Below are 288,358 nucleotides of genomic sequence, written 5' to 3'. Positions count from 1 at the left end.
AGGAAACCGATGGACACAAAGAACAATACAATTTCCTTTTGTGATGTAAAGCGATATATTCATCTTATAGATGTGACTTTCAACAGAGAAAAAAATTAGCTTAATCTGTCTGATTGACTGTTTCAAGCAAATTGCAGAATTTAGTTTAGTTCCTTTCAGAAACCTGAGTTAATTAAATAACTAAGTCTTAGTGACTCGCTTTATTGATTATTGATGTAGTTGATCTGGTTCTTCAAGTGCAGAAGATGTCTCCCTCTGTGTATGTGAGGGATCTCCTTTTATTTGATCAATAATGTTTCAATTCAAGGACGGTGGGCTCAGATATTTCAATCAATTTAGTTTCTTATTTGTTTGGGTTCTTTTCTGCTTCAATCTGTTGGATCTTAGTATTTATTAAATTCCTTTCTGCCTGTTTGCAATATTTTAACTAAATAGATTAATTAAAAAATTTACAAACCACATTAAAAGTTTGTCAATTAGAACAAAAACTTAAATCAGTAATTTAGTCATTCATTTAATCCTTTTTTTTAAAACAGAGGTAAGTATGATGGGAATGATTTTTGTTGTCTTCAAATTCACCAAATTAAAATTTTGGTGTATTCAACAGAAAGAGCCAAAGAAGCAGGAACGTTTAGAAAACATACAAGTAACAGTGTTCTGGCAGATTACCCATTGAACAGATGAACAGATGAGGGTGTCAGGATTGGATATAAAAGAAGTATCCACCAAAGATTTGGTCCCTCCAACCAAGGATGAGACTTGGCTCATCACTTTGTGCCTCAACAACCAGGGAATCATGAATCATTTGAAAAAGAAGAAAAAAACCTGAAGGAGTCTGGAGAAATCTTAGTGCCTAAAGGCCAAGGATGCATTGTTTGATGTGCATGACCTTAAAGCCCACAGGCAGCACAGCACTATAAACCATCATGCCACGTTGATCAATATAACCTCATGGGTTCGGGATTACCTTGGAAAAACATTTTCTCCCAACACATTCTGCTGTTGCATCCAGAAGGAACACAAAACTGTACTGCAGGAGGGAGGGAGCCACATGTTAACTGAATGTATCCTCCTCTGTAGGCACAAGTTACTTACAGATGGACAAGAAGACAATGGACAAGTACATGTTCAGATTAGTCCACAATTCTAGAAAAGTTGGTGTTTGGTTCTTTTACTAAATGCATTGTAAGTACCAAATTCAAGATTTGTTTATATTTTCTATATACAGTCGAGTTTGTCAGTGAAGAGATGTCTTGAAAAAACAACTTTATACTTATATCTATTAAGTTAAGAAATAATTAGAATTTTTGTTGTTTTTTATAACACTTTTCTGGAAATGATGTTTGTAGATAAATTACACCTGAATTCAGATTGTCATCATAGTTTATAAACCTGCATTAATTAGGACAATTATAAATGTATAAATGTAAAACCTATTTCCAAAAATTTGACAAATGCTAATCCAACAGCCACAAGTATTATCCCATGTTCACCAACTCTAGCTCTACCTTGTTCATAGAATAATCATTCAAGATTTACTGTACACCATCACTAGTTAAGCATTTGAGCTGTGAACAACCAACCAGTTGCCTTTCCCATGCAGGGCAAAAAAATACTGCATTTTTGTCAAATAGGCAATATCGCCACATATGACAGTAATTAACATTGGATCCTGAATTAGTAAAAAAGTCTTCAGAAGCAGATTGCACAAGCAACAGTGGAATCATTGGGGGGCTTCTGAATCAACACCCATGTAGGATCCCATTTTCTCCCTTACTAATTCTGTGTTCTTTCAGTTTGTCTATCTCATGTTGTTCAGCTAATTTTGGGCACCTAAACCATTTTAGTTTACCATACTGCTTGGTCAAGTTTAGGCACCTGAATTAGAAATAGAAGTTGAAGTGTACCTACTGAGGAACAGTTTGAACTCAAGGGGTACAGGATGTGTTGTGTTGGTTCATATGACAAGCTGTGATAATTAAAAGTGATGTTAATAAAAGCAATGAGAATGGAAAAAATAGTACAGTTGGAGGACAAAAGCTTCATGTCTATGAGCAGAGCTGCAGAATCCGTTTAGAATTTACTTTAATAAACACGTCACATTATATAGTCATTTGATGCATTGTTAATATCTAAATTGGTAAATTCAGAATGAAATAAACTAATCATTTAACCTTCATAGCAATAACAACAAATTATTCATCAAAAATTCTCCTTTTTTTTAAGCCTTTCAGCATTTGTAATTCTCACTTCATTTCTGTTTCTCCCAGTCTTTAGCATTAGGTGTTTCTCATTTGTCCTCACTCACTAATCCCTTTCTCTCATTTTTCTTTCTTACTCACCTATTCTTTCCTCTCCACCCTAATGTCAACCCTTTCCCAAACTCAAGCATGCAGAACAGAGCACGCAGGTCCTCACTAGCAGACCCGAACGCTCTGTTCTCAGAGTTCTCACCTTTCACCCGGGGTTAACGTGAGGCGGCATCACTCGGGCCCCCAAGCCCCGCGGAGACCAGAACACAACACCAACCTGATGAGCTGGGCTGCATGGAGAGTCAGCAGCATGGTGAAAGACAGAAGCTTGTAGAAAGAAACCAGGGAGAACAAACAAGTGACCGACATCATAGAAGAGACAAAGAGGTGACATGGAGACGTCAAAACCTATTTTCAGTGTAAGGTTGTCAAGCTGAGGCTGCCTGTGTCAGCATTCTTGCCTGATATACAAATGAGGAAAAGTCTTGGCACAATTTGTGAGTTTGGATGTTTTATTTAAATCAAGAAGTTATCATGAAGTAATAACAAACCTTAGATTATAGATTAAATCAAAGGTAATCTGCTTTGTCATATTGACTAATAAAGGTCACCATTGATTTAACTTGTGATGATTTTGAATTTTGAATTCAAAAGGATGCTGCAACCTGACATGATATTTTTTTCTCATTCCTGTGACTTCTGAGACTCTGACAACCAACATCAAAACCTCATACTACCTATCTTTATGCACCATTACCTCATTTCTGTAATAAGTCTGTAAAAATTTGCATTTATGTGAGCATGATTGCCTGCTGGCCTGCCCACTGGTGTGAGTGTGCAAGTGTCTGCCAGCAGCAGCGACCTTGTCCCTGCCCCCCTCCAGAAGCAGAGTGCCAGATGCTCAGTAATCTGTGTGAAAGTCGATCCACCACTTAATGGGATTGTTTCTGTTGCACCTTAACGAAGAAGCAGCCAGCAGACCAGAGCAGAGCAGTTGTCCTCCATAACTGCTGTCCTGGGACCTCAGGTGGACACAGCGGGTGAAGAGACACCACATGAGTGTAAGGGAGGAAGGAGGGAGACGGGCTTCACACCTTAGAATCATAAAATGGTACTAAGCTCCCCTCCCTGCAGCACACATTGTCTTAAAACAGATGGCTGACATATTGACAAGGAGAGGAGAGCTGATATGGTTGAAAACTGTGAAAACCCTCAAACATATGGAGGCCTGATTATCTCAGTTGACTAATATGTTTTAAGGCGATTGTCAAACAGGTGTTTTGGTGGCTCACATGAAAAAGTTTGTTCAGCTTAGATTAGCTTAAAGGAAAACGCTCCTAATAATGTAGTAGCAACATCTTGGCCTCACACTGTTCCTCGAAGCACTATCTTACCAGTTTGATCAAATGAAAAACTGTAAGGTAAGCTTTTCTATCAAAATTGAGTTCATCAGTGGGACCTGATGCATCTCAACAGTAAAGTCCAGTTTGTGATTTTTCACAAAACATCCTCAAACATACTCAAGCTTAACAGTTAAAAGCCTCCCACTTTTATTGCAAATTATTGCACCTTCTGGACTACAAAATTGTTATATGCCTGTGCACGTCCACATTTTTTATTATGTGAAGCTCTCACGCATTTCTCAGAAATAGTAAAATTACTATATTTTCAAGATTCCAGAAAAATTTCCATGCCAATGTTTTACTTTGTAAACCGTAACATGCTTAAGTTTTGCGTTGTGTGAAAAAAAAAAAGCTACAAGGAGATAGGAGAGTGTGAACAGTGGGGTTACATCATGAACTGTCAAATTTAGTCCCATCTCACCCAATACTGTGACAACATTTCACTCTTCTGCTCTGATGATGGTTGATATTGATTAGGGTTAGGGTTAAAAAAACAATTAGGTTTAAATATTAATACAAGTATGGTTAGGGTTAGAGTTTTAACTTTTGAAAAATATATTTTTCAGGTTTGCAGGTTTTTTTTACAGGTTTGCATCCTTATACAAAATAAGGAGCAATGAAAAACATTCTCATCTCACAATTTCTGGGATTTTATTATATATCTATTAAACATGTTTTTGTGAGACCATTGTAATTGTTCTGTTCAAGGATTATAAGTATATATATTTTAAGTCGAGGGGGGTAAGATGTTTATAGTTCATCAGCCATTGGTTAATTCAAGAAAGGGCTTTGAAGAGCCTAACAAACAGGTATAATTTTAATCTTAGGTTCTGTACAGCAGGTACTGACTACAGTGTCTTTTGTTGTCATTAAATCAGTGAGTAACTGACAACTACAGTAAAGTTTGTTTAGGTTTTGAGCTGGTGGGTAACAGTGCCACATTTCTGTGCTGGTCCGTACCAGCTGTCTTTGAAGAGGAGATAACAAAGATCCATATCTTTGTTATTTCTTCCCAGTCTTTGGTTCAGGCTCAGATCTCAAATCAGGCATTACCAAGCAGGTGCATTCAAGTTGGGTCTGAAATGCATGAGCAACTCCCCCCCCTCCAACTCAGAGACCTCAAAACTAAATAACAAAATCTGGGCTTTATTTGCATTATTACAGCATTAGGTACATACGACAGAGTGCAAAAGTGCAAATCCTATTTTTTTTTCCTCTGGCACCTTCAGGGAAAACATGAAAGAAGAAATCAAATCAGTGTTTGGTATTGCCACTTGATGCCTTTAAAACAGTAAAACTGTACAGTGCATTATGCAGAGTAACCGGAGGGTTGGTGCTGATTGCTCTGAGGCCATATGACATATCAGTCCAGTAAAACAATTGGAAACAAAATCTAATCATGTTACTGACAAAATATGCAATTTTAATAAAACTCAACAGATCACAATCTTTGTAGCTGTGCAGAATATATAACTTTATTAAAACATAAATTCTCATCATCATTGTAAGAAAATACATATTGTCGAGTTTTCGAAACAGAGGCAAACAGATAAGAGTCAAATGCATATGCACAGGGTGTGAAAAACAGAGATATGGAAGAGAAGATACACAGAGGTGACTTTATCTTTATCTTTCTGCGGGTAATATGAGAACAAGTTTCCTTCCTTCCACCCATGGCAGCAGTAAAACTGTCTGTGTCATAACGCCCAGTGTGTCAAAATGATATGTTTAACCATCTCCTACCTATTATTCATGACAATAGTAGCCTAGGATGGATTTCCTCCCAGTGTGAAATGACAGATTCTCCTTCTTTCTTGCCGAGTGCCCACTCGGCTCACCGCTCCTCTTCAAAAGACTGCGACTATGTGTCACCTGTGTAGAATGTAAAGAAACGTTAGATAGAGTTTCACAGCAGACCTCTATTCATGCTTATGATTGCTTTGTTTGGTGGAGAGATTTCAGTGTCCATAGGGGATGGGAAGGTGGGACCTCTGCTTTATAAATGAGCCGTTGCTTTGTCAACACAGGAGTGGGGTTATCTCAAGCAGCAGCTGAAAGATTGACGGAGTCAGATGATTATCAGTGAGACCACAGTATGCTGATTGGGCTGTAGAGATACTGTACATAAAGAGGGGGGAAAGGATGACAACAGATCAGAGGTAAGGACATTTTGATTTATATAGCACATGTTATAACATGCAACTAAAATGTTTATTACATTTAGCCAAATTATGGAAACAAAGGGAAACAAAAGAAAAAAAACAACACAAGCATGAAAAAGAAATTCAGTATAAGAACATACATACAACATAATGTTTGATTTAAATTGTCCAAAGTGGACTGATTTAATTTGCATAAGAGCAACAAAAAATTCTTAGTCCATTAACGATCTCAGGTTAATAGTCAACAGAAGTTAAATTCACGATCACACCATTTCATTTGTGATATTTTTCAATCGTTTGTTGTGCATGTGTCTTTAGGAAGCATGGAGCTCTATTGTAGACTCCTCCTGTCTTCATTTAAGAGATGATTTATCCACATTTATTTATCCTCATACGTACCATCAGATCTTTCTTCATATAATCTAAGGTTGAAAAATCTTAAATACTTAATTCGACATCTGCTTTTAACTTTTATGCCTGTTACCTGACGTATTTGTTCTCATTTAGTGGAGCTAAATGACTTTGAAACATTTACATAAAACATATCTTTTGACATTCTTTTAAACATTAAACAAGACTTTTTAAATTTCTGTTGCCACTAGGGTAGTTTTTTTTTAATCTGTTGTGTCAACATCAGCCTCCACAATCTGAAATCAGCTTTTCTTATAAAAGAGATAAAGTGCAAAACAGCTAAGAGAGCCCAATGTTGCCAGGGTAACTGTAGGATCATTGGCAGGGCTACCTATGCCTGTTAACAAACATCATATTATCAAATTACAAAACATCATCAAGGTCTGCCAAAAGCCTCTCAAGGGAAAGTTTTACCTGCTGGTCTTTTATCTTCATCTGTTTGTTGTATAAAAGCCATTAAACTGTAACTAAATAGATTACATGAACAGTGTGTGGGAATTGTTGTCATCTAGAGGCAAAGTTGAAGATTGCAACTAATTGAATACTTCTTCACCCTTTCTTTCAAAAATGTGGAAGAGACACTGCAGTCGCTGATACATTTTTACAAATGCAGTAAATGCTAAATGCCTTCTGTACAGCATTTTACCGCATTTCCATTTATTTTGACATTAATTCAAAGTGACCTTTTGTCACTTTTGTAGTAACTAGTGTAGATTGTATGAATTAGCAGTGATGTCAGTAGTTGGAACTAATAAAATAAAAACTTGTTTAATCTATAGCAAAGAAATGCAAAAAACACAAAGAAACCAGATGTATCCCATAATAACACAATATGATGTTTCTCACTTTTCTATTGGAATCCATTTATTAGTAATCCAGTTTTGTAGTTAATGTTTTCTCTACCCTTTTCTGTCTTGGCTTGTTCTGTATTGTGCTGCACTGTATTATAATATACTGACTTGTATTAACTGCATTGTTGTATGTGTAATATCTTAAGTCTTGCATAATAAAAAAAACAAAAATGAAGACCTTAATCAGGAGTAATGAATGATTGTTTTCATTCATAGCAGTTCTCTGTCTATTTACACATTATGAATAAAATACTGCAGTCCAACTCATTTAGGACACTTCAAGCTGTCTTTAGCAGCGGGTGGATGAAATAACATTTTTAAAACACACACTGGAACACTGCAGGCACTTCCGTGTAAATGAAAAATGTGAAACCTTTCCCCACTGACAAAGAGAAAGAGACACACAGTTGAATGACTGAAGATATAAAGGTCAAAAAGGAGGGTTCTGGGGCCACAGATCAGGGGTCCCTTCCTTCTCTAGCCTTTTCAATTAAGCCCCAGCACACGGGTAACAATTTATGAACATGACCTTCCAACTCTCCAGCTCCCTCTCTCAACCCCAGTATCCAACCTCTCACACTCCACAACTACATGAAACCAACACACAGTGCCCCTCTGACCCCCTGACCTGCAAAACATACCCCATCCTGACAAGAAAAACCTAATGTCATGCATTCAGAAGCATATGAGTGTTATATATGTATTCACGCAGGCACAAACGTGCACACACTTTTACAGACAAGAACAGGTCACCAGTGTTCATTTTGAAGGGTCAGTGCTTATTCTTTAGCATTGGCTCAAAGGTTAGTAATAAAAAAATCCAATACAGTAAATGCACAGGGTCACCAGCGTATCAATATATAATACAGAAAGGGGACAGATGACAACCCTTAAGTCGACAGAAAGCGATTGAATTCGCTATTTCTACCTATCTCGCTATCTTTGGATGCATCAATCTGCAGCTGTTGATAATTGAATTAAGAAAGAGACGTGATTAACAAGTTCTTCAAAAAAGCTGGAATTGCCTGCAATTCAATGCCTGGAGAGCTTGATGGGCTTCTTTGGGAGCGAAAACTATTTGTGACATCTCCACAGTTCAGCCAGCTGTCTTCATTTTAATTAAAAATCTTTCATGGGTATAAGAGTTATGGGAGGTACAGCAAGGGCTGCTGGCAGCAGCCTGAATGAAAAACCACATAACAAATTGGGCGTGCGAATAGAGTAAGCAACAGCTACATCAATCGGATGTGACAGAGGATGCGATTTTCCAAAAAGGGGGCACATCAAGGCAGCCAATGGACAGTAATGCAGGACAACTTTATTGAAACTATGAAACTTTATATGATATAATGAGACCAGCTGTCATTAACCTGAGCTCATTGCATTATACCAATAATTTTCACTGCGGAGCAGTTTGACTTTGGAAGGATAATTATAGATGTGTGTTTCATATCTTGACTTTTATTCAACCTGAAACACGAAGTCAAACATCTAAAAGACGTATCCCACCAAACAGACACTGAATTTTGTGGCTGGCGCTAAAAGACTGTGAATTTTTATGACACTATATGAAACGTGTTTCAGATGACTCAGTGTTTGCAAGAGTTTCTTTTTTCACGAACTTACATGCATTAGTTTTTAGGTATATCTATTAAGGGGCTGTTTTAGCTGGAATTTCACTATTCTTATTCACATAAATCTGCGGCGCATGTTAAAACTCAATGTTGTTGACTCGCTTATGTTTCATCTTTAAAGCTCTTTGGCTGCCTCTTTCCTGTAACTGCATGTTGACTGACCCTCATGGGGATGGATATAAATTGCTGTGCAAAAGCTTTAATGCACCTTTCATTTCTTTATAGAAAAAGTGGATATAGGTGCAGGAATTTATTGAAACGTATGCAAACAGAAATGGACACACAATAAAAAAGCCAAGCACAGATTTTGTAAAATTCCATCATACTTGAAATTCAAAATTTAGTATGCGCATCTTTATTCTTCAACACATCTTGTACCATCTTGGACAGGCTTTCTTGTAATTTCTTTAAGTAGTCTTCATGAATTGTTCTCTAGGCTTCTTGAAGGACATCCCAAAGCTTGTCTTTGGATGTCGGCTGCCTTTTGTTCCGCTCTCTGTCAAGATGATCCCACACTGCTTCATTAATGTTGAGGTCCGGGCTCTGGGGAGGATTCATCACAGCACAAGACCTGTTGTCACTGATTTTCAGTTCAGTTCTTGTGTCATTTTGCATTCCTCAGCCTTTTCTCTGTGTTTCCCTTCATTAGGAATGGCATCTTGACAGCCACCCTTCCATGATGATTCAATGAACAGCGGATGGATTAACTGGAGGGCCACATGCATTTCTCAGGTCAGACCTGTGTCAGGTCTTTGTTGGATTTTTTTCTTTTTCTAAATGACATCACTTGCAGATCTATCTGCTGTACTTAGTTTTTTAGAACCAATTTTTACTTTATCATCCCCTTGATTGCTTCCTTAATTTTTTAGGGACATACTGCACACAGTTTTCAGTTAATGCATCTTTGGGAACCACCTTGTAACATGCTCCTTTAGTCCTGTCAAACTGCACTTATCTGTCACATTTTTTGTAGATGCAACAAAAGAAAAACAAATGTGTCTTTGCAGCAAAGGCGTTTTTTCCTAGTAACAAAGTGATTAAAGACACCATATAGCATTTTTTTTTTTTTTTGGTTTGTTATGTGTAGACACAACACTGGTTCATCCCTTAAATTACATGCCTTTTTATTTTTGGATGAGTTCAGTGTCAAATAGCTCAACAAACAAACAGACAATCATTTGAATATGGTAAGGTGCAAGGACTGGAGTGAAAATTAGTCAGAGAACTAAAAGATTAGAAGAAATGGGTTGCCAAGACCTTGGTGACATCTTCATAACATTTTTTTTTAATCTTCTTTTTTAAGAAGAGTTTTTCTTTTTTTTTTTGCGTAAAAAAATTCTACTTCTTTGGACTTACATTATGTTTGAGTGCTAATGTCACCGCAATATATTTTCAAACAGGCCAGAACAAGCTCTGGGTGCAAGGGTAATTGTATGAATAAAATTAATTCCACTGGCACAGCAGACATCAGACACACAAGATTGTTCATCAGAAAATTAATTGTCAATTTAGTCCTGATCTCATTGCTTATTATGTCATGTCTGTGCGTACCACTGAATATAAAAAAGACAACATTCTTCATCTGCAAAATACGGATCATGGCAGTAATCCGAGGCACCTGTGTTTAATGACTATGTATGTGGGGGCGGCATTTGCAAATCATTTTAAATACCAATAAATGAGACATAACTGACTGACCTCACTATAAGTCTGCTAACAATTACACCCCATCTTACTTCAGACAAAATCACCTCCTTCAACAAGACAGTAATGTATGTACACAACAATTTGCCTGTTCTGCATGGGAATATAAAAGGGAAGGTCAGGTTTTTATAGTTTGCTATTTCCAGCTTTTTATTATGCAAAATAGTTTTTACTCTCCACAACTAAACTGCTGCAGTCTGTCATCTTTATTCAACTTCACTCTCCCAGGACCTCCATCAAACTCCCCACTACTCCTTAATAGACTGAGGTCCTCCCTGTGACACCATAACTTTCACACTCATCTCTACTGAGACTATTGTTCTCATTTCTTTATCACCGCAGTAAGACTTCCCACTTCCAGCTGCATGGACCGAGAACCAAACATCTGTCATGAAGGAGTTTAAGTTTTTCATCAAAGGTCTTAATTTGCATTAATGCATGGTGACTTCATTCCTCAAACACACACACACACACACTTGTGGACTGGTGCCTTCACAGAAAACTACCAGACATCAGTGGGATGCACATAAGAGCAAACACAGGCCTTGGTCATAACAGGGTCCAGGTTGGTGCATGTCATTAATGTGACCCCAGCAGGGCATTGGAAGGGGAACAAATGAATTAGAGTAGAGCTGGGAAGGCATAAGAGATTAGGTAGCAGAGAGGGCTCCACTGAGGAGCAACTGCAGGGGTCAAGGGTCAGGCATATACCAACAGTCGTCAGACAACCTCAGCACGATTACTAATAAGATCAGTTTATTCTGGAATAAAACAGCGTGAACAGACTTTGATCCAAGGAAAAGTCCAACACTCAATTATTCTCAAAGATCAAAGCAGTTTGTTTAAGGATCACAGATAAAATTTTTGATGGTGAATTTTTCATATACTGCCAATAGTAGGACCATTTCTGTGCACATTGTCTCAAGGCTTAATAAACAAAACAACATCTATCATATAAATCATACATATACTAGCTCTCAAAAAAAATGGTCAAAGTCAGCCAGTACTGAAATTAAATTTGTAAGTGACCATGCTGAGAACAATTTAATTCATTAAAGAGAGGTAGAAAACTTTCATTTGTGTCCTCTTTATGTCAGAAAGGAAATTAGAGCAGTAGGAAAAATGTAGAGAGAAAAAAAAGACATTTTATTTATGACCGAAGGTTTCACTTTGCTGTACAAATAGACTCGATAGTTTCCACTAAAATTGACCAAAAAATCTTTATGGAGGAACTTTTATTTATTCCACAGCAGTGACAGGATTTTTCCTTTGAAAGTAAATAAATGCAAGATTCATCGCCTTGTAGATCTGATCCTTCCCCTTTAGAATGTAAAGAGGCTTTCTCAAGACCCCGACATGGTATAAATTGTGCTGGGCTTCACGAAAGACCTTGCTCTCCCTCCCTGCTCGCCTGCCCTCATAGGTGCGATAAGTAAAGCGTCCTTATAAATCTAGTGGTCATCAAAGAAGTTCTGTTTCCAGACATCATAGCCGCAGACAGTGATCTGAGAGACACAGAGGTCAGTCACAGAGCCTGACTCACACAGAGGCCGTCAATAACAAACTCTCCCCAACTGTCCAGCTTCTGGCTCAGAGTTCTTCTGACACATCGAGTTGTTATTCTTACAGTTAAACATTACACACAGTACAGCTGTACTCACAATGTCGTAAATGATGACTAATCCCAGACGTGGGAATCCGAGTAACCTTCGAAGGTCAGTAGGGCTTGTTGTGATGTAATTTCCTGCCACAGTGACGATAAATAATGGCATATGTTTACTGTTAATCACTTGATAAATTCTACTCTGGCAGCCGTGTTTTGTAGGTTTTCTAAAAAGATGGTCTGGTAAAGTCACTTGCTGCATGATACACCAGATTGACCGTGAAGTGGAAACTTTTTTTTTCCTTCCACACATTACATACTTAAAAAGTAAAAACACTGGAAACATATAATTACAAAATGATTAGCATCTGATCTGATCTACAGCGTCCACAAGTTGTCAACACTGAAAATAAACTTTTTCCATTACAGAAACCTACATATCGGCATCCCCATTTTCATTGATAAGTCATTTAAAGTAGCACTGTTGTGGGATGTAACACCACCGTCACAAAGACTAATCTCCATGTGAACACTACAAATGTGCAGCCATACGTATGAAACTTTTCGTCATGTTGCAGAGGCCACAAAGACGTTGTCAAAAACACACAAAAATGTCAAACAACCAAAAAGCAAAACATTGTGAAGTGCAGCATCTCAGCCCACAGGCACTCTAAGGGCAGTTTCAGTTTCTATGCAGAACGAAAGTCAATAGGTCGAAAGTACATAGTTTTTAGGTTCACAAACTTCTCTAAAGTTGCTCCAATCAAATATTTACTATTGGCAGCACAATCACTGTGGATTTATCCTTACTACAGTCCAAATCCATAGTGCATATATACAATATGAAGCAAATATATAGATATAATAGCTTGTTGTTTTGTCTTGTTCTTTTGAATAGTGAAATCATAAATTAAAAAGAAGCTAATTCCATTTTCAAAGTTTTATGCAAGCACATATGAAAATATTTTATTCGTGTTATACATGTTTTCTCTTTGTGTGTGTGTGAGCGTGTGTTTAACTGTTCACACATCATATTTGTTAACTGTGATGTTTGGAGGTGTACTGTCAAAACAGTGGTGCATTCCCCCGCTGAAACCCATCTAAATGACTGAATGAGTAATATCTCAGAACAATAGAAAAAAAAACAACACACACACACACACCCACACACACACACACACACACATTGTACAACTATGTACAATCAAACAGGGAATAAAATAAACTGTCAAAGTCTCTGCTCCATATCAGGAAATATAATGATAAAAACACTGCAGTGCAGGATAATTTGTTCTCCTGTGTTGTGAATAATATTATACAATGACTGATGTTGGGATTGTTAATTATCTTTTGAAAATCTTTTTGAAAATACTAGTGTATATTGTGACTTGCGTTGCCACAGGAGCAGCATGAATGGCCTGAATCCTCCATAAACCCTGGCTGTGGAGTCGTGGCTAATGTCAATTAAACAGAGTGGCTTAGTGACTGTGACCTAAAGATGATCTCTGGAGTCAGCTGCTGGCCAAGGTCACGCCACAGTGTTAACAAGATTTGATCCTCAAAGGTCGCTATTGCACCTTCCTCGCTTCTTTCATTTTATCCGCTCTACTCATCCTGTGTCCTGTAACGATATTTCACTGTCAGATTTTTGTTGCTCTTAGTTTTTACTATACATCCTTTTTCCTCAGTCCTGCTTATGTCTCTCATTGTCTCGCCTCTTACTCCTCTGTCTACAGGATCATTTTAATCAGCAGGATGACGGGTGACATTCATTGTCCCAGCCATTCCATTTAGTTCCATTGCAGATAAATGTTCGACCCGTTTTGATTTGCGGCTTGCTGTCTCTCTTTTATAAGCAGAAATGTAAAAGGCCATTTATCACCCAGGGCCACTTCATGTTCAACAAATGTAGTTAAATACTCATTTAAATATGTTCTCTGCAATAACAAGAGGACAGTTGCCAACCTCCAGGTCAGTAAGTGTACTGAAACATTTTATATCCAAATACAAATATGAGAACATTCAACATACTGAACATATACTGAACATCTTATATGCTGAACACCTTCAGGTTGAACATCTTGGCATCGAAGAACCTAAAAATCACACTCTAGTGCCAGCGCTCGTTCCCTTCTTCTGGGTGACTGTGGTAAGAATATGAATGACTTGTCAATCTCAGCAGATATGTGAAACCTAAAAGGTTTATGGGTTAAATGGAAGCAGCTTTCATATCATCATTATGTTTCAGGCCCAGTTACAGCTCGGCTGTTATCTGAAGGAGGAAATATATGGAAAAAATAACAACGTTTCCAAACAATTTCTAAGGTTTCATCAGTGTAATAACAGTGTAAGGTAACTGTGTATAATGCAGGAGCTGGGACTGATGTACACACACATCCATATATATATGAAGATATATATGTGTGTGTGTGTGTAGTTTTTAATCACAAATTCTTAGATCTTAACTGCCAGTTGTCAACATTAACTGAAGGACTGTAGGAGACATCATCTGCAGTGCTTTGCATCAAAATGCATAGCACTGCATTTAGCAAGGGGGATTTGAGTGTTTCAATACACAATACCTGCAGTTACTGACTCATCATCAGAAAATCCATTTATTTTCATCAGTCTTATAAAAAGTCATATATCCATCTCTGGTAAGTGATGTTTAGATCATCACTCAGGCTCCGTAAAATGATTATACTCCTCAATAAAGATCCTTTTATCATACAAAAAAGAAAAATGCTTATCAATAAAACAGTGGCCAGACAAACAGGAAGGCTTATAATCACGTACATGAAATAATCACATATGGCATGTGTTGAACTGCAGTCTTTACCACTAAACACAGTCCAGTAAACTATTGGGAAAAATAATGGACACATACTGGATGATGTCATGTACAAGCACACGCACAAATATAAATATCAACGTTTACATCCGACATACATTGAAAAACAGCGCTCAGAAGTAGTATTATCTTTAACATCAGCCACAGCAGCAGCATTAGAGGCACTGTCAGGCAGTACAGGTCTCACTCAGCTGATGTAATTATCTGCTCCACTGGTCACTGTCTCCTGGCTGGTTGGCTGGCTGGAACACATTAGCAACTATGATGTTTCTGCCTGGCAGAGCCACCACCTTGCATGTGTGTGTGTGTCTGTCTGTCTAAAAATGGTTCGCGGGTTGGCTGGAACATATTAACAACCACAATCATACATTTCTGCCCAATAGGGCAAAAGCTCCTTATTGCTTTATTGTTGCCATGAGAATAAGGAATACACCACAAAGCAGAGAGGAGCCAGCAGTTAGAATATTTGTATGTTTATGTACAGTACATTTGTGTGTGTCTATTCTTCCACTCTTGTGTTGTGATGAGTCACGGTGCTATGAAAAGAAAGAAATATCAGTGAGCTGCGCTCATGGGTCATTAGTATAAATATAAATGTTGATGTTTTTGGATAAAGTACATATGAGAAGGCCCCCTATGGACAAAGCAGACACCAATTTCCCTCAGTCAGTGAGAATCAGTCAGATGTAAGTAGCTGAGAGCTGGCAGAGCTCCCTACTGGTCCGCTAGGGCTTTGCTCCAAGACACAGTTGTACTATATAACAGTCTTTAACACACCTGTATGCTTCACTGAAGCCACCACATGAAATATGATGAAGAGTGCATGGTTCTTACAGTCTAAAAATCTGGGCTTTTTAGGTAATTTACAGATGTTTAATTAATGAGATGAGAATTTAAAAAAAAAATCTAAATTCAAACTGGCATGAACGTACCACTGCAGTCATGTCAAAATGCAATAATTTGGGACTGTCCTAAGAAAAACTGTATTATAACTTTTTCTAGTTTTAACTTAGGGTTACATTTCAGAATAAAGACTGTATTTAATAGTACAAGTGAAAGTAGACAAAAAAAACAAAAAAAACAACTGCAAGTGAAAGAAAATGCATACAATGAATAAAAACGGCCAAATATTTCAATGAAATTTAGATTTAAAAAAAAAAACTTGCTTTTCACCACTCAATTCTGACAATTACTAGTCGGGTTGCCTTCCGGTTCAATCGGTGCACTCTGCTTCATTTAGCTAAAAAACCCTAAGACTGTATGAAAATGATGGACAGTACCACTGTGACATTAACCCATTTATTTGTGAACCAAAGCTTAGAAGTCTAGACTTCAGCATTTGCTATCTTAGTCTTTTTGGAGTCAGAGGGTGGAGCTGACGAGTGAAATTTGAAATCTGATCTCATTTATCATTATTTTCAAAATGACCACAGCACTTTGACCAGAAAGAATTATTTCAAATGATGAACCCATAATGATCCTTAAGAAAGGCCCAAGTGAAGCCAAATGTCAAATAAAAGACATCTGTGGCAAAAAATCTTATGAATCTTTCTCTATTCGTAGCCTTCTGAGTTACATTTCAATGGTAACCTTTTTTCACAGGCTAACAATAACAAAGCAAATATCTTTTTTGAGAACAGATATTCTGCTTCCCACCTGTCTAGAAAGCTCCTATTTTCCACCTGTTGTATTTCGCCATTTTTGGTAGGGGTGGCCTGGTGCGACAGGCAGCATGAGGTCACTAATGAATGCCAACAGAGGAGGGGGTGCTGCCTGTGGGTCCTGATTGATGCGCCAACGCACCAGCAGAGCATTCTGGGGTTTGTAGTATCAGCGGTGCATGCGCTGTCTACCGGCGGGCCAGCTTTCGTAGACATTTGGTATTATCTCGCAGGCCAAATATAATTACACTGCGGGCCAGATTTGGCCTGTGGGTCTGAGTTTGACATCTATGTTTTACATCAATGCTGAGGCTCAGATATTATCTTGACATACGTCCTGTCATTAGGAGCATCACTGTGTGTGCTTTGCCAAGGGGTCTTTTGACTAACTTTAGCTGTGACAAAGGATTTCTGGAAATCTCACTAATTCGTGCAAAAGAACTGGGTGAAGGGCTTCAGAAATTAAACTAGGTGTGAGGGGTCTTTTCCTCAGGGAGATGAGCAAAGTGGAAGGCATAAAAATTAAGTTGAGAAATACAGATATTGGTTGCCGTGTATCCCCAGTAGTGACCTTAGTCAACTCATTATGAATGCACTCTCTGTTAACTCCTGCAGCATATTTTACACTAGTCAACAGCTTCTGGATGGATGTTAACTAAACGCCTCTTGCTTTGGCTATTGCCTGCATGTTGCTGATGCCAATGTAGTCGTCACCCTTCTCTCTTCTGCGTTCAATCTATAGACTCCTGCACTGTTAGATTTATGGCAAAGTCTCTCTGGCCTGTGCTGCCACAGCTCAGTCAACATGTTGCCAAGAAACCTCTAGCCTACGAGGAAAAGTCGACACACTTGTCTTTTTGTCCACTGAAGTTCCTTCATGGAACTCCCTGGGCTTTAGAAAATCACCTCCAGCCTTCGGTTTGTATCAACAGCATAACCGCATGTAAGAGCATTAGGCAGCATACACAGACCAACACATAGTACACAATATAACCCTCTATTCCTGCCCTGCTCGTACCTCTCCTGCAGATCCCAAACAACCCAGTGTAACCACAGGGATTGAAGATGTGTTTGACATCAGATGGTATGAATTATTTGCTGGACTCCTATCCAAGACTATGACATCTTGTTTTTTTTTAATAATTTTTCCAAGGTGAACTGTTAATGGGGCCAGTGTTAGTCAGCGAAGATGGGCACCTCACTGTTCTGCTTTGCATTTGTGGGCAAATGAAAGGAAAACCACAAACACAAATTAGTTCTGACTGCCCTCTCATGTCTTATCAGCACTGATGTGTCGGCTATGGTTATGTTAGATGTCAGTTAGGTCGAGATGAGGCCATGACGAGAGGCCCTTCACGAACACCGATGGAAAGAGATAGGCCTTCTCAGAGTGCTGCAGTCTGCCAAGGCTCATATCATCTCTGCTCTGGATGAAACACCATATCTTCTAAAGAAAGAGGGAGGGCAGAGAAGAGGGAGGGCATTTCAACGAACAAAATTTTAATTTCAGTGATTATTTTCATTAATCTACACAATTCACATCATTTTGAGGCATGTCAAGTGTCAGTGACTCCTGGAGATTTATTTTACAGACTAATGCAAATGTTGGACTCTTCTGTGATAAAAGAATGAGGCTTGGCTTGTAGCCAAAAAATCTACAATAAATATTATTTGCATATGTGCGTAGTAACTTTATGTGACTGATTTCATCTCCTTTCACGTCAATGTCTATTTCAAAACTAAGGTTTTGTGTATGGTTTATTTTGAATGTTTTAGGCCTTATTTTGAGTCATAACCACAATGCTAATTCCTCCTCTCTCGCATGTCCGGTTACATGTGGGTAGGGAGGGGCCTGTGCATTTTCCAGTAACATCTCAGATAACAGGATGCTAATTCAACAGTTGTTAAATTGTTGTGGTACTCTGAAATACATCACTCACCTCGAACCAATGACACAGCGAAGGGCACCGAATAAAGTTGACTGGACAGACAATAGACAGACAGTCAATAAATTAGAACTTAGAAGATCAGAACTTTAATGAATGTTTAAGTGAGTCACATATAGGTTGTTGGGGAGGCTAGCTGTCTGAACCACATGTGGCTCAGTTTTGAAACACTTATCCTAATGTTGACAGATGAGAATAGTTTTTCATGACAACCCGAGACTCAGGCCACCTAACGATAGCTCCCTCAGTCTCATGCTTGCTAATGGGCTATGAAAGGACTTATCAGGGATAAGGAGGGCTGGGGCTCCTTCAGCATCTTGGTGTTGTCATTAGAGAAAACCTGCACCCAAACTGAATCTATGCATGTGAGGGGCTCACTGAAAACCAGCCAGTTACATGGTGTGTTACGTTTACTGAGTAAAAAATATAATGGCTGCAGGTTGAAAAGGGATCAGTTTGATGTCAATTAGTTTGAAGTAATGAAAAGGCGTTAGATACACATTTGAAGTTTGTGAGACTATAGAAGAAGATTAAATGAAAATTAAACAAAACTAAATGAAAACCAAATGGAGATAAAGTGTAAAAAAATATCCTGATTTTCAATAATTCATTTCAAACCATTTGTGTGAGCAAATACAGACAATATTCAAGACCCCAATACAAAGAAAAAGATGCTGTGCACCTGTTTCTGCCGACATTTGAAATACATGGAAAATTTCTGGCAATATGTGACCAATAAAATGATAAACCTCTCTTTACAATTTTAAAACAACATAAATTATCTTTACACTTGTATTGTTTGGGTGGCATTTCAGAGACCCACTGGAGAGTTAAAACACTGATGGGCTGTCTGTCCTTTCTGCCACCAAATCTGGAGTCTTATCCCACACCGAGAGAAAGAGCTAGACCAGCCTCCTTAGATTAGTATCAATCCCTGAAGGCTATTAAAAAGCCATTTGTCTCAATACAAATGGCAGGCAGTCATATGCAGCTCAAGTGTTGGTGGTTTTAACCCGTTAGAGTTTGTCTGACACAACATTAAGCATCTTTACACGACACTAGAATATGATGAACTAACCGACCAAAATGACTTTTGCAATATTTGCATATAAACAAGTTGGTCCTACTTAAGTTGTACGAAATCGAGCTGGTCAAAACATGGCAACACACCAAGCTAATACAGTCGAATCTCATATTAGCATGTATATGCTGGACTAGACTCAAATGGGGTCTATACATGTTCCAAAGTTCTTTTTGCATTCTTTCTGTTTCTTTTGTCAGACAACCAAATTGTGATTGAAAATCAGCCCATTGAGACTGTGTGTCAACTTGCGGTCATTAAAACCATTTTCACGCTGTTTCCCTGATCTGATAATATCATGATTTTATTACAGCAACCTCATCTGACAAAATCAATATGCTTACTATTCAAGTAAACATGTCTGTATAGTGAATTTGGCTACGCTTACATTTACGATCTCCTGGAGATAGTTAAAAGGTGAAATATCTGGAGCATTTTGTTACACAGTCCGCAATAGGCTGGCATCTGATATACTTAAATACATAATTTGACTCCCCTTACATGCATGTATACCTCTATAATGGCACAATAAAGCCATGTAAATGGTCTGAGTGTGGGCCTCTTAAACCAGGTTAAACAATAAAGATGAAAGTTATGTTAGTTAAATCTGTGATTTTATTCTACACAGAAAATGGAAATTAAAATGAAATACTTTTGCAATTACTCTTTCTTCTAAAAGTGATGGGCAAACTGTGTAACTCATTGTCATAAATAAGCTAAAAAATGCACCAAGCATTCTCACCACAGCTCATAAACACTTTTTTTTGTCCATTTTACCAGTTTTAGTCTTATTGTCTAAAATGAGCTGGAAAATTCTGTGGGTACCAAACATTCATGGTCACACAACAAACATGTAACAAAATGTATTCTATTGTAATCTATTGCCATGTGGTATTGGACGCCACTTTAAGTGACTTACTTTAAATGATCATTGTTAAATCATGATTGATCATAATGATGTGTCTTATATATTATCCAAGACTCTTGTCTTAAGAGGCACAGAAGTCTGCAAACAAAGCATTTATTCCATAAAACCACATCAGAAAATATGTGTCCATCTGCGCCAGCAAAATAACTTTTGGTCTGTGACTATTTCAAATCCCAGAATAAAGGTTCTTCAGACAAGATTCTGAACATTATGCTGCAGCACACACATACTTTTTTTGTAATCCTGCAAAAACAGATTGCAACAGTTGCCAACCAGGTATCCTGCTGTCAGGCAAACTGCAATGGTCATATACAATTAATACAACGTGTGAGCATTGGAGAATGGTTAAGACTTGTTGAGTGCAAGTGTGCTGGATCTAATTTACTGCAGTTTGAGAGTTTTGAATGGCAACTTTAGTCATACTGAGTAGAGTAATACTGAGTAGTCAAACTTTGCGTCTGCCCCTGAAGGCAAGAGTGATGATCAGACAGTGGAAAAAGACTGCAACCGGTTGCAGAAGAGAGCATTTAATCAGATAAATAAAACTTAATTTACTAATTCTTTCAAAGAGGCTATGTTCTAAGGCATAAGTAAACACATCCATAACTCTAACTAACTTACCCACAACCCTGATCAGAGGTTCACATCCTTGTCATGGAGCATGAATGTGTGTGTAGCACAGATGCCTTTACATCCACAAGCTCCCATTGGTATTTACTGTCCAAAGCTTGAAGCCCCAAAAGCATCCCAACACTGTAGAATGAGAAGAATTACCGGCAACACGGAATAAAATGCAAAAAGAAATTCACCATCACATTTCTCTTGGGTTACGGGGGATGATTTAGAAGGCTTGCTTTTATACGATCACATATTTTGATATTTTTTAGAAATTTTCTTATTAGTCTCCTCTTTTGACAGTAGACATTAATGCTCTGCAGTGGATGTTATATAAGCTTGCTGTGTTAAAAAAACCCACACATTTCAAAAAAGATTTGTGCAGAAAATGTATCATAGCGAGGGTGATATGTGTGCTGATAAGACAAAGTGGTAGCCAGTGGGCTTCAGGATCTTTGTTGTGACTGAGACTAGGGAGAATGGGAGACAGGAGAGAGTGGAGAGAAAGACAGATGACAACAGAGAGAGAAAAAGAAAAAGAGATGAGCACTGAGACAAAGGAGGGTGAGAGCGAGAGTTGTAGAGAGCTGGCAGGTTGGAGTGTGCTGGCCGGGCCCCAGTGGAGCCATCGATCCAGGCTGGCCTTACATCAGAGACAGGAAACCTGAGCTGCATGCTTCATCACCTTCCCTGTGGAGTCCTTCCTTACTCCTCTCTCTTCTCTGAATCTCTCCCCACAACCATCTTCTCTCCTCGGCTGCCCTGCCTTGCACAGTAGCGAGCACTTTGCTCTCCATTTTTAACTGCCTTTGCTCTCCTCCTCTGTTCTTTCCTGTGATGCAGGGCCTTTCAGCATCCACTGCAAGCTGCTGTCAATTCATCATCTATGGCTGGGGCAAGCTGCACCCAGCACTAAGTGCACATAGCCATCCATTCACAACCACTCATTCATTACCCTCCCTGTGCATGTGTGTGTGTGCACTTGTGGCTTTCAGTGTCTGAGCAGGCATGCACATCAGTGTGTAAATTATGCACAACTTGTCTTGCCTGTCTGCCTAAGCTATTGTTTTGAAATGGGAGGGGTATTATGGGGGCCAGTGCCATGCGACTTGGGGGTAACAAGGTTAGGTTATCGAATTTGTTTAGGCGTCACAGTCTCCTGTGGGAGTAAACTCAACCCCCACACAGCTTCAACCCTCATCTTTCCACCCACACAGACGAAAATATCTCAGCCGCCTTGTGCTAAGGGGTCTATTGTGTAGCAACTGTTTGCTTATATACGTTTCATGACACTGTAAGACTCCTTTTACGATACTGTTTTAGAAATTTTGTTATTTACACCCTTTAATTAGCCGCAGCAAAAAGACTAAAGCAGTGCCATTACAGAGTGTCTTGGGTTTCAATGGTTAGTCTGGTAAAAGAAAGTGTTTTAAAATGAATCATCAGTTTCAGAGAGCTTAAATTCAACCTCATCAAAACATGACATTTTGGCATTAACAATCATTCACTGAATGATGCAAGTGTAAATAAAACACTGATTTGACGAACTTTTATCTGAAAATAGTTCACAAAATGACACACATTGTGGTTAGCACTATCACCTGACAGCAAGAACGTTCCTGGTATGAATCGTGACATGTGTAGAATTAGGATGTGTGTGCTATCTTTGGGTACTCTGGCTTATTCGCACTGTGCAAAAACATGCATTAGGAATGATTGTGTGTACATGTGTGTTCTGTGTGTCATGGTATCCGTGTCATGCCTGTTTAGTTAGGATGGCATGTAGCAGCTGCATTAGAGAGAGCTCGAGACAATTTTCAAGTCCTTATCAAGTCATCTGACTGAATATCTAATTCAAAAGCAGAATAATAATAGTGGATTTCCAGAAATAATAACTTTTTTTTAAAAGGTGCATGTATTTGCCAAAATAAGTAGCAAGTGCAACTGAACTTGATCAAAAACAAAAAGTGATCGGACTGCATTTAACAACATATAATTGGAAATATGGATGAAAAACCTTCTAAACAAGCTATCTAGAAAATGTACCCCTAATCCATTAAGCTAACGTTAACTACTCACTGACTTACCGTTCTTTAAGTAGCTTCAAATGTCGAACTAAATTGGATGATGTTGCTTCCCTTTCGGAAATTTCAACCTGAACGTTTTACAGTTTGCTTTCTTGTTAACAACTTAGTAATTTAGCTAAGCCAACAAAATTACCATAGGTATCATTTTATCCAACTGGGACCCGGTAACGTCACGGTAAACCTTCATGACTTCTCTTCTGTGATTTCACGGTATGTTGTCTTGGATCTGAGGATCCTGGGTAGTTAGTGTAAACGTACTGAAAATTAATCAAAGTTAAAGTTAATTGATTAGAATTTTGAGTAAGTTGATTAGAATAAAGTATTAGAATCTTTCAAAGGAAACGACACATAAAGCTTTTTGTTTGCTGTGAAATATCAAGTATTTTCAAGTCAAGAGGCTCAATTCTAAGTGAAGTAGCAATGCACTTATGCTAAAGTTCGAGTCGAACTAAAAGTCCTTTATGTCTCTTAATGTCTATCAAGTCAAGACAAATGTCATTAAAATTATGACTTGAGTCTGACTCGAGTCTACACCTGTGTCCAGTACCTACCAAAAGTATCTATAAATCAAGTAGATCTGTGAAGGCCTCATTTTTTTTACAGAATCATGCTGTAATATGAGCAGAATGTTGTTTGGCTTTGACTTCCTTAAAAACGGAAGGCCTAAGAGGGCTTTTCCAAAACTTGCTTATATAAATATATAATTCCCGAGATAACCATATAATTTGCTCTGAGGAAGTTTTCCCATGGAAAATTAGCATATCAATACAGACCGGCCTCCCAGAATCTACTTCTCACCCCGTAGCTGTATTTATATGTCAATGATAGTACACTGTTGCTTGTTTTATTCATACCTTGCATGAAAAAAAAAACAAATAAAACAACATTCGCAACAGATGCTTCATGGGAGACAGTCTTATAAAGGATAATGTAAGACAGTGAAACAGTTGACACTCACCCAGACATGTTAGAAGCTTAGACTCAGAGGAGGTGACAATTTTTCTGACAATATTTATTGCTATATACAGCAATGTCAGTCTGCTGTTAGTCACTGCTTTGATCCAGACTGAAATTGTTAATTGTTTTTTGTAATTTATCATAAGTGGATGCACTCCTTGAGATCAGTCATGTGGTTTTCAAGTGGGCCTAAACAGAAATACCATACTACAAATGTAAAACAAACAAAAAAGAAACATGTAATGATACACAAAAAAAAAACACTAAAAAACATCAACCTGACCTAGATGAATCTATGTGTCAAATAGTAAGTGTTGAACTATAGTGCATCATTAGAAACAAAAGCATTCCCTTTTGCTGTGAACACAAACATGAGGTGATAACAAGAAGATTACGTTTAAAGGCAATTTGCCAATAAATGAAGCAGAAACAAGAAAATGATGATCGATAAATTGTGCTCTTTTAACACATACTGAGAGATTTTTAGAGAAATGTCTCAGGAAATGTTAAACAACACCCCCAAACACTTTAGTGATTCCTGAGTAGTAATAACAGAGTCGTAAATTTGTAAAATATGTATTTTCCCACACACAACACATTTAAATAGGATTGTGAATATGTGACTGGCATGAACCTTGAAATGCTATGTACAATGTTAACATGCTAATGTTAGATTATAGCTCAAAGCAGCACTGTGCCTATGTACGATAAAGTCCAAAAATGTCAGCACAGTCCATGAAAGCTCTCCAGTAGTGTAAATCCCCCAATTCTACCTTGGTTAAAAAGAAAACAAACAATAAAAAAAAAGAAATTCAAACAGGTACCAGGGTGTTCTGGAAATATCTAAAAGTTGTCTGTTTCAGGCTGGTCTTATTTGTTCTCCACATTATGGTTATTTGGCTCTTTTAGTTGGAAATCTTCCAGGTTTAAAAGGGCTAAGAAGATTAATATTGATAATAGAAAACGTAATTTTGCAAGTTTTGTAAACTGTATATAGAATTTACTGCTGTTTATTTTCCATTGATTATGGCTGGCCAATGTGCATCTGAATGTGAAGGTAGTGGCAATGTGGTCTCGTCACAACTGCGAAAACAGTAGCACAACACCTAACTTGTTCCATGGGACTTTACAGAGAACTCACAGAGGAGCAAGCACTGGTTCAGTCACTTGATCTTGTTTTAAAATAACCTGAGTACTGATATACATGTTGCCAATTAGTCTAGAATGGAGCTAAAGATACTTTACATTTAAATGTCCTGGGAAACCCCCATCCAATGTTCTCCAATACCATCCTTCAGACCACACATTCAGGATTGTGCACACTGTTTTATACTCTCAGCTTTCACAAGGAGACATGAGCCTGATGATCAACCCAAACAGGAAAAACATCCTTTTTTTTTCTTATGCTATATTGATTTTCTTCCTTTTTTTCATACAAATACGTACAATCTGATACACTGTCCCTCCTCGTACATCACCCCTGTCAGGTCAACATTTGTAAAAGTTAGAGTATTAACAAAGATTACCTTTATGTGACTAGTATATTGACACACTTACATGAAAATGTATGCAGCCTTATAGTGAAAATAAATTACTTTGTGTAGCTTGTTGGTTGAACCTGAACTTGAAAAATGACTGCAGGAAAGGAGAACAGCCATGATGCCCAACTATAGACATATGACCGCAGCTGAGAAGAGAAGCTTCATGAAACATTACCCCCCACCAAAAAAAAAAAAAACCAGAAAACAGCCAGACTATTTTAAAAAGGTATTAGTCTGTCCTTTTTACATGCATGACTTGTTGGTGCATTTGGACCCTTCAATAAATTTTTTAACAACACGGGTATGTTCAGCAGGCAAGGCAAACTGTACCAGAGGCTGAAAGCTCAAGTTTTAGTGTTTGGGTGAACAGATTTCAGAGATCTGAATAATGCAAAACCCACAGAAGAGAAAATACATAAATAGTCCACGAAGAAGAACATGTCTCCGCCTCCTGCTAATAGCATGACAAAAAATATATGCTGTCCTGTTTGACAAGCCATGGCATGAACGGTTTGAGCCAACTTTCTGTTTTCCAAGAAATCATAAACCGCGTCAAATTATTTAAAAGCAACCGGTTATTACAAAAGTTTGTTATTGTTGACAAATTATATAAGAGATATAAACACACGTTGTGTTTGTTCACCTATTGGTATGCCACAAGTGTGTCTGTGCTTGTCAACAATAAGCTCATTCATTTGTACCGAAGATTAGCATAGCATAGTGAACATGTCCAGTCATTGATTTTGTGCTCTCAAATCAAAATTAATTAAAAAGTGCATGTTAACTGAAGTACTTGGAATGAGTCATCTAGTGCAACTGCTCTTTTCACACTATCTCATCTAAGTGGGACTGCTGTGCTTACCTTGCACCTGTGTATAAACAGCAGCAGTATGAGTTCTATTGATGAGCCACAGAGAGGCAAAGAGGTGCAACACGTGTGTTCAAAGGGACAACGCTGTGGTCAATGCTTTCATTCTATAATATCGACATGCTATTAGAAAGCACAACTGACTGTGTAGAGGTGCTCACAATAAATCTATATGAATAGTATGAACAAGCTAATGAGAGCATGGGAGGCATAACAAGCACAACTTTTCTGTGGAATAATTGTGGGACTGCAGTTTGAAAAAGGCTGGAGTGGCTTAATTGACTCTATTGTGCGTTTTTAACTGTTTTATGAGAATGAAAGAGCAAACTGAAGCAGTCTTTTCATACACTTTTTTATCATTATGAAAATATTTGTCTTGGTTTTGGTCTTTTGTTTTTTTGTTGAAAATGTGAAACGTGTTGAAAGTCATGAGAGTTCCTATTAAGTGAAACACATGGTGCAGTTGTCTCCTATAAACCGTAGTGCCATCTCCACATAACTCCTTGGTAGGTCTCGCTGAGCCCACCATGCAGACACAGAGTGAGTAAATGGTCATCATGATCAATATCTATTTCCTGTGGTGTCAGGTTTCAGAATAATGTCCATATTGAACCAATGTTTCAGCAGACTCCCACCACAGTTTTTCTCTCCCAGCCATCCGTTGCTGAAGGAGAGAAAATCCCTACAAATCAGATTAAACAAATGATTTTCAGGCAAGCCATTGATCATCCATCTTGCTCGACTGGCCTAACTGGGAGATCCTAACAGTGCAGACTGGGCATCTGAGAAGGGAATGTGCCTCTAATGTGGTTTGTGATTCCTGTTTATCCTGCACAGATCAGCAGGGTTAACTTAATTGGTGGAAAGTCTTTGTCTCACTGCTACTCTGAGAAAGCCCACCCTAAAACAGAATTTATGAGATATGCTGGGATAGAGGTTTTTGATTTGAGACCTTAACTCTTTAGAAACCAGAAACTCTAACCTGTGATCTCAATAAAACCAGCTTACCTCCATGACTTCGCTGTGGGCACTAATTTTGTGAAATTTAGTGTAGGTCAGGCCACATTTTCCTGTGTCAGGGAATGCTGTAAATCAAGAGGTTCATGATCTGCCTGATTTTGGTCTACTTGTCTCCAACTGTGGGAAAGAGTTAAGTTCACAGTGACTTTCCAAGATCAAAGACACAAAAGTCATATATTTTGTCCAAGATAGATTTTCATTTCGAAGGGAAGCAAATAATAAAATGAGATCAACAGGAAGTATTGTTGCAGTTAATGACTTGTAACTGCAATAGTGAGTGGGGCTCCCCGTTACTGCCCCTACCCACTGGGAATCTTTGTAATACTGCAAACCAGCTCATGTAAAATACATTTCTACATGAGTAAACTGAGTTATTTCCCTTATGGGAAACAAAAAGGCCAGAACCCATACAAAGTACTAGTAAGGCAATCAATGTACAGTCTGTGCTAAAAGCACAAGTTGGGGGAGGAGGTGCCTACTTAAAAGCCTCCACTTTTATGCTCTAATCAATTTATGGGTGTACTGGTCATTCTGTTTAAGCCAATAAACCAGCGGATTACCTTGAAATATTGCTTCGCCAATTGACCACCTGTGTTTATGATGGAAGTTACAAAGGTCACATGTATGTGAGTGTGTCTTTTCTGTTTAGATTCAGTCTTGACATGGTGTCTGATCCAAAGACTTGAGTCTCTTGCTGTTAATATCATTAGAGATGTGATAAGTTTACTGATGAAAAGCAATAATTGTACGTTTTGCTGCTAAACAGACACAAGCTCAGGCTATGTACACATGCACATTGTTTTTTTGTGTTTTTTTTGTTTTTTTTTTTTAAACAGCCCTTTTATTCCCACACCTCTGACCCCTGATTTTCTTTCCCTCAGCAGCTCGCTACAACCCCTTAATTCTCAAAGTTTTTTCCGACAACTAGAAGTCTGATTGAGACTTGCCCAAAACAGGGGATGTTGGTGGCTGATTTGATGTTGGACTATATAGCAGCAAACTGAGTCAGATGCCTACATAGTGATATGATGGGACAGTAAGTGTGCATTTATGTGTAATCATGCATAAAGTGCTGCTTAAAAAGTTAGCACTTTCTTACCATGTCAACAAAGGGCAGTTTGGTGCATATTTTCACATAAGACAGAGAAGTAAGCCAAAAAAAGTTTTTCCAATCCACACATAAACAACACAGTCAAAGTCAGTGAAAATTTTTACCCTAAAAGTCATTTTTATAAAGTTTGGTTTTAGTGTTCAAAGGTGCATTTGCATGTGGACAATAGACGTAATCACATAAAAAAATCAGACTTTATCAATTGTTTGTGTGTACAAGGCTAAAATGCAAGATTGAATTGTTACGAAAAGCGATGGGTGAAAAGCATACTTGACAACTCTAACGGTTACTCTGTCAGCTTCACTATTAGTCAAGATTTGTAAAATCAAAATTAACTAAACTCTCATGGTTTTAAAATCAGGAGGGCTGTTTTGGAAATAAGTGAAGAAATAAATTTCCATAGAAATTTTAGTGGTATTTGTATTTGATGAAGTTTCAGGTATTACTAGTTGAATCTAATAAAAAACACACAAATACGGCCCTCATTAAAAACCAGTACAAGTGTTAAGGCTTGGATTTTCTCTGAAGAAGACATCATCAGGATGGAGGTATACATATCTCAAACTTGTATAAACTTTATATCATTGATAGTGCCTTTCCAGTTTTGCCATTTGTCAGTTCCATAGGCAATAACGCACCCCCATACCATCAGACAGGCTTTTGTCTTTAGTCCAGGAGACACTGCGTCCACGATGTCCAAGAAGAAAAATAATTTTTTATTTCATCTTTCCACAGTTTTCTATTTTGCCTCAGTCCATTTTAAATAGAGCTTTGGCTCAAAGAAGATGGCACATACAATGATTTCTGAAAGTGTTCCTGAGCCCATGCACTGATTTTCATGACAGAATCAGGCCTGTTTTTAATGCTGTGCTCTCTGAGGGCCCAAAGATCATGGACATCTATTGATCTTTTGATAATCTTATGTACTGTAGACAAATCAATATTAAAACAATTTTCTATTGAAGAACATTATTCTGAAATTGTGCTATAATTTTAGATGTAGTTTCTTGAACCTTTGCCCATCTTTATTTCTCAGAGACTCTGCCTTTAGGTGCTCTTTTTATGACTACAAATGTTACTGCTCTGTTGCCAATTAAGCTAATTAGATCTGACATTTTCCTCTGCTGTTTCTTTTTATTACCACTTTTTTTTCCAGCCCCTTTTTCTTTGTGAATAGCGGTTTAAAGGTTTAGAGGATTTGCAAATCATTACATTTTGATTTCATTTACATTTCCCACAGCATCCCAACATTTCTTTCTTAATTGCGGTTGTAACTAGGGAAGGATTTAGTTTAGAATCTAATGACAACATGAGTATTCATTGAAGAGACATACAAAGCTAACAGTTCATCAATGTTGGATTTGTCTTAAGCAAAGTCATCTCCTTTGAACTTTCAGCAGTTAACTTGTTGAGCACAATGATATTATAACACACACAAATAAACAGTTAAACATACAACAGAGCAACATACAAATGTCTTGTTATATTTTGGTGGTAAGTATTCTTTAACATCTAGCACAGAATAAAACTACTGATAGTCAAATAAAAACATGTAAATTCTACAATGTAAGAGACTGTAGATGAGTTTCTATCAGTCCCTCAATTGTTCCATTACACTGACAGGTCCAGCGCTCAGTTCCCCACCATTCAGGTTCATTTTTCATTCCTCACACTTTCCCTTTTCCTTCCTGTCCTCCCAGTTCACTTTCTTTCTCTTTCTCTCTCTCTCATCCTTAGGCAGACAGGAAGTGTCAGGGCAGGCCAGGTTATTTCAGGCCTAATTGGGAGATTGATGTTCATCCAGAAACCTGGCACCTTGACATGCCTTTCATCCTCCTGTGTGCACTTCCTCCCAAACGGCAAGAGCCAGACATGTTGACGGCTTACTGAAACACACACAACTGTCCCTTTTGAGGACTTTTCAAAACAGCATTGACACTGGAGCAAAAAACAGCATCATTGGGAGGACACCACAAGTCATCAGAAGGTCTTAAGAATGACCTCTTGTGCTAACCACTTTTATCGCCCATAATTTCATAGCACTGATCCTACCTTTTTCTGAGGCTATAGAAAAGCTAAAAGGAGAGAGAATCTTCGAATGGGCTAGAAGAATGGGGCAACAGTACCAGCTAATGGGTCTATTTGTGGGGAATGTCTGGAGGAGATCAGACATTCCCCACAAATGAGGGGGCAGTAGCTTTATCGTGTCCCCTATCACCAGGCCACGTCAGAACGGCTGTAACCCGAACCTCACATTCAGCACTTCTACAACACAGGCAACAAGAAGCTGAGGCAGACAAGAGTCACTGAAGCATGTCCTGACCAGTGCTCTCTGTTTGAATAAGAATTTACTGAAAGGGGTCTGGAATAATTTTAAAAGGTTTATGAAGTTACAAAAAAAACACTGTTCATGTCTGTCTCGTTCAACAATTGACTTGGTATTCAGAGGTTGGATAGTAAAAGATAAACTTCTCTCTCAAGCTCAGTTCTACCATACATTGCATCTATTCCATAATTCAGAATATCAACTGAATTTGTAATAACAACTTACAATCTGGGCTACACATTGGAGAGGAAGTTAACACTGTTGCCTCACAGCAAGAAGAGTCTTGATTCAAATCTCAGCTGGGTTCTTTCTGTGTGATGTTTGACATTCTCCCCTTGCATCCATGGATTCTCTGTGGGTACTCCAGCTTCCTCCTACAGTCAAAAAGATATATGTTAGGTTGACCGGTGATTCTGAATTGACCATCGGAGCGAGTGTGAGCGTGCTGGGTTGTTTGTGTCCGTCTTGGCCTTGCAATAGCCAGGAATCCTGTTCAGAGGGTACTTTGCCTGCCTCTCAACCGATGGCAGCGGAAGATTTATGGACAAATTTACAATGATTAAAAAAACTGACACATTTGCATTGCAGCTAAAGAACAGATAAGCAGTGAATTAGGAACAAGCTAATACTTAGTTTCTCAATAAGTCCCAATCCAAAATTATATAGATGATGATTATTTAATAAAAAAATCAGCTAGGAGACATTACATAAGTGAATCATTAGTCAAAGATTAATCTATACTTACACCCCTACCTTTTCATGAGTCTGATTTCCTCTGGTCAAAAGAGTGAACAACTGAAAAAAAAGTATTATTACTGATCATTCGACCATAAAATACTAAATATTTACTCAGTAGCTCATTACTTCAGAACCACATGCTTATGACCTCTCATAACTTCTATTTCTGTGTCCCCGTCATCATAGCATACTTACATCGATCAGCCATAACATAAGAGCCACCTGCCTAATATGTGTAGGTCCTCCTCATCAGGGAACACTCTAAACACTCTGCTCCCTCAGATAGTCTTTGCAACAGATCCTTTGGGCCCTGTGGGTTGTGGGGTGGGGTCTTTGTGGAGTGAGCTTACTTCCCACAGATGCCATCAAATCCCATCAGATTGGCATCTGGGGAGTTTGGAGACTGAGTGAACATCTCAAACTCTTTGTTGTGTTCTTTGAGCCTTTTTTTAAGCAGTTTTTGCAGGGTCCACTGTTGTCCTGCCAGGGTACGGAGCTACTAGCCATATGAGAAACAGGGGTTGGGACTGGTCTGCAAAAATATATGCAGTTTTTTTTTTTAGCAGAGCATTGTGATGCAACTAAATGAGAGGCACCACTCCCTTTATCTATCAGTGGGTTTCATGTTATGGGTATTTAGTGGCTAAACTGAGCAAATCATACATGGCTGGGAAATAAAGAGAAAAAGAAAAGAAAATAACAAAACAAAAGAGAAGCCATGTCCAAACAAACAATCAGCAATCCTTACATCTTTGAAAAAAAAGAAAATCACTATGATTTACATTGGTTTTCAGTGATTTTAGTGATTCTGCTACAACACAGCTCTGGATTTTGCTAACCTGAGGCTAAAAGGTCTAATTCATCTGGGCACAGCTACAGACAACAAAAGTCCGTCTGTGGGGGCTTCCACCTAAAACACCAGCACCAATGACCACAGCTAAATGCCCATCCCTGACTAGATGGGCAGCTGAAATTACCAATTAGTTTACCAATTGGCTGCAGCGGATTCGATTGGTTTGTAATTAATTCTAGTTACTGGCCCGTAGACCAGGACGGATGGCGCCATGCCTTTGTCCTACTGACACACTATCCCACAGAGCTGGGCCCTGGAGGGGGGAGACAGCGGACATCAATACAGGGCCCTGCAGCTACTGAGCTCTTCACCTCCTCCTCAACACACACACTTAGACACACAATACCTTACACGCTCACACTCTGCTACGCAAACACACACAGACGGACCCCCTTGCAGCGCTCGGCTGATTCCGGAGAAGGCGAAACCTCAACCGCCTGAGAAGGTGCTGACGACAAACAAAGACAACAGAAATCTTCTGTTTCAAGACCCTGACCCCATCTGTGTGCGTTTCTCTTTGTGTGTGTGAGTATGTGTATATATCTGTGAATGTGCATGTGAGTGTAAAATAAAAAATGACAGAGCAAAAAAGACAGCAATGCCAGAATTGCAGTGGAAGTGAAACTTTACACCTTTAGACCTCACTTGCATTATTCTATTCTAGTTTTCTGTGATGCTTTAGTGCATATTTGCATGTGCAGGCAGGTGTGTGAGTGTTAGCAAATTGTGTAGCAGTAGAGGTTACATGGCTCACTGATACCTCCCACACTGAAGGTCAAGACTTCTACACTCAGGAGCAGAGGAGGAGAGGGTGAAACAGATCGATGATCCAGATAAAAATACACTGCACCTCAGCTAGTCTGCTTTAGAGTCACACAAATTCACAAACATATTCACACACCCCCAACAAATGACTTAAATGCCACTACAAATGATCCTGGCCTCCTCTTAATGAAAGTGATATCAAAGTGAGAGTCCACAGTGACTGCTGGCTTTTAGGATAACGATACAGTAATAGAAGACCATTAAAAGATCATAACAGCTTAAATGATGAGATCTCTGTTGTTGCTCTGGCCTAAATGTCCCACAATCAAAGCACCGTTTACACTAAATATGATGGAGGACAAGGTGGGAGGTAAAGTTACTCCCTCGAATGATGCTGGATCAACATCGACTGAGCATGCTGGTCGAGAGGTCTCCTGTAGAGCTACGACGGAGTGTGGTTGGTTGGAGAGAGGGAAGGAAAATCAGACAGGACTGCAGCTCATGAAAGTCGACGATGCGTGATTTATGTGAGCTGTGAGAGGAGTGGTAATTGGGAGTAAAGCTTCACAATGCTTTTAGTTAATGACAAGTCAACAGGCGAAAGATGTCTGCCCCACCACTGGTTCCTATTATGAATGTTGGTTAACAGTGGGAGAAGGGCTGTGCTGGTGAACACTCATCAGGTAATAAATAAGGAGTGATGTGGAGAGAGAATGGGGGACCTGGCAGCCACCTAGCAGCAGGTATGATAGTATGTATATTAGCTATCCAGACAGCCTCCTTTAAAGATCTAGTGAACGAATAAGAGGAGCCTTTTTTACCTTCCACATATTTGTGTGTTTCCTGCAAATCGAAGCTAGGGAAGCCTTGCCCTGTCAAAAAAAAAGATTAGCCAAGCCTAGTCTTTTCTCACTGTAGGCTCAGTTATAATGTAAGTGAAACCATGTATATTCATCTATTTTCTATACTCGCTTAATTCAATTCGGGGTCATGGTGGGGCTGGAGCCGATTCCAGCTGTCATTGGGCAAGAGGCAGGGTACACCCTGGACAGGTTGTCAGTCAATCACAGGCCACACAGAGACAATCAAGACAAACAACCATGCACGTTCACTCCTAGGGTCAATTTAGAGATACTAATTCAGCTAACATGCAAGTCTTTGGACGGTGTCGGGATTTGAACCAGGAGCCCTCTTGCTTTGAGACAACGGTGCTAAATATCACATCCTCATGCAGCAAAATCTGTGGTGGAGAGCGCAATTTTCTTTGCAGCATCTATTGGGCAGCAGTATCAGAGCCAGTCAGTATGCTTACATGCACAATTAATTTGGGGTATGGTTATATGAGCACTCTCGCTTGATTTAGTTATGATTTTGTCAGATGATGCAGCAGTTATAAAAACAAGATTTTAGAGCAGAGACGCAGTTTGTTAAATGCTGTAAGTTACCAGCTGTTGACACATATTCTTAATGGGCTGCATTTCAGTCTGACAACTGAAAATAATAAAAAGGGGTGAATAAAGCAGCTTTATTTAATATTTGGCTGTATCAATTTATGCTTTACTGTTTTTTTCCAAAGTTATGCAAAAGGACAGAACTTTGAAACATGTGCGGAGTCCCATTTGTGTCTACTTTGGCATGTACATAAAGCAATTAATCTCCTAACCAAATTATCTGAGTCAAACTAACACTTTACATGTATTATAAAAACCAGGTGTTTGGTTAGACAAACAATATAAATATATGTATGTATTTTTTTTTTCTACATTCCGCAACAGTTTTATAATTTTTTTTTCAGTCTCCTGTAAATGTACTTAGTGACTCAAAGAAACTCAACAAACTGATCAAAAAAAGGCCTGCTATTCAGGTAAGCCACCAGGGCTCCATTGTCCAGATAGCCATTGGCAACACTGGAATGCCCAAATCATTAGCTGAATTTCCACTGACGTTTTTATTCATATTAAGAAGAATTTAATAAGAAATGGAATTTAAATATGCCTAAAAAAAGCATATACACTCGCTTGGGATGGTTTTTGCCTGTTTAGAAGAAGACTTGATGTGCATCGGGGCATGGGAAGACTCTTTAAAATTCCATGTGACCTGACAAAGATTAACCTTACATGATTCATCAGCTGCTTCCAGTCTGGGCCAGCACACAGTAAACTCACTTGACTGACCTGTGTCTTCCGAGAAATGACATATAGTGGCCCAAATTTTTCTCATGGATGAAATTAGCTCCTGACAAAAGAGCTCTCTCCATGTTCCTCTTCAGGATGTCCGCCACAGTTGAGTTTTTTTCTTTTCTTTTTTTTTCATGCTTGTTGGGACAATTATCTCTTCTGCTGAATTACATCTATGTGCAACATGCCCTACCCTCTGCTGACACTACACAGCCTGGTTATTGACTTCAAACAAGTCAATGGAAAAGTGTCTAATTTGCATTTCCTTTTTACTGCTTCTCAAAACGGCAGTAAAAAAAAAAAAAGCAGTTGCTTTGCTAATGTATGGGAATCCAGCCTATGGCTCTACAGATTGCTTCCTGAGTGATAAAGAGTTTTCAAGACAACCGAGTAAAGAAATGGCCTCTTCATCCGAGAAAATGAATGAGCAACACATCTGATCTCACCGCACCCCTCATCATCAGCCATCAGCAGCAGAGACAGATGAGTGAAATCACCACAGGAGATTTAAAATCAATATTGTTTCTATCTTTCACCATGAGACAGCTGTTGGAATGGTGCTATTTATTATTAGTATAAGTAAAAGCTCTGTTGTTTATGAGCTATCGTACCCTATCAAAACACAGGACATTCTCCCTAACTGAGAGGAAATATGGGAAGACTTTTATGATGCAGGCCCTGATGTGTTTTGCAACAAATTAAGCAAATAGCGTCCCTTGACAAGACAGCAAGAAGTGCCTCGTGTCCTTTAATGTAGCAAGTAACATAAATCAAGACAAGAGACAATTCTGATAAAAACTAATTAGGCATTCATGCTCCAGGTTAAAGGGGTTTTAGTGTTATTCAAACAAATTCATTAATCATGATGTGCATGTCAGTGGAAGATATACAGACAGAAGTAAAACTGAGCTTAATGCTGACATTTTTGCTGAGGTTGCTAAAGCACAGAGGAAGATTAACTTAAAACTAAAGGCTCATCATATGTTATGGAGTATCATGAAGGTAATAACATTAAACACAGATTGAAAATGTAAGCGTGTCAGTGAAAAAACGAATAAAACAAAGCATAATTTCACCTTCCAGTCTGATTCATTTACCGCTGTAGAATACTGGGTAATGCCTTACTGTGTTTTAGAAACCTGTAGAATATGAAATACAGTCATTTGGTGTATAGGTCATGTTTTCCCATTTAAGTGCTTGCCTGGAAATTGTTGTCTTTTATACATTTTTCTATTAATTGCCTGTTAATAGGCATGGTGAGCATTTGCAACTGTATCCTCCATTCATTTTGAGATCGCATAACAGTTGAGCTTCATGCAAAAGAAGGACTGACAAAACAGCTCCAGACTGTCATGACAAGAATTCAGAAAAATCAAGCTTAAATACGTCTTACAGAACAATTGACTTGATGTTAGATGAGATGTCCCCATTCCACCACAAGTGTATTGGAACTGCTCAAGCTTGCAAAACATACTAAGAGAGGACAGTGAAAGAGGAGGTTTAGGGTGCTCGGAGCATGCCTGTGGCAAACCTCCGTCAGATATTGTTTGTGTTTAGTGCTCGCCGCCATGCAGAATTGATGAAGCACTCTGGAATGGTGCTATCGTTGCGACTGGGAAGAATCAGGGCATGGCAAAGACCGCATCCCTGCCTATCCTGTGCAAAGCTTTGGCCACTTCTGAAAGACATCCATTAGCTCAAGCCACAGGGCCCAACTCCTGCACACATCTGTGGTGACGTACATAAGTGTGTGTGTGTTAGTGCATGAGTAGAGAGAATAAAGAGAAAATGGGCAAAATAAATATGAAATTAAGACAGACAAGCAGGAAGAGGAAGGAGGAAGAAGATAGTGAAATGCATATCTTCTTTTATCTGTGAATGTTCACTCAGCCAAGCAGTAAGGTGATTGGCTGAAACACAGGATTAACTCTCACTCAGCAGGGCCATCAGTGCTGGTGGCTTGTTTGAAGCCTTAGGCGATTTCCAAATGCTTGATAGTGAAAATGCATGTTTGTTTTAACTGGGCGTGGAAGTGGTGTGGCAAGGAAAAGAACAATAGCAGAGGAATAAAGAATAAAAAAAGGAAAAAGAAGACAATGAGTAAGAAAAATGACCTCAAAGTCAAAAATACAAAGCATGAAGACAAAAGAGAAGGAACACAGCGACAGTGGAGGACAAACACACGCACACACATACATACACGCTTACACAGCTGATCTTCTTACACAGTCTTGGCTGTCTGTAGGCTAACCACAACCCTGCTCCCTGCAGTGCTGACCGCAAAGCAGTCAACAGAGGCACACTGGGCCTTATCCTGCATGACACGCTGGTCGATAATCATGCACACCACCGCATAGCACAACACCACTGTAACTGCGATACCCCTGCCTGCCTGCCTGCCTGCCTGCCTGCCTGCCTGCCTGCCTGCCTGCCTGCCTGCCTGCCTGCCTGCCTGCCTGCCTGCCTGCCTGTCTGCCTGCCTGCCTGCCTGCTCTGCCTGCTCTGCCTGCCCTGCCTGCCCTGCCTGCCCTGCCTGCCCTAGCTTAAGACTGAGCACTTAAACTAAAAAAAAATAGGGGCAGCATGAAAACTTAGACGATCTCCCATATATTGCATTACTCATACCCTTCATCTAAATCTAAAGTTGAAGTAGCCTATATTGTACTGAACCATACAATGTAGAGAGTATTTTCATATAATTTATTAGTTTGTTTAAAATCAAGCCCCTTTTTCCTCCAGCCTGCTAATTGAAATACAAAAAAAATACTTTAATTAAATAAGATTTTTGTTGGACAACATCTTCTCCAACAGAAATGATTTTTGTAAAATTAGGCTGACCTAAATGATATACAAAACCTGAACTTTACTAGTTTCAGATATTATTTTGACCATCAAAGGCAAATTATTATATTTTCTTTTCAAATTTAATGTAAATAGGAGTTAAGTGTAAATGATTTGAAAGGCATAAAACAGTAACAGCTGTAAAAATACAGTTATTCTTCACTTGAGTGTTTCTGAGCGACCAGCCTGAACCTGCCTGATTCCATCTCTTTTAATATGCAAATATACTAGATATATCACTGTATTATGTCACACACATAACATTAATTGTCAACTGCTCTTCAGTCATATAATTTGCATCCTTAACAAACTGGATAAAATATGATAACAAGCCTGAGATTGAAGTAAAGTGCAATTGAAAAACTCTGAACCTTTGCTAATCAACAACTGCTTCCATCTCTCACTTCTGCAATACCGTAAAAAGCAACCTGTGCTGTCCTCAGTTTTACCACCGCAATAAAGTGATCACCAACAACCAACCTCGCACTGCAACACAACGTCAAAGACAAACTGTCACACAAAGACGCTGACAACGCTCTTTTAGAGGTCCCACATCTGTATGGACGTTTTGTTAAAGAACATGCAATCAGTTTTTATCAGATATAAAGAAAAAAAATATAGGCATGCAAAAAAATTGAGTGATTGATGTGAAATTGTATTCAGAGGGCTGGAGGGACACTAAAATGTCTGAAAAAGAACGTGATACCACATTTATAATTTTCTTATTATGTTTAACACAGAAAAAAAGGAGAAGAAAACTTTTTAAGAGTAAATTTAGCTCGTTGGCGCATGTGGGTTTCAGTGCCAAATAGAGGTGATAGTGAAACTGTTTTCACTTACAACATTTATTAAAGATATAAGAGCATTAATATGGGTTGTCATTCAAATGAAGGTTAGAAAGGGTGCAACAATTATAATGTAGACTGAATAATTTGAGTGTTTCTATTATGTTTTGTGTGTGTTTTCGCAGCTCTGATTGTGAGGTGTTCTCATGAGGTAATAGCGCTGCTTATACTGGGCTGTTAGTCTTTCCTGTGTGTGGTGGACGAGCAGTGCAGAAGACCTCATCATTCGCTGTGAGACTTAACAAAAAACACGAGTGGATGCACCAAACTCAATCTGTGAATCTGGAAACTCAACAGCCCCACCTGCTGTTGTAAATGTGCACTGTCCCCAGGAATACTTTCACAGGTTTGCAAATGGACAATAAAAATGATTTTAAACTAAAATGATTGGCCATATTTGCTATATATACTATAATCAAAACTGCAGTCATTTAAATGTCATAGATTAAGCATCTAACATTAGAAGTGGACAAAGTAAGTTAAAGTAATAATAAGGTATAAGGTCTGTTTTGGTCCCTCTGACTTATATCTTGTTATATATACCATTTATTGATTATTACTATACAATTTCTAGTGTATAAGCAGCATGGTACTGTTGTAGCTGCTGGATGTGAAGCTACTTTGAACTACTTCATAAGCATAAGTTGAATACACAAAGAGGCCTCCTTTTTATTCTTCTTCTTCTACTTTTTAGATGAAAATTGGGTTATTTAACATAAACATTTATTCAAATGACATAATTTGGGAATTGTAGATAGAAGTAATCACTCAGTCAGTGTACTTCTTATCAACTCATGGCAAACTCAAAAGACTGTTTCTTTATATATTGTTCAAATCTTTACCTCCAATAGAACTATAAAATAGATGCTGAATAAATATAGGGGAGAAAAATAACAATGTTTCCTGTGAAATGTAGTAGCATGAAAACAAATGTTCTAAGTCCATCTATTTAAGATATGCTCAAACCTTAGAACAAAGGTAAGAATAAATGTGAAGGTATTTATTTATTCTTTGCCACTGTCTGGCTGCTGAAAAGTTTGTGGCAGAACCTTTGACTTTAAAACAGGGGACTGATGTAAAATCTCTAGCACTGTTTAAAGGTGAGTATGGCTGTTATAGTGCCATCCATTTTTGGAAAATAGTGTGAGCAGTCCTGCCAAAACTGAGATTAGTTTACTCAAAATATCTAAAATTATCTTATGAAGCAGTTTAAATGACTAAGACAGAGGTCAACACCTTAAGGTGGAACATACACACTCAAAGCCAAAGACAAAGAAACCTGATACCTTTTATCAGTTTGTCAAATAACAGGCTGCTTTTCTCTTTATAGCCCTTTAAACCTTCCAAACACAAACAAAGGAGAGTATGGGCAGGCCGACACACACTCACACACACACACACAATCCATTATCTTCTGCTAAGCAGACGCAGTCCAACAATGCACGACCCTACACACACAGCCACATTCTAAAAAAATCCATTTGTACTCTTTGAAGTCACAGAATAGCTTCGCAAAAATGGGAGCTGGTCCAAACAGAGCAGCCATATGTGCGGGCCCCCGTCTGAGCAGCCTCTGACTCCCCTTGTGGCCCGAATCAGAGGAGTGAAGCCAAGCAGAATCTCTGTCCTATGTCGGATGGATGAAACCACTTAGCAAATTAGCAGTCCTTTCTGCCTGGCTTTACAACACACACGTGTACTCTCAGTGCAAACATATACAGTAAAAGCACACGTACAGGTATGCGCAAGCACACACTTCTGCATACAAATACAGGCAGCATGGGGTGGTAAAAGGCCAGGTCTGGAGAGACCAAGAAACATGTAGAAGCTGGAGAGAAAGATGGTGTGAGGAGCAGGGGGAGTGAGAAACAAGAGGGGAGTATGAGGGCGGTGAGAAGAGAAGGGAGGATGATGACATCGGGAGAAGAGTGGAGGTGGGAAAACTGGGGTGAGAGAAAAATGGTCAATAGGTGTAGGAAAATAGAGCATATGAAAAACATCCACTGGTCATTGGGCACAACGGGGTAATATCCACATCCAGTCTCTTGAAGGAACTATGAGTGGGAAAGAGAGAAGAAAAGGATTAACAGGGAATGGCCTGAGGGATGCACCTCTTTATAAAGGTAAGCACAACGACACATCAGTTCAAATGTATGAACACACATGCATCCGGGCACTCACACGCAGTTTTTTCTATATGCAAACATACTTTTCACCAACACAAATTAATATGTTCGACATCTTCACATAAGCAGGCATCCATGCACATTTTAAGGTCATCAAAGAAACAGAAACATGGTCATGATTGCATTATGTGACATCCATGCTAATCAAATATTTATACAAAGAAAAAAGAAATCTATACAAACATGGATACTAATCATGTGTGTGCACACATGTTCCCATGCTGCATTTATCCCAGTGTCCAGAGAAGCACATCAGGGAATAACGGACACATGAGGATCAAACTGATTAAGGCCAGAGTTCTTAGCCACAGTAGTGAGGATTAAGGCAGCTAATAAATGTTTCATTCAAAGCCAGATGTAGATCAAACGTGAGAAAGACCCCCAGCTCGCTGCTCTTAGTGTGATTGTCTTTCTTCTCCTCTTCCACAGCTTTCAGCTGTTGGACTTCAACTATATTGTGACAAGCACTACTGATTGTCTCACTAGCAACTACAGGCCCTGCCCTTGTGCCTACACATCATTAGCTCTCCATCTGTCAGCTTCCTAACAGGTTCCCACTAATGTGGCCAAGGACTCACTTGCATTCCAATCCAACTGGCATCAGAAGTCAACCAAGTACTGTGCAGTGTTTTTCACTTCAAAACCTCTCTGAATGGATTTTCAATCCTCGGTCTTTTACTTCTCTCCTCTCTTTCATCTATACCTTATCACTTTCCCTCTTACATATTCTTTGTCCAGCCTCTCCTGCTTCTCTTTCTCTCCACTTCTCATCCACTTTTAACCTTTCCACTCCACTCCTCTCACCCCCACCTCTTCATCTCCTCAGACTTGTTCCCCAAAGTATCTGGTGCGATTCAGGACTGGTGCTAGTGGTCAACAGGGGATTAGCAAGAATGGAAGAAACAAAATGTGTGAAAACCAGTAAAGTCACACACTCTGCAGGCCAGAGGTTTGCACACGCAGACAGAGAGGCACAGATATCTCACACATGTGCAAGCAACCAGCCACAAAGTCTTCCTGTCATCACATAGTCTAGGCTCGCACTACTGAGTGGAATCAAAGTCAATAAGTATTGCGTGTGCTCCAACTGAAGTAATCAGCCAACTTTCTGTAAAATAAAGCAAAATTGAATAAAATGTAAAACATAAAGTTGCCTGTATATGAATGCATGGATGGTAGGCTGTAGAAGCAAATGGAAGCAACAGTGACACTGGTCTCAGCAAATGGGCTGTGCGGGTAACTCTATCTGTGGAGGGGGAATACAGCAGTGGTTGGGTAATGGAAAGGTCATTTAGCCAATCCCCCAGGTAGGGGGGCTGGTCTGACACGGCTCGTTTGTCACAGTTCAATAACTGCCACTCCGGGGAGTGTGAGGGAGAGACAAAAAATGAGTGAGAGAAGGGTAGGAAGTGTGTGCGTGTGTGTGTGTGTGTGCTGTAACCCTGCTGTATGAGAGTGTGTTCAGCCCCTGGAAGCACAGCTGATTCCCAGGGCTTGTCCCTCCATTTGAGGCCTCAAACAGGGTCAGAGCGAAGGCCAAGCACCACGGATCCAGACATCTCGATGAGAAAACTTGTAAGCCTTGGCCTGGAAGGATTCTTTTTGCTCTAAGTGGTAGATGTTCAGTTTTCCAAGTGGGAATTGTTACTCTCTTCCTGAACCAGAATAATGGCTAGCTTTAGTCTGAGACCTTTGATCAAGTAGCAGAATGGAAATAAATTCTAGGAGAAGACTGCACATCGAACTAAAGAAAAGGCTGTATACAATAAAACTACTTTCATAAAGCATAAAGCACTACATAGCTGTATAAATGTCCATTTATTGGAAGTAGTCCCTAAAGGATAAATAAATAATTTAAAAATAAAGTTAAGATATTGTTATTCAGTCACAGAAAACATTTTGGAGATTGACTGTAATGATAAAAAGACGATAAATTGATAAAAAACATTTGTCAAGCTGCCGTAATATATGCAGAATTACAGTTTCATCATATAAAAAAAAGTACATAACCACAAAACAAATAAAAACACTTAGGCAGACCAAGTGCCATTATTCTCAGTTAGCTGTATTGATTTGTGCTGTCCCTTTAACATGTTGTTAGGTGTGTGACAGAATGATCCCGCGGCTTTGTGAGAGGGCCAAAGATTTTCACACGTCTCATTGAGCGACTGGTGAGAGACACCAGTCTGTCCTTCTCCTCACTTTGAAAATCAATAATAAGCTTCAACGTGCTCGTCCATGTGTCTCCCTGAGAGATGCCCGAGGCACAGATTTGCGTAGAGCTGAGCTGGACTGCGAGATTTGGGATATCATGTCCAACCCCCCTGAAGAGATTTAATAACTGCTGAATCTGTGCAATAGATGCGTTTGATCCCAATAATACACACCGTGATAATGCCCATGTTTTATAAGTGTTTATGTCCTCCCCTTGTGGTCATCACAGGAAACTATAAAACAACAGACAGAATCTAGGAATGTAACCATTTCCAGAAATACTGTCAAAAAGATAGATAACTCATCCTGATGATCATATATTATTCCAAATCATGTGATGCCATTTCATTTTTGTAACTCACTTGTTAAGATCCAGTTAAAATAACTAGTGAGTCTATAAAAGACAAACAACTGTAGAATAATAAAATGATAAAGTAAAATATCACTGTAATCAAATTAGAATCATGCAGTCATAATCAGTGTACAACATAGTCACTGTAAAAGCTATCAAGCAACTGCTTAGCCATCAGCCATCAATCACAGAGTTACTCGCAGCATGAACTGTATGACTGATACCTTCTTGTATCCCTCATTAAGAGTTTCTCACTCTTAATGATCAAACCAGTGCAATATTGTAAATATTGTAAATTAGACAATTGCAGACACGTGGAACCACAACGCATCCTTTAAACAACACATGCAGCCTTATCATTGAAATGATAGTGAAAGAGGACCTCTCTCTCTCTCTCTCTCTCTCTCTCTCTCTCTCTCTCTCTCTCTCTCTCTCTCTCAGATAGAAGGCTGAGCCACTGAGTTGACTGTGGTAAGTGACATCATGGGACAGAAACTCTTCCTCATTCAGAATGACTCACCAACGTTTGGCCACTTAAGGTTTTAAACTCGTTTTACTTGGCTTAGTGTCACACAGCCATCAGCTTTCCTTATTTTGTGAGTACACAGTTCTTTCTGCAGAAAGACATCTTTAAGTGAAGGCCAAAGTGAGGCAGGAACAACTGAGATGTCCCCTCTGATGTTTAAAGATGCCTTCTGGGTGAGTCTTTTTTTAAGGTCTAGTGTCATGCTGAAGTTGTTCTTGCTCAAAATTTAGAAAGTATTTGCATTTTATACCTTCTCTTAAGGTGTTTACGTTGAACTCACAAGATCAATAAACCCCAATCTGATTTAGATATATTGTGCAAGATATTTAAGAAATTAAACATAGGAGATTCAAACTGTTGTATCGTTTTCACTGCAGTATACAGTTCCTTGTATAACCATACACCATTTACAGTTCAAAGATAAGCGGTCATACTGATATCAAATCAAAAAGCATATGTAAAGACAGTTTAAAGTGGCATAATACAGTTGTTCAAGAGTCAAAATCTAAAGACAGGTTGAAGAAGTAGCGTCTTTGCTGCTTTGTAAGAATTTGCTATTTTTGCATAGCCCAATTGTTAGTTCTGCATTTTAACACCCAGTGACTCCAAGAGCAACTCAAGGACATGTAATAGTTTCTGGGCTCTTTCTGCTTTTTACTGCAGCATTTCTTTGTGGGTTCTCTATTCCTTCTTAATGCAGGGGTCAGATTTCACCTGTCATGCCGGCTATGATGCTGTGATCCAGAGGTTACGAGACGGGAGGCAGATGTGCAAAGATGTGGAGGAGCTTTTGAAGATGAGGTTGTATTTCAGTAGCAGAAACCAAAAATGGAACATTAAAACAGCCAAGTTAGTAAAATGATCAAAGCGACGTATGTCTAATTTAATTGACTGCTGTCTTGTTATCACCGTGACACAAATAAATATAATGTAACTATAAATAGTATGTCCACCCACAGAATTACTTTCTTTGCAAAAGACTGAAGCTACTTGAGCCTTTGTTTAAACAGCATCAATCAACAATTTGAGACTCAGTTCATAATATCTTCTAATCACTTTCCATGAAACTTTCATGAAACTCAGTAGGTTGACAATTTTAGGGCAGATTATCGAATCAGCCACTGATTTTGGCTGCTTAATACTGATGTTCTAGCTTGTGGAAAACAGACAGTGTTTCTTCAAAGAGCAAATCTTTTGAAGTCTCAGTGGTAACAAAGTGAAACCTGCTTTTTATGTAAGCATGCTAGATAAAGAATCGTTATGACTCATTTGTTTGGACTGTAACATGCTGCACATTACAGTTCAGTTTAATACTTTAATACAGAGAATACAAATGCTAGAATCCATAGTGATGTGTGTGCCTGTCCATGCCGTGCAGGGCCCTAGCAGAGGAGAAGTATGGAAAGGAACTGATGACTATTGCTCGGAAAGCTGGAGGAAACATGGAGATCAGGTGAAAAATATCACTTCATATTCAAAGTTTAGCAGTATGCGTTCAACTTTAGGTACTGTATAGACAGAATGTGGAGAAAGTATATATTATGAAGTACTGCCCATACCCACATAAAAAATAGTTCAATAAATAAATGGACTAATTTGTCAAAGTAGTTTGAGCTGGGTTTAGATTTTGTAGCAGTCCGCGCCTCTGACTCACATTCTTTTCAGAGTCAAAAGTCAGAGGAAACACATGTCTGTGAGGCACTGTGAGAAACTGTGTTTGTCTGTGGGGGGGTGCGTGACAAGTGTGAGGCTCTCTTATCAGCGTACAGTATCTGTTGTCTCTTTCATCCTTAAGCATAAAAGAAACTATCGGTCCAATACTAAGGGGATCCTTGGTGAAACAAGTATCTTTTTTACTGTAAAAAAGCTGGGGTGCAGTGTCAGCTTGACAGGGCATGGATCTCCTTGCTGTCTTTGAATGATCTAGTAATAAAATAAAACAGTTTGTTGTTTTTCACCCAATCAAATTACATTCAACCATGATTGTGTTTTGTTTTTCCAGCACTTTGAGAGCATCCTTCGAACAATTAAAAACCCGTAAGTCCATTTGCTCTCCAGAAAGATCTAGCCAAAGTTGTGCTTATGTGTCAAGTGGTTCATTTTGCTGTTTGGAATCTTCTGGTTGCAGAAATTGAGAACATTGGGAACTTTCACATCCAATTATCTGATATATTGAAAGAGGAGGTGAAAAAGATTGAGACTTTCAGAGAACGTCAGAAAGAGCAGAGAAAAAAGGTACTGGGTAATTTGTGTTGCTTAGCGACTGACTTGCTGCACACAAATACAGGAGCGATAGATTTTCATGCTCCAGAAAAAATAATGAGAGTTTCTTGTTATACACTTATTATTGCTGTAATTATGTGCAACTAATACAGTGAATGTCTAATGGTTATAACTGCAGTTACCAGTTTACTAGTTTAACTTCATGAGACTGATAATGTTAATTCAGATTACTTGCTTTTATCAGGTCAGAGACAAAAAACTGATCACTCTTGTGAATTCCTTCTATTCGTAGTTTGAAAGCATCATGGAGAAGGTTCAAAAGAAAAAGATGTCTTTGTTCAAGAAGACTATGGAGGTAAGACACTGGCATAGTTTCTCAATGTATGAAACCGTTAAGTCATACAAAAGTCCTTTGGCTGACTGTGATGACGTATGCATAAGGATGATGGTCATCAGCAATATGCATCAATAATAAATCTGATATAAGAATTTGATTGAAAAAAATAAGTGTTGTTTCTGTTTTTTGGAGTAACTTGTATTCCATGCTTTCTGTTTCTCTTTCTGACAGTCTAAAAAGAACTATGAGGTGAAATGCAAGGAGGCTGATGAGGCAGAGCAGGGGGCTGAGAAAACAAGCGCGTCAACCAAAAACTCTGAAAAGGTACAGTAAGTATACTATACGAGTCAGCTCTCTAAAACAGCTCACTGTTCCATCTAACATTTAGTTAGGGGTCTTCTAAAAATTCCTTTTTCAAGAGTCCAAGAGTGGCAGCAGCTCATCAGCATACACACAATAACTAAGTATTTAAATTAATTTAAAAAAAATACACCCTTTCAAGCTATGCCACAAATCTGCCACCCCACAGCTCACTTCTGTTGAAATCTAAGTTGAGAGAAAGGCGGGACTTTTCTGAAGTTGCGCAACAGTTAGCATGCGGAACAGAAGTATGTTCATGTGCTGCAATGACATCCTCTTTCATCTTCTTTAAAGCACATTTAATCTCACCATATTTTGCCAATTTACATTTCAGTCTATTCAGCTTGTGTTACATCACACTTGTATGCAACTTCCTGTAATGATATTTGTTTCACAGGTGCGTCACAAGACTAAACAATACAGACAAGCAGCCAATGAAGCGGGTATGCCTCAGAGACCCTATTTTTTATGTGCAAACCTTTATAATTTACAGTATTTTTTAACACAACTGCTGCTTATTTGTTCAAAGAAAACTTTTGTCTCTAAATTTCCCTTTTAACTGGCACTGAGAATGACACTCTATTCTCTCACAGAGATGCTGTACTTGAACAACATTGATCAACTAGAAATTGTTCGCCAAGACTGGGAAGAGACACACAAAAGCACATGCGAGGTACTGCTGACAGAAAATTGCTGTTAACATCTCTCTAACCTAAGCATAACCCAGAATGAGAGCGTCTACATCTATACCAACCTCAAACCACAACCCTTGACAATACACAAACCTTGTACTGCTGACCAGAGAGGAAGTATACTTCATGTTTCATAGCAAGAGCCAAAAATAGAAGGACTTATTCACTCCCAGGCAAAAACATATCATTACCCACAGGTTCTGTTAAATGCTTTTGCGGAAAACTCTTGTGCAATCATTGTCAGTGCTGACCATACTGTCAGTGTGTCTCTGCTGATACTGATTCACTCAAACCTCATTATTAACAAGTTTTTTTTTTCTTTGTTCTTTTCTTTTCTTTTTATTTTAGGTGTTCCAGCAACTGGAGGGAGATCGTATTGACATGCTCAGGTGTGCTCTCTGGGACCACTGCAATCATTTCTCCATCCAGTGTGTCAAAGATGATGAGGTAAGGTCTTTTTTTTTTTCTTTTAGCATCTTATAAAGATTCCTATTTAATTAGGACACAATTATGATGGTTAAAACAAAACATGTTGTGTGACTGTATATATTTAGACTGAAACAACTTTCATACATGCTCATTAACTTTGTCTTTCTTTTTTAAACTGTTTTTAAAATGAAAGACTAACCACTAAACTATTTGTACAGTTGACCTAGCTAGTTGAGCTATACAGGAAGACTCTGACTCTAATTTGCTCCTCTTTAGCTTTATGAGGAGGTGAGGAAGCTTCTGGAAAAGTGTGACATTACCACAGACAACAACTGTTTCATAGAAATGAAAATCACAAGTTCGAGGCCACCAGGTGAGTTTTCATAGAGGCTTTTTTCTTCTTAAGAATAGGATTTAGAGTGCAACTCAAATTTGACCCTTTCTCTTTCAAATGACACTAAGGCCAAAAGCAAAACTTGACTTTTCCAAATGAGCCGCTTCACTTTTCTCCTCACAGAGCCCATAGTGTTTGAAAGCTACTACCAAACTGGGATGACAAGGAGCAGCAACGGTCAAGCTAATTTTTCAAAGGAAAACAGTACAAGAAGGTGCGCCACAAGTATTATGAGGAAGAACTGAGAGGAGACAGCTTTGGGAACCCTTAAACAGCCAGTGATTAAAAGAGGACACACAGCAGGGCCAAACTGTTGCAGCAGTAACAGAGATGAGATTGTCTTTTCCTGGTTCCTGACTAATTTAATTAAATAAAGAGCTTTTTCTTTTTACCATAACAAGAAGGAATAACATTGAGCAGTTATTTAGACTAATTTGTTTTCTGAATCAGTGGAAACCATTGTGAGTATCTCTCTTTATCTAAATCACACAGGTGTTCTGACCCTCTAGTCAGAAGCTCTGTGAGCGTCAACATCGACAGTCCTAAAAGCCCACGATCAGCAATAGCATCTATTGGAGAGTGTAAGTACTAGAACTGCTCACACTGATGTTCTGATAACAATACCTTTCACAAAGATCTGCATCTGAATATATCAGACGATGGCTGATTGCACTGATATATCTTGGAAAAAGCTGGTTCTGCTTGTACCTTTTATAGAGGGTTGTGCTCCCAGTGGATCTTTGTGATACAAATGTAGATTCAGGTGTGAAATTGTGCTTGAATATAGTCTTTTTTTTTGTCGGGGGGGGTTTAGAAAATTCTGCCGGAAATTCAGCGTCTAAAAGGGAAGTATTCAAGTGGGGTTTATAAAACCACAGCGCAACTGGCAATTGTTTTCATGCAGCTGAAATAGGCTATGCAAGTCATCGACTGGAGCAAACGTTACTCGTAGTTATATGTTACAAATGAATGAGATTTGCAAGTGCTTTATACACACTGCAAACGACTTCCAAACTGTAGCCAGAATTTGTAATTTCCTGCTTTGGTTCTGTTTTCAGATGAGACGTCAGATGGTGGATATGCACCCCTACCAGGCGTTCAGCAAGAAGGATCACCGGCCACAGCTCCAGCTGATAAACTGCGCTATGTTGTGCTTTATGAATACACTGCACGGGTAAATCCACAGCTTCTGGTCCAATTTAAACATGACAAAGACAAAACCAAGTTTTGTCAAAGACAAAATTCTCACCATTTAAAAAGACGAAGCAGTTACTTTTGAAGTAATCAACATTTACCATTTTTCACATTGACTGAGCAGGAAGAGGATGAACTGTCTGTGAGCAGGGGGGACGTGGTCCGAGTGCTGCAACAAGGAGAGGATGGCTGGTGGACAGTGGAGAGGAACGAGCTCAGTGGACTGGTGCCAGGAAACTATCTGGGCAAAATTTGAACATGCATGCACAGGCACACACCATCCATACACAAGCACAGTCATGCTTGCCAGCTAGTCAGTTAGGATTAGATCATTTTTACATTAATTTCAAGAAGGCCTACAGTGATCCCAGCTACAACCCCTATTTGTCCAGCCCTAAACTTGAGCAATTACCATCGATTGTGTGGATTTATTTAACAGTGGCATACTTTTTGTACACTAAAAGGGAAGCAGGTTGGCTGTGAAAAACACATCACTTGTCTTCACAAGTCAAAAAGCACATTCACCAAACATACAAAACACACACCCCTGCCGACAGATACACAGCAACAGACACATTTGTCTCAGGCTTCGTGGATAATTGCTTTACAATTATGACAAACAACTTGAACCAAATTCAACTGTCCATCCATCAATTTTCTACACCTCTTTGAACATGTAAACTCCACACAGAAAGGTCCGAGCCGGGATTCAAACCAGGAACCTTCTTGCTGAGCGGCTAACCACCACACCACTGTGCAGACCCTACTTTTAATAGTAGTAGATGTTTTTTTTTCATTTTTAGACCTGAATTCAAACTTAGTGTTACTCTTGGGGAAGGATAGTTGAGCAACTTGGTTGTTAAATGAAAAATGATCAACCATCTTCCTGACCTCATATCTGCTCCACTGCCTATTTACACAACAGTCTTTTTCAGAGCAACTTGTGAGTTTCAGTGCGTTGTGTGATAGTCAGAAATAGATTGCTGTTTTGTCACCTCCTGTACTATATGTGTTATGCGGAAGCCTTAAGTTTTTCTCTCTATATAATACAGTACATGAAGTCTGACAGATATGAAGAAAGGTAAACTCGCATCTTACTAACAGCAGTTTGATGAATAAACAAAAAATGTTTCAGATGCTTTTAGCTATTAATAGTAATTAGTAGAAAAACTTGCATTAGACTAATGAAAAGCAGAAATGAGAGGATTTATAATAATATAATATATAATAATAATATAAAATAGAGATAATAAAGATTTACAGTTGTCAGAATTTGCCATTCTCGTTGTTTTCTTACATTCTGTTCTATTCTTAAAAACATGTGGCTAAATGCATGTCCATCCATTCATTTTCCATCCCTGCTGTATCAAATTCAGGGTTGCAGGAGGGCTGGAGTCTGCACCAGCCACCACTGGGTTTACCAACTATTGACTTTGTCTGGGTAGCATGCTGTGAGGTGGGGCAGTCAGAGGTGTGACGTTCTGCATCTCGCATGTCTGCTGGCAACAGAGTGTTTTCAATGACTCTTTGGTAGTCCATCGGTCACCATGGTTGCAGCTGATGATAAAAAAATAAATATTTAAGGCTATTTTATCAATTTTCAATGGAAGGCACAGCTATGTTTAAATGTGTAATATATAGTTTTATTTGACCAATCAAGTAGCAAACGGATGACATATTTACCCTTTTACAATGCAACAAAGATCAACTTACAATTAAAATAGTCCAGTTTAAATGTACGACTTTATTTGTCTCCTGTCTGTTCTTCATTCAAACACAGCTTTGCTTCGTATTATTCCTGCAGCACTAGCTAAACGTCTATGGGTCAATTTAGCGGTTCAAAAATATTAAAAACGGAGCACAATTTCACAAATAAGTATAAAATAATGTGTCGTAGTTCTTTGCATCAGGTTTCTAACTAACAAACTAAACCGAGGGAATTCTGAGACTCTGACAAACTGCATCTACTAGTACAAGTCTTCGGGTAACATCGAGAATAAATCTTACTAATGGCACTGGAGACTAAAAGGTTGATTCACAATTTATACTGTAGACTGGCAACGCCTCACCAGTGAAGCCTGATTCAGAGAACATCCACACCAAAATAGAAAGTACATTACTCACGACCTGAACAGTTGAATATCTACCAAAGATTGCTAAAGGAAAACAAAAGATCAGCATAAAACATATAAAACAAACAAAAAGGATGCACTTTGTTCCATGACTGTCTTTTTGTCTTTGAAGCCTATATTAAACACTGAATATACTGTTCTAACAGCTGAGATGAAAAAGCTTGGATCTGGACTATAATAAAAAGGTCTCTAATATTCACAAAGTCTGGTCAAAACAGGATTTAAGGAATAGTGTACATGTTTACATGCTGTTCAGCATAACGTATGCATCTAAACAACAATTAAGTGTCTTCAGAGCTCCGGTCATAGTGCAAACTTGCACACAGAGTAAACGCATTCTATACAACATTACCCACGTATCTTCATACAGAAGCTCCGAATTATGGTTCATCATCCTCACTGAAGATTAACACAAATTTCATGAAACCACACTTAAATGAGAAAAACATATCTGCAACAGTGATGTCAATTAGCCACATACAACTTTGGCTTTTATATGTTGATTAGTATTTGTAAGAAAAGTGAAACATTTGAAGTAACAGTAACTTAGAGAGCATGTCAATAAATAAATGGTTTTCCCCGTTGAAGCCCCTGCTTCACCCAAACCACATCATCAGTGTTCGCTACTTTATCATGAGTTGTGCGAGGTGAGCTTGAGCTTATGAAACTACAGCTGAAATCTACTGTGAACATGTCCTGTGACGCTCTTGTTGATTTTCCGGGTGCTTGTGCTGGCCGGCTGCATCCTTCATGCATAGCTGTTGGTCGTGACCAGCAGCTCGTACGCTGGATCGTGGCTCCTCCTGCACAGCACCACGCAGGCACAGAGCATGCCCAGCATCTGTAGGCAAACACACAAAGTTCATTTGTTGAGCCTCTTTTCCTCTCAGCAAACTTGGTGAGCAAACTGATCAAAAGACAACTAAACAGAACGCAAGCTGTATTTTAAAACAGTATTCAGAGCAGCAGGGACCAGAAAACATTTATTAAGGATCATTCGGTTAGTCCACAATACCATAACAAGACACAGCACTGTGTAACAAGTATTTAAATTTGTTCTATCATACAGGATGCAAGGTGTGCTCTGATCACTGGTGAAAGATTAAGTGATCCATCATGGCAAAAGAACAAGAAAATAGCTGTCTCTGTTTTATTTTCATAGACATCACTTCATCTTTATCATGCACCCAATAAACAGATCTAACTTGATTCAAACACAGTACTGAAGTTGCGTGTCTTATTTGCAATGAGGCAAGGTTGAATATAATGTAAAGATAATCTAAATAGCCCCTGAAAGAGATAACCTGCGTATCAAATTCCAAAATGACCTTTGTGCTCACTTCAAAATAACCGCTTAAACTATACGAGTAGATCTTAGGACTTTCTATTTTTCAGGCTTGTGCCACTTACCTGTATTGATGCAAAAGTTAATGCAGCCCATATGACATACATCATAATCTCCTTCAGTTTCTTCACAACAAGAGCTTCACAACCCTACAACAGAAGAGAAATGGCCACTGTATGGGTTTCATTGGTGCAAACACATTCCTAACAGTGCATGATGCATTGAAAACATGATCAGAGGCCATGGCACGGTTCAAGTCTGAGTCACTGATTCCACTACAGAAAAATACAGGCGTTACAGCTACATTTTCTGTGCGTACCTCTTGGTAGAGATCTGCTGGCCGAGTCAGAGTGCCTGTGCAGTTGCTGATGTTGGGCTGACAGCAGCTGACAGGGACACTGTTGTTCTTGGATTCTTTAAACCAGCGGGTGTTCCTCCAGTCAGAGTAGTTGTGGATACCACAGCAGTGAAGCTGGGGGCAGAGTAATCAAGAATGTTGAGAGACAATCTTCAACTTTTGGGAAACGAATATCGAATAAAACCTAAAATATATTCACAAATAACTGATGAAGTCATGAAAACAAATGGAAATGCAACTCAACTTTGGCTGACATTTTTCCTCACCTGTCTCTGCACATAATCAATAGCACGGCTGGGAGCATCAGTGTTGGGGCCGCTGTATTCGTTGTAAACCTTCTGGATGGAATGATTGACCTCATCTTCCACCTGCAAGATATAATGAGCTGCAGTTACTTCCCTGTTCCTTAACAGCTATTTTAACAAATTATCTCTACATTTCTTCAACCTACATTTCATATTTAGACAAAGACATGTCATTTTTTAAATTTTTTTTCCCCCCATTCTGCAACTGCAGGAAATGTCCTCTTTGACACACTGAAACTGACTGAAGCGCAGACAGGCCAGCGTTTACCTTAGCTCTGTATATGTAGCCGAGCACCACCACCACACACTCTGTCACAAATACCAACAGGAGAATTGCGGCAAACTGAAATGAAATGAATAACATCAGCACATTAGTCCAGTCTGAATAACACAACAACTTTATCTATTCATTTATTTCGTCGATAATTATTTATTTATCCTGTCACTTTTGTTGACGAGCTGTTCTTGAGCTGTTCAAGATCCACTCCTAATGTCCTTCTTTAACCCAAAAATCAGTGAGAGGTTTATGTGCAGCACCTTTATTACTTAAATCAGACAGATTTGTTTTTCCCACAACAACTGGAGGCAAAAGTTGTGACAATAAGACTGTAACCTCACGTCATGTCTTATAGATTTGTCTATTGAATCTGAAGCTTCATTTTAACTGTTGGAGAACTTTTAAGGGCCTGGCAGAAAAACAACAGATTATCACAACAGCATTAGCAATTTTCAGTGCAGGCTGCTGTTTTATGACAAACCTGTAAACTGTCATTCAAATTGATCAGCATTTTTTCTTTTTTTTTTTCTTTGTGAGTATGAAACAGATATATATAATCCATGTCCACTGCATTCTGTTAATTTCAAGTCAAAGTAGTCGACACTCACTGTTGCCAAACCACAGGAGCTTTCGCGTATTGTTGCGCAGCAGCCAATCAAGCCAATGATGAAAAGGAGAGTTCCTACAGCTATGATTACAATAGCTGGAACCAGAGTGTACACGTCTTCAAAGAAGTGGTCGTAGTCATCATATGTGATGAACACGTAAGCTCCAATGTAGCATAAAATCCCAGCCGCAGCCTGCAGAGACAAAGAAAGACAGAGGAGTCAGAGGCAGACAGAAACACAGTGAAAATTAAACAGTCCTGCCGATACTCTGCCTCACTTCATGTCAGAGGAGGAATTTTGCTCTGAATACAGAGACACAAGAGAACTGGAAATAAATAAATGAACAAAGAGTTTATCAAAAATATGTGTTTTTAAAAACTTCAAGAGTCAAACCTCCTGAAAAGCATTTAGAGCTCAGTTTATCACTCTCTGTGCCATTATCTGAATCCATCTCTGCTGCTCTGATAATCTAATAATGCGTTGTGACTCAGACAAAGCTGGAGGTGAAGTCAGCTGTCGCTACCTGACGACTGATGCATTACATCATCTCTCTGACCTGTGAGCAGCATCCACTCCAGGCTCGCTTCAGCTAGTTACCCAAACAACGTCGGTATTACAGTTAACGTCGATGCACTTCCCACTGAATACAAAAATCACAATATGTCCGCCGATATCCCGCCTCATGCGGCAAATCTTCTATCGCGAAACTGCAGACTGCAGCGCATCTCTGGCGCAGTCTGCTAGCTTGCTAATGCTCTCCATCCCTGGCCTCGCAGGGATGCTGCACATTGTTCAAACATCTTTCGTTTTCTTACCCAAAATATGAGATTTAGGAAAACCAAGACGGTTTTGGATGACGTGATGCCACACTGTCCCATTTTGTCGTGAGTACTCATATGAAAAACAGGTAATATCTTTAATAAAAAAAATTCGGTGCACCTGCACCTTTGCTGTTAAAATAATAAAATGGCTTCGTTCTGCCCCACTGTGCAGATTCCTCTGGGCTCGGCCAATGAAATCACCGTAAAGAACAAGATTAAGGTCACGTGGTTCTTGTGACGTCACCGGTCAAAACAAACAGTTTGAGGATTATTTGAACATTGAAGTTTGAAACAATTATAGCATTATAGGCCACATCTTTTTTGTAAAGGTTTTTAAGGTAAATTCTGGGTCCTTTTTTTTTTTTTTTTACTATTGCTGCCAAAAATCCATGGTCATGGTTTTTAATTTGCTCATTTTGAACACCCCATTAAAATTAAACGACAATGCCATACTGCGCAAATAATACAGCTCAGACAGTTGTTGAAAAGGACTGCATGGCGACAATAATGGCTGAACATATGCATATATAGGGGATTTATTTATACTCTAATTCCTGTTTTTAGTGACGAAATGAGTCTGTGTCTTCACAGCCGGAGTTCAGTGCACAACAATGAAGTGTGTGGAATCTGTCAGTGGTGCGCTTGGGCAGCCTCCAAGATTAAGCCTATTTATTTTTGCACGAAAAGTGCATGTATGTTTGACCAATTATAACTGGAATTTACTGAAAACCAAGCTGCTTCAGCTATTCTCTTACCTAATCTGACTCTTGAGATTCTACAGCTATGTCCTTTCCAGTCCATCTTTAAACCACTTCAAATATATGATATTGAATAATTATTTCACTGTGAGCGGAGTTCCCCTGTAGGTGTGTGGGTTTGTGCTGCTCAGGCAGCTGCTGAGAGTAGTTTTAAAATAAAACCATGCTAGATATTTTTGAAATTAATATATAAGTCAGACAATCTGTGGCTAAGTCATGCTACGTTTCTGATCCACTCATAGAAAAGAAGATAGTATAATGTTTGGACAGATAACATCTTATTAATCTTATTAATTTCAGCTCTTGCTTGCAGGTTGTTTAATGGTGTAAAAATTGTCACACAGTAAGTAAGAAAATGCCATGTCTATACAACATGCAGCATATTTGCAATAAACTCCAAAGCAGAGAACAATATGATTTACAAACTGTATCTGCCTGTTCATCATCCGTATCAGGTTGGCACAAAAACTAACAAGGTAACTATTGCATATCATATGATTAGTTTTAGTATTCTATAATTATTCTGCAACACCCCTGTTTTGGACCCCAGATAAAACTGGTAGGAGGCGTCTGGACCGGGATGTCGTTGTAGTGGAGGTTGTTGTGCCAGAGGGTGGCAGTGTACCATTGCTTGTTTCACACTGGTAGACAACGTGTGAGGTGGAGATTTAGGATAAGCAGTTGGTTAGAAGGCCCTACAACCATAGGATGATTCTTATTACATCTACATTAATTTTTCAGGTGTTCAGTCTGAGGCCGGAACAGATTTATAGGCAGTGCACCCACACAGTTTGTTGTTGAATATGAATGAAGGTAAGACAAGCATGTGCTCCTCTTGTGTGTTTCCTATGAGCGCAAGATGGATTACTCAATTGAAAATGAGTTGTGGTACTCAATCAGTAATGACTTGAACTGGCGCCCAAAGCTTTGGTTTTATTGAGTGAAAGCATGCCACATCTGTCTCTGTCAGCTTTTGGTGTTCTAACTTAAACAGAGTGGAACTTACAAACTCCAGAAGAAGCTCAGGCTACCGATGTAGATGTAATATACATTCTGAATTATGCATCAAGTTTACCTGTTGGCTATCATGTGAGTCATTACAAAAACAGGACAGAAAAAAAAAGAGAAGACAAGAGCATATGCAGGGAGACAAAACCAGGCTCACAGACATAAGTCTTTAACTTTGGATCTTGATGTGTTATCTTCCATTTTGAATACATCAGAAGCATAAAATTGTTTATATGTAGCTTATGAAATTTATAGATATTTGACTCACAAAACTGATGGTTATTCTAATTCATTCCTATAACTGAATACAAATCTAGTATATGCCAGCAGTATGGTCGCAATTCACTCAAAAGACAAAGATAAGAAATAATTATCAAACACCTGTGTTCACAAGTAGATCAAGTTTATCTGGCTAACAGCTGTACTGATGCATATAAGACACCATCTGTTTGTTCAAAATTAACAATAAAATGTCTTTTCACCCAATGATTAAATTGCAGACAAACAAATCTGTTTAGGATATGCTCTCATTATAACAAATGACTTACACTTACAGTTAATTAACATGTGAAAAACCTGTCACTGCAACAAGAAACAACGTGCATGCCAGTCCAATTTGAGCATGCAAATGACATTAAATTACCACCTTAAAGTTACTTAGCTTTGCGTTTGCACTGAAGGTCATTTACTCTACGAGCAAAGAATGTGTGTGGGGTCTGATCCCACCAGCATTTTAATATGTTCGGTATTTGCTGACAAGCAGTTTACAAATACTGTATTTGTAATTAGAATATGCTACTGTTTTTTTCTAATTATGGCTGTGGCTTTGAGCTCAGGGCAAATCATTACCACTTTGTCAGAAAAAAATCATATAGTTTAGATCAGACGACATTTTTATAGAAATTTTATTTAGGTGATAATCCTTCACTAAAATCCTATCAGACACTTGTGTGTGCTTGTCTGTAATATTGCTTCTGTCTGGATGACACTGCACCTGTTGATTAAGGAAATAAGATATTATCAGCTGTTATTATCAAATGTCCAATTTAATCTCCTCTAATTGAGGCTATCTGCAACAGCTGTTAATTATATGCATCTGCTATTGTTTATTCACTACAACCTTTAACAGATTCTACGATTAGAAAATGATGAAATTTAGTTTTAAATTCTAATCCCATATTCTCCAATTATTCCAATCACAACATTGCAATGAATAAGAGTCCTCTTAGAAGAAAATGCATACGTTAAACTAAACATCAAAGTAATTTGATAAAGATCATTTCCAAATGTATGTAGGCTTATCTTTGATATAAACCTCAGCACAGTCCACGCTGATACTGTCTGAAAGAACCTGATACCTATTCATTTAGAGGAAATAAGTGAATCTAAACACTATTACACTTAATCGTTAGAAGATTTAACGATTTAATTTCTGTGCATGACTGAAAATATCTTTCCTGGAATTTAAAGCGATCCTTTACTTGGCAAGCGAGAATTCTCTTTTGAGAGGCGACACTGACTTATTCATTTGTGTAGGATGACAGAAATAAGGATTACTCGATAAATCTGAGCAGGTAAAAGCATAAAGCATTTTTATCAGCAACAGGGAAAATTCAAAGTAAACAGAGGGCATAGATATGCTAAACCGAACCTTTGATTCCCACCGATGTGAGGAAGTACACACGTCATTTGTGTGGTAACAGCACCTTCCTCAGCAGTTAACAATCAGCATGTTGAGAGCTACAAATTTCAGTAACACACACAATATGTATCCAATAAATTATTGGACCAACATATAAAAACTGACTTTGCACCAGATTCGGTTTGAAAATAAACTGTGTAGGATTGAACTGTTCACAACAGTTAATACAGATAGACACAACTTGTGTTTATGTGTGTGAAGATGAACAAGGCCCCACTTCTCCCCTCTGAAAAAATAAGTTTCGATGTAAGATTCAATTCTTTCCACTGAGCTCCTGTAACTTACTGGGAAGTCTATTTTATCTAATTGCACCCAATTTTCCCTCCCATTCACCTTTTTTTTTAAACACTGTCCACCTGAGAATTCCAGAATTTCCATTTTGTTGCTTGGTAAAAAATTACTTTTGGACAAGTGCTGACCAAGACTTTGGCCTGTTTCATAAAAGCTTGGAAGAAATATATTATTTCATGTTTGTGTGCTCGAAATTCTCCCGATTTCTAACAGTTAATGTTGGCAAATTACAAAACCCCTCTCAGTGTAACACATTACAATTTAACAGCACCACAGCTACAGCCTCCAAAAATGTACAACTGAATACACTCTTCTATAAAAAGTGTTTCAGAAGAAACTCCTCAATGCTGTTGAAGAGTGCTGTTAAACTTCAATGCTTTATACTCCCAACTGAGAATGGTCTTATTGCTAATTCCCTGCATCACTTAAAGAGCTGCACATACAGGGCCACACAAAACGATTCTTAAGTCTCTAACTCTAAAAGTGTGTTTGAGTCTGAGTTCTGCAACCCTTTATCACACACCATGCACTGCTTTAGACAAGGAGCACATTTCACTTTTTAAAATGACAACAAGCAACAGACAGAGCATTGTGGGAGAGACACTGAAACAGCACACGCATTTCTAATAGAACAGATTAGCCCGAGGCAAAGAAGTTGCATGGACCATTTCATTTTTCTTCTATTGATTGAAAGCACAGTTCATACCTTCATATATAGGACACAAAAAGTAAAGAAGATATCGATTTAAAGTTGAAACACTCAGCATTCTATGAAATGGGATTTATGTAAGCTGCCTACATTTGTATTTATATAAGGGCTATTTTGAAAACTTTTACAAAGGGGGGGGGGTCTTGCTCATCATGAACAATCAAATGTTTCTTTTATGGGATCATAGATGAGAGAAGGTCATTTCATGCCTTGGTAGAGAAAAGTTAAGTTAGTGTAAAGACAAATATTGCCTGTGGGATACAATTGCATAAAGTGTCTTCTGTTTATTTCAGACCCTTGGCAACCTATGCGCTGTTGCTGTGATCCTTTGTCCCACAAGAGAAAGAAACTGATGATTTAACTTTCACTTTAGGAGCGTCCAGACATGAGCAGTTTTAGTAAAGTTTTATTCCCAGTGTCATTCAGAGATATTTAGTTACCAGAAGAACCCCAGAGCTGAAGCCACAGGGTATCCTGAGCTTCTGGTTGCAGTATGGGGTAAAGTGTCACTAAAACAACATAACTGTGAGGGCGATGACATATCACATCAGTCAACACATTGCAAATAATCATTTTTATTCAATACAAATAGCTTAACTTAAGGAACAATAACACCTTGTGCAATATATACATGAATTGGAAAAAGCAGTGGTCTATTGCAAATGGAACATTAGTTATGACAGCTGCAGTAAAATGTGATGAACAGGAATCTAGACTGTATCTGATCCATTTATTTTAACCCATGAGGCCTGGTGACCTCAAACCTGTGTCCATGCGTTTTCATCCTCCGCGTCACTTTCTGTTTTGGATGTAGTTTTCTAAAATCTTCATCAACAAGTCCGCCTCCTGAAACAGAGTGGATGAAATTGAACCAAAAATAAAGAATGACCATTTCTGAAAATGTATGTCAAATTTGGATTGCGAAAACGTGGTTTTCACCTGATTTTTCGAGCGTCTCTGTTGTGTGTCCGCCTGCGTTTGCAAGGCTACACGAAGAAACTCTTGGAAAAGCTCCCCGAGCGCCGTCTGCTCTGCGGGAAGACTGACTTCCAGTGCATCGACAGCCTGGTCTTCAGGTGAGGGCAGCAGAGGGGCATCCATCACACTCTTCTTACCCATGAAATGTCCTGCCAAACCAAAGCAAACGCTCATTAATTCTGACTTATTTCAATATGGCTGAAAATTGGATAAAAAGCTTATAAGGACATGACAATCCAAACGCGATACTGTTATAACTAACCTAACAGAACATACTGATAAAGTTTAAAAAAAACAAACAAACAAAAAAAAAAACAGTTTCTTACCTGTAGCCCAAAGATTGCCTCTTGGATTCACCTTGATTTTTGCAACTTTATTCCTGAGCTCAGTCAAGTCGAAACTAACTGAAGCGGTCAAAGACACGAAAGAAAACAAGACAAGGTATGTAAATACGCCAAAAAGGCAAATATTACTCAATGTGAGTCCTCTCATCTCTGCGCGAGGTGACGAGCTGTTCTGCAGGGCGCAAATTTCCAAGTGTCTCCTGTGAGTGTTGGACTGCTCAGACGGATCCTGCTTTTATAGGCTATCCTGACTGGGGTGGGCTCCGATTATGCAGCGTTTTTTATTCAGTCAGCCTGCTGCGTAAATTGGGATCAAATCAGCTGACTCTGGCTGCGTCTGGTTGTGCGTAATTTAAGTTCCAAACGAGAGTTCGCCACCCCCAGAAAACGTGCTTCTCAATAAGATAATTAATAGACAACTGTGTAAATTCTGGTTGCTGTTTGATGAAGTGATATTTTAGTTTCTCATCGATGACGATCAAACTGGTTTTTAAAGTTATCGGATAAGATTCTCATCTGAAGTCATTACGGAAAAACAGTTTTTATTACACCAAATGCCACGTTATTTGTAAAAACTTAATAAACAGCCAAACCTGATATAAAACCTTAAACGTCGTGCACTAATGGCGTAAATTGTAAGGTTAGACCCACAGAATGGCAGAGGGGGGAATACTCCTCTGTCGAGCACTAATTTCCAGGTCAGGTTCCTCCACCTTTCCCACCTCCTGCTTCCAGGGCCACGTTTGGTCCCTTACAACGAGCACCATGACATTTGGCCAGTTGCAGCATGCTACTGTGGTCATCAACAGTTCTCCTAGGACAGGAGAACCTGCTGATTCTCGCTGCTAATTTAGAGCTGATAAGACAGATGGCCTCTTCGTCACTTCAGGGTGCTAAAGTTGGAGGTATCGTGAAAGAGCTGCTGTTTCTGTCTTGCTCTTTTAACAACCTTTGACATTAACACACATATTGAGATTTCATACATTCTGCACAGTTGAATGTCAGTCTAATTAGAAGACAGCCTGAACATCACAGCATCACACTCCCCATGTTCATAGGTTGACTGAATGGGGCTGCACCAATTGCCCTGAAATTAGTGGATATTTGCATCCCAGGTTCAAAGCAATTGATTAATAGATCAAAGAGTAGAACTAATCATATAGGTGTACCCATGATACAATTGCTTGAGATTAATGGTGCTGCTTTGGTCTCTCAGTCCACCACAGACATACTCATTTAAAAATGTGTATTCAAATGTCCGTTAATGGGGCTGCTTTGTGTTTTGCAGTTGAATTTCCACTAAAGTTTTCTCAAATTGTGACTACTAAACATAAGTAGCTGTTAGCACATTTATGTTCTTTTGAGGACAGACTGAAAAAAAAAAACACCACCTTTCCTGCATCGTGGTCAGGATCTTTCAGGGTCGAACAAAGACTGTAACAAGCGCAATCAATCATAAAGTTCAAGCACCTGAATAGAATTTCAAATGGATCCATATTAAGATTATATGTCGATCTATACCATACTGATTACATGATGGCGATAGATGGCCGGCACCGAATTTTCCTTGATTGCACTTACACTGAAGTGTTCTCCTGTAATAATACAGAGAACAGCAACAACATTAATGCTCAAAGTAAGCCTTCACATTTGAAAAACAAAATACCTGTGCCTAACCACAGTGGAATTTCCAGGCTAATGTCCCCTCACACTATTCAATTTGCTCCAAAATGTGCAGATGGCAAATTATTTCTGGCACCGCTCACTCTAACTTGACAGCGCACGATCGTGCTGCAATACTTTGGAGAATTAAGAAAAAATAGTTAAACACGTGAATGAAATATTCATCATCTTGCTTGCTTTAATCATTCTTTTACTGTATGAAGACAGAACATGTAATAAATGGCCAAAAGCGCTTTGAAATATCATCTTAATACAAGGGTGTCCTTAGTAGCAACAAATAGAAAAACTCCTTCTCCGCGCTTAGGCTCTTAGGCTAAAAAAAGAAGAAATATTTTCGATCACTTAAACCAATAGTAAACAGAAGAAATTGTTCAGTTGAATGAGGGCCAAAATTAAATGAATCAAAAAGTTCAAATGATACATAGTGAGTGGTAACCAGATTTAATATTTAATATTCATATTCAGTTTTCATAAAATACTTCACATCTTTATCAAAGACAATGATTCAACAGGAAATTAACAAGACTTAGTTTATCTCTAAGAATGCAGTTTCACATTCTGGAGATTACAAATAAAGGTCGACTTCAAACTAAATCAAACCTAGTTCCCTCACAAAAATATTTTTAAAGCTTGGGTTTTCTCAAACATAAACACCCTATCCACATTTCTACAAAATGTCAGAAGAAATGGTACAAAAAAGCCAGTTGTGTTTGACAAAGTCTAACGTAATTCTGTTTCGAAAGGCATGACTGAGGTTTCCTGGACGCGGTTCATCCTTCTTGAGTGCCTGAGCGTGGACGCCTCACTCCCGATGGACCAGCACGAAGAGACCCAGCATGAAGAGCACGGCATACTGCAGGATGGAAGCGGGACCAAAGGGTTAGATGTGGAATTAAAACTGAACAAATCTTTTTCGTTGGGACTAATCAATGACAACCAACTTACTTTGAACTTGGGGTAGTCGTTCATGAGAATGGTGACAATTCCAATATATGGCACAAAACTGGAGAGGACAAAAATGCAAAATGGTCAGATAATCTTTTTGCTGAGGAACACAAATTGTCTACAAATCCAGTCTTTTTACTAGTGTAATACACCTTATAGGACTCAGAAATGAACGAGAGCTCAGAAACAAACGTGGGAAGGCTTATAATGTGACATTTAGGGGTATGCTATACCTACAGTGGCTTAACATAAGCAACACATCTGTATTGTAGTTCTTTAAAGATGGAACAGGGCTGCCAACAGAGAGCCTGTTTAGACCACAAGAACTTTGCTAACTTGTGTTTCCTCAAATGTTTATTCTAATATTAGTGGAGTTTGTTGAGAGTGTAAACCACATGAAGGAAAATCAGGGGGAAAAAAGCTCTAAGAAACTAATAAAACCACAGAGTTAAAAACAACTAACAAAACACATACATGGCAAATCTTCTTAATTTAAGATGTTATTCTTCTATAAACAAAGTAGAACTTTAGTTTGTTTCAGCATGATGCATTTCACTTTGATATGGTGGGGGGGTACACAGTTATTTTGCACCTCTGTTGCAGAGTTTGGGGAAAAGGGCAAATATACAAAACCTTGTTAATCGAGTCCACCTCAATTATCATTTTAGCAATTTTAACATTAGTCCAAGGAAACATGCCAGTTGACCCAAGCACTAATATATCCATTGGACAGTTATCCCCCTGAGAATTCAGCAGAGCTGCCAGAATAACGGCTTTGTGCTCTTATAGTTTTACATAGGATGTGTTAACAGATTCTAGCAATACTCCAGAAAACAAACCGTTTCAAAAGCATAATGCACAATGAAAATTTTTTTTTTTATGTAGTCTTTCTTTGGCAAATATCTAGATTTTTTTGAGTATTTTTCGAGTAGTGAGACGACAACAAGTCATCACTTAAGGATGTGCCCACCCCACGCTCAAGACAATCCAGATTACTTTCATGTGTCGTTCCACGATGGTGGAATGAGCTACCAAGCGCTGCCAGAACTGGAGCGTTCCTGTCTAATCTCAAGAAACTCTTGAAGACCCAGCTCTTCAGAGAGTATCTCCTACCCTGTACATCCCTACCCCCTCTACTGCACCAACTCCTTCTGCACTTCCCTCTATGCCTGCACTCTATTTCTACACCGTCACCCCTGACAGAGACTGACTAGTGTTTTCCTTCTATTGTTTAGCTTTGTTGTTAGCTGCATTGTTATATCCTCATTTGTAAGTCGCTTTGGATAAAAGCATCATAAACAACATAAAAATAAGGTTTTAAAATCAAACAGTCATGAAAAAAATCCCCTTTTTTTGTTTGTTTGAAAGAAGAAAAAAACATGTTGCGAGCGGAGGGTGTTTTCTTATTTAGCATGATGAAATATAAATAGCAAAAGCAATATATTTTGTGTCTACATAGAGCAGTAAACCATTAGAATGGAAACAGTTGAAATAATAGGATAATCCCACCCAATTACAAAATGACAATTCTTGACTGAACAGAATGAATTGAAACATACTTTGTTCCTTGTTCTCCCATCATTGTTAATGGAAAAGAATAAGTGGGAGTGCTGAGGTATGAACTGGCCAGCTTCTGAATGGGAGTATACGATGAAAAGTTTGATGCGGTAAAACTTAATTCTGTGTCGACTGATCAGCCACAAGATTTAAACCAGGTTGAGTGAGCGACACTGATCATCTCAATATGTAGCAATCGTCTGCTGTGAAATCGTGACTTTCACATGCTCATTACTCCGACACATTCTATCCACTTAAACACTATTAAAAGGACAAAATACAAGTTTAGCTGCCTTAGGCTCGAATGGGTTATCCAGACTGGAAAATGTATTTCAGTGAAATAGATTTTTAAGATACTGACACCATTAGCCATTTTTTAAAAACCAAAATGCTTACCCCCTTGCTCGCCCGACCACATCTTTTTTCTCCAGCCAGTGTTGGCCCTGCTTGTACAGTCCTCTGTCATCCACTGCGTTGTTGTCGCCTTTGGTCAAGAACTTAATGTCTCCATTTTCTCTGTGAACGAAACATCCGAATCAGACCACAAGGGGCTTTCTCTCAAGACAATTTTAGACGGCTTTACACAGTAATGAAGGGCTAATTCTGGTTCAATAGAAAAGAATGGAACTCGAGCAGCAGGACATCACAAACAGCTATTTTATTCAAATATGCATTCATACTTTTCGTGGATCTTGAGCACTCTGTGTACTATCGGGATCTCTCTGCCTTCTATCCTGAAGACAACAATCTCTCCGACTCTGATGGGATCCTCTACCCGGTTGGTCAGAAACAGGAGGTCTCCTCTGTGGAATGCTGGCTCCATACTTCCACTGAAATCAAGAAGATTTGAGGGAACATTTTTTTTTTAGATTGTTTAAAAAAAATTAAAAATCACATTTCACTTTGTTTTCCAAATGTTGAGTACATATCATCTTGTGCCTTGGAGACATTATCCACACATTTTGGAAGAGAAGAATATCAATTCAGGGAGGGGGGGGCAACTAAATCTTTGCAGTGTTTAAAATAGGAGGTACATCCATTAGCTTAATGTTTGTATTAACAGCTACTTATCTGGCTTATATTACAACCAAAAATACTGCATCTGGACATCCCAACCTACCAGTGACTGAACACGAGAGATCCATTGGATAAGTAATGTTCATATTAACTGATAATAAAATTGATATGCCCAAGCAAAACAAAATACCAGAAAGGAGCAAGGCACTGTTAAGTCTTTTTTTCCAAATCAATAGTTAATCTCTTATTTCTGGCTTGATTTACGCACCCTATTTCACACTGACGTCACTGGCAGGCATCATAGCCTCACTTTGTTACACAGCATGTAATATGGCTAATACGCTTCCAGCTGATCCTTCCGCATTAGGTTCTGTTTTGTATCCTGTTTAATGCTCCTGCAGTGAACAACCCCCTCTAGTTCTGTGCTGCTGTGATGTGCAATGAAAAACTTTACAGTACTAACAATGCAACATTAGCAGACATTAGCTAGTGTTGGTAACTTGACAAAGCAGCACACCAGCTCAGTTCTTCACTGGTTATCCTTACACCACACACTAATTTCTCTCTGATGACTTTTTTTCCATTATTTGTCCTTTCCTGGTCTCTTTGATGCCCTTCAGACTCTTAATAGTAAGGCTGTGGTCTGCCATATGTGTGCATGTACACTATCTATCCCGTCAGCACCGAACTCCAGTGCGGATCCCAATTTCTTAATCTTGAACTTGTCCTAGCTTGGCTGTGCTGCCTCATTGCCAAGTTTCTTGGGCTTATTTCTTTAGTTCTGTTCAGTCAAGAATTTAGCTTATTTCTCCAAAGCAGCTCTTGATGTTACTGAAGTGTATAAAGAAACATACAGGCTCTGACCACTGCTTCTTACATTTCTTACTACATGTAGTACAAATGTGACATTATATTCATTGGTCAATGACTCTGCAACTTCTGTAGAAAGTGTTGTGACACGATGTAATTTGTGGCCCGTATAACTGAACAATGAAAACTCTGTTGTCACGATGTTTTTACAGTTATCCGAAAGAATCTTAACCCCAGATACAATAACTGTATGGTTGAGAATAAACTAGGTGAGAATGCAGGGGTCCTCAGCTGAGCCCACACAAAACTGATTTTCACCAGGAGAGGCCAAAGATGCTACATTTAAAACCAAAATCCCCAAACACATGTGACAAACGTACCTGAGAACAACAACAATGGGACTTTCACTGCCAGTGACTACCATCAGTCCTTTCCAGATCATCAGCGCAGAGGAAACAATCATACCAAAATTCAGCACCTGGTAATAGAGCTGGAAACGGAAAAAAGAAAGGAAAAACACAGTTACTTTTGTACACGAGTCTTTAAGACATAAGAGACTGCATAACCAGCAGTTTCTACACTGGCATCCCACGATGGGTTTGAAAATAACATTCAAGTAGTTAATTTCCAACACCGTCTGGCATTATTTTCAGATAATCTAACGGTGCTATGACAAGAATAATGTAATAAAACGAGGGATATAGCTAGCTACACCGTAGTCTGAATTGTTCATACAAGCTTTACCAATATCCTGTATAGCAGTATAAAATAAACCATTCGAAAGACAAATGTGCATAAAAACATTTCACTTTGTAAGTCGCCAACAACTGACACACGGCTTGCAACGTTAAAAAAAGCGGTGGCGGCTAGTTGTGGTTAGCTCTAACGTACACTGCCATACAAAGAGGCAGTCGTAACCTCGAAGGAAACTAATGCTTTGATACGTACCTGCCGCTTATTCATGCGACGAACATCGTCAAGAAAGTCTAAAGATAACATTGTTGCAATTACTACAGTGTAGAAAAAACACCCAAATTACATTAACACGTTGAAAGTAACGAGCATATGGATGCACAAACGAACAGGGAAACTTGCATCCGAATCTTCCGGGTGCGCAAAACCGGAAGTCCCGCCCGCGTATGAGCGCTGTGTTGAGGTGTCAGTTCAGGATACGAGAGCTCAGAGCAGAAGGGGGTTCCAAAAAAAGCTAATACGAGAAGACCCACGCCGATAGCTTTGTTTTTAAATGTAATAATGCTAAATAAAGGTTGTGTTATTCATGACAGGAATAAAATACAGTTATTTAGAGTTTACATTGACACCTAAACAGAGATCATTTCCCCCCACAAGTGACAATGTTCTGGACATTTGCTGTGTATTCATAGAATACCTCTCGTATCTGATGTAGTGTTGACTGAGAACTGCAACAGCTGCTGCATTGCAAGGTGGAAAACATGAAGTAAAGACAAGAGCAACATTCATCAGATTGGTTTCATAAAGAACAATTAAATATGGAACTACTCTTTTTTTTATTTGATTTCAGCAATATTGAAGTTTGGATATGCTCAACCACAGTGGGCAACTTATGTAATGCACTTGGTGGAAGTATCTGCTGGCACATGGCAAAGCTAAACCAGTCTGTGACTGCATTGGCAACCAGTTCAACAACAGAAAAAAGAAAGAAAAAAGATGGGCTGAGGTGAACTGGGATTCTCTTGTGTTATCTAATTAATTGAAATGCTTCTTCTAAGCATGGACACTGAATCATCTGGGCTGCAGAGAAGGGGATCACACTGTTTTGTTTTTAGGACATAGTTTTAAAATCAGCTGATGTTTTAAGCTGTTGCCTTTGGGATGTTGCAGTTATCAATTAAATGTATCATTCACACTGAACAATATATAAAAGGTTTTGGAGCTTTTTGAGTGCTGGACTTATTGATGTGATTGTTCAGCCTCTTCTATAACAACATATGGATGAGTGAAGCTTTTATCATTCACAATTAAAACACAACAGTACTTCTTCTTTCAGCCTCTCCCTTTTATCAGAGCGACAGCAAGTCGATCTTGCATCATCGATTTGGCACATGTTTTACACCTTCCTGATGCAGCCCTCACCATTTATCCTTGGGACCAGCACTAGAAATACATTAGCTCGTGCTCCCATCCTAGTGGCTCGGTGCTCACATACACTAGGGATAATTTTGCATCACCAATTAACCTAACATGCATGTCTTTGGGGGGTGGAAGGAAGCTGGAGAGAGCCCATGCATACATGGGTAGAACATCCACACAGAAAGGCCCCAGCTGGGAACCCTCTTGCTGTGAGGCGACGGTGCAAACCACCACACCACGTGCAGCCCAAAGTCACAACAGTACTACTCTATTAAAATATAAAACAGGTGAAGTCAAGCTTATAATGAGTGATATATTGTGAGAAAGTGAACCATAAACCAAAAAACTACCAATAAAAACAAGCCCTAATCATTCATGACAAATTAATGGCTGTCTTTAAAGGGGGTAAACTTTACTCTGCAAATAAGCAGAGCGTTAAAAGGGAATGTAGGTTAGTTTACTTTCCGCTATTACCTTAATTAATGATTATCTTAACCAACACTGCAACAATTTAGCAAAAAACAATTTTGGCCATCCACTATTAACTGCTTTCCACTCTCATACACTATATGTAATTTCCTTGAGGGCGTCTGTATGACTGTGTAAACAATAACATGATTAAAGAACACACACCTGTAATCATGAGTCCATTCTAACTGTTGACTCAGTCCTGTGGAGCTGGGGAGTAACACATAAGTCACGTGTCATGTGAACATCATTAAACAGTCAGGTTTTATGTTGGCATTTCCATGACCCACCTCCTATATTGTTTATTTTCATTTCACAAGAGGGTCTTTGTCCTCATGCAGTGTGTTTCAGTAATATTTTTCAGCAGGAACACCCATTTACAAAAAATAAAATAACAGGGACTTAATGAATGCCCTGCTCTTACTGGTCATTAGTCATAACTTGTAACAATTTGAAAAATGATCTTGAAGTAATCAATGTTTTCAGTTAATCAACTCTTAATTTTTGTCATACCAATTACAAAACAATATATATAGAGAGAGACATGTGTTCTTGTCACCCAATCTTTAATTTGTATATGCATGGACATCCAAGCTTAGGAAAGCAGCTGCTGTCAGTATAACTGACATTGCAAAGTTAACATATGTGTTCATTCCTTATGGATATTTATCTCTTTATTACAAGCAATACATATGCCATATTTGATATATTATCAAGTTCCATTTGTTTAATGAAATCTATTGTTATTTTTTTGAGAAAATAAGAAATATTTAAGGTTTGGTGAATCAAATGCAGCACAAATGAATGAAAATTAAATGTTTTTGTTGCAATAATGTCGATTCACTTGAGCTGGAGAAAATGGGAAGATAAAATGGACATAATGGACAGTTTCACTAGGTGTGTCAGAAATATACTTGTTGCTTGATGCTTGTATATATATTGAAGGCCATTTGGGATCCACACTCGTGTATATGTATGTGTGTAACTGTTTCATGGTGATATCTTGAATTATTGTGTGTGATTTTCACAGAGGAGTTTTTTCTTCTTAGTTTGAAGAAAAAAAATATATTTGTTGCTTGTTTTAACCTTCAAATCCCATATTTTTATTACCCTCAGGGGCAGTTAACATGAAATTCACATATGTTATATATTTTGTTGAAGTATACACAGTGCGCACTCTTTGTAAAAGTGTGTTTTTTTTATTTTGTATTATTTCACCTGCTTGCTCTTCACAGAAATTGAGCTAAAACCTGAGTCTCAGCTGTAGTAAAATGGGTCATAATGACCTGACACAAGATTTAATATCTGTTGCAGTCAAAACAAGCAGTTTCTCTTATATTTTCACTACCTAAAGATCAACTTATAACTATTCTGTGTATCATAGTTCATGTTTCCACATCAGTATAAACAGACAAAGGAGATTGTAAGTGCGATATGCCGAATTGAGTCTCACAATTGGTTTGTGATGACTTTACATCACTTGTTCCAGCCTGAATTTGTTATTTCATCAATTTAAAAGTCCATGTATGATGATGAGGACTCCGTAGAAGCTACAAGCCCTTTAAGCTTGTTACTGCAGCACTTCCCTCTATGAGCAAAGAGCAGTGGTTGTGAAGTGACTGACTCAGTCCTGTGGAGCTGGGGAGTAACACATAAGTCACGTGTCATGTGAACATCATTAAACAGTCAGGTTTTATGTTGGCATTTCCATGACCCACCTCCTATATTGTTTATTTTCATTTCACAAGAGGGTCTTTGTCCTCATGCAGTGTGTTTCAGTAACATTTTTCAGCAGGAACACCCATTTACAAAAAATAAAATAACAGGGACTTAATGAATTCCCTGCTCTTACTGGTCATTAGTCATAACTTGTAACAATTTGAAAAATGATCTTGAAGTAATCAATGTTTTCAGTTAATCAACTCTTAAATTTTTGTCATACCAATTACAAAACAATATATATAGAGAGAGACATGTGTTCTTGTCACCCAATCTTTAATTTGTATATGCATGGACATCCAAGCTTAGGAAAGCAGCTGCTGTCAGTATAACTGACATTGCAAAGTTAACATATGTGTTCATTCCTTATGGATATTTATCTCTTTATTACAAGCAATACATATGCCATATTTGATATATTATCAAGTTCCATTTGTTTAATGAAATCTATTGTTATTTTTTTGAGAAAATAAGAAATATTTAAGGTTTGGTGAATCAAATGCAGCACAAATGAATGAAAATTAAATGTTTTTGTTGCAATAATGTCGATTCCCTTGAGCTGGAGAAAATGGGAAGATAAAATGGACATAATGGACAGTTTTGCTAGGTGTGTCAGAAATATACTTGTTGCGCTTGATGCTTGTATATATATATTGAAGGCCATTTGGGATCCACACTCGTGTATATGTATGTGTGTAACTGTTTCATGGTGATATCTTGAATTATTGTGTGTGATTTTCACAGAGGAGTTTTTTCTTCTTAGTTTGAAGAAAAAAAATATATTTGTTGCTTGTTTTAACCTTCAAATCCCATATTTTTATTACCCTCAGGGGCAGTTAACATGAAATTCACATATGTTATATATTTTGTTGAAGTATACACAGTGCACACTCTTTGTAAAAGTGTGTTTTTTTTATTTTGTAATGTTTCACCTGCTTGCTCTTCACCGAAATTGAGCTAAAACCTGAGTCTCAGCTGTAGTGTAATGGGTCATAATGACCTGACACAAGATTTAATATCTGTTGCAGTCAAAACAAGCAGTTTCTCTTATATTTCCACTACCTAAAGATCAACTTATAACTATTCTGTGTATCATAGTTCATGTTTCCACATCAGTATAAACAGACAAAGAAGATTGTAAGTGCGATATGCCGAATTGGTTTGTGATGACTTTACATCACTTGTTCTAGCCTGAATTTGTTATTTCATCAATTTAAAAGTCCATGTATGATGATGAGGACTCTGTAGAAGCTACAAGCCCTTTAAGCTTGTTACTGCAGCACTTCCCTCTATGAGCAAAGAGCAGTGGTTGTGAAGTGATACCTTGTGCTCCTCTGAATTAAAGACTCATCATACCACGGCCATTGAGTGATGGGAAAACCACTATAAGGGTCATCTATTGAAACCATTTAGAGGCTGTGCCCTTCCTCATGAATGTATTACTTCCAAATATTGAGTGATAGCCGTGGTATGTTGTTCTAAATATGACAGATAGCCAAAACCCTCAGGAGAGGGCTTTGGTAAGCTTTAGGCAAGATAGGTTGTCTTGAACAGATGTTTTCAATGCAAGCGCAAATTTTGCATAACATTGTTTATAGCTGAGAATTTATCTGGAATCATCGTCCCTTTTTTTCCTTTGCAGTATACAGTATATAGACAACAATGATTATATTCATATCTAGCCTTTACATTCCCCTGTTAGAGAAAATTATGTGAGATATGTATCAGAATGTCATATTTTCATAGTCTGCTGGGATATGGCAGAATAATATAGAACTGACGGTCAACTTAGCAATGGCACAGAGAACGGTGGCAACGCGCGACTTTTGGAGGAGTGGAGATAAAAGTTTTTCCAAATGCCAGCTTGTCTGTGGCATTTAGGAACGTGTGATCCTTTTTCATAAAATCTGCCTTATTGGTCACAACCACACCGGCCCGCTGATGGTAATTGAGGTCAGTTAGGCACAACAATGTGAGGTCAGAACCACTGCTAGCCTTGAACATTGCACATCGCCCAGCATGTGTTTCTGCTTTTCCTAATTGCTTATGTTTGATGTAATCATATCTTAATATCTTACAGATTGTGCATCTTCATACTGAATAACTTTACATCCTGATATAACTATACGCAGCTCATACATATATATAGACATATTTTTTTTGTCTCTTGCAAGTACTATTTTTGAAATCCAAATTAAATGTGTTTCGCATATTTTTAACATGCTGCCTCTTAATGAGCCAGAATGTGAGTTTGAATCCTGTAAATGTGTTTAATGTGCTAAAGATTTGCATTCTGAGTGCAAGATATTCACATTAACTCAATATTATTTCTCATTAAATGTAATAAGAATGACAAAATTTCTACTGTTGGGGACTAACAATTCTCTCATTTTTTCTCTGTCTTATCATGGGTATTAATGCTGTGTGATCTCTTTCGCATTTCATCAGAGCTACTCATGAAGAGCTGTGCCAATACATATCCTTTCCCTGTAATTTCCCCACTTCACTCATAATTCCTGTCTTTAATGTTTGACAGGAAACAGCTCAATGAAGGTATGTCTCATTTGTGGTTTGTTATTTCTCAAAAATACACTATGAAAAGGTTATGCAAAGAGAGCACTAAATTTCTTTTATTTAATTATTTGAATAATCAACTTTTTTATTTGCTATTTCAGAATAGCATTGTGATTATTCATCAGATGCCACTTTAAAACTGTTCACCCTCCAAAGTTGTGTTATACTGCATCAGCAGTATTCAGCAGACATATATGTGACAAAGACACAGAAACTATCTCAGCAATATTTACTGATAAACATTCACCTCAGTGAAAGAGTCTTGTCAAATTTTGTTTGATTTAGCTAATTAACAAGCTTTTCATTACTTTTCTTGTTTCTTTTCAATAGCAGGATGATTCAACTAACAGTAGGTGGCAGGAGTGTTATGTTTCAAGATAGGTCGAGACTTCTTCATATTTCTTGCCACACCTCAGTCACAAATCTAGAAAATAGTGGAATCATATATTAAAGTATACAGCTCATGGGACAGATATCTGTCAGTATTGTACTGTAATCTTAAGGTTTGCTCTCATTTTTGTTTCTTGTTCTAAACTGCAGATGTGTAAAAGTGTGTACTTTTTTCATTGTCTATTGTAGAGTGTCCTGTTTTTTACACAGTTCATGCTCTTTTTTTCCTTTGCTTGTATTTTAATTTATTCTAAAGCTGCCCTTACCTTGTAGCTTTCAGACCAATTGTAATGACAACTTCCTGTGTAGCTGTTTTGTCATATTGCCAACAGTTTCTATAGCGTTAAAGGTATATGGACTATGTAACAAAAGCATCAGCTTCTTCACATTAGAACATGTCATCTCTCTTCTGTTCACGGCTTTAAACCCTCTCATGCTCATGAACATCATCAGAGGTGACACTCCACGCACTTCTTTGGATAGATTTAGCTTGTTCTCACATGTGTGTGAGGCCACCACTTACATAAGCGATGACTCACTAATGACTGGGAATCACAAATAATTATCATGATGAAGTTACCCTTTTATACTATAAACACACACAGGTTGTGCATGGACGACACTTAATCCTCCAATATCTCTGAAGGAATCGGATTAGCCCCTCACAGGTAGTGTCATTAAGCATGCCAAAGCTCACTTACAGTTTTTAAACATAATTGTTTTAAACACATAAACTAACAATGTGAGGCTCATAACATTAACAAAGCCTCACATTGCTATTAAAGCATATTTCTTATATTGGTACTTTGAGATATTTCTAGTTATATTTGTTTTATGTATTATGATATCAGTTTGCACATTACCTATATTTGTCATTTCAAGATGTGCTATAGATTTACGGTTCATTCAACTGCAACAGGACAGATTGAGAATACTGCAATAAACAATAAATTGTAAGAAAAAAACTAACTAAACTACTGCTTGTCATGATGACAGATACGTGAAGAGTCCTCTCAGATAAGACGAGCCTCTGAGATGATGATATTTATGATAATGAGTGAAAACAGATGTAAAATAGACCTTTGAGTGGGATGGCTTTAATCTATCTAAAACATGCATATTTCTAATTCGAATGACGTTCAGAATTTAAAAACTATGTCACGTATTATGTGAGCGTGTGAAAACATGAAAGATGGCGTCATATCTTTTATTGTACAGCCAGTTGCATTGAAAGATGTCGTTTCTAAAAATGCAAAGTGCAAAGTAGTATAGCAGGTAAACATGTCAGGTTACATTATAAAAGCACAGCACTATGTTACACTGTACAACAGTGTCATGTCACGTTACATTTGTTTTGATACATTCCTGAACGACAAGAAAGGTTGATGACTCCCAGCCTTGATAATGTGCTGTGTGACTGAAGTCTTACTACATATCAGTATTCTTTTTTTTTCTTGAGTTGATAAGAGAAGCTTTAAAAGAATAAACTTGAAAACTGTCCATACAGCAGACAACATATTATGCCACTTTAGTCAAAAATGTCTCACATTCATGTAGTAAATATACACTGGCCTGAGATGGATCACAGTCTCTGATCCATGGTGCTTAACTGTTAGGATAAAAACCTCGAAATGACTGTATGTCTTATTAAACAACAGCTATACCCCTAAGGTTTAAACATGAATGCAGCATTCAACAGAGTTTCACAACAGCAAGTGGCATAAGGCAAGGAATGGTGACCATTTAAATTAAATAGTTAAGCCATATAATCATTTGAACTCTTTACTCTTCACGTAGGAAACCACTGAGGTTCCAGTAGGCTCATCCTGAGCTCTGTGAATATACTGATCTTCCAAGTTCTATTAAGAGATTCTATACAATTCTATTTATTTCTAACCAATGAGGGAGCATCAGTTGCTTTGTGTTGGGTGGGTGTCTTGCTGCCATTTTGCTCAGCCTTTCTAGGCAGCCTGGGACTTCCAGCTGCTTTCCTGCCACACTGAGGACTCCTGGAGCCCTTTGGCTTTGTTGGTGTCATTAACGAGTCCATGATCTTTGGAGATCTCAGACCAAGCAGGCCACAGAAGTAGTTGCAGTTGTGCTGAGAGACAAACTGCTCAAAAACTTTGGGGTTCCCTTCAACAGAAAAACCTTGATGCCTGTAGCGATACACAACAGACAGCAGAACAAAGTGTTAAAGTTGTGAGCTGTATAAATGTAAATTACCTGTAAAATGAGATATACTAACCCTGTTGATTTGACTGAAATTCCAACACTGGTGATCTTGGTGTCAACACCTGCAAAATAACACCAAGCAATCAGTTCATTTTTCTGCTGTTTGGGTAACACATAGAACAGACATGCGCAGAGAATTGTCACCATAGAAACTCTTGACATGAAAATTTGATAAAAAGTACATTTTATCAAAACACAGCGTAGTATAACATTCCATCAGTACAAGATACACATGCATGAAGGACCATCATTACTATTATTTCTCTTCAACCAGTGACATAATTGTTGGGAAGAAAGTTGTTTGTCTCATTTGTCTCTGTGTGGCCCTGTGATGGAATGGGCAAACTGTCCAGGATATACTCTGCCTCTCATCCAATGTCAGCTCACACCATCTCTCTTTGCTGGTCCCAGTTTTAGCAGCTAGCAGTTAGCGCTTGGTCCCTAGAGTCAGCTAAGTCCTGTTAACCAGTGACTAGCACCTGCTCAAATAACCAGGCCTGGAAGTCATTTGACCATGGTAAACTATTCCTTGTAACTTATGGAAGCTTCTCATTTCATTGGTTCTTATACAGTTTAGGCAAAAAAGCTGTAATGCCCAAACACGCGATTGTCAGCATCGATTCCTCCAATCTTCTACCTGGAATGTACGGGCTGCCTGACCTCACCTTTCAAAGACTATCAGTGGTGCGTTTCAGATTCACAGCAGACTGATTAAGTTCACGATACGTCAATTCATACAGTAAAACATGTAATGGACAAGTTATCAAGTTTAAGAATGGGATTTTTTTTAGTGGAGAGGAGTTTAACACAAGTTTTATAAATGAAAATGTTGTGTTTTGGAAAAAATCAGTACATAAACAGAGAAGACAACCTCTGGTAAAATGGCTGTTTCAAGACATTTCTATATTCTTAATTCAAATGATAACTTTATTTAAAGTAAACATGTAAACTAAACATTGCTCTGTTGAATTTAGGTGTCCTCTCACCTTCCAGCCGACTGAACAGCAGATTGCCATTAGTCCACTGAAAGATCCAGTGCTGCAAGGCACAGCATTTCAACTCCACCTCAGAACCAGTTGTCATGTATAATCTGCCTGTATCATCCAAGACAGTGTATTTCTTATACATTCCTGTCAGATCAGTCTCCACAGTGGCATAGGGTATGGCGTTTGCTGGCCTGTACATCAAGTAGACTGGAATCACCCTAGATAACAAAGATAAATCATAATGTAAATAGCTTAGAGATGTTTGATGGCACCTGCACTGTGGATGGTATTTTTTTCTTACCAAGAGTAAAGTGATTGTACTTACTCAAGAGAGGGTCCAAAACCTTCTATGACTCTTGCCTCAGCAGAGAAGATTTTGCAGTATTCCCGAGCCAAGTTCTGAATTCTACACTTCTGTACACAGAATATTGGAAAATAGCCAGTAAAGATCTGCTCAACCCCCTGTATCATATTTATTCCTAATCTGATTAAAGTCACAATAATCCTGTGTGGGTGGCATGACACCTGACTCACTTTAATGCTGAAAATGCTGGTATCTTGAGTTTGGTGTCTTTGAGATTTCTAATCTAAGACGGCATGTATAAATGACAAAATCCAACCTTTTTAAGTACATTACCTGCTTCATTATGTCCAGATTCCTTTCTATAAGACAGCTCTCCTCTTTGCCTCCATAAGTTATGGGACTGCGTACTTTAATGATACACGTGTTACCAGACTCAAACACAGGTTCCAGACCGTAGATGACCTTTGCTCTCCAGACTTTGTTGGAGCAGCCATTTCCAATGTGAGATTCTATCATCATTATACGTCCAAAGAATTTGTTGCCCCAGACGCCAGAATCAGCCAATCCCTTGTTGAAAATAAGGGGTGTCATTTCGATTTCCTCCCCAACTGCATAAATAAGATCATAGGAAGGGTAGTTAGAAAAGCACAGAAAAAAAGTGTCATCTAAACATGTAAACTTAAGCTTACCACCAAGGTCCTCACGCAGGGACATGCCAAGCAGGACTGTAAAACAGTGAGAGTGTGAAAATAATCATGTTGTGACCAATTACACATAGAAAATGGTTAATGTTATATTTTTTTTAATGAAAATTGTATTTAAAATAAACACCTACTTTCTGCACTGAGTAGAAAATCTGTGGAATCTGTCCCATAATCATTTGTTATAGAGCATCCATAAACACCAGAATCTTTGCTTGATGCCTGAACAATAGCAAGATTGACCTGAGTTTCCTCCCCTGCGCTGAAAGATTTATAAATGACAATTTAATTCAATTCAGTTTATTTATATAGCGCCAAATCACAACAAATGTCATCGCAATGATACAGTCCAATTCAAGCAACGCAGAACATTTAACACCTTAAAACTTGAGCTTAAAGCAACATCTAATACTAATTTTGTACATATTTAACATCTTTCCTGATGTTCAGTTTATTGTCATACTGAAGGTTTAACATATTCAATATGAGATCTTACTTTCTTTTAACGTGAGCGATCTCCTCTTCATTTTTGTACCATTTGATAGTAGAGTCACTAAGAACGTTGAAGAACTGGCACCACAGTTTCAAGTGTCCTGAGGCATCTGCAAAGGTCTCAGCCCTGATCTTACGTATAACTTGAGGAGCTGCAGAGAAAAAGACCCAAGACAGACCATAAGGTCAAGATAGACCCTTTACTATATTCAGTAATATAGTACAGTAACTTCTACATGTTAAATATAGCTGCAACTAAATGTCACCATGATTACTGTAACTCAAAGCATCCGACTAAATTTTTTACTACAAATGATTTGTAAACACATGTGCAAATGACTTTGTATACATTTACAGTTTTTTACTTTTTTTAACTAAAATTATTTAAAAAACAGAGCAGAGAAACTGCAACTTTACAACCAAACCATCTCTCACCAAAATATCTAACAGCTATGGTCCACATGGAAAACTCTTTTGATTTTACAATAAACAGTTGTGAGAAGGTTACTGTATTGTGGCAGGCTGCTGGGTAGGAATCATCTCCCTGACAAAGTCAGAGAAATGAAAAGGAGTTTTATAACATGGTTAAGGTTGTGAAAGGGTCTATTTGGGCTGAAACCGTTATATTTTCTTAAACCTGAAAAGATTACAGTGGATGAAAAAAAGTAAACAGCATCTGAAAAGTAGAGAAAGTCTAAAGATATAATCAAAATAATTCTTTGAATAATATTTTAAGAATAACAATTTAAGCACACAGTGACTAAAAGATAACTAAATCCTTCCAAACAAGATGTGAGTCTCCTGGATAAAAGTCCCATGACTCCAACCCCTGAAGGAATTTTGTAAAACACAATAGTCCGTAACTTCATGTGAACATTGGCCATTAGAAAACAAGTAGCTATGACGTATTTTGTTATAACACTGGTTTGGCTATGGTAAAGGGCAGCCATTCCTCAACCAAAATTTAAAGCAATTAAGAATTTAGGTCCTTTTTTAAAACAGTTTATTCAATTTTTTGTTTGTTTTTTACCTTTAAATGGGTTATGCTTGTCCTTCTCTGCAGGTTTCTTGTCAGTGTGCATGTCCTCAGTGAGCAGCTGGATTGGTGTTTGAGTTTCAGATGCAGTATTCTGTATGGTCAAAAGTGGAGATTGCCTTTCCACTGGAGAGGTTTGTTCTCCTGCTGGCTTCAGTAGAGGTGACCGTCGAGACAGACTTGGAGATGTAGAGACGGTCACAGAACCTGTGTGGAGCTTGCCACTTTGCATTGGTGCCTCCTTTTTCTGATTTTGGCCTTCCGTGACAGAACTGGTCTCTGCACCCTCCTCAGGTTTGGCCTTAGGTGTTAGGATTTTGCGGCGTGCCCCAGAGGCTAGCTCTTGTGGAGTAGCAGATGGAATGGGAGAAATATGATTTCTTTTCTTTAATCGTGGACTAGGCTCTGGAGTCAGATTGTTAAAGGAGTCAGATCTCAAATTTTCCCCGACTATTGAGCTCTTGTGCTGAACAAGATGAATTTGATTCTCTGGTGAGCCTGTGCTAAATTCACTTTCAGAAGGATATTTCTGTAGTTGCTGCAAGGAAACCCTGTTAGTATTGTGTTCCTCAAGTTTGTTTTGAACAGAAGGTGTTTTCATATTGATGTTGAGTTCTATTTCTGGAATGAGCTTGTGCATCAATTCCACATTGTCGCCTTGAATAGGTTTATCTTTGGTTTGTTCAAAAATTGTAGCATTCGCGTCATGAATACTGGCCTTCATATGTGTCACTGTAAGTGGAGACCCAGATTCCTGAATAACAGTTTCAGGTTGATTTGAAACTGACAGAAGTTTATTGGTAGAATCCTCATCTGAAGTCATAGGGAAAGGGCTGTGTTGAACATTTTTGCTCCCCACAACTGAGGAAGCTTTAATGGGAACCACAGCTGTTGTTTCACTTTCCTCGCTAAGGTCCATAACAACTTCATTATATTTTCTGGCACTTTCATGAAGTCCAGTTATGTCTATAGCTGTATCAGTGTCTCTGAGAGAGCTAGGTACGATCCAATGAGGTCCATGCAAATCCTGGACTGGTGTTAGAGTTGCATCTGAAGTCAGAATTTGCTCATGTTCACTTTCATTTAGTTGCTGATAAATCTCCATAAGAGTTGTCTTTATATTGATGGGAGGTATATTCACAATGTCCGTCTCAGTTTCCTTGTCAGGTTTTGACATCCTCCCTTCCACTTCACATTCTCCGTTATCATCTTTTGATTCCTGACATACTCCTCCATGTGTTATGGTAGTATCTTGTTCTAAGTTGGCATGGACTGGTATGCTCGAGACCGAGTTTGCTAGCGTGAGGTTAAGAGCCTTAATTTGAGACCTCAAAAGTTCAGCAATAGATATAACTTTTGTCACAGGTTTTGGAATTTCTTTAAAGTCTATGCTGTGGTCCAGTGAGATTGTATTTTCTGGCATCTTTGCTGGGAGTGGGACAGCAGTCTCAAATGCATCTGACTTCAGACTTAATAATTCTGTATTGGTTTTCTCCACCACTTTTGATATGGGTTCATTAATAATGGCTTCAGTGTAAGAATTTTCTATTTTACCAGAGACTTTATTTTTTGCATCTTTGGCCTTTTTTGTTTTACTTTGTTCCATCTTATGGAGATCAGCAATTTCCATCTCCATTTCAGCTGTCTTCTCATTTGGGGCCACAGTGTCAGCCTGTACTGAGAACTCACCTAGGTCATTACCCTCCACCTTCTCAACATCTTTTATTTCTGTCCCTTCAACAGTTTTTATAGCTGTATCAACTTGGCTTTGCAGGGTTGCGAGCGAAACATTACACCCTGGGGTGTTCTCACCACCACCAGGTCTTTCAAGCGATGACTTATGAAGGTTTGTAAAAGGGCTTGAACAGCTCTCATTTGATTCCCTGGAATTTTCCCATGAATCCTGTGCCATTTCGTCAGTGGCTGGTTGAAGACCTTTGCACAAAGAGGAGGTCTGGATGTCATCTGTCTTTTGTGGCATTTGAGAGCCAATCGTACACTGGTCAGGTGGTAGCTTAAGGTTGACAGGTGCACCATTCCCGTTCATCTTTGCATGGGGCTGTGTAACCTTGAGACATAATACATGCTGTAAATACTTATTCCCTTATCCCTGGCTATGCTCGACATGGATAAACACATGCAATTTTAAAAACAGCAACAGCGTAACCAGCACCACACAGAGAAAGGAATGGGAAGAAAAAAAACACATTTCGGATTGAGAGAAATAGAAGCTAGTATGTGCAGTTTACCCTGGTTAAACACATTCACTTTCTATGGACAGGATCTCTAATATGTGGTTTATTAGTATATGAATTATTGTTAACACAATAAAGTTATACATACATATGCATTTTTACATCCTGTATACTATTTCATTACAGTCAGTTCAAGTTCAAATGTAGCATAAAACTTAAACTTTGCTTAAGTACTTAATAATGCATTATGACCATGATACTAAAAACTTGCACAGCAGAGGGACATAATATAAACATAAGCTTGGTACAGTACTCAATTCCATAAAGCTGCACAATGTGAGCGTGTATATCAAGTTCATTTTAAAGTTTGGTTTTGAACTGAACCACTCAATATAATATGGACGAGATTAGCCACAATAAATTTTAAAATGCAAACTCAGAATCAACTTTAAAATAAATTGTCTTTGAAAAGTCATATCTGTGTTTCTGTTTTCCATTCCTCTGTCTGACATGGGGAGTCTTTCAAGGTTGCTATTTTACATGTAAGGGTGACCAGAAAGGAATGCAAATTATTTTAAGTAGTGCTCAAGCCATGCAGTGTTTTGTCTCAGCTCTCAGTGCCGTCAGTGCTCAACCATGCAGCTGAAGTTTGGATGACTGCATAATCAGTGAAGATAGACAGGCAATCCTAAGCACTAATTGGGTACATTGACAAGTCTCTCCATGAGAACCCTGCTCCTTTGAAAAATAAAAAAAGCTTAATTTGTCAAATTTATTCTAATAAATGACTAAGTTTAAATGTAAAATCATAATAGTTAAAGATTACTATTAGTTAAAGGGACTACACATATTTCTGTTCTGGAGGACAGATTGAAATGTTGGTTGTAAGACTGGTACAATAGTCATGAGTATCCAGTAATGCTAGCTTAAAGCCAGATAGCTAACAGGAAGTGAGGGGGAACCACTAATTACTTTTGACCAAAGATATAAAATAACATGTCTTACATCTCAATAATTTAATGGTAGATGGTAAATTAACTTTACTTGTATAGTGCTTTTCTAGTCTAGCTGACCACTCAAAGCGCTTTTAACGCTACATGCCACATTAACCCATTCACTCACACACTCATACAGCACAGGCCATACAGCACCTGCCATACAGTTACGTGCTTCCTACTACATTCACACACATCCATACCCCGATGGATGTATCTGTAGGCAACCTTTGCACTTTGCAATTTTTACAAAAATAAAGAAAACACACGAAAAAATTAAAATAGTGATATTTTGACAGACTAGAGGTTTCTACAAAGTTTCTGCTAGGCTAAACTTACTGCCATTAATACTTCCATATAAAGTGGGGTATTAATCTTCTATCAATGCCTTGGAAAAAAAACCCAAGTATATCTGCCCAAATTTTCAAACAATACCTTTGTAAAGTTATTTAATTTATGTAATGTTAAGTATAATTCAAAGCAAAGCACAAAAGCCTACTTTTAGACCAACCCCCATACATAAATGCACTGCATCCATATACCTGTAGCAACTGTCAACATGTGCGTCATTAAATGCTTGTCACCCAGCAGGGCATGCTTGTAAAAACTAAAAATAGCTCCAGGATGCTTGCGTTGCTGATGGGGCCTGTGTTGGCAGCACAAAGCACTCATGAGCTCATGCAAAACGTTCACTCACCTCACTTGGCACAGCTGGTCGAGATACAGACTCCATTTTTTGGCAGGGACTTGCTTCTTTCTCAGACAGCTGATTTCCAGCCAGTTCACATGGACGTCGAGACAAAACAATCCTACTGTCACATGGTATGTCCACTGACTCACTGAAACTGTCTGCAAAACATCCATCGGAGGTTGCTTTTGACTTCCCATTAATAGCCATGCATGTAACACTTTCTGTTGTATGAATATCCTCTTTTAATCTGCTAAGCAGTGTTGATGTGACACTTGACTGCTTTTGTGTTGAGGCAACATCAGGAATTTCGCTCTGCATTTCCAAATTTTCTTCAACAACTTTGTGATCACCTTCCTTCTCATATTTTGCTACTTTTTCTGTTTCAGTTCCTGATACAATATGACTTGGAGACAAAAGAGCAGCAGGGAACACCAAGGCAGAGAGATGTTCTATCTGTGAGGATTCAGTTACCATACATATGTTTTCATCCTTCGAAGGGCTCTCAGTAAGCACCGCTGTTACTGTTGCTGTTTTCTCACATCGTTTGTCCATGTCTCTTAAGCTTGAATCTGATAAACTGACATTGTCCTCTACTTCCATAACCTCTTCTGGGTTCCCTTTGGTCTGTAACGTCTTAGTGCAGGCAGGAGCTACAGAAGAAGGGGTCTCATCTTTTGTCCTCCTCTCAGTGGACATTGTCTCTCCCACAATATCTGATTTTCCAATGTTTGCACTGGTGGAAATTTTAATCTTCTTTTTAACAAAGGGAGACTTTGGATGCTGAGGGGTAAAAATCTTATGATCAGGGTCATATATGTATGTCCCACTCTTACACCCACTGTCGTTGTTAGTCTGTCCTTTTGTCATGGCAGGCACCGCTCCATTAGTGATTGGAGCTGGCTTTCTCTCATCTTCCTCCACAGTGACCTCCTGTAACCTGGCCTCAGCCTTGAGAGCCACAATCTGATGGTTCTCCTCACTGCCCTCATCCTCCATGGAGCTAGGAGTGCTGAGAAAGGCCTCCATTGTTGAGCGGCGTTTCCTCTGTGTGCGGTCTGGACTGATGGTTCTTAGTGGCTCCTGGTTTTCTTTACCCTCTGTTTCCCTGCGTCTGTTCTCAGCCTTCTGTTTCAGCTTGGAAAAGTAGCGCTGGTGGATTTTGAACTCGTTCATTTCACCCACCTCAAGAACCCCAGAGCAGGACACGATACCTTTATTGTTGATGGCAGAGGCCTGATATATAGCCGCATCGTCCACAGTGCATCTACAAATTGATCAAAGTCACAACAAGCAGGCAATTATCATCTAATTCAAAGGTGAACAGACAAAAACAGTTTCTGGTAAGATATTATGAAATAGCCACTTTGGGGAAAAATGTAAAGGCACCGTGTGTATGTTGGACTACTTCAACGAAGGAGAATTTGAAAAATATTATGCTCTACTTCACTGTGCTATATAGCTTTAAATTGCACTGTAAATGGAAATGTGTTTTGCACGGAAAAGATTTGCACAGTAACAAAGTTACCAAACCCCAAAGTTAACACAGAAGGATGTCCAACATGAAATACTGCTATTTAGTTGACTCAAACAAGTTTTCCCCCTTAACTTGTCTACATCATCATGAAACACATTTCCATAATGCTTGCCTAGTGAGTAGTTTAGCATGCCTCAAACAATGAATAATCTTCTGCTGAAAAACTTGTAAATGAGCATGATATTGGCATTTTGAAATAATGTGTTTGCTGTATATAGATAAACAGTTAATGTTTTTTTTTTCATATAAAGGTTAAAACAATATCAAGCTCAGTAGTTTTCCAATAAAACAAGTGCAGTCATATGCTATGTAATGTTTCTGAATATGCATACTTGTAAATGTGCAGGGAATGATTTTGTCCATTGCGGAATATTTCATATTTAGGCAAACCACAGTATCTGTCCAACTGCACATCATCCTTATACCACGTAACTTGAGGGGCAGGGTATCCTGAGACAAAGAGAAAAACAGGGCAATATTGAATATTTTCTTTGCTAATGATCATTTGCACTGTTGGCAATATTAGGCTCAATGCATGTTATTCAGTAAGTACTATGAACTTTTCTGTCTCTTAATTTCCATAAAACATCACAGTGTAAGCATCGTACTTACTTTTTGTGGGTAGTTTAGCATTTTATTGTATTGTATAATGTGTCTCAGTTTACTTATTGCAATAACATCTGAACCAAGGGCTTATGCTTCACTAAGATGTGATGTGCTTACCTGTAACCACACAGGAGAACTTTACATTGCAACTTTCTGACACAGCCTTTGACTTCAGGGTTGTCACGAAGGAAGGCTGCTTTTCCTCTGTTAAGTGTGCCATCACAGTGCAGAGAGTGCTCCTGTGCAAGCAAAAGGAGCAACTCTGTAATTATCTTTCTATATTATATTCTCAGAATAAAAAGAGTTAAACTGAAGGCTGGATTATTCAGCCAATCAACAGATGTCTAAATTCAGTGATATCATAGCAGATGGCAGTAAAATTCTAATTAAAATACAAAATGTCTATCTTCAGAACTCATCTCTAATAATTTACACTGTCTGCATCTAGGTCATGTATGAAACAATTGAAACATTAAAACATTCAACATCTATGCAACAAACTTAGACAAAAGAAGATGTCATAGTCATGATATTGCCCATAGTTAAAAAGGATGTGAACCAAGGTTTGGCTTTCAGCCGGGGGAACCTATATGTAAAATCAAAGTGTGAATAGCAGGGCTTCTTTTGAGAGGTATTATCAGTCCAAATAACATTGATTACTGGAAATAAGACTATACTGGTTTAAAGAAAGTTGAATCCGTATTTAATATACACACATACATTGCACACATCTATCCATCCATTTTCTATACCCACTCAATCCACCTACACCATAATATACATGTATGTTAGGAGTTTATTATTGCAGTGTTTGTGTGTAGGCACAACTGGAGATCTGCTTTATTGAATATCACTCATGATTAAACTAATAAAACAAGAAACAAATGGTAAAGGCGATCACGCTTCAAGGCTATAGACCATAGGAAATTAAGTAAAAATACTTAATTTATCTTCATTTAGTGCTGAAAATGTCAACATTTATATTGTTACAAAATGAAGCTTAAAGTGATAATCTGTGTTTTGCATTTTTATGAACTATTATAGATTCTGAGAGAAAAGCTTGTGAGCAGCTGTGTTGTGATGGCTACATACAACTGACTGAATAAAACATTTGTTAAAAAGACAGCAATGCATGCAACTCCATAAATAATGCTTAGATTGCCCTGTGCTGTGATGAAATCCAGCCCAGTTGCTATTATCTCTAAAGAGGCAAAGCTGAAGGACATCACTACTCATACAATCAAAAGATCTTTCCATGCAGAAACTGTTGGGTATGCTTGAAAGGGGGGCCATGGTACATAACTGAGATTCTGCTCTTAATCTGCAGCTTATTTAAACTCTGGGTGACCATGGTAACAAACAAAGAAAGACCATGTGACACACATTAATCCAGGTCAGGAAAATATTGAATTACTTATGTATTATTATAGAGCAAAAGTTGGTCAGCATGGTATGTACAGAGGGAGTTCAACAAGCCAGAGACCACTGTAAATGGGTCTGTACCTGTTTCCTGGCCTAACGTTAGAGAGGTAGCTGCAGCCACTGGACCGGCTACTCCCACTGACATCATCCCCATTGCTGGACTTTCCATTCCCAAAAGAAGAGCGTGTCGTCGTCCTCCGTGAACCCATTTCCCACCAGATGAAATGGTGTTGTAGAGGAAAAAAAGTTCTCCAGGAAAAAAGGTTTTGAAGATTTCTTTTCACTTACTTTGGATTTGTCCTGAGAGATTGATTCAAGCTAAAAGAGAACAATGAATGAAAACATTAAAACGGAAGACATGACAAAAAAAAAATCTAACAGCTCTTAATTTGAGTTTAGAATTTTAGAATTAAAAAAAATTTAGAGTTTAGAATTAAAAACAAAACTATCCATGAGATGCTCTGTGAAGTTATACTTTTCCTCATCTACATGTTTCCCAATTCATTCACTCAGTTTCCGTTGACAGTATTTAGCAGTTTGTTTCATAAAGTTTAACTCACCATTCAGAAGTTTCTTCCCCTCCTATGACAGATACCCCAAGGCACTGACTTAAGGCGCTGCAATTTCCAATCAAACATGAGCATGCGTAGGCTCTAGGACTATTTATAGTTGGCCTGCAAATAGGCACAAGAGCACATCGCACTTTCCAAAACTGGCCTTTGGTCCATTTTATAAAGCAAAGACAACGTGCAACAAAAAAAAAGAAAAGAAAAAAAAAGGAAAAGCTATGTGGCAACAACTTCTGTATTAAACCTTTAAAATCCTTTCAAAAATAAAATTTCATCACTATCATGTGTCAGATAATAGGTCACCCAGATTTGGTAGTTCCGCAAATAGGAGAGGTTTTAAAAAATCAAGTCAAACCAATCTTTTTTTTCACTGTCTGTAGTTTATTTAGAGAGGAGAGGGACCACTTACGTAGTCAGTCCCTGGCTGCTCTTTCGAGACTTTTTAAGTCTGTGCACGGAATATGGTAAACAATCACAGAAGTTTGTCAGTCGAGAGGTTGACGCCTTTACTTGCAAGCGCACTAAAATGAGCAGCATTTTCTTTAAGTTTTGTCATCATAAAGCTACTTTCCACTTGTTAAAGTTCAAGACGTCACAAACACAGCACAAAGTGACACATTTATTTCATCATCCTTAAGAACTGTCTCTCTCTACAAGGTCAAAAGAGCACATTTAATGTAAATTGTATAGTAAGATGAAGCCTACCAAGTTCCGTGGCATGCATTGTCCCGTAGCTGACAATTACATTGGGTCCCCTGAGAAAAAGCAGTAGGAATAGAACAGCCTTATATAGGCAGATGCCACTGACCAAAGAGCTATGTGCTCTTATCTTTACGCAAGCATGCAAGCTCATACAAACACACATGGTTGCTTACACACACATCATAGATCAGCAGTTTAAGTGGTTTAAGTTTAAGTTTTCGTCGATCCTATCTTATATAATGTAATAATATATTTTTGGTTAGATATGATATCCAAATATCAATAGTTTCTGGGATAACATTTTAAAGAAGATATTAAATAACAACAATGGAAACAAAAATGTTGAAATTACCTCAGTAACATGCCTCTTTTGCACTGTAAACAAAATTAAAAACACAGACCCTGGCCAACTGGCACTGGTACTAAATGAATTATTGCTTCCTGACTGAGCTCTACCTATCAAGTTCAAAGGTATCAATCTGATTATACTCATCATATTACACATGTCTATGTGCCTTCCTTTCAGCTATTTAAAAGTTTTGTTCCATCCATCCATCATGTTCTTTTGTAACTCCCTCGCAGTGGAGAAATATCCTTGTATTTTTATAAACTATGGCGATGCTAACAATCAAAACGGACAGATTGGCATAGAACAATGAATTCCATTAGTTGCAGAGCCACACATGCACTGTGATCATAGACATGCATGGACTGCGGTCATTTTCTATGATAGGGGTTTGGAACACACAGTTGGCAAAGCATGATCTGGATGGGGAGTGTGGAGAGAAATCAAAGCAAAACAGGGTGTGGAAACGCCGCAGGAGCTGGGAAACACTGCCATGTGACTGCAATTAAATGTGCTTGTTGGTAATATAATTTAATTTATTTTACATAAGAAAAAATTTTATATAAATAAATAAAATCAAACAATGAAGACATAATAAAACAACATTGGAAATGTGCAAAGAAGACTAATGTGTCTAATTCCAAGAAAAGAAAAGAATTTGATGGTTTTTGACAGGAATCCAACCAGACATTTCAATCTTCTTTATTTTTGGCATCTATGTATTATTGTTACACTCCCTCTCTGTATCAAAACACATCAGGAAGTCAGTGTTTTGACAAACACTTTCCAAGTCTGAATTCACCTAAGGTCAGTGCTGGGGCATGAACTCAGTCTTGCTCATCCGTTGCCTCATGTTTTGCTACGTCTAGCACTTCAAAAATCCTGATGAGCCTTAATCCGGAGTTACTACTGATGATGCTCTCTGAGATCAGTACCCCTGGCTCTTATTATCTCTCTTTTGCAAACATAATTATGCATCATCAGAAATAGAAGACAGGTCCGGATGCACAAATGTAAATTGTCAGCATCTGTCATTAGAACCATTGTGGTAATGGACAAGCAGGTCGACAGGCCTGTTGTTGCCCAGGTTGTGTGAAGAGGTGTGTATATGCGTGTTTGTGTGTGGCTGGCAGAGACAAGGATAGACCAAAATGTATGAGGTAGGTTGGACAACTGACAGCTCCTCAGTTTCACTTTGGCATTTATTTCACAAGTTCATGAACATAAAATAAATAGTGACCTTTTAGTCTCAACTCACAACTTCCTCTTCCATCACTGTACATCCATCTATGATGTAATTTGCACAACCTAAAGTAAACAGTGAACAACTAAGTAGTTATTTTACTCCGAAATCTGCTAAACCAAGATTCCTGTATCTTCTTAGCTTTGGATCAACATTTGAGAGCACCTGCCCTCAGCCTCCAGCAATCCATTAAGTCCTGTCCTGAATGACATTGTGTTGTTTTTTTCAGGTGCAACGAATTCATCCGAACCGTTTTTGTTATTAGGAATGCTGTGTCTAAGTTCACATCAAGTAAAGTAGTGTCTCAAAAGGCGTTTTTGCACTAACTGAAACAGTTCGCCAGGTCTTTGTTTGGAATTCTCTGAAGATGGTGATGGAAACTTGAACCGACCCAGCTGAAGCAGATGAGGCTAGATCCCACCTTCAGTGACTGTGTCCCCCATCAAGTGGTTGAGTTTACTTTTGTTAATTCGTAATGCTGGCTGATGAAAAACATTCCTAACAAATGGTGATCCATTAAAGCTTTTTATGAGTCTTTGCCTTGGTAATAAGGGAAAAGATTTGTAAAAAAAAAAAAAAAACAACTAAACACTCAATGCTTTAATAACAAGCAGCGCAGTGAGTGGGAATCAATTATTTGATGCTGGTGCTTCCAGTAAATACGCTTCTGAGATAAATCGCTACTATTAAAGCTCCATGAAACATCAGCTGCCTGAGAACATGCTGTTCTTATTCAGCTGGGATCTTTCAGTTCACGGATCCAAGATGGCTTGAGTGGTTAGGTGTCGACACAGACACTCAGGGTGAGGGGCACACCAGTGGACCAACAGGGGAGGAGGTGGTTACAGTGGGGTTTTAAAAATTAAAGAATCATTCAGAAAATTTGGCCAGCAAGATATATTCATAGGATCAGAAAACAGAGAGACATATCCAGCTATATTTTTGTCACTCATAAGTAAAAGCAAAATGAATAAATAAAAAAAGCCCAACAAAACAAATATAAATGTGCAACTGGTCTAGGTGATTGCTGTTCAACCTGCTGAGCTCAGCTGTGACAGTTGACTGGCCGAGTGGCCCGGAAACACACTCCTACTCGCACACAGAGTTGGACAGCTGATTGTTTTGATGTTTGACAGGTCTCTGTGGAAACTGAGCTCGGCTTTGTACAGCCGTCTGCCCCGTCGCTGAGACTCTGACATCATCCTCTCGATATTCACACCAGTGTCAGCTCCAAGGAAGCAGAAACAGGAGAACACTTGACCACCAAGAACAGCTGTCTGTCCCCTGCTTGCTCACCCCCACACACACAAACACACACATCTTGCCTTCATGTAGCATCGCACTGCTCAAACTGCCCTCTGCCAATCAGAAGCAGAGACAGTAAGCATGCCTAGTGTGCTGTCCTATTCTGACTTATGGACCCTAAGTAATAACGCGTAGACACAATCCAGTGGCCACTGTTTTGCATTTATGAATGAGGACGTGAAAATTTGAATCCTCAAAAACCAGATAAATAAACTTTGCAGTCAGAAGGAATGCACACCAGTGATAAGATGGAGTTCAGCCCTAATGAGATTGTGGTTAGAATTAAGAACAATAATAAACCTTTCTTTGGATGGACAAATTTGTAACTTTGTTTAGAGAGATTACAAAACTAAACAAGAATGGTAAAACAAAGGCTTTCAATCTGTTTTTGAAAGTCACTGATTCACTTGAACCGCTTATGTGAGCACCAGTGTGATAAGATGCCTCAGCAGACAGAACTGCAGTGTCCTCTACTGGCAACAGCATGAAGCAACTTTTGGCAACTATGTTCACTGACTTACTAAAAAGCTGAAGAAAAAGATTTGATCATACTTGATCTTTTAGAAGATAAATAAAAGACAATAGCATATATTTTTGTGTATTTTTTATTTGAATGGGATACAAATATCTGAGTAGGAATATAATGGATGTAACTGCAAGGTATTCATGATATCAGTTGCACTAGAAAAGCAAAGAACCACACGTTAGGAAGACAGTAGCTGCGTCCCAGATCCATGCCACTGTAATGTGAACCGTTCTTATGTGCTAATCCTGTTTTAGCAGTTAGCTCAAAATATGTGAATGCATTTGATGATTATATATTATTTTACAAAAGATTTTTTTGAACATTTCTTTCCTACTAACAACTGGGAACATGTGCTTGTCTTTTTTTGCAATGCAGAGGGGGGAAATGGTGCACAATAACAACACACACTAAATGTTCTCCAGCTTTTCATTCCTCCCTAGATACTTACATTTTCAAACTTACTTAATTAGTAATCAATGATCAATTACAGTTTCTATTTACTATGGATTTGTCATGTCACAAATGTGTGTCTTCAAACAAGTTGAGGTCAGTAACTTCTGGAAAAACTTAATCCCAAAGTAAGAAATATTTCTCTTCTACAGTAAACAATCTACAGTATTTAACCCAACCTCTTTAAACATTGAAAATCAGCAAATAAATCCCCTTCTGATAAAAAAAAAAATCAAATTTTCAGCCTTCCTAATATGTACATAAGAAGGTTTTTTTTTCCTTTTCTTTTTGTCCTAATGGGTTACAGGAACATGCCATGGGCAAAATCAGCCATCAACACCTTGGTGATGTTCGTCATAGAAGAGGCTACAAGGTGTGTTTTGCCCTTGTTGGGAAGATGGCAGCTTTTATATGCTCCGATTACATCTGTGATACCAAGAAATCATAACCTATAAATATACCAACTCTTACCCAAAGATGTTAAGCTAAGACAGAAGTGAGTTGTAAAACCTCACTAAATATACCAGAGAGGGTACAGTTCTACAGTCTTCATTTTTCAGGCAACTGCTTTGCAAATGTGACTCAAACAGCTTGATTTCGTCACGCAAGTATAAAGTCAGCCACTGGCTCTCCCAGCAGAGTGAGCTGGGAATCGAGAGCGAGATGAGAAATTTGGTGGCTAACAGCTCGCTCCAAATGTACTCAAGGAACGGTGGTTTTCTAATATCAGTAAAGGAAAGTGACAATAAATGAATACACCACAATTCTGGTACTTACACCTGCATGTGAACTTAATATGGTTTAACCTTCCCATTTTGATTATTACTCTCCGGTTAAAATTTGTATGACTGAGTTACCAGTTACACAGATGGTTGGACACAGGCCAGACAGTGTCATCTGCTGGCAGGTGGAACTTTAGTTTTCATAAATCCTCATTCATTGAATGAGGAAAATTATCTACTTCAAGCAATTTTTCATGACAAAAATCTCCCAATTTTAATGACGATGACTTTTCAGGGGATTAATAGTTGATGGAGTGGGACATTAAAAGTAGAAAAATAAAAAAATAAATCCAGAGCACAACAAATAAAATGGTAACTGCTCATATATATAACAAAAAAGAAGATATAGTAAACCTCATTGAGAGGCAAACATCCAGTAACTTGTGTTCAGTTACGCCGTTTTTGCTTTCTTCTGGAGCTTGTCAGTGACAGTTGGAGCCTTGCGCTTCAGACCTTGAAGAAGAGCAAAGACAGTCTTTTTCAAATTCTGCTAAAAGCAAGATTTACTGCAAACATGACCATCATCTGAGGAAATAAAGTACTTATAAAAGTATGTTTCTGACAATACCTGGCATTTTGGTTGGTGACTTAGAGCTGTCTGAAGATCTCTTTGCATAAGCCTGCTTCATCCTCTGAATGTTTTTCTTGCTGATCACCTCGTGCTCTACAATCGGACGCGGGTAATCTTTACCCACAATGCATCCTGCTGCTTGCTGGACACTGCGCGGAGCTTTCCAAGGCTCATAAATGTACTGAGCTGGGAACTTCTTTAGAATAGGAAGGTACTTTCTGCAATATGGTAAAAAAAAAAATTACAAATTATTTCATGAAATTCCTTTTCAGACTGTGAATTTAAAGTTGTGACCTTACTTGATGTAGTCTCCATTTTTGTCTGTTTTCTTGCCAAAGGCGATGGGAGAATAAACCCTGAAAAACTGGTGGAAGAAGGCGCTCGCTGACAGCCACTGCCAGTTTCCAGCATTTAAAGCCCAGTCGCCATCCAATAAGAGCTTCTCAAAGACCTTCAGGGGGGAGTAGTACTGAATTAATTTTTTCATTACTCTTTTAAAACAATACTGCATTCTTAGTGGCAAGTTTACATAGAAAGAAGGATTTAAATTTTTTTTTTTTTACTTGTTAAGACTACACTACCAACAATGCAATGATATCATTGCTACTGTAACTTTTGTAGGGTGATCCAAACTTTGACAATGATCACTCCCTTTGTGACTTGATTCTATAGCTGCTCAACAAATCCACATGAACCTGGGCGGGTTTTATGCTTGAACATACTAGTTAATCTACTCACGTTCTGGCCTTCCTCCCAGTTGATCCACAGGTCTCCCCTTGTGAGGAAACAAGCAACAGCGTGTCTGGCCAGATGGTGGATCCAGCCCTCTTGTCTCAGCTGAGTCATGATGGCATCAATAAAGGGGAAACCAGTCCGGCCCTTAAGACATATCAAGCACAACATGAATGATTCAAGGAAAAAAGAAACAACATTTTCCCTCGTGTGACTGCAGTGACAACACGATCCCACTTTTCAATCTCAGTACCTCTCTCCATGCATCTAGATATTCTTGGTTAGTGTCCCAGTCCACCTGAGTACACACATGGTTGCCCTCCATCTTGTTAAAATTAGGGATGCCCACACTAGCAGTGTAGAAGAATTCTCTCCAGAGCAACTGCCCATGAAGGGAAACTGGCGGATCTGAGTGCTTTTTCTGCATAATCACATAGGTCAGAGAAAGATGAGAGAACTTAGTTTAAGGAATTAGGGAGATGTGATTGTGCAGCCAGATTAGCTAGATGGCAAGACCTGCGCTGTGATGTGACACTCACCCCCTGATAGACCTCTGTGAGCCTCCACCAAAAGGTTCTTGCTGACAGGCAGCCGAAGGTGATATATGGACTGAGGACAGTAGTGCTGGGGCTCAAAGTGTTTGGGGAAGTCTGCGGCTTCTCAAACTTACACACCCAACCCTGAATCAAAGAAACAGATAAGAGACAACAATTAGATGGATAACTCGTATCATATGTTGGAAAACAACGGTTGACAAAAACTTCACAGTTTGCTAGTATCGCTTGTGATGTTCTCTGCATGAATTTATTAAATTCTGTCCAGAACAATCTTTTTCACACCCTTCAGTGTTGTAGATAAAGAGAAGTGGTGGCTATGTGGGATTCATGTACCGTTTTTTTCATGTGTTCATCTAGTCTCCTGAGAGCCTCCTGCTCTCCCCCTGGAAACAGCTCCTCTCCAGGACACGAGGTGTCCTGGCCAAGCTCCTCTAGAGTGGGAATGCTGTATGTCTTCTCATGTTTTTCTGAACAAGGCGTCTTGATATCTTTGACAAAGGAAACAGGTTTCATCAAATCACTGCTGAAATGTCATATTAGTATTTTGGACAAGTGTTTTTATATCAATGAAAATGCAATGGAAATACAGAGTGTCTCTGTTAGTGATGCACCTTTCATGTCTTCCAAGGTTGGAGCCGGAATTGGCTTCTTAGGTGGACCAAGTGCCTTAAGTATTGCTTGCAGGCGGATATAAGTAAGAGGAGGCTTCCCATTGTTTTCCTCAATTATCCTACAGGGACATGACAGGCCACAACATAAAATACAGATAATGGAGAAAAAGAGTGGATAAAAACTCTCTATACACAATTGGTATGAGTAATACCTGTCTATGTCATAAAGAGTATGTGAGATTTTGTAAACGACATCGACTCCGTGTTCTTTGGCCAACGTGGTCACTATTTTGTCGCGGCTCAGGCTGTAGGGCTCTGTGTCGTATTCATAGGTCAGCTTTGTTACTTTCCACTCGTTGAACAGTTTGGGGAAAACATCTTCTGGCTTTCCTCTGACGACAAACAGCCTGAAGGAGTCAAATAATACATTATGAGAACACGTGTTTGAACACCAGTCAAACAACCCTCAAAGGGCACTCATTCTTTAAATAGCACTGCAATAGTTTCACTTCGACTTTCAGTGTCCAAATCTTTCCTCCTCATCTGGGTTCTCCAGGTCGTCTCTACCTTCTCAGACACCTCCAAACTCAGCCACCAGAACTCCATTGCCCAAATGATATTGTTTCTCATTGGAGTCCAGTTGCCAAACGCCCTTTATGATACCTGTCTGAAAATTTGCATTCAAATCAATACTTAATTCTTCATTAAACTGAACACTTTCTAAGCTTGCTACCTAGAGTTGAGTTTCTGCAGGCTGTGGTCCAGGTCTTTGAGTGCTCCAATGAGGAACCTCCAGCGATTGATGCCCACGCTAGTGTTGTTATGGAGGTAAGGATCCAGGATGAATACAGGGTATAGCTCCTTACAGTCTCTCAGAGCAGCCATCAGTGCTGGGTTGTCATGTAACCTGAGTCCCTTGCGAAACCAGTGAATGCATGTTTGAGCCATGTCTGAGAACCTGTGAACACATATATGGCACATATGTACGGTGGCCAACACGTGCAAACGGCAAAACAAATCCAACAGTAAAACTCTGCAAGAGAAAAATGCGGCAAACTTCAAAACACATGCAACTAGGGGGTCTCGACCTGTGGGATAGGGGATGGACTATGGGAGATCGACCATAGTAATGAAGGAGAAGAAAATATTTTCTTCTAAATGTCTTTTTTAAACTCTTGGCCGTAATGACACATTTCATCAAATGAAAATATTATCATTTCACTTCACTTAACGTGAAATGCCACACAATTGATAACTGACCAGGGTGTCAGAAAGTGGATTGTCTCCAGATGGCAACCGAACATGGACCACACTGTCATCGTCACTTGAAGAATGTTCACTGTAACCTATGAAAGGCAATTATTATCTTGATTGTAATGGGTTTGAAGCCTGGCAAACTTCCGCTGTGTTTTAAGTGAACTTGCAGCGTTTCTCTCTTGCAGTCGTTTTGACGTTTGCGTCGCGTGTGCTCCTGTCGTTTTTGTGATTGCCGCATTTTTCTCTTGCAGCGTTTTACTGTTGGATTTGTTTTGCCGTTTGCACGTGTCGGTCACCGTAATAAAGAGTCCGCAAAACAACAACAAATGCAATTAAAATTTTTATCACTAACATGTAAACAACTGCCTCGCTGCAGTTACAGTACATTGCAATTAACATCTTCGAATAAATAAAAAATAACAGAAGGGCGTGCATAAGGAAATACAGACATCCACTTAAATACATTACACTGTTGCAGAAACACAACAATGAAAACAGGGACCCAAAGCTATGATCCAGCGACGTCACGGAAACGTCGCTTTGGAATGTAAAAGTAAATGTTGCTTACTGTTTCAGAGAAACTTTAACTGACCCGTGGCTTAAATCCCTTCCAGCTTCAGTACCGTAGCTACAGAAAAACTCTGTTTGGTAACACACACGTTGATCGTGTTACAAAACTGCTACGAAAGCAGCAAAACCAGCCAATCAGGTTTTTTATTTAGAAAACGGAACTCCACCCTCCAACAAGCACGTAGTCAGCGTGTCCACCAGGTGTCAACACTGTGCAGAAATAGCCAGGGGAATTCGCTATAAACGCCTTAGAAATCGACAGCACTTATCTCAGAGCTGTGTTCGTGCTCTTTGTTTTTTTTTTATTTTTTATAAAATGTAGGCCGGATCACCCGACTATTAGTGCACTCTGGCAATAGAAACACAAAACAAGAAACAAAAGACGGAAAAAAGAGAGGCGGTTTGACACTCAAGACATCGTGGATTGTACACGAGTTTTCAGCCGCCCATCGTAGCTCGCCGTGATCGTATAGTGGTTAGTACTCTGCGTTGTGGCCGCAGCAACCCCGGTTCGAATCCGGGTCACGGCATTGTGGAACAATGTCACGGCAGATGGGTTGAATTTTTTCTCCCCTCTCTAACTAAGCAGATATTTCTCTAGTACATGTGCCAATGATGATAACAACAGAAGAATACCCTTTTCTAATTAACACTGATCCACGGAACGTTTTACTTTAACTTTGTCTACCATACAACTTAGGTTTCTCAAGTCTGTGCAGCTTCTCAAAGCAACTTGGCAAATTTAAAAGATTAACATTTTAAACGATATATTTACTGCCTCGCGCCGAAATTCTTCAGTATTGGGCTCCTGCAGTACTGCGACTCAATTACTTTTTACCTCTTAACTAACGTTTGCCATCAATCACCACTTGAGGGAGACATTGCTTCAGATATTGTAAGAAACTGGTTAAATAAGTTGAATCAAACTCATCAAATGGGTCTTATCAGAGGGATAATCAGATGGATCAGGGAGGAAATGTTCGTTAACTGCAGTTTACCCTTTTTTGGTCGGATTAACCCCCCCCCCCCATTTCATCATAGACGATTGAGTTTAAGTGCTTGAAGAAAAGACCTTTATGAATAAGTCCACAATAATTTAATCATAAACATATACATTTAATTTAATCATGCTACATAACAAACGGAACTTGTGCTGACTACATGAAATAAATCAACTCGTGAAGCATAAATAAAATTAATCAATTCAAAATGGATTAGACTGAATAATTAAATAAATAAAGCAGTTGCCGCGTTCATGTTCTGTCGGATATTTTGTCACTTACAAAGTGAGCAGCTCAACAAAGTTGAAAATTCTGACATTCTCGTTGGATGATTGGGTTAGACATATAAAATGCTGACAGTGTCATCTTTTTTTGCAACAATTTTGTGGTAATGCACTTTATTTAATATAATTTTTCAGACGCCAACGAACTCCTCCAGCAGAATAAAGTCTGCTGTGAGAGAAGAGGCCCCGTTGTGTTATTATTCTCCACCATGTGGCTACCGTCACGACGTACAGCAGCCTATCGGAATTTCGCCTCCTGTCGTCAACTCTGCGAAGGCAGCATCTCAGTCACTGCTCAAATGCACCGACTGCCCATTCAACACCCATTCCAGCAGCACTGAGAGCGGCATGGGAAGGACGACGGGACAGGGGCAGAAGGTGTGGTGAGTGGTGTCAGTTTGACCAGAGGGAGCAGCACTGTTTGCAAACCTGAGTGCAGAGACGCGGAACCTCGGCCACTAAGCGCTCACACACATTGAGAAAACGATGCACCAACGCCGCCGCCGCCTCTCCACACAGTTGCACCCGCTGACCAGGTGTTGGAGCAAAGAGCAGGGACGCCGTTAACGTGACAGAAGGTGAACCTGTATCTATGTGCTGTGTGCACTTGTCTCTGGTCCCGTTCGCTGACGATCGAGAAGATGCTGAGCCGACTGATGAGCAGCAGCATCAGGAGTCTGGACAGGGAATGCAACTGCACTGTGAGACTGCTGGACGATTCGGAGTACACCTGCACGATTCAGGTCAGTGGGGAACAACATTTCCTTTTTCTAATTATCATCTTGTTGTGGAAGACCTGTTTTTGGCTCGCAACGGGGCAGTGATCAGGTAAAACGACGCTTGCCCGCTCATATCTCTCTCTGTCTCAATCAGTTGCTTACAGGATAAATACATTTTAAAGGTGGTTTCATCTAGTTTAGGTCCGATCATCTCCACGACACATCTGGGTGTGTGTTTCTGGTCAGACGCCTGTCATCATACGAGGGTGCAGATGTTGCTTTCCTCAGAAAATTACCTGTGAGGACATGCCATCATGACCGCATGTGGTGCGTGCATTGCGTGGTAAATTTCAAGGCTTATCAGACAGGACTGCATGCCAACAGAAAGAATGATATTAGAAAATACATTTGAGTATAAACTGCTTTTGCTTTTGCAGCATTATGCTTGCACTGCTTTGGCTTCAATAATCTGGATAATCTGGTCTTGAGCAATGTCAGGAGATGGTTGAGTGGGTTTTTTTTTTTGGATCCTCTGGCAACATGATAATGAAAATGATGTGTAGATTAACTGGATCTCCCAGCTAGTGTTCACAAAGCAGGTGTCACTTTGCCCTTCAAACTGAAACCGTGTTTGACTGAGGAAGGGACTCTTATCAGATAAGAAATCTCACCCTCAGTGATTTTTTTATTTATCCCATTTAATGGATGGATGTTGTCCATTGGATGATGTCATAAATACATATCCAGAGCACCTCAACAACATTTTAGTCCAGACATTCTTTGACTCTCAGCAGCAGTTCCTTTTGTTTGATTCAGCTGGTTACCAGCTGTGAAGCTGACGTTGGTGGCCTATTGGAATAGAAGCAAACACTAAGGTGATTTTGAGTACTTTAGGAGGTGCTTTGTCTGCCTGTGGCCAGATTTTTGTCAACACAACAGCATTGCAGCTTTGCAATGTACAGCCACAAAACTTTACCTTGGAATTAGTGTAGAAAATGTACATAAAAACACAATGCAGTGATTTCCAAATCTCATAAACCAAAATTTTACTCACAATAGAAGATAAAAAAAATAAAATCAAATGTTGAAAGTTTTGCTCTTTCAGGAAAAATACTAGCTTCTCACAAATTTGATGGCAGCAACATCTGAGAAATGTTGGGAGAAGGCCCTACAAAAGAGCTGGAAAAGTGGCACTTAAAAGAAACATCTGAAAAACAGTAACATGATTGGTCATGAAAAAAATAGAGAGAGAGGCAGAGTCTCTCAGAAGTACAGATGGGCGGAGGTTCAGTAATCTGAAAAAAACTGTGTCCACAAATTGCGAAAAAATGTCAGAATAATGTTCCTCAAAGTAAAACTGCAAAGACTGTGAATATTTTCATCGACTGCCGTACACGATATCATCAAATGATCCTGAGATCAGGAGATTTTGAGGAGGAAAAAACTATCATCAAAAGGATCTGGAGAAACCTCTGTGTGCAAGAGACATGGCTGAAAATGATTATTTGGATGCCAGTGAGCTTCAGGCCCCCAGGCAGCACTGCACTACAAAGAGGAATGATTTTTGTCATGGAAATCACTGCACTGGCTCACGAACACTTCCAGAAATCTTTGTCTTTGAACACAGTTCACCATATCATCCAAAAATTCAGGTTAAAGCTCTATTAGAAACCATATGTGATCGTGATCCACCACCCTCTTCTTTGGGCCAAAGCTAATTCATAATGGACAGAGGAAAGGTGGAAAACTGTCCACAGTCAGACTTCTTGTCAGCTCTCAGTTCAAAAGCCTGCATCTGTCATAGTATGTGAGTGCTTTAGTGCCTGTGACACTGGTAGCTTGCACCTCTGGAAAGACAGCTTCAAGAACAACATCCCAAGCGACTTCTTTTTCAGGGCAGGTTTGCATATTTCAGAAAAAACAGAGCTAATCCACATACTGCATCTGTTACAACAGTATGGCTTTGTAATAATAAAGTCCAGGCGCTGGACTGGCCTGCCTGCAGTCCAGAACTCTGACCAAATTAAAACATTTGAGTTATCATGAAACACAAAATACAACTAAAAATATCCAGGAGTGTTGTGCAGCTATAATCCTGTATCACACGTGAATGGGACAACATTCCTCTGCCAAAGGTCTCCTCAGTTCTTAGACATTTACGAACTGTTGTTAAAAGAGGAGGGGAAGCCACACAGTGGTAAATATGGGCCTGTCCTAACTTTTTGATATAAATAAATATAAAGAAGAGCTAATATTTCTCATGAAACAGTAAAACGTCTCACCTTCAACATTTGATATGTTTTCTTTTCTATTGTTATTGCAGAATCAACACGCACAGTATTTAATATCATGAAGACAATCTTGACATCACAAAGACATTTTTACTTTAATTAAGACGAGCCCTGGTGTATCAATAAGGGGCCCTATTCCACTTTGAGGAGGTTCTGCTTTTGTACATGTTCTACAAATAACTAGCATGCACAGGTGCAGAAGTGGAATACAGGCCACATTATACAAACCATATATTGACATTTAAAAAAAAAGATTCTTAATATTGTGCAGCCATAGTTTCTATGTTCTGTTATGAATGAAATATCGGTTCATAAGATTTGCAGTTAGGGTTCGTAGAATGTCCTGTTGTAAAGCATTTGAATGCCCTGATTTGGTGTATCTCTAGCTGATCTACAGTGTTCAAATGTTTTCTATGCTGGGTGTGGCCTGAGACCTTATTGGCAAGGTTTGGCAAGATCAACAGCAGGAAAGCCCTGATTTCAGTTTATTGTCACCTTGAGCTTCTCTTGTTGTACTGATTTTCCTGATTTTGTTCCACTGTTAAGATATTTAGTTCTCTGGTTACCTGCTGTAGATCAGACTCCTTGTTCAGTTTGATTCAGAGGCTTTTATGTGTTTTGGTAAAGGTGATGCTGCACCATTGCATTACTTATTCAACTAGCCTTTCAAACTGTCAGTATTTCCCCCAGTTATCGCCTTGCAGATTTGTTGGATGCATTTATTTTTATAACTTGTCTTTTCATTGGTGTTGTCTCAAAAAGTAATCACATAGACATGAATGAAGATGAGGCATGGCTAGAATCAGTAAACGCACTGCTTATATGTGATTAAGAGAGTAAGAGGAAGTGATCAATGTGTATAAGCTTCATAAAAACAAGTGTATTCATCTTACGTCTTACACGAAGAAGCCTGTTATGTGCACTGTCTAAACTTGTTGCTTGTTACTTGAAAGGATTCCAGTGCTGCTGAATTAGAAATGACAGCACACAAAGGCCATCAACTCATGCAGATTTCAAGGGTCTGACAGTACAGGCAAAGCAAGGCAAAGGCAAAGCCTTTCACAACGTCTGACAGGCTACAGTGGAGGTGCAGGGAGACATAAAATGGTGACATCATGCCAGTTTCAGGTCTTCTGCTTGTCCTCTTTTTGCTTGTGAAATGCATTAAGCACTGCCAACAAGTGGTGAGTAAGATTGTTTTTCTGCGAGATTTCATTCATATAATCACATTTTCTGTGTCAAAATGGTGGCAACTTTTTCCTTATCCTCAAAGCTTACTATCATTTTCATATTAAGAGCAAAAGAAGTGCTTTGCAGAAGATTGGACTTTTGGCTAGATTGACAACTTCATTTGTAGTTTTAATGGTTCTGCTTTTGTCTTTGGTCGGATCTGGGAAAAATATATAGTGTGTCTTGTGTTTTTTGATGGGTTTTGCACCCCCCCCCCATTATAATTGGACATTATAATTGCCATTGTGCAGTTTGACAACATTGAGCTCACATTGAAAGTGTGAGCGGATTCTTGCTGTCCTTTCTTGGACACCTTAGAGATGTGGCCCAGAAAAAAGGGCCCTCTTGGGGCTCAGGAGCGGTCACACTCTCCGTTTAGCTCAATTAGCCTACACTTCAAACTGCTGCTGCTACACTGAAATCACATCACTGGGGGATGATGGTACTTATAACCTTCATAAAAGGGAAACATCTCAATGTGAAGGCAGCATAGAGTGGGAAAGCATGGCATATAGGCAAAGGTGAAACACTCAGATGCTTCTTTTTTAATGGAACACGGGACCTTAGAGTATTCACATTGCCTATTCACAGACCAGGTTACAAACCTAACCAGAATATGCTCCCAAAACCCATTTCTCTCACAAAATGTGTGTGCTGGGTCCCCTTGGCCACTAATGACATGTTGCTGATTACATTGTGATGCTTGAAGCAAGGGGAGACTCATGTTCATTGATCTTTCAGGTTTTTTAAGAATGTTTTGCCCTTCAGGACATTCACATGCACTCACTTACACACTTTTGCATAAAAGACCGAACCCAGCAGTGGTGCACAGAGCTTGTTTCTGCAAGTAGGGAATTAGGCAGAGGGTTAATTGATTTGGAAGGAAACAGAAGGCCGGGACACAGCTGTGCAGCAGAGACTTGTCTTTGAGAAGAGTAGTCAAATGTGCCATAGAAGCTCCCCAGACAGCAATAGATACCATAGGGAGAAACCACAGTCGGGTTGAGACTCTGTCTGACCATGCAGTGCCAGATTTTAAACAAGGATATTGAGGATAAAAGCAACACTGCAGCGAGAATACCTTCATTCACATGGCCCATCAGTGAAGGCAGAGACTCTAAACGGAAAACAATAGCTCACTGGACGTTTGGATCCTTCAAGAGAATGTGGTTAAGATGTGATTTATTTTACTGCATACAATTCTGCTGAGCTGAGCAGAGGTCACAGCTGTCTGCAGGGACCATATATAGTTAGTAAAATGTAAGAGATGTGTACAACCTCAGAGATTTAGCTTTACTATCTAGAGTATATACACAGTTGTTTGAGATCTCTTTAACTTTGGTGGTATTTGGCCTTTGAGAGCAATAGCGTGTATCAGTCATAACGTGGCTTTTATATTTGCTTTACAGTGTTGGTCCTGGAGGCACAGTGGTGTGGTGGTTAGCACTGCCACCACTGCATGAAGCTCCAACATAGCTGCTTGGATTTTATCCAGGTACTTTTCTCCGGCATCCTGCCACAGTCCAAAAACATGGATTTGGGGTTTAATCTAACTGACACTGCCTGGATGCTGAAGTTTAATTTCCATATAAATCCCATATGAATTGTCTTGGTTAGGCATTACTTCAGTGTTCACTTTATAAAAATAAATTCAGGTGATTTAATTATTATTATATCTTACATCCTAGAGAGTCTTTGCAGTATTGCTCCAGTTTGGATGTAGGCACTGAACAGAATCATGATCTTATACTATTTCTGTAGGCTGCTTTTTTCCTTACAATCATTGTAATTCACTGAATCATTGTAATTGCAGACACATAAAAATAGGGATTATTTAGATCAATGTTTTGTTTGGCAGTTACTCGTTGGATGTGGTTCAATTATGTTGTCATGGAGAGTCATTAGACTGAAGCATTCTGGTGCCTTTAATCAGCAACATCTCAACAAATACCCGAAGAGAAGAATGAACCTGCCAATATCTCCTGTGATACTTGAGTTTTATTTCAGGAAGTTATCTTAACTAAATTCAAGTCTTGTAATTCAAAGCAATATTCATGGAGTATGTCAATCAAGCACTCAGGATTACTTTTTTTCCCCCTTGTAAAGTGCATCATAACACATCATGCAGTTCATCGAACATCAGACAGACAATATCTAGAGGTTATTATAATTGCTGTTCTGATCATGGACCAAAATAGGTATATCAGATATTGAAAATAAAATGAATGATCGAGTAGCAGTAATGCAGAGTGACATACTTTATCAATGTGAGTAAGTGGTTAAGTCACCTGGCATCAGCTCACATTCTTTATAGCTCACTAATGAAATTAGGGTCATTCTTTTGAAACCAAATGCAGAACTTGGAAGGAGCTCGTCTTGTTTGTGCTGCAAATGCATTATTGAAATAGGTTGCTCTTGTCTCCAAAGTGGTCTCTCTGCTCTCATACTGTTTTCCTCTTGGTGTGCGCCGCTAAAATTGGAAGAGATGTTGTAACATATTTTGTTTTCACACAAGCAAGGGCCTGTTTTTCTGCACATATCATCTTCACCTCAAAGCCTCTGAACCGTTTGAATTTTTTTTCAAATCAAAGTAAAGACAAAATTTGAGTCTTTATGTTCTTACTTTTGGTGTCACAAAGCATGGGACTCTTGAGAGCCCGGGGATTGCTAGTTTTGGTTATGTTGTTCATTTTTTTTTGAGCTTCATGAATAATGTATTTGTTATTACAGTTAATTTTGTCAAAGACTATTTAAACTGCCAAATACGTCTGCTCTTGTTTATAACTTGTGACCGAATGCACTCAAAATAAGTTTACGCTGTGGTAAAACTGTGAGGCTAATTAAAAAAGATTTTAAGAAATATTTTTCGAAATTACTAAGCTTATTTGGAGACTAAAACTCATGGCAGTCCATAATTAGTTTGAAAATGACACTGAAAACCGTAGATAAACTCACGGTGGGACTGTAGGAAAAATGAGTGGATCATCAAAAGTTTAATTAACTGGGAAGAAAATAAAATAAAATAAAAAAATTAATTTCTATACAAAATCTCATGGAAATCTAATAGATGCTGTAAACATTTGTGCAAGACCAAAGTGGCTGATTGGGATTGCCATCTAAAGAGCCCAGAAACTAGCATGGCAAAGAAGGTATCATATTCTTGAATACTGGATATCCTCAGGTTTGTTAAGTCTTGTTTACTCGTGCACTGCTTTCCATTAATCTGGGGACCACTGAATGCGTTGGCGTCATGTGTTAATGATCCCCTCCCCCCGGTGCTTTTTGTAACATCCCATCACTCTAACAGTTTAAGGAACCCAATTATGCATATCTCATGTGTGAAGGGGTTTATTGTTTGGTTGTTTATTGCTGTCTGAATTGGTAAAATGTTGAGCTAGTTTCACTTCGGAATGATTTAAACATTTATGGAAGAATTGTGTACAGGCTGGATAAAAACGCTCAGTACCTTACTCTGTCAATGAAAAGTCAACTGACTTGTGGTTTGGATTGTGCTTTCTGCACACACTAAACCTTGGATCAGCTGGGACATTGAATTCCTTCACTGCTGTCCAAATGTACCGCAACCTTGACTTTCAGCTCATGTGAACGTGCTCTGCAGCAGCAGATATCTGCCTCTTGCTTGGACTCTGTAGGGTAAAGGAGCTAAATGATGCTCTGCCTTTCGTTTTACAGACTTTAACAGTGAGAAAATGTTAATTGCCACACTCACATCGCAGTTCATGGTGCTACACATAGCTCCTTGAGAGGTGGTACAATAACTTCTGTAAGAAAAACCATCAGTCAGCCTTCCCGGACAAAGCTTTAATCTTCAGTATTCAACACACACTAACTGAGTTGAGTGATATAAAAAAATTCACCTGATGTACAAACAGTCATCTCACAAGCATGGCTTTCAGGCAGAGATTTAGGCCAGCCATAATCCACAGACTGGGAATGCTGGTCCTTTAAGTAGATTTATTTCTAACTGGTAAAGGCTTAATATAGAATAAAAATAGGATGTGCTTTAGACGGAGCTGTTGCTTATCTGGTACGCTACCAGCTCCAAGCCACCCTGCTGAAATCTATGCGAGACATGTCTTTTTGATGAGAAGGCACCCTACTAAATAACATGTAAATCCATTATGTGTGGGAAAAGGTGAGATAAGCCCTTCGGTGTGGTTTCAGTTTGGGACATTTAGCTGTTGACCATGACAGTGACATAGTTCACTCCATTGTAAGTCAGTCAGGGTATCTCCTCTTGTGCTAGTCAGCACAAATTTAGTCATTATAATAGTGTACAGATTATCATTTTGGGATTAACACCAGCTGATTTATGCACTTGACTTGAAAGGGTTTTTTTGCATTAAAATCCCAAATACTTGACACTCAGTATTTGGTTATACGAGTAAAACATACTATAACACATTTCACAGTAAAGAGCAATCAGTGAAAATGACTTACATGATACCAATTATTATTAATTATCAATAGATATTATAATCACTATTGGTAAATTAGTGCAGCTGATAATGATTTATGAATGAGTATATCTTGTAAAGATATGGTTTAACCATTTTAAGAGATGATACACATCGGAGATAGATGCATAGATCTTTGCAACTGACTTCTTTGATAATTTCATTCTGTGTTATTCAAGAAAATAATTTACTATGCAAAAATAACAGATCAAGGATGACTGACAAGGAAAGATAGGCACACATTTCAGATTGAAATTCTCAGTTACTTTCTGAGAGTGCCAGAAATTCTAAATTCAAGGTTGAGAATGTATCATTTTTGGGTTTCCAAATCTATGTGTGACAAGAGTAATCTTTTAAAGCTGGCTATCTGTGATGGACACTAGTCAGGAGAGGAGTTTCATTAGGTCAGAGTTCTGAATATGATTAAACGTTGGCTTTGGAGGTCTTTGAATCTGCTGTATGGCAGCATCTGAAGGGGCCTCAGTTTTCATTAGAACACATCTTATCTTCAATACTTTCACTATTTATGTCTTTTGTCTTGTTTTTCTGTCTCTCTTCTTCTGCCCCTGTTTGATTTCTCTTTCAACTTTCCTCTCCTTTTGGGTCCCAGAACTCCACAAAATACCCCCATTTGTTACTTTTTCACATTCTTTTCTCCTAATTTTCTCTCCATCTCTGTCTGTCCTCTGTAAGCCTTTAACACTGCAGCTGAGCAAATTCACAAGCTTTCCCTGAGTGAAACAGTAGATGACACAGTGAAGTTATCCAATACGTAATGCAGTGATAAGGATGCTTGAGGCATGTCAATGAAGAATAGGCATTACAGCCTTTGAATTGTATTAAAGACTTGAGTATGCAGGTGAATCAACATGTTTTAGTTATACACGATGCTCCCTGGTTTTCATATATACCAGCAGCATGGCCAGATGTAAATACCCACTTAAGCCAGAGTTGGAGGATCAGCAGCTCACTGATTGAAGAGTAAAGTCATATATTGGATTGGCAGGTCATACATTCGGATTTACCCTCCCCCCCAGGATTCCACCACCTCATCTTTCAGATGTGCACAGAAAGTCAGATAGCATTTTTTTTAAATTCTCCCTGTGTTTTTTTCTCCCAGCCTTGAGTGCTCTTTAAGACGTTGGGCCTCTGGGCTTGAAGCCCTCCCATCATTGGTAAAGGTACTCATAAAGATTCATTTAAAAGCCTGCTGACACACCAGGGTGCTCAAGTCTAAGCAAACTCACAAGAAAATGAGGATGTGATTTTAGATAAGTAGGTCAGGAGCTCAGAGTCGAGCTGAGCTTCAGCTTAATCAGGTTAATTAAAATGGTTACAATCAGCATTGAAGATTTTCTGCTCTGTCTAGTATGAACATAAGTCCCTTGTACAACCTTTTTTAATTTTGTAGCCGAAACATAATTATGTAATTTTCCTCCCGTATATGGGAAGAATGAAGAAGATTATAGTTTAATGTGGGGAACTGAGCTGCAGCCAGACTGTAACCAGCCAAACCGAATCACCCCTCTGCACATGGGAACGGTGTCAGCTTAAGGATTAAATGTTGCACCTACCATGGGACTGGGAAAGCCCAAATAGGGAAGATCTGGAAATTCACAATTCTACAACTTTGAGCTCCCCTTTTTCTGTGTCTCTGAACATATTTCACTTTGTGCAGTCCCTCACTTCTCTGTCCACCTGCAGTAAGGTGTCGGAGGAACTAAATGGGGTGTCTTCATAGGCACCAGAGAATGGATGTGTATTTGCTTCTCTGTGGTTGATCAGACAGGCAGAGAAATCCTTCTCATACCAGCGCAGGCTTTACAGCTGGGAAATCTATAAGGCTTTACAGAAATGACAGATCTATGTCTTGTTCTCAGTGGAGTCTTCTCTAGCACTCCTCTTCCTCTTCTCTCTCCTCTTTTATGTCAGACTTGAAAGGGGAGACAATGCTTGTTTGGGGTCTGCTGGTGATGACACTGGAAAGGACAAGCTGGGGCACAGCGATGATTCTGTGTAGACTGATGTCAGCCTCACTGAACTTTGAAATCACTGTTGTGATTTTTGCTAAGACACGGGTCAGATGTTTTATTCATAATGCAGTTTCTTCTGGTTGCTTTTTAATCACCATACTAATGATGTTCACTAAGGTGCTTTTAATTGTCCCTGTGTGAATTTATTCTCTTTGCCTGTTTGTCTGGTGTGTAATGGCATTTGTGTGCAGTGCTACATCAGGTTGTTATTATGTTATTAATCATAAGACAGTGCTGAACAAAGAGTCGATATGCATATCTATATTTTATCTCTGCACAATGTGAATTGCTGCATTAATGAGAAACGGGACTGTAATGTTTGTTGGTGTCACTTATTCACTGAAATCTGAGTACGGTGCTTTGAAAAGGCAAAAAGCTTTAATTACACTCAGATGCTGATGTCCTGTTGGTGCCTGCTGGCTATGCACATTACAGGCAGCACTGTCCTCTGTGAGTTTTCTGTTGTGTGTGTGTGTGTGTGCGCACGTGCAAGTGCTTCACAGTGGAGGGTTTACATTGGACAAAGGGAGGAAGGGAATAAAGGAGGAAATGGCAAATTATCACCATAAAGATGACTGTACTAACTCCAGGACTGTCACAGGGGCGTCCCACTGTGTCTACTAATTACTCTGCAGCACGAAGGCAAAATGTGGATAGATAAGAATGAACAGAGGCTTTTCAATGTGGCGAAATATAGACTTTAAACCTGATGTGAACTGTTTCTTTTTAGAAAACTATACATGTTTCCAGTCTGTGCTGCATTTTTTATTTTTTTTTTATGTGAGCAGAACCAAAAAGGAACCATGTGACTGAGCAAATGTAGTGGATAAAAGATGGATTACCGTACACTAATTAAGAGTAATTCGGCTGTCTCTGTGGTCATACTAGGCTATGTCCTGTGGTCTGTGGTGTGCATGTTTTTGTGGTAGTTGTATTATTTACCTTCCCTTGGGAATGTACGGCTGCCTGTGTCAATATTTGTGTTGAAAGTGTGCTCTTCTGAGCCTACAAAGACAGCTTAACAATTGAAGATGCGGCAGAATAAAGGCAGCTCCGACCTGATGATGCCCTGTTACTTGTTTCCTGTCATACTGAGTTGAAATGAAACAAGTGCACTTAGTGCACTCAGATGATATTTACCCACCTGGTTCAAGATGTGTTTATAGTTGGACCAATGTCAGTAGGTATTCTCTGCTGCTGAGCCAAAATAAACCGTCGGTCTCAGTGTCTCAGAGCTGCTCTGACATTGAAGTCCATCTGTGATGATATGTGAGAACAGCTCAGGTCTGTAGGCCTACTCTGTAACCCTGCATCCAATAGAAGAGATATGAATATATGCAAATTGACATGTGCTATTATTACAAACTTATCATCATATTTGCTTAATTTCTTCGTTATCATTATGTTGTAACTAATCAGTGTCAGTACAGGATACAGAGACAGATGAAGTACATAATTGCTTCAGGCTTGTCCTTATTTCTTTCTTAAGTCCTGTGTAATTTAGAATATCAAATGCAAAACTATTATCTGGCATTTAACACAGAAGGTGTGAATAAAGACTTCATTGTTAGAATATTTTCATTCAATCAAACTGCCCTGAGGGTTTTTCTGTATTTTTTTCCACTTAAAACATTTGATTGTAATAGTTTTTTCACAAACACAGAATGTTACTAATAAATGTGAACTGGAGAGACACTTTCAATGTATGTGTGTGGTTTTCAAAAACTTTTTGAAAAAGAAAGATATTAATAAGAGGTGTTATGAAATGTTCAGTTTTGTGATGTTGAGGCAGAGCTATGGGCAAAAGTCACTTGGAACATATCGGGTTAGAAGTCTGCCTTCCCAGTAAAGATCAATTAAGCACTTCCTCAGTGCTTAATAAGCATAACTTTATAATTATAAATGGTGTAATATGGACTGAAAGTATTTGCACTAATTGCAGGCACAAAACAACCTACTGAAAACTTAAGCTTCCAGTCAGTAATTATAATTACTTAAAGCAAGACCACCTATTTACTCCCCCTCACATCATCCAGACCAGTCTGGATCCCCCGCTAAATCCGTGACTGCATCTCTCTTTTTAGCTTAGCTCTTCAGTCCACAAGTCTGCTGCGGTCTATTTTTAAACTCTTGGTATAGTGGAGCAACTGTGCGTGTGTGTGGAATACTAAGCACTCCCTCTTGCTCATCCCCTCTCTAACTGTGGGTAACTATAGTCATCATCAGTTCACTCTAACACCAGTGCACGCTTCAGTCAAGTGTGAGCCAAAGAGCTCTCCCTTTCTCTTCCTGGCTCTCTTCCTCTTCCTCTTACGCTCAACAAACACAATCAGTCTGTCGTCTTTTCCTCCCTGTCGCTCACTTTCTTCATCTGCCTCTCATCAGCCCTCTAATATTCTCATTGTGTTTTTGTAGAGCATAGTTTCTTCAACATCCTCTGGAATTATATGCAGTGTTATCAGTGAGCAGAGTGGCTAACATACTGCTTTGTAATCTCATGACGTTTCGGAGAGAACTGCTTTGCTGTTCCTCAGGGTTGCCTTTTGCTTAGTGTGTATTTGCCTCCTAAAACTAAAAGAGGGAAGAGGCAGCACAGGTCTGCCTGCGCTGTGGGAGCCCTTTCTTCTTCTCTCCTTCCTTTATCATTGCTCCCAGAGAGGTGGACAGCATGAGAATGACTCACCGACTCACTGAGAGATTGATCTGCCCTACGTACAACTGCTTGCATTTGGTTTAGTACAGATATATTATTTTTGGATATATTTGGATGTTTATGGATGAGACTCCTATTCAGCCAGCTCAGTCTCACCAGAAATTGTGGAATACATACATTAGTCCTTTTCTCCAAAACATTATATGGTTGTAAATTGGGACAAAGCAATGCATCTCTGAAGCTGTAGTTTTCTATTGTGTTACGCTAACATGACGGGAATCGTGATGTGCGATTGTCAAAATATGTAAGCCATAACCATTACGATTTTTGTCTATGCATCTTGTAACATGTAGACCTATCCATGTATATTAATTCTAGCCCTAACTATGAACTGTAACACCTAATATTACTCTCTCACAGTAGCAGAATAAGGAACCATGGGTGGGAGGGAAGTACAAAAGCAATGTCTGTCATTGACTGAGGTATGTCCAGCACTCCAATGCTGTAGTTTGTGTGTGAGTAAAAGTCTCTGAAAGTAATTCAGCTGCTTCTTACTTTCTCTCTGGGAGATCATTGTTCATGTAAGTACAACTAAATTCACAGCTCAGACATTGTATTCAGTGTACTTGAATGGTGATTTTGTCAGATGACACAGCAGTTATAAAATCAGGATTTTATTAGAGCAGAGCGGCATCCTTGGAATGCTTTCAGAGAACCGTCTCAATGGGCTGATTTTCACTCAGAATTTCACATGTATTTAGCCATCTGACATTGAAAAAAATATATCAATGAGAGCAACTTTATTGGGAATTTTGCTGTCTTAATTTGTGCTTTAATGGTTTTAAAAAAGGATGCATAAAGATGGAACTTTGGAGCATGTAGGCCAAGCACCTGGGCCCATATGAGTCCAGTTGAGGTTTCACATGCAGAAGGGATTTGATCCCCAACCCTATTAGCTGGGTTTGTCAGTTCAGTTTTGAGAAGTTTGATTTTGTACATTCTCCTGCAGAATAATATGTATACGTACATTTTTAAAAATTAGCTTTAGTCAGACTAACACAAAATGTCTTTTCTGTCATGCAAATGCACTTACTGACTCTACTCCAGGTAATTAATATGTTCCAAATACTTTTCTCATCCATTACTGCAGCTCCAGTGGTCACATTAAATATGGATTCAAAAATCTAATTTGTTGGATTGGCTTTCAGACCTGATGAAATCTCTGGGATAAAGTCATTTGGATTATGCTTACATTCACTTTGGATGATCTGCAGCTTCTAAAATCAAAAAAAAAAAACGTTTTGTTTTTATTCTTATTTTTTTGAGGATTTTAAAGACTTGAAAGACCTTCTATGAGAAATGGCTTTAATTTACTTTCATTATTCCATAAACTCCCCCCAAAGTCTGGCCTGGATGATTAGAAATCGATAATTAAAACAAAATGCTCAGTCTTCAGTGTCCAGTCCAGGCAAGTAAATTTAAATCTTAAGCAGTTACCTCTACAGGTAAAATAGCACCCCACGAGCTCCTGAATCCATTTCAGAAATTCATCTTCACTCTGTGGTGTTAATTCTAAAACAGTACATACTCAGTATGCTCTACTGACACCGCATCACACAACTTCTGGATTTTGTGAAGACTCTCTTGAACACATGATAGACTTAAAGTAAAGCATGTTAGCAAACTTATGTTTTTGAAAATAAGCCTTCTGGCATAGTTTAGCATACTGTTTCCATCTAATAAGAACAGGCATCCAATTAAATTCCCGAGTTTGGTTACAGGCTTTAAACATCAAGGTAAAGGCATCAATTCATTTGCATGCTTTGAAAGAATCCCCAGGCTTTAACCAATGATAAGATGCAGACCGTGGAGCTCCTTTTTATCCGTTTTTCTTTGTTCTCCACTTCTTGTGTATTCTTACTGTCCCAGACGATTTATCAAGCCTTTATTTTTTCATTCCTCTCCAGAGCCTCAATTGAGCCCCAATCTATATCAAAAGAATGAAGAGGTTCTTTGCCTCAGTCAGGGGTGAATATTGACTCAGAGGAGCACATACTAGACAGGTTGCTGTTGAGTTCCCTCTTAAAATTTTTGACATCTTATATTAACTTCAGATGGTTAATGTAATAAAAGACAGCTGAGAGTTATTTGAAATGCAGGTTTTGTGTCTTCCAGAACACTTTCCCCTCCAAATTACAAGCAGCCATTTGACCACAGATCACTTGTCTGGCTGAGAATTTGAGTAATCCCAACACAGATGTTTTGACACCAAATCAAAATGTAACAAGGTCATTGGGGACTTAACTTGAAGGGCTAACTTTCTTGGATCAAAATCCTTCTACTTGTGCTTTTCTTGTGAGGCAATAAGTCAGAAATCTGCATTACAGATTCAAGCTTTGTGTGATACACCATGTCTGATACTAATTTTACTGGCTTGATGATATCTGAGAGAAATAATTTGGGCGTCTTTACTATTTGCTTTGTCTCGTCTCATCACAGCAGCACTGTGTCCCAGCCAGCCGGTGACTTTACACCGTCCTTGAATTTTTGGAGATGCGAGTGAACCACAGGTCTCCATAGCAACAAGATTATTACATCACTTCTCTTCAGCTGCTGTCGTCAAGCTGGTGTTTGGCCAAGCTCTGCGGCAGCCCAACAGTGACTCCACACACCCTTTACACACACTGAGCTGCGCTTGCCAAAACCCTCATTCTGAACTATTCCAACTACAGGAGGACCAGCATATGTCAGAATGGGTTTACTTTGTTCCACTGAGGATTTCTTATGAGTGTCAATGAAGTGCTGTATTTAAAAGCCATTCCTGCCAGTAGGCTTAAATTCTAGGAGTCTCAATCAAATCAGTGGTAGACATAGCTGCAGCCCTATAAAACTGAACTCTCTTTGAGGGTGTCATCCTGCGTTCAGGCCAACACCAAAGCCAGTTTGTTACTATTCTCAGACATTTACAGACAGAACTTAATTAGTTAATTCACAAAAAAGTCATCGGAGACTTATGAGATGAAAATTATTTTCCGCTTGCCACCATTCTGAGAACTAAATTGTGGTCCATAAGTATATGGACAGTAATTCACTTTTTTGTAGATTCTCCCCTGTACACAAAGCCATCAAGATGGGATTGGAATGAGACTTTGAAGTTTTGTCCAATGATTTGATCAAAAACATTGAATTTAAGGCTAAACATTTAAAAATTACAGTAAATGTTTTTTGCAGTCTCTCTATTTTCACAAGTTCAAAAGTAACTGGCTGAAAGTACTGAGAAGCCTGTTTCTTAATTATTGCATGACAGATTTAGGAGATATAGGGTTGAAGATGATTGTATGTGCTCAGAGCTGATCACAGGAATATGCTGTCCTTAAAGGTGTTAGTGCAAATGAAGAAGCCAGATTCAACATTTTTAAAAAGTCGGGATGCACTGGTGAGCTCAGCAGCACCAAAAGTCTGTCATACATGATAGAGGCAGTTTGATAGCACCAGTGGAATAGGTACACTGGTATTTATTGACGATGTGACTGCTTATTGAAGTAATCTTTCGAATACTGAAGTGTATAGACCTGTACTTTATGCTATTTTTCTTTACCGCAGGGAAAAAAGATCCCCGATTACGCAGGTAAATGTTTGATTAGATTCCTAATACACACTTAATGTATCACTAACCTTTTTTTTGCCAGATACATTACGAAAGAGGAAAAAGAAGTGCCTCAGAAATCTTTGAATCAGTGCGTTTAGTTTCACCAGCGTACACACTGTCGATCATATTAAAAGCAAGCCAAGCTTAAAACTAACACCAAAGCTGTGGCACACAGCTAGCACCACTTTTTTTCTGGTAAGGCTGTGACCAGCAGTGACACAGATGCTGCCTCTATGAGTTTGCTCTTACTTAGTTGATATGCAGCAAAACTATGATTGGCACTCACCAAGCAACAATTAAAATTAGATGCAGCGTTCCTGTTACCTGACGATGTTAGATATTGTAATTTCTCCAGAAACTGTGCCTCCTAATTGTAATGTGTGTGTGTGTGTGTGTGTGTGTGTGTAGCTTGTAGCTGGTAACTTGTTACAAACTCTACAGTGACTCTACCAGGTCTTTACTTCCATTTCTGAGACACTGAATGGTGTGAACAACATTTACATAACAGTTACTCTGGAAGTTTGATCCATCTGGACACTTAATGGCAAATTATGAGTAACTTAGTCATCTAATTCTGAACAGCTGAGTCTAACTTTGTAAAATGGTTCGCAGCCCACAAGTCCCACTTTCTTAAAGGGGAAGACAGAGATGGTAATAGTGTATTTTATTGCATATTAGCATTTAAGAGTCATTTGAATTAGTAAATACTAGAAATACATTTTAAATGAAATTGCTGGTAATTGTAATTGATTGGAAAGAGTAATTCAATTAATTCCAGTTGACAATTTATATTGCTTGATAGCCTAACTCAAAACATGCAGTGAAAGCAACTAAAGAGCTTCTTAGGTCATTGGAAGTTTCATGTTTTTTTTTGTCAGTCACATGACGTCAGCCGCAAGGAGTAGGCTTTTTACTTAATCTTATACATGCATATAATATATATATATATATATATATTTGGAAAGGAAATATTCTGAGGAAATTCTGAGCGTTTCCAACAGCAGATGACTGTAATTTGGAGATGTTATTGCTCGATGCTTCTGAGACTCTTAGTGGTCTTTACCCCAGTTTGTCTTTTGCCTTGGGGAAGGTTAGCTCTTAAAAAGCTTGGCACTATTTAAATGGGGTTAACCATCTGTGTTAGCCCAGTTTTCAGTCTGCCTGTTCCCTGTGGATGAGCGAGATAGATGGCCACATGAAAGCAAAGACACCTACAGATGGCTAAGAAGTTCATATGCAGAGGATGACATTGTGAATTATACAAAAAGATTCAACAGCATCAGGCTTGTCATTTGCTTAGCTTCAACACAGCTGGAGCTCTTCTCTTAACCCCTGTACCTTATGCTCAGTTTTTTTTTTTTTTTGTACAAGAAGCTGTAAAAATCCACTGTATCCCTCGGCTACATCATTCATCAAGTTGCCATTACTGCTGCAAAAAGGACAGCATGTCCCAGAAGAACGTGTGCTTCCTGCTTCGGTGGAGGTCAGGGTGACCTTGCTGCCTGACTGAACTCTCTTCGCTCTGACTTCTGTCCTCCGCCACTGAACATTAATGTGTGTGCAGCCTCGCTGCAGGCTCTCGAGCCTCACTTAGAGAGGGCAGTTTTGGATGGATGAGATGAGTATCAGGTGATTTGTGACAGCAACGGGAGGAGAGAAGAAAAAAACTTCAGGTGACTCACCTGTTTGTCCGTGTATTCATTGAACGCGCTATAAAGTCACTGCAATTTCACAGCATGAAAGTAAGTTCACTCACAACATAACTTTATAACCCTGTCCTCTTGCTCTTGCTGATCTCCCTCTGATGCAACTCAGGTACATCTTAGGACAAATCTAAAATAAGAATTATGATGCACACACTTCTCCTGACTGGTCAAGGGTGGAAATGAAATATGCATCACCTCATATGCTACAGAATGTGAGGTGAGGTCAATGCAGATGTGCCTTTTAGAAAAGAGGGAGAGGGACGGAAAGAGGGAAGAAACTGGAGCAACTACTAAAGAAAAACATATAATTTGTGTATAGAATTATCAGGTAAGTGTCTTTACACTAATTACCCTTTTTTTCCCTCTCAATTTTACCTTTCCCTAAAGAAGAGATCAAGCTTATTAAAGAAAAAACTCCACGTGGTCAATATTTGCCTTTGTTTACTATTGTAGAGTATTGACTGAAAACCTGTTCATGTAATGTGTACAGGAGAAGTCAAGCTGGTTCTAATCAGACTGTTTGGGTTAGTTATCTATTTATTTGTCTTGGGGTTTTTCTGAAAAAGAGCTACAAGAAGTAAAAGATAGCACAATAATTGAGAATAGCAGCAACGTGAGGACGATGAACTCACTCCACACCTGGACTAACATTTTCCTACAGCAAAAGGTGTATTAGTGTAGGATTTTCTCTGTCGTTAGTTTATTTATTTAGTCCTGTATAAAAAAATGAAAATCCGGCCCAGGTTGAAAAAGCTCTGGAGGTTCCTGTAACGACTGCATAGGTCCACAGGATCAGTCATGCTCAACTTTATTCCTTACAATATCAACAAAAAGTGTCTAAAGTTTAAGGATTACTTTTTTTTAACTCTGTTTTAATAACTGTCTCCAACACAACAATTTACTGTAGGTTTGTATGAATATGCTCCTGCCTCATGCAAAACTGCTACAACCTATATTTTTAATGTAATAATGAATTAGGATCTTTTAATATTCTGCATCTTAAAACTTTATATGATTGCTGACCTTACTCCGATCTTCTGATCTTCTATTACTAGTAAACATTCACACGTGAAAACCAGTGACCCACATATATTATTATATCATATCATTAAATAATATTTAATTCACTCTTATCAAAAGCAGTTTTGCATTAAAAAGATCAGCTAATCTGTTGTGAATTAAACTGTGGCTCGTGCACCATTACTTTGTTTATTTATTTCATGACTGTAAATAGTTGATATGATCATGTTGTTCACCAGTAACTTTAATCTTCTGTTTGTGGGCTTGGGTTAAGGAAAGGTTTGGGTTTGAGCTTCAGGCCTGATCAGTTTCTCAGCTTGTTAGTGGCCATGGTTTCACACTGAAATACTTTTTCTCACGCTTTGCTAGAGCTGCTGAGGACAGTTAAAGGCTGTGAATGCAGTGACTTTTATAAGGTTAGTGAAATGTCACCCTTTTGACATCAATTTATAGAGACATTAATCTGAAAATGAATAATTGAGCAGTGATGTTAGGATCCAGAATTATGCCAAAAGATAACAAATCCCCCCGAGTTCAGGCTGATACATTCATGTATTGTATTTTATACACGAGCTACCTATTTTAAGCAGGTCAGGGAAGGTTGAAGAATGTAGTATAGATGATGTTGAAGAAAACTATGAAACTATGAAAAAGCAACTCCTTTCAACCTGCAGTGGATGCTTTGATAAAAAAATGACACAGAGGTAAAGTTAGTTAATGAAAAACGCTTGAGGAGCTCTTTGTTCTTTGATCTGTTGTCTGCAGGTCATTTGTTTGTTGTGTGAACATTTTCACCATTTGCTTTTTACTTTTTTTCAATCCTACCTGAGTTCTGCCCTGTAGCGCAAAACATTCCTCCACTGTTGACAGTCATCAGTCAGTTCTGACTTTGCAGAGATGAATGACCACAGGTTCCCGTATATTTGGATGGACTGTTGTATTTACTTGTGAGGATAATCTGCCACAAAAGCACACAACATGAGTCACATGATGTGGAAGACTGTCAAGTTGTACACTAAATGAAATATCAGTATCCCACGGTTGTAATTACCATTGTGAATGGAGCCACAGCCATGCCCTTCTAAAAACACAGATTTTGTCCCTTCCTTTTTAAAGTTTGAGTTTCATTTCCCTCATTTAAATCTCTACAAATCCCTCCTCTGTACGACTGCTTAGTTCCCACGAAGAGTAGCTTTGAATTGTTAAAAACAAACTGAATCATTTATTACGGCTGCATCCCTTTTTTACTCTGATCTTACTGTAATAAGTAATACATGCAGCAGAGGCGTCATATTTGGTCCTGGGTTTCAAGTCTCTGGACACATAGAGGCTGCCATAAACATTTCCTATGTGGTCTTTTTGACAGAGGTACCTGCAAACGCATTTTATGGATTACAAACCACATGTTTATGCAGGAGAAGAACACAAGATTCTTAGTTTCCCAAATGTAATAAGCCAGCATCATAAAAAAAATGGTAAAAAAATCTATACCCTTGTTAGCAGATTTGTGTGTCATGGATATTCTCACAGTTTTTTCATGTCATTCTTTTTTATTACTCACACCAATGAATGTTAGAGAACCAAAGAGCATTTCAATCTGCCTGCTTATGTATCCATATCTAACTTTTAGTAAGTGCTCATAAGACACGCAGGTCTTTTTCTCCTGCATCCAGTTCATCAGATGGAGACGGTAGGTTATTGTGGATCTACTTGCTGATTTGTTACGCCCCTTTGGGATTAACCTCTGCTCAAAACAAACACTCAAGGGCACTTTTTGTTCTGAACTCTGCTAGAGTACATGAAAAAAGAATTGCATCTACCTGAATCTCCCTCTGTGTCTCGTATTATTGCAGAATTGTCTTATGAACCTGGATTAATTCCTGATATTGTATTTGAGATTACAACTTTGATCCAGTAGAGCCACTATGTTTTATTGCTACTCTTTTACTACATATTTGTCACTTTAAACTTGACACAACTCAATAAATAATATTGACAATAAAAAATTTCTAAAATATCTGCTTAGAGAGTAATTTGCTATAAATTCAAACAAATCACACCGAGGGGTTGGACTGGCGGAAAAAGGCGCAATTGGAGGTCTGGGTACAACTTAAGCACCATAAACAGTATTATAGATTTATCAATACTCACCTTTAATAAGCTGCTGATAGTTCAGAACCATGGTGTCAGATAATAGATGATCGAGTCAGGCAGAAGAATAATGAGTTAAAAAAAAAGGCCCTCTATCCACACACACTGACAGTTACAAGTGGATAGACAGAGTGAGTGAATAGCAAAAACAGGGGTCGCATTTTGTTTGTTTTGCTAAAAAAAGGGGGGTGGCATTCATCTTAAACCTTAAATCACCTTCTATGTAGCTGTAAGCTTCTGTATGTTGCATGTAGTTGCCTGTAGCTTGTATGATAGATGTCCAACGTTAAAGGTCCTTTAAAGCAACACTAGAGAAGTTTGTGAACCTTAAAAAGGACGTGCTTCTAACCCGTTTTGAAGTACACCAACTTTTATTGTGCACATTCCTGGTCTTGAAACTTCCTGGAGTTGAGTTTAGATACCTCAGTTCATAACTTTGGTTTCCAGTCGTGCACTACACCATTTTGCTTGATGGTACAATGTCACACAGCATCAAGTACATAACAACACACTTTTGTCATCATAAATCAAGTAAAAAATGTCACTATTACAAATAGAATATCATAACCAACTTATAATAGATAAAATAAAAAATAAAAAACTCAAGTCAACAAACAACAGATTGGGTTTTACTGCTGGGGAGAGGTCAGAGAATAAAACAGAATGACAAACAGGTTCTGAGTTCAAACCTGAATACCTCTCTTGTACTGTTATTTAATTTGTTTGGCACTTGTGGAAAAAAAAAAAACAGAACATGATCATTTCACCTTCTGCTCTGTGTAGGCCGTAACTCACAGGGGACTGGAGCTGTGGTTGATTCCTGTAATGAAACTAGTGAAAGATGTTATATACTCCAGACATCTACTTTAGAGCTCTCTATGATGACTAATGTGGAATACACAACATTACAGCAGGGCTGTCCATCCGTAATATACTATTTATCAGAAATTGAAACACAAGTTATATCTAAAAAAGGTTTTTTTTTTTTTGTTTGTTTGTTTGTTCGTTAGTTTTTTTCCAAAATCTTGTAGGTTTGCTACCAAAATGTTCTCTGCTATCATGCAACACATGATACTGTGATACATGCATTGGGCTTAACATTGTACATGTGTTGCACACATTCAAATCCTTCAACAAACTAAAAGCAAGCTGAACTACAGATAAACTAAAACTATTTTGCTTGAACATTTCCGTTATGTTTCTGTTGTGTTTGCACCACATTGTCACTTTACATTTTCGGTTCCCTCTGAAGGTGTCAGTGCATGTGTGTGGTAAGACAGCAGCAGTTCATCCCACATCTGTAGGTATGGCAAAGAGCCAAAAAAAAAAATCTTTTAATTCTCTAGTGATGCACATTGTTTTTTTTTGCTTTTTTAAAATCCATATAGGAAACGCAGTGCAGCTTAAACAGAAAATAGGTAATTTCAATTTAAAATGTTTTTTTCTTTTTCATTCTGTGAGTTTAATTGTTTTTATTTTTTTCATAACATCAGTAAAATTAAGTTTTATATGTGATATGTCAGTTGAATTTCTTCCTGTGTTTTAGGACAGTTTGCAAGTCAGCCATGGTGTTTCTGTCCTACATAGCCATCCATGCTAAAGTCACGTGGAATTGATCTAAAAGTCAATTGCCAAGTCAGAGGCTCTGTAATTGCTCTGTTCTTTACAGAGAGCAGAACTGAATAATTTTACCAAGGCCCCAAAATCTAATGTTTTCTCCATTAATCTTTGTCAAAAAGCCTGACTCCCAGTCCGGTGGTTTGTTCTATTCCATACACCACTTCATTTGTTCTTTTGACATTGATGAAGACTTAATAGTCCTGACTTTTACCAAGAAATGCAGTAAATAACTAAAATGATATGATATTATATAACTGATGCTAGCATTTTAAAGCATGCCTGAGCTGGGCAGCCCATTCCTGAATGTGTTTAAAGGTTCTCCTGACGAAACAGTAGTGCTCATTCATGCTGTGGACTTATATGTCATTCATCCTTCCTGATGCATGCAGAAGAATGAGACCTGCAATGTTAGAGGTTTGGCAGCATGTTTTTGTAAAGAGCTCAGCAGTCAGCTGCTATTTAACAGCTCTCGTTGTCTGCGCCACAGTTCTCAGCCAGTGATACGATTCTCTGAGGTAGTGGAAGCTTTTAAATGACATAGTTTCACTGGAAGTACATCTCCTAAATAAAGTGTTGCATCACTGGGAATTTCATAAATTATCCAGGCACTCAAAGTAAAACGCAAGAATACAAGAAGGAAATCAATTAGGATTAAAATTTTCCTTTCATAGTCATTACATTTTTTAAGTTTGTTTTTCACGTTTTACCGAAAGATCAACAGGGATGACGCCATAAAGAGGAATAGACAAAAGGATAAAAGGAGCCATTATAACACATTAAGATGCGATCACTCCAGGGAAGAAAAAGTTATCGGGCCATTGAAACACCTGCTGCATTTGATCAATGTGGAATAATGTTGAGACACTAAATAACATACGTCAGAGTGGAACAGTAATTCGATGCAACATGCTATTTTTAGCTGTCTGCTCATCATCTCAATCCAATTGAAGGTTTGGCTGCTCAGCTGTAAACACTTATTTTCACCTGATGTGTTGTCTATTAGAACAAGGAAAACAACAAGAGGACTCATTTGACAATGAGTCATGTTTCCGTCCATCATATATCTATTGTGTTATTTATTCATTTATTTATTTATGCATCTACACAAACCCCTGATGGGAATATTGAAACAAGGCTTCTTAGACACTAGATGCTCCGAGCTAAATGCTCACCAGCCAGTGACATTTGATGACAGGTATTGTACAGAAAGCGATTAAAGTTAAGCAAAGTGGTTGGCTGTGAATTCTCAAGACGGCCTGCGTTTGTGCAGCTTTATAGCTTGATGAATTGGCTTGTGATAACTTTCGCTGTGTTTGTGTGTCGCATCGAAGTTGTTAGGATCTCAAAATATTCAAGGCTTAGTCCAGCTCAGAAATTCTTGGATTTTCTTTTGACACTTACAGCATTTTCATGTTATTCAAGAGTTGAAGGAATTGAAGATGTGTTGTACAAGAAATTTTTAGGCTGTTTTTTATGGCATAAAGTCAAAATGAATAGCATTAGTACAATTTTAGCACTCAGAAGAAATTAAGGCCTTAACTTTGATAAGACTCATTGTTTGCTAACACTATCTTCATTGTTTTAAGATTGACCAACTCATGTCTCAGAGTTTCTATTCCTGAGATGAGAGTTGATTTTTTAAGGGTGACTGTGTTAATTCTGTGTTACATTCATCTGATATTACTGTCTTTCTAACCCGTCCAGCTTTTTTGGAACCCCGTTTGTCTTTTACACACTTCATCTCCTCCGCTTCATTCGAGGTTTTTATTAGTTATTAGCTGTTTATTTTTCTGTTAATCTTCTAAAACATAAACATTTCCCAGTGTAAGATAAAGTATATCTTACATAGCTATAATAATTTGTAAAGGTGTGCCTTAAAAATACAATTATATTGTTTCAAAATCATTGAGTCAGAGTAGCTGCTGCTGCACCAACAGGAAACAGCGTCTCCTCCAACTCTTCCAGCCTCGCCTGCACCTTTTATTTCTTTCTCCCTTGAGAGCCGCAGCCATAAAGAAAATATCCAGGGCTCTGTTGTACTGTCAAAATATGTTTTTAGGTTTGTTAAGGTATCGCAGAATCTATGATTACCAGAAGACTGAAGTGACAAGAAAAGCAATTCTTGTTTGCAGGAAAGCAACAAATTTTCAGACAATATGTAAAAGAGATGTTTTGATTGACTGTAGGCATCTGTTGGCCAAAATGGTTGGATAACAATACCCAAACACAAGTGTGCTGTAGCACATTAGCAAATTATATCAACATGTCTCTGTCTTTAAAATCCTTTTCAAACTGGAGGCTTTCATTCCTCTGATCTTTTATTCACATTCTCATTTTCTTCCAACCTCATTAAAGAAAAATACTGTGAGAAATGGGCTGTTTGAGTTTTACTGGACAATGGTTTGGTAGAGCTTGCCTGTGCTGTGCTGTTTGCCCAAGTCATCCCCACTTACGATTCCTGGGCTTACAAGGTGAAGTTGGCATTGGCTGTGGGGTGTAATTGAAGGGGCTGAGCTCACACTAACTCTGTGAACAGGACTCTGAAATGAGCCAGCCTGGTCCTGTGTATAGTCATATCTTTAAATGAAATATTGAGTTTGGTCTGACCTGCTGCAGTGTTCAGACTGACCTCACTATTCATGCTGCACCTTAGGCTTCAGCCAAGGAAATTTCTTTAAAACAATAGCTTAAAAGAAAAGAAGAAAAAAAAAAGCCCCATTAAGAGCTGAGCTATACATACAGGAAGGCAAGAAACACCATAAGCTGTCAAACAGGCAGAAAAGGGAATATGCTGGTGATTTGTGGGCATCCCCTCCCTGACATGTCTGTGCTGAAGGCGATTATATTGAAACCAAACTTAAATAATACCCCCACTTTTCGCCTTTTATTTTCCGACAGTCTGGTCGTGTGTGAGGACTGTGTTGTTGAGCTCCGGGCTGTGTGACAAGAATAAGAACGACTCCTTGTTGTCCTCTCCGGGGCTCAGTGAGTCTCAGCAGCCCCGTGGATAATTACCTCAGTCACTGTGAGTCTGCATTCCTAATGCAGCATTATTCCTGGTACAGGCTGCTATTTGCTTCTGGTAGTAATGGAGCAGAGACCCCTTCATATGTTAGGATTGGAGCAGAGGGTAATATAAGATTAATTACTTTGACTTGAAACATTAACTTTCTTTACAAGTCTTTTATTTTTATTTTAATGAGATGAAACAATTTTCCTCCCAATAACTTCAAGAAACAGCCTGTCAGGAGTCAGAGGGCTCGTTTTGTTATTATCATCTTACTATCTTTAATCTAAAGACTTTCTCATAAGTGTCAGTGCCTGCACATTTGCATCTGCCTTCTGTCATTAAGTGTGTGTGCGTGAGCGTGTATTATCTTCTGTTCTAGTGTCATTGATTACAGCAGTTTCATCCTTACCATCCCTCCACTCTTGTCCAGCCCCATAGTAAAGCTTGGTTACTGGAACAGAATAAAGTTTGTCCACCTAGGACATCTTCACCACAGTATTTTCTTTTTTTTTCATCTGCGGTGGCAAACTTCTACCTTATGATTAAGATTTTTTTATTTTTTTTTAAGCAAATCTCCAGTATGATGTGCAAACAGTCAACGAATTTTTGACAGGGTTGTCATGCTGTCAGCTGAAGCTATTGTATGCATATAGCTTCTTCTTTACGTATTTCAGAATAAAAGGAGTTTTGCTATAGAAATAACACCACAGTACCATTTAATCAATATCTCTCTGCTATGTTGTAGCATTTTAATTAAATATATTAAAAATATTACATGCATCTTGCATTTGCAAATACAGTTATACCGATGGTTGTGATCCCATAGGCTGGGTTTCTGTGAACAGCATTTGCATTGCCTTGAATCTGCTGAACTGTACTGGATATCACTGAAAGTGTTCATATCAGGCAGGCTCACTGTAACACACTGTAATGCAGCTGAGCTGTACTTTTGCGAGTCAGCTAAATTCATTCTCTGGCTCTCTTTGCAACCTTCTTGATAGTTGCAGGCCACTGTGGTTGTGTACACCACCAGTAAGCAGTGTATATCCTTTTGAAGCTGCTGTTCACATGGACTGAGAGTGAAGCCCAGTGTGCTGTCCAAGTCAGCGTACAGAGTGCCGCCATGACTGGGAGTTGTCAACACAGTAGTTCTGATTGAGAAGAGAGGGATGTGTCTTCCAAAGACAATAAAGATAAAGTTAGAGATTATTCTGTAAATATGAAAAGTAAAGCACCATTTACTTTCACCAGTTGGATGCTTTACGTGTCTTTGATTCTCATTGTTTTGAGGGTTTTGTCACGTTATTTTAAATGTCCTCGACCTTATAGATGGACTTCTTGTACACAAACAGTACTGGATGTTGGCAGTCATAGGATTGTAATAAACTTCTTTGAAAAACGTGCATTTTTGTTTTTTGTAAATTCTTGTGGACTTAATGATTTAATACCTCAATCTTAAATTTTATCCCAGACTTGTGGAAAATGTAAGCTGAAAATATTTCTGAACTCCTTTTTGGACAAAATCAACAGTATGGTAGGGGCACGATTTTCACTTGAAAAATAGTGTCTCTTCATATTTGATTTAGGATTACATTATTGCCACGATACAAACTGTAGTGAAATTCAATGCATTGATATAAACACTGCAGTCCAAGCATAACTCTAAATCACTGTTGGCTGACATCTATAAAAGTGCCCGTCTGAGAAATAGCATCTGTTATCAAAACTTGTGCTAATCTTCTATGTTTGGAAGGCAGATGTGGTGAGTGCTCCCTGAAAGCTCTTTCCAGCAGTCTGAATGTTCTGACATGATGCGACTAGACTTTTGTGGATGTATATGAGCTGGTTTGCAGTGGCTCTTGTCATAAGACAATTTTAATTCTAACTCTGAAGAGTTATTTTGACAGAGCCTAAAGTTGACGAGAGCAAAGAAAATAAAGAAAAGACTGTTAAACTCATGGCGCTGGTGCAAATCTGCACCTAACTTGGACACTAAATGTAAAGTGTTACTCATATCTACAGTGGCCTTTACTCAGGGTTTTATATTGTTCCTAAAGAAGATACATAAAAGAGAGAGATGATAAAAGTACATATATATATATATGTATATATATGTTTTCAAGCCAGCAGCAAAAATAGTAATACATCAGTTACAATACTGGATATTAACTTTTTACAGGAACGTTCACTCAAACGTTGTTGCAGCTGTCATTTTATAATTTCTGCTGTTTTCACGGAAATTGACAAATCCCTTGTGCCAGTTGTCATGCTGTATCTGTTATTTCAATCCCCTTTTCCTCATCTGTATCAGGCTGCTCAGTGGCACTCTATATGTACAGCACAAAAGACCAAAGCCATTATCATTATTTCAAATTATGCCTGGAACCATATCAAATTTTGTACGAGCAAACCGTCAAGTTCCACACCTCTTTTTGGATACTTCCATGTCGAGAATTAACACATTGTGTAATCATCATTTTAAAAGCATCTTCTATTCGTGGTATGACTGGATGTGTTTGTCCGGGCATCCTACCCACAGATGGGAACAAGCAGCAGTTGTGGTAACAATAGAGGAATCACTAACTGCATAGCTTTGTAGCTACGTGGTAATGAGGTTGTGATAGTGGTATCACAAACATGGTTTGTGTTGCAAAATTTATTGTGTTTATTATTGAAAACTGTGGCCTTGACAAGAATCAAACAACCAGTGGTTTATTTTAGTCATGCCTGTTTCCACTGTGCTGCCTGTGCCTTAAAATTCTGGTATAGTGGAGAAATAGAAACAAATGAGTTTGTATCTCTGTGAAAGTGATGACAGCTGTCGTTGGCAACGTTGTCCAGGATGCAGTGACGATTCTCCTAGAAATTAGTGTGGAGTGGGAACATGTTTGGATTGAATGGGTGAGCAAATATAGAAGAATATCACTGCAAATATGTTAAACACACTTTTACAGAACAAGTGTGCTTTATTGCATGATCCAAATCTTGTATGTTTGAAATTGCAATTATGATCATGTAGGTTCAACAGGGAAGCTTATCCCAGTAGCCAACATCAGGTGAGTCAGAATAAGGTGTTTCCAGCCTCCTTCAAAGATGCTAGCGGACAGTTTATTTTAGCATCTGTTCATGAACTGTTGCTCTCTGGTTTGTTCTATTTGTTCTGTTTGTTCAGGTAAGAACACAATCTTAGTTGTACTTTTATCACAGTCAGGGCCTGTACAGGTGTAATCAGATATTATCGTCATAGATCATAGGCTGTCGAGTTGAACATCAGCTGCAGTAGCAGAAAGATGTTTGGATAAATGATAAATGTACTGCATTTAAAGACTTCTCAATGGGCTTTCGCTCTGCAAGCCAAATTTGCGCATTTACTCACAGCTTCTTACAAAACTTCTTAGTCTGTACAGTGTTAGAAGCTATATGCTGCTTTTCCTCTATTGCACACACTCACATGACTATGAACACATCGGAAGCAGGTTGGGGTTCAGTTCAAGTAGTCTGGGAAGCTAGGGATCGAACCACAAATGTTCTGATTGGCCACTGGCCCTCTTTACTCCTGAGCAATCAATGATTTCATGTATATTAGTTTCCGTCTAGTCTGTGCTGCAGACCTTTTGAAAATTTACTTAAAAATAAACCTCTGTTTGGTTAAAAAAAAAAACATCTCATAACAAGCTGTTTTTCACATTGGTGTCTATACAGAGATAAAGGTCCCGTGCGGCTGGTTAATCACTGCTTATGTGCTGAAGTTATATGGATGAGATTAATGCAATATGGGTGGTTGTGTATGTATATGAAACTTAGTAGTATTAAAATAAGCATACAGCAGGGTTACAAAAGGCTTTCATGAATTTTTTTTTATGAAATTAAGCATTTTCTGTCAAAGATAGTGTTTTGGAAAGACTACCAACACTATTTAGTATTTAACAGCATTATCATTTGGCTGTTAAAACTTCAGCTCCTTAAAAAGCCATCTGTTTCTGTGATATTTCACCTAAACAGTGGTGTGCAAAAAAAGATGGTTTGTCAGCATGGCAGCTGCTTTCTCTTCAGGTAAGTGGTTGAATAGATTTTTGAGTGTGTGGGCAATTATAATGTGCAAAAAAGTATATCATTCTGCAGGCATTGCGATAATTAAAAATAAGCTTTTGGACAATGTAAGTGATATATAGAGCTCAGTTTAAATGAGTAATCTGCTACTAATTAGTACCAGAATACAGGCAATCATCAGTTAAAATGCATTTTTGGAGCGCCACATACTGGCCAAAAATTCTACAGTTCTTCACAGCAGGGTTTTTCCAAATAAAGACATTGCACAAACACAGCCCCACCTCTGATAAATAGCTGGACGAGCATGCTTGAGGCTCTGAAAGAAACAGGGGGCTGTGAGGAAGATCATGGGAGCGCCCTCAGTTGGTCTGGAAAATTTCAAAACTTTACACCAGGTCATTTCATTCAAGCTCCCACCTACATATCTGTACAAGGCAGAAGCTGTTTTAAAGCAGCTCTCAGGTTTCCATTCGGAAAGTCATTCTAGCAGCTCTCTGAGTGTTATGACAGCGCACCGGTTGTCACATTGTACCCAAAGGAAATAGCGTGGTAAGTGTGGTATTGTTGTTTTCAGTGAGTATGAGGAAAGATAATGAAAAGACTTTTGTGTGAAGGATGCACCGGTGCTTCGTTGTCAGAGGAAACGTCTCTGTAGTGCACATCATCTGCTACCTTTGATCAAAGGTAACGATAAACCATGTGCATGTTTTCTTTTGCCCGCGTGTGTGAGCGTGGTTTTAGGATGGTGGTGTGTGACACACCGAATGTCCTTCTGAATCCTTGTCTGGATGCAAGCGCAGCAGATGCTGGGCGCCTCCCTCTATCATGGGCCGTGATCACTAACACGTTTGACCTGCTGACTGCTCGGTCAGGGCAACAGTATCTGCTGTGAGCTCTTCTACAGAACAAACATGGTGTCAGAGCTCAAAGCTTTTTGTTACAGTCATACTGTCTGGCACTTTGTTAACTGAAGGCAAGGTTACTTCAGGGAGAAATATTTGTAAATTTGGACAATATGAAGCTTTGCTTTGAAGTTTTTATCAAATCTTTGTTGTTCTCTAGTTGAAAGGGATACCTTTGATTTGTAACTGAGACATTTTCCTTTGCATTTGCTTCAAATGGTGTATTGCGGGCCTGCTCCCTCACTAATTCAACCTCAGACATGTACTGTGAACCTTGCTGCCTATGTTTTTACTGTGAGGTCAGTGGTCAATCATCCAAGTAATAACATCTGTATATTAGCAGTGCTCTTTTACTCTTAAATGAGCTGCCTTTGTAGGGTTTAGGGAACTGAGTAATTGTTGGGTATAGTGACCCCCGGGCATATACTGCGGTTAGCTGAACTTCTAATTTCTGCCACTTTGCATGGCTGAATCAGCCTAAAAGCCGTCACTGCGACCGCGTATGGCTTGCTCTGCTCTTCGAGTTGAAGAGCAAGGAAAGAACTTGTGTTTACACAGAAATTTGTTCACCTACTACAGATGCGTCATACTGAATATGTTACCAGATACAATATATTCCTGCTTCTGAAATGGAGCGTTATGTTTGACATCCCCATTGCATAACAAGTGTCACAGAAGATACACACTGCTACATGCAAATCAGGTAGACATTCATATCAACAACACTGCCAGCATCTGAGAGAACACTCCTTGATGGATCTTCAGTCGTTTACAATTTGGAACTTTAGAAAAGGAAAAATAATCTGACTTGCCTTAGCAAATCATCGTTTATCAACCATGGGTGATAAATATGAGTCTTATCCATTTACCATTATGAATACGTAAATGATGTTTTACTGGATATTGTGAGCAGCACAGCCCAGTAACAGATGAGTTGCATCATAATTTGTTAGCAGCTTTGATTCTGCTTCACTTATTTCACCTTGTATTTAATTGGTGCTCTTCAGTCCAATTCCTCTTGGTTAGAGACTTCAGATAGAAGCACTTGACATTTCTCAACCTCAAAGTTGTTACACTTCAGTCTGGGTTATGATTGAGTATGGCTTAATTAGCTTAGAATTAATTTGTAAAGCATTCTTTATGTTCACGCCCAAAATTTTTTAATCCACTGTACTAAAGAGGCTATCGGGATGTACGTATTAGTTGGTCAATACCCTTCTTTAGTTTGGACTGAAATATATAATTGTCAGCATTGTTATGGCCATTTGACAAATGTGTGCAACTGAGATGATGGATGATGATGACATGATGACATGATAAACCTGTGGGCAGTTAGCTGAAAGCATTACTTGTGCTATCCAAAGAAAGGACTCTGCATTGTTTAGTCACATTTAATTGACACTAATGTGTCAACACAAACAGTTTTAACTATTCATATTGACATGTGGTCTGATGTTTGCTGACACATCGTGTTTTTTCGCTGATAAAATGCATCATTATTTTATTATTTACTGTGTTTGCTTAAATGTGTGTGAATTTACTGGCATTGATTCTGCTTGAGCTTAACTGTGAGCTCAAAACTGAAAATGCGGAGGACCTAGGATATCTATTTGCAGGAAGTCTCTTGTGATCAGGAGTAATGTTCCAGATTTTTGGCACAGTTAAATCCAATTTAGAGCACCCCTCGATTTATTTTATGAATTATGAGTTTGTAATAGGCAAGAGTCATCTCCAGTGTTTCCTGGAGCCTAAAAATGACTCGTGAATTGTAGATATGCAGTGGGCTGTGTATGAATAAAGCTAACTTCTTAAAAAATACAAGAATATAAAACAACTATTTCCTTCTTTGATGAAACAATGACCAGTTTTTTTGTTGTATCCGCCTGATCTCTGTTGGAGGGAACAGCATGAAGTACCTTGAGTTTGTGATATTAATTTATGTCATCTGTTAAAATCATACCAGTCATATTTACCAAATAACAACGAGAACGTTTTTTTCATTGGAAAACTTTCTATACAGCTGACAAGAAACAATACATGGAATCTGACCAGTAGAATACATCAAGATATATTCATATCCATCCATGATTAGAAGTGTTAAGCTCATGACCTACACTGTTTGCAGTTTATGGCCCATTCCTTGGCCCTAACCCTCCATTTTAAAGGTGATACTTTTCTTTTAGGTCCTAGTCATCTACCCTTTCAACTGGGGTATAGGAGGCCATTTAAAGAGTTACATGACCTCTATCCTTGTCTCGAAAAGAAAGGGGGGCACCTCACTTCTACAAAATGGAAAAGTAGGGCCAGTAGTAGGACCAGAAGTGGGAGGAATTGGGATTGAACTGGATTGGATTGAATTGGGATTTTAGTTAATTAAGGATATGACAACAGCTGTTTTTCAACAGAGTGATAATAAATCCATTTTCATCTCTTTCATCACACAGCAGTTTGTTTCACATTTCATTAGTGCAGACACTTGAACAGAGATGTGCAGCAGTGAATGAAACTTATTTGTATGTGTTCACTCTCGATATGTACTTGTTATAAACATTTTTTTTTATATTATGACTTCATCAAGCATTTTAAATTCAATGCAGTTTTATAATAATGTGTGTTTCAGTGTGGCACTTTGTTAGCAGGATTTAGTGTACAGTCAGCAGTATGATGGATTTGACAGTGCTTGGCTGCCCAGTACAGTATAGAATGTATCATTTTTGAATTGGAAATCCTACAAAGTACATTTTTTACACAATTTATTGCAGATACTGAAACAAAATTACCCCACTTTTAGACAGAGAGGAAAAAAAGTAAATTCTTCTTTGTTCAGTCCCTCAGGCTAAGAGGTTAAAGGAAGGATAAACCTCAGAGGTTTGGCTTCTTTTTATCCCACCAGTATCCTCTTCCTGGAGTAAAATAAAAGCAATTTTCTAAAAGAAAAACCTATGAAACTGGGGCAACAAGATGTGGTGTTGTTTTTTTTTTGGTTTTTTTTTATCTCCAACAGATGTTTCTGCTGCCTGCTCCTTCAACACCTACCTTTTCCTTTTCCTTTGCAGCCTTTGTGTTTAAGCAGTGGAGCGTCCTCATGGTGGCTCCTATAACTTCTATGGCTCTCAGAGTGACTGTGGCATCTTTGTAATGTGATTTTAAGCAAAGTGATGACATTTTGCTCATCAAAATGCACACAGCCTGTCATAGTTAATTTCTCCCTCAAAATGTTCATAGAAACAATTATTTTCAAAAATCAATATAATCAAATGCATGAGTTTTAATTTCTAATGAACCAAACCTTCAAAAATGTCCAATACAAGCTAGTTTAAATTTTTTTCTTGTCTATAAACATATATGTAAGATTGAGAAGTTTTGGGTTTATCGAAAACATCAAATCACTGCAGAAAAACGTAACCTTGTAAAAACTACAACACCTTGGTTTATGCACAGATTTAACAGTCAAAATAATTTATGCTTTCATTATCTTGTGAGCTTCTTTGGCGCTGGCATAGTTTGAGCTCTAATCATTGAAAACTTGCTTTGCTCTACAAAAATCGAACATCACCTTGAGACTACATGTATATGGATGCTACAATTACTCATAATACTATGCACATATAGTCACACCAGAAAACTGCTCACTGCCCAGGTTTCAATCGATCTGAGCCAGAACTAAACCTCATGAATGGAGGTCCCGCCCACAGCATTGATAAAGCATCTGCTGCCAACATCTCAGTGCCAGAAACCTCAGGAGTCCCTTATAAGTCCTAAAGTCATGTTCCAACATAGTAAAAGGGGACCTACCCATTTTAAGGCATAAGCTTAATTATTGTAAGAATGCATACTGGAAAAACAACACCTGAAAAATAAACACCTCTATTGTACGGTACAATTTTGGGCACTGACATTGTGGAATCCCAGGTGCATTGTATTGTTGCCATAAAGGTAAAATTTGGGAGAAAGTAATAAATCCTGTGTATATTCAAATAAGTGACAACATGGTGTGCAGGAAGAATGAATCACCAGCTTACAGCTCGATGTGAAATGATGGCTTTGCAGGTTAATAAAGACCCAGTCTAATGCAGTTTGGTGGAGTGACACAGAAAGGAAAGAGACTTATCTGCAAGCAGGGGTATGAGTCATCCCTAAAGAATTTACACTGAGGAGAATTGTGTTAAGTATCTGTGCTTTTTTCAGTCAGTGTTTGGCCAAGTAGCCTCACACTTGAGTTAAATTATACTGAACTGGTGTTGATAACTTAAAGAAAAGAAAACAAACAAACAAAAAAATCTCTTTTATGGAGCATCAAGGCTCTTCACTTTGTGTTCATAAATATTCTGAGATTAATCCTCAGTAATCCTTTTAGTTTTTGCTATTACAGAGGACTTCTTTGTAAAGAAGCTGATGTTTTGTCTCCCTTATGCACAGAGAGAATTAAATTCAACAGGTTCTTTCAGTGGTTGGTATTGAAGTTGCCTATTTCATCACCATGGTGCTTTTGCCTTACCTCATCTTAGATTTCTTTTTGTAGTAAGGCAGTTATGTCTACACTACATACCTGAATAATTAACTGCAATTAATTTGACTGCATTATTACATCCATAAGATTACCAAAGCCAACATGTCTAGTAAAACATACTGAAACAGACACTTTTATACAATCTTTCACTTCTATGTCTGCTCTCCAGAATATGGGAAGTACACATTACCATGTTATAAGATTATAGTAAGCCATTTACAGAATTTGCTACTCACAGCCTTGAGGCAACAGTTTACAGAAGGGAGGAAATCAGCATAGAAATCATGCACCGAGATATTGTATCAATGCTTTGTTGAGTTCCCAAGAAGCAAGAGATGCTAAAGACCACCATGAACCGTTCTTCAACTTATTCACCTGGTACACAGGAGCTCAGTGTAGTATGCAATTACCAGATGAAAACAGAACATCGTTGAGCACCACTGTGAGCAAGCGCTACCAGAAGCTGTAACCTTTCAGGACCATTTGCTCAGTTGTTGCAATTTCCATACTCTAGCTTAAAATGACACCATATTTTATTGATGTGGTGTTTCCCAAGCTGATATGGAACCCCTCTCAATAATTAATCCAACACAAGGCCTGGCTGGGCTGCATGCTGCTGCTGACACTCCACTAAGGACCACAGTGATCATTTGGCCCCAGTGTGGGTTATTTCCATCTCCCCATTTATCACTTTTATTATAGCTGTGATGAAACACTGCACGTGCCTCCATAAGGCACTTACAGGCCTCTGCTTGTTTAATACATTCCTCTCCTTCTGGCAGGTCTGCTCTAATCACATTTACTCATGAGTCGCTACTGCCCTCTGCATATTTACATAGAAGAACATTTGTACGGATACAAACAGTATAGTTTTGATGATTTATAAAAGATAAAAACCTGAAATTTGCCATTTGAATTAGTGTTCAGAACCTTCCCTTTGTAGTTGGGCAAGTGAGAGACTCACTGGCTTCTTATGAATAATACTTCAAGCCTTGCACACATTTTCTTTGAAAATTTCACCTATTCACCTTGGCAGAAATGTTTAAGCTCAACCAGGTTGGATGGTCATTCTAAGGTCTCCAGAGATGGTCCACTCATTTCTGGTCAAGAGAGCTTTCAGAGTTTTCTTGAGGCCACTCCTCACCACAGGTCATTCACATATGACATCAACATGTTCACAGTTGCCGTCTAATTGATAAGAAGTGCGTGTCTTAATTGGGTTAAAATGAGGACATACAGTATGATAAAATTCTCATTTTTTTACCTCAGTCTTGGACCAGTCTCAAAGTGTGAGGCGTTAGCTGGTCTGTAATGGAAAATACATTTTATAAGTGCTGCTAGAAAAAGCTCATTAAAAGGGGTTCATAATAAAAACTGACTGATGCTTGATGCTTGAAAACAGTCTGATTGGCACATTATTTGAAGGAAATAAATATATTCAGGTCTATTGAGTTTGTTTCTTTTTTTTTTATGTCTGCTTGCAACTTTATTCCAGTGCAAACTAATTCCAAATTAACCCACAGGAAAACAAGCTGACGTTTAGTTTATTAATGATTCCAATGTGGTGAGATGACGACAGGAAATATCTGAACCATGCTTTGTTTACACTGAGATGTAGTTTTGTTGATTAAAAGTCAACTCAGTAGTTATATATCAAAGCCCAATTTTCATTTACTCATTAGTCCATACAGTGTGAATAAAAAAACAGCAACTTTAAACTAATATTTTCTGCTGTCAGCGTAATGTAGAATGTAGCTCCCACTCCACAGGCTGTTTTAAAAGTTTCCATTTATCTCAATAGTAGGTTATGTTATTTTCCCATTTGGTGATGCTGTGGCAATAAAAGGGTTTTAATCCAAAAACGGCATAATTTTTTGCCCCAAAGCAATAAAACCTGAAAAAGAGAAAACAGTTAAGGAAGTAATTCATCCTGAAATCACATGACTGCAAACCACATAATATCTGCAGTTTACCAGCTCAAAACAATAAAGCAGTGCTTTAACTGGGAACATACCGTATTTCCTCCCTGTAACCACCAGTGTATTGCAACTTGGCTTGGAGTTTAAATCTCATAAGGATGTTGAAGAACACTTATCTTCAGATCAATAGTGTTTCTGCCTCAGAGACTGCCTTTGTGTCCCAGCAGTGCCTGGTCAGCTCACTGAAGCTCACTGTGATGCTTCATCCTATGGCATTTAGTCAAGACAATTTTACCTTTATGCTTCATCCTATGGCATTTAGTCAAGACACTCTATGTGCTTCAATTGTAAAGGTGCAAACTGCATCACAGTGCACACTCAGGTAAATTAGCAGGGACAATATAATGACTTACATTCATTGCAGTGCAGAGCAGAAACTCTTGATCAGAAGTTTGCTATGAAGTCTTGCCATTTAAAAGTTGTTGTAACAAACCCTCAATCCACTGTAGAAAGTGCTTATTCTGTGCTGGTGCTATAAAAAACACCTCCACTTGTTTCTGTTAAGGAGGAAGTTCTGTGCTCAGAAGTTCAATATTCTTTTTGAATGGCTTATCCAAATGTTTTTCATTCCCAGGCATTGATTTGTTAAAGTGCTTAACTGAGATCAATCACCCTGTATCATTGTCGTTGTTACAGAACTACTAGCATTAACTAAATGTCATGCCCAGGAAAACACACCATGGCTGATATCATATACTAACACACACATAAACATACATGAGAAGAAACACACATTCATCATGTGATAAATCTGGATGACTTTGCAGATGGAGGAAGTGGAAGGTGCAGTTCCTGACGATTTACAGGTGTACCACTGAAATTTGTAGCAAAGCTAAATAAATAATCAAGGCTTCTTTTGTGAGTGTGTGAGGGAGAGTGAGAGGGTGGGGGGCGCTGTATGTGCGAGTCTATTTTTGCTCCTGGACGAGTCAGCAGGCCTGTCCTGGTGAGTCAGGGTATATGTCGTGACAGTGACATACAGACACACAGACAGAGGAGATAGAGGGTCAGCCCAGTGCATCCTGGGAAAGGTCTGGTCAGTGCACAGCTTGACACAGCTGAGCATGATGAGTTTAGTCAGGGTTTTGCGTTGTGTGGGTTGAACACAACCTCAAAGGTCTCATTAACAAATGTATGAAATTAAGATTTATAAATCAGTTATTATTGAAATGTATGGATATGAAATAGTGTTTACTGCATGAACAACACTGATGCTTTTGAAGGATAGAAAATAAGTAATATTTGTACATCCTTTCATCCTTCTCCCAGAGCCTGCAGTATCCAAAATGACATGAGGCGATAGGTAAGATATGGACTGGTCATCAGGCCATCATTGGCCAAACACAGAGACACAGTTTATTGTCATCATTTAACCTAATATCTGGGAGGAAAACCTTTTCAGGCACTGGAGGAACATGTAGACTCCAGGGAAAAAGAACCCAGACAAGATTTGACTAATGGTGCTCTACCTGATCAGGCATCAGTCGATATTTGTTCAAGATAATTTGATCGGTGGTCACAAAAGAGGCCAGTCAGAAGGGCTGAAATTTTTTTTCTATTATTTTTAAATGTGGAGAGCTACAGTATCTCAAAGAAAGTCTATTAGAGGGCAATACATTTATGCATAACTGGAGTTAAGTCAAGTAACTGTTATTATTTATGAGCTGCAGCTTCAGATCCAGGTCAGATTACAGACACAGAACAACTGAAATTCACCAAAATAACTGAAATTCACCAAATTAGTTTGACAAGGTGGCATTGAGGGATGAGGGGAAACAACAACACAGACGTATGTTCCAATGAAAATGCAATTTGTGTAATTGATTTTTATTATCATTTTTATGTGCTTATGTTAAAGGTTATTTTTATATTTGTTCTTTCATTTTGTCAGACAACTAGGAGCATGATAATAATTACTTCATTGCCTGGTGGTTGGGGCCTCCTGGCCTACACGACTAAATTAAACAATATAAAATGGAAGACATGAGTAGTCCTCAGGGAAAGGATTCTTTTTATTGCCATAGTACAATTTATTATTAAATCAGCTGCTGTGACTAATCATGACATCTTCTCATCTTTTAATTCAATATCTATTGTAGAATGTTGACAAAAATAATACTTAAGTAAATAATCATACATCATAGATTGAATACCTCCAATATAACTCTTGATCAGTTGATTGGTGATTGACACCCAAAAATCCTGATCACAGTACCCTTGGATTTGACTTAAAAATCTCTTCAATCATGTCTTAAACACAGTTGCTTCAGTCCCACTGTACAGAGAACAGAATGCTCTTCAAATTTCACAGTGAAGGTGTGATTAGATATAAATTTGTCATAATTTGACAAGAAGATACACACGTTTTAACTTTAACGAAACTTTAATTAACAGGGCCCTTCACAGATTTCCTTAGTTCAAATGATGCTTCTCAGCAGGTCCTAACAAAGATTGTTGTTGTTCACAAACCAGTCCTTCAACACAGCTTTTCTCCTGTCCTCTCTTTTGCTTTGTGGCATACTGTACCAAGATACATTCATCAGTGTCTTGCATGTTTGTCCTTTCTACTTGGCTCTGCCTGTCTCTATTCTTTCCCACCTTCACATTCTCAGATAACTGCTTTTGTCTTTCTCTGACTATGCAGTTTTCTGTCACTTATGTGAACAGTGTCTCCTCCAAAGGGCATTGTGGGATATTTTATAGTGTCCATTGCAGAAACAGAAGATGTAACTCATATGTGCAGAGTCATGATCCACTGGATGTATATGCACAAAAATGCACAAGCACAAGCCCTCTTTGATGCAGCCTAGAAAAGACATATTGGAATAAGTTAAAAGAGAGGTTTAAAACTACACCTACCCTCCCCTTCCTCCTCTTATCCTGAAATATCTAGTGTCGATAGATATAGAATTTTTACACATTCAAAAAACTATCCAGCTGGAGACAGGATGTCTCCTCCTTCACTGGGAAGTCCATTTTCTATATATCAGAGGTTTCTTATTGCCATGTCAGAAATGTGGATTTTTCATAATAAAGCTGCCTTTGGTTTGCTCTTCATGTTAAAACACAGCTTTTACATACCGGAAACTCGTTTTTATGGTGGGCAGAGAGACAAAGTTCACCTGTCTGCAGTTAAAAAAAAACTTTTTCTTTCCAGCTCTTCACGTTTTTTTGTAGAGTGGAAGCCAGACATTTAGATTAAGCAACAAAAAGCAAAGTTATCATAAATTACCAGTTGTTTGTGGTACACACAAACTAAGGTTCAGCATTTTGGTAACTCTCCATATCAGCTTCCTTTATTTAAAGTGAGAAGATTGACTCTACTCCCACTCCAGTAAATGTCAGCCTGCCTCCCTTTAGCTTATCATAACACAAAGGGTGGGAGTTGGTTGAACAATTTGCCTCACTTTCAGACAAGAAATACCCCCCCACTGTACAATCAAGTCACAAGATGCAACATGATGCTGATGATTCTTACCGAAAGTTTCATTGTCAGATTAGTTCATCTCTTATGTGCTCTGCCCTCTCATAACAACCTCCCCTTTTCTATCTGAACATTATGCTTCTGAGCCTGATTAGTACAATTTAGATATCTGAGCTGTGATCTGCAGGCTGTATGTGTGTCTCTTTCTATACTAAGAGCCCGAGGGAGACGGCAGCCTCTTAAAAATATTGCAGTGTCTTGGTTCTCAATTTTGCCAGCTTTGCTGTAAAGCCTCCAATTAGTGGTTTGTGATTTGTTGTGCTTTCAGTGGCAGCTTCGGTACCTCATTGTTCCAATCTAAAGAGAGACTTCATTAAAAAATAGGCTTTGATAAGTCTTTTAGGGGCAGATGTAGGATTTTGCAAAGCCCTGCTCTCTACTAGTTTAAGTGTTAGTGCTAAGATAAAAGGTTTGTCCCTTTCCTGCTCACTCACACAACTAATCCATCTGAGTTTTTTGTCCAAGAATTATTAAAGATTTTCAATGATGCAATGCCTGAAGATGCTCAATCAAATGTAAAAAAATTTTTTTAGAGATTCTATTCACACATACGCACAAGTCATGTATCTATACTGCATTCATTGCATGGCAAGTGCTTCCTCTTCTTCTCAGCCTGCCTTTTTCATTGCCCACACCTTGTCTCACTGCTTTTTCAGGTCTTTTTCTGTAGCAGAAATTTCTTCGAGCTTTCACAGATGGCTGCAGCCTCAATATGAATATTTGATGGCCCTCATATATCTCTCTTGAGGATTGTTAAATATTAAAACACTTTCCGGTGGCCATTTTGATTTCTCAGATGCCCCCAAAAAATGGACTTCCTGATTAGACAGTAAGCAGTCACTTTGATGCAAGACCATCTGTCTGTTTTTTAGGTGTGATTTTCATCTTTTAACGCATAAAATTGTTTGCTGGCCTGGACAGAGCTCAGACTGTGGATCTAAGTGTTTACATGTACAGTGTACACCATAAATCAGCTGGGAGTTGATTTACTGCATCTGTGAATGTGCAAATTTTTAAAGAGTGGGTTATGGGGGGCTGAGCAGTCCTGTGAATGAGATTCTTTTTTTAACTTTTTCCCATAGTAGGAAGTGCATTATAAGAATTTCCTCCTCCTGCCTGTCTTTCAGCGGGATGCCAAAGGACAATACCTGTTTGACCTTATCTGCCACCATCTCAACCTGCTGGAGAAAGACTACTTTGGCATTAGATATGTTGACCCAGACAAGCAAAGAGTAAGTATTACGTTCCTGATATAAATCAAATTGAAATCAGCTGGATTTGACTGAATCCAGTGAAGTGGCTCTTCTTCATTATGAGTTTGGCCAAGGGTCTATTTCAACTCTTCCTTCTATTTGTTTCTGTCATTCTTTTACCCGAAATATCAAACTTAACCAATCACTGTTTACTCGATGAAATGTTCAGAAATCCCAAAAAAAGATATTCTTAGCCAAATTCTTATGTTATAATCCGTTAAAACTTGGATGCGTCGTTACTGCCTAATTTGTAAAAAACAAACAAAGAAGCACAACAATGGGACCACAATCCTCCTTAATCTGAATACGTCATGCTTGAAATGCACTGAAAAGGTTTTTTTGTTGCAGCTCTGTGTATATGTTTGAAGATTTTCTCTGTGAAACAAAAAAACTAGGTTATGCAGATGAGGTAATCAGTTTCTTTGAAATATCTGTATAACTTGTGGACGGAGTTTAGCTGAGCAAATCTCTTATTCTGTTTTTATGTCTCACAAAAGTAATGCAGTTTTATATTTTGCAGCTTTTCAGATGTAAATCTCAAAAGGTCAAAGGAAACAGGAAAACAGGAAAGCTCAAAATCTTTGGCCACTTTATACTGAGTTTAGTTTCCATAGAAAAAACAACCCAGTCCCACAGATATTTTCTCAAATTACTATCTAATGAGTCTGTCTTCCTCCGCATATATATTAGGGAAGGTGTGAAAATCTACAGCTTAATTATGCAAGCTGGAACAAGTGATTGATATGATATTTGTCAGAGGAGTTAATGCAGTCCTGGGTGAATTTGCAGGGCTTCAACTGATTAATTGTTAATTATGCTCTCCTGAGCTGTGACTGGGATTACAAATGCTGTGAAAGTAGAGCGATTTCACAAAAAGGAGAAAGACTAAACACAATCAGTAAAAGGCTGCAAAGGTAGCACTGCATCTTTGTGTTTTACACCTGCTCTGCCATGACTTCAGTGCTTCTATTATTGTCAGTGTCACTATCTAAGTGGCTCATTATGTTCAGCACTCTAACAAAAAGAAAGAATAAATAGCCCTTTTCTGATCATTTTCTGAACAGCTTTCTCTCCATCTTCTTCTCTTTGCATGGTGACTGTTGGGCTAAGTCTAAATAAACAGAAGGCAAGGAGATGGGAGTAATTCAACTGTGACTTCCAGCTATAGATTACAAGTTCTCATCTTTAGCTGCAGAGCAATCAGATGCTCAGACTGAAAGTTTGACAGCTTAAAAGTCTGTGTTCAGAGAGCAGGTCCTTACCTCTTCTTCCCTCGTTTGCAGCACTGGTTGGAGTTTACAAAGTCAATTGCCAAGCAAATGAAGTGTAAGTATTCAACATGTCTGATGTTTTTGTGCTGTAAAACAATCAAGTCCACACTCAATAACTATAGGGCCATGCTGAATGTAAGTTATTTTCTTGTTCTCTGTTTGCAGCCCAGCCTCCATTTACCATGTGTTTGCGTGTCAAGTTTTACCCGCCGGACCCAGCTGCTCTGAGGGAAGAAATCACCAGGTAAGATTTCAGATTGCACAGGACAGGTCAAGTCCAAAAAGAAAGATGTTCTGTGTCGAATGATCAACAATACACTTTAAAAAAAAGGTTGGTAGAAAGGAAATGAGAGATAGAAAAGTTGAATGCATTAACAGGTGACACCACTGGAAGATTTTACAATCAGCAGATTAATTGGTGACACGTGAGGGTGTCAGGATTGGGTATAAAAGGGGCAATCGCCAAAGTCATGTGTCTTTTTTACAGAGTCAGTAAGAGTTCTAGAGACGACTAACTTAGTCGGGTACGGATGACACAGAGCAAATCTAAATGGCAGATATAAAAGCAAATTAGTTTTCTGAGCAGGAAGCAACTGCTTTTTTTGAGCTATTACCAATATATGCATCTTATAGTTTTTAGTTGAAAGATGAATAACAACACTGTGGCTTAGTACAGATTCATTAGTAATCTATACATTTTATAAACAAAATTAGTTACAAAGGAAAAGTCACAGGGAAATTAAATGATTTCAGAAAGATCAAATCTTGTTAAATCTTGTGTAATTTAAAGAACAGTTTATCTTAAAGATGTGACAAATGATGCCATGTTGAGGATGTAGAAATACAATATAATTTCATAAGTGTATCAAAGCACCAACAGAGTGAGCCTGTGTGCTGTGGGGTTTTAAGAATTTCCTTTCCTCATAAGCTGTCACGGAGCTGCTCGCCACTGCTGCACTCTGTGTGGCAGCCTTGACAGCTGAACAAACTGCTGTAAGGAGTAAGCCCGAGCACTGCCAACACACAGATCCCTGTAAATCACATCCCTCATCTGGTTACCACGCAATGAAATCTCTTCTTTGCAATCTAGCTCTTCTTGATGGAGCAGAGCGCCAACAGGGGGGGGAGCTCCTCCATCCTCCATCCATCTGTTCAGGCTGGAGGCTTTCAGAGACGCAAATAGATACAGTAGCAGATAAATTCCACCAGATATTTCACAGCTGTTTGGTTTAAAAGAAATTTGACATAGAGACTTTGTCCTTTTTATATACCTTCATACATACATGATGAGTTGGCAGGACAAGGAGGGAATAAATAAAGCTCACAGAAACTTACATAAAAAAAGAACCCAGTGTTCATCTTGCTGGGAATTTACACAACAGACAGCATGTAATTCATTTCGGTGATGTCATGGTATTCTTTATTGTAAAGATGCTTAAGTTTTCATTAAGTCTGCATTCACCACAATGCTTTGTGCTGACATACTATTTATTGCTTTGGTGCTTAGAGAGAAGCAGAATCACAGGTGTATGAAATTAATCTTTTACAGGAAAAACTGTGACATGAAGAACTTCTGGATATTGTGGACAAGACATGAAGATTAAATTAGAACCACTGGACTACGGGAACTCAACTGCAGCCAAATCTTAGATCATTCTAATTCTCAAAATGAATATGCCTTAGCTTCACTTCTGCCTCCAGTTAAGCTAGGAAACTCATGTTTAATATTTAATTGCACTGAATGGACAGTCATACGATGATTTGTTTTTCTTAAATATATTTCTGAATTTATGATAAACAAGTTGTAAAAATTCCACAAACACAGCATCAAAAGTGGCCCCATAACAGATGTCTTAAAAAGCTTGTCTTTCCCAGCAAATAATTTATAATAGTAAACCTCAGGTCCTCTTAATACAATCCACCTTACAACTTCAAGGGATGCCTTATGATTAAACTACAAACATCTTTGTGTGTCCACTTTAAATCCTGCATCAATGATAACTCGTATCAACGTCTCTGCTTGTCTTTCCACAGATATCTCGTCTTCCTGCAGGTCAAGAGGGACCTCTACCACGGTCGTCTCCTGTGCAAGACATCTGACGCCGCTCTGCTGGCTGCTTACATATTACAAGGTGGGACAGTTGGAAGGTTTTGTTATCAGACAAGGATAACTTTACTTATATTTAAAATCTGACATTGTTAGAACATGAGGAATACTTTCCAGATGTTTCCCATGCCAGCATGTATGGCTCAATGTTTCATCACCATGATGTACACCATGATGTACACCATGATGAGTGAACAGTAGCAGTTTAGAAATCAAGTACTTGTACCGCACTTATGTTTGATAAAATAAATTCGTATGTCAAAGGGTTAATTTACAAGACTCTTTTTAGGGTGTTGGCTCATCAGTATGCAGAGAGTTGAACTGCATTGAGAAACAGTTGTACTGTCTGCCAAGAAGTTATCCTACTAGCATTTTATCACCCAGCCTCTCCCTGAATTAAACTGTTCTCACAGTGTCCTTTCAGTACCTACCAAAAGACAGAGAATCCATATATTGGAAGGCAATAGCTGATATTTTTGTATTCAGTTATTCACAGCTGAATATAATTTGCTGCAACACTCTGCAGTCTAAGTACACCAATTTTGCAGATAGGATAGTCTTACCAGGTAAGGGAAGGAACAAAAAGAAGTTCAGTTCAATAATTTTACCGTGAATGAGACTGAAGAAAGGGCAATAAACTCACTTGTTTAAAGACTTGAGATTAAAGCACATTAGGTCTATGAGTTATAAAGGACCAGAGGATGGTGACTGTCCCAGCCAAACCATGATTATTATTTTTTGCTGGGTAAAAAGGCTATAACTTTCTTCCTGAGTTTGGAGCTGCCTGAGCCTACACCTTTCTTTTCCCAGGTGTCTCATGCTTATAGGGGCACTCTTTGGCATCATTGTAGCAGAGCAAGTGAATCAGGAACATCTTCTGTACATTCAAAATTCCTCCACCATATGTAACTGCAAGTCAGAGAACTGCGCCACAGGCTTTATACAGCTGGTTACGTCAGTGCAGAGAATACTGGCAAGTGTTTTTAATGATATAGACACATCACCTGTATAATAAATGCATATTTACAATCCTCATCTTTATAAACTAAATCAACAAAGCTGTTGAAGACTTAAAATAAATTCCTGACTCATACAATCAATTAGTAGGCTCCAACACCTCGATACATCAACTTCTGCCTCATCCAAGATCTGTGGATCCCTGAGTCCTAAGATCTCTTTCTAATCAGCCTGAAACTACTAAGATTACAAATTAGCTACAGTTTTTCGTGTGTATTTTTGTGAACATGTGCATTAAAACCTTAACCTGCCTTCTGCCTAAGCTGAGCATTATCCCGGAACACCAGTACAATGCATTCAGAGATTAAAGTAAAATGTTTCTTTGATACAGTAACTGAAAGCAAGCATAACATTTTAGCTTCTCTGTTATAAGAAATCTGATTTTTTTTTCAAAATGACCACATATAAACCAAACAACAACCCATATACCTCATATCAGTGTCTGAAGGTAAAAAAGTGTACAGTAATATTTTATCAGTATCTTTTAGTGTAAAAATCAGACAACAAAGAAGGCCATGTATGCCTAAAATGTAGTGAATATTGCCAATACACTTAGTTTTTATATTTTTTTTGTTATGGTTTTTAATTAATTAAATTCATTATACTTGAAAATAGGTTGGTTCAAGGGCCTTAAATCATTAATAGTCATCCTCAACCTCTCATTTGTTGCCTCCTCATTTCTCTTTCACAGCCGAAATTGGTGATTATGACCCCGGAAAACACCCCGAAGGCTACAGTTCCAAGTTCCAGTTCTTCCCCAAGCACTCAGAGAAGCTGGAGCGGCGGATTGCTGATATCCACAAGACTGAACTGATGTAAGGTGACACCTGTCCAGGTCCAAGGTTTAGCAGTTCATTTGAAAGTAAAATCAGAGACGATTGTTTCCAATAAATGGGGCTGCCGTTAGGTGTGAGTAGACACACTGTATTATTTAGAAAACTGCAATCTATCAAGTCTGATCACATCTTTGAAAGGAGGATATTGAAAAAGAAATTCTAGTTGGTCATCAGGATGTAAAAACCCGCACTAAAGATTATCATTATGCTCCAGCAATGGTTGCATGAAATATCACACTAAGAGCAGTAGTCTGGGAGGTCACAAAAGAACTTTGACACAACCAAAGGCCTCTCTCATGTGGTCTAATATTAATGTTCATGAGTCCGCCATCAGGAGAACACTGAACCATAATGGTGTGCATGGCATGGCTCTGAGAAAAGAGCTACTGTTCTCTAAAAATGAAATCCTGCCCATCTGCAGTTTGACAAACATTATTTGGACGAGGCAGAAGGAAAAGCATGAGCGAGCAGATGAGACCAAAATAGATTGTTTTATTCCAAAAGAAAACTTTTGGGAAAGGACAACATTGCATTCCACTATAAGAACCGTATCTGTGGAACATGTGGACAACTTGTAACGATGAATTCGTTGTCAACCAGTGAGGTGAATGAAATGCCAGGACATCTGTCCATGAAATGTCTCAAGATAAAGTGGCTCATACCTCAACACAATAACACTCAGCACACATGTTGTTACCTTACTCCAGCACAAGTGTCATAAAAGGACCTTAAAGAACTGGTTCATGTGAATAAACCCATCATCATCTTGAGATGAAGCTCTGTATAGATAAATAGACAAGGTGACGTACAAGACCGATCAATCGTTTCTGGAAATGTTTCGAGTGCTTTCTGTGAAAACCTGGTAAAGCCGTTGGTCATATTTATGCAGAAATGTAAAATAATTCTAAAAGGTTCACAAAATTTCAAACACTGTTTGAATTCAGTTATAGCATATCCTCAACATGCCACTGTGGTGATGTGGCGTTATAACTCAAAAGTAGTGATGAGGAGAGAAATAGGTTGCAAGTTTTTTTTCCAATTCATCCACAGATAAAAAGTTTTTTTAGAAGACTTTCAAAAATAATGCCATTCAATGTTTGAACTATATAGTTTACTTTATATAGCTTTTATGGTACTTGCAGGTTTTTTGTTTTTTTTAATCATAATTAATAATTTGTTTGAATTTCTTTGTGGATTTAGTTTGTCTCAAAGTCTCCTTCTTTGTTCATGTAATGCCCGAATAACTTGGTGTGGTTAAGATGAGCAGTCTGCATCAAAACATCTGTTTCAGGACTCTCATAGATTATAGACAGTTATCTTATAGATAAATAGTTCTACTTACAATAAATGTCTATATTTTTGGGATTATTTTCATGCATCTGATCAAATTCAGATTCATCACTGGTGGTACTTTGTGATGGATAAGAATCTAAAGTGCCTAAAAATGTTGCACTGCACTGTATGTATGTGGTACACACAGTACATTCATCCCAGGCTGAACACTGACACTAGGTGTAGGTTTAATCCTACACTGCCCTCTATTGCTCATTTCCACCTTTCTCTTGAATTAAATGTATTGTGTGTCAGCAAAGGAAAAAGTCCTGTCAAAGTCATTTGATGAAAAAATAGTGACAGTATTAATTCAAAAGTATAGAATATGTGACTGAAAGTGTGACAAAAAATTGCATAAAAGTAGGTCCTACATGCATTTATTTTCTCTGTCATATTCTGCCGGGATGCCAAGGGTGTGAGTTTGGCAAAGAAATAACTAATTTATTGTCAGAGTGTAAGCAAACAGATAAAATATGCACTCCACTCAGGCCAACATACACTAGTTACAACGAGTTTGTAATAGAAAACAGTATTAAGAGCAGATTGATTTGAAATCCTTTTTTTCCTTTGGTTAATACAGCAGCTGTTACAGCATTAGTCATTCCGCTGATGTTTGGCTTGGAATGACTTCACTAAAGGTGAATGAGTCACCTTTAATTTTATTCTCCAAACATTGTGAATAGATTAGAATACATAACAGTTAGCAGCCAAAAGATGGCATGATTGAATGAGAAACTTCCAAACTTCTTTTACATTTTTATTTCTAATTCTTTTTTTTTTCAAAGTTATACCGACAGTGGCCAGTGAGTTTTAGACACTAATCCTAAAAGATAAATGATGAGTTGTGAGATAGTTAAGACAGACGCCAGCACAGGATTTATTGTTTCTGTTTGTTTTCAGAGGTCAGACTCCTGAAACTTCAGAGCTCAACTTCCTCCAGAAAGCCCAGATGCTGGAGACATATGGAGTGGACCCACATCCATGCAAAGTAGTCTTTACAGACCTAGTTTACTAAATTAGAAATCGTATTTTTAAATTTTTCTAATTAATGCATAACATTTGTAAGAAAAGAAGTTTTACTTATTCTTTTTCTAATTAGGAATAGATAAATGTGTAAATCAAACAATGATTGTGTGCCTGTCAGGATGTGTCTGGGAACCCAGCATTTCTGGCTTTCACTCCTTTTGGATTCACTGTGTTGCAAGGGAACAGAAGGGTTCATTTCCTTAAATGGTGAGTACAGATGAACAAGCTCAACATGATTATCGTATCTGAATGTTGGATGCACATTTGTAAGCAGTATGTTACGCTTTGTGTGTATAAAGAATAACAAAAGTACTTGAGCTGTTTTAATTGAGGTTTGTAGGCGTTTGTGTATGCATTTCAGTAAGACTGAGGTCTGAACTTTGACTGGACAATTGCAACACCTTGATTCTTCTCTTTTGCATCCATTTTGTTGTAGATTAGCTGCCATCCATGTGTTCATTGTCTTGTTGATCCGATTTCAGGCAAGCTTTAGCTGTTAGACAGACTCTATGTTTGACTCTGGAATTCTTTGGTTTACAGAGGAGTTTGAGCTTATTTCAATGACTGCAAGGTGTTCAGGTCCTGAAAACAAGTGCAAAACAAGTGCAAATCATCAGCCATTCACCACTGTAATTGACAGTTGGTATGCTGTGTTTGGTTTTCGCCAAATGTGGGGCTGTGCATTATGTTCAAACATCTCCACTTTGGTGTCAGCAAATGTCCAAAGAAGTTATGTGGTTTGTTCAGCTGCTTTTTATAGAGAAAAGGATTTTTTCTTTCAACCCTTCTGAACAAGTCATACATTGTACAGTCATTAACTATAATAATTAACATGCTACCTGAGGCCTGTAGAGTCTGAGATGTAGTTTGGGGTTGTTTTGCAGTTTCTCTAAGCATTACACAATCTCACCTTGGGGGTGAACTTACTGGGACACCCACTTCTGGGAGGATTATCAGATGTCTTGAATGTTTTCCAGTTTTGTATCATCTTTCTCACTCTCAATGGTGGATTCCAGATTGGTTGGAAACTGCCATATAACCCTTCAGCAACAATTGCTTCTCTAAGATCATTGCTGATGTCTTTCCTCCTCTGCATTGTGTTAACGCACACCTGGATGCTACAGATCAGCAAATTGCCAAAATTCTGCTTGTATTGAGGTGTTCACGTTTGATGATCAATTAATCAAGTGATCAACAGCAACTAACTGCTGTTAGTTGTCTTAATTCTTGTGGAGGCAGTGAAGGTGTACTTATTTTTTCACTCACTGCTTCTTCATTTTGGCTTAGATACATACTTTCTTTTACATATGACTGTATTTTGTTGGCATTTCTTATTCAACATCAGCCACAATTAATACTTTGCTGTGTTAGTCCTTTGTCCATCTCTCACTTCTTTCTGGGTTTTTCTCTAATTCTCTGCGTTCTTACTTTATTTTGCCCTTCTTCGCGTGCTCTATCCATCTATATCTCAACCTCAGGGATGAAGTAACCAAACTCAAGTTCGAAGCAAAGACATTCCACATTTATGCAAATCAGAAAGAGGTATGTACGTTCATTATTAAAGCACTCTCTCCAAGGACATGAGAAGAAGCTCAGGAAGTTAAAGAGTTCAGCTTTGTATTACCCATAAAACACTGTCACATGAAGCCATGCACTCTATTCCTAATACAGAAGTAAACTGGTATTAATTCCAGAAAAAGTTGTTCTTTAAGTTAATCATCATCAATTGCTTTTCAATCACAAAGTAGTTTATTAAAGGCAGTGTTTAAGGGATAGTTGTTGCTCTACAGGTTAAGAGGAAAATTCTTGAGTGAAAAATGTTTTCATGACTTGAAAGCAACCATAAGAAATGGTTTTGAGGATGATATTAGCCTTTGCAAATGTTATTGTCTAACAATATTACTGAAGTATTGTTCATATGGAGAAACTCTGAAATATGAGTTAATGTGCTGGATCTGTTTCAGGACAGGAAGATCATACTGACTTACTTTGCACCTACACCAGAGGCCTGTAAGCATCTGTGGAAGTGTGGAGTTGAGAACCAGGCCTTCTATAAGTGAGTAACAGGACTTACAAGAGCCAACATGATAGATGAAATTTGATTTTTTTTTTTTTATGATTGTATATATGATTTCTCCCCTTATTCACTCACAGGTTGGAGAAGTCGAGTCAAGTCCGCACTGTGTCCAGTAGTAATCTCTTCTTTAAGGGTAGCCGTTTTAGATACAGGTATGAAATGCCATGAGTATGTTTAAGGCACAATATAAATGCATCACACAAAAAAGTTTCCGACACATTTCCATGACTAGTATCTGTGTGACTGTTTGCAGAGCTCTGGCTGTGTTGATTACAGATCGGTATATCATTTTCTTTTCTGCTTTCTCAGTGGAAAGGTTGCAAAAGAAGTAATGGAACAAAGTGCCAAAATAAAGAGAGACCCCCCTGAGATTCACAGGTCACCACTCTTGAGTTATTGTGCAGTGATAAAACTACATTTCTTAGGTTTGAAGGCGTTTGTGCACATTTGTTTGAGTGTGGGTTTATGTATGTGTGTTTTTTTGTCTTTGTATGTTTGTCCCAGGGCTGGCATGGTGCCCAGTAGGAGCTGTCCATCTATCACCCATGGCCCTCGTCTGACCAGTGTGCCCAGGACCCGGCGGAGAGCTGTGCACATCTCCATAATGGAAGGTAAAAAACACTTAAACGCCCCCCTACGCACAAACACAAGAGAGAGAGATAATTGGGAGGAGGGGATAAGAAAAGTTTTCACCAAGTTAAAGGAGTGAGTCTACAGACTTTCTGACAACACTTGGATTAGATGAGGTTCACAGAACTGGACCCAGACAGGCTGCATTGTGGGGCTTCAGCCTCTGTATATGTGCTACTGTGATATAAGGGTTCCTGCTTGACAAATATTTGTGCTACATTAGTATCTTGAAGTCATGAAAGTTAAAATTGTTTCTCTATATGCTCTTGAGACAAGAGCTTAAACTGTCAAGTAACAAAGCGCAGTTAGATATTTATCCCACACACACATTCACAATGGGAGATACACAGTCCTTCTATCAGGATCTTTTTTTAGGATCTGCTATGAATAATATGTTGCTAATATGATGTATGCTTTCAAATGTTTATGTATGATTTCAAATGTTTATCTAACTAACAATATAGCTATCAAATTTATGATCGGTTGTGTCCTCAGCTAACTGCAGATAGTGTTATGAGTCAGCATCATAATGTTCCAGTTGCTATTTTTCTAATATTGCTTGACGGTGAGAATATCCATGATTATGATAATCCAATATTCCATGTGTTTTTTTTTATCTTTATATTGTTGTTTAGTCCTTATTCAAACTTATTTTTGGGATGAGTCAGTGGGGTATGTTATTGTTGTAGAAATGCAATGGCTGCAACATTTGGTGCCACTTTAGTAAAAGAGACAAGAAAATTAGATTTGGTGGAAGTGGGCTTGTCTCAAGAGGCCCCCGACACAGCAGAATGACTTGCATGTATGATAGTTATGTCTCTGTTGCAAGCTATTTTTAATCTAACTAAGCTGACTGTTCGGTGTCATTTGTTGTGCTATGGATTGCACATTCACTCTCAACCAGTTATGATACATTGAACAGATGTTCTTTTATGGACAAAGTAGACATCAGTAAGTGCCTCTCCATATCGACAGCCTCCGTTGCTAAGTGTAAATCACTCTATCAGTATTTTCATTTCCATCTTTCTGTCTCTCAAGGATTTGTTTAAATCTAAAACACACAAACACACACTAAAGAGCACCTATCAGACACTGGCCTCAGGCATTGTTTTCTCATGAGAAAGTCTTCCTGTCAGTTTATAAAGGGCACTTACTGTGCCCTCACTCCTCCAACTAGCTATTAACCTTTTGACAATACTTCCACTGAGAGTTAGTTTGCTCTCAGCTGATCAAACTAACTAACTTTTTGCTAAGTCTATTTTCAATAACAGGGAACAAGTTACTTTGTCAAACTAGGCCTCCTCTTGTCGTTAACATTGAGTACAGGCTGGGATGTTGCACGCCAGTAATACAACAGTGACAAACAATCCCCCTATGTTTTGTCCTGTTGCTCTGTCTACCCTGGTATTTGAACATGGTAATAATATCTCAGCCTGAAAATAGCTCCTGCTGTCAGGGGTCGTGAGGACCAACAGCAGGGAGGAAGTGATGTTAACTGTGGCACAAGTGGACTGCATTTCTTAGCCTTGTCTTTCACTTGCTGTCCGTTGGCCTGCCAGTCTGTTTGAGCTGTTTCTCTGAGACTGAAGTGCTGCGTAGACAGCTGGCTGCAGTCAAAAGTAAAGACAAACAACAGGAGAATAAAGAAAGAAGAGGCAATTTGAAGACAGCCAGACTTGAAGAAAGAGATTGCCACAGGCGTGTCAAGGTTAAACTGGTGTCACCTGGTGAAGCTGAATCATGGTGAAGTGTCTAATCCAAATCAAGACCAAGGTGAATGTTCACTTGCGTATGATCAACCATTGTTATCGGGATGTGAAGGTGCGAGTGCTCTCTCTGGGACCCAGGCTTCTGGGTAAAGCTCTGGGAGTCCTACCACTCTTCCCAGCCCTCCCCGGAGGATCTTCCACTTCAGGCTCTGGTCCTGGGTCGGGACAGAGCTCCAGAACCCCCTCCAGGCTAGCTGTCCCACCCTCATTCCATGGTGGCAATCAGCCACAAGCCAGCTGCTCAGGTAAAAAAAAAAAAAAAGGCACTGGTTTTGTGACATTGTGATTACTGGGAGCAAATGTATGGATTATTGTGGGAAAGATCATTATAGTGGATGCTGGATATATGAAAAGCAGCCTGGACATTTTTCAAGCATTTTCTGAGCAGTAATAAATTGTGATTGAAGAACTTTCAGAGGTGAAATATAAAAGTAGTAAGGATGAAGTGAAAGTTAAGTGAGTCCTAAGAGGATACTGTTCTTTTTAGTTTAGTCTTGTTTAGTTAAACTAAACAAGAGTCTAAACAAGAGTCTAAACTAGACAAGAGTCTAAACAGGTTAAACTAGATATAATGCTGATAAGATATGAATTTAGGCAGTGATTTCAGGTGAGGATCCAGTGCTCAAGAAGTGTTTTTTATTCTAATTGTTGTTTTACAACCTATCATTTAATTAGAAAGACTTTTGATTTGTGTATCATGGACCAACACAAAATACTCTAATTTACAAGTTAGTTTTGCTATAAACCAATTGAATAAGATCTGGTGCTGCCAGTTATTGTCATCAGTCACGTAATTAGTTCAAGAAAGTCCACCTTTTTGCAATCTAAGTATCTCTGTCTATTGTCTCAGTACATATACTGTATATATACCTGTTATACAGTATGCAACACACCTAAGCAAGCAACATAGTGAAGAAGAAAGAGCTCTACTCTGAATGTCACTCAGAGCACCTTTATTATTTTTAGCCAATAAAACACAGACCACTAGAGCTAATAGACCAGGCAATAAGGACATGAATCAGAGGCGTGATATGGAAGCTCAAGAGAACTCTGAAATCAGAGATCGGAGTGTCTGCATGTGGAACCACAAAGCTGACCTTTATTGAAGAGTAACCTGAAAGAATCTACTTGCGCACAAGTCAGACTTCAGAGTAAATTACGAGCTTAGCTTATATATCTGTCTCAGAAATATCTTAGCTACGTATAGGTTACTCTAAGTTGTGGTTTTTTTTTTATCTGTTTTTGGTCCTTTATTTTTGCTCTGTTGTGGAAAAGATAAAAGTCAAAGAGGACAAAGATGTTCTTTGTAATTAAGTGAAACAAAGTGTTAAAAGTGTCCCATTAAGTTTTTATATCATTGATTTTGATCAGTGCTTCTTTGTGCTTTCTTTTTTTTGGTGCTTCGTCCTCTTTGATGTGAATCACTTGTTGTCAGCCCTCGAATGTTGTTTGCTGTACACAGACAGAATCCATCCAGATTGCAGGAGCTGGAACAGTTCTGTCTTGAGAGCTGGACAAAAATCCCTGTGGCTGCAAGTGCCTGACTAATAGAGGTTGAGTGAAGCTGTTTTACCACAAATTATTTGCAAAACAATTTAAATCTTTTCTATTAAGTGTTTTAACAGAGAGGTTTACAGTATATGTACAAGTTTATTCAGTTTGCATCGCTGGCTAATGAACATGGTAAGAATTTTCCTCTTAAATCTCCTCTTTGATCTATTGTAACTGGCTTAGAAGCAGACCGTTATCAATCAGAAAATACTGCAGCTGTTAACAGAATTGCTGTTTATGTAAGCCTGTGCCACCTACATTTGTTGACTTATCATCACAGAAAGATATAGCCACTAATCATTGCCATAACAACAACTTTACCGAATGTCACATTTTCAAACCCAGGCAGCTCCAACTAAGTGCCAGGGTTGTGTATTTGGGGAGTTTTTGAGTTGGCAGTGACTTCATACATCTAAAGAAATGCTCTTCATCATTTGTCCCCTTGAAGGAATTCCTCTGTCTATTGAACTGGATCGTAGTTGATTGCATTAGAGAAAATTGTACTTTGATACCAAATCTATTTTGGCTTACATTAGATGATACTGTAAAAATGTTAAAAGGGTGTGTGTGTGGGGGGGGGGGGGGGTTATTGATTGGGTTCCACCGAAGTTTCCTTTTCACTGGACTCTGTATCAAGTGAGCTGCAAAATAGAAAGATGTGAAGGGATTATTTTTTTAAGCATCTCACCTTTACTTGTAGGTCCAACTTTTACATAGAACTGTGTGTTTATGTGGTATCAGAGTATATTATTGTATTATATTATGCTTCACATCACATTCTCATGAAGGATTTATTTTGATATAGCTGATTAAGAAAGTCTCTTTAAATTAGGTATAAATGGCCACTTGGACTAAAGAATCAAAGTTTACTGCAGCTTCACGAAACTATTTTTTTGGTCATGATTTAAGAATTAATGTGCTCTAATCTGTTATCAGACTGCTTTTGTTGTTAAAAATCTCTCACATGAAACCTAACAAGTTAATTGGATCCCTAAGGTACCAGTATTGTGGTAATATTGCAACTAGCTCCATGATATTGTACTATTAATGTAATATTAATAATAAATGTTGCATCTTTGTTTTCAGGTTTGGAGTCTCTTCGAGACAGTGCCCACTCCACGCCTGTGCGCTCTGTCTCCCATGGTGACTCCTTCATGCCTTCCAGGGGCCAGATGGTGGATGGCAGCGAGGCAAGTACGTCAGCAGTGATCTCTGATGAGGCCTACAGCCCCTCAGACAGCATGCTGCCTACACCTGTGGCAGAGCATGGGATGGAGATGCCTCTGGCTCGTCACCTCAATGGCGCACCATGCAGCATCGATGAGGAGAAGGAGTCAGAGGCACGAGCATTAAAGGAGGGGCAGGCAGCAGAGTTTGGACCCAGAAGGAGAGCGCTGGGTGTGGTCAGAAGCAGGCCGTCACCACCTAGTGATGTAGAGGAGCTCAACAAGTTCATCCTCAGCGTGTTGCGCCTGTTCCTGGTTACCATCGGACTGCTGTTCGCCCTTCTGCTGCTCCTCATCATGCTAACCGAGTCAGATCTGGACATTGCCTTTCTGAGAGACATCCGCAAGACGCCTGAGTTCCAGCAGTTCCACTTTGAATATTTCTGCCCTCTGCGGCGCTGGTTCGCCTGTAAGCTACGGTGGATGGGAGGTTTCCTCGTCAGCAAGTGAGGTGAAGAGAATAACCAGACTGAATGCTTCAATACGGGCCTCCACTGATGATGATGGGATATGTATAATAGACAGATTGGGAGATGGGTGGAGGAGGAAAAAGATGACAGCCTTGTTAATAATATCAGCTTGGCTTCTCCCAGAAAAGGAGTTTCTGTCACAAGTCACGGACTGCCGTGGTAATAATGTGTGACTATCACTATAAAGAAAAGAAATCACATTTTACTTTAGGAATTCAGGTCATCTCAAGGTATTTTATTTTTACATGAAGTCACAGTTACAGGGTTTAATTGAAACACTGAACCAACTCTGATATACATCATTATTCAAGCAGAGATCATAGTTGCCTTTATTTTTCTATTAATTTATATGTTGTAACATTACCGTAAGACAGAGTGACCTGAATTTAAGGTGAGTGTTGCAGGGAGAGAGTTTAAGTAAAGTTCTGAGAGAAGATAAAGAGAGGGACGACCTAGGTATAGAATCAGAGCAAACATTGGCATTTATGATGTTTAAACTTGACTATGGTCACTGTTAGGAGATGGCTACGTTGGTTGGGGTTAAAGGAAAGTGTGAGACGGACAAGTAAGCGATACATTCTGAATGCGGATGAGTCTGATCATCTTTGAAAATAGTATTGTTTTATACAGTTTTAAAGCAGGTGCAAATACACTTTATACACTTTCCTGAACTCTGCAGATGTGGTATGAAATCTGCATCTGGTATTCGAATTTCAACAACTGCTAAAAATTAGCTGCAATAGCTTTATGACACATGCGTGATGTAGGGGCTGCCCTGTAAGTGGGTTTGATGTTCATTTTTGTTGTAAGTTATCTTTGTGGTCAAACTTCTGTTAGGTATTTTCACATGACCCTGTTTGTCCAGACACTTAAGGACTAATTAAGCTGGTAAGGATTTAGTCATGTGAAAACAAAAGTACATCCTCTTATTAATCCAAAGCTTTACATATCGGGATAAAATCATAAGAAAATTAGGTAAATGCAACCTCAGATGTACAATAGTGCATGACTAAGATAAACTGTGTGAAAAACTAAATGCATACTCATTGCTTTTATAAGTACTAAGGAGCAGTTAGGTGCTGCTAATCAAATGCACTTTATATATATCTGAATATCTTGCAGGATTTTTCTTTTTGACACACTCAACCTCAGTCTTGAGACAGACGTTCAGTGTCAAGTAATAAGCACATGGATAATTAGAATATGGTTGGACAGCATTAGGAAGCTATTTCTCAACTGTATGGAGGAGTAAAAGTGCCAAAATTGAATAAATAAATACATCATAAAATAATTACTTAAGTGTGCCATTAATTCATTCAAGTACCAATTAATTTTATGTAAAAAACATATAATTATTTCACTATTCAATTAATTATTTCATGGTCCTTGTGTTGCAGTGCAGCATTAGTTTATTTTATCTGTCAAACTCGCCCATCAAGGTCACTGACAACATGATATGGTTGTAGATATGGTTCTACAAGAGAGTGTTATTCATTAGATTTACTTGGTTCATACATTTTGGTTTAGTTTTTGCTAAATAAACCATGATAATGAGTAATATGTCATGTATTGCTGTTCATCTGAGGTTGTAGCCAGTGTTAACACCTGTTAAGGACAGGATTTTTTATTTTATTTATCATGTCCTGATACAGAAAACAAACCTTAGAATGGAGAGGGGATGTACTTTTTTCACAGCTCTAAGTAAGCAATGGAGGTTATAGGTTTACTGTTTATTAAATAGCAGCCTAATAATGATAGTAACTGCAATCAATTCTCGTGTGTGAGGAGTAGTTGTCACTTTGTTGGATTTACTTTTACTGTAGTTGTAAAAGTAATGGGACAATGTGAGCTAGCGCTGTAGTAGTTGTCAAGTGTTTGGTTTGTTCTTTAACCCTCGCAGTCAGTAGAAAGGAGTCACCTTGATGTGCAATACTGTTATCATGAATATAAAAGACAAAAATAATTTCCATTATGGTAAATTTGACTTTGTTTTAACTTGTGAAATTCTAAAATTAGTGCTAATTTCCCAGGCTGTATGCTGTTGTTCAGAGTTCATTTTCAGTCCCTTTTCCAGTGATTCATTAAACTGTTTTCAGATGTCTGCATTTATCCGGAAAGGCTAACTTTTAAGTCATTTTTCCATTTTGTACAAGATTTTTAAACAAAATCTTCATTGTGACTTTAACGTGTTTGAGTCATTGTTTTTTATAGCGGCTATGTGGTTTTCGGCCCTGACTCACCTATAAGAGAGCTCAAGATAAGTTATGTTCACCTTCTGTACTGCAAAACTTCCATCACCACACCTACCAAAGAAACCTCTGTTGTCTCATACGTTAGCGTGTTTGCATCAACAGATGGAAACTGTTAGTCTGCTGTCCTTCTTCAGCCTTATTACTTGTACTTTACAAGCTAGCCTACCACGTGTCTTTGAACAACAGAAATAATTCCAAACATTTCTGTTGAGTATTTGTCTTCTCTTCAACGATGTGAACCAACGAAGTGGTTGCTCAGGATAAATGCCAGTGGTAATCAGCAGATATATACATTATATCGAAAGATTTTGGTTGCATAGGTACTTGTAGGTAGTAAGGAAGGGTACTGTATTTATATTATTCACCTTATTTTAATGATATTAAAATCTTTCCTGAAAGAAATTCTCAGCTTTAAAGTGAACACAGAAAGCATGACTTTGAGAGTCCCTGCAGTGTTAAATAAGAATCTTTAAATGCTGATTTTATTTTTGCACAGGGTAGAAAACACCACAAGTATTAATAATTCAAGTTTTACCTCCTTTAGTTCAAGGTTGTATAAGGAAGAGAAATAGTGACTAATATATTTTCATCTCATTAAAATATATATATCTATCTATATATATATAGATATATATATATATTGGCATTACTTTCCAAAAGTCACAAATTACTTATGCTTTAGTTCAGGTAATACTCTGTTGTTTTTGATCAGTGTTGGGTCATCATAAAAAAAAGTCAAGGCAGACACTTTTTATCTTGTGTTCATGTGTAATAATAATTAAAAAAAAATGTTTAAATTACAACTGCGCAATATACAGTGTACTTCAGATTATGTCATGATCAGATATTACCATGAACTGTCAACTGATGTTTGTCTCAGTCCTGAAGAAGTGCAACAGTCCTGTCACAAAAACTGCCTGTAGATGCATGTGTGAAAGGAATTGTGGCCCCTGTTCCTGAGGACATTTATCGAACCCTCGTGTGTTATTTTTTTGACTGAATTCATAAAACTGATTCGATACTAAATCTCATGTTTGTCAGCAGATTTACCACAGCACACTCAGAACTTGGCTTTGGAGCAAGTTTTATGACAATGAAAATGAAACCGATAACTTTAGCCAATCACGACATCAACAGCAGAAGTAGCATTTTTCTACAACCTGGATCTCAGTTGGTGCAATTTAGTTCTATACATGCATTTTTGTTCGTCTGTTTTATCAAACTATAAGTGATACAGGCATGACAGGTTCTCTTACAAGCAGCTCTCATTTTCATTTGACTGAGTCATGTCAACAGGAACAAGGCCTCAGACGTGTTCTCACCGTAAACTTCCTTCCTGTACCAAGGCCCTGCACATGGCAATGTCTCTGTAAGCATGTGTTCTGCTTTTATTACCTCCAGCCCAGACTGCTTATTTCCAATCACTGATTTAAGACTGGTGTAATCTATGAATAAATATTATCTATTCTTTACATTTGACTGATAGTCTGGTTTCAAAGGCACAGAGGAAGAAACAAGCAAAAGGCACAAAGTTTGAAAGACATTAAAGAGTGTGACCTACATGGCAGTTGAAAACAATAAAGCCAATGCAATTATGTCACGCTGCTGCCATCTACAGGTGACGATGATATTATCAATGAGGATGTAAACGGAACTTAAATATTTAATATAAGAAAAATATTTATTCTGTTTGTTTCAGAAGCCACAAATATATGTATATATAAAAAGAGTCTAACACAACTTTACAAAGAGGTACTTTTTGCCCTTTAACTATGAAACGTACAAACTTTACATAAAGGAACCCAAAGTTCTTCAGTTCTGCAAGTCATTTTGAGTAAAACATGTTCAAACACTTGTATATTGACCCATTACTTAAGCAGCATGTATCAAGGTTTCCTCTAAATGATTAAAAAAACTAAAGTAGACTCAACTTCAAAAGGAATGTATAAGACTGTTGCATTTAAATTTCAAAGTGGTCACCTCTGCTCGGAAATACACGTGTTTGAGATTAAACTATCTACCTTAAAACAAAAGCAAACACACCGATTTGATAAACAGCAAGTATAAAACATGAGTATTTTCTTTTTTCCCCTCTTTTAAAACACACGCTGCATTAAATCCTGAGACTTGCATGGAAAAAGAGTTGAAAGCATTCCAGCTGGACATTTGTCTAGCACACCTACTCCCTGACAGACTAAATTCAGCAATAAACGTATAGGTTTGTTGCAAATGAAACAGAAAATTCTTATACTTGACTGATACTTTGTCACCCTACAGCACATGAAAGTTTATAATTCAACCAAGTGTAACTTCTAAGAAAATAACATACTGTATGTTACTTGTTATAGTGTGACCATGCATTAAAGCCATAGAGACGCAGAGGAAGCAAACAAGAGATTATATTATCCAACAGTAAGAAATCTCTACACATTCAGGGCTGCATACCCCAAACTAAGGCCACGATATTCCCTAGCTTGTTCTAACCTGCTGAATCCAGCCAGGGATGCTGGTAAAATTCTGTGGTCTTCAGTTCAACTGGAGAAAACATGCAGGCGGCCTGATGAATTGCCGCCCAGCAGGGCATTCCTTGTGGGGTGAAAAGCAGTGACGGACAGCACTGTGCTAAGGTTCTCGTTGTCCATAAAGGAGTGCAGGGGTTGGCCGCTTTCGTGAAACACCTGCACCCTCCGAGGCCTCATCATGCTCCCCACAACAAAGCAGTCTTCCTGTTTGGGGTCCCACACTGCTGATAACTTAGACAGCCAGCGACCTGTATGCATGTCATGTCTGCAAATGCAAGTTGAAAGAGAAAAAAAAAAAGAAAGAAATCATGTTGAAACCAAGTTCAAATGACACAGTTCTCAAAAGAGAAAAGAACAAAAACAGCAAGTGATCCCAATATAAGTTAAGAGTTAAATCGCAGGACTATATTGTACCCAATGGATGTCAGCAAGGGAGATTTACTGGTCATGGCAGATGTGTCGTATATCCTGTCAAGTTCAAAGAAACAGAAATTAAGGGAGTCTTTTTCAATGATTACTGAAATGATTACACCATCTACTTAAAAGTGCAGTGCTGGCTTCACCTTATGTGGTTATCCATACTGGAGGTGAGAACCCTGTTCCCACTAGATGGGGAAAAATAAGCACTGGTTATGCTTAAAGAGTGACCATGCAGCTGAGAGACTGCTTGGCTTTTGGTCTTCTTCAGGCACCGGCTGTCATAAATACTCACTAGCCTGCAGATGAGATCAAGACATAGATTTAATAACCTCAAAAAGACAGAATCACACTTAATGGTAAATGGAAAAGGGAATAAGTCGGTATTCAGCCATACCTGCTTTCTGCCACTGCAAAGTACTGCATCTGGAGAGGATGGACGCTAACACAGCGCAAAGTCTTTGGGTCCAGTGAGTGGAGGGACTCATGCGAGTTTCTTCAGAGAAATCAAACAATGTTTTTATAAAAAAAAAAAAGAATATTAAGATACAACTGCCCAAAGCCCATTTAATACTTTATTTTTCATCAGTTCAAGACATAAGTAACACCTCACCCTGGGGTCCGCCTATCAACGATGGAAACCTCTCCATACCAGTTCCCCACCACAAGTGTTGAGCAGTCATGTGACATGAAGGCGAAAGTTTTCAGGCCATCGTCAATATCATACACCTGAAAGAATGAACAAACCTCTTCATGTGTCAATTCTGGAAGGAACAGATACATCTCGACCAAAGAAAGAGGGCATTTGGCACAATTTTAACAAGCGTTAACAAGTCAAAAGGTATTACATTATCAAAGACCGCCTTCTCGACGTCCATACAGCGCAGAGAGCCGTCATAGCTGAGGCTGAGCAGCTCCGTGGGCCGAGCCCTGGAAAACGCCATGCAGCCCACCGGACGAGTGTGAGGCTCAAAGAGCAGAACGCCGTCATGGCCCCAATCTCCACCCTGAAACAAACACGTTTAATCAGTAATATTAAATTCGTCTAAGCTGATACAAAAACATGAAACTGACACGGCGTGAAGATCTGCTGCGACGAGATTGTTTAAAGGACATTTTCTGTCCTTCAGCGGTCAAACGCCAAACTATCGCCGGGGCAAAGAAAACTCACCAAGTTCCAGAGTCCCACTTTTCCCCACTTGTCTCCTGCAGCCATCAACAAGCTGCTGCTGCAGGGGTGGAATGCTGCAGAGAAGATGCGATCCTTCACCACTTTGACCACTTTATCTTCAGTTATCCTCATGTTCTTCAGCGCGGAGCGATACCTGTGTTCCGACATCAGTGTAGATCTTAGTGAAATTAGCAACAAGCTTGTTGGTTATGCTGAAAAGAGCTGTAGCATCTTTGTGTGCTTAAAGAAAATGAAAACAAAAATCCTTACTCTTTCAAGTCAAGTTCCATCTTTCTTGCTTTTGTGTCCTGTGGAAAGAGGAAGAGGTTCATGAAAAACTCAATTTTGAACAATTACACTGAAATTTCCATCTTTGTCAACCTTTTCTAAGTAAGGCCTCTCCAAAATACCTCCAATTCCCTCCCTCTTCTTTCCTTTTCTTTTTACATTCTAAGTTTGTGGGTTGGTGCAGCAAACAGGGCAGGAAACGAAGCACGAATCAGAGATGTAACGAGTGCACACTGTGGTGAGCTGGAGAAAAGTAACTCTTACCTCAGAGCAGAGCTCAAGAAGTTGCGAGGGCAGCTTGAAACCCTCTTCCATGTTAACTGGATCCATGGGCAGAGGGCCATCGGGCTTCTTTACATGTGTATACTTGAAAATGAAATTGTGAAAAATGAGTAAGAGGGGAAACAACAGAAGCCCAGAAAAGAAAACCGAGACAGGCTAAAACAGTCAGAACTTTACCGACGTACGATTAGATCTATGAGTTGGTACCTGTTCATAGATGAGTGTCCCCTTGGGTTCCGGGGGAAGAGTCAGCGTCTCTGCCTCTTTATTTTGAAGGCGGAGGGATTTGCGAGCTGGCAGCACTTCTTTAACAGCAGCCTGCGGCCTGCAAACACAATAATAGATTGGCAAAAAGTAAACAGTTTGCCCCATTTTTTTAATTGAAACATTAATTTGTCATTGAGAAGTAAGATCCTCCTGACAAATTAAATAAAAGACTAAACTAACTGCATCTGCTTCCACCAAGTGTTACTCAGCTCCTAAATATTGATAACTGAGCTCAGGGGTGAGTATCAACAGATAAGTAGCTGACTGTACCTCAGACCCTTCTGCGACGGCTTCCGTCGAGACAGCTGCTTCACGTCTTCAGTTGCCTTTTGACGTAGAAAAACAGAATAATCGATACCCGTCCCGTCTTTTCAGTCAGCATGAGAAACAAACGATTCTGGCTGCGAGTTGGTCATACTGCATTGAGAGCACACATGCGCAATAATACCTGGAGCAAATTAATAGAAGACAGAAAAGCTTGGTTCTGTCGGATGTTCTCCAGGCGCTCCAGTTCATAGGCAGAAAGCCCTCCGGATCCATCCTGTTATGTAAAGATAACACACAGATGTGTGAGAAGGCATGTTGGTGCAGGGACACACACAGCCTCGGGCTAGTTGCAAAACAATGGAGTGATTTTGTGCTTACAGACATATGTTCCACATCACTGTTCTCAACGTCCTCCTCATCCTTTGGTCTCTTGTTCTGGCCGTCTTCTTCTATATGATCTTTAGATTTCTATTTAGAGCAATGACAATCAACCCATTAACAAACACAGCAATGAAGCACAAAGCAAAGCGACCTGCTCCCCAGTGGCATCGTTTGTATGCGTTCTTGTAAGCCTCTCCTACCCTTTTCTTCTTGGCTGTTCCGTCTGTTGGGTCTGGGGAGTACATGAGGCGTTTGGGTCCCAGAGCGCTCCGAGAGGACCGCCGGACAGTTTCCTCTTTGGGATTCTCGGGAGTCACGTCCTGCCAGGTGAGCATCGTTAATTATTAACAACTGGCCGCTCATACTTTCCCACAGAAGTCACAACACAATCTGCACTTATTACAAATCTTGTGTATAACTGTTACATCATCTTCAGGTAGCTTCCAGACTTAGCTAATGTTAATTAGATTCTGTAGCTGAGTTTTACACACACAAAAAAAGTGAGATTGAGGGAGCAAACCGTCACCGTACCTTCACAACAGCTTCTCGTTTGATTCGTCTTGTCGCCATTTCGGTAATTATCTGTACCTATTTGAGAGAAATGCGGACGATGCACGTGAACCGTACTGCTGCCAACGCTATTCCTCTAGTAATTGTAGGGGAAATATTGGCGCCACATTGAAGAAATGTTTTGTAACAAGTCCTGGCCATCTGTGTTGCGAAACACAATTCTCTTAGCTCATTGGTTGGTACCTAAACGTGATCAGAATAAAGGGGCTGTGCCCCGAAGCCAACAGCCAATGAACGCTTTCCAATTTGATGACCATCCTAACGCCAGCCTCATCCTCTGCTGGTAGAATGTCGCCACCTTATGGCAGAACTAATTATTAGCAGTTACACCGAAGTGAAAATAATTTGGCTCACAAATTAAGGGTTATTCAAGCATGATATCAGCCAACAAATACAGTTGACTGTCTCAAACACAGCTATCTTCATGCACAGTTAAAATTAGAACAACAGTCCAAAATCATAGGCAGAGTTATAGAACATATATATGTGTGTGTGTGTGTGTGTGTGTATACTCTATAGCTCTGATTATAGGGTGAAAATGTTGACAAAAATTACAATTGATTGACATTGGACGGAACACCTTAATGGGCCCTTTTTAAATGAGCATATGCAAGGTTTTTTGAATCCAAGCAGAAACACAGAAGAAGGTCGTTTAGATCTTTACATAACTTTAACAATTTTCTACACAATTGGAAATGGCACTTATAAAAACCAAGTGCATGACTCACGGCTACCAAACATTATCACACTGGTCAAGTAAGAGGCCTCCTGCAAACCTTTCACGTCACATACATCTGTGAATCTGGCCTTTTATCCGACTTTACTGTTGATACTGTAGTTTGTATTCTGTTGCCTCAGAGTCCACATTTCTTTACAGATACAATGATCAGTGAATGTATCAAAGAGCTCAAAGGCACCCATATTGTTAACAGAAGAAACAAACAAAAAGAAATCTAAGCTTTCCACAAAGTTAAACACCCACAATACATTGATGAGAAAGACAGTCATGAGTAGAGTGAGACATTAAAAGAAAACAGGCAGGGGTGGAGCAGCTTATTTAATAAACCCTGTAGGGCCATTTGAAAAACTGTTTTCTTCCTGAAATACAATGTAATTAAAATAAAAATTCATGACAAGTAATCGAGCATCTCTCTCTGAATCCCCTGTTAGAGTACAGACACAGATCTGATGTATTTTTAAGAGTGCTGTCGTAAACTACATTGCACAACACAAACTGCCTAAAGCTCCATCATAACAGCAGCCCTGTGCAGTTCACATTTTTCTTGCACATGTTTACACTCGTTTACAGGCAGTTAATTAAAACCCAAATGCAATGCATTTATGCACCTGCGCATATATTACCTAATGGAAGGTCATAGCTAAATACACAAAATTCTGCCTTGTATGTAGCTCTCTGTCGCTCTATTAATGTGAAACCTTTGCTCTTTTATATGATGTATAATTGTGTTTATGATAGTGCTTTATTTGATTACAGTTCTGGACACAAATTAATCTATTTTGTCTTTGACATAAAATGTTAATAATCAGCATCAAACGTTATGATAATAATGTGGAAAAATCAAACCTTCAAAGTCAGTATAGATCCTTTAATGAGACCTTTAATGGCTTTGAATCAAATGTTCCCACTGTGCACTCCTTGGATCAAAAAGTATCTGACATAATAAAAGCAGAAGATGTGAGTGATACTTGAAAAAGTCCTCTTATTGAAATACACACACACATACACTATATTTACCTGTCGTTTCCCCAGGCTCTTCCCCAAGAGTTCTTCCCAATCCAATACGGAGTGCCGTTTTTATCGGTGCCGTAACCCACAGCCAGAACTGCATGATTCACACTGTCTGCTGTGTTCTTACACTGGGTGCTAAACAGATAAAACTGGATCAATAGAGCACAAATCTTTTCTGGGATGAGTGGGCTGGATGCCTTTTTCTGCAAGACACTAATCTCGACTATGCAAAATGTGTTGTGTATGTTTTTGCAGATTTTTTTGTGCATTTTTATCTTATAGATCGAAACTTGCTATTACACATACGGAAGATTTTTCATTTGGACTGAAGTCTAAAAGAAGTGCTATATTTTCATGTAGGTGCAAGCAGATTTTGAAGTGGATCCAACTAAATATCTATTCACCCCATATTTCGCTGGTAGCATCACTTATTCCACAATATTCCTCCCATTACTCCCAGAAAGTCCATTACTATATTATAAACATTTCCAAAAGTTGAAAAGAAACAAAAAGCAGCCACAGTCCAACAGCTCCGACCATGTCTGACGTGCACAACAAAAGAGTCATCTCACCTGGAGTAAACGCCTTCTTTGTAGTGCTTGAAGTCGAAGGTGATGGGGTTGAGCCTGGCCACAGCATCAACCATGGCCTTTTCGTCATACTGTGAATGAACAACTTTAAGTTTAATGAGACTTTTAGTTGTTTTGGGTTATTATTATGACGAATATTCCCTTTGATCCTGTCTGTGTTTTAAGCATCTGTTATCTTGGCCAGACCTTCAGAATTCCTTGGTTCTTCTCCAGCTGGAAGTCCTATTACCATGGTCTACCAAGGTACGACACTGACCACTCACATGCACTTCACACATATCCTTTGAATGCATTTGTAGGAAAAGTGTTAATCAGATAGCATTTAAACTAATTAGTCTAAGAAAAAATAGCACCAAAGTACCTCCTAATAACGCAAGCAGCAATGACACAGTTAACTGTGGTTTCTTTTAGCCTTGTTAGCCAGCAGTAATTTGCTAAAGAAGACTAACATAACACCACATTGCAGCTACTCTTGTTGCTCTGTGTGTTTTTACTCCCACATGCTCATGCTTGTTATGTTAACAACTTCTTGGACAAAAGCAGCAGCGAGTCTCGGCTCAAAGTGGCAGGCGTCGTCTTAAAAGAAGAAAGACTAAACTTAATAATTTAAACATTGCACGTTGTGAGGCTGAGGTTAGTGGAGAAGTGTACTTTACTTGTGAAGGAGTGATTCCCAGCATTATGGAGGTCAATTATCTTCTTATTCTCAGTGAATACAGAGAGACGCTTGTAATATTCCAGGATGTCATACATTTTGTTGTGCTGCACATCAAAAACAGAAAGGAAATAGTGCTTCCAAAGTAAGAAACATTATCCAGCTATGCAAAATTACACAATTTCTAGGATAATAAAATATCAAATCTGAGTCATTTTGACACTGTAATATGCAGTTACCTGTGACATCCACTGTTTGAAATTATATTCTTCTAATGGGACACAGACCAAAGGCATTTGTAAATCAAATATTTACTGACACTGGAACCATTTATGACATAGAAAGTCAGCTCAGTACATGTACTGAACTAGATATAAATAAAAGTTTCAATTTTGGTATTTCTAGTGCCACATCTTTACAGGTCAGGTCAGGTAATTTATTTATTTATTTATTTATTTGTATGTAGCGATTGCTTCTCAGTCGTCATTTTAAAACTAGAAAGAGATCTAAAGATTAAACCATTTGTTAGGCTTGTAGAAAAAAAATTGCTGAATATCTTCATCAGTAAAATGATTTTGAGCCAACGCTTACACGAGGGCATGTTTTACTCAACATTTTCCAAATTAAATGATGGACCTGAATACTCACTACTTTTCAGGATAGAAAAATAGACTCATTAGAATTTTGGCTGCGACTTTTGTTGAGCATTTAGCATTCAAACATGAGCAAAAAACAAATGGGGAAAGAAAACACAAAAGAGAAAGCTTACCCTCCAGTGAGATTAAAGATGCTAAATGGACAAAACTTAAAGTGGCTGTAATGAGCCACCAAAGGCTAAGAGCCATACTTCCCACTGCAGACTCCAACAAGCTTTGAGGGGGTAAAATGACTCGTCTTCTTTGTGCTTAGGACCACTAACGGCCCCTTAAGACGACTCCCCCTCTGAGCCTCCACATGCAAAACTACAAGCAGTTTTTAAGGTTCAGTGCACATAGCTGAGCTCACAATGCAAAACATACACAACAGCCTGGGACACATCTCTCCCCCTGAGAAAGAATAGATTTATTAACAAGAGGTAATCAGGAAAGAATACACTTTTATACAAAACTGGAAATACTACTCAAGCTGTCGAAATAGACTGAAAGGTAATTCTCGTATCACTGGATATTGCTCACTGCAAACATTTGATGTGCCAGTTAGAGGGTAAAGAGTCATGTGCAAGGGTGGGGTATAAATACAGTACACATACCGCTCTAGATATAGATTTGATTTTTGAACACGTGAAAGTGGTACATGCCTGCCACTTAAGCTTTAGGAGTTTTTCTATACAAAGCCTGTAAAAAATACATAGAAATATTCCAAGAAGAAGCACAATAATACTACAGTATAGTTCCTGCTAACGCATTGGAATAGACGGGATACAGAATGTGTTACACTTATAAGTTGTTTTCAACATTTGTTTCAAAGTATGATACACAGAAAAGTTATTACAGAGTTGAACGATCATAAGGATAACACATTTCGAGGGATATGTTTTTTTGTTTTTTTTAATACGTTGCACATTAGGAAATGCATCAGACTGCCTGTACACAATATTGTACACAGCCAATATTTCTGCTTCATTGGCAAATCGTAGAACAAAATAGGTTACATACTTTTGTGTATATAATCCATTTCATGATTAAGGCAAAACCATAATGCACTGGCCAAAGAGGATTAACCATAAAGACTACGCTCACAATGTCTGAGAGTAGAAGCTGGGAATTTAATGTCCTGAAGTGGCTCAATATTGGTTACATCTGCTACATACATTGCCTGGTGCTTATACTGTATATACATCATGTTGCCCACCAGGGGAATGAAGTGATAATAGGCTAAATTTCTCCAAAACTGAAAACATACCATGGAAGTTTCACCACAATCTTTCTAAACCTCTTTGTCAGTCAGTGGCTACATGAAACAACAGGGCACATGATTCAACTTTAGCCGCTGCAGTGGTCCCACCTCTCCGCGTGTACTACATGAAGAGGAAAAGTTTTTTAAGGTCTAAAATTAAAAATCATCTGTATTTGGTTGCAATAGTTTTCGATATATATATCAGCATTCAGGTAATAGTGCATTTGATTTTTCTTTTCTGCAGTCTGAATCAGTCTGAATCCTGAAAGGATCAACTTTAAATGAATGATTCTGGGATATCGCATATTTGTGCTCTTTCACAAGATGAACTTGCACAAAGAGATTACGTAGAGACTTGTTTACAGATTGCTGTAGTTATAAGTATGTATTTGTTTTTTGTGTTCTCTCTTGACTTCTGACATCTAAGCAGAGAAGCCAGAGTTGATTATCATGTGTCAAAAGTGACCATCTCTCATGAATGGGTCTTTTTTCATACTGCACATTGCCATTTGGATACAGCTATAAATCAAGTCTTTAAACTCTCATATATACTTACTCTGTGGTTTAAAATAACTAAAAAAATGGCATTAGGACAATAAATAACATATAAATACCTGTAACTATAGAAAGAAAAAGTCTCTGGACTTCTACTCTCTAATAACGATTATACACAACAAGTCCATTGGGGAGCATATACTAGAAGGGCACAGCCTACTGTGTCTAATACAAATAATAATAAATGTACACTATGAAAGCTCATTTCTCTGTTTCGCCATGTGAGCAGAGCGAGACAAATCCTCTTCATGATGAAGTTTTGGGTTCGATTCTTAGAGATGCCTCGTACAGGCTCTCTTCATCCAGCACTGTACTGCTGTCCAGCAGGTACTTTGCCACCTGCGGCAACACAGAGCAGACACAAAGCAACTTGTTCACGATTTCTTTCTCTTCAGAATCAGAAGATATGTTTGCCACTCAGGTGCAAAACCAGCATTTTGTGAATTAGAGCGTGTCAAACCGGTTCACAAACTACAGCAACTACAGCAACACATAGTATGTGAATGTGTCCCAAAAAGACATATCTGTTAGTGTCATCTCTAAAAAATACCCAGGACATTTCCAATAGCTAAAATGCCTTCATATAATCTTACTTATTTCCTCTCAAATTACTGTCATCTGATAAAAGTATCATGAAGTTTTTGTTGAAATGGTTTGTGTGCTTGTTTTTTTTTTCATGTGTGATATTTGTGGATGGTAGAATTACACCTATATCTTACTAATGTATCTTATAATATATAATCTTATGTTGTGTAATGACAAATAAACTTTTTACGTAATCTGAGATACAGTACGTGTAATAGCTAGATGTCCCAGAAGTGTTTGCTGCGGTCTTGGCTTGAAGAGCAATTTCAGTGACCTTTCTCTCCATGTTAAGTAGAAACAAAAGGCGTATAATGCCGCTGAATTTGAGTTTTCACTTTCTATAGAGACATTTTGAGCAGACAATGGTTTATTTTCACCTAAACAATGCAGGCTTAAATCAGTAGACTAAATTACAGAGCAGACAGACCAGGTGTTCTGGTAATACAAGTCAAACCCAAACTTAATTTTTTTTTACAGTCACAGTTACGAACAACTTTTGCCTGAGAGAGATATAAAATTATGTTCACACAGCCCAGTCTCACAAGAAATTATGTAATAAGTATCTCTGTCCACATGTTCAAATTGTATTACTGCCACAAGTCGGGGTTGAAAATTGTAAGATGGCAACATTCGTGTAGTTTCCTGTTATGTGCAGGAGAGTGTCCAAATTTTCTTAACGTAACTACAATATGTGAGACGTGAGCACTATCCTGATCTAAATCTACTCTTGAACATCCATTGTAATCCTAACGATGTGTCTTAAACCATTAATCCAACCCATTTGCAAGGGAGATGGAAGTTGAAACATTTAAGGACCATTAAAAATATTGTGCAGAGTGGGTCTTAACTCAATGAAGTTTTGATGAGGTTCCGGTTAGGCTAACACCAACCCTCGTCACCTTCAAGACATTCGCTTTATATTCAAACAAATGTGGATTACTCTTCATGAACAGTGTGTTTCAGTTTGTTTCCACAGTTACTGCCATTGGCTAAAGGCTGCGTAATTTGTTATTTAGTCATTAATTTAGATAGTTTCCAACCTGTTTCACTGTATCAACTCAGTTGTCATTTCCAATTGCCCTTTCATGCTTAGTAGTATTAGTTGGCCCTTCTCCAGTCTTCACTCACCTGTTCTCATTCATATTCTTTAACAATACCCCCAACAATACCAGTCCACTATTCACTTTCTGATTGTTTTTTAAATTAATTTCTGGAAAGGCTGCTCAAAATGGCATTTTGTTCAATGTTGTGCTTCATTTATCTTCATCTATAATTTTACCAAGGTTGCTTACACAGAAAGTTACTCGACCTGCCATTGCTAAGGTAAAACTACTTCCCAAAATATTATTAAATCTTAAGTAATCTAAGCAAGAAAAGATCAATAAAACATACCATAGACCAATAGCTATGTTTAATTATATTTTCCAAAGCAGGGTTTTTCTGATTTTCTTTAAGTGAGATTAACTTGTAAGACTTTACAGTTTAGGCTCACAGAAATGTGTAAAATAAATACACAATAAAACTACACAAACCCAGAACAATCTCACCTTTGGCTGATAATCTATCTTGTAAGCTGTTTGCTGAAATTGCCGTATCTCTCTGATAATGTGAGATATCTGGGGAAAAAAATGTTCAGAATATCATATCAAATTTAACAGTGTAGATGTTTTGAGTGAGAAATAGCAAATATATGATTAGTAATTAGTCATTTTACTGGATTCCTTACATGCAATCCCCCACAGTGATGTATAAAGTATTTTCTATCTATTTCTATGGATAAACTAGATGATTCAAGCTAGAAGCAAGACACAGGAAAAGGTGTGAGATAATGCAAAGAATGCAAAGTTCTTTACCATTCTCATCTTGGAGAAGTTGACCAGGTTGTCCTCAGTGTAGTTGGGTGTTCCCTCCTCGATGAAGGCCAGGTCAGTCAGGTACATCCCCAGGTAGGGAACACAGGGAGGGTCGCAGCTGAGGAGCACAGGCACGTCAGTGAGAGAAAAAGATTGTACAGGTGCACACAAAGAAATAAACACAAAAAGGAATAAACTTTACTTATCCACCAGAATATCAGAAGAGGTAGTGAAAAAAACCATGAAAGCTTACTTCTTCAGAGCCTCTCTCAGGTTTTTGAATCGGCCCTCCGAAGACACCAGCTTCTGTAGCTTGTCGATCAAAGTCTTTGTCTAGAGAGATGATCAGAGCAACATTGTTACTGCTTGTACCTTGAAATGTCATTGAACTCCTGTTAAGCTGAGTACAATGTTGTTCACAATAAGCCTCTGTAGAAGTGTGTTGTCATCCATTGCCTCTCACAAAGTATCCTTGGTCATTTTTGATAAAGGTTCAAAACAAAAGTAGAGTTTGAATTGTGCTTACTTGCCAAAAGCTAAGATGAGTAAATGAGAACCAGTGGCACTCTCACATCTGTATGCTAAGCATGAGAAATATTTCCCACAAAGATCTCTAAATGTCACTAATCAGTGAGTTTTGTCTCATTTGGAGCAGGTGTAGGGGAGATGACAAATACCTGCTTAGAGATTTTGAGCCAGGTCTTCTTGAGGCGGAAGACGGAGCTGCGATTGAGAGAAGATGTAATCTCCAGCACGGCGTTGTAGTTGTGGAGGCACCGACAGATGTCAGCCACCGCCACCCATTTCTCTATCCCCGCCACCCTCATGTTGACATCATCCCACTGAAGGATCTCTGTGGCAATCCTGTTACTTATCTGACAAAAAGTAGACAAATACACGCCATTATCTATCTATCTATCTATCTATCTATCTATCTATCTATCTATCTATCTATCTATCTATCTATCTGTCTATCTGTCTATCTGTCTATTCATAATTTCCCAACAAAAACTTACATCGTTGAAATGCTTGGTTGTTTTCATTATATAAGGTGTTCTCTCGTTCTTGTCATTCTTCATCCAGCCTTGGCCAAAGAACTCCCTGTAAGAAAAAAAAACCAAAAACATTTCCAAATAATCAACAACATCACTCGTCACATCGCATATCATCATTCACTGTGTGTGTGTGCATGCATGTACACTTGTGTGCATGCACTCACCCGTATGGGATAACCTTGAAGACCAGGTGGTCCAGCATTGTAAGTTGCTCGGCAATCTCCAAAGCAGAGTGGCTCTCAAATGGTTCGGTCTTAATTTCTTCCATAGCCTGAACACAGCAACACAAGCAAAAATTATTTAAACTGAAGCACAAATAAGGACTAGAAAAAACCCCAGAAATAAGACTGTCTCGATTCTGATGAGGAGGTTTGTTATCTATCTCTCACCATCTGTGTAATCTCCTCAATGGAGGCCTGACTGTCTCCAGGATCCTCCTGAGTGAGAGTCCTGCAAACAAGACGACACAAATACTGATATTTGACAATCTTGTTGTCATGACATAATCTATGTTGCAGTCCACCATCAGTACATTGCCATTTAGAGTACTGGTATGCCTTCAGGATGAAAAGTTTTTGTCACTGCCACCGTCCGGGTACATTCCGTGAGGTTAGAATTAGACCAGTGTGTTTGGTGAAGCATTTATCTCCAGTTCCTGTTTTGTTTTTTTTCATCACTCAAATGAATCAAATCAATCATGCTGTTACAAAGATGATTCCTTAATGGAAGCCTACACACAAATGTGTCATATATGTATGCGCAATTAAGCGACAAATGGAAAGTCCAACCTGATTATGTTGGCAGCTGCCTTTCTTTCCTGTGTCAGGAGCTCTGGGTCATGCATCACCTCCTCTAGGAAGCCAATTACCCGCATCTTCAACTCTGTGTTCTGCTCAAAGTCCTGAGGATCCGAACAGGAACAATGTTATTGCAGAGGTGCTATTTGTCTCCTTCAAAGACAAAACAAGATAGATGGAAGAAGTAAAAGAAATTAAAAGGAAATATGGTGTACTGTACCTGCGAGTGTTTGGAGACCCAATGACGCAGCACATTCAGGACTCTATTCGTGGCAGCTCTTCGGATGACAAACTCTTTGTCCCCATTCCTTTGATCTGTAGGAAAACCTGCAACCAGTTTTACCACAGTTATATTCAAACTAGCTCTCATCTGTGTGGTAAAATTATTATTGAAAGGCTAGTTTCTTTACTGTTTTGAAGATTGAAGATTTTCCTTCTAAATACAGAGAACTGCCAGTCAAACATTGTGCAAGACATAAATATATATGGATTTAGTCTGATCTCTTTATAGTATCCTGATCGGATGCCTCCTCATTCCCCTTTGCTCTCCCGCTTGTTGCAGTGTTTGTGTGTAGGTGTTTCATTATAGAACTATAATTCATACAAAAAATTAAAGTAATAGTAATGTGATGTATAAAACATACATACACATTAACCTGGTATGCAGAAAATCAAACATTGTGTTGTTTTCTTGCTTAAAATATGCAAATATGTCATTTTTCAGTATAGTTTTGCAACATGCAGAAGATCAATCATCAATAAATTATGAATGAATGAAGAAAATAATAAAGTAAGCTTGTCTTTCTTAAAAAAAAAGTAAATATAAAACTCCTCAAATGTATACTTTAGAGAGGTTATAAAAATAATGGAGAGCTCAATGTGATGTGCCCCCCCGAGAGGTCATAAGCCATTAAACGGCTCAATCCACCGATTTTGTCAAAATTGAATGTGTGGTTGTGTAAGCTTACCACAGCTAAGCTTTTCTGGCCATCACTGTTTCATCAATAAGTGCATAATTTAGATAATGTCTCTGTTACCAGGTTATAGCTGATCTCTTCTAATTCTTTAGTATCAAATACAGTGGAAAATGGCAGAGCCAGAGAACTTCCATACAGTATCGCTGATGTTGACAACAGGTACCAGTCCTTAGACTAACAGACCTGTGCTGGCGAGGGACATGCGGCGGTACTTCTCCTTGGTTGGAGTGCCTTCATTGGCACCAGCCGTGGCAATGGCGAAAGCCGAGGCAGCAGATAGGGCACTGCGGTTATTATCAAGCTCCCGGCAGGATGACACCACCATGCCATTGTTGAAGGAAAACAGGGAAAACTCTTAAAAAATAAAAAAATAAATAAAAAAAAGATTAAAATCCATCATCACTGTTTTAAAAAAAAATGTAAAGGACACTTCCCTAAAATGAGAACATTTCATTAAGTCTGACACTTTCAGAGCTTCTCTCTGAGCCTCATACATGTTTAGGCTAAAAAGGATAACGCTTAAGTGTCAATGGGTGATTTTTGGTCCTCTGTGAAGTGCTGCAAAGACACTGCCGTGTACGGGTATAATCAAACTAAGTTGTTGACCACTGGAGGGCCACAGAGAGCTGAAACAGACCCAGCACAGTATGTCCTGTGGTTCGTGGCAGTGATTGTGTACACTCCACTGTGCCTGCCCCTCTGCCTCCCTCCTTTACTCCCTTCTTCCCTCCCTGCCTTCCTCCGTTCAGCCGGGGGCGGTATAGAAGAACACGCACATCGTTGCTAAGGTACAAGGTTTCCTTCCACCTACTCACACAAAGCACTGGCTTCCCTTGTATCCAGCAACGTGGGAAGAGAACACACTGGGGATGAATTGTGCTTGACTACCTACGGGGTGGATGCTCCCTCTCCATGCAGTACAGGGAGGGCCAGGATGCTGTGGGTGGTTTTTATCAAGACCTTATTTGGCTGTAGCTGTGCTTGTCGTTCTCTGAAAAAAGTTTGCACCAAGTCTGCTGTGGCTATATTTATTGACCTCTGCCAATCTGACTTTGCAGTGTTCATCTTTTTATACCTGTGGCATGACTGGATGGTAAAAAATACCCCATGTAGTCAGCAAGTTAAGACAAGATTGCATCCTAAAGTGGACATGTTTGATTACTCCAGCCATTAACTGTGCTCGTAAACATCAACCAGCAATAATTACAGCAATATTTGAATTGTGTCTCTTTCAAAGAAATAAGGTGTCTGTGCTGTAGCTACTTCTACATCTGAACAAAAGAGGTACATGTATTGCACATTTACTTCAGGAGAAATGCCCCTGCTTAGGCATGTTTGACTATCAAAAAAAATCAAGAAATATCATACTTTTAATTTCAGCTGGAGTAATACTGATGCTTAGAGCAGTTGCACTCAGTATTTGCTCTTTTTATTTCTATTTAATCCATTTATCCATTTTATAACTGCTCATTTGATAGTCAAGTTATCTGCCAGTTGGAATTATTCATTCAAGTGGTCATAAGAGGATGTGATATTATTATAGGCATGTTGGTTTTTTATAATGGGCATTTGCCAAGATACTCCTCTGGCAAGAACAGTATATCAGTAGCACTGATCACTAAGTCACAGCAATTTACCAGTTCTCACATATCTCCAAGCCAATTTGTCTTTTTTAACTGGTGGGCTGGGATTTAAAAGTAGATCATAAGACATCCAAACAAGCAGTGGACATGAAAGAGCTTAAAATTGTTCATATAAGGTCTCAGCACAAGAGTGGAAAGAGAGTGGTACTGTACCTGAGTTTTTTGATTTAACATTCTTAGGTGTTGATGGTGACTTTGGGGGAGACATTTCTGCTTCTGCATCATCACTCTGACTTGGGTCTTCATCGCATTCCTCTCTTACAGACAGATCTGGACAGAGAGAGCATTAAAAAAAAAATGGAAAAAGGTAAAGGCTTCAGTACAATTATGGGCACAGCTGTAGCATGAGAGGTCAGGAAAGTAAGTTATCAACAAAATGCAGTTTGTTGTTGAGTTTATTAATACAGTTTTCATTTTTATACTGAAACTGGTTCAGACATTTTCACATATACATCATAATCAGACTTTAAAAAGTTTAATGAACAAAAAAAACAAGATTTTGGCATTATGTAACAAAAAAAATTTGGCAAAATCACAAAAGCTCTCAGTGGCTCTGACCTTGCTTACTGAGGACAGACTCTTCAGCTTTGCCTTCGTTTTTGGGCTCTCCCTCGTCAGGGATTTTGCTGGCCATGGTGCTGGAAACATAGAGCTTGTTGATGTCAAGTGTGGTCTTGCTGAAGGGTGACATGGTGGAGTGCATGCTTGCATAGCCATTGGGAGAGCAGTTGAGTGCAGCCAGATCCAGGGCTTTGCCCCCTGTAATGATGGGGATGTTAAGCGAAAGTTTGCGACGGCGGTTCGGAGAGGACGTCTTGGTGATAGAGAGAGGAGGAGGGGAGGAGAACTTGCGGCTGGCACGTGGCGACGTGGGTGGCTCACCGTAGAGGAGTTTGTTGTTCTGGCTGCTGGCAAAGAAAAGTTCCAAAGAGCTGCAGGAAAGGGGAAAGTGAGAGAGAGGTGAAATAAACTAAACCATGAGTGGATCATCTTTCTCAACAAAAAGCAATGTTCTTCTTTTTTAATTCTGAGTTGCAAACAATGCAATCTGAATAGGACAGAGTGCAACAGGAAGAGATGGTTATAGTGGGGGTGTATGGTGCACTTGATGTCAGAGGCAGAGAGGGAACACATTAACTGCAGGGCTCCTCAGGAGCTCCTGCCTCTTTTATTTAAGCTACATTGTTTAAGACTGCATCCTCCTTGCACTGAGAGCCACCCCCTCTGAAGGCCTATAAATAGCATGTCAAGTGACAGTGTGGGAGGTACGGGTGCTGCCAACAGCAACCAGCCCAGGGGAGGCCCACAGAGACATGGGGAGAGAGACACATAGAGAAAAGGGGAGTCGAAAAGATATAGAGAGGGAAAGTGGGAGAAGGAGACAGAGGTACAATCGAAAGAAAAAAGCAGGGGCGAAACAGTGATACAGAGAGGGAGGGCATGAGAGAAGAGCAACATAGTGGATATGGATTCCACCACAGCGAAAGCTGCTGGCTGGGAGTGGGCGAATGGGAAGCCTCCAGCCCTATATGGTGTATGCTGCAGCCATGTTGTGTTTCCTTTCCAAATTCTCGAAAGAGTAATGTAAGAAGATTAATGGGGGAGAATATGGGAACAGAGGAAAGGATAGGGGGAGGCAAATAGATGAGGGAAAGCTAAACAGACAATCAAGAGAGGTCAAAGTAAAGCAAGAAAAGGGAGATAATTGAGCAGGAGACAACAGAGGAGTATGACAAAAAGGAGGAAGGAGGAGAAAAGAGCAGGGTGCAAAACACCACCATCAATATTTAATACCGTGGAGCTGCTGCAGATGATGGGGGAGAGAGGGAGGGAGAAGACAGGAGAGAGGGGGAGAGGGTGGGGTCCTGCAGCAGAGTACAGGGTTGCCATGGTGACAGTGCAGCGGAGAGAGGGATGGTCAGACTTGTGGAAAGAAAAATAAAAGTGAGAGAATGGAAAAGGGTAAGGCAAAAAATGAGAAAGAGGAGGAGGAGTTAGGGAGAGGTGGGTGGACTGAGGACCCAATTAACTGTGATGGTGAGCAGAAGATGTGCTAGTGTGACCTCTCACTGCCTTCTCTCCAGTCCCTCCTCACCTGGACAGGATTTGATGGCATGATGGGCTGCTTAGAGACAGTCCACGTGAGAACAAAGACTAATTCAGACACTGGGGAAGTCCCACCTCTTCACTGCACCATTATAGCACTGCTGCTGCATCCTCAGGAGGAAATATGTGGATATCTCAAACTTTGTTCTTGTATTAGTTATCAAAAACTGCAGGAACCAACCAAGTAGTGAGGCACTTGTCAGAGTTTAATGAAGCCAATCAATGAAGCACTGCTGCATAAAGCTGTCCTTAAATGTTAGCCAAAACATTGACACAATGCATGAAAATGATTTACTTTGGGCTAATGGTTGCAATGCAGAAAACCAAACCAAATAAAACATGCACGTTTGAAATATTGCAGTCACTCCATTTTAGCTCAAAGTATGACGTTATCAAATGACTGAGACTTACTGAACATGTCTAGTTATTGCTAAGTAGCTTTGTGGTTTCTTCAACTAAAGTTTGATTAAGTTCACCTGCCTTTGATATTCATAGAATATAAATAACTTATTTGTCAGCATGGTGTGCTTTTTTACTTTACTGTCGAGCATTATCTGAAGATTAGCACAAAAAAGAGTCCCCTGCCTTTTATTCAAGCACATGGGATTATCTTAGCTTAGCATAGCATTAGGATGAGCAAGAGGCCATTGGTATCTCTAGATGCCAATGAATATGTCAAAGCTTATTTGTTTTATCCATTTGTTTTATCCATTCCACACAAATTTCACTTGGTATGGATAAAATAGGAATTTAATAGACTTTGGTATATTTTCTAATCTTCAAACATTGCCAGGCCAGCTGACTTTACCCGTCTGTCTTTATGCTAAATTAAGCTAACTTCGAGTCACAACTTTATTTTCAATAGATATATCTATGAGAGTTTTATTTATTTTCCATTTAACTCTTGCAAGGATGTGAATACACTGATTTACTCAAATGTGTGGAACTATATTCAGGAACAGGAGAGCTTTATCATGATCCAAAGAGATAAAGAAATGTATATTATTTACTCTTTAATTTAAAAAGAAAAAAAATAAATTGGATCTTGATGCCAAACAGCACATGGCTAAAAAATTAGGTCAACACAGAAGTGTGGCCACTTCAAGCAGGTTGTGTTAATCATCACACAGTGCCATTGTTCACAGCAGAAATACATGTTTTCATTTTTGATCTCTTTAGCTAAGTATCTCATTCATGAAAACTTAAAAGGGTGTAAAGTCACCAGTCTTAACTATTTTAAGTAAATAGAGGTATTACTTCATAAGTGAGTGGATGCTTTGAGTCCAAGGTGAGTGCTGGTATCAGTGGATGGACATAATGTTCTACAGTTCTCAGTATGATCCAGTGGAATCTGACATGGAAGAATATGCATGCTCCTACTTTAACCTACAGCCAGTTTCAGGATCACAAATCAACAAGCTCACAAGACTGGTCGAGATGCAGATAACATGGAATGGCTTCCAACAGCTAAAGTGTGGTTAATATGAGCTCATACCAGGAGTCTTTTCACATCCCATTCAGATTCACCTCTCTTACCGTGCAGGTATGGCACTAATTGGCTTCTTGTAGATGGTGATGAGCTTGTCGAGCACTACATCAGCACTGGTGAAGACACGGTATGAGTGGAGAAAGGTGTTCAGGAAGTCAATGGAGAGGAAGCGCAAGTCGGTTAACCTCTCCAGCAATCGCTCCACACTGGCATAACGGATCTGTAGCACCTTGCACGAGTTCATCATCTTGCTGAAGCGAATGTCGACATCATCACAGTACAAGCTGGTATCTGACCTGTATTGGAGTTCAAGACAGTATGGGAATATTACTCATGTATTTAGATCTCAATACCAAAGCTGCCCTCCTCCAGTGAACGCACTTCATTGGTCATATGTCGGTCAGTGGTCAGGGCCTTGACATCGCTGTGCATAGCTGTTTGTTTCCCAACTGAGACGAAAGTATCATAAAACTAATTTGACAACTCACACAGTATTTTAGCAAATTATGCAGCTTCATAATAAATTTCACAGCCTATAAAATTTTACTAAAAGTTGACCAACTGCTCAGGAGTTCACCCCACCTGTCACTGTAGATATGTTTAAATCTGTTTGGTAAAGACCCACTGATGTCCTTACAAACTTCAAATGACAAAGGATTGTTTCAAGTTCAAGAGATGCTTCATTCAGTTGTCTCAAATTTTCTTGATGTGGGTATGTGTCTATTGACAGAAAATGGAGATTGGGCTTACATTAATGAAAATCTTGGCATTAGGTTTCAATTAACTTAAGGGTAAAGATTATGATACAGCATGTAATTGTGATGGTTTAGATTTCAGCCAAGGGACTATGTTTGCATGTCACTGAAGTTCCTTACAAGGATAGAAGCACAAAAGTGTGACTTTATGTACTCTATGTTCATGAATTCTTCACGCATTTGTCACATATTCATGTAATGCTAATGCCAGTCTCTGACTCTGCATGTATAATGCATGTTTACTGCTGCATAGTGCCTGACTCTTACTTAATCATCTGTGGAACGGACACTTTACTGTTTTCCTCAAATGCGTTCATCATCAAACCATTGCAGCGGATGTTGTCGATGCACTGTAAAGCAGAGAGGTAGACAGAAAAAAAGCTCTCAGTGAGCATAACTAAGCACGGCGATGACTGAATTCACAGACCTGTTGATGCTGCAGGCTTCAAAGTCCTTAACTCTAATCCAGATGTCATATTGCTTCTTTGCTCTGATTCTCTTAATAAATAAAATCTGTCCAAAAATTGATCAGATCAGATTTGATACAAGTGGAGCTATATTATTTTTGTCTTTTTGTCCATGATTGCTGTCTTGTATTTGACTCTCAGGTTTATACCATCTGACATATATGTACATAAACAGTTTTGACAATACTGATCAAATTTAGAAAAAAAAAAAAAAAACACAACATGTTCACCTTAAGTCACTGTCAGTTTTTTTTTTTTTTTATAAATGCACACTGGTGGGGACATATACCTGGCTGATATCACTTGTCCATGCTGACTTTTCCTGTCGGGATGAAGCCACAAGGATGACAGTGTAAGGCTGGCCTTCTTTGGGCTCCACCATGACTTTAAAGTCCAGATGCTCTGTATCCTGACCACTCCGCTCCCCTTTAGCTGAAAGGCACAAATTGAACAACCTTGACTTGAACAGGAATGGACAGACACCATAGAGATACATTACTTAGTGTCACTCTGGAAGTGCCAAGTTCTTTTGTTTTTATCTGCAGCCTGTTGTTGAAAGTTGAAAGATGTACAGTACTAATACATACAAGGATCCATTGTGTTTAATTTTATCAAATGATATGTAACAATCATCAGTCCACCAACAACTGAATCTTTGTTTGGTTTGCTCTTTCTTCCAATGGACACGAAGACAATGCCTCACTCATCAAAAGTAATGAAACATGATAAAATTAATATTTTCAGTGTAGTGATTTATTCTTTTTACTCCCCTGACACAATAGCTAACGTAGAAGCAAAACTGATAGGTCTACTTCATTATAAAATGCACAAAAAGTTTATTTAATTTAAAATCGCCCCACAAACACAATTTAATTTACTGAAATGAGAAACATTGATAAATCAATCAAGCAGGCAGATTTTTTCACTTCTTTCCTCTGTAAAGTGATGCTACATCATCCAGTAAAGCCTGGATTGTATAGTAACAGAACAGCTGAAATGCTTATTGATTCAATGACAACACACATCACACACTCAACTTGTTGATGTTTATGTTAACAAGCATCTGAATATAATACAGATCATTGCTTACACTCATCGTCTGTGCCCTCCGGCTCCTCCATTAGGGTGCAGTCTATGAGAGACACCACTCCATTCTGTGACAGGGTTGAGAGGTTGCAGCACATCATCAGCTAACACAAATCTTTAGATATGTTAGACCTTCCTCTAATAATGTTTGATAATATTTGAGTCATGACATTTGACAGTGTCATCACAGAGATTGAGCAACCTTAACTTAGTTATTGATGCTCTTCAAATGATGGGTAATTGACAATCATTCAGTACCATAACTGAATTACAAGTAGGCAAATGTAAGCCTACCCTACACTCATTGGAATTATAATTCAAAACTCCAGTCTCAAGTCTCTTTGAATTAAGAATAGATTTACTTACTTGGAAATTATCAGAAAGGAAAAGTTGACATACGTTTTCAGTTATTTAGCTCTGGGCCATTTTGTGTAAAAGGTCCTGCTGTACCTTAGTGATGTGAAGTTTTCCTCCAGAGCCTCGAGTACAGATGATAAGATGTTTGGAGAAGAGGAAACACTGTCTCTCGCCTTCTTTCTTCAGAGACAGAGAACCTAGTCGGCCTCTTGTGATCTTCCCTTTCTCGCTCATTGGCACCTGTATGAGAGAACCTGTGGAAAAACAATTTACTCCCATTTCAAAACTAAATCCTAAAACCTTTAAAAAATATGCAACATTAACATGTAAACATTCAAACTTTAGTTATATGCTGTAATGATTGCAGCGGTGGATGATTCTGTTCACATGCGCTATAAACACTTGCATAATTTCTGAGTTTCAGGCTTCTGAGAGGTAGCTGTTGTTTTCTATTTCATAAAGGTTATCCAGTGATCAGGGTCGGTGCTGTAATCCAACAACAAAACAAATTTCTCCTACCTTGTCTGACGAACGTCTGGCTGGTGTCAAGCAGCACTTCACAACCCTCCACAATCATGCGCTCAATGGCCAGGTTCTTCCTGATGTTCTCCGTCTCACTCACCTCATCATGCATGATTCTGAAAGGTCAACAAACACAAACAAAATCAGGTGCTTCTCAAAAAATTGGACATTCTTCTGTATCTTCTTAAGGGATTTCATCACCTGTGTTCCACTGCTCCGTCACCTAATCTGAACCGAGAAAACTGACCACAAAGTACTATAAATCTGAGATCTCTACATGGTGTACGTATTCATGCTTCAGGTAGAAAGAAAAAAAGTGTGGGCTCTTTAATGTCAGACTTGAATTAAAGCTTACAAAGCTTTGGAACCAAACAAACCAGACAAGCTAAGCAAATTGTGGATTTACATAAAAAGTACCTGGAAAGTTCCTCCAGTTTTGATTTGGCATAGTCCAAACTATTTCTCTCCACATGCTCATGGGGAGTGTGAGCCAGCAACTCATGCAAAGTCAGGATGTATCGAGGAATCTGAGAGAGACACAGAGACATGGCATAAATGAGTTTGACTTTTAATCCTTTTGTGTAAAATGTGTCTTTTGCTGTGGCACTGCTAAAGATGCACTTTAAACAGAACATTTGTTTTCAGTTTTAAATGAAAAACAGAACAGCTTCAGTGCACCTCGCCGTCGAGCTCTACAAGTCTGTTTGGAGGCATGCAACACTATCATTGGTGTTCAACTGTGCCGAAATCTGGTAACTGTGATGAAATCTGGTAACTGTGAAGGCCATAGCATATGTTTTAAACTATTTTCATGCAGATCAAAGTATTATGGTGCCCGCTGTGCCCTGTGGACTGTTGCATTGTCATGTAGGAAGAGATTGCTCTAAAACTGCAGCAATTTTAAGTATGTTGTTCATGGTGTGTACTTTACAGGTCACAATATAGTAGATGTGCAGTCTTTTACATTGTAACCCTGAAATGCTACCTGAAACATGGGGTATGTGAGGAAAGTCTCCAGCGTCCTCTCCTCACAGTCAGGCTTGGCCTCGTACTGCTTCAGCAGCTTGTCAAAGTCTCGGTTCTGTTTGCAGTGTGCCAGGATCTGCAGGCTGTATTGGTGATTCCTCACAAACTCTTGGTAGATGTTCAGCATGGGCAGTAAGATGTCAAACAAGTCAGCTGAAAAGAGAGGCAGCAACTGCAATGACTATTAACAAAATAAAATGTTAGGTAAATATAGCCAGTAAAGGCAAAAACCACCCATGAATGTGAAGTTAAGTACTCTGCATTTAAAAAAACTCTTTACAATCATCCACATTCAGAAAGTAAACATTTGTTTTCTACTGATCCAAATACAGAGTGATGTGTGTTAAATCACAAGACTTGAACAATGGAAAAATATATATATAGCAGTTTTGTATTTTCAGTGTTTACTGTGTGGATTACAGGATCTTAATATTGAGACCAAATTCCATTAGCGTGTGAAAAAAAGGCTGCACATAAAGAAATCATGAAATAAAATAAATTGAATTCCTTTTCAGTGCGTATTTTGTGTGTCTCTTACCCAGCACCAGTGTCGGCCAGCTGGCTATCCTGGCCTTCAGGCCCTGGTAGAAGATCTGGTGGAGGAACATGATGGTCTCACTGATAAAACAAATAAGCAAAATGCTGGTCATGAGCCACTGTTCTTCCTTCTCTAGCTTGTTGGCATTCACACCACAATACAACCCTTCTGACCAACAGCCACCTGTTAAGGAAGATGCTGCTGACATCATCATGGGTGATGGGTGGTTTCTTAGAGCTGGCTGCCATGCGAAGCGGCCGCAGGAAGTTGTTGACCAAGATGTGGAGTTGCTGGACATATTCGGCTTCTGCCTCCAGCATGCTAAACACCACCTGGTTCCTCTTCCTCATGCTTTCAGCATGGGGTGAACGGATGTAGTCCTGGATGATGGTTTTCCACTTCCTGCGGCAAATCCAACCTCGCAGAAAACTTTGGACCTGTCATTGAAATGTTAAGTAGATAATGGCGATTATATTATATTTTGGAGTAACCTAATTCTCCGTAATATATTAATGTCATTGTCATTGTTGACGTGTCATATTGAAAAAAAATAAGTCTAAAAGAACTCCAGAGTTTTGCAACATATTACACATGCTGATCAGCTTGTGTTTTTTTTTTTTTTTTTTACCTTAACTAGAATTGTTCTCACTGTCTGGTTTTTAGGTTTACATGCCCAGGAACACATTAATCAGCAGAGTCAAGTTAACGAGTTTGTAAACCAGCTCAGTTACATGAGAAGTAGTGAAACATATAAAACATGAAAATATATATCAAATTGTGTGGAGGTATGGAAATCATCCTTTTTATTAGTTTTCATGGCATCCAGCACAGGTTTCAAAGTAATGTTTTCAGCAGGTTGTTTCTTCCATAGCAGTACCACTTTTTTATGTTTGTTTTTTGTATTTGTTGTACAAGTAATGCCTGGTAGTCATTATGAAATTTGTATGTATATATATATGTATGTGTGTGTATGTATTCTGCTAAGTTTATCAAGCTCACATTTATTCAATGCCAAATTCATTCTCTTTGAGTTTGTTTATCACAAGCTTCTCAGAAAAATATCAGGGTCTCCGTTTCCTAAATACTTAATTCTATTCATCAGCCAGTTGGTAATGTATATCTGCCATTTACTTTTTTTTTTTTAAAACCACTGAGGAGAATGTGAAGATTGAACCAACCAGTGAAGTTTGGGTTACTAAAATGGGATAACCAAACAAATTGGCTTTGGAAAGCTTCACAGCTTTAATAGGATAAACCATCTGTTATAAAGCAGAAGAAGTTAATGGTTATAGTAAACATGGAGCTCCGTGCTGTAAATGCAAGTGTGGGATAAACTGAATGAACCAAGATTATGATTAAAACTTCAGGTTTCCAGAGACAATGTAACGCTTAATCCCTGCTGGAACAGATCTTTACCTAAACCATTGATCCTTTCACCTTCTCTTCTCCCTCTTTGCATTTAAATACTTAGACTAAAAACTGTGAACTGGGATTTCCCCTTTAAAACTGCACAGCAGCTAAAGATTGTACCTTCTTGATCTTCTTAATCTCTGTATCATCGTCACTGGGTGGCACCTCTGGATTTGACTGGATCTTCTCATTGTCCTTCAGCAGTCCAGCAATCTGAAATGCAGAACAACTTGTATAGTTGGCACTATTGTAACAAAGGGGCTCTTCGTTACCATAAAGGTGTTCAATGTACATATTTATAGCATTTTGGGCAATTCATTCAGTCACATTTGCACTTTAACTAGTATTAAACACTTTCACTCCACAGTGATCTGCACATAAGGAAACATTTACACATAGGATGCCTTGAATTGTTTATTGGAATGTTTTTTGAAAATTATGGAGTTCTGTGTGGAGATCTGTCTTTCGGGCGTCGCTAGGATGATTGAGTGGCAGCGACCTGTGAAGGAAACAGCTGTGAGTGTCAGGAAGTAGGCCATGGTTTGGTAAGCCAGAGTAAATGGGTCTGGGTAATAACTGTAGTGGTGCAAAACATGAGTAAGTTGAAATGGTCTGTTTACTCACCAGTCTCTTCTTGTGGCCGCTTCAGGGTGTTCAGGCAAATGCTTCCCCAGGGGTCTGAACACCAATTAAACATTCCAAGAGAGGCCATGAGATGAGAGTGTGTGGGGTGTGAGGGTTGGACTAGTCTGGTTTTAGGTGTTAGTCAGGTTTTATATTTATTGCACAGTTTTGTAAATAGACTTATTTTCATAATGAAAGGTGCTTTGGATGTTTCTACCTGCAGGAAAACTACAGCGAAAGCAAAATTATATTAGAAAATAGCAACGCCCCTGTCACTTGGAAGTGGTTTAGCCCGTAAGCAGCAGAGGATATAAAGAGCTGTCCGCTTGTACAGAGAGAAGAGTTTCTAGAGAGGTTGTTGCTGGTGAGGGCTGACTGTGCTGTGTGAAAAACCTGTGTTAGTTCCTGGTCTTGATGTGAACATTGGGTAAAAAAAAAAAAAAAAAACAAGAAAAAACGCTTGTACTGTACTCCACCTTGAGTGTCCTCACTGAAAGCTCAGTGGCCATCTTGTCACAGCTATATACAGCTACAGCTAAATTTCTAACAGAGTTGATACATAAGGCAAAATACAAATAAAAACAGGAGGAATTTTTGCCAATCTTTGAAACACATATTTCATAGAAAACAGATCAAAGAAAAAATTATGAAAACAGGGTAAAAACTGGGTAATTCTACATATTCTCTAATATGTATATGCTGATTTTAGTTAAGCAAGAATTTTTTTTTTTTTTCAAGAAAGTGTAGTCTGAAATAATTTGTAATGAATTAATTTCATAATGAGCTAAATGGTTCCAATGGTGACAGGTCTGTACTGCAAGGAATGCCAAGTTAGCACCAGCACTCTTGAATTATATGCAGAATGTGGTTTGGCGCCATCCGTTGCCCCAAAGCTTTTTCTCAAAAACTTGTAGACCTGTTCAGCATTAATGGTGAATTCGCACATTTGCAAGCTGCTTCTTTTATATCATCTTATTGTTTTTCTATGCGCCATAGTTTTACCTTGCATGTGTGCAGCATCGACATGTGTTCACTGGCCATGGTTTTCAATTCATACAGTAATATTCACAACAGGATAGTGATTGATTTCAATGCATGTTTTTCTGCACGATTTCTGGAGTTTCTGGAGATCTCTTGAGTGATGAACCCCTCTCTATCTTTCCTTCTGAGAGACTCAGCCTCCTTGAGATGCTCTATTCATATCCAATTATGTTATTGATCTGCTGCTATTTAATCAGTTTAAATGTGCTGTGCTGGTTCTGCCCATCGTGATTTTTTAAAATGTGTTATTGGATTCAAATTCATAATTACATTTTTTTTCTCAAAAGAACAAAATTTCTCAATTTAAGCATTTATTATGTACTATGAGATTTTCTACAAATTACAAGTCTGAAATTATTCAGAAAATAATCTTTAACTATATTTTAGATAGTGTCTCAACTTTTTGGGAAATGGAGATTGTAAAATCCCTCTTGTGATCTTGGTGATTTTATATTCTCTCTTGCCAACACTTGCTATTATAATGGTCATTGATGTTTTATTCAGTGATGTAAATTACCTTTTGATCAACTTTGTTTTGGTCCATTAGCTGGTTCAAGGGATTGATACATGCAGAAACTGAACCAGCCATAGCAAAATGTCACTTATTGTATTTAATTCAATTCTCTTAGATTCACATTTACTGTACGCGGAGTGTGAATAAAAAAAAATTCAATAAATGACTGATTTTCTTTTTTTCTTTTTTTTTTTTTAAAAAGCATTACTAGTACACACTTAGGGCTTTGAAAGGGAGAAAGCAGATCATCATTTTGCAGTGCAGACTCTAGTATCATGTACAACAAAAGCTGACTCATGCATATTGAAAACACTGAATTCAATTGAAGCATCCATTAGCACATTAAAGAGAGGTGCATTTGATCTGGTTTAGACTGAATAATGAGGATACAAAACTCTACATTGTAGTACAGAGTCTCTAGGGGGCACTGCAAGCTACAAGACTCGCTATGTACTCACAATGTTCTGGGTCGTGACCTTTGTCCTGTGACCGCTTTGTGTCTTTGTCCTCTCCTCCTCACTACATTTAGTTCTCTACCTCTCCACTGCATACCGTACAGTAACACAAAGCACACATTCACACACAGATATTACTAGCGTGAAATTACAAGGCGAGTTACCTCTGATTTTAGCCGCTCTATCTCGATTTCCCCGTCCTCTATCTGTTGTCGAAGTTGCTTGGCAACCGTTTTCTCCGTCTCCACTATTTGGAGTAGATGAAGATACTTCTGCATGAGGGTCTCATGCTCTGTGGCCAGGTTCCTGTAACTATACAGACACACACCACGCACAGGCTTTGTAAGGACTTCATTAGCACATGTTTCATGGGCTCTTCATAGATTTCTCAAAGCAGAGGCAGACCTGCGATCAGCATATGTTTGAACCACAGACCTTACGTCCACACACAGTGCAGTGCAGTTATGCAACCAATTCTTTAAATACTCATTGGCTTGGCACACCGTGAGTGAAAGCTGCTTTTGTATGAGCAAAAGTTCTGTTTTTCGTTGCCCTACAGTGCATCACAAATAACAGGTCAGCTTGTCCTTGTGCAGTAAGTGCCACTGTGGTGACTGAGAATTTATCAATTTAATCTTTACTGAATCCAATCAGCTGAAATTTTGCCAAACAAATGCACACTGTTGGTTCACAATTAGAGTTAAGGTTTTGCTTTGCTTTCACGATCCTCTTTTCTGTCCAATTCTTGGAAGTGCTATTTCTCTCATTTTCCCCTCACTCTTTTACCAAAACTATTAATAACCCCTTTTACTGAATTCATTTATATTCATTGTAGAAATTTATATTTATATAAATCTATTTTTAAAAAAGTGCCAAACTTTTCCAATCGGAAAATAATATCTCGCTCAACAATTATTGACAAAACACTGTACTTTTTTTAAAACAATATTTATAGGAAGTACACAATAATCCAGTGAAAAGTGACTATAATTTTATAACTATGTTAAATCAAACGATTTAAAAGTGAACATTTCTAATGATCATTTGAAGAAATTCATATTAGAATCAAATTTCACCAGGATCCAAGGTAAGACAAATTAAGGCTAAATGGTACAATCAAGGCTTTACTATTGTTAACCCAAGTCCTGTCCCACAGGGCTAATCGATAATTGCATCAAAACGCTTAACACTACAAGCTAATATATCTAATATCGGATGGACAGGCGATGCATTCAACCTTCACTATAATAACCCAAAAGTACAAAAGAGAACTTACATGTTAACAGTTTCTCCCATTATGACATCATGGAGACTTTTATCTGGCAGCACACAGTTTGTATATTTTTTCAGTGCTGTCCCTTCATCACAACATGTCAGTGTTGTGACAAAGGTCAGGGTTTTAAATGCATTATTGCTGATTGAAAACAGGGGGTGAAATGTGGTTTTAAACTCTCAGATCGAACATCGGCCAGCTTTCAACTAAAAATCGATGTTGAAATCCTGGTTGGTGCTCTTTGGGAAACTGACCTTGGTAGAAGATAATGGTTAAATGTCAGTGTTAATATGTCCACAGTGAACTGCTTTTGAGCTTTTAGCTCAAAGAAATGCTGGACGTAACTACAGATACTCACGGCCACTAGCTTGTCAGTTGTTTTATTGCTGAGCTATTCACCGTACTTTTCACATATCAGTCTGTAAGAAGTTCCCTGTCCTGTAATTGACCTTGTATCTTAAATTCTTGTGATGAATTTCAAGTTGAAAAAGTAAAAATGGATTTGAAAAACCGTTTTAACTCAGTTCAAATGCTCAGGCACACTCACATACACACTGGCATACGTACGTGAGAGGTCATGTGTGTGTGTTACCTGGCCTGTGTGATGGCAGCCACCCATTCATCGCAGTCCTTGACATCCTCTGTGCGCAGTTCCAAAGCCTTTTGGTTGTCATGATTAAACGTGACAGTGAAGTAATACTGCAAAACAAAAAGACAGAGAGATAGTCGAACATTTACCCCAAAAGTAGTGAGATGATCAGGATATACTAAACCATTTCAATGGGAAACATTTAAAAAAATAATCAAGATTGACTGATCATGTGTGTACACATGAGCATAGAAGACGTGTATGACTGAGTGGGAGTGAGAGATCCTGAGGGAAAAATCTTGAGATATTCATTATAAAGCCTCCGTGCATTTCTGTCTGTAACCTGGCAACTCACCTCTGAATTGGCAGAAGCCTCCAAACTGATGCTATTTTTCATTTTGTTCTGCTATGTCCTAGTGATCTGGCATCCTTCAGTGACACAAACCCCTCTAGGTCCTTGGCCATTTTTACTCTACAATTAACTGTATCCAATGACTTGCCAGTCTTAAATGTTCACTTCTGGCAATTCTGACAAACACATGTAGAATTGTCTTCAAATAGGCTGATGAAAGTCAAGTCCTCAAATCAACAAAGTGGCGGCCACGGCAATAATAGTGCAGACTGGCTATCTGTAGTTGAAACTAATCAAATTATATAACAGTGATGCACAGTAAACAGACCCCCACAAATCCAATATATTGGATTTTTTTATCCCTCTCAAATGCCAGGAGCAAATCATTTGTGAAGGGGAGTAATGTTCCATATTTCCTGATGAGCAGCAGAATAGGCTTTTGTCAATAATGTGGTCCCCATCTCGCGCATCCTGTGAGCTGGTTTGTCAAGCCTTTTAGGCAGCTAAATTTAACTCTACGTCACTACATTTCTCGGTACAGATGCACTCGCTGTTGTTAAGAGAGACAACATAGAGTGTAGGAAGTCCTTGTTTAAAATGAAAGAACAAAAATTTTATCTAACCTCAAATAGGGTAAAAAAAAAAAAAAAGATAGTCACACATTTGTGATGATACTTATAAAGGTGTATCTAATTACTAAAGACAAGAAAGACGTTATCTATTTGAGGAAGTAGTTTAATTGGCTTTTTTTGTTTATTTGTTTGTTTTTGCTACTTTTCAATTCTTACGTAAATAGCAGTGTGATTTGTGAGATCCCTTACAAGAGGGAAGATACGTTGTTGAAAACTATCAAAACAAGGCAACAATCATATGTTTTACATTAAAAAGATTGACAGTGTAAGCTCAACTTCAAAATAATAAATTCAAGCACATAGAGACTGATGGTAGACTGATGTAAATTTATCCATTAGGCCTGAATTAAACTCAAGATAACAGTAAAAAAGACTAAACAGAGTCCTCCCCACCACCAGCTCAGATGACCCACTTCCCATTTTTCACATACCCATATTTTCTGTACTTGCTAAATGGAACACAATGCCAAGGCATGTTGTTGCACATTTTGTTGGCCCCTTCAAATGCACTTTTTCAGATGCAAATAGGGGTTGCCATAGTAACTGTGGGCTTAAACGTAACTCGCCTTCTAAATGGGGAATAAGAACATTTAAAAAGTAGAACACTCCAAAGAATACAATGAGAATGGAGAGACAGACGGAGAGGGAGAGAGAGAAGGATCTTTTGCCTTTTTGAAGAGTGAGGGCTATAAAAAGAGCTGTAGCCCTGCAAGGTGGCAGTTGGCTTGGCATCTATTCGATGCATTGTCCCTCTCCCTGTCACACACAGATAAGATCCAGTATTCCCTTGGCCATTTCTTCTGCAGCTTTGACACACAGACACACACTTACTGACATGCAGAACACGGGCACACACTGCTCAACAAAAACCTGGAACCTGCTGTAATCCACACACGTAACAGGTTTACTGTCAGAAGTGTACAGTAGCATTGCCTCTGACGACCTCTGCAGCCTGCACATTAACTCATGTGTCTGTTTTTCCAGAGTGAGGAAAATTAAAGAGGTAATCTGTATGCCCTCGAAAAACATGGAGCATCGATCAGTCTGTCTGTCCTCATTTCACCTTTTCTGTGGAACCACTCTGTTTTAAAGATCGACACTGGCGTATGCAGGATGACACAGCGAGGCAAATATAGACTTCAAGGCAAACACACAAGATCAGACGAGTCGCGCAAGATGTGCAGATGTGGACTTATACAGGCAGGGTTGATTGCACTCTGCAAAAAGTGCAGTTCTCACACGCATTTTAGATTTAAGTGCACATTGAAAAGGGAAAAAAATGAGAAAAAGAAAAACTCTAAATGTATTCCTGACACATATTACACAGAGGGACACGTGCTGAACAGAGAACTGTGTTATGCTAATTGCAGGCTTTCAAATTAATTTAATTCGCTGTTGAAATAAATTTACCGGAGCAGTTGGCATGAGCAGCTGTCGTCATAGATGCCACTCAGTACATATTTCATCCATACCAACAACATACCGCTGCTTGTCCAAAAGAGAATGCTTAACAAACAACCCATGCATTTGTTTGTTTGCACATCTCTGTAACTGCAAAGGTCTCCATTGCAACAACAACAACAAAAAAAACAGTCACGGGTTGCATGTACATACAATAGCCACAACTTTCTGAATTATGCAAGCACGTTTGTGTAGTCGCACCACTGACACTGATCCTGACAGCCATGCTCGCCAAGAGCAAAGGAGAGGTGCTTGAGGAACACATGCAGGTTCAGCACCACGGACAGCAACACCAGGTAGCAACAATAACATGAAGTAGCTGTAGCTGTAGGAGGCAGTGGAGGAGTCACATGATTGATTTACTCTGTCTCCATCTTTTATCTATCCCTCTTATATGATATACAGTACAAGGCAAATGCTATAAACTATGCCTGGAATGACAGAAACTGTAAAATGAAACCAAATTTAAACATAAGGGAAGTTATAATACTGAAGTCATTTTTTCCCTTGTCATTCATCTTAAGGTGTCATTGCGTATGGTTATTGCTGTGGGCAAAAATGACCTCCTGTACAATTATGTGTTATAGAAAAGCTGAAGAACCCTCTGACTGAACACATTCAGTCACACTCAATTGTTTGCAGCGGGTGGGCAGTATCGTTTATTACGTCCATCAGTACGTACATCAACAATTTAGCTGTCTGTAAGACACAGATGATGGGCAAAAGTATATTCTAGTGCAACAGTTTAGCATCTGAATTTTACAAAGACAACCAAACTTTTCAAAGTTAGAGATAAGCAATAATATTAAACCTGCCTTACCCACCCTAACCCCACAAAAGTCTTTCTTAGTGAGTTTACAGATTACAGTTCTACATTTTTACAAATGCTACTTGTGCTCATGTGCAACCTGTTCCACTAAACTATAATCTTGAACTACAGTTATTTTGCACTACAAAGAGTGTGCAAGTTTACTAAATCAAACTATGTGGTTTTTAATTTGTTGACACAAGAGTTCATTAGAAAGTTGTGTTGTGCAAATATGAAATAGAGCAACATGTCTGCAATTTGATTTCCTCACAAGTAAAAAAAAAAAAAGACTGAACACGTAAAATAACCCAATGCTTTGAGGGCTTTATACCATCTACTGCATAGAAAGCAAAACAGACTGCAGCTGGCGGAGCAGATTTCAGAAGGTGACTGCAGTCATAGCTCACAGCAGCTTGACCACTTACTGGCATGCCACAGTAAATTTGATCCTAAGCGGCAGCCGAACGGGTTTCATTGGTTTTATCTGTGCTTCCACATCTATGAAGCTATTCCTGACTGTCTTTTACAGTAATGGTTCAACCCTCGGTCATGTTAATCCACGGCATTAAATGCCAAATGGAATTTAAAAAAACGTATTGGGGGTGCGCTAAGAGACTGTTATCCATGGCTGTCATTGACAACTCACGATAACGAGAGAGCTATCATATGAACTATCGGCTATAAACCGGGGAGATACAGGTGCGAAGGTAGGATGCTATTAATATCCAAACAAGGGAATTTAAACAATACGTCAAAAACGACACAGAAGGGGCATCTCTCCTCTGCAAGACGGCAACCTACAAAGTTCGAATGCAGTTTAAGTTCACTCTTATATGAGCCGCATTTTCTCCACGTTTGTGTCCAGAAACAGTCTTATATTAAATGTGATGTAACATGTTCGATGATGACGAGAAGATGAAGGAGGGAAATTGTTCGCAAAGTTTACCACTGGTTTGCTTGTGTCCTGCCAACTAGAAGCCACAGATGGTGTTTGTTGCTGATGCATTCAGTGGAATGCCTTTTGGGACAAGGTGTGAGGCTATTTTAAAGAAGAATCAAACAGTTAGGATGACGCCATTACGTAACCACACGTCAAGTGAACTGTAATTGCAAAAGCATCTCTGGGAAATTGCTTGCGAGACACAGTTTATGTTGGAAGGAAATAAAACACAACAAATGAGTTGAGAGAGTTGAAGACGTAAACGTCACTTTAACACGCATCCAAAGTGATACGAACAAGTTTTGAGGCATCGCAACTAACTCTTCTGTAGATGGATTACTTTGACACTGTCAGCGAGTAGGGAAACTCCCGCTCCTGAGCGATCGATATCTTACCTGCTTCTCTAAGCATTCTTTCGCTGAGAGAGACGGTTTAGGTGACGGTGCCCTGTCACAGACACATCCCTCCAACAGGTACAGTCCAGAGGGGCGTGAGCTGGAGTCGTTTTCGAAATAAAACAACATGTTTTGCAACAATGCGAACCACTTTGAATGCCATTTTGTGTTGTCTGAGCTTTTCTTGCTCAAGCAACCTCGCCTCGTCCCATCCTTCTTCGCCAAAAGAGCCAGATAGGTGATATGGCCATCATTGAGTCTCATCCCTTTCTGCATGTTGGCTGGGAATCCGAAAGGATCTGCGGGGTTGCCTGCGGATTCTTACATGTTCTTCCTCTTCTCCGCGCCTCCGAAACACAGTCACACTTGGTGGGCAGAAGCCCACTCCTGAATGCCCATCACCACTTGCCACCCTAACGTTTGCAACCGCGTTTGCCACGAAGAAGAAAATGATGCAGAGTCTCCGTCACGCACTCAACCGCACAGACCTCTCCACGCTGCAGGCATACTACAGCAACCCCGACGCCGTCCTAGAGAAGCCTTCCCAAACGCTCATGATGAGGACTGAATTTTCCGCGTGCAGAGCCTACAAAAGAGCGCGCGCGCACACACTCTCATCTCGCTCTTAGAGGGAGGAAGCGCAGACACGTGACCTGTCCCCGGAGCAGCAGATTTAAGCACCTTGGACAGAAACTCCGAGGGAAAAAACAGTGGGAGAGAGACGCAGTCCCTCCTCAGTTTACTTACTTTGATTGTGGGGTAAAAGAAAAACTATTTGTCCGTAGCTTATTGCAGTATGACTGACTAGTAACAAAATACATGAGAGAAGACAGCAGTATTATACAGCACTCTACAGCAACAACCCGCAGTGCTCAGAAGGGTGTAAGATGCCAGAATAGTGTGTCCTATGGTGCAGAAGAAGCAAGCAACAGACAGACCATTGAACAGACTTGTTACTAAGATTACCAATAAAACAAAGATTAACATGGGAGAAAAGCGAAACAAATTCTAGTCTAACCCTAACCCTAACTCTGCAGGAATATTTCACAAAAAGGGATTCATGAGTTTTACATCCTTCATATGGGCAATAACATGAGGAAACATGACACACATACATACAGATACTCTAATTGTGGCATTATTTTTTGGTTTATAGTGCTACTGTGAGGAAGCTTGGCGTCACTTTGTTAAATTCTTGCGCATATTAAGCAAGTCTTTGGAGAGGCCTTTTACATCTGTGCAATATTACCAAAATCAGAAGCAACCTGTCCCAAAGTGAAGCAGAAACACTTCTCTGTGCATGAAAGATATCTTCAGTTTCCTAGGTTCAACACTTCCCTGAAAATCTCTCAGCTGATCCAAAATGTTGAAGCCAACACTGACAGGTATCGCAAAGAGAGGCTTGCTTTTTATGACCAGATTATAAAATAACCTGTTTGTGCACAGATTTTTTGGGTTTCATTGCTGTTCATTTTTACTATTTTACTGCTATTTGCAAATTGCTTTTTGTGTTTGTTACCTTTTAAACTTTGTATTATTATTTTATATTTTTCACGTCTTGCTGCTCTGAAAAGCACTTTGGATTGCAATTATCTTTGAAATGTTAAACTGAGTTGAATTTAGAGTGGCAGGATTGTACCTAATTACATCAAACTTCTATGCAGTAGAAAGGGTTGTGTGTGGAATAAACTCAACCACTGTACTCTTACAATCATTTGGCAAATCTCTTTTCCTTTCTTGCCTATTCATAGTTGTAAGATTCCTCAAAACGCTGATTCATGATCTGTTTTTGATTCATGATTACTTTTGAAAGTCTTACCCAAAGATCCAGAAAGAGAAAGATGTTTCTTCAATTTATCAGATTTGCTCATTTAAAGAATAATTTGGCACCAAAAGAGATCATTCATTCATTGTTTCTCATCACACAAAGGGGCAAAGGATAACACACACCACCAGTTTCAGTATAAATAAATGTTGAAACAGCATATTGTCTTACAAAAATGCAAATCTTTCAACACTGCCACGCAAACCTCTCTCCTTCTCTTGGTTTCTCACCTCAAGTGAAAAGGAAGAGGATGAAAGTGTTACGAGAGCTTACTTAATTTGGATCTGCCCATCTTTATACTTCCTGTCTACTTAATAGGCAAAAAAATAATAAATAAATCCTGGCCCCAGTGGCTGGGATGCAGGTTGCCAGTGGCAGTGAGTAACCCCCCCACAACTCTATCAGATGAATCCAGATCACTGTTTTAACACTTTTACTATATCTCCTACTCTTTCTGTCTATGATCCCACAGGTGAAATTTAACTCACATTCGCTGTGAAATTGCACTGATTTGTTAGCATCGCTACCAACTCACTGCAGTGACGTAACAAGAACTTGTTTTCTCCCAATGATATATTTTGAAATATTCAATTGCCACTAAACCTTTGTCCTTGTCTCTCTCTGTCCCGTCCTGCACCTTTTATACAACACAGAGAGTTAACAAAAGCCTCTCAACGCTGTCCACTGCTGGTACATTTACATATCTAAGAGGGCCAGAGAGATACTCATCAGGGTTGGCCCATAATTAATCCTGGATTAGCATATTGGGGCGAGGACACACACAATGGTTTATTTCATCACATGGTGTTTCACAGTGGGATCACAGTGCTATGGCTGTGTGGGATCATTAAAATGATCCAGGGAGGTAACAGGGTATAATTGAGTGAGATTCGACTGCACTTGTTACAGTTCGTTTTATTGAACAGAGAAGACCCTTCACTTTTCTTGAGTATGTCATTTTTCTTTCTCCTTTTGGTACCAGGTGTAATGCAGAAAGGCAGGAAAGTGGAAAGGGTTAGAGCTGCAACATGGAATTAGCTGCAGCTTAACCCCATGCAGCCATTAAAAGACTGAGTCTGCCAGGACGCCTCAGGCTCAGCTTTGTTGCTCAGTTCCTTCCATCCATCCCATAATCAGCCCTGCAGACAAGAGTGGTAATGAGGTGGTGATTCTCCTCTATGCTTGGCGCTGATAGTAAAGATTATTTTTATGGCTTCCTTTTATAGACGGAATAGAATGGAAAGTGATGCAGATGATTGTCAAGACAGAGCAGTGATGACATTTGGGAAAGGTCACGAAGGGGATTCAAACCCATGAAACTGTGGCCAATCAGAGAGCAGCTCTTGGGGGTGGGGGAGATTTTAGACATATTGTGCAACAGGATTTTAAGGCATCCTTTCTGGGTTGCTGTGTCAAGCCAGTGTCAGTCATCAACAAAAAAAGAGATAAAAATGGGGTTAATGGAAAGGGCAGATCATAAAAGTGAATATTAAAGCTGCATGATTATGTCTTTTTAGTTACTTGGGGCAGAAAAACCAAGAAGCCCAAAGCAATTATAAAGAAAAAAATTGGCTTTCAGTTACGGTAATATCCCTGAATACCTGAACTGACAGTATGCTTTCCTCTTTAAGCTGTGTTTTGATCAAATATTGGCTATTTACCTTGAAGGTGCTGAAGTTTCTTTAGTAAACTCTTTCTTTATATTGCTTTCTGTGGACGTGTCAAAGTGTCCTTGTGCATGAAAGTGAATCCTACAAATTCCCTTCAAATATTTATTTATTTGTTCATTTGGTTATCAATTGTTTTCCTATATTGATCTATACAGTTGGTCCAGAAATGCCAGGTCAGGTTTGTCATGTAAAATGACCAATGAATACTGAAGGGGTGTCCTGACTTGCTGTCTGACAGATTGTTTAGGACATTAATACTGAATTATTGGAAAGGACTTGTTTGTCAATCACATCTATCACATGCGCATATTCAGACAAACAAAATACATAAAACAAATGAATAAGAAATAAATAAAAAAAATTAAAATCTATTAAATATCAATTAAATATGAAACCATTTGTATTCTTGTAGAGGCAAAAACTGTAGAAGCAAAAGCTGTAGAGGCCCATAACTCTTATAACAGAATAATAAATCAAACTAGAATGAACAACCAGCAATAGTCAGCAACAATCATCAAACAGAGGCAGAGACCAAGTCTCACTATTCGGCCGATTAGGGTGCAGCCTCTTTCAACCACAGGGGTTTCAAGAGTCTGGACAACCCACTGATGATAAAAATGTTCCTTTTATACAGTGTTGACCACATACACATATTTGTCCTGGCAGTTCAAATTCCATCTTAAGTAAGAGCACGTTAAGCATTATTTGCTCGAGCAGTTCATGCAGGTCTAACAGTTCAGGGAAAACAAAGTGTTACACAACACATAAAAGGAAAAACCTATTTCACACCACAATTTTATTGTTTAAACTATGACATGTTACATATCCCATGATTTGCCTGTTCCCTCTCTTCTTTTACTCCCTGTTGGAAGGTTGACCAGTGTCAGCAGCTCTGTGACTCTGGGGTTTGGCTGCAGCTCTACACACTGTGTGCCAGGTGCTGCATGCAGGGTCACCACCTGGCTGCAGCTTCCTCAGGCTGAGCAGCATCTGAACGGACAAAAAGCACGAGTTTCAGATAGGAACACCACAGCCACAGATCTCACCTTCGTGATGCATTTTCTGCCCCAACAATATGAACAAAACAGGGTGACTGAAGCAGTTAAAATGGTGGTTAAATGACGATGCAGACCTTTTGTCATACCTTATTTGTTAGACAATTTATCTATACCTTGTTCTGTTATCTAGCTGTTGATGCTTCTTGGCTGTATAGTTTGACATTTAGTAATTAGCTTTCTTGTTGTATTTGTGCTGATGGATATAAAGTTATGTACCTTTGGTGAAACCCAGCCCAACATTCAAAGTACTGCACATCAGTGGAGACTGCCTTCATCCCCAATGCCGTGTGGCGTTTGTTCACGCAAGGCAGATATGGTCTGGTCTTAGTTTGGTCCTATTGTGATGTGGTTAGATTTAAAAAAGGAAACCAGAAAAGATAGTATCCATTTTGTTAAAAAAAATCAATTTTATGATAATCTATGATCATTTTCTAACCATAACCAAGTAATATTATTGCCTAAACTCAACCAAGAAGTGGCAAAAGTGTTTTAAGAAAGTTTAGTGCTAATGATGTGATGTGTGTTAGAAGCCCACGGTTGAAAGTGCAGCACTTAGCTGCTCAATCCATCCTCCTCCTTCCTCCTTATGAGGAATCTTTGACTTATTAAACAAACAAAAAAAATTGACTCATATAAGTTATATTTACCTTCTGCAGCTTGAAGAGGTGGTACTTTAAAGTATACCGTAATCAAGGACGTTTTGATACCACAACCTAACCAAGCAGCGACTGAAAACAAAAGTAAGTTTAACATTATGTGTTTCTATATGCAATTATTCTCACGTCCACATAAAAGAATTAGAAAGAAATTTCTAAACAACTCAACCCTAAATGGCTAAACCCATGCTTTCCTTTTTTTCTTTTTGTTCCTTTGTTTACACAATAAGTCATTAATTAAGATGTTATACTGAATAACAATACTGAAGATGAGCCAAAGATATGGATCAAACCAAAGATGTGAGATGAATTTAGCTTTTCTTGAAATTATGTCAGATTCTTTTAACGTTACTTTCACAACCTGGCTGCGTTCTAATGAATATTAAACGGAATCTTAATGGATAGTTAAGAAAATGTCAGAGAAAACCGAAAAAAGTCTAAATAATGACAGTGTCGGTCTAACAGCACCTAAATCTAAAGATCTGACATAATTAAAATTTGAGTGGAACTCAAGAAACAAATAGCAGTGAATGTAATTTCTATCAAATTGTGAACTACATCGAAGTAAATAAAGTTCACTTTTTAAAGAACATCTGTTACCGCAATCGATAAAATGCAGCCCCAACTGTTATCATACACCGTGGGTACTCCCTAGCATCTGTCTCCCAACCTCAACTTCCCCCTTACATCAATCCTCCACTGTGTGACCCTGCCAGAGTGGCATCTGTGTCTCTGCCTAACAGGTGTCATTCCCACCAGCTCAGTACACTGCAGCGTCAAATGGCTGGCCCAAAGATATATGCTAATGCCATGCAAATGCCATATAGCAGATCTGAAGGTGAGGCATATTAATGACAGACGAAGCATCATAATCAGCCAGAAGAGTGCACTGTCCTTGACAGGCAGGCTGCTGTATCCTCATAAGTCAGCGGAGGTCACTTGAGACACTGCTGAGGCTTTAGGCAACTTTTTTGCTGTGACACGTGGCTCAAGGGACACATGCATTTGGGGTCGCGTGTGCTCACGAATATGCACAAATTTGTGCATTTGTACCAACAGACTCCATCCACAATCGCTCTCATACATCCACGCACACACATTTCTAGCTGTGGGATGAAGGAGGCTGACTCATGAAGGCATGTGTTCATTATTATAATATAGTCAGCGTGGAAGTGTCTGCAGATAATCAGATTTTGGATCAGATGAAATATGTGGAAGATTTTTCCAGATCATAACTGCTTTTTATGTTGTCTTGCTTGCAAGTTTCACCGGCTGACCAAAGAAAAGTAGAATTTATGCTTCTTGGCCACATGCTCAGTTTCCACAGCATGTGAAATGGAAAAGAGCACAGGGTCAGGTGTGGGGCATTGTTTCCCGCTGCAACACTGCAGCATGTGAAGAAGTAACAACATAAGGGTCTTATTCAGTTCAGCACACGTGTCTGCTTCTGGGGTCATGTGACAAAACTATTACCCTGGCACATTTGCCTAAAATATGTAACACTATTAGCAATATTTTCATAACATTAATGCATCATATAATAACTCAACCACGAAAGGCGTAGCTACAATAACAGTGATGAAATCAGTGAACTATCACCTCCCTCTGCAGCATTTCTCTTCTGTTTGACAGAGCTTTGCCGTCTTTCAGATCATTGTTTTGGTTTTCTGGAATGCAACTTTGGTTTTGTGGAATGAAGCAGCTGTTTTCAGAAAAATACAAACAAACAAAAATCTATCGTACATTCTACTGCCCAAACTGAAGCTCTCAGCTTGTTGGTGTTAATAGTGAGACATTTCGAAGCTAAAGAGCCAGACATTTCCCTCTGGAGTTGGCAGACACCAAAAGCAGAGTTGAATTTGGACTGTAATTCATAGGATGAAGATGAATAGATTTTTTAAAGGAATGACAACATTGTGGGCTGCTTGGTGTTGTGGTGGTTAGCACTGTTGCCTCACAGCAACAAAGTTCCTGGTTGTTTCTCCTTTCTGTGTCGAGTTTGCATGTTCTCTCCATATATGCATGGATTCTCTCTGGGCATTCTAGCTTCCTCGCACCACCCAAAAGCATGCATGTTAGGTTAATTGGTGACTCTAAATTGATTGTATGTGAGTGTTAATGTTCAATCAATCAATAAATCAGCATTTATTTATATAGCACCTTACAACAACCAGAGATTGACCAAAGTGCTTCACAATTCCAAGTAGATTTAAAAGTAGATTACATATAACACAAGACAACAACAAAAAGGTGAGCCACAGCTGCAGTGAAAAGCCAGTTTAAATAAATATGTTTTTAATTTGACTTTGAACTGATCAGAGGGCAGTGTATTCCAAAATTTCAGACCTGCCACTGCGAAAGATCAGTCTCCCCAATGCTTACACCTGGACCAGGGGACCTCCAGTAGATGTTGACCAGCAGAGCGGAGAGCTCTGCCAGATTGGTGAAACCTCAGGGTTTTACTTATGTAGGGAGGTGCAAGGCGATTAACTGCGTTGAAAACAAATAACAAGGTTTTAAACTGGATCCTAAATTCTACAGGTAGCCAGTGGAGGGAGTAATGTTGACTGTGTTCTGGAGTCCATCACTCAATGGCAGCCGGGATAGGCTCCTATGACCCCGAATTGGATTCTGTGAGTATAGACAATTTATGGTTGGAAGATAACATTGTTCCACAGCTGAAAAGGTTTATAATCTGTCACGATTTTCTGTTTTGTTGTTCCGTCCCTCACTGGTGTGTCATGTTTTATTCTACTCCCATTCTTTGTCTTTTTCCCACCAGCATGATTGCTTGAGTTGCATTCATTTTTATTCACTTTTGTTCCTTCGAGTTCTTTATATACGACCACTCAGATGGTTTTACATTTACGGTGGATGCACACTCAGGTGCAAAGAGGCACTGACCCTCTTTAAGTTGAACACTCAACACACTAATTCCTGCAGGAAGTGTCATCAAGCGTTCTTTCGTCTTGTTCCTTTTATAGACTCCACTATATTTTGTGGAAAGGCCCCAAATTCGATCATGTATTTTCTCTTGGCTGAATCCCTCCATATTTAGAGAGTCTATTTGTGGCATTGTCTCTCCACAGTTGCCTTTGCCATGCCCTGAGGAGAGAGTGTAAGGGAGGGGTTACTAATAAACCTCCCAGAGTATGCCTCACTTAGTTTCAAAACTGCAGCAGAACTGGCAGTCACGGCCTGCAGTGAACAACAAAGCATGAATATACTGATAAAGTGGAATGGCAACAGTATGCAGGGTTGACATAACTGGAAGAATAGATAACTTCAACTGGGCAGTTAGTTTTTTATCCCTCCTTGCCATAGCCAGGGAGCATGATTATCTAAATATGAGACTGCAGGAATTTTCTTGTAAACATATTTAAAAGTCTTCTGAAAAAAATCATTCTTCTTTTCAATCATTCATTTTTTTTGAGGAAACTGGGATCTCTTAATAATATATATTACCATCATCTTCTCTCTGATAATAAATAATGCAGTGTGCATTGGAGTAGTAGTTAACTGGTTATGTGAAATAATGCAGGAAGTAACTATTTTGGATATATCACAATAAAAGATTATCTCTGAGGGCATGCTGGAATTAATGTTTCATATCATTCTTCTCCTTCAGGCTCATTTTATTCTACAGTGAAACTCTACCTCAGATGCTATATATAGAGCACAGCTTGTTATGCATTTTGTTCAATGTTCTGAGGAGAAGCATAGTTTTCAGCATTCGCTAGAAAACAATTACCTTTCTATTTCTTTTGACAGCATGTATTGTCGGTGGTGTTCATAAAAACCACAACACCACAACAAAACAAAAGCATTTCCATTTGTTGCAGAAAAAATAGATAACTCTGACACACAGAAGATCAGCATCCAGTTGTTGAGTTCCAGAGTTGGAACATTTGAAGGAAGGAAAGGCAGTCTTAATGTAAGGAAGATGAGCTCATCAAGAAAGCTGCACTACAAATTTCTACAAATGTTGTGGCTGGAAAAAAAAAAACCTCTAAACTTTAAGCAACTTTTCCCTGTTATTACTCTGAGGTTCCTGTATAGTCTACAATAAGTAACTTCAGCCTCCTTTGTAAACCTATCAAAGTGAGGCTGTGATTTGACTTAAACTCACCTGTTGTGCTGTGAGAAGATCAGTGTGCAGCCACTAGAGGTCCCTGTTTCAGGAGATTTAAGCTACACCTCCATAACGCACACTGAAATGGTAAGGAGGTTACTGTATAAAGCCACGGGGGATTATAGACTTCAGTGATATTAAAGGAGATTAATATTGTGTGAATAAGCAACGTTACGAAGGCGCTGCTCACATTGTGTGTATGTATTTTTTTGCAAGACAGAAAGAGATATTCAACTGGCTAAAGTCACAAACCCATCAAAAGTTCAAAGCCGATAACTGCTGCCTTGTGTGTTGGGTCATATTGGGTCGGGTTGTGTGTTGCGGTCATACGAGCAACACAAAAACAAAAGTTTGCATCACTCTCATGTGATTTGGGGTTACGGGCCACACAGGGTTACACAAACCTTTGTTTTTAAAAATATTCATTACCATTGTAACAGGTTTCTTGAGAGTGATACAGTTTGTGAAAAGAGGCATATGGTAAATCACTAATTCTATGATCATGGTACAATAAACTTATGACACACTTATAGTGTGACGATATGAAATGTACATTTATAATAGTTTGTGAGTGCACACAATGTACATTATCATTTGTAAGCCAAGTCTGAGAAAGCATTGTATCCCTACAGCAGTGGCAATAGAATAGGATACATTTCAAATAATCATTGGTGGAATAATATCTTAATTCTGCTTTTACGGATTTTTTTTTTTTTTTTAAAGTCTTAAAGGGGAACTCCAGTATTTTTAAACCTAGACCTTATTTCTGGCATGGAATATGTTTATCTACTCAACGAGAACAGTTTGGCGAAAGTCGGCTATAGGAGAGCTAACGGAGGGATTTCTACACAGGCACTCTACTGGGACCACTTCATCCACACGCCCCCCTGAAGCAGTTTATTTACTCCTTGCTCTGTGACAGTCGGCTAACTTCACACGGAGTTTGCTACTGCTAGTTTTGTGCAACATGGTAGAATATTTATAAAATGTTGACAATGTGAACGACGACTTTGAGTAAGTTGGACGTTCTTACCGGAGTGAATGAGCTGTGCTGCAGCCATGCATGTCGATGAAGTCGTCCCAGTAGAGGTGTGTGTAGAATTCCCTCCGTTAGCTCTCCTATAGCTGCAAGTAGCCACATAACAGTAGCTATGTGCTAACAGAAATATAGTACGCATTCGTTCATTCATTCGTCTTAAAGTATTGGTGAAATAAAGACAAATAATGCCTTATTTAGAGGTTGCATCGCCTTTGCCCCGTTCACTCCACTATATGGATTGCGAGTTATCTAAATAGCTTCCGGAGGACGCCGACGTTCGCCAAACTGTTCTTGATGAGTAGATAAACGTATTTCATGCCAGAAATAAGGTCTGGGTTTAAAAATACCAAAGTCCCCCTTTTATTAAAGTGAAAGGGACTTAATAGATTGTATTTGTTTTAAATTTGTTTACATTTTACAATGTATAATCCTTAATGCAACTACAATGAATAAAAAAAGATACACAAATGCAAAAAAAGTCTGAGCTAATGAAAACTATTTAGTATACCTGCAGAGGTGATTTTATTGTATTCAAAGAAGTAGATGAAAGCAAGGAACATACAGTGGAAGTGAGCAGAAAAAGAAACGGTTTATGGGAGGCTGGTGCCACCTACTGGTTTTCAATCCTCCATCTCCATCATGGAAATTGGTTTTCTGACAGAAATTCAAAGTTTACCATTTTTTCACAACAATGTACTGCACAGACAGGATGTAAGACCTCAGTGAAGCTCTAAAAGACACAAGTAACCGCATGTCAAATCAAGTCAGCATTGTTTACAAAGCCACAAATCCTATGTTTTGCCATAAAGCTTTTAAAATATTATCACAGAACAGTTTTAATCCATCGGCCCGGAGGAAAAACACTGCAAAAAAAGCTGCTTAAAACCTCAGGATTCCCTCTTCCAGATGGATGACAAATAGCTATGTAGTAGATGTCATATGTAGAAAAAGGTCAGAAGTAGCAACTCTCTGTACTCTGTGATAAATATTAGTAAGAACACACTGAATGTCACAGATGGCTTAGAGTAAAGGTGCTAATCAAGACTTGGAAGGAAACAATGAAGAAGGGACTTGACTCTAGTACTGGAAAAGGTGGGGTGATTGGAATTTTGTCTGTGTTGCTGCTTTGAAAATATAAAACAGTCTTGTTAAATACGTACTGTCAAAGTTCAGTTTGAGAGGACCCAATAGGTGGAAAAAGAGGGAAATGAACTTTACTGAAAACAAGGCAGATAAAGAAACAAAGGAAGGAAACGATTAAAACAGAGTGCTGCCTACTTTTAAATCTAGAACAGATAATGGATTAGGATTACTGTGATGTTTTCCCATTTGCTGTAACATATTTTTTAGGAGATTAGATGTTGTTGCACTTCAAATATTCTGAAACTATAAACCCTTTTCTCTGTAAAGTTGTGACGTTTCCTCACGCAAAAACTGCGCAAAATCTGTCATTGTGTGACATAATCTTCCTTAAAGTTTTAAATACGGACAAACATAAACTCAGAGTGTGTTTCTGTCCCTCTGAGGTTAACTCTGTGGCATTTCTGATCACTGTTGATACATATGTTTTGTCTTTTTGTGAAACAGTGTCAGGATACATTTCTGGATGCAGCATCAGTCTGTGCTGAGTGAAAGTGGATTTCCAAAGTGCTCCAGAGCTCATGTGGCTATATTGATCACAGAGGCATGAGGGTATCTAATGCAGTACCACCGGAGAGCTCAAATGTCACAGGTATTCAACAGTGGTTTCAAACGCTGCATGGCCTTCATGCACTGTGATTTCCACAGACTTCCTGAGACTTTTCACAATATTGTACATTGTAGATGTTGAAAGAACAAAAGTTCAAACTGAATGATGACAGAGTTTGTCAAAAAGTGGGGAGTCATGACCCATCCTTGCATGTAAAGACTGATTCAGGTTTTGGCAAAGATATAAGAAGTTATCAGAGTTCTCCGAAGCAAATTATATGAACCCCAACCTCTCTTTTTCTTCTCTTCATTTAATCTTTTTTTGGATGAAATGAAAGGACAGTGATACTCTGGGCACACTCTGCCTCTTACTGTAGAGTTTATATTGCCAGAACTTAACCTACATATACATTTTATTTTGTATTGTGTTTCCACTATAATGGGCCACACAGATATAGGCTTGTATAAGAGCCATATCATCAAACTGAATGCGATGCTCGCCTTCTGGCGTTCAAACGCTTACAGTGACTGTGGAGATACGTCACATTGTAGTTCACTGGTTTTGCCATTTCAGCTGTCTGGTCCTGATGTGTGCTGGCAGCCCTACATGATCACATTTCACCCTCCAGTGAACAGTAGGGGTGAAGCCCAGCACAACAGCAGCCAAAGCTCTGAAGTCTTTGCAGCGTTGCTTATCATCTTTTCAAGGCTCAGCAAGGTTGACAAGCTCTCACTCAGTTACAGATTATTTTTCCTAGTTCACACAGTTATTGAAGAAGAAATATAGATGAACAACTGAGGGGTTTTTTTTATTTCAGGGTTGTTATCATGACATTAAGCCTCTCTTTCAGTTTAAACATTTTTGTAACAGTTTGATGATTAAATTGATCACAAACTTGTGCAGATTGTTCCTTAGATCACATATCCCACTGGTTATTTGAGTCAATACATAGAAAAAAACTGACAATACATTTTTTTAAAGAGGGGGCAAAATGATAGTTTCTTTAACAAGCAATCACTCTAATTTTCATTTTAGCTTAAATTCAGTCATAAATGATGGATTATCCTACAGTCATTGTGAGATTAAACCTTTTCATTTTTCCTATACGAGATTCAGGTTTGCTCTTTGTTATAAATGCAGCCACAGCAAAGAAAAATCTTAAATACTAATATACTCACAGTTGCTGATCTTATGGTCAGATAGTGCAGGTGTCAGCAAATCCTGCTGGCATTTATCTTCCACTATGCTTAATCACTGTTACGTATATATAAATACGTATATATATATAAACCAAAGGTTCTGAGTTCAGACTCCAGCTTGAGTTAAAGAATTGTTTGCTATGATTGCTGACATGAATATCAGTCTTGCTTAGAAATATACATAAAAACATAAACATCACCATAGTCTCTCTCCAGGAGTGGTTTCACAACAATGGTTCAAAAACTGTGAAATGACTACAGTTTAAATTTTCTGACATAGTTACTTGCCTTTATAAGCCCTAGAGTGTGTTAAGAAGTGTTGTCTACATGTAAACCTGCTGTCTTCTGCTCAGTTTGCTCAGGTGAAGCAGCTCACTCACAGACAAGAAATCTGGCGAGAGGCAGGTGATACCCTGGACAGAATAAAATGTAGCCATCTTACAATATTAGAGCATTTGTTATAATACTACTTTGTTTTTACACTGTGGACAAAAGTTACTGTAGGTTTACATTTACAAATTGCATTTCATCCCCGACATGACATTGGTTCTGAGTGAGAGGCCAGACAAAGCACAATTCAAAAACCATCATTTTGAACATATCCAGACACCCAGCCACACCTCGCCTGGTATAGGGAGGCTACAGCCTCATCCTGGAGCTGCCTGGATGAGAGTCTTGTCTGCGAGAGCCTGGTGGTCGAGCCTTGACTCATAGGGTCAGCATGAGCTGCATCGCCCACCCTCCTGTGGGACCAATAGCTCTGCAAGAGGCACTGTAAAAGTTGTTGATATGTGGACTGGGCGGTGGTCTGAGGTCGAGACCTTGATGGTCCAATCCCTGGCTACAGAAATATGGAACATCACTTGTAGGGAAGAAGCCAGGGTTTGTTTGGGAGGCTGACAGATACTGCTGGATCCAGTCGGGATGACTTTGAAACAGAAAATGAGTTCTCAAACCAGTCTCTCAGAGAGAAGAGGTGAATTAGTGGGTAGCATTGCTGGACCTATGTGCTGATAATATACTCTCAGCCTTTTTCAAAATGCTTAGTCTTCTTGGAGTTTTTGTCATTGGGTGCTGAAACTATGCCCCAGGGGGGACTCGATTGTTCTGTTGAGAGACTTCAACACTCATTTCGGCAACAGCAGCAAAAAGTTGAAGGGTTGTGAGTTGGATTAGGGAACAGGAAGGATACCAGACTGGCTCTGTGCACCCAAGCATTTACAGAGGGTGTGCATCTGGTGGGGGCCCCAGTCCAGGGGATGTCCCTTCATCAATTTGTGATGAAAACTATAAATAACCATTCTCCACGACTCAAAAATGTGAAACCTAAATAGGTCACCTTAGCTTGTAAGAAGTTTGTTGATTGCTGTATTATTTCAAATGATGATTCCAACCAATTAATAGCTCACAAACTGTAAAGACAACAGAATTAAAACATGGCATATTGCTTTTAATCATAAAAAACTGTAACTATGACACCACCTTGTGGCCATCTATAGCACCATAAATCTTATTCTCATTTTCTTGAGGCTTTTTGCTACTAACATGCTGGAAGCTTGGTTAGGTTGAGAGTCTGAAATGCAACTGTCTAATGCAACTGTAAGCAAATTGCAAAAACTTTCAGTAATCTCACTCCATTTTTCCATAAATATAGAGACTTGATAAGGTAAAGGATAATCACAGCCTTTGATGGCAAAGCAAATACCATTTGCAGCTACACCAGCATTGTTAAAATGATCATCAAAAGTTGTACAAAATCATTATCCAAGCAGTTTCAAAAAGTTTAATGATACCAAAGTGACTTATCCTTTTTTTTTTAGAAAGGATCACATAAGACATTTACAAAAGTAGTTTTAGAATAGGCCCAATGAATGGTTTTAGGCTGTATAAAGCTTATGAATGATGTAGCTAATCAGAGATCAAAATGCTGCTATGATTGTCACCTTTTCTCTCAACTCATAGGATTTTACTGTTAAATGTACCACATCTATAACATCTTAAGCCCTTTTTAGACATGAGATACATAACAACGATAGCTTCATCAATATATTAACACAACAGCATTCAGTCATTGGTCACTTTTGTGTTAATGTTTCAGACAAACATGCCTGTGAAAGCGACAAAGCAAGAATAGACAGTAAATTAAGCGAGGTATAAGATTAAATTCTTCCAGAGTTGGTCTGTTTTACACAACATAACACACTTGGCACACTATATAACCCTGCATAAATCCTTCAGAATGAAGAGATAACCATGAGAACATTTCCTAAGAGAATATATCAGTGATTTTTTTTTTCTTAAATTTCAAAAACATGCTTGATTGCTTATCTGGTGATTTGAATTCACCATAGATGCAAGTGTGTAAATATATGGTTGTTTGTTTCGCTTGTCTCTATGTTGGACATGTGATGGACTGGCAGCCTTTTAAAAGAGATCAGTGCTGAAGGATGGAACTATGGCTGTGCTCTCTACCCTTGCACTGATAGATCATAATAATGAACAAATAACTTAATGAATACAATATAAGAAATCAATGGAAAAAATACACAAATGCCCATTTAATTTCAGACCTGTGTACGACACTCTCGATCAAAATGTGTCTGTATTTTACGCCTATAGAATGTGTTTGAAAGTTGTCACAGGTGTCACATGAAGAAACAACTGAAGATATATTTGAACACTTTGGATACCCAATTTGATTCCATGTGAGCTTTTTTTTTTAAAAAACCTCTGCATGTGACTGATTTTTTTCATACTGCTGTAACATGCTGAATATTTCTGCTGTGCCTTGAAATGATGCTGGGAAGCTCTTTCAGAATATACACACTGCTGTTCATGGTAATTTATCTATAATACTTGTCTGATGATTTAAGCTGCATCAACCTTATTTTGATTATCATTGCTGTTTGTATGTTTTGTCATCACTTTAAATGCAAGTATAATATATAAGGTTGATAATATGTTGAAGGAAAGCTTCCTGTCATGTAAAATCAACAGCATAATTATCACCAATGATGTGTTTTCTGTGACAGGCTTTAGGTTTATGAATGTATGTCTTTGTATTTTTAGTTTTGTTATTATGTTTTTCACTCCAGTGCCAATGGATTGGAAAAATTACAGACCTATGAAGATGTATGAGCAGTCCTAATCCAAGTTCAGATAAATGATGTGCTGTGCTATTCTTTATACTAATATGTTTTTACACTGTGGACAAACAATGCCATTACACATTCTGTATATATAAGTATGTATGCATTTATGTATGCATCTGTGTGCCATTCTATCAATCTGTGTCTGGTGTTTGTTGGCAGGATATTAATCCCACAAACAGCTCAACTGCACCTTGTGATGACTGACAACAGAGAAACTTGGTGACAATCTGCAGTTCAGCTCATGCAACTTTTTTTTTTTTAATCATACACGTGTTTCACAGTTTTACATCAATTTTATGACCAAAGTTGATTCAGATTCAAATGCTGACCCGTACATCCATCCTGCCAGGACACCTCGTCAACCTCCATACCTGTAAAAATCCAGTGGTTGATACCTGTAAAGCAACTGCTTTACGTCTATTTCCCCTGTCTGCTTCTGCCTTATCTCCTACAATCTAACCTGACCATGAACCTCCATAACATGCATTTAGTCTGAAAAACAGACTTCACAAAAACATCACCCTCCCCTCCCCTCTTTCACAATAACTATGGAAGCATCCTGCATTGTCCACCAGAAGAATAAAAAGTCTAGCTAACCTCCAATAAAGCACTTGAAGCACTTAATCAGTGCTGCAAATTATACAAATTTAGCATCAGTTCCTAATCAGATGCTGGGTAACAACAGAAACTGGCCAGATCACATTTTGAACACCTGATAATTTGTTGTACTAAACGTCAGATCCTTTGCCAGAATAACCCTGTTTGATCCCTGATTTTATACTTAGATGAAAGTATATTCCTGTAAGTATAAGTTCTATTCCTAAAACTAGAGTTCTTCAGGAAGGGAACAGAGTTACTGTTTTGTTTAAAAATTCTGTAAGAAGATATATTATTTAAACTTCACATCCTTTGAATATGGGATTCTGCAGTTGAACTTATCTACTACTAATTATCTACAGGCAGAATATGGTGCAATCTTTTTTTAATGAATTTGCTAATCTCACCTAGATTTGGTTATCTCCAAGGGCATAGACATTTTTACGGTTGTGGTGACTGATGTAGCTCTGATTATTTCTGTATATTCTTTGAAGGTGATACCTGTGGATACATAAATGTTCACACAGATATAATTTCACAATGGCATATTGCTGAAAAGACCAGTGACTTATTCATTCATGCTTTCTCCTCTACACTTTCCCCTCAGTAGTTTCAGTTAATGAGCTTGTAGAAATTCAGTTCTAAACTAAGGTTATGAAATTCTAGCGTCCCCAAGTAAAGTGAACGTCATTTGTGGTGAAAAAAAAGAGGAAAAGATCTCCATTGTGAAATGTCCTCCTATTCTTGTCATCTCTTTTTCACAGAATTTTCACAGAACAAGCATTTCCACACTGCAGAAGTCAAATTAGATCAAGTTTAATCTCCAGTTATTTATCTTAAGACCTCCTGGATATTGTTGACACATCTCCACACAGATGTGCATAAAGAAAGTGTGAAACTGTTTTGAATCCTTCTTAAAAGACAGAGACCACTTTGTGTGTATAGGTGATCACACGTCTGAGCAGACGAAAACAGCATGTGGTATTTTCCCAGGGTTAGATTCTCGGGCCAATTTTATTCAACATTTACATGTTCCCACTGGCTCAGATTATGCAAAGCAACAAAATATGCCACAGTTATGTGAACAACACACAAATCTACATCACTATATCACCTGGGGATTATTATTCTTTGTAAACACTCCCTTAGTGCATCAAGTAAATTAACAACTGCATGATCCAGAATTTCCTTCAGTTAAACAAAGACAAAACAGAGGTTGTGATTTTAAAAACCACAAACCGTGCCATAAATATGGGTGTCATTGTGAACTAAACTTCAACTGCCCTATCAAGTCAGCTATGAAGGTAACAATCATCTGAAGAATATCTCAAGGATTAAATGACAAATGTGTGAGAGTGGTTGAGAATAGCTGGTCCATGCATTTATCTTCAGGAGACTTGAATACTGTAACACTGTCTTTATCGCTCTGCCTAAGAGATCAATGAGACAGCTGCAGGTGATCAAGAACTCCGCTGCTCGAGTTCGACCGAAGACCAGAAGAGTGAATCATATCACTCGATACCTGATGTCTCTACACTGGCTTCCGGGTCCGTGAAAAAATGTGTCTTAAAATATTTTGCTGTTGGTTTATGAAGCTGTAAATGGTTTAGGGCCAGAGTACATCTCAGATCTTCTAGTATGTTATGAACCTTCAAGACCAATCACGTCATCAAGAACAGGTTTGCTTTCTAACTCCAGAGATCGAACTAAACATGCTTCCAGTTTTTATGGACCACATATGTGGAACAATCTACCTGAGAGCTTCAGGTCTGTGTCAACTGTTGCTTCTATGAAATCCAACCTTGAAACTTTCCCATTCACAGCTGCATTTAATTAATCGATTTAAAGGACTTTAAATAATAACTTACCTCTCACTGATGTTTTTAGAATGTTTGTTTTAATGCTTTATATTCTATGTAAATCATTTAAATCATCTTGCCTTGATTACACTGAACCAGCAGGCACGATGCACAATGTAGTTGAGTCATTCTAATCAATTTACGACATTGCTGCTATGACAAGTCAAAGTGTTCTCACGAAATGAGACCTTTTCCTTCCCAAACACAAGTTGCACAATGTGCTCATTCGTGAAGCGCAGCTATTCACAACGTTTAACCCACGTGCGCTTCCTACCACCCAAACACGTAACGGCAACAATTCCACAGCAATTTAAATTTCAAGATCGTTTAACAGAAGTTGTTCTCAGCCGTGCGGCAGAAGGTGTGCAACAAGAATCTTTGCTGGTAGGAAAACCTTCTGCAGGGCCAGAGGAAGTATCTGGAGACATTCCACTGGAGTCCATCCAGGAGAGGATTCGACACTCCGGGGGGGAACTTTCCCCCTCTGTCTGCCCAAGGCCAACATAGCATGTGATGACATTTTGTGCCCTGATGTAGACAGAGCATTCAAGCTCAGGAAGATGAATTATGAGTGAATATCCATAATGTCCATGTTTTGCTTTTGGTTGTCGTATTCCTTATAATTTATTTTTGCCATCACTTTGTTCATGAGATAAAATATCAAACCAGATAATTAAGTACGGGTGTTCTGTCATGTATCTCTAATGTGTTCTGTTTGCATTTAATAGTGTTTCAAAGAGTTATTTTCTGCTCATGGAGTCTGAGAGGTTGATTCAGTTTTTATAAACTGAGAAGAAAGAATACAAAGTTTGGAGATTTAAATCAGCAGTAAACCTGCCATTGTATAATCATGAATTTTATGAACACATTCAGAACGGTGAGGCTAAACTAAAACTGAAGTCAATAGTCTTTGTCTTTGAATGCATTCTAACTGCACATATATGCACATGGAGAGGACTGGTGGGAGCCTCAGAGTAGAGGGGTCAGGAATGTGCTCACTCTAATCCCGGTTAGGGAGAGAAGATGTTTTAGTAGATCTCCTTTGGTCCACATGAGTAGTCCTGGTGTCTGATGTTCCCACAAAACCCCGGAACTGGATAAAGAGAGGCCAGTGCCTGTTTGCTTTGCACCAGACTTTCACACTGAGGAGAGGAACTCAACTAAATAATCGACAACAATGCCTGCAGATATGGCTTCAGCCTTTCCTCTGCCGATGGTATGCTAAGACATCACAAAATATCAGGAACAGAATGTCAAACCATGCGGAAATAGGGCTGCATTTTAACAAGTGGAAGAATTTTAAACTTTGAATACCTTTATGGAGCTAAGTGAGACTAAAAGATTTGAATACATCTTTAAATGAATAATACGTAACACCACAAAGAAATTTAGGTATTTACTGTTATGTCAAAACACTTTGATTTCAAATTACAGGCAGTTTGATTTAGCAATGGCTAATATTTGCCTCAATCCTTCGGGAAAAGTCCAACATTTGCTATACTTTTAAGTTAAAAAGTTAAAAACATAATTGTGTCAGCTTTAAAATGATCAAACAACAATATTAAAAGGTGCTTCTTTGAATATAGATGTGGGGGAGGACCTCTGACTTGAGGAGCTGATGGGAACCACTTGTTGAAAAGTCCAGAGCAGCGCAGCGTGTGCTAAACCAGGCAGACAGCTGATTCAGCGCCTCGTGTGTTGTCTATGTGCTCATTCAACAATATCGTTATCGCTGGTGGCAGAATACAGCCTCAGGGCCCTCGCAATCCTCTGAAAATTCTCCACCCAGCCCCAGCCCTGAAATTTTTGTAGACACCCCTGATCCTGATTCCAGTCGACTCTTTCCTTCTCTCAGTCGTCCTCAAAGTATGACTACAACTGTGAATCTCAAACTAACTATCCTACTTCAGTATAACACTAATGCACAGATGCCAAATAGGCTACAGAGGGGCTATTAAAGGTGTAGGCTTAGAACAATAATGATCCAACCTGCTCACTGTGTTTCGATTCCTTTTTAGCTCATAGCTCCACCCACACACGTCCCAGTGGCAACTTACTGCATAAAGTCAATAACACCCAAATACACTCTTGTAGTTTTGTTGACAGAGGTTTTGCTTTCTCATTTTCTGGAGTGTGTTTGTTAAAAAAAAAAAGAACAGTTTTTACCAGTTTCATTATTTTTTTTTTACAGAGGTGAAAAAAATACAGAAACCACTGTTAAACACGAATGCATTTTTCTTGAGTTATGGGTTATTCAACTGAAAGACAAAACCCATGCTCTGGGCCACTGAATTTCTTGTCCTTTTAGACTTTTTACAAACACACTTATCCATCCATTCATCCATCTATTATCTAGGAGGCTATTGCAGCTGTCATTGGGCAAGAGGCGGGGTACACCCTGGAGAGGTCACCAGTCCATCATAGGCCCACACAGAAAAACAACCACTCACCTTCACACACACTCATAGGGTTAGTTTAGAGTCACCAATTAACCTAACATGCTTGAGATGTGAGGCGACGGTGCTAACCACCTCACCACTGTGCAGCCCCCAAAAACACTTATGAGATCCAGAAGGATACATTTTATCTAATTCAGTTAATCAGTTCTCAAAGCAAAGGAAATATTCTCTTGCTCTGGAAACTTCTAGGATCCCAAAAAAAGAATAACACTTTAAAAAAAAAAGTAAAAACTTTTTCCCAATAAAAGGTGAATGATGTGCATAAGATAGAAACAAGTTGCAAATCTCCCCATATTAATTTGAAAATGATAGAAATAGAGCATATAACTTGCTGAAGCTGAAGCTGAAAGAGCTAATAAGGTAAATTATTTGCATCACTGCCTCTTTTAACAACATTCTGGGAGTTTGGGGGACCAGTTGCTATACCTTTGCAAGTGAAATGTTTTCTCATGACTAATATGAGACTGTGGTTAGACTATGTTGGTCTTAAACATAATATTTTGAGTATTATCAGGAGAATTTTCCACTTCAGCTCGGTCCTCTACACTGAGTTCCGTCCCAGAGACTTAGAGCAGGGTTTTCAGTTGTTGTTGCGGATGCAACAGCATTGAGCTGTTTTTAATGCATTGCGGATTGCATTCATTTAACATAGTTTTGTACAAAAGAGTTGTGGATGAGGACGCCAAAATAGAGGAAACACCATATGATATGTTGCACTCCAGCACAGCCACACCATGACATTAAGATACAGCCAAAAATTAGCACGTGTGACACAGTCTGAACAGAAAATATATACTTCCAGTTTTAGAAATGTGACATTGATTGCTAGTCTTTTAAATCCATACTGAATATTAAACTATTGAAGTGCATTAAGTGATACAGAGGAAATTCATAGGGACCTGGATTTCATTCTCTTGAGGGATATCTGAGTACCTATGTCATGTTTACCAGTGTTTGCAGATATTCATGACCCCTTTGTCAGTAAAGTGAACTAATACCACTGTGTGTTACATATCATCCCAGAAGCATGTCTCTGGCACTTTTGCTTACTCAATTCTACTCATAAATTCACGCCTTTGGAGAGAGACAGGAAAGTGGTCATAGATAAGGGGATTTCATTCAGTAGGTAGGGCCATCAGTCAAGTCTATTATATATATATATATAATACATATATATGTGTGTGTGTGTATATGACACCTGTTCTTGTGATATATTGTCTTATACCCTACCTTGTGCTGATTAACTTCTAGTCTGCCATATGACAACATTGCGGCATCATAATTATCATTATTATGGCTCTTTTATGAGATTTGTTCATGTATTTAAGGACTTTCTTTCATACACCTACTGTCCAGGTAATGACTTAAGCACCGATGTAATCTGTAGCTGTGCATAAGTGACTGGCTATCCAGACTACCTTCGTCACTGTGGCCGCTCTGACTCAGCTCAACACAAGCACAGACAAGTCCACAAGAAGTCAAGACATGGGCTGATCGCTCTGTTCTCTTTTAGGCCTACAAATGCAGCAAACTTGCATTCCCGCATCTGCCCGAGGCATACACTGTTCATGTCTGTACCCTGGCAAAGAGAGGGAAACTGAGAGATAGAGGGATTCAAAGGAAAAGAGCGAGAGAGAGCGAAAGACATAAAGAAAATGGCTTGAATAGAGAGGTAGAGAGAGAGACACCTGCATACCAGAGGGGCAGACAACACAAATCTCCACTTCACACACATTCTCTTTGAGGCTTTATGATCCCCACAGGGAGAAAACAGGCGCAGATGATCTGAAGTTCTTTGCTGGGGGGAAGTACATGCCACTGCCTGCACCTGTGCTAACCAACGCCACATGTCAAGGTGTATGCTGAGATTTAACTGTGGTTCCTAGAAAACCTTAAGCTGCCTTCATCCACCATCCATACTGCTTCACCAACGCAAAGAGAAACTTAGTTCTCAGTGCCTTCTATTCTTTTTTACACTCTAAACAGCTTTCTAGTCTCTCCTCCAGAGGAGCAGCATCTCTGTTTTCAGATGCATTTTGTTTCACTCACGACAATGGCACTGTTATTGAAAAGAACTCAGTGACATTAAAAGGAAGCAGCTCTTTAAGAAAGAATTGAAAAGACTAACAGTACGGCTTGCTTGTTTGTGCGAGAGGAACGGGAGTTATATCTTTCTCCCTCTGCTTGGGCCCCAGAACGAGAAAAAGAGGAGAGCAAATGGTAAACGGAGGTCTCACTTTCTCGGAGCAGTTGAATACAAGAGGAGCTGACAGGTATGTACATACTGGAATGTGCTTCTCAGCCACACCTGTGTGGAACACACCCACCAAACCTGGTCTCTCGCATCCCACAGGCGGATCTTGCTCCTGACTGACAGCTGCGAGAACTATTTGGCTCAAGTCCTCAGAAGCCAAGGGGGCAGGTATGGTGAGTTCTGAATATGAACCAATGGCAGTAGAGAAATTCCTGCTGGCCAGGCGGGGCTGCAGTGAAATAAAACTCATCAATGGGGTGTGTCTCAAGTTTGTCAGCAGTCAAACAGTGAAGGACTACTGTTGCTGGAACCCACTTTAACTGGTAAACCGAACTAGTCCTCCGCAGCGTGAGGATCTGAAGAGCTGGCTCACAGAAGGAAATGAAACAACGCAACTCATCTGCTTGGGACCGTGGGACCTCCACTTCTAGGACTTTGACTAAAGTAGAGGCAGCCCTAATACAACCTCTGGTTGGGGTTTTGACTCCACTTTCAAGCCTCTGGAGTCATTTTTGTCATGAAAACAATAGATTTTTCATTACACTATGAGTTAACAGATGGTGTTGTGATACTATGGTCGCTCACATCTCCTTATCACTTTTCCAGCCCAGCTATAGATTCTGAATCCGTTGGACGGAGAACTGATAAGGGCATGTGCATGACATTAACTGCTGATACTGAGGAGCCAACATCTGAGCCAGGGAGCTTTATGGGTAATTCAGCCATTCAGTTTATTAGTGATCATGTTTAATGTTGTCATTAGTGTCTATACTTTGCAGCTAAGTTTTCATAAGGTTAACTAGAGCAGTCTATTGCTGCTTTTTGATGCTTTAAACAATGTTAGAAAACAAGTTTTAAGTTTTGAAATGTGTTCGAAAATTAAATTAGCATTCACTCTAACACTGGTTGTATTGCGTAGTGTCTCGTAATTTGTCTCACCTTTTAGTGATGATTCGGCGCCCTTTTTGAGCCCCACTGCTGACATTCAACAAAAAGTTGAATTACAAAACTGCAGTACTAAGGCGTGGTGTTCCCTCGCATAAAGTTTAGATACCGGCCTGATACAGCATGGCAAACATCATCCATTAACTGTATACTGAGGATGGCACAACCGGTTAAGTGGAACACAAAATAGGTGAGTAAATTCAAGGTGAATATAACATATTCACACCCTCCAACTTAGCACACTTACTCTTTAATTACAGCTCAAGATGAGGCCCGTAACAAAATAGAAAAGGAAAGACGATAGAAAATACTTATACACATATATTGTTCTGCTGTGTAGCAACAAGTTGTTTTTTGTCTAGAAGGATAATGACTTGAAGCAGTAAAGTATGCAGACTTGTGGTTTGTAAAGTGAAAATCCTGACATAATTACCAAAGAAGAAAAGAAAAAAGCTCAGGCTGCCGTTTTAGAAGCTTGGGCCTATTTCACCCTTTTTAATCACGCTATTGTCTTAAAATGTGTCGTCATCCTCATACGAAAGCCTGATTAAACGTGGAAGTTTTTACTCCTATACAAATATACAGTGTCCATGTGTTTGATCCTGTTATGCAATGACTGCAAGAAGAAATGTCACCTTTCATCAGACATTTATTGCCAACATTTTTCAGTGCTGGTGGCTTCCTGTGTACGTTCTTTCACTTGTATGGTCAGTCGACAAATTCACAGACACATTTTCATCTCAAAAAACACCAGTATCAAAACATCCTCAGCATGACACAGCAAATAGCATCCATGACACACACACACACACACACAAGGGTGAAGAGTCTTCTGGGTTGACTGGGTGCATACTAACGGCTCTGAGCCCCCGAGGCATCCACTCCCTCTCTACACCTGGTGGAGGATCATCTTGCCTTTCATCTACAGCGATCCAGTCACGGCTATCAGCATGGTGGGGTCAAAGGCCACTTCCTTCATGCAACACCTTTCTACCTTTTGTCTCCGATATTTCACTACTGTCGTGAGGTTGTAACAAAAATGATGGTACAAACAAAGTTATGCTTTTACTGTATCATTTCAATTGCTAAATACCATTAATAAAAGCAGTATTTTGAAGCCGTAAAAATCTCTTTTCATTTGAAGGAAAAACTAAATGTTATCGCCCATATGCATTCAAGTGCTCCAAATAAAAGTCTGTGAAAAAGACCCCTTTGATAGCGATGAAAACAATCAGAATGCGTTAAGATAATTTAGCTTATATTACCTTATTTGGATAAACAATATAGCATAAGCAGAGATGTAGAGCAAATCATTAAATATGCAGAATATATATTATACAAAGAGTACTGCACTGCACTTACATATAACAGATTATAAAGAGCACTTATTATGAGAGCATGGTGCAAAATGTTGCATAGCGCTTGATAATTTATGCAGGTAGAAAAAATATTAATTAGTGTAAAGACCCTCAGCATATAAGACAATAACGATGAATTTGAGAGCACTGTTGATCCTCTCAAACAAGGCCATCACCAAGCAAGGCCAAGAGAAGCATGGCAGGCTGTCCTGATTAAGCCAGACCAACCATGGAGGCACTGAGGTCCCACAGCTTCTTGGCAGCAGCATCATCCAGAGCCTGTGGCGCCGGCGTTTTCGGGGCACAGTCACTTTACAGTGAAATAAATGGAAAAAAAAGGGGGGGGAGGGGGGGGGGGGGCACAAAGTCAGCAAAAGTGATGCTATGTATTGTTGATGGATCGCAAGAGGTTTGTTTTAAACAAAAAACATACTCAAATAAATCTCTTTATTTTGTACTAGAATTTGACCCTTATAATCTGTCTTTGAGAGTAATAAAGAATCTTTTTTGTTTGTTTTATATGTAATTTTTGTGTACAATAGACAACAGCATGACCATAACGACATACAAATGTTATATTAACGGCAAAATAAGAGACGGAACAGAAAGTTCAGACGTTCGCAGTCAGACTTGCCTGTAGTAGAGGCCGCTTTCATTTGCCAGTTTCTCCTCAACGGCGCAGTAGATGGTGGTTTGAGCTCCTTCCCAGGGATCTTTGACTATCCTCATAACGATGGAGGCTACAATCTTCTTCCACAGAGCTAATTTGGGGAAAAAATAGCGACCCAACTCTGTGCGGATGACCCCAGGGTGAAGGCTGTACGCGGTCACACCAGTGTCTAATGAGGGGGATCAATCAAGTCAATTGTTACTTGTAGTGTAGGGAACGCAATGCCGCTGTTAACACTTTCTGTGCTATATAGAAAGGAACGAATGTTTACAGGACAGCACCTTTCAGTCTTGCTGCCAGTTCCCTGGTAAAGAGAACATTGGCCAACTTGCTCTGACCATAGCTCACTTCAGGTTTGTAGTTTTTATCAAGGTTAATGTCATCAAAGTGTATATGACCTGCAGAAAATACAGAAGTAAATACAGTGCATGATGTTGGATAACTGAGATGGAACAGGAGACTAGAAAGCACCCTTTTGTCTTTAGAATCGTCAATATGTTCTTTTAAAAAAGGAGAAACAGAGATGGATAATGAAGCATTTTACCCCTCTGGTGTGCCAGGCTCGATACGACGACGACGCGACTTGGAGCCGACTTCTTCAGCAGGTCAAGGAGACAGTTGGTGAGGAGAAAATGCCCCAAGTGGTTGACCCCAAACTGCATTTCAAAACCATCCTCAGTCTCCCATTTAGGACACATCATAATACCTAACAAAAAAAAAAAAAAAAAAAAAAGTTGACTCCAAATTAAAGCATTCATTCTACCTTCTTAAGATTCTTTGTGGTGGTCTTGCTGAGGAGAAAACATGTCTCTTCTGCTAAATGAATCAAGAGGAAATACCGGCATTGTTGATGAGAATGTCCAAGCGCTCCTCTGTCTCCTGGACATCTTTGGCCATGTCTCTGACGGACTGCAGCGAGGCGAGGTCCAGTTTCTTTACCACCACGTTGCCATTCCCACTCTTTTGACGGATCTCATCTGCTGCAATGCGGGCTCTGTTCATGTCCCTGCAGGCAAGGATCACTCTGGCCCCTGCATAAGAGTAAGAAATATTGGTGATGTATCCTATAATAGCAAGTACACTAAAGGAAGTGCTGGCACAACACTGTCAAAGTAACAGTCATATAAAAGTGCACTGCAATTAGATTAGTTGTCATTTATCAAAATAAAATCCATTATTCGATAGGTATTGATTTATGTTTTGTTTTTTTTATATAATCACACAAGCCTACTAAGTAGTCCACTCTGCATATGGCAACTAAAACAAAAAAAGATAAAAGTGGTATGCTTTGTTGTCTTAATGTTTAATTTTCTTCGTGGTGATCTGATCCTACTTTAATGACGCTTCACATAAATATACAACAAGCAAAGCCTCCTCCTTTCCTCCAGATGAAGGTCTCACCTCTCTGGGCCATATCCAGGGCTGTCTCCTTCCCAATGCCAGTGTTGGCTCCAGTGATCAGGACGGTTTTGCCTTCCAGACTGACCTTGCTTCGACATACTCCCCCTGCCATCCATCTTCGCAAGGCTAGCAGGCCTACCCCTAACAGAGATGTTAACAAAATAATAACAGCTCAAACGGAGAATTACATTTTTCCTTTTTCTTTTATTTGTTGCGATGTTAATCATATCCTCGTTCGATTCATTGTTTACTTGTTCTTGTTGCAGTGACATGACACGATGGGAATAAATTCCTTAAAATAAGTCACTGGCAAAAGAGACTGTATCTCCTTAATGAACTCCTAAGAGTTGAGGTTAGTTTACGATGGTGAAATATCACAATTGTCAATATTTAACACGACTATTCACTTATCAGCACTGACTCTCGCATGTCTAAACACTCCCAGTTCTGAAGAGTAGCAATCACGCTGATCTTCTTTATGTAGGCACAGTTTAACTTCCTGAACTTCAGGTTTGTATAAACTTTGTATAAATATACATAGTGTAAATGTAGGATATACTGCACATTCTCACTAGCAGCTAGTTCTCTTGGTCTGTGCATTGTGGAAAGCGTAAAAACTGTACAAGACACAGTTTAAACAATGCATTGTCACGATGGAATCGATTTACCTGCTACAAGGGCAACCGTGAGACCGGTCGCATGGCTCTCTACAAAGTCCTTGATAGCATCTGCGTAGTTTTGCATAATTTAGGCCGTTCGCCAACTCAAATTAGTACAACTGAATATATTAACAAACATTAACTTTAAAAAAATCTTTATGTTCACGCAGAAACTATTCGGCGTTCTAAAAACTAATCCAGTGAAAAACAGTGCTAATTGACGTTTTTTCTTCCGTACTATGGCGCAGACGGACTGTGTTTTTCTAACTGTTTCTAAGTGTTGCCGGAAGTGAGGAGTGGATTCTAATGACGGGGGTTTTCAGAATAAGATTCAGTTTAAAAGAGTAATTTGTTGTCATAGAAACCAATTAGTGACCTGTGTTTTTTGTTTGTTTGGGGTTTTAAAAAAACATATATACATTTTGGCCTTTGGCCAAGATAAAAGTCTTATTTTGGTCTTGAGAGCTACCGAAACACTGTTTCACAAAGGTTTGACAGTGTCTTGCAAGTAAGAATTTATCCAGATTTTTTTAACCCTCAACTTTGTCCTGCTTCTACTGCTGCAGAAGACGAACACCTAGTTGGACATTTGAATTCAATACCATACAGACTTTTTTCTTTAGGTGAAACGTCCGTTTCTCGGAACAAAACGGATGCAGTATCCTACCCAAACAGATTCGAGTGCCGTGGCGTTCGTGTGTTATTAATTTATTTTGAAAGTGCCGCGTGACTGAGTCCAAATTCCTTATCAGTCGCTGTCATTTTTGCCTGTCGTAGGTTTAATAGTTTTCTCCAACATTAATGGGCTTTAGCTGAGATCTTGTTCGTCCTTTTTTATTATTATTCTTAACTGGTGTGGGGTCATTTTATGTTTTAAAAAATAAAATAAAATAAACAAACCTGTCCCGGAAGTTCTTTGTGCTCGCGCCACGTCAGAGCTACCCAAATGTTATCATCAGTATAACTGTGTGAAAGAGTGTGTGCACTCGGGGACTGTAAGTGCTTTCTTTTGGCTTTCATCATGCTCTGTCTGCTGGGCCTGGGCTGCATACTGTTGCGTGTCTGCGCGGTATTTGGGACCGAGCTGACTTTTGAACTCCCCGACAACGATAAGCAATGTTTCTACGAGGAACTAGAGAAAGACGTAAAGTTTGACATAGACTTCCAAGTGAGTTACCTTTGACGCTTCTTCGCGTCCCTGTGCATTTGAGAGATGCAGTAAAGCGTACTTTTTTTTTTTAGGCTGAAGCATTCACTCGATCGTTTTCCAACTCTTAACATAGCCTACATATTTCTGTCCAAGTTGTGCAAAATGCATCACTTTCAGTGAATGCCCATTTGTTATCTATGCTATATAATCGTATAGTGTTAATCATTGTTACATGACTGTACAGTCAGCTCAGTATTGCAGGAGATGTAAAGGCAGCATATGCTACAATGTTACAACTACCTTGTCAATGACATTTCCCATCAAACAACGCCTTTTTCTGTTTTGATTACTCCTAGGTCATTGCAGGAGGCAACTATGATGTGGACTGCTTTGTCACGGATCCCCGAAACAATGTTTTGTATAACGAGAGGAAAAAGCAGTATGACAGCTTCTCTCACACCACAGCAATGAAGGGAGTCTACCAGGTCTGTTTCAGCAATGAGTTTTCAACTTTCACGCATAAAATAGTGTACTTGGACTTCCGCCACGGAGAAGAGGAACCTATTCTGCAAACTATGACCAGAAGTACAGCACTAACTCAAGTAAGTCTGAGGAGCGATGGGCAATGTTTGTATGGAGTGGAGGCGGGCAAATGAATAAAAGAGACCAAAAAACAACAACAAAAAAAAGACAGCACTACATACAAGCAAAAACACTAAATTGGATTAAAAATGAATACATGTGATTAGATAATCGATGTTGTGTTTGATCAGTTGTTGAGTTAATGGAATAGCTCAGCACCACTGTTACAATATCATTAGAAGGGTGTCAGTGGTGAGGCAGTTTAAACAAAGTCCACTGGGTGGAGACAGAGTTTTTCTGACTCATGGCAGAAGGAGCTATCACATGAACAATGGCAAATTATTCTTTGCAAGTCTTTGCTCTCACTCAGACGTATTGATAACGTGTCGGCCCAATTCAGCTTTGCACATCGTGGATTTTTAATTGCAACTTTTATATTATGGAACTGGGCTCCAACACACATGTCTTGTGTTATGTACACCAAAATATCACTCTTAGGGGTGTCCTGGGGTGCACACGTTTACCTGGCTGCAGCTGAAGAAAGTGAGGCTTATAAAAAGCTTATAAAAAGGCTTTAATTTGCTTGGGAGCACAGAAATTGGGTTCTGGATCAAGGGGAAAAAGGTCATGCATTCTGATGGGTCCAGATTTACTGTTCCAGATTCGAATCTGAGTTTGAAAGCTGGGTCGGTGGTTTTAATGCTATCAGTTCCTATTAGATGATTTGTTGCTAATCTCAACTTCCAGTCCTAACATTTTTTTGCTTGAAAATTTCACTTGTTTTGCCTTGTTTTGATCTTTCTGCTTTCAGTTGGAGTCGTCCTGCGTCGCCATTCACGAGGTCTTGAAAGTAGTGACTGACTCGCAGACACGGTACAGGCTAAGAGAAGCATACGACCGCACAAAAGCAGAGCATCTCCTTCAGCGGGTGACCTACTGGTCCGTCGGAGAGACCGTCCTGCTGTTTTTCATCGGCATCGGTCAAGTCATGCTGCTTAAGAGCTTCTTCAGTGAGAAGAAAGGCTCTGTGGTGGCGGCTACTTAAAACTCGGGTAGACAGCTGGAAGTTTGCCAGTGTGAGTGTCCATCTGGACATAAGCACTTACTGTAGCCTTTGGCGTATAGATAGTTCAAGGGGTTGCTCTGTTACTGATTGCTCTCTGTGTCCAACAAACTTGAATGGCTTTTTCATATCTGTCATGTTTTGTTACCCAGCTGAGCTGTGAAGAACCACCTCACACTTGAGGATACTTAGCTGATATCTTTCAACATTTCACTGATTATTTATGATAATTTAATACATGTACAATATAAACCAGGTTTAGTTTGATCTACCTATTAATTGCCCAATCTGGCACACAGTAGGAGCATTGTGGGTTTTCATCTCGATGTCCAGCAGTCACACTGAAAATTGGGGCACATGGATAGTAACCGAAGACGCATTGCTTCAGAATGTTATTTTAATTTGTTTTATTAATGTTTTTCATGTTTATTTTTACAAGCTTTAAGAACTCTGCCTCTCATGGTCTTGAATGTCTTGCACAAAGTGCCTTAAAAGTGTATTTTCCCTTTGTGTATCAAGTTTACTGATTTCATTTAAACATATATATATATATGTCTGTGTGTGTATCCTGTTATTACTGTTTGATTGGATTCTCAGTTTGCATTAATTCACTTCACATTATTGGAGAATGGAAATGGACCAATCTTGATGATTATTTTTTTGCACCAAGTCATTTTTCGGACCAATCTGTTTGTAACCTGGTATACTGTCAATAAAATTAGATGAGAACTCATTGCAAGAGCTGTGTGGACTGTGTTTACTATTGAGATTGAAGTAAACAAGTTCTTTGTCATTAGTCAAAATTCTAGCTTAAAATTCATAAGCAGGATCTAAACAAATCTAACATGACAACCAGAGGCCTCCATTATAAATGCAATGAAAAAACACTTTGCGGGAATCAACTTCTGGAATACAGAGTTTTATACATTAATCTTTTGTAAATCTCTATTAAAATTCAAGTCAGAATAAGTCTTTATGAAGAAACAAAAGGACAGACGGTGTAGAGTTTTCCTTTTTTTATTGTTTTCATAAATTGAAGGTATGATAATATAATTTCCCAGATTTTTTTCTTCTTCAATGCAGCATAGGGAAAGAAGCGAAGTTGGCCAATCAGAGCAGGTGACGTGGGTGGAATTTACTACCACCTACGTCATCGTTAGTTTACCTAAGGTTGGCGCTCATTCATAAGGATAGAGAGCCCAGTTCCAGTGGCTACGTTCGTGACCATAACCAATCTCCTGTAACGATGGCGGGATACCTGAAAGCTCTGACGACCGTGTCGAGGAGCGCGGCCGCTGCGCTGGCGCAAAACCCCGCGGCGCTCTCACCTGCCACCGGCTGCGCTAACAGACTGCACCACAGGAACTGTAAGTCAGCTGTCAACTAAAACCACAGCAATATGAGTCAAAATGCACTGCTGGTTGCTTTGTCTGTGATGCTCACAAACAGGAGTGCGGTGGCATGTCTGTGAGGACCGAGTAAACGTTGTATGGAATAGTTTCACTAAACATTACATGACAGGGAAGCGGCAGAAAGTCGCAGGTTGGCGACGAGCCACTGGTGAATCACACGTAACAGCATGCTGGAAAAAAAAATGATCCAAAGCACTTTCGTTTAATCACTGAACTGCTAACACACATAGACATGAAAATTCACTCTGAATACTGCAGATAAAATGTATTTAACCTGAGTCTTTGATGTTTTATACTTAAACCTGAAGTCTGATGAGCAACTTGTACCACCCTGTCTTGGCTTTTAAGTTCACGTGTTGCCAAATGTCGAAAGGGCTCGAAGGAGTAATAAATGCTATCAAAGCAGTCATATAATCGCAAGGGCACCGAGTTTGGCAGCTGTATTCCAGTATATAAAATATTTTATCATTTTTATACATATATATATATATACAGTCGGTGGTTTTGCTGTCTCTGTGAAAGTGGTGCCAGACAGGATTCTATGAAAATGAGTGCATGAAATGTCTTATAGCAGTGGCTGTTCTAGTCAGAGGTGAAATAAAGTAAAAGGTCATTCCGCAGATATTCCAGGCTTGCTGATTAGCTTCCCTGAAGGGCCGTGGATTACAAATCTTTGGACTCTGCTGGGACAATCGTAATGTTTTCAGAAAGAGACAGTTGTAATCATGAGCATTTGAAAATGATCCTCTTGCTAATAAATCTTTTGGATATAATCTTAACAAGTGACAGCTTTGTGTTTGTGCAAACTTTGACCTGTTTTTTTTTTTTTTCCCACCTCCCACCATTTTCCCAAACCTCGTCCTTCCCCAGCTGTAATTAACCCTTAAAGTTTGTGTCACTGCATTTTCCAGATGCAACGACGCGTATCAGGGTGGACCAGCCGGTGGTGGAGATGGATGGAGATGAGATGACTCGCATCATATGGGAGTTCATCAAGGAGAAGGTAGCCTGAGTGGCTTCTCCGGCTGCAGCTGTAGTTACACTTTACCAATGAGTAAATAAATGAATGTTTGCATTCAGATAATTGTCAGAGCGCTGCGTTCGTGTGTTTTGGAGGTTGTTATGCAGGGTTGTCCTTATGCAGATAACTTCTTGCATTTGCACAGCTCATCCTGTCCAACGTGGATGTGGAGCTGAAGTATTTTGACCTGGGTCTACCCTATCGAGACCAGACGGACGACCAGGTCACCATCGACTCCGCTCTGGCAACTCAGAAATACAATGTGGCCGTCAAGTGTGCCACAATCACTCCCGACGAGGCCAGAGTTGAAGGTAAGTCGGCCTCACTCAGTGTTATCAGATGCTGACTGTGCTTATCTGTCTTTCTAACTTTGCGCCAAAGTCAGGCTGTGAAACAGACTGTTTTTAGCCTTTTTAAACGTAAGAACGCTTGGTTTGAAGGATGTTTACATCCTTAAATGGCAGAATGACGTCCTCTTTGCAGAGTTTAAACTGAAGAAGATGTGGAAGAGTCCCAATGGAACCATCAGGAACATTTTGGGCGGCACAGTTTTCCGTGAGCCCATCCTTTGTAGAAACATCCCCCGACTTGTTCCCGGTTGGACACAAGCCATCACAATTGGCAGACATGCATTTGGAGATCAGGTATTTAAGAAAAAAAATAAAATAAACATGCATTTTCTTGTCATAAATACAGTCAAACATGAAGAAAATTGACCTCACATACTAATGTTTGATCTTCCAGTACAGGGCCACAGACTTTGTCATTGACAGACCCGGCAAGTTTAAGATTGTGTTTTCCCCAGCTGATGGTGCAAAGCCACAGGAGTGGGAGGTGTACGACTTTCCCGCAGGGGGCTGTGGGATGGGAATGTACAACACTGACGAGGCAAGAATTACTTAAATAGATCCTCAAGTCTGGTGAAAGCAGATGTTTGGAGTGCGTTCTCTGATGTTTCTGCGCTGTGGTGCTTTATGGTTGAAATCTGGACTTTTCTGTGACATTTTGTCTGTGCAGTCCATCAGCGGTTTCGCTCACAGCTGCTTCCAGTATTCCATCCAGAAGAAGTGGCCTTTATACATGAGCACCAAGAACACCATCCTCAAGGCCTACGATGGCCGCTTCAAAGACATCTTTCAGGACATCTTTGAGACGTAAGTCGGATGAGAGCCGAGCACTTAAGACTTTCCAGTGTGGGCTCATCACAACTTTGGCTTGCTACAACTATGGATTGAACCCAAATGTTTGATCATTTGGTCTCCTTCAGCACGTACAAGCCTGAGTTTGACAAGCTGAAGATCTGGTACGAGCACCGGCTCATCGACGACATGGTGGCCCAGGTCCTGAAGTCCTCTGGAGGATTTGTTTGGGCCTGCAAGAATTATGACGGAGACGTGCAGTCGGACATTCTGGCTCAGGGTAGGCGCACGACAACTAAACAACGAGGATACAGCCACAAGTTGTAGTTTTCTCCCTCTAATTGTTTTTTTTTTTTTGTGCATGCGCTTCGTGTCCAGGTTTTGGCTCCCTGGGGCTCATGACATCTGTACTGGTGTGTCCTGACGGCAAGACTATCGAGGCTGAGGCTGCTCATGGCACCGTCACCAGACACTACCGCGAACACCAGAGAGTAAGGCCAATAATGTGTGCTCCTTCATTTCTACATTGGCACTAGAAATGGACTTTTTGGCTAAACAGCTTTGCAGCGCTCATTCCGGGTTTAGACCTGCGGCGCGTTGGGTTTCAGGTCAGACTCGAGTTTTAGGACACAATGTTTTTGATTGAAGCTGTGACAGTTAGAGCTTAAGGCCCGAGATCAAGTATATCAAATAGTGGATGAAGTGAAATTGTGATCAAAGAAGGTATATTCCGAAATGTTTTTCTGAAATTCTGAAGCCAAACCTTCCAAAGATATACTGTTCACTCTCATAGCTTTTTGAGTAAGTGACATCATTCTCTGCATCATTGCTCTTTAGGGCAAATCAACCAGTACCAACCCCATTGCGAGCATCTTTGCGTGGACCAGGGGCTTAGAACACAGAGGGAAACTGGATGGGAATCCTGATTTAATTAAGTAAGTTATCCCATTTCAAGCATGTAGTCCTGCCACATGTGGTTATATAATTTGACATAATTTCTGAGCAAATGTATCGCTGCTCTCCAGGTTCTCTCAGACTTTAGAAAAAGTGTGTGTGGAAACCGTGGAAAGCGGCGTGATGACCAAAGACCTTGCAGGCTGCATCCACGGCTTGGCCAAGTGAGTATGAGTTTTCACTTTCATCCTGCTGTGAGTTGGGAGATGCTTTTACATCGGAGTGGCTTTTTGCATTTCTATCCAAACTCTAACCTCTGCGTTGTGATCCCACAGCTGCAAGCTGAACGAGCATTATGTCAACACGTCAGACTTTTTGGATGCCATCAAGACCAACCTGGACAAAGCTCTGGGCAAATGAAGCGCCATCAAACTTTTCAGTCTCTTTTTACTCTTTGCCTGTATTAGCCTTTTTACCTTTGTAATGGAAACAAGTTTGCCATTTCTTGTGCCAATTTTGTACCTTACATTGTCGTGCCTGTGTACCTTTGGGCTTTTCTACTGGCATTTTTTTATATTGCACAATTGTTTGTATGATTGAGTATTCATGCTAATGTTAATTTATGGTAGCGTTTTCAAATAACTTTCAAAGAAGCTTTCACTTTAAATGAGGGGTATCCCCAGGGTACAGTATGTACAAACTATTGAGTTTACCTTGTAAACACGGAAAATAAAACAGATTTATTGCTCATTAGTTGATAGCAGTGTTTGGTAGTTTCTGGTCTGTCGTCAGAACAAATTACAGAATAGTTTGGGGTGTGGTTACATTCGCGTGTGTGGAGGGGGCTTTTATCCATTACATCACTGGAGCTTCAGCCAAATGACAAATCCAGATGTGGAACACAAGTGGCTGAAATCGCCGCACAAAAGCTGTCGTTCCATTTCATATTTTAATTTCATGCACTTGCGCACGAGAGCTGCCATCCGGCAGTGCTTGTATGCGGAGCCAAGTGCTCATTTAGGAGCCACAATATGCACCTCCAGTGCATGACAGAAAGTCTGGTTCGCACCAGCAGGGGGGGTGTATCTGATGTGAATTCTGGCAAAGCCTTTTGTGTTGTGGTGGCAACTGCAGCTTTTTACCAGCAGATGTCGACAATGTCGAGATCAATTAGTCAGATACTGTGTTGTATTTTAGTGCTCAACTCTTCGGTATACTTTGAAACTACTTTCTCGAACTATTTTATTGTGTTCCTACCTGACCTGCATCATCAGCTTATTACTGCTAGCTGTTCCAATCTGTGTGTCCAACAGAGCAACTGCGGCGGTTTTTTCAAACATCACCTACATCCAAACACCAACTTGTTCTTCTTGCTCATTCTCAACCATTTGGAACTCAAGTCTTGAGAGAAATTAACTTTGTAGCCAACCACTGATCTGAAGGAAAGGTCCGTCTCTTGCTTTTAGGCCCTTTTTCACTAAAATGTCAAAGGGGAAAATGAGCAAAGTGCCTCGCTCAAAAATGAGCAGAAATTAGCATTTAGATGACCCTCATTCCTCACTTTTTTCCATTTCCTCCATGGAAGAACGTTCCCCTGGGAATGCTAAAGAACCTCCCACCTAATATCATCTGCTGCCCTAAAAGAGCCGTTTCATTTGAAAATGATCAAGTGATCAATCTCATCCATGGAAATGAATATTTTTTTTAATGGAAGTACAGCATAATCCCCACGGAGTGCAAAGAATCCACGAGGCAGTCACTGCTAAGCAGTTGGCCATATCATGAGCTCGGGAGGACTCTCACTCGGTGTCCAATAAGCTTCCAGAGGTGGCAGGTGTGACCCAAAAGACACACGTAACAGGCAATGTGTCCCCAAAAGGTAGGACACAACCATCCTACTATGTTAAATCACAGGCTTACCAATCAGCAATGTCTATTATAACGCCTAAAGAGGCCTTTTTCATTTATTCAAATTTGTTGAAACCCATTCTAACAGTTTGAAGGTAAAATCCTGTAATAAGCCTTTAAATCCTACAAGTGTAGCCTTTTGACCTGGCACGAGATTATAACTTTTTTAGTTTTAAGTAATTACAATTCAACCTGGGGTCACATCACCATGTGGAAAAGTCAAAGACTATCCATTCGATCGCTCTAAAAGTATATTAGTTATGAATTCGTCATCATCCTGACGGAAACGCGAGCACATCAAAAATCCGCTGGCATTTATTCACCGAAACAATGATTTTCACGATTATCCATCCAATAGTTTTGACGTTTCATTATGGACTAAGACTGGCAGGCAGGCCAGCAGTGGCATTCTAAGAGCCATAACACGGGTGTAGCTGAAGGATTAATCCCTGACACACTGACAGATTAAAAGGAACACATTCATCATTTAAACTAGAGAACCTTTATTAAATAATTCATGGTCAATTTCCATGAGGTCTCAGTTTAATATTTCTCATCTCAAAAAAGAACTAGTCGACCATTCTTCAGGTTTAGTGTGCATATCAAGGCTGACCTGCATGGCAGGACAGGGGGAGCTGAATTTCTTCCCCAACGCAGAATCTGAGAAGCAGGACCAGCGTCAGCCCACTTTTAATTCAGTCATTTCAAAATCAAACTGAGCTGGACTGACAGATGATAGATTTTCATCTCCTTAGCCTAGAGATAAGTTTTTATCGTAATTTCCGATGTCTTTTTTTCTTCTTTTCACTGAATTAAAAGTGACGTGAACCCAGCCCTGGATTAAGGAGTGCTGAAACAACTAACAAAGAGAGCCTAAGCCTCTGATTCTCCAAACAAACTGCTCATTCTTCAACTCGTATATGGACAGACGACTGTGAAATATCTATATCAGGTAATCTGCAATTTACAAAAACCTAACGGGAACAGAACTCTGCTTGAGTTTAATAATATTGCCATTATGGGGCTTTAGATTCTATAATCTTGCCCCCCCCCCGCTCTTCTCCTCGAGGCAAATTAATTCCCTCCTACTGAAAACAGCCTTCATGGGAAAAAGAAAGGTTTCAATGAAAAAGTGCTTTGTATTGTTCACTCAGTAATTAAAAAAAACTAGAGCGGTGCATTCACTGCCCGGGACAGAGCACTAATGTGGAAGAAAAATGGCGGTTAACACACAGCATGGAGCGGAATCATTTGTACAGTGACAGAGCTTTAACATGCCAACAATTTCATCTTCAGGTTTGAACTGACAGCAGAGACAGCAGCTAACTTTGGTGGTGAATGCCCCGTGCAAAAAAAAAAAAGCACAAATGCATTGAAAGCTGAACCCGTTTCAACTTAAAAACGGACAGCTGGGCAGCAACGGTTCACTACAGTTACGACCTGTTGTGAGAGAGCATTCAAACCTATGAATATGTCGTGACTATGTATCCAAACTTCGATATACAGTGAGTAAATAGGTGGAAGCTTAGTTGCAAATGTCTCTAGCTGGCACTTTGAGTCAAAAATATAAGGGCATACATAGGTTGTGAATGAAAAAAAGATGGCAAACGATAAACTTCTATCATATCAAATGTAACCGATGGCTCTGCAACTTTGTCTTTTTTTTTTCTTCAAATAACTGATACATACACACAACATACAGATCTGACTGTCCATCAGTAAGAGTCTTTGAGTCTGTAAGTGAAGTAATCCTGTAAAGGAGCTCCAGACCGCGTCACCGGTTTCAGCGTCTCTGCAATAGGCAACAGAGTTGAAACGTCCCCTTTGAAGCGATCCTCCTTCCTGGCCTCCCATCATCGTCGTCAGATCCATTTGTTCTGGAAGGAGGCCAAAACTAAAAGAAAGCCACTTTCCCAGAGTCTCCCAAAGCCTCCGCAACTACTCTGTAATTTCCTTCAGGCTTCAAAAGGAAAGAAGAAAAAAAGAAAGAAAAAGAAAAAGAAAGAAGTAAACGCATCTTCTCTGGTCCACTGACACTCATGGTGTAGTGTAGCTGTTTGTATCCTTCCCAAAATTGTAATACTCCTCCATGTCGTCCATGTTTGCTGTAGTGAGTTTAGTGAGGTTTTGGGAGCCGCCATTGTCCATACTGTCTGGCGATGTAAAACTGAAGTTCTGGCCTTCATACTCCCCCTGGCTTTCCATTTCTGGAAGAACTTCTGAAAAGATCAATACATTAGGTTATAAATACCCTTCCAAAACTCGGTTGTCCTACTAGCATTTTATTCCAGTTTCAAGCTCCTGAGAAATTGTTAGTTTTGAAAATAAAATGCCCTGATATAACATCCAGAAGTAATTCAACACTAAAAACAGTCACACCGGACTTAGATTAGACTCGATGCAGCACTTGTCCAACACATGTCAAACAAATAAATGACTTCTAACATTTACAACCCCTGACCCAACAATATTAAGTAATATGAATCTCATCTGAGATGCCGCTCTGGGACAGAATGCACAGTCAAGGAACCTTTACTTAATATTCATAGAATTAAAGCGGGCGTCACCTTGTCCCTCTGGTGAGACGTCCATCCCATGCTTGACCTTCATGTGCCTGCTGAGGTTTCCCTTCAGGTTGAACTTACTGGTGCAGTAAGGACACTTAAAGGGCTTACTGCCAGCATGGAGGTGCATGTGGCCCAGCAGGTTGTACATTCTGTTGAAAGACTTGCCACATACCTGATGAAAATAAACACAAGATAACTTAAAAGGTTGACATTCATGACATGAACATTAAACATGCACCCTGCAGACTTAGCTGGCAGGTTGTAGCAAGTGAAAACAGTTCTGGGACTTTCTTTTCATTCCACTTGTGCAACAATCACTGATGTCGGAGCAGGAAGCAACTCACAGGATCATGCAGCTGTTACCTTCTCTTTACATAATCCTGGCGCACTCAACTGAAATGAGCAGAACTCTTGACACCCGCTGCTGCCACTCGGGAGCTGAAATACTCGCCTTGCATTTGAACGGCTTCACGGGCAGGTGTACGATCATGTGAGTCTTCAGGGTCTGCTTCTGGATGAAGCTCTTGAAGCAGACGTGACACTGGAAAGGTCTGACGCTGTTGTGGATGAGCATATGCCTCTTCAGGTTGGCAGACAGGGTGAACTCTCTGGAACACACTTCACACTTGTGGCCTTTCATCCCCTGCGGAGCGCGAACATGAGTTTGAAATGATTAAGAAAGGATTTCTGCAAATGTTTGCCAGGCTGCATATAGTTACAGCTAAGATAGGCTCCAGTCTGAACTGCCCGGAATGCCCCATTTTGTGGTTTAGACTTCTCTTCCGTCATTCTTTGGCATCACTATGTGACATTACAGCATTGTGCTGCTGCCTGCACCTGTGACACCAGAGAAAGCCCTCTCATTTCCTGGATACACGTCCTGTGGTTTCTGCCCCTAAAAAGCCTCTTAAGGAGACTGGCAGCAGCTCCAGACATGCATATAGAGGACTTGTGTCTTCGCTGAGCAACTCCACAGACTGAAAACAAATCTAGAATTTGGTGCAGGCAACACACACAAGCAGAAAACTGTGTTTTATTGGTTTCTATTCTATTCTATATATAGCCTTGGTGATGCGTGGTAGTTCCTGCTCTCTGAACAGGTACTGCATGAACTCTCATACCGTATAACATGCTTATGGATTTATTGAGTGTTATGTTGTGATAAACTTCACATTATAATGGTAGCACAAAGCTGTACAATTGATCTAAGAAAGTCCATGTGACAGAAGACGGTGTGGTCCCTCACTCCACCCCCTAAAACCAGCTGTTATGTACAGAGGTGTAAATACATGGTTCAGAGGGGAGGCTGCAGTACTCTAATCCTGTGGTATTTTCACTAAAGCATGTCACACATGTTTCATTAAGACCTCAGGAAATTGTGCCAACTGTGACATATTTTGTCCTTTTTGTACAACAGAGCAGAAGGTGACAAAAGGTATTAACCAGGGTGTAGACACAGACATTAAGACCCAGACATAATAAACCTATTTCTGTTGCGCATCACAGTTTAAATGTATTTAAATGCGCCGGCGCATAACAAAAAAGCCCTATTTCTCAAGAACGTGCATCTCTAAATCTTCCTGGACATCAGAATAATCCAGAGTATGCAATATTCAAATCTGAAACCATCCTCTGGTTTAATTTTCTCCCACAAAAACAGCAAGTGAGAAGCAACTTCCTGCAAAACGTTCTGACCAAAGGGCGTATTTAAAGGTTCGATCTAACAGACAGAGTTGCTGTTTTGACACGCAATGTCAGGGGTACAATTATATTCATATCCTGTCTGAGAGAGATGGTGCCCATTTGTCTAGCTTTACAAAAATCTATGGCAGCCATTTTAAGTGTGCAAAAGAGATTACTTTATTGCAGGAGAAAAGCCATCTCCATCCATCTTCATTCTACCCCTGTAACATTTCCAACCTCAAGCCACAGGAAACAAAAAGATTGAGAGGCAGACAGCTTAAGAAAAAGGCCTTTAAGGTCGTGTAAATGAATGTGCTGCTTCCTCATCCTCTCCACTCAGCGGCTCAGACAGTTGACCAAAGTCTGGGATAGACCGAGTGTATTCTGGGTCAATGAGAGGGACAAATATATACAACACTAGTTGACGAGAGAGTGTTTGTTTGAGAAAACGAATTTGGCAGACTGTCTGTCCGCCCACCGTCTCCACAACAAATGGGTTGTGTTGCTTGTGTCCACCAGGGGGAGCTGTGAGCAGACAGCAGGGATAAACACTAACCACTAAAGGGAACACTGACAGCTCGCTATGCATCGCCAACAGAATCACGACGAGCGGGCCTTCAAACTCTTTGTCACAAAGTAACATTTCTATCCATTGATGTTTTATTCCTTTATCAATCTTCATGGCTAAAACTAAAATTGCTATGTTCACAGGTTGAGAGATGAAGGGCTCTTCGTGTTTCTCTTCCTCACCTGAATATGTTCGGAACAGCTCTGGGGAACTGACCAATTACAGACATTTCACTTAGATGAGGACTGAGGAGTACAAGAAGACGCTCTGTGTTGTGAAGATTGAAATCTTTGAGGAAACTAATCACTCAACAGAAGAAAGAAAAAAAAAATCTATTCTGCTTCTTCCCGCTCTGTTCTTTTTTGACATTTCTCTACTAAAATTGCAGAGGAGGCTTTTCGAATGACGAGGTCAAAGCATTTATGCAAAGAAGCATCATTATGTGCAAAAGACAGGTAATTAGAACCTATTTTCACAGAGAATTCAGACTATTTCTAGAATCTTAAACAGCTCTGGTCTGAATTGTTAATATAGACGAACCCCTTTCAAAGCTGGGAACTCAATTTTCTTGATGATGTCCCCGGGACACACACCCTGGAGCCGGCTCTATGGAATAGTGAACAGGTGATTAACTGTGCTCGGAGTCACTGCAAGCAATTTCCTCACACGGATCTGCGAGGAGTAGACTGACAAAAACTTATTCAAAAGTTTTTTTCTTGTCCGTTGGGACTTTTTACATCTAACTTTTAGTCTCCATTAACACTTAATCTGAGTGCTGCTTGGTCTATGGAGTGCCAGGCTAAGAGTTCTTGCCGGTCTACTTCAACCAGATATCAGTGAGGAAAGGACAGACAAATACCTGAGGTAATGCCTTTGTACAACAGAGATGCGGCCTCCCTTTAGGGATCAGAAAGCTCTCCTTTTTGTGTGTATGTGTGTCTGTCTGTGTCTGAGCTCTGAGCTCCACTGTGAGTGAAAGAGTCCCTCAGTCTAATGGTGTACACAGGTAACATTCAGAGTGTGTCTGTAATTAAAGCAGTCAGGAAGTCTGAGTGGGAGCGGGAGGTTCAGGAGGGAGTACCTTATGGGTCAACGAGTGCTGACGTAAGTGGTGCAGCTGTACGAACTCCAGGCCGCACTGAGAGCAGGTGTAAGGCCTCGGGCTCTGGTGCTTCAGGAGGTGGTTCTGGAGTTGGCTACGGTAGGCGAAAGACTTGTTGCACTCGGTGCACTGGAAGGTGTGGGGGCCTTGGTGGCTGGTCTGGTGCCGTTTGAGGTGGGCATAGGTGGGGAACTCCATGCCGCACTGTGAGCAGACATGGCAGCGCCCTCGCTCGTGCTTCACCTCGTGCGCTCGCAGTTCGCTGGGGTAGGCGAAGCCGCGGCGGCAGAAGCGGCAGCTGTAGGGCTTGACGTCAGTGTGCTGCAGCATGTGGCGCTTCAGGTGGCTGGTCTGAGTGAAGCCCTTCTTGCAGACGGTGCACTTGTGGGGCCGCGTACCTTGGTGGGTGAGCAGATGGGTTTGGAGATGACTGGGCTGCTTGAAGAGCTTCCCACAATGTGGACAGGCATGTGGTTTGATGCCATTGTGGCCCAGGATGTGCGTGACCAGGTTGTACTTGGACGTGTACGATTTATCACACATGCGGCACTTCCAGCGCTTCAGACCATCTCCAACATCTACGCAGTACGATTCATCAATCTGGATGTTGATGTCCAGCCGGTCAACTCTACGACCGCCATGACGACGGGGAGGCTGGGGATGTGGAGGTTGCTGGTGCTGTGCTCCGCCACTCCCGTCTGTCCACATCATGTTTTGGCTGCCATCTTCGTACTCGGTACCCATGCCCATTTCTGTCGAATCATAGCTGCCCACTTCGCTGGTCTGGAAGTAGCTGCTGATGGCTTCCTCCTGCTGCGTGGGCTTCATCATGGTGTTCCCCTGGTGTTCTACTTCCTCTTCATCCTCTCGGCCGCCTCGACCGTGACCTCCCATGGGACGTGGGCCCTGAAGTCCTCTGTGGCCCTGCTCTGCTCCTCTGTGGACCACCTGGGGTGGAGGAGGATGGACGTGTGTGTTAGCTTGCTGCTGGTTTGTTACTTCCCGCTCACACTCTGCGCAGTTCTTGTTGGTGCCTCTGAGAGTGGCTGGATCCACCTGAACTAAACCACCTCTGGGAGCCATATTGTTCAGCATGTGGACACAGGAGGACATTCCAGAGGTCACCACTTCCCCTTTCACGTGGGACGAGGATACGTCCGCGCCCTGGAGGCCATGACGATCGGGGACAACCATCTTTGTGTCCGGGTGTTGAGGCGGCCCCTGTTGCCACCTCCTCTGACTGCAGCTGGGTTGCATCTGACCGTCTTCTCCCAAGTTGTCTCCTAGGTAATCTCCGTTGGCTCCGATAAGCTGGTCGGCGTACTCGTAGTCAACTCCGTCTACTGGGGGTGCAGGGGACTCTTTGGGTTCACCGGTGTAGAAGCCGTTGGGTGCAATGGTAGCTCCAAACACTTCATTCTGGGAGATGAGACCTAGCACGGCGGCCTGGGCCAAGGACAGCACAACTACAGGATCTGTCTGTGTGCTTATGTCCACCAGCCTGGCCATTACCTTGGGCTCACATCTACCCAGGCGCCGGCTCGCCTCCTCCTGGAACAAAAACGGGACACAAACACACAGATATCAGTCAAGTTATGAGCATCTAAAGAAAGTAAAAGCAAATAAAGTATATATCTAACTGTAAAGACATAATCATTAGCAATAACAGTTTTCTTATTAAATCAGCATTTATCGGACCATACAGCCAATCACTATTAAGGCAGAAAAGTTTAGGTTATAACTTGGCAACAGCCAGGAGAGCATCCTTCATGAAAAATGAGTCGATAAGAGAAGAAAAGCATCTGATCACTGTTTTTGTTCTCATTTTCAAGAAGAAGAAAGACAGAAATTTTGATTTTCAAGTGCCATTTATTTCATCACTGAAGAGGATGCGCAATCCAGACATTTCCTCCCCGCAGAGACGAACCTACTCCCAAATCAATCTCTCTAGTGAAAGTAGTCAGACTGAAGGAAGGTTGGCCTGAAGCAAACCCTGAGATCTGGTGACTGAAACACAGGAACTACGAAAGACAGCTTCCTAATCCACCGTGCTAACCATGTATGGCTTTGTGTGTGTTGGGAAGGAGAGATCTCCACACACACCAAAGTGCAAGAAAAGAAATCTGAGCAAGATTAAAAAAAAAAAGAAAAAAACAGAATGGGAAAGCAGGAGAGGAGACAAAAACAGAGAAAATAAAGGAGGCAAGAAGAGAGGGCTTAGAGCAGGCTGGAGACTTAGGAAGGGAAAAAGGGCAGAGGAGAGGAGGAAAGAAATAAAAGAGAAAATGAAAGGTAGAGGGAGAGAAGGAGAGATGAGAAGGAAAAAGAAAAAGGGGTGGGCAGGAGGAAGGCAGGAAGGCTGAGTGAAAAGAGTGAGAGGGTGAGTGTGAGGCGGCGGGCAAAAGAGAGCAAGTGCAAGAAAGAGAAAGAAAGATATGTAGAGACAGAGAGGAGGAGGGAAGGGAGGGAGAGGCAGTGAGTAACCTGGAGAAAGAGGGAGAAAAGAAAATGCCAAAATGAAAGCCAGACTAAATGAAAATGTGAGGTGAGACAGACAAGTGTGAAAAAGAGAGCCATTAAAGAAGAGTTCAGAACAGCTTGAACGAAGGTGATGAGGAGTTTTACGCCCGAGACTGTTCTTAATTTGGGACAAATATGAAATACACTAACAGCAACTTTACAAACAAAGAAAACCAGGAAAGAATGGAAGCATCACTGACCACAGTTCTCTACCCATCTTTCAGCCTCACTGGAATCAAACCCATGTTGCCCAACACCTCAGTAATCCACCACTCCAACATGCTACGACAACTCACCACACTCCTCCTGCTGTGGGGTTTCAGGTGCTTTAAGGATCTCATTCTTCAGCGCGAGTGTTGAGTGAGAAGAGGCTACGTCCGCCTCCTATTTATGTGTGAGCGACGAGGAGGAGGCGGGGCTAACAATATCCTCCTCCTCCTCCTTCTTCCTCCTCAGCACAGCTTCAGTAGTGACTCTGGTCACACCAGCACACACACAGCCAGAAGACGCAAACAAACAAGCAGACAACACAAAATGTTGCTCTGCCAAATGAGCATGTGGCCAGCAGGTTCAGAAACAAACACACGGCTCATCAGCTCATGCATCCCTGATGCACAAGGCTTCTTGATTGTCTGGTGATAAATGGGCGAAGTCACCTCAAAGTAGCAAAAAGGTACACGAATAACAGCAAAAACTAAATCAACATCATATCAGTCCATCAGGATCCATCAGGCTGCCACCAGCCTCACTCACTCAGCCTCCTCTCCTCCATCTCTGTCATCCTTCATCTTTATTTCTTCCTCTCCTTTTCTGTGTTTTATCTATCCATCTCTTTCCCTCTGCATCTCGTTTCCCTGTATCTGTCCCTCATTTATCAAGTGAGGCTCAGGAGTGAGAAAAAGTGTTGCAAGATTGTTTTGTGCACAGACTTGGATCCGAGTGCGTGAGACGGGGGAGAGGAGGACGAAGACCGAGATGGGAAGAGAGAGAAAGAGATGGAAGGTGACTGACAAGGAGATGAGCAAATGGAAGAGAGAGTGAGGGGAGGTGAGAGCGGATGGAAAGAATAATCGAGGAGAAGAGAGGGGAGGGGAAGGACAGAACGAGAGAAAGAGACAGAGGGGGATGGGAGCAGAATGCGGTAAAAGAAAAAGAAGAAATAGACGATGGATGAAGGGAGGAATGAGACAAAAATATTTCTCTTTCTTCCATGTTGCATCAAACACCTCTCGTCTCAATCACAGATGCACTGACAAATTGAGCTGCTGATTGCCACATTAGGAAATGTCGAGGTTGGAGTGTAAAGAACTTTAATCTCTTCTCAAACCATCTCACGACTGGTGCCCCTCCAGTGAATTAAGGATGTGTGGAGAGAAGAGATAGCTGCCGAAGTCCACAAAAGGTCAATGTATGGCCTGCCAATGACGAAACCAGGCTCACTAAATCCCAAATACTGCAATAAACAATGCACAACACCAACGAAGTACACTCACATTTACAACTGCAGTTCTAGCAGGCCTATAAATAAAGGCCTGGCATTATGTGAGAGCATCATGGATCAGGAGAAACAAAAGGGGTTCATACACCAAAGCCACGCAACACAGATGCAGAGATGGAAGCTCTCTGTCTTTCTCTGCCTTTTTACCTGAAACAATCGAAATTGTGACATGATTTTTTCCAAATTGTGCTGTATTCTTTGGAGCCTGTATTTAGCTGTAACATGTGACACCTTGCCCTAAAGTCAATGAGACAACTTGCCTCCAACGTGCATAATGTGTGCTAATAGGACTTAAAACTCAATGTCAGGCTAGTCGAGGACTGCAAATATCAATGCTTCCTCTAGTTAGTGAAGAATCTGAAGACTTTCACCAAACAAAGTTTTACATAAAATGTCAAACTCAATATTTTTACTTGGGGGAAAGAAACTCTTTTTTTTTAAAAAAGAAAACAGAAATTGTTACCAGCGCGCAGACTCATGATGTGAATTCTCCTGAAAATGACCTGCTTTTTCCATGAAGGCCAAGTCTGACATTATCTGGACTCAACAATAATTTCAACATTGTGGGGAGAAAAAAAAAAAGCTATATTTTGTAAATGAAACTAATCAAGTTTTCAACAACTTGTCTCAGCTCTTGGGCTAACATATGTGGCACTGCATGGCGTCACTGGAAGCTGCAAAACTGAAGAGTTGACGCTGGTGTACATTATGAATGAGAGGGTGAGCCAAAGTGGGGAATTTGGAAGGTTTGTTCCTTCTACAGCATACTGCACACACACACACACACACACACACACAACATTCATCTCCATAAAAGGGACAATCTTTCTTTCACATCAATGACACGTCCTCCCATGACAAAGAGCAACACTGACAGCCTGACTTCAGCCCTGTTTTAAATGCAACGACAAGGAAAATCACTGCAAGTGTTCACTATGAGCTTTCTTTCTTTCTTTCTGCATCTTCGGACCTGGTCACAGAGATGCATTTTTCCATGAAAACAAAACTAAATAGATTATTCCCCAATGCCCCCACACGGTATGCCAAGGGGTGTGACTTCTGTTTCAACCGGGGAACTTCTGCTCTCGAGTCCTGTTCACGGTCTCAACGTTTAAATTATCTCAAGTCATCTGTTCTGACTCAGGGAGCATTAAACATGAGCAAGATTTTTAGCCAAAATTAAATGACACCTAAATGAGAAGCAAAAATAATCAGAAGACGCCTTCCAAACAGATCTAGATGTGCATGCTAAAAAAACCAAAAAAACCTTGGTGAGCTGTTACAAAGACAGCAAATGATGCAAATCACACATAATCTATTTCAAAGCCCAATTCTCGCTGAATTAAACAGATATACTGAGCAGCAGTGACTGACAGCGACTCAAACGCCAAAAGACGTGAAATACATCCAGCCGGACACATTATGGATGAATCAAAAGGCTCTACTTTTTTATTTATTCATTTTATTACGCTTACATGTTACGAAGGTACCTGCTACAACTTTAGTTCCACCTCAGTCACACCACGGATGTAAGCTTCTTTGTTATTGTACAAAGAAGCTGTTATCTATGCGCACACTTTACAAATCTGCTGACACGTGTATTTGCATAATCGTCTTCGTTCACCTTTATGAAAACAGCTGGGTGAGACCAAAGCAAACGTCATTTTTTTTCACATTAGGTTCTGCCGTTTGATGGAGCTGACTAACTAACTAACTGACTGACTGACTGGTGGATTTCATGCCATATAAGTGATGTAATCTCATTGTGGCCCCGTGCCTCTGCTGCATCCTATGTTGCCAGGTGTCAGTTTAGGATTAAAGAGCCTTTTATTATTAATGTCCCTTTATTTATTTCCATCCCTTATAAGGAGTTATAATGATCAAATTATTAGTTGACTGTTGGCATAGTAAAATGGCTCTGTAGAGGTTTTCAAGTCTGACCAACTCAGATATGAAAGTAGTGCAGGTCCAGGACTTGCTAAAAAGGGATACACAGTATGCAATTCTTTTTTTTACACTTTACCGGTTTCTCCTCATCTGAATGTGTCATGTCTGAATCAGCATTCCAGTGCTTTTCCATAACAAATCAATGAGAATCCTCTGCACCGTACCTGCAGACCTACTGACGTACTGAGCATATGCAGGGCATGGAAAGTGCAAGCACTGGCACATACTTTATCTTAACTTATGGGGATCTGTATCAAGGATTAAAAAAAAATAAAAATCTTGATGTCAGATAGTTGATAGTCAGAAACAATGTGTTCTTTGAACAAGATGTGTCTTTGAAGTTGGGTGCCTCAGAGAGGCTATGCTTGAAAAATAAGAAAACTATTATGTCACCGTTCCGAGATCACGAGTTAAGTAAGTATGGGTCATTAACGGGTCATTAATGTCGTCACCTTATCTATGTTGTTACTGATTAATGCATTTTGCTAATCAGACCTAGCAAAGTTTGTTCTCCAGTGACCACAAACAGTGGGAAGAAGGGCAGCGACTGGCTGAAGTGGGTCAAACTATGACCTATACCCACAGACGTCACCGTCTATTCTCTAGAGCAGACATTTACTAAACTCAGGAGAGCAAACATGCATGTGTTGACTTACTGTGACAGATCCTCCCCAACTGTCATGACAACAACAAAAACACTGCAGACAGCGCCACGCTCAGCTTCCATAGATACACCACAATGCAGAACTATGTTGATTAACCTAACCTCTTCGCTGACTTGAAAGCATCAGATCCAGCGGCTAATACCATGGTAACCTGTTCGGGGTGCACCCCACCTCTCACCCACTGAAGGCTGGGACCCACCACCCTGAATTGGATTAAGTAGGCATAGAAATTTGATGGATGGTTTCACGCAGAGCCAATATGACAATAAGATGATCCCATCCACCCTGGGGGAGAACTATCTCCAGTGGAAAACATTGTAGAGAAAAGTACACAGTGCTAAAAATCAGTGGCCTCAAATAAAGACATACCAAGGGATAGGTGAGGTCACCTGGCCCATCAAGCTTACACTTCCCTGAGGATCATGAGTGTTATTTGTGGTTGAGTTGTAGCCCAGCAAAGTCAGCCACTTGTTGAATACATGCAAACAAAGAAACCACTCGCTTTGTGCCCGAGGGAGCAGGCGATTATCTTTAAGTTAACGTAAATGACTGCTGAAAATGGTACCATAGCTGGATGGGATAAATATATCCGTTCCACACGCTTTGTGTGGAAGATACAGCTCTTATTTTGTTTCAACCCCTGTCAGGTTTGTCTTTTTCAGATACATAAAACTGATTTTTAATAAAGTTTGTATCATAAATGTCAGGGAGAAGTGCAGTAAACAACAAGATAGAGAGAACATGGAGGAAAGAAGGAAAGAGAGGGAAATGGCAGAAGACAAAATGGGGGCGTAATAGAGGAAGCAGAGAGAGAGAGAAAGAGGGAGAGAACAAATGATTGCATGGAATGAAAAAGGGATTGAAGGGGAGGGAGGGGAGGAGATAAAGAGAGGGGGATGGGAGGGGGGAGAGTGAGCGAGCGAGTGAAATGGAGGAGAGAAAGAGAGGGAGAGAAAAATGAGAGGCAGCAGTGGGGGAGGGGAGGATGTAGAGTGAGAGCGAGACAGAAAAAAGATAGAAAAAAAGAGAGATGAGACGGGAGCGACGTGAGAGCGAGGCAGAGGGAGGGAGGGGCAGTGTGCAACGTGAGAGAGAGGAAGAGAAGAAGAGGGGAGTGGGAGGGGTGAGGCCTGATGGAAACCCAGAGCAAAAGAAAGAGAGAAAAAAAAAGACAGAAACATGGAGGGAGGGAGAATGAAAGAGAGAGAGAGAGAGAAAAGGACCAGAAAGAGGGGGTAGGGAAGAGAGCTGGAGAGAGAAAAACAGAGAGAGGCATAAAAAAGGGAGCAAGTGAGGGAGGAAGAGAGCACAAAACCATTCTCAGTCTGTTCTGTGGTTTCATAAACATGGCTGCAGCCAAAGGAGAAAGGGAAGAACGGTACCGTTGGTCTCCACAAGTCCCGTCTTTTCAAACACAATAACATCACCAGCATCAGTCATCATCACCCTTGATAATCCCTAAAACATCTTCCCAACTGCTCAGGCCTCAGATATCAGCTCATCTTCCGTTTCCACAGATCTACAACGCTGGTATGGGTTTATTCCAGGGGTTGTCAAATCAAGACGGGTTCCTCTGCGGACCACGAGTCGAGGGCTTAGCTTGAGGTTGTCCAAATCGCACTGCATTCATCAGCAGAATGATAGATAGTATAATGATAAATAGTAAATAAATAGTAATAAATAGTAAAGAGCGGGCCCATCGTGGAGATCACCATTGATGCACATCAAGCCAAATGGACTGAACATATGTTGTTTTTCCAGTTACTTGAATGGCGATTTTCTGTCAGTAGCCTTTGGAGTTATAAAATCATTTTGGACAGATTTTTGGAAAAATATGTGGATGAGAACAGCTTCATCGGGAGCTGCAATAATATACACTTACATTTGACTTTTTCCACAAAAAGGTACACGCTATCGCTTGACCTTTGCTGTTACCGACTTCTTCTTCTGTGTCCTTGAGCTCATTGGCCAGCTTGAGCCTAGCTGAGCGTATACACACAGGAGCAACTTGACTAGTGACATTTATTAACAAGAATGATTAGATTGACACAACTGATTTATTTGATAATCATTTATTTCCCATTTATGAACAACAAAATATCTGTATTGAGGTAATGAAATGACTGGACTCGAACCAGGCGGCGCCAGCTGAACCTGGGATAAGAAGCCAACCCGTCAGCATCAACACGGGACTGGTGAATGAGCTACCGGCACATACACAGTGCTACTCGTGTGGTTTGTTACCCGCACAAGGGCTGTACGCCGTATGAGAGGGAAAAAACCTCTCAGTGATCATTTTTACATGAATATACAGCCAAAAGAAACTCGCAGTTGTCTATAGCGTTGACTCAGACACAAAGCTCAGTAAGTTAGATGGCAGGTTGACAATAGAATCGATTTTCTTTATCTCAATGCTGTTATTTACAGCTTTACTTCCACCTATTTTTCTAATAAATAAAAAGCACAATGCCCTCTGAGGGCTACACACCTTTAAGAAAGAGAATGGAAGATGACATAGCAACTGGGATGACCTCCCTCCTCCCTCCTCCCTCCTCCATGTGCCACAGGCTCCAAACAGATCCTCGAGTCAAATTCTGACATGGATTCGATGACTTATGAGTGAACTCTGAGTTCAGCCCCATATTTCACAGATATCTCTCTCAGACTTTGTTATACTGGCCCCACCGGCAGAAAGCCAAATTAACTGTGAGCGGCTCCTATTTAAAATGCCACCATGGAAATACACGCAACTATAACTGGATCGCCGTGATTCTACAGAAAACTTCAATCTGATGACGCCAACGTGAGTTCTGGAGTTATGAGAAGAAAAAAAAAAAAGCATTTCCGCTGTAGTTTCTGGAGATATTCGTAGTTTTAATGTTTTTGCAATTAGCATCAAAGGCAATGAGAAGAGCATTGGACATAAAACAAGAGAAACTGTGTCTAATTTGAATAAATGAGGTTTTAGAAACAGAAACTGGACACATCACAAACTGGGATGGGGGCGTGGAGCACAACGGAGCTCAAGACATGAAGCCTGGGCAGCGGACATTTAAAACCACCACCACCACCATCATCATCATCATCATCATCATCAGCAGCAGCACTCACAGAGCCTGAAGGATACAAAAGGACCGAGACGAAAAGGAAGTTCTGTGTAGTTAACGAGCTCATCCTCTGGCTGCAGCATAAAGAGATCTTTAATTTTGTTTTGCATCCTATGTCACAAAAAAGACACCAAACGGACCCCTGAATTACAGTACATCTACCCTCTTTGTTCGCCGAAGGGCAGCAGAAAGTTCATTCTAATGTAAACCGACATGCTCAGTTGAGCGATGAATTATAAATTAAAAACTAGCATGAAAAAAAAAAGTATAGTGATACACTGATGCCGACTGCGTGAGTGTCAGATCATTTTAAGACAGATGCTGCGCCGCTCACACACATCCAATAGCCTTTCTTTCTCATTCTGCTTAAAAAACACTTTCAGTCATCCAGTCGCTGAAGGTATTCAATTCAGGTAACATAAGCCCACAGTCAGAGTTTGACTACTGGACATGTTTTGTCATTTTATCCATACACAGGACACTAAAAGTGCAAACAAACACAGAATGATCATATTTAAAATATGATATGTATAGAGAGGGTTAGGCCTTACATCATAAAGAAAATGTTCCAAGATCACCACTACGATGATGTGTCAGCCATGCTTCTGTTTCCTCCTTAAACACCAGTGAGGATATTATGGATTGAAAACTCATTGGGATGGTTTGAGTACTCATTAAGAGTAAAAATGGAGGTGGCTTTGCAAACATATGGTAAGAGTGACCATATGTTCGGAAGGTATGCTCTACGTTTTAAAGCTTCCACAGACTCTTTGTTCCCTGAACTCAACATTATTCAAAGTCAACCGTTACAGTTTATAGTTAAGTGGAATAAAGCTCGACATTTAAAAGGTTTTTTGCATATAAACCAGTTATCTTAGTCACTGCTAAGCCACTGTGTCGGTACATGCTCCATAAACTCTAAACCAGCTCGTCCAAAATGCAATTTATTAATCATATCAGATTTTGTTCCATTATAGGGACACAGTCTGAGCTCATCTTCTTGGTTCTATGTGAACAACCGCGTTCATCGGGCGCATAATTGATATAAACTGATCTCATCCCATCTGAGAACATGGCAAACAAGCTGTACTGGATGTTTCTAGAAGTCCAAAACATTAAAAAAGAAACGATATAGTACATTGCGCTGTGAACCATTGATCAAATATTTGACTCAGAATTTTCAGTTCAAACCCATAAAGAAGGACTACGCAGCAATTAGGAGTATGCAGGGAACACGGATGCAGCCGACAGCAGCAGCACTGGCACAGGTTGCCAAACTGCATCTATTTCAAAGAGCAGAATCAATGCACTGAGTGCAGGGGTTGTGCACCACTGGGAACGGGCCAAACTGAATTGACCTGTGGTTCAGCGACCCAGAAAGCTCTCCAAGTTTCTCCAAAAGGTTCCTTGGATTCAAGAAAAACACAAGAAATAAGAAAAAAAATACTCCTAGCTCTCTACGCACTGCATTGAAGCTTTGATCTGAAGCCACATTACATTGCCTTGTATGGAGATGCCATGAAAGCTCCCAGCAGGTGTCAACTGCAGCTTTAAGGTAACCTGAGCAGTACAAAAGCAGAATGTAATACATTTAAGAAGCGCAGAGCATTGGGAATGAAGTCCCAAATTCCCAAACGCATGGTGCATTCGCTGTTTCCTTGTAAACTCTCATCTTTTTCCCTGCTTAAATGTGAGTGAAAGCAGCTAGATCGCTCTGAAGATAAACACTCGCACGTTGCCCTAAAGAGGAACTCTAAAAACAGTCTTAAACTGACTCAATAAATGTCAGCTCTGCTGCTCCTTTAAATGCTGCTGTGGGCCTACCATTTTGTTCCAGCACTTCGGTGGCTGTTGCAGTTTCAAACTACATCACTCTTTCCCCACGTTTCCATGGATACCCCCTTTTTCTCTCTCTCTCCAGGCCTTTACCCACTTTTTTTTTTTTTATCCCTTCCTTCTTATCTTTTCTCCTCAAGTATTAGCCCGATCCTTCCTTGGTTGCCGTTTTCCCCCTAAGCAAACATCTCTTCCCCAGATTTCCTTTAAAGCATTCGCTGCATGGTGGTCGTGACCTTTCCGTACTCGCTCCCAGACACATAAAACGCATAAAACAGGGCAACTGAAGTAAAACAAAAATCCTTGAAGGGAAATGCTCTTCCCTTGTTCTTCACCAGGCAGAGATCTGCTACGCCACAGCGCTTCCGGGGATCAGACTGAGATCGAGTGACTCGCTCAAGGGCACTTCAGGTGAAGGTGGTACGTAGAGAAAGGAAATCTGGATGGTGCTTTTAATATAGAGAAGAAAAATAAGGAATGCTTTTTGCACCATTACATGACTTTTAATATTGGAGATTAGGGTTACTGGGACATTTGTACATCACAGCATCTATTGGTTTGAGATTTATGTGGGAATCATTTTGGTTTGCATTCAACATTAACTTTGTAAAAAGTACAAGAAAACGGAAAATACGTTATTCAAATTAAATGTTCTGCCAGGCAACCACTCCACCTGTAAAAATCAGTGCACTTCACATGCTTTTAGGAGGGATGAGAAAAGTAGCCTGGTTTGAATATCTTTAAACAGTTCTGTGGTCTCGGCTGCATCTGCTTCCTAAAGCTCTCCCAGACCAACATAATGATGTCATATGATTTTTTTTTTTTAAGGACTCCTTGGTCTTCTGATTACTGAAGAGAGATTTATACGAGGGTCCCTGTATTTCTAGGATCACTACTCACAGAACAGATTGAATCCGGGGCTGATAGAATGCCTTTCTGGTGATGGATAATTGACACAGGACACACCATTTCAGTGTGATCTTCACCATCTAAGGATGCCATTATGTCTGATGTCCGGCTCAAAAAAACCTCCATAAATCTGCCAAGACATAACGGAGGACACGTGTTCCCGAGAGTCCAAGTACCTCAGCTTTTCTTCAGCATCAAAAACATCAGAGAGAGGAGGTGTCTGCACGTAAATGAGCCCCTTTTAAACAGAAACGGCTAACAGCTAAATGTGCATACTTACGTTTGACGCAGATCATTTTTCAAAATCTAATCTGGAAAATTTTGCCTCAAATTTAAGAGACCTTTGTGACATGATAGGCAATCATACTCCTTAAAGCATTTCTATTAAATGTTTGATTCATCTGAACTGCACTGGCACCTGACTGCATAGCTGTAGAACCTGCACATCATCACTAAGACGGGTTGAGGTGGATGGTAACAGGACTCGTTACACATCTATTCCTGCCTAATAGTCTGGCACACTACACCATACATACCCCAAGTTAACATTTGCACTGATGGAACAATTCTCAAGAAAATTTGCATCAGTCTAATTTTTCTCTTTCCACAAAACAAAGGAAAGAGCAGCCCTCACATTCTCTGAAACAATGTCAAAGAAAAAATTTGCGCTTCGCTGATCTGGACCTGCAGGACAACTACCTTTCACCCAATCTTAGGCTACTTATCAGCACTAATGCCTCGGCCACAACACGGCAATCAGACCGACACTGCATAATGCCTCCACCCACCCCCCCAACCCCCTCAATTTAAGCGTGTCTCAATCATCCCACAGAAACATGGTGAATCTAAACACGCATCATGTGTAAAACTGTAAAAAAGAAGTGCAAAAACAGCACTGCATGACGTCATGATTTAACTCATATTCCTCAAAAGACACACAGAGGCAGGGACGGTGTGAAAGGACGGGGAAGCAAAGCCAGGGTGGGACTAAGAGACATAGCCACAACGCGCGCACACTAGGGCACACATGGCTAAAATTACACTGAAGAGGGCATGAAGTAGGCCACTGCTCTGCATTATGCTGGAGAGTGGTAGTTAGCTAACTGAAGAGAAGCTTGCAGGGACCTAAGTGCAAAAGGCTCCTCCTGAATATATAGTAGGTACAGACTGATGATTATGGGCCTGTTGGTGTTCAGCTAATAATCAGGCATTTTTCTACCTAAGAACTGACTCTCGGTATGTTTTTTCTTGGCATAAAATAATTGGCAATGTGTACGTTAGCCGAATAAACTGCTGGGAAATATATATGTAACACTGCTAATCTCTTTTATGAAGGTTTGGGGTAAACTGGCAGGCTGAAACAATCTGTGCTGAAACACTTAACCTCGACACAAACAATTTGTGATATTTTCCAATATTTTCCAAGTCAAAAGATAATCTTACTCCTGTCCGCTTTGTGGTAAAAGATGAGAAGAAAAACGTGTCAAGAAAGTTGCATTTTCCTGATCCTGAGAGACGCACGAGAGAAATCAGGTGAAAGCCAGCAGGACTGAAACCTCCAGAGATTGCTTAAATGTCTTTAAACCGTTCCATGGCAATCCACCCCAATAGTTGTTGAGATGTTTCAAGCTGAACCAACAGACTTAACACTGCAATCTGGTGAACCATGCCTCTGGCGTGAGGAAAAAAAAAACGTGTCCCCGGCCACGAGTCTGGGGTTAATCTAGACCGCAACTTGCCTACAGTGGGACTACAAACACGTGTCTACTCCTCGCAAGGAATGGAACCGCGTGGAAAGGTTCCTGGTGATAACAACAGTCGAGGAGGCCGTTACTGTTCGGGTTCACTATCGCCCACACGGCCGTAACAGTTAGATTAATGCAATGATCGTGTTACAAACTGCGAAAACGTTCCATCAGAAGCTCGCCAAAACTGTACCCAAACTGTTATGCAATGCAAAATAGCACATTAATTAGCACATTAAACTGTCAGCGTGCTTCAGGGACTAATTTGGTTTTATTTTTGACAAACCAACATCACAATGCCTTTTTTTTTTTCCTTCTTCCTTTAAATCCAGAATGGTCTGAGCTTTGTGCCCACACATTGCACAGCACATCCAAACTGGCAGCGCACGCTGGAGGTCGTTCAGCATGGTTGTATCCAACAGGCACCACACATTAGGCCTTTGTGCTTTGAGAAACATCAGCCTTTTTTTCTTGTTTTTTTGTTGTTTTTTTTAACCCTGCCTGCAGCACAGCCAAGCGCTGCAATGTGCTGACACCATCAGCAGCCATTCTAAAGCCTCTTCCACGGCCACATTCCCACATCCTAGTAAAGGATAGAGGGAGTAAATCAGCCGTATATCCATTTCATCTTAATTCATAGATGTGTCTAATTCTCAGTCAGGCAGGATGATTGTTTTTTTTTTTACTTATTCTAATTTAATCTAGGGAATATTGTGGATACGCTCTCTGTTTGGCCCTGATGCTGCCGATGATCCATGAACGGCTGGCTCATGATTCCCTGAGCAGCATACAGATTATGTAGTCGCAGCAGCAGTGTAATAACATGTTATTGATCCACACTTGGGTAAATTCATTTTTTCACTGTGCAGTTGAACTTGAAGACATGAATCCAACAGATAGAAAATGATCTGCAATTACTAAAAAAATTCAAACAGTGCTTCTTATTAATCTTGATTATTGTGACAATAATAGTTGTGGGATCAAAACACCATCCTGCCATGCAAAATAACACATTTGGGACTAATCCTATCGTGATAATCATTCAATGACTCGAAAAAGCAGTACGGGCCAAAAGATAAGTTTGATAAGAACATTTATATTTGCTTGAGAGCCCATCCAACAAAAATAGATGCGATAGGTGTCATGAAAAAGGTCAAGTTAAAGATCTTGTTAACTGCATTCAGGGAGGCAGAGCACTGCGAGCGATGTGGACATGACTGGTCATCCTCCACCACCGCTCCACAGTTTATCAGTACCAAAAAAACAAAGCACATAAAGAGCCAACAGAGGCAGAGAAGTCCACAGTCTGACAATATCAGGCTGACATCGCTCAAACACTCTTGAAGTCTTTGGGATTCCCTGGGAAACCACAACAGAAACACTATAAGAGGGTGCAATGCACAGCACCGGTTGACGCCCTCCGGTCCTCTGAGGACCGAAACGACCGAGTAAAAGCATCGTTTTCAGGAGACTCCTTGGTTTAGGCCGACATCAGAAATGGGTCACTTTCAAAAACACACAACAGTAAGTTCTGCAGCAGCACTTATGATCTGCAAGGCAGTGATACCTTAGTAAACACTGCTGAGTCATTTGAATATTTCCATCCAAGCAACCATCAATCAAATGACCTAAGACCACAAGGGGAGGATGTCTTTTTAATTACTGCCAGCCACTGAAGTGCATCAGAGCACATCAACGGGCCCCCGGGCTGCCAACTGGTATGCACAGTATGCAGCTGACTTACTGCATGCAGTGCACCATCCTCATTACTTGATTAGGCACTGCATGGTAGGTATCTAAGGGTCAGTAGTGTGATTACTCACTCTGCCTTTGCATTTCAGCACATAAAGCTGCACTGAGACAGTGCGGGAGCATATGCAAACCCAGTGAGCCACACAGGACCCCCTAGTTCCACCGACAAGCCAGGGTGAGGGGCACGGCCCTCATTAGTGCAATGGAGAATACCTGAATGGCCTATCAATGATCTCAGGCAGCCTTGAGAGTCAGCCAGCTGGTGGCAGGATGTCCTCCACGCAGCCTGGGCTACAGGTTATGTGCTGCAGTGCATCCTCCAGGTGCTTTGCGGTGTGAAACAAACCCCAGCTCTGCTCTGCTCTGCTCTGCTCTGCTCTGCTCGAACACCTAAATGTGGGACCAGACTGAATGCAACGTTCTCCAGAGCTGTCAGACACCAGCTTTATCTCGGTATCCACTGGGATTGTGTATGCGTTAGCTTGCTGAAAATAAACCAGCATCAACCCCTCCCACCGAAAATAGAAGAAAATAAAAACTTGTAGTGCACATTTGAAGAGATATGCGCCACAACTTAACATCACAAACTTTCTTCAAAACAGGCCTCCCCAAAGACACCTCAGCCTCTTGGTGTCTCGGCATGAGGAGGTGGAAATGTGCATCTGATGGGCTAACGTAGCCCTGGTGTCGCCCCTACCCCTTCATGCGTCTCTTTTCCCCCCCCATTCTCTCCATCCCCCTCTCGACGCCATCTGTTTGTGGCACGAGAGAATGTGGAAGTAAAAAAAAAAAAAAAAGAAGAAGAAAAGAAAAGACGACATTTTGACTGTAGTTGCTGACCTACATCGCGCGTTTGTGTTCGACGTCGAGGGAAGCGGCACCGAAGGACGGCTGTCCGGAGCGTACAATTGCTGCATAAATCGCGCATACATTTTGTATCCCGGTCAGGAGGAATTTGATAAGTTACGGTTGAAACACTCCTCCTCCGCCTCGCCGGACAAGTCAACGCTCCGGCAACCACATATGCACAAATACACCGCCCCCCGCGCACAAAAAAAAAAGAGGAGAAAGGAGGAAAAAGCACAACTTACCTGATTCCAAAATCGGTTTATGGTGGCGACGTGACTGTGGTTATTACTAAAATGGGAAAAACAGTTAACGGTGGGTCCCCGTTGTGTGTAGCAGGAAGGAGGGAAGGGAAGGGAAAAGGGGCTGACGTGAATGAATAAACAACTGAGCTCCTCCTCAACGCCACGAGTAAAGCGTAATGTGACTGACTTAAGTGGAATTAACCATAAAATGTACGTACCCTCTGCTGATAAATGCCGGTGCTTGGAAAAGCCTTGACAACGTTGAAAACGCGGCTTTTACACGACCCAAATCCCTTTACACGATTCTCATTTCTAAAATGGTCATTTTCGGATAACCCCGCGTTAGGATTGTGCCAATAATGTATTTCATGTGAAAAAAAAACTAAAAAAAACAATTTGCCTGCTTTTGTTTTTTAGGTTTTTTTTTATAATATATTTTTATTGTGAAATACAGAATGCGTTCGTCGTTAACAAATCCACCAGGTGGCGCTGTGACTCTGACAACGAGTCAGACGCTGAGTGACTCCGTCACGGCACAGTAACGGTTTCCAGTGTTTGCCAGATTTTCTTGGGTGTGTGGATTAGAGCTAGTTTAGTTTGTTGTGTGCCTTTAGTCAGCCTATATCATGTTTGTCACCGTGCACCGCAAAGCAGTGTTTGTCCAGGTTCAGCAACTGGACTTTTTTAATGAATTCTGGGGACGTCATTCACGTATTTGAGTCATGTCATCTGGCCTGGCATATTTCCACCTTCACGAGGCCGCCAAACAATGTGGTTACATGGGCAGGAGCAACAAAAAGGCAACAAATCTTTTTCCATTACTGGCAAACTGAATATGATTTAATGTCATCCATGCTTGTACCATCCATGTGCAAATGGACGAATTGTGGACAAAACCTTAATCCATACAATAGGTGGATCTGTTGGCTCTGGTATGTGCTGGTATGGTTTATGTCCTCTTTAATGGGAAGGGTCACTGCATCTCAGTGTAGTTTTTTCTTTCTTTCTGTGAGATCACCTTGATCCTATGATGAATTGGTGAAATTATGTGAGTTGACAGATTTTGACCAAACTGAACTCATATGAGAGCTTTTGGACCAACGTGTTCAATAGTACTCGCCACCATCATGGAGCTCCACACCCCAGTAGTGACAGCGCACAGTGACTCAACACCCAACACACCGAAACACTTTATCCTTGTTGTTTCTAATCGTCACTTGTCTGAATTAAACATAATGTCTCAGGGCAAGCATGAGGAATATCCTCATTATGTGAAATAATTAAGGATTTTTTATCCCTACATTGTGCATAATCTAAGAATGCAACAAGACTAACAAAAAACTGCAACAAACAATCATTTACATTTCATTTGCACATTCAGCTTTGACATAATATCTGTATGTACTACTCAGGAGATTACAGTGGAACTACAATATAATGATAATGATAATATTTCTACCATTTTTATCAGTTACTGTGTCATAGATTGGGACTGAGGGATACATCTCTTACACTAGAGGGCACAATCACGCCAGTCAACTCTTGACTGATGATAAAACATGTCTTTATGTTTCCAAGTGATTCACATCTCACATGATTCCTAAATGAAATTATCACCACTGACGTGTGAAGAGCTACATCAGTGTCTCTTTTCTAAACTGTCAGAAATGATCAAAACGGGATCGCTGACCACGCCTGCAATCAGACCATGTGACATGTTCTGTGGTTCAGATCTCATTTTAACACACACATGCAGCAAATCCATGGCTCAGTTGATCAAGTTCATTTGTCGCTGACAATCAGTGAGGTACTTAGGTTTTGTGCAGTGTTACAGATTTTTTTGCGTCGCCCTGTGAAATCAGTCCACCCAGGATACTGTGATGTCAGCCTTCCTGCTGCCCGCGATTATCCAGCAGCATTGATAGAGTTCGCTCCTTTACATAATAAGTTCTACAGTGTCCTTGAATGTTCAGCGGCCTGTCAATACGATTGTGCTGTGAATTTAAATGGCTGTGGGTCAGTGGTCTCAAAACTTTAGTTAAAACTGTGTCAGCAGAGTGAGATAAGTTTTATCGATTGTTAAGAGGGTGAGAATCTGTCACGTTCTGTGTTTTGATTATTCTTGTTTTCAGGTTCTTTGTTATGTTTTCAGGTTCTTATGTTTCTAGGTTTCTTGTCATCTGTTCCACAGCTGCACCTCATCACGAATCACTTCCCTACAGTATTTAGTTTCCAGGTTCACTCATAGTCTTTGTGAAATCCTCACTTCAGTCACGGCTTGTCAAGCAAGGTTTTGCCACTATAGTCACAGTATTGTTAATCATAGTCTTGTTTTTGCCATAGTCTTGCTTTGTTTTTTCACAGTTCTAGTATTTTTGATATCCGGCTTAGCGGCGCCTTTTGTTCTTGCCTTTTGTGCTTTTTGCGTTTGGAATAAACCTTTTGTTTTGGAAGTCTGCATCTGGGTCCTCCCTTCTCTCACACCACCAAGTCCTGACAGAATCCAGCTCACTTACGGAATAATAGGAGTGAAACAAAAAAGACTTTTTTTTTCCTTCCCACAGCTCACTCGTGTTAAACACTGACCATCTGAGGGTCTTTCACAGCCTTCACCACAACATATGGCTTTTTGTCATCTATTAGCTTATGAAGTGCTCCCCAAACCATCATCAGTACCTAAAATAACATAGCCTGCTGCAGTTCTAAGTCAACATGTTAATATTCAGCTTTGCTATTGGTTCATCATTAAAAGCTACCATGAGGATTTGTCTGCCATCTTTTTGCTTCACAGATTTCTGTGTAGTCTTTTGAAAAGGCTCTGACATGTTGTACCTGTGGGTGGTTATTTAACAGCAAGGCCCATCTCCTCCTCGCCCACTTCTTCTCTGTCCTCTCTGTCTAGACTGTGATTACCATCTGCTTCATCAGTCAGGATGGTTGACTGTTTACGGTGCACTCTGTCTCTCGCTCTCTCACACACACAAATCTAATATAGAATACAATCCATACATCCAGCGCCCAGAGTACAATCATTGGACATCTGAGGCTAATGTCCACGCTACACAATATCTCAAGATAAATGCAAGAACAGTGAGATGGGTTCAAAGTTTGTGGCTGCTTTTGTTTTTCAGGATGAAGGATGCGTTGCACAATGATTAATGGAAAACAGGCGATCTTTTAAAAGCAAAATACATCAGAGAGAATACTGGCCACTTGTTATGGCCTCAGCTGGCATACACTTGTTCTGTGATCAAGTGTAATTTTCTTCTAAATCCACACATCGAGCCAACAGTGATGTCATCAGCAAGAGTTGTGTAACTGACAGTTACTTATTGACAAGAAAAACGAAGGAAATGGAATTTCCTGTCTTTATACTGGCTTTACATCACCATGGCAACATTCTTATTGTGAACCTATTAGTATAATGATGTTAGCATTTAGCTCAAATTACCATTATGTGACGATACCTATTTCTATAAACATTTATATATGAATTAGTCTTGTAAAATGAATAATACACCGTAATGAAAGTTGGAGCTGTAAGGTTAAACTGTACCACCTTATAAACAATGCTTATCATACATGTCTAATTTCTCAATTTCCAGACATTCATGAAGATTAAAGAGCCCAGTGTGCTTAATTTGTACCACCAGTGGTACCAGTTTTTTTTTTCTTTCACACTACTTCCATGTGTTTGCTATTCACTTCAGGCAGTGTAGTATTCTGTTTTCCCATTCACATGACAGTGGATTTTTGTTAGGGTGTAACGGTATTACCTCATTCGTCCTCTGACAGCTCGCTCCAAGCCTTCAGTGCTTTCTAGAGATGTACAGGCAGGGCGTGTTGGAGCAACTGAAGTTCACATGTTCAAATTCAAACCTACTGTGATCACACAAACACGTTGCGTAAGACCCTCTTTACAAAAAAAATTGTACAGCTGTGTCAGAGCTGTGCATAGTCTAGAATTCTTAAAAAAGTATATCCACTGCTGACATTCCACTGAAATGGAGCACATGTGTGTGAACCATCGCAGTAGTGTGAGTGCCACAGCGGGGTCAGAGTGTCTTGAGAATCCCTCTAAGGTTTAATATAGCCAAGGTCCTTCTCACCCCCTGAGGAGAGAACAGTACTTAAGACAGGGGGCATCTTCCTCCTGCTTGACATCCTGCCCCCGAGCCAGGTTTTGAGAGTATTTCAAGGTACATGGCTCCGGTTAGGTTTGTTCAGGATTATAAAGTGTTACAAACATGTGAACGTGCAGACAGACTGTCCAAAAAAAAAAAAAAAAGGGGGGTGGGGGGGGGGGGGTGGGGGGATACTTGAAACACAATCAGGGAAGTTGTTTTACATCCCAACTGCTATGTAGTTAAAAAGTAGACTTGTGTAATGGCTATAACTTAATTGGAACCTTCACTTCTGAGAAATGTTCTTGTTTTGATTACTTAAGAGCGTCAAGAGCCTGATTATGATTCTGCAGCAAGCTGTACAGTGTGGTTACATTATTCACACAGACATATGATTCAGACTGTGAAATGCAGCAGCCTCTGAGTCCACAGAAAAAGGGGCCAGCTTAAAAGTTTTATGATTACTACGTTTTGTGCTTTTCAACAAGCAGTGCCGTCATTATAGAGTAGTCTCAATTCCAAGCAAGCTGTCTAACCACTACGAGTGGGGAATGCACAGAAGCAGCAGAAGGTCAGACAACACTTGTCAGACAACAGTGGGACTGATGGGTTCCCAGACAACTGGGCCTCTTATATACCACACACAGTCCAGCAAACACTGATAACAGAAATGAACAGATTTTTCAAACTTCTCTGCCGGATTACCTCTTTTTTCAGGTTATCTCATTCTACATGGACCTTGTCTAGCTTTCATTACTTCAAGATTATGTCAAATACAGAATACATTTAAAGTGATATGATAATTGACCAATGTGATCAAATGATTGGTTGATCGAGCAGCTCTTATGGTTCCTATTGCAAGTGTGGTTTAGTGCAAAGCTTGCTGAAATCCTCAGAACCTTATGTGTCCTTTTTTTCCTTCTCAACCATAACCCCTGGCCTAAAAGTTCACTGCTTACACAGACAGCATCATGAATTGATGTTCTCAGGTTAACGGAGTGCTTTATTATAGCAAGTGTCCCTTTTTTCCTTATAGTGGAAATGTTTTCATGTCTGTGGAGGATATTCTTAGTACTTGGTGCACCCAGTTTCCTTGAAAATGACTTTTTAATCAGCATGGCAGGAAGAAAAACAGATATTTCCTTTGAATAATTCTTGTTCATTTCAGACACATTAGCACACAACATTCAAAGCCATTCTATTTTATTATATATATATATATATATGCAGTTTGAAAGCATAATGATGTTTTTTAGATCAAATTAATTGTTGTATATGAACAAAACTACAATAAGTCTAAAATCCAACTTATCAATTGACTTGTTTTTGTCTCTCAAACATAGAAGAATTGAAATTTTGCCTAAACTCAAAACACATTACCATGTGCTGCTGCAACCCACTGAACAATAGGACAGTAAATTGAGCGTACTTAATCTTCTCTTTGTCACGCACACAGAATTCCAGCACAGCAGAGACTCGGCAACAAGAAAAAGTTACATCAGGAGAACTGTGACTCTTACTGAAGGATTGTCTGCATTGATTTCTATGTTGTGTCCAATAAAATGCAGTTAACCATAAGATGGGGTGTTTGCTTACCACCTACAGCAGCAGTTTCTGTTCGTTGCCATAGCAGATCTCAGAAAGTGGAGCAGGCTTTTGCCAGCTGCTCCACTGAGGAGGCAGTGTTTCCGCTTAAAACCTTTCCGTTAATGAGCTGTTCTCGATTCTGAACATCTTTATGGACTGATTGCCCATTACTGTCTTTGCATCTGTGTGTAGCGGTGTGTAGGTAGACGGATTTGCAAAGGAGAACACAAACTTGTGAATGACGTCAGTGAGATGCGTCACAGTGTCACCTGAAAGAACACGCAGTTTATAACGCTACGGTGTCTCTTTATCCAGCGCGTCTTTCTTCCTTTGCTCCTGCATTACAAACATTATAGTAGTTCATGTGTGAGAACGCTGTCCTGATTATCTGGCAGAAACGGAACAGGCTGAGATTTTTTTGTTGTTCTACAAAGCTGTGATACAAACCTTTTTTTCTGTTTCGATTTTATCACATGGGAGAATGTAAGCTGCGCACCTGTTTGGAGTTTCTCCCTCTTGCTTTGAAAAAGAGAATATTTTTGTTGCCCGGGGTGAGAGGCTAGCACAGGTGCTGCCACTGTTTGATGTAGACACTCTGACTCGGGGAAATCCACCCACCTGCATCCATCAGGGTTATTGAAAAGTTTCCCCTCTAAGAATCCACAGTGGGCTTTTTAGTTGACATAAAGGATGAGTGTTTGGCACATGACAACAGGGATGAAGTTTGAAGTTTAAAAGTGATAGGACATTAACCTGAGGGCTGGTTTACTGGCCACCACAAAGGGACAGACAGAGGTCATGCACTTTATGCTTAAATCCTTCTCATGTGCATGTATTTCATTTGCTTTGATGCACAAATACATCAATAAAATGTTCATCTGCCATTATTCTGGTGGAGAAGGCAGAAGTCTCATGTAAGACCTAAGTAATTTTAAATCTAGGGGGTAAATTGGAAAACATATTCAAACAACAAGAGACAGTTTTGTTTCCATTTCTTTGCTGTTTCACAAGTAGGTGGATCAGAAATGTTGGTGCGAGCTTGCAGGAGGTGACTGAAGTGTCACAGAGGCCAAATTTGGATGGGATGAACTGATTCCTGCTGTATTTCATACTTCAGACAACTTGCTGGCATTTCATTTTGCTGTTAATGAGAAAAAAAAGTATAATTGGGAGGCCATTTATCCTATGTTGTTTTATCTTACAAATTTCAAATTCACAACAGCCAAATTTAGAATCCCCATTTGTAAAAAAAAAAAGTAGTATTTCTGATTAAAGTATGACGGGCACCACCTAAAGTCTCAGAGGGGTGAGCTCAGACAGCCCGAATGTTTTATGAGCAAGATTGAAGGAGCTGACTACTATCTGAATGCTGCATCAGAGCAAATTCACATGTGCTGTGAGGAACTGTTGAAATGAGAAGTTAGCGCAAGCGAGGAGGATTAAACTTCTGCTTTTTCCCATAAGGAAAATACATAAAGGCACCTCATTGCATTCCATGTACTTTATTTTGCATTCTGTGAGTTTTCTTTAGCTTTTCATCAAACAAAGCTTTGATGGAGAAAACACTTAAAAGTGGACAAAGGAGGAAACACTTGAACCTCACCACTTTACATCAAAAACCCGCATCCATTTAAAGTTATTAATGTGTGATTCTGGCCACTGACTCAAAATGTCACTGCAACACATTCCTGAGCAGTAGTTTCACAGATGCTTTTATGTATCAATTAAATCCGACCTTTCAAAGGTTATTTGTTATCTATTGGATCAAAAGAGAAGGCTGGGATGATGCTTCAGCACTTCCTGTGACCACTGAGTCACTTTGACTCTCAAAGACTGATTGTATCATATCATTAAAGAGAAGCAAAAAGTCCCAGTTGCCTTGTTGGTCGCAACTCTGTGGCTTTATTATAGGCAGCGATGGGTTATTACTCTTCCCTGCTCTCAAAGGTGCATTAAACTATTTCAAGATGAGTTGTTTGCTAAGATGTGAGATGAATACTTGATGTGAGAATTTGTGAGGTCAAAGTCAAAGATTCAGTGCTTAAAACGTCAGTTTAGCTGAAGTGGATTTTAATATCGCTACAACAAAATTGCTATTTAGCTTTATTTTGGTTGTTTTTTGTGTGGAACGGTGACTGTTTTAGATATTTTCCAGCAGATTTGTGATGCACCAGGTAAGCCTTAGTGATTAATTCTCGTAACAATGTACATTCTGACATAAGTACCTCTTTTTATTCTAAGTTAAAAAAAACTATATGCTTTTATTCTTTTTTGAACTATGAATGGTTATACAACAAAGTCCTTTTAAGGTTTCACTGGAAGCTTTGCCATCTAGTCCTATGTATGTAACACTAAACATAAACATGATGAAATCTCAACGTTTCATTCGTCAGTAATGTTCAAATGTGTGTGATATCAAAAATAAATTGTGATTGGACATTCACACTGTCAATACCACATCGCAAAGTTAGATCAATCTATTGTTTCTCAGCTCTGCGGATTATTATACCCTCTTTTAGCTCCTATATTGCTTTATGAGCTTTGGAGATCATTGCATTCTGCTATTTACATTTTACACAGTGTCCCAACTTTTTTGGAATAGGTACATTTAACACTTTTTTTTGCATTATTTGTTGGGAAATATATGTGCTCCAACCTTTTCCATGCTGCAGCATAATGTAAGATCTCAAGCTAGGCCGAAGACATAAAAACATTTTTCCTGGATAAACCAGAAGTGACCAAATCATGCACAAAGTATTGGCAGTAAGAAGAGACTGATTAATGGATTGACGCTGAAGTACAGGATATGACGAGCATCTCAAGACAATTAATGTGTGTGTACTCTCCAAGTCTGTCACGTAGTGCATCATATCCTTCTTTTCCCCTCCTGACTGATTCGGTTCATATGTGTTGGGATGGGCCTGGCTGAGCTGTAGACCGATGACTTTTTTACTTCTCAACAAGGTCAGGAGTTAACAATGTGAGGGTGTGTTTTTTGTCTGCTCTCCTTCTGCCTCTCTGTGGCTTTCTTCTCAGATGTGTCGGTCCATCAGTGATTGATCTCTGCCCCTGTAGGACTTGACTCATCTTTCACCTGCAGCCTGCTTCACAGCTGTTCACTGAGCTCAGGCCCACATGCATGACCACACAGCTCTGCACCACAAAATTTGATCTTCTCAAGAGCTATGTGGTTTTTGGAAAGTCCAAAGGCTGATACATCACACGCCTTTTTCTACATGATTCATCTTGCTTCCAGTATTTCTCTCCCTTCAGAGTTTCTTCCACTGCACATTTGTTTACTTTTTACAACAGAGATTCGGAGTTGACAGATCAGTCCACATATTAGCTCTGCCTCCTTTTAAGCCATTTTGTATAAAAAATCAGTGCTTTCATTCAATATGTGTCCCACCCTTTATTGCCATTCCCAGGAGCTCAGAAATAAAAAGCCACTTTTCAGCTGCACAGGCTGTAATTCCATGTTGTCAGGGCCCATTGTATTGCAGAAGCTGCATCTGTTCTTGCCTTGTATTGTCTATTGACGATGTGGGAGCAGCCTCAGAGGGCACAATTATGCAGCTTCACAAACCAGCAAAACACCCTTTCCCTACACATGGATGAGCATTTTCTTGAAGCCAAAGGTGAGGGAAGACTGCATAAATATGTTTATCCTCCTTGGCAACAGACCTCCAAGCTTTATGCTAACACTCCACTCCCTAGCGCCTACAGTCCCATGTTAATGTAAATGAGCAGGTCATATACCCTCAGCACTGACTTAGCCACATTATCTCTGTGTTTGTTTGACCTTGGCTTTTGGTTTAGAGCAGACATTATACTTGCAGAGAGTTTTAAACCAAAATCCTTGCTTTAAACAGAAAGACTTTTGTGAGTTTGGAAAGCTGTCAACACAGCTTTTGAATGTGTAACTGTGATTAACAGAAGATTTCTTGTATCTAGACAATACAATGCACCAAGATCAGTGCCTTTTTTACAAAGCAGTGGACTTTAGTCATTAAAAAAAAATCTAAGAATTTAAATAAATTGTGGTGACTGACAAAGCTGTTGACATTTCTTCATATTGTACTCTCATCATGATGTGACATGCTTTGGCTGAGGTGGAGTAGCAGAATAATACAGCATACACTGTCAAACTGTTAAAAAGAAGCTTTAGCTCAGAAAAGTACAACATGACAGTATTTTGCATCAACTCCAACTTATGAAACCACTTTGCCAAACGTAGTGATTTATCCTCTCACTGTAACTAAACACTAGTGTTCCAAAACACATAAAGCACATGCCTGGCTATTACACAACTGATATGAACAGTGATTTATGTCTCCACAACAGCTGATATGAAACAGAACACCAATAATCGGGTTGTTTATTTCACCTTCTTCAGCACAGCCTTCCAGTTATATTAGAAAAATTAAAAAAAACAGCATCAAAGACTAAAAAGTGAAGACCACTAAGAAAGAGTCAAGTTTCTACAATGTGAAACCAGGAATCGGATCAGAATTCCTTTTCTGGAACAAGACAAACAAACATCAACAATGTGCGCCAGTTTTAATACTATTGGTCATGAATAAATCGCTTCTTAGAAAAATGACGCAATCCCTTTGGTCCAGCTGGGAGGAAATGTGCTCTGACGGCTGTGCTGGGTTCTCTGAGCCAAATAAAATAAACAAATAAATAATTACAGCATTGCTTCACACTCCTACACCGCAAGTCGTCTTAAATCACTGTCCAAATTCATGTTCAACCTTTAACCTCAGAGTGAAGGTTTTCACAGAAAGGAACAGAAAGCTGGCTGCTCCCAACCCTCTTGTTAGGCAGCTTGAACCTTTAAACTCAGGAGGGTGCTTCAGAGCGTATGGATGATAAAAGCGTAAGTTGATGGTGAAATTGAAATTCAGTGCACCTCATAAAATAACATAAACGTAGTTAATCAATGACTTGCACTCTTATTCATCGTAACTCAAAACAAGAAGCAATAGTTTGCATGTTTGCACCCTAACCCATTCAGAGTCTGTATATTACAAAAGTAGTTCAAGACAACATTTAAAATGTTGGAGCTGAGACATTCTATTATTTTTATTTCATATATTTGTACATTTATTTCAATATGATGCCAGCAAGACAAAAAAAACAAAGAAAAAGAAAACGGGGCGTCATTCCTATGGAGGAGTCAGATTAATGAAGTCCTAAACAAGTAAGGTTTATGAAAAAAAGAGGTCAACCACAGGTTATCTGCCTGAGAGACAAACTCACAGGCAGCAAGCAGACAAAACATAGGTATCCAAAAAGCAAATAGAGTTCCAAAAACATTCAGGAGCGAAATATATACAGGCAGAGCAAAGGCAAGGATACCACAAGCAGGCTGGGGTCGTGCATTCACTGGGTAGACAGGGAAAAGCAACTGAAAAACAAGTCAGAGAGAGACTGGGCAAACCTGCAGAAAAACAACAGAAACAGGAGAGTATATATACAGAGAGAGTAGTGTCTGATTACTGTATATCATTCTGACTCTGCAGATGATCAAGGCTACCATGCCTTACCGTGCCCACACACCATCTCTGATGACTTTTTGGCCGTGTACTCATCACAAGCTAGAGATCATGCCCTCTCTGTGCTGGCTTTTAGCCTCGTCCCGTATGTACAAAGATTCAGAGAATCTTTTAATGATACGTATTGTTGATGATGCGATCCCAAAGATTTTCAATCTTGTTTCATTATTACAACTGACATCAAACATTGAATTGTTAACCCATTTTCCTCTGTGTGGTTGAACTGCTCCCCATCTTAAAAATTTAAAAAATAAATAAATCAGCCTCTTTGGAAAGCCTCTTCTTTCTTCATACCCAGTCCTCTTAAAGCTTAAATGATCCTCAAATTCTGCTTTTGTTTATTTATATGTTTTATTGAAAATAGAGTTGAACGCTCTTAGGAAAGCATCCACCTCTTGCCAAATATCTCTTTAATTACATTCTTTCCCTTTGCACACATTTGTTCTCTGGAAACAGAGAGAGAGGGGGGATGGGTCCCAACTAGTGTGCCCTGACAGATCAAATCAAACCGCAGTTCTGTTTGTTGGTCAAATAGCACAAAGCAAGTATATGACACTACTGTGTCAGAATGAAAATTATGCAGTGAGCCCAAGCTACCAACCAAGTCACTTGGTTTATTGGCAGCATTTAAAAGCAGAATGAAGAAAGTCATGCTGCCAGCATCAGCTGGCTGACAAATATGTTTTCAGCCTCAAATAGTCCTTTGAAGAGGAAAAACATCCTAATTTGTAATTAACATTTTATCAGGTTAGTTGGAAATTGTCGATGCTGTTATGTTGTTAAAACTGGACCATAAACGCCCTCTATTCATTGTATGAAATATAAAATGTTTTAACACAACAGTCAGTGTGACCAAAATCTGTCCCCATTTAGTCAGTAGGAAGTTGACCTCATCAAGAAGAAAATGGTCAGATGTCTGACATCATGGGGGTCCTATCCACTGCAATAATAATCCCCCTACCACATCTCAAAGAGCTTCCTCTCCCCCTTATTAGTATTATGTGTGTATGTGTGTGTGTGTGTGTGTGTGTGTGTGTCTCCTGTCCGGAGACACACGAAGAATATGTGTGTATTCATTCCTGGACTGGCCCACGCACAAAACACTATTGAAAAGCATCACGGACATCCGCCTCAAGCTCCACTTGATGTCACATTACTTACAATAAGGCAATAATTACGGGGCCTTCCCCTACAGTGCTGTGAATGGACGTCTGCCACTTTTTGACAGGTCTTATTGCTTCTTGGGAGTTTAATGCCCTTAACATTTAACTAGGTCCAAAGCAACTGGCCTGACATTTGCACATGACCCTGACAGATCATATACAGCCAATCAAAGAGGGGGAACAATGAGGATTTCATGGTGCATTTCCAGTTGAGTTAGAGATATACAGAGTGTGATTTTTCTTGTTAACGGTAACAAGAGTGGAAGAATGGAGAAGGAAGTACACCGATGGGGAATCACGTCAGGTTTTTCAGCTTATTAAAAAAAAAAGGAACTAATCAACGCTTTGATTAATTAGTTTATTGAGTCACTCCTTCACTTACAACCACTCAGTTTCTCCCTTTTTGCAGCTCTGTTAAACTGTGTTGAAGTGCTTCAACTCTATGGCAATATTAGCCGTCAATGAACGAAATGCTTTCGTCAGCTTTTTCCCATTTGCCTTATGTTCCCACTATGCCATCAGTCTTTAGGATGGCTGGCTGCCAAGCTGATTAATTGGCTGGCTTCCTGGCTGGCTGCTGTGCAATCTGACGGTGATTGTATGACTGACTTACTGTCATTTTTAAAGAATGAACGTCTAACTCTCTTGCTGACCTTTTATCAATAAGGGGACCAACTAGCTGGTGATAGGACATTAACCTGAGGGCTGGTTTACTGGCCACCACAAAGGGACAGACAGAGGTCAGGCACTTTATGCTTAAATCCTTCTCATGTGCATGTATTTAATTTGCTTTGATGCACAAATACATCAATAAAATGTTCATCTGCCATTATTCTGGTGGAGAAGGCAGAAGTCTCATGTAAGACCTAAGTAATCTTAAATCTAAGGGGGTAAATTGGAAAACATATTCAAACAACAAGTGACAGTTTTGTTTCCATTTCTTTGCTGTTTCACAGGTAGGTGGATCAGAAATGTTGGTGCGAGCTTGCAGGGGGTGACTGAAGTGTCACAGAGGCCAAATTTGGATGGGACGAACTGATTCCTGCTGTATTTCATACTTCAGACAACTTGCTGGCATTTAATTTTGCTGTTAATGAGAAGAAAAAAGTATAATTGGGAGGCTATTTATCCTATGTTGTTTTATCTTACCCAATGACTGCTGGGATAGGCTCCAGCCCACCCGCTACCCGACCGACGGATTGACGGTATAGAAAATGGATGGATGGATGGATGTTTTATCTTACACATTTCAAATTCACAACAGCCGAATTTAGAATCCATTGTTAACATGTTTTTCATGTGTGTTGTATCAAGAATGGAATCAACCATTAACTCTGAGGCTGAGAATTTCTGATTAAAGTATGACGGGCACCACCTAAAGTCTCAGAGGGGTGAGCTCAGACAGCCTGAATGTTTTATGTGCAAGATTGAAGGAGCTGACTACTATCTGAATGCTGCATCAGAGCAAATTCACATGTGCTGTGAGGAACTGTTGAAATGAGAAGCTAGCGTAAGCTAGGAGGAGTAAACTTCTGCTTTTTCCCATAAGGAAAATACAAAAAGGCACCTCAATGCATTCCATGTACTTTATTTTGCATTCTGTGAGTTTTCTTTAGCTTTTCCTGGTTTGCTGGCTGATTCCTCTCAGTGCCAACTGAGTACAAGAAAAAGGCTATATGAAACAACAGTGTAAGCACAGTGACTACACGCAATGACTTCCCCAAAGCCCTCAGCCTCAGTAAGACTTTTACACGGCAACAGTAAAAACTAATTACTGTATTCAAGTCAAGCTGTAACTGCAGATCTACTCATCTGTGCGTGTAGCCCTGCTGAATCTAATTGGCATCTTACTGATGTTAACATGATGTTAAAGTGAACATTTGAAAAAACAGTCGATGATGAAAAATGCTAAATAAGTTCACTAAACAGCAGATCAAATCCTGCTCAAATTGGTGGAAGCGTAATTTTTGTTTCTTTGCTGAGCAAATAAGGGAAGATGAACAGGAAGAGGAAGTGATAGGCCATCCAATCACTGCACTTGACTCTAATGCAGTGATTGGCTGACCTTGCAACATGCCTGTGACTGACCCACAAGACTTTTTTATTATTATTTAATGATAGCTTTTGGGATGTTGAGAGGATGTCAACACATCAGACAAAAAGTGTAGTTAGAGAGGGTCGGATACTGTGCCTTTGATTAAAAAGTTAGGGTTATGCTGTCACAGTCAAAGAGATAATGCTATGCAAGGTTATGATGTAGATGTTTCCATATTAGCTATTGGGATGACTTTTGCAGCAGTCGTTCAGCAAAGCTTGGGAGTTCTCATTGTTTAAAAGCCCCATCGAGCTGATGGAAGTGGATGAAAGAAGTCAGAAAGGGGCGGATAATCTTGTTCCTCATAAAGCTTCTACTTCAGTCACTGTTTGCATTGATGACTGAATAATAATCTTATTTGGTTACCGTACTTGGATGATTTGTGTCTTCATTGCCAGTGTCAACAAAACAAGCTGTTCCTGCAGATCTGACCTTGTGTCATCTTGTGGGGTCACAGTGAGAGATCCCTCTCAAAAAAAGTCCATATTTGTCGCTTTTTTCCACAGTTGCCCTGTCAAACATGGTTAAGTGGTGATTTAAAGCAGAGACATCCTGTGTTTCCCTTCTCTTATATCTCTTTTACTCTCTTGCTCGCTCTTAGTCACTGAAACATGTGCTGGTTTTGAAAACCAATACATGACAACTTAGAAGTATTTGACCTCTTCAGTTCAGAACATTTTTAAATCTACCACAAACATGATATGATACGAAAATATGATAAACCCTCCTGTGTTTGAATTTGTTTCCTGAAAAGGTTTTGTGTAGAAAAAAAGGTAAGGCAGCACCTGCTTCTCTAATTCTTTATTCCATAAGCTCTTAGAGACCCTTGATCAGAGAGTCTTTGAGTTTGGAAGATCTTGTTAAGAACAGAACAACTTGTTCTGCCAAAGGGAGGCCAGACAAATACACACCAAGTAAAGGCTCCTTCAAGACAAAAACAGGCAATTAAAGTAGATGAGCCAAAGCTGAGGAGACAAAGTGATAACCATTGTCTTGACACGTTGTTAAATTCCTGGTAACAGAACATGAGAAAAGGCCCATTGGTCTGTTCACATTGTATGGTGTTGATGTTGGGGTGGAATTGGACATGAGGCTGAAACTGACAGCAGCTGCCCTGCAGTCATCAACCTCACATCTCCTTTGTCTGCGTTAATCTGGCCGTGGTGACAATAATGATCATGTTTATGTACTTCACTGCTACACAGACCTGTGCTGTTTCAACAAGCACGGTGTCAGACGAAGCAATCTGTGCTGGTATTTTGTTCTCTCACTGCTATTGGAGAAAACAGATATGCCACATGGACTGTCATTGGTATTTTCCAGAATCCTATGAAATGATAATCTGTTTTATTGACTGCGTCTGAATGACGTCTGATGATTGAATGTAATTTTGACTAAAAAAAATGAATGTTTTAAGAATCCTTTCGAAGCAGCCTTTGATTGAGCGTTATTATGGCACAACTACCTGCAGCACCAACTTCAAGAGCAAAACTCAAGATTTAGCTTGAATTCACCAAATGAGCATCTTCATCTAAAACCTCCTACGCACCATCCTGCACCCGAGGAAACTCTGCTTCAGAAGACTGAGAGCCTATTTCAGAAGATTAGATAAGCCCAGTCTCCCCAACCAAAACGCACATTTTTCTCCTGTCCGGTTTTGGCACATCTGCCAAAACCTCTTGTAAATGGTCCAAAAATCTGGATCATCCTTAAAATGTGGCTGTGGAAAAAAACACAAAAAAACAGATTTAGATCAAACTGAGCTATAGTGTGTAGTATACAGTATATAGTGTATAGTATACAGTACTATATTTCAGTACTATATTTAAGACACCAACAGACTGAGAGCCTATTTCAGAAGTTTAGATAAGCCCAGTCTCCCCAACCAAAACGCACATTTTTCTCCTGTCCGGTTTTGGCACATCTGCCAAAACTTCTTGTAAATGGTCCAAAAATCTGGATCATCCTTAAAATGTTGCTGTGGAAAAAAAGACAAAAAAACAGATTTAGATCAAACTGAGCTATAGTGTGTAGTATACAGTATATAGTGTATAGTATACAGTACTATATTTCAGACACCAACAAGAAACTCAGCAGTCTCAGTAAATGTAGTAGTAAATAACTGACAAAGTTCTTCAAATGCACATAACATTTTTTAAAAATGTATATGTGTGTGTATACTGCAGATGCTGACGCATGTATCAAAAAGTTTTGGATTAGCCTGAACTGCTTTCAGCTCCTGCAGAGAGGTGAATTTGGATGAGGACACAGAATGAATGCTAAGGTAAGTATGAATATGATTTGAGATTAATGACAGATGTCGTATGTTCCAGTCTGGGTCAGATTGTCTTATAGTACAGGGTCATCAGATGATTTTATTTAAATCTTTGCAAATAAGTTGTTTTGTGGTTTTAAATATGTTTGATGGCATTGGAAGTATCTCAGCAGCAGCCATGATAAAAGCTGTTTGGATTCTCTGAATACCTATATGCATATGCAAACATATACATATATATATATATATATATATGTATGTTTGTCTTATACTATCTTGCGCAAATAACAAATAATGTAGTGTATTGTGGTTTTCTCTGTCTCTGCTGAAGGTATGTCTAAATGAGACTGTGGTCTACATCAAGCAGTGAGAAGCATTGACATAAATGGGATCTATGTTATAAATGTCTCACTTTAACACAATGATGAAGCACTTAATGACATTTACTGTATCTTACGTCTGAAAAAAGCTCTGTTGATGTTGTTAGACATCGCTTCTTTGACGCACAGGCTCAAGCCTAAAGACAGATGACACAAAAGACCCTGAAGAATGGATGAAAAAATTGGGCTAAAATCATTTTGCGATGAAAGAAAAGAAAACATGGCTGACATTGTGGAGGGTTGGCAACAGTGAAGCTTTCATGTGAAAACAAAACGGATTAAAAACAGTTTCTTTCAACAGAGTACAAACTGTGTGGATCAGGCTTTTCCCACATCTCAGCACTGACGCTGGTCCATAAATAAGCACAAAAGAGACAGTTCCAATGGCTTTAGGCATATACCCACAAATGTTTCCAAAATCTCACTTGTTATGTCGTGCCTCACCAAATTTGCTCATAAATCTAAAATCCGTTGAAAACTGAAACGTCAGTTAAACTACGTGACTTCAATGAAGATTAAATCAACCAGGCTCACCATTAAAGAAGAGTATTAGTATGCATCCACGTTAACAGACAAGGTTGCCTCTGTTTGTTTGAAGGAGTCTTCTATGTGGGTTTAAAACGTTCTTGCAGCGCTAACTAGCAACAGGATTCATTGGAGTGTCAAAGCCCGAGAATTACACTTAGAACACTTAACAACAGCAGAAACTGAATAGGTTATGCTCAACTAACAATTACTATTACATTTCAAATCATTTCAAACTGGACTATTTGCTGGAGTGAGGTTCAGCTAAACGCATACAGCAGACAATGGAAGCATCAAAGACATACTGTTTCTTTGTCTAACCTTCCCTCGCAGTTGGGAGTAATTGCATTTTTTTTTTAACCCAAATTCGAAGTTAGGTCTTGGCAGAATCTGACACACATTCCTATATACTTTCAGGGTTTTCAGATGTAAGCAGGGCAGGTGTCAACACCAAATGAATATCAAAAGGCTTCCTCTTGGATTGACTGAAGTCATTTCCTTTTTGGGGCTCATGTGAGTGAATCACTGGGGAGAGAAGAAAAGGACAAGCATGTACCTTTTTCTCTGCACCACCTAAGTGAATCCTCCTTCAGCTGCTTAGGGGCAAGAACAGAAGTCGCTGTGTATCTAGAGTGAGAAAGAGAGAGATAGAGGCCTGACTGGCCATAAGGTTGCCAAGGCAACAGGGAGCATTGCAGGCATGGAGGTGAAAGAAGAGGGGGTCTTGGCTTGATAGGGATGACTGAGACGCCAGGGGACACCTTTGTGCATTAAGATACTCCACACTTCCATCTGACGGGGAAAAATAGAGCATTTTTTCTTAAACTAAACTAAATTAAACCATAAATAGTGCTGTTCACACAGTCTCTGAAGCTGAGGAGGCCAAATCAGGGAATATACCTCATGCATAGATGAAGAGTATTTTACGACAACCAAACAATGGTGAATGGGTGCTTTGATCTACTTCTCACGTCAGTGCCACAGATATAGGGTTTGCATTTAACTGAGAATAAACAGACTTCAAAATATGCGCTTTTTTATGACTTGAATGCAAAATACAGCATGTCCTGGAGGCAGTTGTATCTTTGTACCAATAAGGACGAAACTGCAAAGTTGTTAAGTGCTTCTGAGCGTATGTCGCTCAACATTTTCCAGGATATCGTTAGAAACGTTTTAAAAAGATGTGAAAACAAAGAAAGTCATGGGAGTTCTCATCTCTGAGGTCGCAAGTCATTGGAAAGAACTCCATCCATCGTCTGAAAAAAAAGAGAACCTGTTGATCTTTCTTCTTTCTTTGTATAGAACATGTGTGTTAAGACGTCAGAAACATCTGCTCCCCATGTACACTGTTTATGGTAAACAGTATATTCTAATAAAGCTGTTTTCATTAACCTGCCTGCATTGCATAGACCTTTTCAGGTTAGAACCATAAATGCTTACATTTCGAGAGGGGACGATGGTTTGTTTTTTTTCTAAAGAGACATATCAAATCGTTTGCTGTGAAGAGAACCTCCGGATGCAACAAGTATTTGCTCATACTGTGGTTTCATAACTGAGGAACAAATTCTTGACACTATTTTGGAAACACAGAGAATATTTTCTATATTCACAAACTCAATCAGGAACTAAGCAACAAGGCCGCAAACATATGTGCAATATTTAATAATGCTAGTGGGATTTTTTGTAATGAACACATACCATACTGCCATATTGATAGTCCATCCACTGCGGCTCGGCCTGCCATTCTCATGTGAGTCAGTCTTAATTACTGCTAAGTTTCCCGAGCCTGGGAACCCTGCCATCATGTTGACTTTAGATGTGGCCCCTTCCCCTCAAGAGCATGGTTTTGTTTTTGTAAGACTTGGAAGATGCAGCTCTGAGGGAACGTACTTGGTCAGATTAAGGCAAGTAAAACAGTGTCAACAGCTTCAGGATATTGTTTTATTTTAAGTTAAAAGTGCTTCTTAACTTTTTAAAACTGAGACTCCCTTGTGAGGATGAAAGGAGTACAGATGGTTCAGTTCCTCAAAAACTGGAACTGAACCTGGTCAGTGTTAATTTTCAGATGATAGTAAAGTTTTCTTTAAGGTAGGCCTACACCAATATGCAAAACCAGCATCACAGAGACCAGTCTGCAAATAAAAGAGGCAATTTTTAAAAACATCACACTCAATGCAACTCTCTGATTTCCAAACTCCAGTTGCTTATCTGCAAATACCTGCGTAATATTCATTATTTTTACCACATCAGCCTTCAGCTCATTCATATCTATGAACTTCATCACTGCTAAAGCATTTTCAACCATATATTTTGAACCACATATTGTATGATTTCACACAAGATCTGCTTCCTCGACATAACTAAAGTGGTTATTGATACCTTATTGTTCTTGATCTGATAATCTAAAAGCATCAAAGTTTTCTCAACAAGTGAATCCCAACTGGAGGATTCTGATGCATGCTTTAAACTGTTTTAATTGTGATTCCTACTTTGCGAAATAGCCAGTGAACAACTGTGAACTACTGTGTTTGACTCTGCACCATTTTCCAAGAGAGATGAATATGGATGTGGATACACAGAAAGAATGCCAAGGTAAATATGAATATGATTTGGGTATAATGATTGATGTCATGTGTTCCAGTCTGGGTCAGATTATCCCGCAATATATTCTGTCTGTGCCAGTCATCTAATTTTTCAACATGTTTGAAATGGAATTATTCTGCCTCTGAAGAACTGAGGGTCTGATCAAATAGTCTTTTTTTTTGCTTTGGAAGGTTCCTAGCTGAGTGAAATGACCTGCAAGTATCACAGCAGTGGCCATGCTGATAATGTTTGAATTCTCGAAATAGAAAAAGATGTTTCAGTACTTCTTTTATTATTTCTTTAAGCATAGAACACAATGCAACATTCTTTATGTAAGAAAGGAAACAGTTTAGTCCCACAATTCCTTGCATCTTCAAAAATCTATCTGAACATATTAACTGATTTATGTGAATAGATATGTGGACAAAAGGGTGAGTGTCAGCAGGATGTGGCAACAATATATTTCACCTTGGTGTCTTTTTTGCTCAGTTCTTCAATACAAATCTTGATTTTAATATTTTATCATTTGACACACCAATGTAACATGTGATAAGATTACATTAGGTAAAGCAACTAAAGCGTTTTTTGGAAAACCTACAACACAGCTAAAGTCCTTGAAAATTACTCCTACCATCATGACCTATTCCAAGTATGCCAAGAAAAATGGCTCAGGAAAAGATAATAGGAGGTCTTTTTGACCATTCCACAGTACTCTGGGTCTTTTACTGGCAGAATGTCTGATTAGTACTGATCAGTCAGTTGGTGTGATTTCCTCTACTCAGCTGAAAAGTAAAACCTTCCTCTTTATAAGATGATGAAAAAAATGTTAATATGAGCCTGGTCCAGGCATAGCTGTCATCTAGTCTTATGTTTTACAGAACTCCTGCTGATGTAACTTGGTCATCGGGAGAGAATATGTTTCATTTTAGCTGTAAGTATTGCCATTATCCAGGTTGCCCATATGTTCATAGACTACAACACTGAGGTCCTGAATACTAATTATGGGACTGATAAAGAAGCTTCTTTTGGAAATATTGCCAATTGAATACGCCTTAATCCTGCATGTCTGATCACGTATTTTGATATCCTAATCCTCACACTTGGATGGCATCATTTCATTCCAAGATTCTTCTCAATTGTATGGCTGCTTTGATCAGAAAAAATCAGCACAATTACCAGCATTATTTTGATGCAACCACTGCTGCAGCAGTCCTGTCACACCACGTAACAAATACTCTAATAGGCTATGGGGTATTTATATAAAACAAGATACAGCTCTCTGAGTGCCCACTTCACAAATGAGGGATGGTGAATGTCCTGTCAGCACTTCCTCCAGGAAGTGACAGATGAGAGGACAAAAAAATAAAATCAGGCTTTTTTTGTCTTCAGCCTGCCACTAATCATAGCCTGTGTGTGTGTGTATGTGTGTGTGTGTGCGTGTGTCTGCGTGTGTTTGTGTGCATGTGCAAAGAATATGAAATGTCTCATAAAATTGGCAGGGGAAGCTCAGGGCAGCACTTCAGAAAGCCAGTACTGTTGTAAAGAACAATCATCAATCATTCCAACTAAAAGGAATCTTTTCTCTTTGTTTTCCCACTGAGATTTACACCAGCTCTTTAAGGTACAATGGCTGCATTAGTTAACCCTCGTGTCTGTTGAATTATTGCCCTTGTTATCTTTCAAATAAAGCCCCTGAGTCTTTAGCCTATCATGCATTTGATGATCTGTCTGTGGTAAGCAGTCTCAAAATGGCTTGGACACTGAAGATCTGCTAATGCTCTACTCAGAGTTCCACTTTGGTGAATGTTGACTGACAAATTCAAACTACAGACTAACAGCAAACCGCCTTAGTAGCTTCTGACTCAGATCCATGTTGCTGATGGCGATTAAGCCATGTTGCTTAAAGGTTTTATAGTCATATTGCACCACTCTTTATTCAATCCCCACTGTTACGACAAAATGTGTTTGACTCCAGAGAGCAATTTGCAAAGTTGTGCAACAGAATTTGCTGTTCAAAAAGTGTTAGCACAAGCTAACAAATGTTTCAAGCTAACTTCAGTGTGTTAGCTCATATATGTGCCCCAAATACTGTTTCATTGAATAAAATGGAAAGCGCCAGATGAAAATTACAGTCGAGAATAAACTGTTGGCAACGAGCACAAGCCTGTCTGGTGATGTTACACAGCCCAGTTGCTATGAAGGACATCATTATCATTTTATGTTTCAAGAAACCCAACAAGGGATAACCCAAAAGCTATCCCAAAAAATAGAGATCTCAAATTTTCACAACAAGAGTCCCATCTACTTTGTCACTGTGGCGCATTTACGAGGAATTTTAAGAGTTTTCACTTAGACACTGTGGCCCAAGAGGATCCATCTCCAGCCTGCAAGACTTCAAAGTATGCCCACTCAAAATATGCCTCAAATGAAAATCAGTCCTTGGACCTTCCAATTTTAAATTGCAGCTTGCTGTATCATACTGTTCTTTGGCAATCACTTCATTTTAGAGAACCTCACAAATTTGTACCGAGATCCATTGAAGATCAGAGGGCTCAGTCATTATCTAGTACTGTCAAGCACTTGAATCAATGCAAAAGCGTTTTTGATTTTACATAAATGTTTACAGCTGCTCCCATTACGATGTCCTAGAATCCTCTTGTTGACAGCAGTCATCTTTTAGTGGTTTATATTTATGACATCTTAAATCAAACACCAAATGCGCTGAAGATGCATCTTTGAGTAAACCTTATTTTTGCCAAATGGTGGCAAAGGTAAATTGACGCCTATTAAGAAATCAACAGTGATTTCTCTAACTTCCTACAATGAAATACATTATCTAAATCCTTCAACTTTCTTTTTGTTTTGTAGCCCATTGGTTTCATAAATGTGTGTTGGCTGGTGGAAAAGATCTTTAAATCCTAGTTGATGCTCACCATCTGACATCTACATTTCATTTGGTGTCAAGTCTTCTGTGTATTCAAGACAGCTTCACGTTCTCATTACATCCAAGTTATACTCCTCTTCTGGTTGGATTATCCAGTAATCAGAGGGTTGGTGGTTTAATCCCTAGCTCCTTCACTATACATGTCAAAGTGTCTTTGACCCCCAATGTGGCATCACTGAGTAAATGTGTATGTGATATAAAAAGGACTCAATAGCCACTGTATGAATGAGTATGTGTCTGGTTGAATGTGCTTCATAATGTAAAGTGCTAAGGGAAGTCAATAAGACTAGAAAAGCACTGTATGAATTCAGTTTATTTGCCAGAGGCTTTTCCTAACCTCTCATATGTTACGGGGGACTGGAGTGGAACGGTGGGGTTAAAGTAAAAAACTTCAATTTCGACTGCTTTAGAGCAGAGACATGAGACAGATATAACTGCATAAGACAAAGCCTGCAGAGCTAAACACTGACGTTACTTATGAAAATTAATGAAGGGAGCAGGGAGAAGAGACTTCGTTATCTTTGTGTTCCTGCCACCAGCATCCCTCTTATCTCATATTCTGCCTGTCTTGTGCCAGATTGGTACAGACAGAGCAGAGGTGTGAGGATGACCCTGAGTTGTCATTGTTTTCCTACAACGCCCTTCCTTCTCTCTCTCTCTCTCTCTCTCTCTCGCTCTCTCTCTCTTTCACATCATTGATGGGAGGCTGCATGAAGACAGGCGATTGTATATGTCTATGCATGTGTAGGTGGGAGGGATGGGGGGTCTTCAATTTTTCTCAAAGCCAGCAGAATGTGTTTGCAATCATTCACCTGAAATGTCAGTGACTTCCTAACAGGTTGTCCATCTGTGCTTTTTCAAACTGACACAGGAGCCATTAACAAGCTCTGAGTGTGTGTGTTCTTGGGTTAAAATGGGTGGAATTGTGATGTTTAGTGTGTGTGCTAGAAAAGAATTGCAAAGAAAAATCAGCATGTGCAATGCATCTGCACTTGAAAACTGTGTGAGTATTTCTTAATAGTTATGAGGCGATTTGGGTACATGATTCACAAAATGTGACTGACACAGTTGTGACTATAACACTCCTCTGATATAAACGTAGTTCACAATCTCTTATGTATGCAACCACGTACCCACACACACACATACACACAGGTGCAGGCATCATGACGACACAGCACTGAATGCAGTATGGACACAACCCTAAATCATCCGGTGGTCTGCTGCAGAGGGAGAATATACAGTGTTGCAGACACAAACACAAACACACACACACCTTCCCCCACCCGCAGCCCACCCCCTGCAAACCTACCATCCCTTAGTCTATGATGTAATGCTATCAGACCCCTCCTCTGCTGCCTCTCCCTCCCTCCGTCTCTCACACACTCCTCTCTTTCCTTCTTCTCATTCTATTGGTGGCTCCCGACTGCATCTGCTGGATCAGCTCTGACTCCCTACACACATGCACACACATGCACACACATGCACACACGCACACTCCCATGCTTCTTCTCACACACACTCTTACACATACACTACCAGGGGGATTCCTCCGCCACTGCAGCCTCAGCTCGTTCCACCTGGCTCCTGTCTTCCGCCGTAGGGGGGAGAGCACGGTGAGTCCCTCCTTTCTCTCATGACAGCAGGCAGTTTTGACTAAGAGTAAGACAAAAGGATGGAAGGACATTGTTTTATTCTGCAGAGAGGGTCGGACAAATGCCGGCAGGCAACGCTGCCACTGCAGCCTGGGAGGAGAGGCTTGCAGCTGAGTTTGTGCTTGGAGTAATGAAGTGGTGTGAGGGAGGTTGCTCAGTTACAACAGATACCGGTCATCTAGTCGCTGGGTGCCATGGCAATAGATTGCTCCCTGTCAGGATGCAGGCTCACAGTGTGTCTGTGTCCTGGTAAGATGCTGAAAGCCATGTTGTGGTGCACATGTATGTGAGCTCTCAGTGAGGTGAGAAATGGGTTTGTATGCATATGTGTGCACGTGTAGCTTGAATTAGGAATCCTTAATATATACTCTACGTTGTTGTGTGTTGAGCGATTTCCTGTTTGAAAAATGTCAGTCACCTTGCTTTGAGATAACAAGGGATGAAAAAAAGAGGTTGGGAGCTGAGTGACCTGAATGTGAAACCAAAGCTGCTACTGCATTAAGTTCCTGTGATGGTGTTTTTTGGCTGTATAGTAGGCGGTTTTTGACTACTGGCTACAATAAAGGCCTTCCTGTCTTATTATGAACATATAGTTCTTCTTGTGTCACTGACAAAAAAGGGTGTGTACATGGGGTGTGAACTTGTGCGTCAGTGACATTTGGACAATCGCAGCACCCTGGCTGTCTCTTCCTTTCCCATTATGTGCACTGGGCTCTTTCACTGTGAGGCGCAGTGACACTGAGTATAATAGAAAAAGTAATTCTATTATTGCCTCAGCTTTTGACTGCTAAATGACACATTAATGATAATGGAACTGAGTGAAATGAAATCACTGGTGCATTTTTCTTCCTCAGCCAAGGCTGACCAATTTGCAGGGGTTTTGTAGCATTGTACTACAACTTTACCTTTTAAATTCAGTGTGCTGAAATGTTAATATTTTATACGGCAGCTCTATGGTACTTCACATGTGGACACGCTCATAACTAATTCATCCAGATTTATAGTGGACTGAACAGACAAAAAAAAAAAGCCCAATTAAACTGTACGGGTGAAAAAAAAGACATGAGCTCAGGGAGCAATCTTTACCTGTTATATGGTTTATTTACAATGAATTCAGTGTTTTGGGCAAAACTAAGCTGTTCTAACTTATTTTAGGAGTGCAGAAAAATGCAGATAGATTCAAAAGAACACAACGAAACTTAATTACCAACAGAAAAAAAACAAGCTAAGCCCATGCAAACAGGAAGTGCAACTTCATCCATGAAGTACAACTCTGAACTCCCCTGGGCTACTTTTTTAGACCTTACATACCACAAGCCTCACAAGAACAAACCTAGACATTAATCGTTAATAATAATAATTAATAAACAACTCAACAAATACCAGTTTTTATTTCACTTGCTCTAACACCAGCAATGACTTTTGTCCACCTTGGTGGTTACAAGGAGTGGAGCACAGTCGATCATATAGATCAAATTTAAACAAAAATGTATTTAAATCAATACATTTATTTGAATATGTATGTACAGTGTGTTGTTTCTTCTTAAGAATGTAACTGATGAGAGCATGCGTCATAAAGTCAATATGATTAAAGTAAATAATAAATGAAAGTAAATAAAAACATTATGCTCTTTAAGTTAGCTTACAAATCTGAAGCTCACCCAATTAGTCCTCAAGGTTAGTGTACAACGTAGCCTACCTACACAACAGAACAACCACTACACATAGCCAGCTTGATTGAAGCAAATAATATATTATGAGGTGCTCTGGTATTGTATCTGATGTGCAGCCTTCTCTCTCGACAGCATGAGGTTGCCAGCATGACATCAGCACATTGAAGGATAAACTATGGTTCATTGTAAAGTATTTTTATCCTGTTTAGCTGAGAAGTAAATCGGGATGGGATCACGATGGGATGCGTGATTCAAACAAATATCTGCGGTTTAATCCATCAAATGTCACCAGCTCATGAGCTACAAACCAAACAAACATTCCAGGCTTGATAATCTGCATGCCACTCTCTACAAACCAACAAAAAAATTAGCTTTGATATGCCTGTCAGCAATCTAATTATTTAGTAGAATAGCAGCTACAACCACACAGAAAAGAAGAAAGCCGGCCAAGATGTTTTGAGAATCAGCTGGCCGGATTCAAATTCAAACCATCATGGAACAGTGTGTGCAAATATGCTAGTGGATTTTTTTTTTTAATCAATGATTAGCACATGAAAAGACTGTTCCTCAAGGCTATTTTACTCTGACATAGTCTCTGTGGGCATAAATGGAAAGTAATTAGGATTGCAGTTCAACAAAAACTAATAAACCAACAGGCAATGAGGAAATGCAGAATATACGCGGTTACTATTGGCTGTTGGAGCATTATTTTTTTGCTTAATAGGTTAGTGTGTATTCACTCTGAGATAGTTTATTGATTTCTTACTGTTTGAATCCCATTAAAGACTCCGTGTCTCCCCACTGCCCCAAAGACCTTTAGAAATAAGTCCAACACTGAGTCTAAATACAAGTTTTCTCCCTGAAGCAGCTCCTTAGTTATTAGATATTTTGCTTGGTTTGGTTATTTTCACACAAATTCTGAATTTGGAGCTTTATCTGAAAGAGTAGCTGATGTTGCAGATCTATGTCAGTACGATTTTCATGCTAACTGAACTGGGTAATTCTGCCCTTGCTGGCTTCAGTGACGTTAAACCAACTGGCTGCAGTAAAAACTAATGAGAAAAAAAACAACAACTAAAGGTATGAGCAAATTAAAAAGATAAATTAATTCTTCTGCCAAAAGGATTTCTTGCTTCAGGTCTGGCACTGCTTCAATCACGCAGGGTTTTTCCTTTTGAGCTGTAGTTTCTCTCCTTCTGTGACCTAAACACAGACACCACAGTTTTTCCAAGAATAAACCAAGCAGTGATGTGGGGCCTACTTATGGAAAATACTACCCCATGACAGCTGCTCTGGTACTTCCATCCCCAAATCAAAACACTTGTGTCCTCAACACAAAAGCACTCTTTCACTTAGACTTTCACAAAGGACTGCCAAGGAAAAAAAACCTCCAACATCTAAATGTCCTTAGTTCAACCTGTATGCATCTCATTGCACTGATATACAGGAAATGTGGATCTATGTTTCTACTACATCCCATTATTTTAAGTCCAGGAATGGAGAGCGCAGAGCCTAAACACTGAACAGAAGGTTGAGAGAGCAATAAAATATTGTTGCAGCTCAGTCATGTTAGCTAAATCTTCTAAATATTCGAGAGGACAGCTTATGTCTTTTCTATCCAAGCAGCTGTTTGAGACCTTTGTTTTCTGTCTGGCTGTCTCTCTTAATATTCCACACACCTTCACCAAGCACACAGCAGGCTCCAACTTTTGATTTTCAGGCCTTTCATTTCAGAGAGTGATCACAAAAATCTTAAGGGACTAAACCTGCTATTCAACTTCAGAAATACGGAGGCAATCTCATCATTTCTTACAGTATTCCTCTCTAATGATGTACCATTTCAATGACATGATTGAGAGACTTATTTACTCTGAGAAATTCATTTGAAAAAGCCAAAAAACTCATTAATTCTCTCTTGATGCCTGGAGGCTTTCCTCCACAGTCCAACCCTTTCCCGCTGTGCAGCTGTGCAGGACCTTCACCTATGCCCTCCTAGTGAAGCACCCACTGCCTCCCAGCTTCAAAACCATGAAGAAAGAGCCAGACAAAGACAATCCATGCACTGAGCAAACACACACACACAATGGTGTCTTCATTTAAACTGCATTGACCGTAACTGACATCACTTCCCTCAAGCTCTCAGGGGAAAAAACCAAACCACATTTAGGTGCATTAATCTCATAACATCCTATAGAATTCATATTATCGCCACATGTCAGCCCTTCCCCCAGAAACTGCCGGAAAGCTGATATTGACTCTTATTCATTAAGGGATACGTAGAGTCTTTAAAACAGTTCAGCTGGCTCCAGTATGCTCTATTTTGCCACAAATCAGATTCTTTTCTCTTTATTTTTCTTTTTGAACATGATTTTTCAATTGCTTTACTTTCCACTGACATTTGTAGTGAAAATGCCCTAAGGCTAACCCACTAGCTACTCATATTTTTTGGATCCTTTTCTCCCCACAATAATTCACATTCATTCAAGTATGTCTTTTTTGTTGGTTTTTTTGTGAAACTTATCAGACATCCTGCAGAAAACTAAAAAAAAATTTGAATTTGCTTGCGACATCAAATCTAACCCACTGAACAGCTTTGAACGTTAATCATCCAGTCATCAGCTTGGACCGTTACTGTGTGAAGCTGTGTGAAAAATTTGATTAGCTAAAGGTGTTAGGAACCAAAAACCTTTAGGATCTCACTCTGAGAAGACTGAACATGTGTGAAAGAAGAAGCCAGTTAAAACTGACAGTATGATTTGCATCTTGCGTTTAATTATCTCCCCTCTCACCATAAACACAGGCCTTTTTCTGGAGTGTGTGTGCATGGGGGGACAGAGAGATGGTTGTGAGGCAGCATGAAATATATTAAAAAACACCTTTCTTTGAATGATATCAAAGAACATGAGCTGCCATCTGTAGCAAATGTTATTTTCACTCTTTCTCTGCAATGCTATTTTGTCAAATTATTTGCTTTGCAATTGGCCATTTCACCAAAATTGATTGAAACATTTTTTTCTAAAACTGTACTATACCCCCTCATTTTCCTCAATTGGCCAAGTACACATGGCTTGATAGAAGTGTACTTGAAGGCTAGCTGTTCAAACAACAGCGATTGTTTCTGTTGCACAGTGTTATCATTCAGACAGACTCTGGTGCAGACTAAAACACCTCTGCTAAAATCATATGAATAGGAATGAAATTTAGAAACACGGTCCCTTCAGGCAGTATGGCAACCAACTGAATATTTTTTGATTGAGAAGACGTCTAAAAGACATCTAAATCCTCAACGATACCCATGCTAAAACTGAATTAGATTTGGTTCAAAAGGAAGTGTTTAGTACATGTATAAGCCTTTTTGAAGATAACAAAATGTTCGCATTTAGCCCAGAATTTACCAGGATATCACCATATTAACTAATATCATCTCTCTTTGAAGTCTACAACAGAACAAAGTAGCTGTGTATTTATGACACAGGAGGAAAACTCAACATTGAAATCCCTGTTGGTGTTTGCTTGGATTTCAGCATGATTTAAAGATTTCACAAATGCATCTTGACATCTTTATAGCTGTTTGTGTGATATATGAATTAGGTAGT

The 288,358-nt window shown here is 39.4% G+C and overlaps 13 protein-coding genes and 1 non-coding gene across 17 annotated transcripts; 5 read left to right on the top strand and 9 right to left on the bottom strand.

The window, feature by feature from the left end:
* The first annotated feature begins 44,484 nt into the window (after positions 1–44,484).
* LOC140301698 (proline-serine-threonine phosphatase-interacting protein 1-like) lies at positions 44,485–51,341 on the top strand. Its single transcript, XM_072380285.1, has 15 exons — positions 44,485–44,682; positions 45,210–45,310; positions 45,888–45,962; positions 46,512–46,546; positions 46,638–46,744; positions 47,025–47,087; positions 47,301–47,393; positions 47,827–47,872; positions 48,023–48,102; positions 48,470–48,568; positions 48,827–48,923; positions 49,068–49,158; positions 49,437–49,525; positions 50,003–50,118; positions 50,263–51,341. Exons 1-15 carry the CDS (start codon positions 44,650–44,652, stop codon positions 50,392–50,394), a joined length of 1,257 nt encoding a protein of 418 aa, XP_072236386.1. The 5' UTR covers positions 44,485–44,649; the 3' UTR covers positions 50,395–51,341.
* A 521-nt stretch (positions 51,342–51,862) lies between these two features.
* tspan3b (tetraspanin 3b) lies at positions 51,863–56,151 on the bottom strand. The gene is made up of 7 exons (XM_072380284.1): positions 55,979–56,151; positions 55,164–55,355; positions 54,547–54,621; positions 54,240–54,341; positions 53,935–54,087; positions 53,681–53,764; positions 51,863–53,111 (listed from the first exon to the last, which is right to left on the bottom strand). Exons 1-7 carry the CDS (start codon positions 56,057–56,059, stop codon positions 53,019–53,021), a joined length of 780 nt encoding a protein of 259 aa, XP_072236385.1. The 5' UTR covers positions 56,060–56,151; the 3' UTR covers positions 51,863–53,018.
* Positions 56,152–61,049: 4,898 nt separating this feature from the next.
* nmbb (neuromedin Bb) lies at positions 61,050–61,962 on the bottom strand. The gene is made up of 3 exons (XM_072381217.1): positions 61,757–61,962; positions 61,392–61,579; positions 61,050–61,298 (listed from the first exon to the last, which is right to left on the bottom strand). The coding sequence occupies exons 1-3, from the start codon at positions 61,920–61,922 to the stop codon at positions 61,245–61,247; spliced, it is 408 nt and encodes a 135-aa protein (XP_072237318.1). The 5' UTR covers positions 61,923–61,962; the 3' UTR covers positions 61,050–61,244.
* A 1,648-nt stretch (positions 61,963–63,610) lies between these two features.
* On the bottom strand, positions 63,611–68,914 carry sec11a (SEC11 homolog A, signal peptidase complex subunit). The gene is made up of 6 exons (XM_072380283.1): positions 68,735–68,914; positions 68,167–68,276; positions 66,640–66,789; positions 66,356–66,475; positions 64,403–64,460; positions 63,611–64,310 (listed from the first exon to the last, which is right to left on the bottom strand). Exons 1-6 carry the CDS (start codon positions 68,783–68,785, stop codon positions 64,260–64,262), a joined length of 540 nt encoding a protein of 179 aa, XP_072236384.1. The 5' UTR covers positions 68,786–68,914; the 3' UTR covers positions 63,611–64,259.
* A 7,323-nt stretch (positions 68,915–76,237) lies between these two features.
* Positions 76,238–88,901, bottom strand: alpk3b (alpha-kinase 3b). Its single transcript, XM_072380282.1, has 14 exons — positions 88,807–88,901; positions 88,328–88,564; positions 86,942–87,063; positions 86,551–86,668; positions 84,691–85,948; positions 80,798–82,871; positions 79,772–79,919; positions 79,410–79,537; positions 79,264–79,299; positions 78,908–79,182; positions 78,596–78,684; positions 78,271–78,488; positions 77,298–77,346; positions 76,238–77,208 (listed from the first exon to the last, which is right to left on the bottom strand). Exons 2-14 carry the CDS (start codon positions 88,453–88,455, stop codon positions 76,932–76,934), a joined length of 4,920 nt encoding a protein of 1,639 aa, XP_072236383.1. The 5' UTR covers positions 88,456–88,564; positions 88,807–88,901; the 3' UTR covers positions 76,238–76,931.
* A 4,182-nt stretch (positions 88,902–93,083) lies between these two features.
* cry5 (cryptochrome circadian regulator 5) lies at positions 93,084–98,525 on the bottom strand. 2 transcript variants are annotated; one of them, XM_072380280.1, is made up of 11 exons: positions 98,466–98,525; positions 97,374–97,598; positions 96,853–97,047; positions 96,641–96,759; positions 96,363–96,517; positions 96,012–96,152; positions 95,726–95,893; positions 95,479–95,619; positions 95,040–95,191; positions 94,738–94,958; positions 93,084–94,622 (listed from the first exon to the last, which is right to left on the bottom strand). In XM_072380280.1, exons 2-11 carry the CDS (start codon positions 97,586–97,588, stop codon positions 94,561–94,563), a joined length of 1,569 nt encoding a protein of 522 aa, XP_072236381.1. In that variant the 5' UTR covers positions 97,589–97,598; positions 98,466–98,525; the 3' UTR covers positions 93,084–94,560. The 2 variants fall into 2 exon arrangements, with proteins under 2 accessions (XP_072236381.1, XP_072236382.1); XM_072380281.1 differs by having other exon boundaries at positions 98,490–98,520.
* A 400-nt stretch (positions 98,526–98,925) lies between these two features.
* trnah-gug (transfer RNA histidin (anticodon GUG)) lies at positions 98,926–98,997 on the top strand. Its single transcript has one exon. It is a non-coding gene; the product is annotated as a tRNA-His (tRNA).
* A 1,021-nt stretch (positions 98,998–100,018) lies between these two features.
* On the top strand, positions 100,019–161,526 carry LOC140301691 (FERM domain-containing protein 5-like). The gene is made up of 14 exons (XM_072380278.1): positions 100,019–100,495; positions 142,365–142,469; positions 143,774–143,816; positions 143,927–144,005; positions 145,796–145,893; positions 147,577–147,700; positions 149,954–150,041; positions 150,198–150,286; positions 151,558–151,621; positions 152,044–152,135; positions 152,234–152,308; positions 152,466–152,534; positions 152,661–152,767; positions 157,193–161,526. The coding sequence occupies exons 1-14, from the start codon at positions 100,394–100,396 to the stop codon at positions 157,780–157,782; spliced, it is 1,725 nt and encodes a 574-aa protein (XP_072236379.1). The 5' UTR covers positions 100,019–100,393; the 3' UTR covers positions 157,783–161,526.
* A 214-nt stretch (positions 161,527–161,740) lies between these two features.
* Positions 161,741–166,384, bottom strand: wdr76 (WD repeat domain 76). Its single transcript, XM_072380279.1, has 15 exons — positions 166,181–166,384; positions 165,850–165,969; positions 165,647–165,736; positions 165,450–165,542; positions 165,272–165,327; positions 164,942–165,059; positions 164,717–164,818; positions 164,435–164,472; positions 164,165–164,318; positions 163,842–164,000; positions 163,607–163,722; positions 163,391–163,489; positions 163,140–163,292; positions 162,991–163,044; positions 161,741–162,841 (listed from the first exon to the last, which is right to left on the bottom strand). The coding sequence occupies exons 1-15, from the start codon at positions 166,217–166,219 to the stop codon at positions 162,586–162,588; spliced, it is 1,647 nt and encodes a 548-aa protein (XP_072236380.1). The 5' UTR covers positions 166,220–166,384; the 3' UTR covers positions 161,741–162,585.
* A 3,871-nt stretch (positions 166,385–170,255) lies between these two features.
* On the bottom strand, positions 170,256–198,019 carry LOC140301690 (ras-specific guanine nucleotide-releasing factor 1-like). Of its 2 annotated transcripts, XM_072380277.1 has the most exons (28): positions 197,416–198,019; positions 192,831–192,937; positions 191,130–191,277; positions 188,452–188,544; positions 187,105–187,358; positions 186,922–187,001; positions 186,343–186,536; positions 185,775–185,884; positions 185,355–185,473; positions 184,929–185,089; positions 184,483–184,546; positions 183,682–183,824; positions 183,193–183,275; positions 182,218–182,466; positions 179,458–179,507; positions 179,134–179,334; positions 178,729–178,845; positions 177,116–177,286; positions 176,176–176,282; positions 175,947–176,059; positions 175,548–175,608; positions 175,323–175,429; positions 175,120–175,204; positions 174,781–174,978; positions 174,357–174,436; positions 174,104–174,221; positions 173,798–173,866; positions 170,256–172,004 (listed from the first exon to the last, which is right to left on the bottom strand). In XM_072380277.1, exons 1-28 carry the CDS (start codon positions 197,689–197,691, stop codon positions 171,912–171,914), a joined length of 3,651 nt encoding a protein of 1,216 aa, XP_072236378.1. In that variant the 5' UTR covers positions 197,692–198,019; the 3' UTR covers positions 170,256–171,911. The 2 variants fall into 2 exon arrangements, with proteins under 2 accessions (XP_072236378.1, XP_072236377.1); XM_072380276.1 differs by having other exon boundaries at positions 179,134–179,507.
* Positions 198,020–222,641: 24,622 nt separating this feature from the next.
* On the bottom strand, positions 222,642–226,305 carry LOC140301688 (retinol dehydrogenase 13). Its single transcript, XM_072380274.1, has 7 exons — positions 226,048–226,305; positions 225,380–225,520; positions 224,818–225,009; positions 224,523–224,684; positions 224,260–224,376; positions 223,943–224,147; positions 222,642–223,618 (listed from the first exon to the last, which is right to left on the bottom strand). Exons 1-7 carry the CDS (start codon positions 226,121–226,123, stop codon positions 223,522–223,524), a joined length of 990 nt encoding a protein of 329 aa, XP_072236375.1. The 5' UTR covers positions 226,124–226,305; the 3' UTR covers positions 222,642–223,521.
* Positions 226,306–226,966: 661 nt separating this feature from the next.
* On the top strand, positions 226,967–229,565 carry tmed3 (transmembrane p24 trafficking protein 3). The gene is made up of 3 exons (XM_072380275.1): positions 226,967–227,206; positions 227,545–227,790; positions 228,582–229,565. Exons 1-3 carry the CDS (start codon positions 227,060–227,062, stop codon positions 228,813–228,815), a joined length of 627 nt encoding a protein of 208 aa, XP_072236376.1. The 5' UTR covers positions 226,967–227,059; the 3' UTR covers positions 228,816–229,565.
* Positions 229,566–229,949: 384 nt separating this feature from the next.
* LOC140301687 (isocitrate dehydrogenase [NADP], mitochondrial) lies at positions 229,950–234,042 on the top strand. Its single transcript, XM_072380273.1, has 11 exons — positions 229,950–230,200; positions 231,157–231,248; positions 231,412–231,577; positions 231,750–231,910; positions 232,011–232,154; positions 232,284–232,420; positions 232,534–232,685; positions 232,784–232,896; positions 233,243–233,340; positions 233,431–233,523; positions 233,635–234,042. The coding sequence occupies exons 1-11, from the start codon at positions 230,080–230,082 to the stop codon at positions 233,717–233,719; spliced, it is 1,362 nt and encodes a 453-aa protein (XP_072236374.1). The 5' UTR covers positions 229,950–230,079; the 3' UTR covers positions 233,720–234,042.
* Positions 234,043–235,504: 1,462 nt separating this feature from the next.
* On the bottom strand, positions 235,505–258,350 carry znf710b (zinc finger protein 710b). Of its 2 annotated transcripts, none has more exons than XM_072380272.1 (5): positions 258,198–258,350; positions 241,107–242,678; positions 238,226–238,417; positions 237,775–237,946; positions 235,505–237,426 (listed from the first exon to the last, which is right to left on the bottom strand). In XM_072380272.1, the coding sequence occupies exons 2-5, from the start codon at positions 242,634–242,636 to the stop codon at positions 237,245–237,247; spliced, it is 2,076 nt and encodes a 691-aa protein (XP_072236373.1). In that variant the 5' UTR covers positions 242,637–242,678; positions 258,198–258,350; the 3' UTR covers positions 235,505–237,244. The 2 variants fall into 2 exon arrangements, with proteins under 2 accessions (XP_072236373.1, XP_072236372.1); XM_072380271.1 differs by lacking the exon at positions 258,198–258,350 and adding an exon at positions 243,944–244,324.
* Between the last annotated feature and the right edge of the window lie 30,008 nt (positions 258,351–288,358).

Source organism: Leuresthes tenuis, unplaced genomic scaffold, assembly GCF_036924035.1.
Source record: "Leuresthes tenuis unplaced genomic scaffold, fLeuTen1.0.hap1 SCAF_2, whole genome shotgun sequence".
NCBI classification, from domain to species: domain Eukaryota; kingdom Metazoa; phylum Chordata; class Actinopteri; order Atheriniformes; family Atherinopsidae; genus Leuresthes; species Leuresthes tenuis.
The sequence above is the reverse complement of the archived record's forward strand: the minus strand, read 5'-3'. Positions and strand labels throughout refer to the sequence as shown.

Coding starts and splice junctions, on each gene's coding strand:
- LOC140301698 (XM_072380285.1), top strand. CDS start 44,650: ATGTCCCCTCTGATGTTTAAAGATGCCTTCTGG. Junction 47,394..47,826: donor CAACCAAAAACTCTGAAAAG/GTACAGTAAGTA, acceptor TTTGTTTCACAG/GTGCGTCACAAGACTAAACA. Junction 48,924..49,067: donor CACAAGTTCGAGGCCACCAG/GTGAGTTTTCAT, acceptor TTCTCCTCACAG/AGCCCATAGTGTTTGAAAGC.
- tspan3b (XM_072380284.1), bottom strand. CDS start 56,059: ATGAGTACTCACGACAAAATGGGACAGTGTGGCATCACGTCATCCAAA. Junction 54,342..54,546: donor GCTACATATACAGAGCTAAG/GTAAACGCTGGC, acceptor TATATCTTGCAG/GTGGAAGATGAGGTCAATCA. Junction 53,765..53,934: donor CAGCAGATCTCTACCAAGAG/GTACGCACAGAA, acceptor CTTCTGTTGTAG/GGTTGTGAAGCTCTTGTTGT.
- nmbb (XM_072381217.1), bottom strand. CDS start 61,922: ATGAGAGGACTCACATTGAGTAATATTTGCCTTTTTGGCGTATTTACA. Junction 61,580..61,756: donor AGGCAATCTTTGGGCTACAG/GTAAGAAACTGT, acceptor TTGGTTTGGCAG/GACATTTCATGGGTAAGAAG. Junction 61,299..61,391: donor AGAGACGCTCGAAAAATCAG/GTGAAAACCACG, acceptor ACTCTGTTTCAG/GAGGCGGACTTGTTGATGAA.
- sec11a (XM_072380283.1), bottom strand. CDS start 68,785: ATGTTATCTTTAGACTTTCTTGACGATGTTCGTCGCATGAATAAGCGG. Junction 66,476..66,639: donor GTGCTCAAGATCCACGAAAA/GTATGAATGCAT, acceptor TTTCGTTCACAG/AGAAAATGGAGACATTAAGT. Junction 64,311..64,402: donor ACGACTACCCCAAGTTCAAA/GTAAGTTGGTTG, acceptor TCCATCCTGCAG/TATGCCGTGCTCTTCATGCT.
- alpk3b (XM_072380282.1), bottom strand. CDS start 88,455: ATGGGTTCACGGAGGACGACGACACGCTCTTCTTTTGGGAATGGAAAG. Junction 85,949..86,550: donor CATTCCCTGCACATTTACAA/GTATGCATATTC, acceptor ATCAATTTGTAG/ATGCACTGTGGACGATGCGG. Junction 79,300..79,409: donor TTTTCTACTCAGTGCAGAAA/GTAGGTGTTTAT, acceptor ACTGTTTTACAG/TCCTGCTTGGCATGTCCCTG.
- cry5 (XM_072380280.1), bottom strand. CDS start 97,588: ATGGCTCAAACATGCATTCACTGGTTTCGCAAGGGACTCAGGTTACAT. Junction 96,760..96,852: donor ACTCTTTATGACATAGACAG/GTATTACTCATA, acceptor ATGTCCCTGTAG/GATAATTGAGGAAAACAATG. Junction 96,153..96,362: donor ATGAACACATGAAAAAAACG/GTACATGAATCC, acceptor TCTTTGATTCAG/GGTTGGGTGTGTAAGTTTGA.
- LOC140301691 (XM_072380278.1), top strand. CDS start 100,394: ATGCTGAGCCGACTGATGAGCAGCAGCATCAGGAGTCTGGACAGGGAA. Junction 150,042..150,197: donor TGGACCCACATCCATGCAAA/GTAGTCTTTACA, acceptor TGTGCCTGTCAG/GATGTGTCTGGGAACCCAGC. Junction 152,535..152,660: donor GACCCCCCTGAGATTCACAG/GTCACCACTCTT, acceptor TGTTTGTCCCAG/GGCTGGCATGGTGCCCAGTA.
- wdr76 (XM_072380279.1), bottom strand. CDS start 166,219: ATGGCGACAAGACGAATCAAACGAGAAGCTGTTGTGAAG. Junction 164,319..164,434: donor ATGGAACTTGACTTGAAAGA/GTAAGGATTTTT, acceptor GTCGGAACACAG/GTATCGCTCCGCGCTGAAGA. Junction 163,293..163,390: donor TTTGCAGTGGCAGAAAGCAG/GTATGGCTGAAT, acceptor TCTCATCTGCAG/GCTAGTGAGTATTTATGACA.
- LOC140301690 (XM_072380276.1), bottom strand. CDS start 197,691: ATGCAGAAAGGGATGAGACTCAATGATGGCCATATCACCTATCTGGCT. Junction 176,060..176,175: donor GGGTCTCCAAACACTCGCAG/GTACAGTACACC, acceptor TCGGATCCTCAG/GACTTTGAGCAGAACACAGA. Junction 172,005..173,797: donor AGATAGATTATCAGCCAAAG/GTGAGATTGTTC, acceptor GTGTTGCCGCAG/GTGGCAAAGTACCTGCTGGA.
- LOC140301688 (XM_072380274.1), bottom strand. CDS start 226,123: ATGCAAAACTACGCAGATGCTATCAAGGACTTTGTAGAGAGCCATGCG. Junction 224,377..224,522: donor GAGCCTGGCACACCAGAGGG/GTAAAATGCTTC, acceptor TATTTTCTGCAG/GTCATATACACTTTGATGAC. Junction 224,148..224,259: donor ACTGGCAGCAAGACTGAAAG/GTGCTGTCCTGT, acceptor CCCCCTCATTAG/ACACTGGTGTGACCGCGTAC.
- tmed3 (XM_072380275.1), top strand. CDS start 227,060: ATGCTCTGTCTGCTGGGCCTGGGCTGCATACTGTTGCGTGTCTGCGCG. Junction 227,207..227,544: donor AGTTTGACATAGACTTCCAA/GTGAGTTACCTT, acceptor GATTACTCCTAG/GTCATTGCAGGAGGCAACTA. Junction 227,791..228,581: donor GAAGTACAGCACTAACTCAA/GTAAGTCTGAGG, acceptor TTCTGCTTTCAG/TTGGAGTCGTCCTGCGTCGC.
- LOC140301687 (XM_072380273.1), top strand. CDS start 230,080: ATGGCGGGATACCTGAAAGCTCTGACGACCGTGTCGAGGAGCGCGGCC. Junction 231,911..232,010: donor GACATGCATTTGGAGATCAG/GTATTTAAGAAA, acceptor TTGATCTTCCAG/TACAGGGCCACAGACTTTGT. Junction 232,686..232,783: donor GTCGGACATTCTGGCTCAGG/GTAGGCGCACGA, acceptor CTTCGTGTCCAG/GTTTTGGCTCCCTGGGGCTC.
- znf710b (XM_072380271.1), bottom strand. CDS start 243,988: ATGAGATCCTTAAAGCACCTGAAACCCCACAGCAGGAGGAGTGTG. Junction 238,418..241,106: donor AGCACTCGTTGACCCATAAG/GTACTCCCTCCT, acceptor CGCGCTCCGCAG/GGGATGAAAGGCCACAAGTG. Junction 237,947..238,225: donor TGAAGCCGTTCAAATGCAAG/GCGAGTATTTCA, acceptor TATTTTCATCAG/GTATGTGGCAAGTCTTTCAA.